The sequence below is a fragment of the Caretta caretta genome, chromosome 5 (assembly GCF_965140235.1).
Source record: "Caretta caretta isolate rCarCar2 chromosome 5, rCarCar1.hap1, whole genome shotgun sequence".
NCBI classification, from domain to species: Eukaryota; Metazoa; Chordata; order Testudines; family Cheloniidae; genus Caretta; species Caretta caretta.
The window spans coordinates 128,444,110-128,732,467 of NC_134210.1; the positions used below are offsets into that span (position 1 = coordinate 128,444,110).

Here is a 288,358-nt window from a genome sequence, read left to right on the forward strand (position 1 = left end):
CCTCCCCCCACCCCAGGCAGATGAGACTTTCGCCACCCACTGCACCCCAGGGACATCATCCGACCCTGCTTCCTCCAGCCCTGCCCTCTCCTTGCTGATTGGCTGTGTGCTTTGAACTCCCTCTCCATCATGCCAAGGCCAGCCTCACCTTCCAAGCCCTGTCCCCTCTTCCTTTCCCTTCTCTCCCCTTATTGTTGCATGTCCCTTCCTTCCTTTCAGTCCTTTACTCCTATGCCCTGCCCTGCCCCTCCCTGACCGCAATAGTATCATTGTGGAGCTGACATGGCACATACCAGCCATCCCCCAATCATGGTGCTGGTGCATTTGGTCCCTTTGCCAGTTCATGTCATAGAATATCAGGGTTGGAAGGGACCTCAGGAGGTCATCTAGTCCAACCTCCTGCTCAAAGCAGGACCAATTCCCAACTAAATCATCCCAGCCAGGGCTTTGTCAAGCCTGACCTTAAACTTCTAAGGAAGGAGATTCCACCACCTCCCTAGGTAACGCATTCCAGTGTTTCACTACGCTCCTAGTGAAAAAGTTTTTCCTAATATCCAACCTAAACCTCCCCGGCTGCAACTTGAGACCATTACTCCTCGTTCTGTCATCTGCTATCACTGAGAACAGTCTAGATCCATCCTCTTTGGAACCCCCTTTCAGGTAGTTGAAAGCAGCTATCAACTCCCCCCTCATTCTTTTCTTCTGCAGACTACACAATCCCAGTTCCCTCAGCCTCTCCTCATAAGTCATGTGTTCCAGTCCCCTAATCACTTTTGTTGCCCTCTGCTGGACTCTTTCCAATTTTTCCACATCCTTCTCATAGTGTGGGGCCCAAAACTGGACACAGTACTCCAGATGAGGCCTCACCAATGTCGAATAGAGGGGAATGATCACATCCCTCCATCTGCTGGCAGTGCTCCCATTTATATAGCCCCAAATGCCATTGGCCTTCTTAGCAACAAGGGCACACTGTTGACTCATATCCAGCTGCTCATCCACTATAACCCCGAGGTCCTTTCCTGCAGAACTGCTGCCTAGCCACTTGGTCCCTAGTCTGTAGCAGTGCATGGGATTCTTCCGTCCTAAGTGCAGGACTCTGCACTTGTCCTTGTTGAACCTCATCAGATTTCTTTTGGCCCAATCCTCTAATTTGACTAGGTCCCTCTGTATCCTATCCCTACCCTCCAGCATATCGACCACTTCTCCCAGTTTAGTGTCATCTGCAAACTTGCTGAGGGTGCAATCCACACCATCCTCCAGATCATTAATGAAGATATTGAACAAAACTGGCCCTAGGACTAACCCTTGGGCACTCCACTTGATACCAGCTGCCAACTAGACATGGAGCCATCGATCACTACCCGTTGAGCCCAATGATCTAGCCAGCTTTCTATCCACCTTATACTCCATTCATCCAGCCCATAGTACTTTAACTTGCTGGAAAGTTTAACGTGATGTCCCTTAGGCCCTGATCCTGCAATGAGCTCCATGCAAGCGGAGGGGTCAGCTCACGCAGAGCTGGCTGCCAGATCAGAGCCTGTGCCAACCTGCTCCTAGAAGCAGAGACTACAGGTTCCAATGGGTTTGTACGGAGCCCAGCCTAACAGGGACCATCCTGACTGGGGCCTTTGCCTGTACTATAGCCATGTTATAGTTACACAGAGGACCCTCAGCTGAGATCAGGGCCCCATTGTGTTGGGTGCTATGGCCCAGAGCCTCAAAGGAATGTAGGCACCTAACTCCCCTGGAGTCTAATGGAAGTCAGGAGCCTAAACACTTTTGAGGGCCTGGGCCTGTGTGTTCAGAGACATAGGGCAAGACAGTTCTTGTTCTGAGATGTTACACTGTCAATAGGTGAGATGGACAAAGAACAGGAGAAAGGAACACAAGCTCCATTTTAGCTGGCACACAGAGGGTATGTCTACACTGCAATAAAACACCCGCAGTTGGCCCATGTCAGCTGACTTGGGCTTGCAGGGCTCTGGCTGTGAGGCTGTAAAATTGCAGTGCAGGGGTTTGGGCTCAGGCTGGAGCCCGGGCTCTGGGACCCTGCCCCCTCGCAGGGTCAAATACGTTCAATGACACAGGGGAATTACTGGCTAGGCGGTTGTACTGCTGAAAAGGAACGGGGTGGGGGGGGGTTACAGTGGATCATAAATTGGGTATGGCATCTCAGGGCCAATAGCCAGGCCACACATACCCAGAGAGGGGGTAGGAAAAGGTATTCTCCTTCGTTTTGGGTTGTGAATTGTTACTTTTTGCTGGGCAAAGGAGCAGTCCTTGGGCCTGCAGAAAATCTTGAGAAATAAACCCCAGGTGGGGAAACAAACAGCATCTGGAGTAGGGCTGACTTACTGCTGGCCCCCACCCACTGCAAGATGGGGAAGAGCTAAGCCCAACAAGACAGAGGAAGTGCTCTGCCAGAGGCTGTTAAAGAGGACGGTGATCAATTGTTCTCCATGTCCACTGAAGGTAGGACAAGATGTAATGGGCTTAGTCTGCAGCAGATATTAGGAAAACCTTTCTAACTAGAAGGGTAGCTAAGCTCTGGAGCAGGTTTCCAAGGGAGGTTGTGGAATCCCCATCACTGGAGGTTCTTCTGAACAGGTTGGACAAACACCTGTCAGCGATGGTCCAGATTTACTTGGGCCTGCCCTCTGTGCAGGGGACTGGATTAGATGACTTGTTAAGGTCCCTTCCAGCCCTACATTTCTATGGTTCTATGCCACCTTGCTGTGTTGTGAGTAATCCTCTCCTGGCCAGTTATGCTGGCTTCCAGGCAGTTTACACTATTTAAGTGCCTTCACTGAACCAGAGTGACTGATCTCACATTCCCCTTTTCTTCACTAGTTCCAGTGCAGCACCCATTCACTCAGCCCCTGCTGGATTGAACTCCTGGTTCAGAAGCTCCCAGCTGGATTCGATTGTAAAGTCATTAGCATATTCAGTAAATCAGGAACATGAAAACACCATGTTCTGCATCCGCTTCCTTTAGTTTTTGGCTTTTGGTGGACTAGGATGCTTCCTCCTTTGGTTTCCAGCCATGAGATTGCTTCTCTCTGATTAGCTAAAGAACCATGTGGTTGAGTTATTTCAGTATCATGCAATGTTAATAGTGGAACAGCTGTTTCATAATAGGGATGATACTTTATTCTGGATTAATTCCTAGAGACTCCCATTAAAATGCTGCTCTTAAAGAAGGCAGATGTTTTTTCCTCCCTTAGCTGAAAGATATCATGGGCTGTGTCCTTTTCACCAGTAAATGTTAAATATCAGTTTGGTACCCACAATTCAAGAAAGATGTTGATAGATTGGAGAGGGTTCAGAGAAGAGCCACAAGAACAACTAAAGAATTAGAAAATATGCCTGATAGTGACAGAATCAAGGAGCTCAATCTGTTTAGCTTTGCCAAGAGCAGGTTATGGGATGACTTGATAGTCTATAAGTTCCAATGCTCAGAACAAATAATAGAACACAATCCAGTGGCTGGAAGCTGAAGGTAGACAAACTCAGACCTGGAAATAAAGCATAAACTTGTGACAGTGAGTAAGTAACCATTGGAACAATTTACTAAGGGTCATGGGGACCACGGACAATTTGTAGGCCAATAGTGGATGTGTTTCTAACAGATCTGCTCTGGGAATTATCTGGGGGATGTTCTGTGGCTTGTGCTAGACCCAGGGCCGGCTCCAGGCCCCAGCGTTCCAAGCAGGTGCCCGGGTCGGCAGTTCGAAAGGGGCAGCAGTTCCTCCGGCCACGGCTGCAATTCGGCAGCAGCTTTTCTGTTCCGTGGCAGCAAAGCGGCCACAGCTTCTTCCTTTTGCTGGCAGTTTTTTCACTGCTTGGGGCGGCAAACTGTAGAGCCCGCCTTGGCTATACGGGAGATCGGACTAGATGATCACAGTAGTCCCTTCTGGCCTTGGAATCTATTATTTGCATTTGTAAAGCTCTAATTGCCAGTGGGGGAAACTTCCCCCTTTTGCAGAGGGCCAGCCAAGGCTTGGGCAGTGACTGGAGTCCTCCCAAGGTACAATGACTAAAGCCCTATTTTCAGGATTGATGGGACATTTCAGCGTTGCGTAGGCCTTGTGCATGGGGCAGGGAGCCTCCCACAATGGAAAGATGTAGCCTCTCATTTTAAAAGGGTTTGGTGCATTAAGCTCAAAGTACATTGCTAGGCAGTGACCGGCACAGCCTAGGTGGTGCCTAAAATGTACCTCCCAAAAGCAGGGTACAGACACCCTTCTGAGATGCAATTCCTCCCCTGATTTTTCCTTGCTCTGGGGGAAGGGGAGCAATTAGCAGCAACAAACTACTAGGACTTCCCTCCATGCAGTGCTGGTTTGTTCCTTTGGCCACCAAGTACAGGGAGAGAGCCCACTCCCTGGCCACCCACTGTGGGGAGGAGGTAAATTGTTACTCCAGAAAAGGTGCCTCAGCTTGTGAAGGCATGTGGTCCAAGCCCTTAACCACTGTCCATTCACCACGACTCTAGGCAAGAGACTCGCCAAAGCCCAGGAGTGCTTTAGCCCACAGTAGAGTTTGCAGGACATCCAGAGTGGGAGTGAAATAAGTCCCCTGCAGGGAATTCACCACCATACATGGGCAATTGGAAGCCTGTCTGACAAACTTCAACAAGCCTCTAACTGGATAAGGCTTGTGCAGATGAGGCTTATTTTCTTTGTTCCCCTGTAGTGCCTGTGTGTGCCAAGCGCAGCACAACAGCAGTGGTGTGGAATTATTCCCCTCCACTCCCCATTTAGCTGCACAAAGCCGATCCACGCCATGACTCTGCAAAACGGCCATAGCCGAGCCGAGGGGGGCTGGCAGAGATGCTTTTATTTTCATCTGCAAGAATAATCATCTGCGATGCTTGATGCGCATCAGGCTGGTTTGTGCGTCTGATCCATGTTGTCATCAGAAGATTAAATTTTGTGAAAAGGATTAGATGGAGAAATGGCATATGCTCTTAAGGAACCATCATGCGCAATTCATTAATGACAAGCAATGTGGAGTTAAAAGGCAGACAAGTGTCTGGAACAATGCTTGTTGTGCTTAAAAGGGATTTGGCGCACATTCACATTTGTGCATTTAAGTCTTTGAATCCTGAAATGATTTATCTCTGAACATGGGACTTTTCTCTCCTTATAATCCACACTGAGAATATGTAGTAAATGCAATGACTTTTCTCATTACTATGTCTAATTTTAGGTAAGGACAGGTCATAGGAAGACCATAGAGGATTGTTAGTTTAGCACATCTGTTTTTCTCGAAGATATTTGTCAAGATACTCAGATTTAAAGGGAACTAAGTCCTGGAGTCAGCAAAATACTTAAGCACATGCTTGCATCCCCCTAATTTCCATTAGATTTCAATATGTGCTTAAAGTCCAACACCTAGTGAGAGTCAAGCATGTCCTCAAAGTTAAACCTGGGCTTAAGTGTTTTGCTGAGTCAGGGTCTGTGCACTGGTCATTCACTTCTGACGGTTACTGCATCGAAATCCAGAGTCCTTCGACTTCTGCAAGCACCTCCCTGCTGGAGTGGAGTCTGCAATCTGTTTGACACCTTAATCCAGGGCAGACCCGTAGTGGTAACACTCTGCAGCACAAGCTGCTTCCCGCAGCCTGTATGACAGCTACAGCGTGTGTGTGTGTGTGCTCAGCATCCAGAACAGAGCACCTCAGAGTCCCATCTCTTCCATGTCTTAGTGCTCTCTAGGCAGTGTTGTAGCCGAGTCGGTCCCAGGATCTTAGACACAAGGTCGGGGAGGTGATATCTTTTATTGGCCCAACATCTGTTGGTGAGAGAGACAAGCTTACACAGACCTCTTCTTCAGGTCTCCATTCCATTGCATAGCATCTGCTGTGCTTCATGCATGGTTTGATTAGCCATGTTGAATCAAAGGGGTTTCCAGACCTCCAGTGGTTTAACCTTCAGTGCAAAAACCTCTTTGACAGTGTTCCCGGCCCTTTGTGACCTAAAGCCATGGACAGCCGGTCAGGCAGCACAGCTGGCTTTCAGCACACCAGTTACTCAGAATGCCCCGTTGTCTGACTTCTGGGCTCCTGCTCCCCTTACAGGTCAGACCACGTACACCATCCCCACTCCTCACTGGTATCATAGGGGCAGTTTCTGCACTGGACATTCGATCACCTGCCCTTTGATTGGGTGTGCAGCTGGGGGGAAGAAATGAAAGGCACGAGGAGACTCTGCTTCCCCCAGCCTCATGTGCAGCCTGTGTAAGGGCTGGAGAGAATGCCAGCCCCTGTGTTCGGAGGGGAAGCACGGCCTCTAATCCCTTGGGGCGGGGGGGTGGGAGGCCAGAGGTGGAGCTACAGCTGTGCTCCTCCTTCTCACTGGCCAGTGCTCCAGGAGCTGAAGCATCCTGGTTCATTGAGGCAGAGCAGCTCGCTGGGCTCCCTCGCTGCCAGTGCAGGGCTGTACCTGGATAGCAAGGTCCAGGGAAGGAGGGGTGGAGAAGGGAGGGGTGGGGCCATGGTTGTCCATGCATCCCAAGTGAGATTTCCTGCACCCCATGAAGGGTGGAGCAGTGGGTGCTCTCCCGCAGTGTGCTGGAGGGATTCCCTCTCCCTGCAGTAGGATCCTTCTCAGAGCTCCACCAGGGAGCTGCACCGATTGACACATAGGTGCTGACTCAGTGGGTGCTTTGCACCCACTGGCAGCCAAGCTCCCCTCCCCCCATCTTCTCTCCCCCCTGAGCATGCTGCGTCCCCACTCCTCCTCCTACATCCCAGCGTTTCCCACCCATCCGCCGCCAAACAGATGTTTGGCAGGCAGCATTAGCATTCTCCTGGGGGTGGGGTGGGGAGGGAGGAGCAGGAATGTGGCATGCTCAGAGGAGAAGGTGGGGAAGAGGTGGGGCCAGGGCAGGGATTTGGGGAAGGAGTTGGAATATTGGCAGGGAGGGGGCAGAGTTGGGGTGGGGACTTTAGGGAAGGGGTTGGAATGGGGGCAGGGAAGAGGTGGGGCAGGGCCTCATGGAAGGGGTGGAGTTGGGGCAGGGCTGCGGGGGAGGTCGAGCAGCCGCGGGAAAGAGGGGGAATCGGCACCTATGGATTGACACAGGGGCCTGTTCTGAAAGTTGCTGATTTTACTCCCATGCTGGCTCCCAGAATTTAAAAATAGAGCTGGTCAGAAAATTTCCAGCAACACCATTTTCCATGGGAAAATGCTGATTTGTCAAAACCAAAACCTAGCAGGGGAACGTCTCCATTGCAAGAAAATTCTGACGGAAGCCAGGCTGGCTTCCTGCCTCCGAGCCAGGGCTCTCGCGGCTGGCAGGGTCCCTGCTGCGGAGCAGCCAGGGCTCTGGGCTGCTCAAGGAGCCTGGGAAACATTTCCAAATGGTTGCAATGGAATATTGGGGATTTGTTTGCAGGAAATTTCAGAATTCCCATTCCAAAGGACACTTCAAAATTTGCGTCGATTTGGAATGAAATCTTTGTCTGGAATTTCCTGATGTGACCCACAAACCTCTTGGTGCCAACTGGCAGAGGGCATGGGGTTACAGGCACCCCTGGGCTCACCAAAGGGTCAGGTGAGGTCTCTACTGAAAGCCTGTGTCACACCCATCTGAGAAATGTATATGCAGATAATGTGTAAGGAGATATCCCATATATTGGAAATTATGTTCCTATGGCTGACCCTGGCTGACCATCGTGTCTTACAATGGAAGTCTGTTGGCATCTTGAGTCAAATGCTAATGCTTAGATTGCAGGTGCTGGAGGAAAAACACAAACAGCAAGGATCACCCTGTTGACAAGTAAAGTCAATGAACTTTTGGCTTGTAACTGGGGACATGGAGGTACACTGGGCATCCTTCAGTCTGGGAAGACAAGCAGCCAGCAGGTGTGATTTTATAAAAGGGGGATCTCAGCCATCCTGGTTGAAAACAGTGGAAGAAGGACTTGCGGTAAGCTATCCTGTAGGAGACAGGGGCTGGCTTATGAGTTAAGTTGAGGCATAAGAATGATATCATTTTATTTTTATATGTAACTACTTGTTTCCAATATTCTTACTTGATATCATTTGAATATCTGGTCTTGGCTAAAGAACTGATTCTTGTTTTCACTATCAATGTACCTAAGTGCTGTGTGTCAAGTGGAGTGCTGGTGATCCTGAGTTGAATAGTGCACACCAGCTTGCAAGCTTCCTTTTGGGAGTAGCGCAACTGAGAGCTCCGTGTGCATTCAGTGGACCAGAGCCTGGACGCTATAGATGATGTTCCAGGTAGGTGTGCACCTTTCGCTAACCTGATCTGTCTCGATTATTATCTTTAAATTCCCTTCCCCAAACCTTCACTCTGTGTGTGTGTGTGTGTGCGCGCGTGACAATTTCAGTGCATGCCACTCTCGCCAGCAGACAGGGAGGGAGGCAGGTGATGCTGACACTCATTGTGCAAGCTCTCTCTGGAGAACCCAAGTGAGATCCATCACACACATGTCTAGAGAGTGCTGGCTGATGATGCAGGGGGCTCGCTGCTCCTCCCCCAAAGCCAGAAATGCTATATTAATTAATGCTGTGCTCCCCCAGCCTCACATCTGTTCATCCCCTACCAGAAATTAAGTTTATGACTTCAGGTCTACCTCTATCCCAGCCCCAGCTACTTCTGTAAAGGGTCTTCTCCCCATGCCTCCCAGGCCATGGGGGAGGGAGCAGCTCCAGTAGGGACCCTCTTCTCCTTCCTAAGCCTGATGGTGCAGGAGGAGAGGTGCTGACCCATTTTTCCCAGGATGGGAAGGTGGAAGAGGGAGTGGACAAGCCCAGCACCTCTGGGCTGGTCATCTGCTCTTCCTCCCCTCCCGTGAGAATGTGTTGGCTGCTCCCTCTCCCACTTGCCCTTCTCACAATCTCTAAAAGAGAGGTGGGGGTGGGACACACTGTATGTTTCCTGCAGCAGCTCTGATTGGCTGCCTCCCCCACTGCCCTGCCTCTTGGGAATGAGTAGCCAATCAGTGGGGCTGGGGATTGCATGAAGTTTGGAGCTTGTGGCATCACCCCAGACTGGCCAAAATTCTGTTACTCCTCATGACATCATGAGACAGCCACCCTGCTATAGGTGTTTGTAGCAGGAGCATGGTACACCATAATATGTGAAAATTCTTGCACATGTCTTGAACACTCCATTGCCAGCAGAGGTCAGTCCATGAATCTAATGGTAAGATAAGTACATTCCATAGTGTGGATAAGCACCAAGACACTTTTTGATATGCCAGGAAGTTTCAGCTAAAATGGGTCAGCTGTGTCCAAGACTGAAGTTGAGCAAACCAGTATGTTTTTCCTATGTTACATTCTTATAAACACTTCATTAAGAAACTCTAGCATCCCTGGACTTTGTAGCAGGGACCTGAAATTTTGGCAGGGAATGTTGCCTGGTGTCAGGAATGTGCCTTTTGTCATCCCTGTGAAAACCTGCTCAAATTATAAGACTGACAATCTCAGTTTGCTCATGCTCGGTACAGACTTGTTAGAGTTTGGCAGCTAAATTCACTGAAGATTCCATCTGTACTGAACATGCTCCAGCCTGGGGCTAAGCAGGCCTGTTCTTGTGATTACTGCTCCTGGCTACTGTGGCCAGGGTGGCATCAGGCAGAGAACTGAGAGCAGGGGGATTGACTCTCCTATACTCTCAATGCTCCTCCCTGCCCCTGGAGGAGAAGGAGGGAGAAGCTACACTACCATGCAGAGGGGTGAGTAACAGGAGGGCAGGGGATGAGATTGGGAGGAAAAGAGTGTCAAGCTTCCTGGGGGTACCCAGGGCTGTGAGTCAACTTGCTCCCACCAGCCCTTAGTGTGGGGATCTGCTGTGGATCAGCTCCCAGACTGCACCAGCCACAGGCAACACAAGCCCTCCCCTCTCAGTCCACACAGGCTCTGCTCTCCCTCCACAGGTAAGTGACTCCAGCTGGCTGCTCAGAAGATCCAGGGGGTGAGTCCAGCCCCTGCCACACTGGACCCTCCCAACAGGGCCAGAACTGCTGTTCCCAAAACAACAGCCCTACCCAGCTACACCTCAGAACACACCTCTGCTTGCACACAGCACATGCATTGGTTATAGTGCAAATGAGTTTATTGAGCAAGGCTCAGCCACGCTAGTGACAGCAAGCAGAAAGAGTGGAAATAACAGGTTACATAGAAACCAAAATAACACAATTAACTAGCAGGATGCCCTCCTGTCTAACAAGGTGCTATATACCCCAAAGCCTTTCTTCTCGTGTTTTCAACCATGATGGCTGAGCACCTCCTTTTGTAAGACCAAGCCTAGTCATCTCACTAGATGAAGCATGCCAGGATCTTTGTTCTTCAGCTGTAAACAGGGGTTTACAGCTGTTCAACACTTCCTGTTAATGTCTTCTCCTGACGTCCACAATCTCTTCACTAGCATCTGACACTGGCTGCTAATAGACTTCCGGTGTAAGATACACAATGGTCAGCCAGGGAGAAAAGTGCCTCCCACTTCCTGTCTGGTGGGACCTGTCTTAAGGCATATTACCTTGGGAGACCTGCCCTAATTATAGGGCCTTGAGACCATAACTTCCCATACATGTCTGTATCTCCTCACATATGATCTGCACATGTACATCACAAAAATGGTGATCCATCTGACACAGGCTTTCAGTAGAGATTTTACATGACATTCTTTGGTCTTGTATGTACACACCAGATCCAGGGGATCCCTGTAACTGTTATACACCTATCTGCCCATTAGCATCAAGGTCCTGGGGTCACACAGGACTAGGAACAGAGGGACAGACATAGAAGAAGGCAGATGATGGGGGATAAGAGGGAGAGAGAGGTGGGGGGAGAGGGGAAAGAGCCAGAAGTGGGGAAAGATAGAAGTGAAGTGTGTGTGTGTGTGTGTGGGGGGGGAATGAGTTAAGACAAGAAGCAGAGGATGAGAGAGGTAGATGGGAGATGAGGACAGGAGAAGGGGGAGCAGGAGGAATGGGTAGGAGACAGGGAGGGGAGTGGGGTGGAGACAGTCTCAGGAACTGAGGAGGGAGAATAGGAGCGGGGGAGGTGTCAGGGCAGAAGAATGTGTAACCACTAGAGCACACCCCTGTCCAGAACCTGGAATTGAACCCCGGGATCCTCTGCTGTCCGCAAATTGCTGTGAAAACCACTGACAAAGTTTATGACCCCATCGTCCCCTCTAGCAGTAGATTTACATAGCAGTTAACAGCCTACTCCTGCTACCAGTCATGTTGTTAGCTCGAGTGGTCGGGACTGTGGTTTGGATCTCAAGAGCTCACCCCCTGCTGATGACTGGTCTGTGTTCTGTCAACATGGTTCAGCTGAAAGCTGCCCTGGAGAACTGGATTCAATCCATGCCTCTGCCCCAGCCTCCCTGTGTGAGGCCAAGCAAGTCACTTAAACCAAAACTTTTTACAGGTGGCCACTAACTGTATTCTTAGGGTACCTGAATCAGACAGTGAGGGTCTGATTTGCAGATGTGCTAAGTACTCAGAACTGCAGTGAGATCAGTGGGAGCTCTCTATTCTGAGCATGTAAAGTGCTATGAAATGCTAAGTACTGTGAAAAATAATGCCCTGGGCTTCTCGCGTTGGGCTCCCCACATTAATTGATGCTTGACAATTGTGACTTTAATCCCGGACACAATTTTGTCCATACAAACTGGGGATAATGCCATCAGACATCACAGGGGCATTGTGAAGATAAATGTATTAATGTTTGTAAAGAACTAAAATACTATGAGAGCATCAGAGAAAAGTCCACGAGGACACTGGTAATTCTGTATTCAGTGCAAGGCTTAGATGGTGAGCAGTAAATAGTGCATGCGGCTGAAAGATGAGGATAAAAGGAAATATTGAATAGCTGCACATTACGTGAGCACCATCCAGTCTGTGCACTGAATGAAGCAGAGGTCCTGGGGGGAAAATAGTATGCGATCATGTAATTAAAGACTGGATCATAATGCATACAGTGAATAGAGGTTGCATGGGCAGCCTTAATTTGAGCATTTCCTAACTTTTGCTTGTTTGACACTGCAACCTTAAGTTTCTTTAAACATCTTGGGGGGGGGGGTTAATTTATTTTTATATATATATATATAAACACACACACCCCAATTTTATGACTATTGATCTTCTGAATGCTTGGTTACATGGACCATTGTTCTGCTGCTGAAGTCGTCATTCTGCTGTCGAATGTGATTTCAGTTCTTCACCCACAATTTCAGCAGGTGGACAGCTTTGTGGATGTGGTGGCGAAGAAGAGATGCAGATTCTGTCAAAGGGAAATCAGGCACCAGGTACACGTGTTCCCATTGGTTATGTACACGATCACTGAATGATTAATAAACCTATGAACTGTACCTACTGTAAAGTTGAGATGTTCAATTTTATGAATGCCTCAGTCCCCAATTGGTTAATAAGCTAGGGGGTCCACTGTACATGTGGGTGTTTATAGATCAATAGATTAGCTAGATATAAAACGTGTGTATGTATGTGAAATCTTTGAGTCTGATCTTCCACAGCCTGGTGCCATGTGGGACCAATTTCACTGGCACAAAATGAGTGGAAAGTTAGGGTAAAATTCTGTGGGTCTGATTCTCCAATCAGATAAACCAGGACTAACTCCATAGAAGTCAAGAAAGACATTGGTTTTACACCAGCATATAACTGAGAAAAGGATCAGGCCCTTGGATTTGCACCTTCCATTTCACGCTGATTTTGCAGTGACTTTGCGTCTGTGTAAGTGACTGCACAAGGTGTGAGGCAGTGGCCAGCCAGGCTTCATGGTCTCCAGATGCCCTGCTGAACTAGAGCTTGATTCTGCAAGTCTGAAGTTAATGGGTCAGATCCTCAGCTATCGTACCTGGGCCTAGCGCTCTCAACATTCAAGGGGTTATGCCAACCTAAGTCAGCTGAGGATGTGTTGCCCAACAAGAATAGAATCAGACACTTAAGGGGTGTGGAAAGAGCCCACTGGACTTAACTGGTTGGCTACGTTTTTTTTCTCTATTAAACAAATCAAAGAAGCACAGCATTCTGACATCACATTTTTATATATTCCATGCATGGCATGTAAGCCCATTCTTTACATGAATCACTACTTTTTCAGGCCCTGATTTAGCAATTCATCCCTACTCAGCCAAGAACTCAGGCACTTGTTTAAGTGCTTTGCTGAATTGGGGTGGATTTAACCACATGCTTCGGTCCTTTGCAGAATTGGGGTCTAAGAAGGCCAGTTTCAAAATGGCAAACGAGATGATTCTAGGATTCTGTATGTTGAATTATTCATTAGTACAGCTATTAACTTTCCATCCGAGATCTTGTGTACATAACATGAAATTCAGACCGTCCTCTTTGCCAGCATCATGTAAAGCAACTTAATCTCCTTGGTAATGAAAGTTCTGTCATGAACGATTTGCACCAATTCATTTCGTGCCCAGTGAAATGTAAAATATAAAGATTATGGTGAACATCATGGGCTTGATCATTAAAGTCAATGAGTATCTTTCCACTGACGTGATGGACTTTGGGTCATTGTCAATAGATGGGAGGAATGACAGTTTATTTGATTCCTTTAAACCATCTGGTAGTTAGCTAGCTTTTCATCTAAGCATCCCTTCTCCATCCTCTTTGCCAAGGGACTTGAACTGTGCTGGAAGGCTGCAGGTAGCACTGGTCAGAAAATGGAATTTCCATTCCGCAGGAAATTCCCATTTGTTGAAATTTGTTTTCTTTTGAAATTGGAATGAAAACTCAAAAATCTGAAATTTTCTGTGAAACAGAAATCTCCCCCAAATTTTGATATGAGACTATTTAAACATTGTTTTGAGAATGTCAGAACATAATCTAATACACAATATGAGATATAATGGGCATATAGAGTAAAATACTAATTTAAATATAACATAAAAGTCAAAACAATATGGTAAAGTCAAGGCAAAACACACTTACCTTTCCAAGATGATAGAAATGAAAGGAGAGACAAAAATCCCTCATTTTGACTTTCTCTCATAGAAAAGTTCAGTGGAAATTGACATTCCTGCAAAATGTTTCCATTGATATGAAACTGCATTTGCTGATGGAAAACTGTTCCATTAACATTTTTTCAACCAGTTCTAGCTGGAGCCGTCTTGGGCCGGGTAGCACTGAGTACACTAAAGAGAGGTTTCAAATCTTTCCTCTGCCCAGGCTAGTGTTTAAGGGTGGTCACTGGACAGTGCAACTAGAAGGAATGAGATGGAATTGAGCAAGGGAAAATGTACACCTCTTTCCTTCTGTTCTGGCTTCTTTGTCCCGCTTGGGGAATGCAAGGAGGGGGAATCTGGTCCAAGATGGCCAGCTGAGAATTTCTGGCATGGGGAGCTCTCAGCTCATATGAAACGATGTAGCTAGGTTCCACACCACCTCCCTCCCATCCCTCAGACCTGCTTTGGTGGGGAGGAAGGAGTGTGTTGGGGTTGTGGGACCATGGGGCAAAGTATACCTGCGTTGTGCCGATTCACAGGTCCCGTAGGGACCTTTGCTAGTTGGTGTAAACTGGATCAGCCCCATAACTGCTCCACTTTATTTTGAGGGGCTCTAGAATCTTGAATTTGTTCGTGAGGATTTTCTGTGAAAGGCACTTGGATACTGCAGTGATGAGTGGCAGTACGAAACTAAGACAGATTTCGTCAGCAACATGTTAAGAGGGGGAGCCTCTTTCATGAGAGCTTCAGGGCAGAGGTGACCAGCAGAGGAAAGGGACTAGTAAACCTACAGGGAAATGATAGACGCAATACTTTTTAGTTATTTTAAGATTTCCGTTGCTGTCGTTTTGACCCCATTCCCTCTGTGTTTCTCTGAATATAACAGATCAGGGCCCTCAAACCTTTTCATAACCATATATTTTTAAAAGTTCACCATTTTTCTGGGCAGCTGTAGCCTTTTTTTAGCTTCCTTAAATGTGAATTATAAGGCTGGTCAATCAGTAATAAAGAAAATTCAGATTTCAAAGCGTTTCAACCAGTTCTAGTGAATTGGCAGCTGGCTAAGAGGAGGAATCTGCATCATGCGCTCAGCCGCATCTCCACAGCCCAGCAGCAGGATATGTAAGAACCACAGCATGGGACCTGCTGTGAGAGAGCCATCAAAGTCACCAGAATTAGAGCAGGAGCAATGTTAGGAAGATTTTTGTCACCCCACTCAGGCCCTGAGCCTGCCCCCAGTGAAGTCAGTGGCAGCGGGAGCAGATATATAACAGTCCCTGATCTTGCAATCAGAGACGGGTGGGGAGATGCATGCACCCACACCCTGCCCCAGATTGAATTTATGAGCTACTCTTGCAGCAGTGTGGCCCAGTGGATACAGCATTAAGCAAGGACTCAGCAGGCCTGGGTTAAGTCTGCCACTGCTCTGCTGGGTGATCTTGGGCTAGTCATTTCTCCGCTCTGTGCCTTTGCTTTCCCATCTGTAAAATGGTTATAGTGATACTGACCTCATTTGTAAATTGCTTTGAGATCTGATGACAAGCGCTGTAGAAGAGCTAAGGATTATAACTATTCTTTTATTACTTGCTCTGGATTTTCTGGACATTCCAACTGCATCAAGCGTGCTCAAGTCAATCGGGCTCCCCAGGGGGACAAAGGCTTGCCTGCACTGATCAGATTCCTGGCGCAGAGACTTAGGCTATGTTGCAGTGAAGCGGTACAGACAAGGTATAAACAGAGCTTACTGTTGTTTGGGAGGCTGGAGAGATGTAAGTGTGAGGTCTTTAAGCACAGCTTCCATCAAAAAAATTTCGATTCTCATCTTTGCTCAGTGCTTGGATACTCATATATTGATGACAGCACTTTATGCAGTGCTATTATTATGGAGAAATGTTGCCATTTCTGATTTTACTGCTGATCATTTAATGTGCTATTAAACCACATTGCCTCCAGTTTCACATGCAGGCGTTCTGACCACATCCTGTTGTTTCCATGCAGATCAGGGATGTTCTATAGATAGCTGGACATTTAAAAATATCATTGTCCTGTGTGGATGATGTGACCAGTGGCCCTGCTGCTTTCTGCTTTGCTAAAGCAGAGTGCTCTTCCCATTGTCATTGTGCCAGTTTTTGGAGACCTCCCCATCTGTGTTCTCCAGCCTCCTTCCCATCAGAGAATGGCCAAACTCTTGTTTCAAAGTCTGCCTGTTCCAAAGATTTGGTGACCTTCAACTGCCTATTTGGAGATGACCTTAGCAACAGATCTATTCCCTGTATGTATTTTTTGTTCTGTCTTCTTGATGGCAAAGAAGCAGTCTGTGAGCTCTGACCAAATTCCAGTTGCGTGGCCTCCTGCAGGGTTCTTGCCACTTCCTCTGAAGCATCTGGTACTGGCCAATGTCAGAGACAGACCCTCATCTATCTAGTCCACTACCCTGATTCAGTCTGGCAGTTCCCCTGTTCCTATGACATATGAGAAGGGCAGGATCTAAGAAAGGGCGAGAAGCAAGACTCCAATTGGGGTTATGCTTAAGTATACCAAGCCCATCTCTCAAAGACCTCTCTGAGCCGCCTGTCATGTTTCCCTGCCCCTCTCCAGTGACACTGGTCAATCAGAGCTGGTAATGCCAAATTCCTAGGTCATAAAATGCCATCTCCGCCAGTTGCCTGCAGCAATTTTGCCAGCACAAAGAACTGTTGAGGCCCCAGCCATATACTGGTAATTTCTACCTTATTCTATCCAGGTGCCTTATACCCTGCCCATTAGCTTAGCAGCTGAATGTGTCGGTGCTATGAATGCGGAGAGCTTGGAAAGGTTCCACCACTGGTTGTTCCCTGGTATGACCCCTGGTGGGGAGAATTGGAGAGTCACATGATATGTTACTGGGAAGGAGTGTCTGCCCCACACTGGCCAGCAAGGGGTAAACAGAGTGCTCGGGCAGCTGAGTGAAAAGCAGCCAATAGGAGAGGGGATGTGAGAAGCAGCCAATCAGGGCCCAGCAGATCCATATAAAAAGAGCCTCAGGGCAGAGCAAGGTTAGTAGCTGCCTAGAGCTTGAGGACTGTGCCTGGAGTAGGCTGCAATCCTGTAGCACCTTAGACAAAGCAGTGCAGGCAGGGACCTGGGGAGAAAAGCAGGAGCTCCAGATGGGTGCCGTGGCCACAGGGAAGTGGGTGAGGGAAATGCAGTGATAGTAGAGGCAAAGGAACACAGTAAGTGACTGCAGGAAGTGGGCTGGGACCTGGAGCAGTGTGTGAGTCTGCGTCCCCCCCCGCCACTCGCCATTGTAGAAGTGGTAGGATTGTTGACTGCAGTCACCACTGGACTAGTAGCTAAACTCCCCCGGAAGGGGGGAACACAGATAGTGACATGGCCACAGGGCTGAGTCATGAAGTGGACACTGCGGTTCCTGTGGCTGCAAGAGGATGGCAGAGATAAAGTGACAGGTGCAAGACTGCAGATGAGGGTGTTGTCCTTGAGCTAACCCCTAGAGCAACCAGAAAGATGTGCTGGGCTGGTGATGAGTGACATGCACCATTCAGTTACACAAAATATTATTGGACTAGCTCCTGGAGACCCAAATGAGATCAGGACCCCATTTTGCTGTACAAAGAGGGCGGATTCTAGGGGTGGACTGGTAGGGTGATCACTCAGGGTGCCAACTTCCAGGGGGTCTGGTATTGCTGTTTCACTCTGCTTTTTTTCTCCATTCTGTCTTGCTCTGATTGGCCAGCTGTGTTTGGAGGATGGGGTGCTTCAAAACTCTTTCTGCCCTGGCTGGTAAAATGGCTAGGCCGCTCGTGTGTACAAGCACATACTACGAGAGAGTGCCGGCCCAGACAGCTTGCAACGTAAGTAGACCAGACAAAGGATTGGGGTGGTTAGGGTGGGGCAGACAAAGAAGGGGCTGGGACATGCCAAGTCACACCCAATCAGTAGCAGAGCTTGGAATAGAGCCCTAGTATGTGGAGCCTGTACCCGACCCTGGGCCTCTCACATCACTTAAGTGACAAATTGCCGGGCAGCTCTTAAAACATAAGGCTCTACACATTTTAGAAAGCATGGGCACCTCTGAGACTAATGGAGCCCAAAGTAATGTCAGAAGGGAATTTTCTTGTCTCCCGCTCCCCTGGCTTACCTTCTATCCTCTGGGTCGAATGAGTGGATTAGCTTGTTCTTTGAGAAGCTTTGCAGAAGTGTTCAGAGTGCCTTCTCTCTTTGGTGGTTTGCATGGTATTGGGGAGAGGGGAATATTTTTACCTTTTAAAAAAGATGCATTGAATGAAACACTTTCAAATACGGAAATAAAGGGTGTGGAAGCAACATCACATCCAGTAGCAGAAGACACAATAACAACACTTAGAACTTTTCATCCATAGATCTCAAAGTGCTTTACAAAGGAGGTAGGTGTAATTAACCCCCCTTTACATAAGGGGAAACTGAGGCACAGAGGAACCAACTTACTCAAGGTCACACTGCACCAGAATCAGGAGTAGAACTTGTCCTGCCTCCCTGTAGGAGGGGGCAGAACTCCCTAGACCCTCCCTCCCAGGTCCCACTATTTGTCATTCACCTTCTGTGTCATTCACCCTGGGGCAATTGCACCCTGGGAGAGGGCTGGTTTTTCTTCCTCCCTTCCCCTTGTGAGGGAGGAGAATCTGGTTGGAACAGGGGTCAGCCTCTCAGAAAGGGCTTTATGGGCTCAGTCTCTCAAAGTCTATTGCCCCTGTGTAGGGTTTACCTCCTACCCCTCTTCCTGGGCGTGTTGCTTGGCTGTCAGCTGGGGCATCTCTGGAAATGCTGTGACCCCCAGCTGTCTCCTCAACTGGCCTGCCTGTTAATAGCAGTCTCTGCATGGAGCAGCCTTCTGCCTGGTCACCAGCCCTGCCTATGATAAGCTTCCCCTTCTCCTCCAGGTTGAACAAGCCTTGCAGTTGTTCTTCCTTTGCACAGCACAGACCCAGAGGAGCTGGCTAGCCTCCTCCAGGCCAGTGTCTCCAGGGCTGTCCCTTCCTACTCCCTGAGCTGGGTGCCCTATCCACTGGACCTCACTGCCTCTGGTTTGTTGGTTTCTGTGAGACCAGAATGAGAGCATCGCAACATCTGCAACAAGAAGAATTCTGGCAACTGTTCTCGGCTGGTTCCTCCCCATTTTGCTGGTGGCTATGATGTTGCTTCCACTTCTGTTATCCCTGGATAATAATAAGCAATACCCCAGGAGCCCCAAGCTGGGATCATTGTGCTCCATGCTGTACAAACGTAATGAAAAGATGGTGCCTGCCTCCAAAGATTTTACGATTTAAGGATAAGCGGCAATAGGTGATACAACACAGATCAGGTCCTGGAAGAGTTAAATTGTGTGACTCATGCCTCCTCATCATGGCATTTCAGGTCAGAGGGGACTCTCCCTAGGAGACTTGTCTGACCTCCCTGTATATCAGAGGCCACCAACACCACTCTGCAGCTGCCCATGAAACCCAACAACTGGAATTAGAGCAGGAATCTAGACTATTGTAGGCCATAGAGACAGAAAGAAAACAGGTTCCACTAAGCAGCTGATAGGATGTTGATGGAAAGCCAGGGCTAAAAGGCCCACATCAAATCTGGAGTGGGGATTTCAAGGAGGAGCACAAAGCGGTTGGATTGTTTTTGAAAAATGACCCACTAGCTGTCCTGCAGCAGGTACTGGGCTTGCATGCCGTAAGATGGCAGGTCTCCCTGAGCCTCCCCTGACGGCATGCTGTAGACTCGCCAACCACTGGGGTTTGCTTTGCACCTCATCCGAAAAAGTAGAGGTTATAAAACGCAGAGAGGCCTTGAATCAGGAGCCAGAGGGGCAGATCCCAGTGAGCAGCGCCTGTGCACCCGCAAAGCAAAATGCAGAGACAGTCTGGTTTTCAGTTCCGCAGCGGCGCATCCGGATTAAGCCCCCGCTTTCAGCGGAGTTACTCCAGATTCACACTGAAATCAGCACCTGGCCCCATGTCAGGGCTGGAGGGAGCTGCGCCAGCCCAGCCGGGGAGTGTGGAGTCTCAGAAATGCTGGGGGAAACCTTATGTTGTGTTCCGGCAAAATCCGGACTCCACAGCGCCTCTGACCTTGACTGGGGCTCTGAGAGTCTAGTGCCCCCCTCCCTCCCCCGTCCTACCCCAACAGGGTTCATGGCTCTGCTGACTGGGGGCTGCAGGGGGACCCTTCCCCATGGCCTCGTCCCTAGTCTTTCGCAATGGCAGGAAGAAGCGAGGTGTGATCCCCCGACCCCATCCCGCTGCAAAACTGAGTCACCCCCCTCCAGCGGGACCCTAGTTGTCCGGCTCCCCAGCTGGGAGTTGCCCTGCCCTGCCACCGGGATCGGAGCCCAGGCCGCTGAACCGGGGCGCTTGGCCAGGCGGCTCCCCCCTTTCACCCTTCAGCCGTTCCCTGTGGGAGGGGGATCCGTCTCCTCGGGCGCTTGGCTCCCCCCCGCCCCCCGCCCCGCCAGCCGCCCTCCCCCCGGGGCGTGAGAGCTGCTGGACGCCGGGCTGTGTGTGTGGACGCTCGGCGCGGGGCAGGGCCCGGAGCTTTGCCCAGGCTGGCGCGGCTCGCTCGTGGCCCCGCACCGCCGCTCTCTCCCGACGGCTCTGAGAGACACGCGGCTCCTCCAGTGGCAGCTCCCGCCTCGGGACTGACAGCCGGGCCCCGCGTACTGAAAGGCCGGGGTGGGGCCGGGGGCCCGCCGCTGCCATTGCCGCCCGGGAAGGTCCCATGGTGGTGGGGGGGGGGAGTTGATCCTAACACTACCCCCCCAACCCCCCCCCCCCCGCAGCAGGAGCGCTGCGAACCCCTTGCAACCCCCCTGGTGCGGGCTGGGCGGGGGTGGGCTGACAGTGTGTGCGGGGGGCGGGGGGGCGCAGCCAGGCTGGAGATGCCGCCCTAGCCGCGGCAGGGGGAGGAGGAAGCCGCCAGGTCCCTCCTAGCCGAGTGGAAGGAGGGATGGTCCGGAAATCCCGTGATAAAAAGAGGGAGCGGGGCAAGCGGGAAGCTCTCGGCTCGGTTCGGCTCTAACTTCAGGGGACCGCTCCGGCCCGCGCCTTGCTGCGGCTCCCCCATGGACCCGGCCGGCGGGAGCTGCTAGGGCAGGCGTCGAGCCCCCGCTGCGGACCCGGAGGGGCAGGTAAGTCTCGCTCCCCCACATCCCGCCCCGGGGCGCTGTCCGCAGCCGCCGGGGTGCTGAGTCCGACCCGGCCGGGCTGCAGGGACCCGCCGTGGGCCGGGAGGTTGCAATGCATGAAAAACCCGCCTCTGCACGGGGTGCCTCCGCGGTCCCCTCCCCGGGCCAAGCAGCGCGTGGCTCGTGGCTGGGGACAGGTTTCCGGGGGGGGACACCCCGATACCCTTCCTGGCAGAAGTTTGCAGAGGAGGGGAACACAAGCAGCGCGTGCAGCAGCTGGAGCTGGCGCCCCCCCCCCCCATCTTGCCCCCCGCGAGAGGCTCCGAGCCAGGGGTTTGCAAGCGGTGCAAAGTCCGGCCGGTTACCCGAGCCAGCCTCCCGCTCCCCGGCCGCCCGGGATCTGCAATGCCCGCCGTGGGAAGCGCCCTGCTGCCAGAGGGCTGACACGCCGCTTCCCCTTCCCGGTCAGGCTCCGGAGTTCAGCCGGCCGGGGGGGGAGGGGGGGGGCGTTGCGGAGCACACACAATTTGCGGGCATTTAAAAAGCCGCCCTAGCTGCAAAGCCGGGACCCCGAGCGCCCCGGGGTGCTGCATTCACAGCTTCCCCCCAGCCCCCGCCCGAGCCACGCTGCCCTCAACTCCCGCCTTTGCGTTTTGCACCAAACCCAGAGGCGGCTGCTCCCGGGCGCCCGTCACTGACACGGATCCGTGTCACTGGCCGGACAAACGGGGGCTGGGGCGAGCGCCCGGTGCCCCGAGTCCTGAACCGCCGCCCGACCCCCGGTGCCCGCAGCGGTACTTCCCGGCTCGGGCTCGGGCTCGTCAGCCTCACGGTGCGGGCTCCTGCACCAGCCGCTGCCAAAGCGGAGCCGGTTCACCTTCAAACGTCCCCGCGGCTCTCCCCGGCTGGGGCTGCTGCCTTCCGAGCACGCGCCCCGGCAAAGCCAGCCGCGGCAACAAAGTTGTAGAGCCCGGGCGCGGGGCTGCAGGGGGACCCCGCCAACCAGGCCCCCCCGGGGGAGCAAGGGGGGCGGTGCAGCGCCGTCCTGGCGAGCGGCCCTGGCTGTGCGTGGCTTGCTGCCAACAGAGGCGGGTGGGGATGCGCTTGCATCTGGGAACGAGTGCTACCCGTGTAAGGGGATCGCGCACACACACGCGCGAGCACACTGCGCAATGAGGGTGGGCTCACTGTAGTGTCAAGTAACTTCCACTGTCCTGGAAGCAACTGCCTGCAAGCTCTCCGAGAAGGGCTCCCCCGGGGGGATAGCCACACGCACGCGCGCGGTCCGGCCCTCTGTCCTCTAGACCGACCTTTGTCTTGTCTTGCTTTGGGGGGTCCCCTCGCAGGCCGCGACCCGAGGACTCCTTCCCGTTCGACTTGCATGTGAGATCTGCCCGAGCGAGGAGGAATCTAAAGCCATCACCATGGATTTTGTTATGAAACAAGCTTTAGGAGGTAAGTGGGGTTGGGGCAGTTGATGCTTTGGGGTGCGTGCCGGACAATGACATGGGCCCCCTCTCAGTAGCGCATCCCCCCAACCCAGGAGTAAAATTGCATCTTTCAGATCCCACTGGAGAAGCCCCACGCAGTGCTGCTGGCACTAGGGCATGCCATTGCCCCACGGCACCCTCCGTTTCTTTCCCCGGGAGGCCCAATATAAAAGTCTTTCGACCGGAGCCCTGATATCCCGGGGAACGCGGGGACTGCATGTTTGCTGAATTTGTTCGCCAGTAGGGGGCAGCACCGTGGAGAGCAACAAACACAGGACTTGATTTCAAGCCCGTTGAAGTCAATGGGAGAGTGTCCATTGACTTCTGCGGGCTTTGGATCAGGCCCGCAGATATGTGGAAGTTTGGGGCCCTAGGCAGACTGACAAACTTCCATCGCTAGTAGCTGGTCGCCCAAACAAAACAGCCACTGCGTGCTTCACCGCTCCTGGTAGCGTGCTGCCTTCCGGGACAGCTCCCTGTCTCCGTGTGGTTTTGCCAGTCCAGCATGCTAGTTACAAACAAAAAACCTGCCAATAGTGGTCAGATCTAGCCAGAGTAAGGCCAGATAAGTGGTAAAATCTTATGTGGAAGAGCTGGCCCTAAATTCTATTACAGACGCAAAACTTTGTGCAAACTCTGACACAGCCAGATGGTGCAGACATTTTATGCAGTACATAAGAACAGTTGGTTTTCTAGAACGGCTACCACAGGCAGAATCCCTTATATCAGTTAAGTATCTTTTTCCTGGCTTGCATCTGATGCCCTTTCTCCTTATTTTAATGCATTTCTTATTGTGGATGACGATCGTTTTTCACCCGGACAGTGCAAAAACGAAATGAAAGAAAAACACAAATGAAGAAAAATGTTTTATAACAGAATTCCCTCATTCTGTCCTGGCTATGTGGCCCATTCCAACCCAGCCTTTAGCAGGATCATTACAATTCACTCTTTCTATAACACTGAATATATTTTAGGTACATGGGATGTTTAGGTCTAATAGGTGGTCAAAGGCACAATTCTCTGATTATTCCGGTCATATGGTAACTGCCCCATTTTTTCTTTGTCATTGGACCTACTGCGGTTTTATTGTACCGCGTTACTGAAGTCATTTTCTGCGTTATAATCACTTTATAAGGACACTTGCCACGAGAGTCACTGTTCATGTCTATCAGAGGTTTCGATATTCAAGAGAAAATACAGTTTTCACTTTTTAAAGTGAAATAAATTAACAGTTGTAAATTGCAAAAATCAATCAGTAACAAAGCACAAGTTCGCACTGAGGTGCTGCGGATAAAAGGGTTTAATTTTAATTCTTCTGGGTTGTACAGCATTATTGGGCAGAATATAACTGAACCCATAATTGACACCGCAGATTCACAATGTGTTGTCACATTTAATTAAATTCCGCGCACATTTCAAAGGGGAAATAATTTAATTGAGGGCAAATTCTGCTACCCTTCCTCAAGCCTGCACCATGAGCAATCCCACTGAAATTAATTTCAGCACTGGCAGAGTGGAGTACTACTTGTTGCAAGTAGGTATGGGACACTCAGACCCGACGGACTACTTAAGTAGTCAGGTATTGCTTATTATGATTAAAAATGGCAGAATCTGGCCTTTGCTGGAAAAAAAAATAGAGAGACCAAAAGACCTGCAATGTCATATGCTGTGGAATTGTAATTAAGAAATAACAATTGAGGTGCACACCATTTCCTGTGGATTAATAACCAGCTGGGAAGAGTTGATGGCCCGAGGCATAGCTAAGGATCTTTGATCCTAACCAGGCATCAATCCCATCAAAACGCCAATGTCAATATTTGCATTATAACAGGGGCATTCAAAAGAGCTGTTTTAAAAACCATTTTATGTCTCTGTTTTTGCATTTTTGGCGCATCAAGCACATGCTGCGACTGGCATCACTGTCAAATCACTTTGCATCTCCCAGGCGTTGGTACCATAGACTCGCTCACCATGTGTCTATCCCCCCCCCCCCGTTTGTCTAATAAAGAGAAGTAACTGCAGCATTGTTGAAAATCATTAAATGTTAATTAATGAGAGTGAAGTACCACAGCCAACATCATTAACAGGTTTCAGTTTTTGGAAGCTGAATTGCCACAGATACATAAAATCACAAGTAAGAATCACTCAGCCAGCTGTTTCAACATAACATTGTCGACACTGAAGAGCACCGACATGTGCATTATGCTGCAACAGCTGGCAGTGTGTTTTTAATTTGCATGTGGTTTTTTATTAATGTTCATAAAGAAACAAGCAATAAAAGCTACACAAAGGTAAACAATTTACAGTTTGTATGTTACCAAATACTGCACATTTCATGGGCTATCCAATGAAATTATGCAATTACACAACTTGTCAAAGCTGCAGGAGCAGACAACACAAAATCAGACAATATTACACAGACATAACATGCTAGGGTGGGAGTAACAATAATAGTAAAACCAGACATACATAAATGGACACAAAAGGGAAGGAAGAGATGGGGTCAAAGGGGATATGCAGAGAGGGCAGGTGGAATGCCAGTCGGTATTTGCTGCAATGGTATCTCAGCATTCTTTACCCAAATGTTTTAAGAAACGGGTCCATATTTTTTCATTTAACTGTTTTATACATCAATAAACTATTCTTTCTTTCTCTGCTAACTCAGAGAGGTCCAAATACCCCTGCTCTATTCTGGAGATAAGTCTGCTCTTCTGTTTTTGTAAAATCATGCACTTGGTAATCAAGAACCAAAGTCTTTGTGGTGGAGTTAATCCTAGCATAGTAGGTACATAACATATCTTATAATTTGGAAGAGGTTTTTTAAAATTTTTTTTAAAGTTTAAAGAGAATTTTTAAAGTTATTTGTTTTATGCGCTGAACCCACGTAGAGATGCTTTTTGATGTCTATTTTCTCTGCATTTTTGAAATATGAGTTGATTTTCTAAATCTCCATGTGCATTTCAGAGAACAAGTCCTCATGTCCATAAACGGTTTTATACTAAATGTTACATTTTGTTATTTTTAATAAGTGTCAACCCCTCTTCTTTCATGTGAAGACCCACTGAATCTTGCATTTCCAGTCAATGGAAAAACTCTCATTGGCTTACGGGAAAGAAAGCTTGTTTTTGCTAGAATATCTTGCATGATATGGTTGTTGCATTTTCCATAGGCGTGTGCTCTAGGAATTATTTTAGGCAAGTCCTTTGGCCTGTGTAACACAGGAGGCGGACTAGATGATCTAGCCTTAGAATTTATGAGTCTTTCACAAGCTCTTTTTGTATAAATTTGTCTCATTACCTTTCTATTTAATGCCATTTTGACCATCATTGTTTTGTTCTGAGAACATTTTCTACTGTGCAAAGTTATACCCTTCAGATCCAATTCCTCTCTCACATGGGTGGAAATAAGAATTAATACCATTCAAATCAATGGAGTTACCCACCATGTTAGACTGACACGAGCAGAGAATCAGGCCCACTTACTGTTACCAGCATAATACCTTGGACAATGATAAATTATGCTCCTGCTATTTCAATCTGCTCTTTTATCTGGGTAGGGATAATTTCTCCCCACACGCAGCTCTCCTGACATTGTGCACTTTCATGTAATTTGGCCCAGAGAGACCCATTACTCATCCCTGTCGTGTAAGTGGCAAGCAGTGGAAATTCTGACACCAGTTGAATTGCACACCTCCTTGGGACCAGTTAAAGAAAACCAGGAAGAACGACGTTCCTTCAGAGGCTTCTGGAAGCAAATAGGATGGAATTTCATCATGCACTTTCCATGTGCACAGCGTTTTCTTCTCTTGAATCCAACAGCAAAGACATTTGCAAACTAGAGGCACTTAGGGCTGGATTTTGAAAAATCCTCAGCAGTGGGACCAGAGCTTAGTAGAGCCTGGATGGTTACACCAGCTGAAGAGATGGCTCTGCGTTCTACTAAGTCAGTGGGAGCCTGAACTTGGATAGCCTTATGTCTATGAACAGTGATATTGGAATCAATCAGTGCCGTTCTCCTGGCCTTTGGGACTCAACTCCCTTCCTGACTGAAGGGAAACATTGTGAGGAGAACTTTGCAGTTTGCTCCCCTCCACCAGTGGGTTTTCCAATGGGAGAGGATGGCTTGGCCCTTAACTACTATAACTTCTAGGATACATGTTTATGGGATTTGGGACCTGGTCCCTGATGACATGTCCTTTGGCTCTAATAACATGCTGACAACAAGTCAGATTTGGTCCATGTATATTTCCAACCAGAGTAGATCAAGGCTGTAAGACATTCAGGGGTGTGGATTGGTTCTTACTGCAGTTGACTGCTGGGTCAGAGGAAATTATCTGTGATGGATCTGGCAAGTTAGAAATGGAATTTTGGTCACTTTTCACCAACATTCATATGTGGGAACTGGGAAGATTTGTTGTAGGAATGTTCATGGAAGATGAATTTTGGCCTTGTGGCCGATATGAGTTTTGGAGGGAAACTGTATTCCAGACGTAGGAATCTTCCTTTACTACCCAATGGATTCGTCCAAAGAAGAGTGCTGTTTACATGCAGTCAATAACCATGCTTTGCACAAACTTCAGTGCCAGCTGTACCATCGGCGTAATGCTGTTGTGCCCACACTAGGGTTATGTCTACACTAGAAACCCTACACTGGCACAGCTGCCCCACTGTAGTGTAGACACTTATTGCAGTGATAGGAGGGGTTCTTCTGTCACTGCAGTAAATCCATCTCTGCGAGAGGCGGTGGGGCTTAGATTGGCTTAACTATGTCTCTTAAAGGGGTGTGAATTTTTCACACCGCTGAGTGACATAGGTAGGTTCCTCTAAGTTTTAGGTGTAGAGCAGGTCTCTGACTATCCCCTGGCATCTGCCTGGGCTCCAAATGTATCTTTTTAGCACATCTGTATCCCACCAGAAGTACCTCTTGTTGAGGGTGTGCACTGATGTCCACTAAAAGTGGTGACAAGTACCAGCTAAGCAATGCTTTACACAGCAGAGGGACAGACCTACTAAATATTTCTCTGATCCTGAGCCAGAGCCCTATCACGGGGCTGTTCCACCTCATCCCGGCTAGGACGGACCATGTGCATCTATGCTGCAATTTTTGTATCTCAGTAACTGTGCTGCATAGTAATGGGTGGCAGAAAACTAGAAACCAATCTATTAAAACATTTCTCTTGGTACATTATATAAGCAATATTGTTTCATATGAGACATTGTTTAGTAACAACAGCTGTGGCAAAGGATGGTGTGGCTCCCATACCCCTGGCCAGAGCCCCGACACAGAGACAAATGCTTGAGTAGAACCATACATACACACTGCAGTTACTAATTTGTCTGCCACAGTGACAGTGGCAAATGGTGAGAGGGAACAGCCAGCTGAAAACCGGTAAATGTAATAATTGCACAAGGCAGACTCAGGAAATATTGCTGTACTGTGTTTAAAACCAGCACAGCACCTCTGGGAGGAACAGTGTTCCCCAGAGCCCAGGATGAACACAGTTAAATTAGATGGACGTTGGCATATGATTTCACCATGGAAAAAGCCCCGATCAGTGCCCTGCCACAGAGACAATTAAATAGCCCAGATGGGAATCCAGCCACAATGTTTTCAGCTGGGATGCTGCATGCAAATGCCACACACAATTATTCTGTTTGACTGTGATGGGAGACAAAGCATTCTAAATCTGACCTCGCCTAGAGTTAGACTTGGCAGAATTAGTAGATGCTGAGATTCAAAAAGTTAAAGCTTTGTGATTGTTAAACTACAAATTGTCAACATCACAGGCCAAAATATACAAAGTAAATGTCCTTAAATCAAACTCTGATAAGTTCTCAAGCAGCATTGTTCTTACTTTGTCCATCTGTCAATTTTGATTATAATCCATGGAAGTATTTTTCTGTTGTTGGTTTGTGTGTATGGTGAAATGTACTGACATTTACCAATAAAAAATTAATCCTTTCAGATTTACCTACAGAACTCAAAAAGTTCAATTTCTCTATCAGCGATGTCTAAGACAAGGCCCCATGCAAGGTCACCTGGCCTTAAGAAAATAATAGGTTCTATAATTACAGCTGGACTGGAAATGGTTTTCCCATCCCCTGAGTTTAAGATTTCAATTTTTTTGACCTGAATTGGGATGAACTAAAAACTAAATAATAAAACTAAAAAAAACTAAAAAATAAATAAATTTGCAAACCAATAATCCAAAAAAGAATTGGATTGGGTCAGTCAAACCAGTTCATTTTGATAATTTCAAGAGGTTTCATTTCAATTTTGACCTTGTTATCTTTTAATTTCCCCCAACGTTCTTTTGAATTGGGAGATTCATCAAAGCTGGCCCTTTTCTGTGAACAGTTTTGGTTTTGATGAATTGGCATTTTCCAATGAAAAAATGTTTCACTGGAAAATTCTCAGCCAGCTCTACCTAAAATCCCCTAATCCTGCAGGCTTGGCACCTCCTAGTGTCACAAACTGTTCTCACCCTCTTCCTCGAAGAATCAATGGTCCAGTGACTTTATTGTTTATCCAGTAACGAAAGGAGAACAACACCATGTGACTAAGATGACCAATCACACTGTGAAAATAACAATCAACAGCACATGCACATTTCAAGAGCAATGCGGAGGCTGACTTCCATTTGCATTGAATATTCAGGCCCCAATCCTGCAAGGTGTCTCAGTTCTTTATGTCTATGTTAGCCAGTGGGGTGCCATATGGACAATGGGGGCTGTCTGTGCTGAACTGCTGTTGGGAACAGGGACTTGCTGAATCACTAACAAATCTATGAACATCAAAGTCTGCTGGCAAACAAAAGACGTGAAGAAAAAAATGCTAAATTTACTGAATACATCTCTCACTGCAAATAGTTTATCCAACTCTAATTCTTACTATAGGTGTTACTCCTATGCATACATATAAACTGATTAGCGAAATGCAAAATCTTTTTACTTTATTAAGTGTTCACTTAATCCACAGACAGTACAGTGAGTTAGACAGTATGTACACTGTAATGATATAATAAACACAGAATAGGTCAAGATCTATCTATCATCAGTATGTCTACCCAGAAATACCATATATGCAATTCTAAGATATGTAAATACTGTTTTCTAATTTTTTCACTTTTCTGTATTATATCGGTATGTTCTTCATATAATACATGCACATCAACAGTGTAACAGATCTCAGTGAACTAAACATCAGACATAGATAATTGTGTTTCATATCGGATATTCAGTATGTTGTACTGATCACATTGTTTGGTGTTGGCAGAATAGAGCTGTGGAGTAAAATAACATTTATTTCAAACTCTGCCAAGCTGACCTCGTGGTATTTTTATATGGCATTCATACAGAGTCAGGAGGAAACATTGTGATTGATGGGTGCAGATGTACCCATGCTACAGGCAATGGGAATTTTGTCTGTAATGTATCACGAGGAAAAGTGTCTGTTCCACCCCCCTTGCTTCTCTGCATAATCATGGCTGTGATTCAGCAGCGTACTCAGACACATAGTGAACCTTAAACCCATGAGTGACTTCAATGGGACTGCTCAAATACCTGAAGTCAGGCATGTGTTTAAGGGCTTGTCTTCACTACTGGAGTAAGTTGACCTAAATTACGCTACTCCAGCTACGTGAATAAAGTAGCTGGAGTCAACTTAGCTTAGGTCGATTTACTGCAGTGTCTTCACTGCGCTGCCTCAATGGGAGACACTCTCCAGTCTACTTCCCTTATTCTTCTCGGGGTGCTGGAATACCGGAGTCGACCAGAGAGCACTCTGCCATTGATTTAGTGGGTCTTCAACAGACCCATTAAATTGACCTCTAAGTGTCGATCTCCCCAGCCCTAAATCCCCCTGAAGTCAAGTGGACATGAGCATGGGCTCAAGTGATTTGCTAAATCAGGGCCAGTCCTGGGATTACACTAATTGAATATATGAAGATGTGTGACTCTCAGACACTTTGGGAGGCAGGTGATGATCATTATAATACTATTTCAGTGCCACTGATTTAAGGGTTTAGGATCAGGCCTTTTCCATAGTTTGTTAGGGATGGTTTTTACCTTTGCTGTGTATAATTCATTCACTTTCTCTGTGTATAATTCATTCATGAATAATTCATTCACTTTCTCTTTGACCCCTTGTGAAATGGATATTAAAATACTGGCTTATTTCACAGAGCATCATGAGACTTAACAAAATTAAAGTCAATGGGGCTATGCACATGCTTAAAGGTATGCACAGTGATGATGAAGAGGGAGATTTTCAGAGGCACAAATGGGTGTCAGACATCCAAGACCCACTAACTTTCAACGGGTATCGGGGCCTTGATTGCCCTCAGTGCCTTTGAAAATCTCCACTTTATTGATTCGGCCTAAAATCCCTTCGGGTGTCTTGGATTCAGGCTACACTGAAGTTTGAAAGGTTGTTCTTGTTGTAATTAACAAGTAGCTTTCATATCTGCTTGCTTTCCATAGCCTCTGCTTGGATTAGATGAGTTTGAAGTGCATTTGTATGATGAATTGACAGCATAGATTTTTGATGGGTGAATTTAAGAGAAGCACTGACTATTTTTCCATTAAACTGTTGGCAAGTGATTTTCATCAGTGAATCTCAACGCAAATGGCTCTTTGGAAGGCAATAATCATGGTTGTTGCCGAGATGAGACTAGAAATGAAAATCCCTGAGGTGACAGTATTATCAAAGGTACCAGAATGTGGTTTCAAGACATAGCACCAGATACTTTGCCAGTGTAAATCAGCGTAGAGTCAGAGACCATGCCAGTTTAAACCAGCTCAGGATCCAGCCTGTATATTCATTTAGGAACAGACCCGATCACCAGTATTCAATCCTACATGGAATAGCTTATAGAATCGGGGCTTTATTTTGCAGTCATTCCCATTGAGATCAGGTGGAATTACTCAATGAGGACGGTCCTATACAATGGATTCAGATCCAGTGTAAACTGATGTAACTCCATTGTAGACTAACTGATTTACAGCAACCTAGTATCTGGTGCAATGTGGGTAAAAGTGGCAGAATCTGGCCCTTATTTTTTTAGTCTCTATAAATCAGTGAAATCAATGGGAGTTAGGTGGCAAAATACCTTTAAAACTCTGGCCCTATGCCTTTCTTTTCTCAATCCTGCTCGTCTCTATGCTTACTTTCTTCTGTTGATCCCATTGTCCCGGCAATAATGTAAATGAAATCCTGCCTGAGTGTTCAGTAGGTATTAGGCCTCCTTTTGTTGTATTTGTAAATTAATATCAAAAGCGGACTGAGCTTATTCAGAGTCCTGTGATGGATGTGTGGTCTGGATCTGCTGATTGTAGGGATATGCTGAACTAGGATGTGTTCCATTTAGCAGCCATTTGTCAGACAGCCCATCCAGAAGGCGTCTATTTCGATAAGGAAAAATGATTAAAACTCACCAAGCTGTGAGAAAAATGATTTGCCTCTGGGGACAAAGGAAATCTGAGACGCATCAATGGTTTCATTTAGGACTGAGCGTTAAAAAACAACAATAAGCAAACAAAGAATGGAGGAAAAAGAATTACTGTTGATACTGGAAAATCAAAGAGAAATAATTCTTTTTAGGAAGGTTTTGCTTCATCAGCAAAGTGATTTTGTCTTGCACCAAACGCTTTATCATTAAAGAAAGAGCAAAAAGTTACGTCTTAGCAGAGAAAATATTGACACATGAAATCAGAATGTTAAAACTCCATTTTGAGATTTTTCTAAGCCTGTTGCCCTTTGGCTTGAATTGTAGCATCAAATGCATAATTGCAAATGAGCATGGTGCCCAATAGGATAATAGAATCATAGGACTGGAGGGGACCTCGAGGGGTCATCTAGTCCAGTCCCCTGCACTCGTGGCAGCACTAATTATCTAGATCATTCCTTACAGGTGTTTGTCTAACCTGCTCTTAAAAATCTCCGATAATGGAGATTCCACGACCTCCCTGGGCAATTTATTTCAGTGCTTAACCATCCTGACAGGAAGTTTTTCCTAATCATAGAATCATAGAATATAAGGGTTGGAAGGGACCCCAGAAGGTCATCTAGTCCAACCCCCTGCTCAAAGCAGGACCAATTCCCAGTTAAATCATCCCAGCCAGGGCTTTGTCAAGCCTGACCTTAAAAACCTCTAAGGAAGGAGATTCTACCACCTCCCTAGGTAACGCATTCCAGTGTTTCACCACCCTCATAGTGAAAAAGTTTTTCCTAATATCCAATCTAATGTCCAACCTAAACCTCCCTTGCTGCAATTTAAGCCCATTGCTTCTTGTCCTATCCTCAGAGGTTAAGAAAAACAATTTTTCTTCCTCCTCCTTGTAACAACCTTTTACATACTTGAGAACTGTTATCATGTCCCCTCTCAGTCTTCTCTTTTCCAGACTAACAAACCCAATTTTTTCAATCTTCCGTCATAGGTCATGTTTTCTAGACCTTTAATCATTTTTGTTGATCTTCTTTGGACTCTCTCCAATTTGTCCACATCCTTCCTGAAATGTGGCGCCCAAAACTGGACACAATACTCCTGTGAGGCCCAATCAAAGCTGAGTAAAGGTGAAGAATTAATTCTCATGTCTTGCTTACAACACTCCTGCTAATACATCCCAGAATTATGTTAGCTTTTTTTGCAATAGTGTTACACTTTTGACTCATATTTAGCTGTGGTCCACTATGACCCCCAGAACCCTTTCTGCAGTACTCCTTCCTAGGCAATCATTTCCCATTTTGTATGTGTGCAACTGATTGTTCCTTCCTAAGTGGAGTACTTTGCATTTGTCCTTATTGAATTTCATCCTATTTGCTTCAGACCATTTCTCCAGTTTTTCAAGATCATTTTGAATTTAATCATAGAATCATACAATATCATGGTTGGAAGGGACCTCAGAAGGTCATCTAGTCCAACCCCCTGCTCAAAGTAGGACCAATCCCCAACTAAATCATCCCAGCCAGGGCTTTGTCAAGCCTGACCTTAAACTTCTAAGGAAGGAGATTCCACCACCTCCCTAGGTAACGCATTCCAGTGTTTCACCACTCTCCTAGTGAAAAAGTTTTTCCTAATATCCAACCTAAACCTCCCCGGCTGCAACTTGAGACCATTACTCCTTGCTCTGTCGTCTGCTACCACTGAGAACAGTCTAGATCCATCCTCTTTGGAACCCACTTTCAGGTAGTTGACAGTAGCTATCAACTCCCCCCTCATTCTTCTCTTCCGCAGACTACACAATCCCAGTTCCCTCAGCCTCTCCTCATAAGTCATGTGTTACAGTCCCCTAATAATTTTTGTTGCCCTCCGCTGAACATTTTCCAATTTTTCCACATCCTTCCTGTAGTGTGGGGCCCAAAACTGGACACAGTACTCCAGATGAGGCCTCACCAATGTCGAATAGAGGGGAACAATCACGTCCCTTGATCTGCTGGCAATGCCGCTACTTATACATCCCAAAATGCCATTGGCCTTCTTGGCAACAAGGGCACACTGTTGACTCATATTCAGCTTTTCGTCCACTGTAACCCCTTGGTCCTTTTCTGCAGAACTGCTGCCGAGCCATTTGGTCCCTAGTCTGTAGCGGTGCATTGGATTCTTCGTCCTAAGTGCAGAACTCTGCACTTGTCCTTGTTGAACCTCATCAGATTTCTTTTGGCCTAGTCCTCTAATTTGTCTAGGTCCCTCTGTATTCCATCCCTACCCTCCAGCATATCTACCTCTCCTTCCAGTTTAGTGTCATTTGCAAACTTGCTGAGGGTGCAATCCACACCACCCTCCAGATCATTTATGAAGATATTGAACAAAACCAGCCCCAGGACCAACCCTTGGGGCACTCCACTTGATACCGGCTGCCAACTAGACATGGAGCCATTGATCACTACCCATTGAGCCCAACAATCTAGCCAACTTTCTATCCTCCTTATAGTTCATTCATCCAGCCCATACCCCTCCTAGCTTGGTATTGTCCGCAAACTTTATAAGTGTACTCTCTATGCCATTATCTAAATCATTGATGAATATATTGAACAGAACAGGACCCAGAATTGATCCCTGCAAAACCCCACTCGTTATGCCCTTCCAGCATGACTGTGAACCACTGATAACTACTCTCTGGGAACGGTTGTCCAACCAGTTTTGCATCCACCTTATAGTACTCCATCTAGGTTGCATTTCCTTAGTTTATTTATGAGAAGGTCATGTGGGACAGTATCAGAAGCTTTACTAAAATAAAGATATACCATGTCTACCGCTTCTCCCCATCCACAAGGCTTGTTACCCTGTCAAAGAAAGCTATCAGGTTGGTTGGACACAATTTGTTTTTGACAAAGCCATGCTGACTGTTACTTATCACCTTATTATCTTCTATATATTTGCAAATTGATGGCTTAATTATTTGCTCAATTATGTTTCCATGTACAGGAGTTAAGCTGACTGGTCTGTAATTCCCTGGGTTGTCCTTATTTCCCTTTTTATAGATTGTCCCTATATTTGCCCTTTTCCAGTCTTCTGGAATCTCTCCCGTCTTCCATGTCTTCTCAAAATAATTGCTAATGGCTCAGTTATCTCCTCAGTCAGCTCCTTGAGTATTCTAGGATGCATTCATCAGGCCCTTGTGATTTGAAGACATCTGATTTGTCCAAGCAATTTTTAACTTGTTCTTTCCCTATTTTAGCCTCTTCTGATCCTACCTCATTTTCACTGGCATTCACTATGTTAGACGTCCAATCACCAGCAACCTTCTTGGTGAAAACTGAAACATAGAAGCCATTAAGCATCTTTGCCATTTCCACATTTTCTGTTATCCCCCCCCATCATTGAGTAATGGGCCATCCCTGTCCTTGGTCTTCCTCTTGCTTCGAATGTATTTGTAGAATGTTTTCTTGTTACCCTTTATGTCTCTAGCTAGTTTGATCTCGTTTTTTGCCTTGGCCTTTCTAATTTTGTCCCTACATACTTGTGTTATTTGTTTATATTCATCCTTTGTAATTTGACCTAGTTTCCACTTTTTGTAGGACTCTTTTTTTGATTTTTAGATCATTGAAGATCTCCTGGTTACGTCAGTTTGGTCTCTTGTCAGACTTCCTATCTTTCCTACGCAGTGGGATAGTTTCCTCTTGTGCACTTAATAACGTCTCTTTGAAAAACTGCCAACTGTTCTTCCCCTTAGACTTACTTCCCATGGAATCTTACCTGCCCACTCCCTGAGTTTGCTGAAGTTTGCCTTCTTGAAATCCACTGTCTTTATATTGCTATTCTCTCTCCTACCATTCTTTAGAATCATGAAGCCTACCATTTCATGATCACTTTCACCAAAGCTGCCTTTCACTTTCAAATTCTCAACCAGATCCTTCCTGTTTGTCAAAATTAAATCTAGAACAGCCTCTCCCCTGGTAGCTGTCTCCACTTTCTGAAATAAAAAAGTGTCTCCAATACATTGCAAGAACTTGCCGGATAATCTGTGCCCTGCTGTATTATTTTCCCAACAAATGTCTGGGTAGTTGAAGTCCCCCGTCACCACCAAGTCCTGGGCTTTGGATGATTTTGTTAGTTTTAAAAAAGCCTCATCCACCTCTTCTTCCTGGTTTGGTGGTCTGTAGTAGACCCCTACCATGACATCACCTTTGTTTTTTACCCCTTTTATCCTTACCCAGAGACTTTCTACAATTCTGTCTCCTATTTCCATCCCAATCTCAGTCCAAGTGTATACATTTTTAATATATAAGGCAACACCTCCTCTCTTTTTTCCCTGCTGGTCCTTCCTGAGCAAGCTGTACCCTTCTATACCAATATTCCAGTCATGTGTATTATCCCAATACAGCCCTGATACTGCAATGTGGTCTGCTAGCATAGAAATATAGGGCTGGACAGGGCTTCAGGAGGTCAACCAGTGCCCCTGCCAAGCTGAGGCAGGAATAAGTACTCTTAGACTATCCCTGTCAGATGTTTTTCTGTGGTGCGGACCCTTACACTTTAATGAAATCAATAGGACTGGGTGCCTATGGATCCCCTGGCAGAGTCAGGGACTGTGGCCCTGATTTAGCAAGGTACTTAAGTGTGTGCATAATTTTAAGCATGTGAGGGGTTCCATTGAAGTCAGTGGGATTACTCATGTGCTTAAAGTTAAGCATGTGCTTTAGTACGTGGCTGAATCGGGGCTGGAATATGTTCTGTGTGTGTGTGTATGTCCCTTTGCTTGTAAAGCTGTGTCCCTGAGTCATCACTGGTCCTGCTGCACAGGGCTGAGAGAGCTCTAAAATGGTCTGAAGCCTTCAAGACTAGAAGTCCATGCTTTGCCCGTCAGGAGGTTAGGGACCTCCCCTTTCCTATGGCACACAGCTCCTGTTTCTAACCATGGCAGGTCACCAGGATGAGCAGCCTCTCAGACAGCGAGGAGCTCACATAAAGAAGCAGTACCACTGTCGGAGAGGCGAACCTTGCCCGTGGCAGGCGTGACTGGACACAGTGTGAGGGTGGTGGTACTGGGGAGCAGGAGGTGGGGTTATTCCACATTTGGTGAGAGAAAGAGGAAACATTTCTAGGGTGGCTGATCTCTGAACAAGATGGCGGCTGCTCAGAGCTGTTGAGAGGGTTGGAATGTGTCCTGGGGGAGAAGGATTAGTGAGCAGAGGACAGAAGAGACTGTCCAAGGGGTATGGTGACTCCATACCACACGGCTCTGTGGTCTATCCCCACCACCACGTGAGATGGACGGATGTCTGGGCATTCATACATTTTGACACAGTCTGATGGATTTTACATGGGAAATTATCTGAGCTTACGTAGCCAATACCAGAGACAGGCCTGAACTGACCCCCTGTTTCTGACACCTCTGGAGCCAGGCAGAAGGTTAGAAACTGAATCTGGCTCTGACTTTTGCAACTGGCCCCAATGCTCATAATGGGCTGAATCCACAGATCTGAACACTCCTCAGGCGCTGAAACCCAGATCTGAATTTTCTGGCTCAAACGCTCTCTATTTCATACCACAGCAGCATCAGAATAGCAGTTCCTTTAAGGCCTGATCCTGAACTGCTGAACTCAATAGCACTTTTCCCATACATTTCAAGGAGCACAGATCCAATGCCCATTGAAGTCAATGGAAATATTTCTGTTGATTTTGGGAGGATATTGGATAGGCCCCAGTCCACAGGGTGTCTAACTGTAAGAAGGACAGGAGTCCCATTGAGATCAGTGCAATTGCTTAAAGTTAGGCAGACACTTAAATTCTCACTGAATCATGGTCTTATGTAGCTTACTGACTGGTAGCCTATTATTTTACCTGTAACTTGATCACAGTGACTTGCTTATAGCCCAACCTTGCATTTCTTGTGCATCCAGAACTCCCATTGGCTTCAGTGGGGACATGAACAGGGTTCGAAGTGGATAAAACTACACATAAGGGTTAATTTCCCCCCATAGGATTTTAGTCTGAGGCTGACCATTTTGATGTATGGGTTAAACAATGAAATCAAGAAGAGTGGTAAAATGTATTAGTGCTCTTACTTACACAGCCGAAGATTACACGGCAAGATATTTACAGCAAGCTGGGTCTTTCAGCCTCGATTGATTTATTCTGCAATTTTAAATTAGCTAATTTCAAACTGGTTGGGCTCAGTCATTGCAGAAACACATTAATACAAACAAAATTAATTAAATCTGCTAACTTTTGATGTGCATCTTATTAGAGTTAAAATTTGTCATCACCTATACAAATGAAACTGCTTACTAGCTACTTATCAAGAATTTGCAGCATGACTTGAATCCCGTAGCTTTTTTGTAGTGCTGTCGACCTTTGAGCAATGTCAAACGTGCAGCAGGCATCCACACGAGTTTGGAATTCAAAGTACTGAGAAGTATCATTTAAGGAAGTAAATTAAAACAAACAAACAAGCAAAATGTCCTTTGGTGGGCGAAATGGTGAAATTGTTTTGATAACTCTATGGGCCGGGAAAATGGAATGAAGAAACAGGAAAGCAGATGGCAAATAAAGAAAAGATAAAAAAGGATAAGAAATCCATCTGGGTGGATGGATAAGTAGATAGGCAGTTAGGCAGTACTTGCTCACTTCTATCTGTCTGATCAATCATTTTCACATTTTTTTTCTCCATCAGAGGGTGTAGGCTCAGCTGGCTGATTTAGAAAGAAGCATCTGCTTTGTGCTTATGGCACTGGGCAAGGAACTAGCTTCAAGTCTCAACCATGGCATGCATTCCTTGTGACTTTGGGAAAGTCACTTACTCTCTGGGCTAGATGTAACTTTACAGTCTGCCCTGAGAAAGAACCAGTGCACATCTGTATCACCCCAGAAGCAGAGAATAAAACATGCTTCAGAGAGTCATAATAACCATTTTCCTTTCTCTGGGAAGGGAGAAAGTTACTTCACCCCTTCTTGAAGAGCAGTGCTCTCCTCCCAGCCAGCTGCTCTGGCCAGCATGTGGGAAGGAATGAAGCCTGCAGGCTCTGTGGCCTGAGTGTTTGTCCTTGCACTGATATTAGATTCATCCATTGAATCCCAGGAAAAATGATGTTTCAGTTAGAGCTGTTGGAAACTTTTTTGACAATTTTTTCTGTCAAACAATTTTTTTCTTCAAAAATGGTTTATTTCCTTGAAAAATAGTTTTCCATTAAACTATTCATTTTTTTGTGCTGGAAACTGGAAAACAATTTTTCAGTTTTAAATTTTTCAACAGAAACTTGTAGGGAAAATGATAATTTCCCCAACCAGCTCTGGTTATAATCTGTGGCAAGCAATTTATTTTACACTGAAATTAAACTTACATCAGCCATTTTCCCCATAGCCAATTTCTGATAACAACACAAACGGTGGTGTTTAATGTCTGTAGCCCCATTGATTTTTGGGACCCAGACCTGTTCCTGTTAGAGTTAATGGGAAAACTCTCATTTCTTTTGGGGCTCGGACTGTGCTGCTACAGTTCAAGGTGACCTTTTTCTTCTTTTTTCCAAGCTCTTTTACCATTAATCGACATCCACCAATCAGATCCTTTTGTTCCAACCTCTCTGCTTCCCAAGCAATCAAATACCAGTTCCAGAAACTTCTGTCCAATCTCCACATCCCCTGCTAATAATGTCTCAACTTACTTTTCCAAGAGGGTGCAGTTCCTACAGTCTCCACTAGGTGGCACAGTGAGCCACTTCAATAATGCTCCAGGTGAGAACTTGTCTGCACTACGCGTTACTTCAGTATAACTACGTCACTTGGGGTGTGAATAATCCACACCCTTGAGCGTCGTAAGTTACACCGACCTAAGCGCCGGTGTAGGCAGTGCTATGTCATCAAGAGAGCTTCTCCTGCTGACATAGCTTACTGCCTTTTGCAGAGGCAGGTGTTATAACGGGAGAGCTTAGAGCCTCGCCACTACAAATGGTACAGCAGAACCGCTGTACTGGTGCAGCTGTGGCGCTGTAAGTGCTGTGATGTAGATGTAGCCTGACTCTTGAACATATACAGAACTCTGTAGAAGACCAAGCTATCCAGGGGTGCTGGAGCAATTTGTATAGTGGGGGTGCTGAGAGCCACTGAACCAAACTGTAAACCTTGTATGTGATGGAAACCACTTCACCCTCCCCAGCACTCCTAGTTCCAGCACCTCTGAAGATATCTGTTCTCACCACATTCTCTTCTTTCCTTTTTTTCTTTTTTGTGTATTTGTAACTTCCCCCTTTGAGTTTTTCTTACTGCATAGTTGGGAGATCATAACTACACCTTCACTGTCACAGGGCTTGTTTACACTTACTGGGGGATCGATGCATGGTGATCAAAGCATCGGCGGTCGATTTAGCAGGTCTAGTGAAGACCCACTAAGTCGACCACAGATCACGTTCCCATCAACTCTTGTACTCCACCCGAATGAGAAGAGGAAGGGGAGTCAACGGGAGATGCTCTCCCATCAACATCACGTAGTGTGGATCCCATGGTAAATAGGTCTAAGCTACGTCAACTTGAGTTACGTTATTCACGTAACTCAAATTGCTTAGCTTAGATCGGCTTTCCCCTGTAGTGTAGACAAGACCATAGATACACGAAAAATGCATTACTACAGATTGAAAGAGGCCTGAAAGAGAAAGCATCCAATTATACAGAGTTTTATATTATTATATTAATTATATTATATTATACGAAAAGAAAATAAGCAATCTATTTGTTAACTGGCAGATTGGACAAATGTTTTTTGCAGGTTTGTCTGGGTGTGTTGAGGGAAGTTTTAGACTTTGTACAGTTAGAGTGTATTGAGGCAGAGGTGGATAGCTGTGTGGGAATTTTTTGACAAATCATTTTTTTGCCAGAAAATGTCAATTTGAAACCAAGCTTTTCATGGAAATGTATCTGTTTTGATGAAAATTTTGTTGAGACAGGTTTCTCAGGTTCAGGATGGAATTTCTCATGCAAGAGCAACCTAGTAGCAATAGCTCAGGGATTAGGCACTCATCAGGGAGGTAGATGACTTAGGTCCAGCTCACTGCTCTACCTAATTTGGAGCAGGGACTTAAGCCTAGTTCTCCCACATCCCAGGTGAATGCCCTAACCTCTGAGCTATTGGCTACTCTGGGGTAGAGCTTGCTCTGCTGTTTTTCCTGAAATATTTCAAAGGGTTGCATTTGTGTTCTGCACTGGAATGAAATCAAATATTGAACTCTCAAAATTTTTTCAGAAGACAGAATTCTGATTTTCTGGCCAGCCCTAATCTGAGGCAAATTCTCTGCTGGTGTCAATTGGCATGGCTTAACTGAAGTCAACATTGAGAGCCATTGGAAAAGGTTGCCAAGAGGTAAGGTAAATTCTCCAGCACTTGGAAATTTTAAGGTTGTGTCTATGTGAGGGAAATTATTCTAGAATAGGCATGGCATCAACTATTCCTCTATAACTATTCTGGTATAATTTCCCCGTGTGGAGACTCTTTCAGAATCAAAGTGATTTTATTCCAGAATTATTACTCTACTTTCAAGGTTATTCTGGAATAGCTATGCTGGTAAATTTCCCAATGTTGGCAACACTTAAGTAAAAATTGGATGTCTCTTTTAAGGATACATCTACACTTGGAGCTGGAGATGTGATTCTCAGTTCAAGTACACATAGGCTAGCACTCATAATAGTAGTGGCATGGGGCAGTGGCAAGTGATGGCATGGACTATCTGTGCCGAGTATGTATATGGGGGGGCCAGAGGGCACAGCTCCAAGTGTAGACATAGCCTAACAGAGATGCTCTAGTTCAACCAGTGGAGTGCCCCAGGGGTCGGTCCTGGGGCCGGTTTTGTTCAATATCTTCATAAATGATCTGGAGGATGGTGTGGATTGCACTCTCAGCAAATTTGCGGATGATACTAAACTGGGAGGAGTGGTGGATACGCTGGAGGGCAGGGATAGGATACAGAGGGACCTAGACAAATTGGAGGATTGGGCCAAAAGAAATCTGATGAGGTTCAATAAGGATAAGTGCAGGGTCCTGCACTTAGGACGGAAGAACCCAATGCACCGCTACAGACTAAGGACCGAATGGCTAGGCAGCAGTTCTGCGGAAAAGGACCTAGGGGTGACAGTGGACGAGAAGCTGGATATGAGTCAGCAGTGTGCCCTTGTTGCCAAGAAGGCCAATGGCATTTTGGGATGTATAAGTAGGGGCATAGCGAGCAGATCGAGGGACGTGATCGTCCCCCTCTATTCGACATTGGTGAGGCCTCATCTGGAGTACTGTGTCCAGTTTTGGGCCCCACACTACAAGAAGGATGTGGATAAATTGGAGAGAGTCCAGCGAAGGGCAACAAAAATGATTAGGGGTCTGGAACCACATGACTTATGAGGAGAGGCTGACGGAACTGGGATTGTTTAGTCTGCAGAAGAGAAGAATGAGGGGTGAGTTGATAGCTGCTTTCAACTACCTGAGAGGTGGTTCCAGAGAGGATGGTTCTAGACTATTCTCAGTGGTAGAAGAGGACAGGACAAGGAGTAATGGTCTCAAGTTGCAGTGGGGGAGGTTTAGGTTGGATATTAGGAAAAACTTTTTCACTAGGAGGGTGGTGAAACACTGGAATGCGTTACCTAGGGAGGTAGTAGAATCTCCTTCTTTGGAAGTTTTTAAGGTCAGGCTTGACAAAGCCCTGGCTGGGATGATTTAATTGGGGATTGGTCCTGCTTTGAGCAGGGGGTTGGACTAGATGACTTCCTGAGGTCCCTTCCAACCCTGATATTCTATGATTCTATGATTCTATGAACCACAAATTGTTGGGCTGGATGCTGGAATCACGAGATGAAATTCTCTGGCCTGTGCTATGCAGGCAGTCATAGATTCATAGATATTTAGGTCAGAAGGGACCATTATGATCATCTAGTCTGACCTCCTGCACAACGCAGGCCACAGAATTTCACCCACCACTCCTGCAAAAACCTCACACCTATATCTGTGCTATTGAAGTCCTCAAATCGTAGTTTAAAGACTTCAAGGAGCAGAGAATCCTCCAGCAAGTGACCCATGCCCCATGCTACAGAGGAAGGTGAAAAACCTCCAGGGCCTCTTCCAATCTGCCCTGGAGGAAAATTCCTTCCCGACCCCAAATATGGCAATCAGCTAAACCCTGAGCATATGGGCAAGATTCATCAGCCAGATACTACAGAAAATTCTTTCCTGGGTAACTCGGATCCCACCCCATCTAATATCCCATCACAGGCCCTTGGGCCTATTTACCATGAATATTTAATTACCAAAACCATGTTATCCCATCATACCATCTCCTCATAAACTTATTGAGTTTAATCTTAAAGCCAGATAGATCTTTTGCCCCCACTGCTTCCCTTGGAAGGCTGTTCCAAAACTTCACTCCTCGGATGGTTAGAAACCTTTGTCTTATTTCTAGTCTAAATTTCATGGTGGCCAGTTTATATCCATTGTTCTTGTGTCCACATTGGTACTGAGCTTAAATAATTCCTCTCCCTCTCTGTTATTTATCCCTCTGATATATTTATAGAGAACAATCATATCTCCCCTCAGCCTTCTTTTAGTTAGGCTAAACAAGCCAAGCTCCTTGAGTCTCCTTTCATAAGACAAGTTTACCATTCCTCGGATCATCCTAGTAGCCCTTCTCTGTACCTGTTCCAGTTTGAATTCATCCTTCTTAAACATGGGAGACCAGAACTGCACACAGTATTCCAGGCGAGGTCTCACCAGTGCCTTGTACAACGGTACTAAAACCTCCTTATCCCTACTGGAAATACCTCTCCTGATGCATCCCAAGACCGCATTCGCTTTTTTCACGGCTATATCACATTGGCAGCTCATAGTCATCCTATGATCAACCAATACTCCAAGTTCCTTTTCCTCCTCTGTTACTTCTAATTGATGCATCCCCAGCTTATAACTAAAATTCTTGTTATTAATCCCTAAATGCATGACCTTACACTTCTCACTATTAAATTTCATCCTATTACTATTACTCCAGTTTACAAGGTCATCCAGATCCTCCTGTAGGATATCCCTGTCCATCTCTAAATTGGCAATACCTCCCAGCTTTGTATCATCTGCAAACTTCAGTCAGACCGGATGATCACAGTTGTCCCTTTTGGAGTTAAAAACTACAAATTAGGCCCTGTATGGTTAAATCATGCCTCCAGATCATTTTCATCTTCCTCTCAGTTGCTTTATATTTTATTTTCTGCTTCTCCATGCATAAAGCTCTTCTGATGCAGCTCACATAGGGGACAAGTATTTCTACATGCCTGTTTTCAATATATTTGTTCGTTTATCCTACTGGAAACTCTTGGGTTTTTTGCACTTTAGTAGAGAGTGGAATCTTTTCAGAACTAGGTGTTTCAGAGGATTGACTTTGATGGTTTTGGACAGTGTACTGAGGACAAGCTGTTAGGTGCAATTTGTGAATGCCAGCACTCTATTATGTCAACTTCAGTTGGTCCCAAACCTCACTTTATGGTCCTGTCCTCCAAGCTGGCAATATCCTTAGGGGTCCATGTGGTAGAGGGCATAGAGATGGGATGCTTCCGGGAAGACAGATGGTGGGCTAGAGCCCAGGGGTGTGTGCCATCCTATCTCTATCCTGCAACCAGCACATGAAATGGCAAGCTCAATAGCAAGGATTTTTAATGACTCCATAAACTTGGGGGCCGTACCCTGTGGCTGGAGAATTGCTAATATAGTACTTATATTTAAGAAAGGGGGGAAAAACATGACCAGGGAAACTACAGATCTGTTAGTTTGATCTCAATTTTTTGCAAGGTCTTGGAACAAATTTTGAAAGAGAAGGTAGTTAAGACTATAGAGGTAAATGGTAATTGGGATAAAATACAACATGGTTTTACAAAAGGTAGATTGTGCTAGCCCAACCAGATCTCCTTCTTTGAGAAGTTTCAGAGTAACAGCCGCGTTAGTCTGTATTCGCAAAAAGAAAAGGAGTACTTGTGGCACCTTAGAGACTAACCAATTTATTTGAGCATAAGCTTTCGCGAGCTACAGCTCACTTCATCGGCATCCGATGAAGTGAGCTGTAGCTCACGAAAGCTTATGCTCAAATAAATTGGTTAGTCTCTAAGGTGCCACAAGTACTCCTTTTCTTCTTTGAGAAGATCACTGATTTTTTAGACAAAGGAAATGCAGTAGATCTAATCTGCCTGGATGTCAATAGGGCATTTTATATGGTTCCACATGGGAAATTATTATTAAATTGGAGAAGATGGGGATTAATATGAGAACTGAAAGATGAGTAAGGAACTGGTTAAAGGGGAGACTACAATGGGTCATACTGAAAGGTGAACTGTCAGGCTAGAGGGAGGTTACTAGTGGAGTTCCTCCAGGATCAGTCTTGGGACTATTTTTATTTAACATTTTTATTACTGACATTGGCACAAAAAGCGGGATTGGGCTCATAAAATTTGCAGATGATACGATCTTGGGAGGTATTGCTAATACGGAGGAGGACCGGCATATCACACGAGAAGATCTAGATGACTTTGTAAACTGGAGTAATAGTTCAAAGTGCAAGGTCATTCACTTAGGGACTAACAACAAGATTTTTTGGTATAAACTGGGGACTTATTAGTTGGAAGTGACACAGGAGGTTAAAGACCTGGGTGTATTGGTTGATCACGGGATGACTATGAACTGCCAATATGATGCGGCTGTGAAAAAGGCTAATGAAATCCTAGGATGCATCAGGCAAGGTATTTCCAACAGAGACAGGCAAGTGTTGGTACCATTATACAAGGCAGTGGTGAGACCTCACCTGGAACATGGTGTGCAGTTCTGGTCTCTCATGTCTAAAAAAGATGAATTCAAACTGGAACAGGTGCAGAGAAGGGCTATTAGGATGATCCGAGGAATGGAAAACCTACCTTATGAGAGGAGACTGAAAGAGCTTGGTTTGTTTAGCCTAACCAAAAGAAGTCTGAGGGGAGATATGATTGCTCTCTGTAAATACATCAGAGGGACAAATACAGTGGAGGGAGAGGAGTTATTTAAGTTAAACATTACTGCTGACAGAAGAACAAACAGATACAAACTGGTCATCAACAAGTTTAGGCTTGAAATTAGATGAAGGTTTCTAACCATCAGAGGAGTGAAGTTCTGGAACAGCCTTCCCAGGGGAGCAGTAGGGGCAAAAACCTTCACTGGCTTCAAGACTGAGCTTGATAAGTTTATGGAAGTGATGTTATGATGAGGTTGCCTACACTGTCATGTAGCCGATCTGCAACTGCTTGCAGCAAATATCTACAATGACTGTGATGGACACTAGATGGGGAGGGCTCTGAGTTACTACAGAGAATTCTTTCCCAGGTGTCTGCCTGGTGAGTCTCACCCAAATGCTCAGGGTCTAACAAATCACCATATTTGGGGCTGGGAGGGAATTTTCCTCAAGGTCAGAGTGGCAGAGAGCCTGAAGGTTTTTCGCCTTCCTCTGCAGCATGGGGCATTGGTCACTTGCATGTCTGAACTAGTGTAAATGGTGGATGCTCTGTCACGTTAAGTCTTTAAATGATGATTTGAGGACATCAGTAACTCCGCCAGAGGTCAGGGGTCTGTTACAGGAGTGGGTGGGCGAGGTTCTGTGGCCTGTGATGTGCAGGAGGTCAGACTAGATGATCATGATGGTCCCTTCTGGCCTTAAAGTCTATGAGGTCTGCAGAGATGGCTGCTCAATTCTTACACCTGCAGCTACGATTGCTCCTGCACCTGCCTTGTTCTGAGCCTTGCTCCTGTCGTCCCAGTCCTGCTCCCTTGCCCAGAGGCTGACTCTAGTTCTGACACTTGACTTGATTCCTGGTCCCTGACTCTGGCTTTGTCCCATGGTTCTGGCTCCTGTCGCTCATCCTAGCTCTAACCACTAGGCTGGACAGCTCACGTTCTGGTTCAGAAACATGGAGACTCTTCAGGGGAAGTCATATGGCTCTGTTTACTGGAAGTGAAAATGAATGTGATCATTATCCGTTGTCAGATTTGGATGCAAAAAGTGTTTATGATCAAAGACAAATATAGTAGGAAGACGAGGAACTGCAGGAGGCTCATGACTTTTTGGGTGGACCCTATGCATTTTGGTAGATCCCCATTTCTGTTATGGAAGTTATAGCTGGTTTAGAGAGTATATGGGCTCTAGTGAGCCCAGTTATAAACTATCCTGCATCAGTCATCCCACTCAGACTGCACAGGTTTCTTCTCGGTGGGGTAACCTCTGGTTGGATGCCCTCCGAGGCAGATTCCAGAAAAGGACTGTCAGTTGCGATAGGAGGAGTCTATCTGCAGAATTGTGCTCCTCTGAGAAGCACAGCAGATGCCTGCTTCAGTCGGGTGGTGCAGAGGCCTAAGGGGCTCTGGGAAAGCAGGTATGTTACACCCACAAGCCCGATCTCCATATACACACACACATGAGTTCAGAGACCAGCAGGTCATGCCCAGCTCGGGGGGGGGGGGAGAGGGGGGAGGGCGGTGAGAGGATGGCTTTAGCCTATTACTGAGCAGCAGCAGAAGAACAAGGATTCTGTCCCTGCTATGCTTGACTTGAGTGACACTCACGTAGGTAGGGCTTTAGGTTGTAACACACCAAGCTCTTTAAAGCCCAGACAAAATATGTTCTAATTAAAATACTGCAGATTAGATGTTCTCTAGACCAAGAAAGAGCAAGTGGATCAGCCAGAGATATCTGGCACAACAGGATCACCATCCTTGACTGGGTATGACTACATTGCAAATTATTAATAATCATCATCAGCAGCTGATATCAATCTGTCCATGTCAACGGAGCTTTGTTGATTTATATCAGCTGAGGACCTGACATTTGGGGGAAAGCAAATGACTTGCTGGTAATGCAAAGGAGACACTTGCAGATGTTTTTTCCTGAAACTTTAATACCTAACAGGGAAAAAAACCTGAACCCAAATTAAAAATACTGCTTTCATGGCTCAGAATATTTATTGTTTCTATGAAAAGTTCCAGCACTAGGAATCGCGTTTGAGAACCTTACCAATACAAAAAAACATGCTTGTTCTGTACTCTGCCAAACAAGAGCCCCCTACGCGGGTTACATAAGATTTTAAACATTCCCCGCTTGCTGCATTGACCCTTCAGAGTTAAGCAATTGTCTCTTTTGCTGCTCTTAAGAACACAGCGACTTAGTTTTGCTTTTTTCCTCAAGAGGTGGTCCACTTAGTTGATTAAACCGCAACTCAATTATAAATGGTCATGCTACAATGTGGGAATAAAGCAGATGTAACAGACTTCAGCTGATAAAGTCATTATTTTTTGCCTTGTTGGTTAACTGGAAATTATGGGAGGGATTAGTTTTAATAGCTCCTGGGTGGCAGGCTTCCCATCCTCATCTTTGCTAACATTAGAGGACGCAAGAGTGGTTCAAAGAAATTTGTGCATTTCATGCTAGGATACAAAAGGTAATGGGGTAATTTATAAAAGATTTAAACTGAATATTAAATCCAAGAAAAGCCAAAGTAAGCAAATGATGAAGTGACAACTTAGTTAATATTTTAGTTGAAGTGAACCCAGAAAGCATGTTGACATTGGTGCATTATTTATAAGTATAATGCATCTGCGAAACGCCACGTTAAACCATCAAAGATGTCGGAAGGGCAAATAAGTCATCTAATTGGAGTCTGCAGAGCGACCAAAACTCTGCTGGAGATGGTCCCTCCTTGGCACTCTTCACTGACAGAGTTTCCCTTGGAGCCAAGCACATGACAGCTTGGTAGCTGTAGAAACAAAGCCTCTTGATGCTGGGTTCATGCTGAGGACATGCTTTTAAAATGGAATCTGATGCTGGTTCGAGCACAGTGTAATATTCCGTATTCTCCAGGCTGCCTTTTCCCCTTCACTTAATGCTTTCATCTAGTCAGGGGACAGGATGTGGGCTAGACAAATGTTGAGGGGAGCTGGGCTAGTAAATACAAAGCCAATATGTGGTTTTTCCCATGGATACCTGCTAGACCATGGCAATGGAGCACTTCTGCAATTACAGTACCCAACCCAAGAAGGCAAAACATCTAACTGTAACCATAATCCTAGAAAGGGGAATGGAGCACCCCCTACAAGTGAGTCATGTAGCAGACAGCAAGATCCGGGCAAGGCAGCAGATTCACCTTGGAACCAGTTTAACACAGGTATTCAAGCTATTCAGACTAGAAGGATGTCTAGTGGTTAAGGCATGGGCCTGTAACTCAAGAGTGCCGGGTTCAGTTCCCACCTCTGCTACAGACTAGTGGTATGGCCTTGTGGAAGGCAGTGGATTTCTCTGTAAAGTGGGACTGATACCGCTTCCTTTGTCTACTTACTAAGTGTTTTTGAAATGTGCAGCACGAAAGGGCCCTGTGCCTGGTTGGTGCACCTAGGTACTATTGTAAGGCTGTAGTGGTCCCTAGGGCTCAGGCTCCTAGGGAGGCCACTCTGTCTCATTGCATCAGACAACAAACATTCAATTAGTAGTCTATGGCTCTGGCCACCTGGGTAGGGCACAGCAATGAGCAATCTTAGCCAGGGCAGACAGCAAACACACAAGGCACAGGCCTGGGGTGAATAGGCAGCCACCCAGGGGTGGGGTAGGAAGCAGCGGGGTAGGGGGACCCGGGCCCACCCTACTCCACTAGGTCCTAGCCCTGGGCCCTAACAGTGGCAGGTGGTTCTGCCACTGGGTCAGCAAGGATCCCACTGTAACACAAGGACTCTTACTGAGACAGAATAACCAGACTAGTGTCTGGTTTCCCTGGGCTACTTCCTATCCCAATGTCATCACGGCTCCCCAGTCGGTGAGTCCTCCGTCTCCTCTGGGTAATCGGCAGACGGCAGCAGCTCTTCTCCGCACTTGGTCTCCTCCACTGTCAGGGCGCTACATGGCTCGGTAGCAGGGCCAAAGTCCTGCAGCAGGATAGAGACATCTGTCTCATTTCCTGACTCCCTCCCAATTGAGCTGAAGGGCCTGCCTCTTATACCTCCTGTCCTGGCCCTCCACTTCTGGTGCTGGGGCAGGGCTGGCTTGGCTTTGCCTTCCAGGTGGAGTATAGTGGTCCCTTACTCTCAGGCTTGGAGGGAGGCCACTCTACCTTGCTACAAATGTCAATAAACAATAACATCACCAGAGTAAAAACAACATATTGGGCTACGTTCTGGCCTTGGTTGCATCCACACAAGCGTACTGAAGTTGGTACCCTGAACACACATACTTACTGCTGAATATATGAAATGCCTCATTTGAAATGCCTGATTAGGTAAGCACAGCCATAACACACTGTCTCACTGCTTGATCATTACTCTGTCCTCCTGAAAAGATCTAGGTGAGCTACAGCTATAAAATGCCAAATCCCTGTCTCCCAGTCTGGATTGGTCTGGGTTTTTGCCAGCTCTCTGAAGAACTAACCATGGATTCCAGAGCCTAACTTTGGCACATTGGGAATTACAGATGATGAGCTTCCTTGGTGATCAACCTGATGCTCATAAAGAAGACGGTGGGAGAAATAGCAGCAGTCCATTTTGTGTAAGTTCCTATAGCAGGGAGGAGTGAAGGGGTAGGGGAAACAATACAGCTATTCTGGCCAATATTAAATAAGAGTGACATCAGTTGTGATTGATTTTGTGATTGACCATCAGCAGATCACAAGTTGTTTATAGACGGTGAAGGAGAAGGTTCTGATTGTTGTACCTGGACTGATCCAAATGAACGAAGCCCCCTGAAGTCCAACTGCCCTTGATTTCAAAAGGTCTTCAGAGTTACCCCTGCAGGTAGCGCTTTTAAGATGCTTACCCGCGTCTTTATTTGTTGCTTTCATACTGAATTTCGCTCACAAGTTTCTTTCAGACCTTTCTCTGCAGCCAAATGCCCAGAGGCATTATCTGCTGGTCTCATTTTTCTCACTTCAGTGAAACCTCTGCCAGAAGGGACTCTGCCTCTCCGTGTTTTGCTCCAGCACCCGAACTGAGCCCAAGAAAGAGCTCTACAGCGGCTGTGTGAGAACTGTCTGAGTGAATCAGAACGTCTGTGTTCATTTTATCAGACTTAATATCAGGGATAGTGTCCATCCTGAAGGACAGAGGGGCCACGGCCAGGTCTACACTCAAAAGCTAAGAGGACCAGCTACGTCGCTCAGGGGTGTGAAAAATGCACACCCTCACCAACATAGTTAAGCTGACCTAACCCCCAGTGCACACAGCACTAGACTGATGGAAGTATTCTTCCATCGACTTATCTACTGCCTTGTGGGGCAATGAGTTAACTACACCAATGGGGGGGAATCCCCTCCCACTGCTGTAGTGAGTGTCTACAGCATGCAGCTGTAGCATTTCAAGGGTTGAGAAGCCCTAACTCTGTGGGTCGCACCTGCTCTCTTTACTCACAGGAGTCATCTTTGCTACGGCAAAACCACTACTTGTGTGAGTAAGGAAGGCAGGGTTTGACCCTTTGAGAGAATTCTTCTTACTTTTGGTTTAAAAAGTCGTGTTTGGAGCACTGAGGAGCAAGTCTGCTGGTGTCCTCCATTTAACTCTAGCTCACTTCTAGCAGCTCTCTCTGGGCACCTTGTGATAGCCTGTCATGTTACCGAGCTGCACTGCACAGACGGTTCACCCAGCTGTCTTATGTGTCAGCATTAGGGGGCTGTCCCTTTTCTGTTGTGCTCTTTAGGAACATGGACTTCTTAGGGAGGTCTGCTGGCATCCCAGTGCCTGAACGAATCTGCTTGACATTTTATTAGTGGGATGTTAATGATATACAGTGTGACCAAGCTGCCTTCTGCGTTTCATTAAAATGTCAAGTTCTGCTTTGTCTGCTGGCTTATCATTTAGGGGGAGCTTGGAGTGAGGTTGTGGAAAACCAAATCCAGTTTGATTAAAAAGCTACGCAGTTCAGTTTAGTCCAAGATAAATGTTCCTCGTATTGCTTTTTGCACCCGGGCTCATTTCTTCCACCAGTACATGCCTGCTTTCTGATCCCTGCAATTACCTCCATCAAAGTGGTTACTGGGACTGGCAATGGGAGAGCAAAGTGGAATGACTACTACTTTTGTGAGTTAGCACACCAGGGGAGGGCTGATCTCTGGGTTAATACAGATAGTGAGTTATGAACTGGGTTTATGCGAGATGTAAATGGGGCATATAATTCAAGGTTAATGCTATTAAACTCTGTCGCTAACTGTCTCTGGCTCTAGTCTGTTCTCATACGCAATGATGTAAATTGGGATTAACACAAATGAAGTCAATGGAGTGCTGGAAGAGCCTAATGTTTACTTCCCAATGTCAGGAAAATCTCCAGGCACTTCTCCCTGGCAGGGGCCTGGATCACTGACCTTATGGAAATACGAGTGGGAGGTGTCAAAGAAAAACTCTCTGAGTCCCCTCCAAAATCATTCTGTCCTGGGAGCCAGGAGGGAGTTGTCTGAGCCAGTGACCTTTGGCATAGGTGTGCCTCCTGACTAGTGCTGGGCAAGAATTTTTTGGCTGAAACCTTGTTTTGGTGAAAAATGCAGATTTGGCAACACTAAAACGTTTCACAAACTCGTATTGGTTTTGCTGATTTGTTTTGGGGGAAAAAAACAACAAAGGAAAAAGTCAGCAAAAGCCAAAATGAAACTTTGATTTTTTCCGAATGGAAACAGCTTTCTGTTTTGTCATCATCTTCAGTTTAATGCTACATTTAAAAAAAAGGCTGAATAACACCATGTAGGGGTTGCCCAGAGCTGTGTATGACCTTTATGCAGCCCTTGGCAATCCTCAGTCTCATCAGATCTCTGAATGGCACTGGCCTGCCTCTCTCTCTCTCTATACACACCTGTCACACTTCAGGATAAATGCACCTGTATTTCCCCCTTGTGGGCCAGCAAGGGCACTCATGCTCAGGCTTCCGGTTCCCCAGCCATCACCTCTCTTGGGTGGAGAGCTGGTATCTCCAGGCTGCCACAGCTCCCTGCCTTCACTGTGTTATTCCCAGCAAAGAGAGTCTGCCTAAGCAGGCCTGCTGGCTTTCTCTTCAGAGACTGATCACAGCATAATTACCCACAGTTACAAGCTGCCCCATCACTCTTTTTAAGCAAGCGCATTGCATTCTTAAGGTAAGCACATTACACAGAAAACATATTAAAACAATAAAGGAGCCTACACACACTACTAAGCTTACCAGTGATCATCCCCACCCCTGCACTCCACAAGAGCTTCAGGCCCTCCCCCCATCTCCACTCTGCTGGGTATCAGTCCATCCAAACCCTTCCGTAAGGACTGGGGCCTCCCTTGGACAGAAGCTCCTGTTCCTTTGCTGGATTGGAATGAAGGCCCTGAGTCAGCTTCAACTCCGGCTATTTATTCAAAAGTCCTTTCTTTGTCTGTTGGGCCCTGGAGAAGCCAGCTGGGATCTTTGAACTGTCCTATCATAGCAGACAAAAGGTCCTCCCTCTCCCCCGGCCCAGGGCAAAGCTTCAAAGAGCTGGTAACTGGAGGAATTATATTAGCATATCTCCTCCTCCTAGAGATGTTCCATACAGTCTCATAATAACAGACACACAATTCCATTTTTAACACAATGGACCCCAAAGGCATTAAACTTAATTCAATAAAATTTACCCAGGACATTGTCTCTAGTGTATCTCTAGCCCCATACACACCCGTAATAGAAATGCAGGGTTGGAAGGGACCTCCAGTGGTCATGTAATCCATCCCCCACCCCCTATGCTGAGGCAGGGTTACAAAAGAACATAAGAATGACCCTACTGGTTCAGACCAAAGATCCATCTAGCCCAGTACCCTGTCTTCTGACAGTGGCCAATGCCAGGTGCCCCAGAGGGAATGAACAGAACAGGGAATCATATACATACATACATATACCAAGCCACCTCTGACAGGTGTCAGTCTAAGCTGTAACCTGTCTAACCATCTATTTATCTGTACACACACGTACACACCTACCCACCATCTTTTTTGATCCAGTAAAGTCAGATTGAGGAGCCAGACATGCTTCACTGGAAGAATAAAGAAGCAATGAAAAGCCAGTCATCATTACCTAAAGTACAACTTCATTAACCTGTGATCAACTCATCAGCTTACCTTTCAAGCTGAAGCCTTGAAGTCGCAAACTAAGACCAATACGGCACTCAGACCGATACGCAATCTTGCCAATGAAAAGTCACCTCGATCATTTTCATGAAAGACTGTTTCACAATGTAACATTTTAAAATGCCTTTTCCTCACGTATCTCTGTCGCTCTGGGGAACATTTGCAGCTTCTTTCTATGACTAAGTGTGTGTTCTTCTCTAACACAAAAGGTGATAATGAAGTCCTTTACAGGATCCGTGCTGCCTGCCATGTACAAGAGGGTGAATTACAGCATCTGAATACATTCTGGCCCCCAGTCTATGAAAGAGGGAGGAAGGTTATTTAAACACTTTAGGTATAATGTAATCATTTGGAACATCAAGATGATTTGCTGCTTGCATTGGGCCCAATCATATAATAAGGAAATGAGTCACAGCTTTCGGCTTGTTGAGTTATTTCACAATATGAACTATCTTTGAGCGTATTGCATTGTGTGGCATGTCTTCATGACACTGCAGTACTACCTAGCTCTTATATAGCAATTTTCAACAGTAGATCTCAAAGCATTTTACAAAGGAGGTCAGTGTCATGATCCACATTTTACAGATGGGGAAACTGAGGCACAGTCGAAGCAATCTGCTGAGCCAGGAATAACCTAGGTCTCCTGAGTCCCAGTCCAATGTTCTCTTCATTAGGCAACCCTGCCACTAGGCCATGCATGGAATATATACAGAAGGGAAATGGTGACATTATTGAGTCAAGTATTATATTTGCCAAAGGATGCAGTTTCGTGATGAATGAAATTATTCATGAATTTGTGTCAAATTTAGTGAGTAGTTTTGGCTAAATAAAAAAGAGGAATTTTTTTTAAAGTCAAAATAGAGCATTTCAGCATTTTAGAAATGAACAATTTTGACATTTTGTTTCACCAGTTCACTTGGAAACTGTTTCATTTCTAAACAATGTTTGAAATGTTTTGCTCAACCCAAATGATTTTTTTTTTTTGGTTTCTCGTTTCGGTGAGAAAAACTGAAAAGATCCGGTTCCGTTTGAAACAAAACCAGGTGGGTTTTTGGAGGGTTCTGACTGGTTGCATGGTCTACCGATTCTGCATACCTGTGAAGACCTGATCCAAAGTTTATTGAAATCAACTGAAAGAGCCCGAATGATTTCAAGGGCTTTATGCTTACCCAAGATGCAAATCAGTGGAAACTCAAGCCCAGGTCTCTGCAGCTCTGAGTCAGATTCACTGTTAACAAAATGTTTGCAAAGTGTTCCCCTTTGTTTTCAGCCCACTAAATTGGAAGTGAGTTAGATAACCTCAGTGCATTCATTTGGATTCTTTCCTTAAAACTGTTAGTGTCCGGCAAATGTGCACAATTAGGCTATTCTAACAGCAACAAAGCTTTGGGGAAGGAATATTGAGCGATTGCTGGAGCACCACTGGAATTTGATCTGTCGTATGTTATGTGCTGTCAGAGCCCCACAGTTGTCGTGGAACTCATCTCCGCCTTTCAAGGATTTAGATAATAGCATCTGTCTCAACTGTCCATAAAATATATATGTTTTGCTTTAGAGCCTACCCCGATAAGCCTAATTGTCCTCATATCCATTTGAAAGGGCACTGGGAATTTGCAGTTGAAATGGTGTTTATGCTGTATTACCGCTGCGAATGTTCTCTCTTCATGGGCTGCATGCTTGATGGCATCTTGCTCTCTCTTCATAAGCGATATAAAACCTACTGCCACCATGACAACAAACAGCCCTTTGTTTAGCCCTCGTGTACAGTCAAAACACCCTTAGAAAGTTGGCATTTGCAGCACTGAGTCTCTGTATTATTTCAATTTGGCAGAGAAAATGCAGAGATGGGGAATGATTCTTTTTGTACTCTCAGGGCCATCGGTTGGTATTATGGCACCACTGCACACTTCAAGGCATGCGTGACGGGGTGGACTAGGCCCAGAGGCCCCCTGCTGGAGGGCTCAGGGTCCTGCCACACCCCGTCCCAGAGGGAAGCAGAAGAGAAGTCCTCCAAGTGGCTGAGAGTGGTTGCAGGAAAGCAGCCAATGAGAGAGGCTGCAGGGAGCAGCCATTCAGAGCTCAGCTGGGCCATATAAAAGAAGCTGCAGAACAGCGCAGCAGTCAGTTGCTTCCTGGACCTTGAAGGGTGGTGGACAAGGTGTCTGGCTAGCTGGAAGAGTAGCAAGATCACGGACAGCTCACTGCAGGCCAGACTGAGCCCAGGGAAGACTGCTGAAGCTTAAGACAGTCTGTGGGCAGGGACCAGGGGAGCAAAGAAGGAGCTCCAGGCTGGCTGCTGGGACTGAGTAAGGACTGAGCCTAGGGAGGGCTGCAAGAAGACAGCCTCTTCAGGGAGGAAGCCTTAGGGGGATGGCCCCATACCAGGGCCAGGATACGTTTTAAAACTATGTACCCTGGAAGGGGTTTGTTCTGTTTCATGTACAGAGGCTGGAGGGCTGTGTCCTTGAAAAACCACCTGAGAAACCACTGACAGGGGTCACCATAAACTAAAGACCACAGAAACACCCAACCAGAAGGGGCTGTGCCAAGAGGTGGGTGCCGCTCTGTTACAGCGTGGTCTCTATAAGCTGTTTCCATCTGCTTGGTCTCCCTTTAACTTCTTCAGTGCCACACACACACTCAACTGCACTGTAAGGAGCTATTTCCACAGACATTAAGGACGTGCCATTAAGGACGCAGGGGGCACATCCCTCTGGAATGGGGGTGGCTGATCAGGGGAATGGTGAATTCATCTTACAAGGTCTGTCTATACTGCAGTGTAAGCCCAGGGTGAGTTGAACTCATGGTAGCAGACTCTGTGCATGTTAAACTAGGGCTTCAACGTCCACACTCATTTGTAACCCCAGGTGAGGAATTGTTGAATCCTAGGGCTCCAGCATCTATGTTGCGTTATGCTGGCCCGAGTCCACCCCCCACATCCCAAACTTCCCAGGGCCACTCTAGCCCTTTGTTCTTAGTGCAGTGTGGGAAAACTGACTGTCCATGTAGACCTGTGGAAATGTGCAATACTCTTGGGAGGCTCCCAGCACACGAGTCCAGTGGGGCTACGTCTACATCACAAACCAATAGGGCTTGAATCTTGGGTCCCAGTTTGACTTGGTTAGTGTCTGGGCTAGTGCAAGGCCTAGGTTAGTGCAATTTATGTGTAGACCGAAAAGAGGTTAGGCTTGAGCCTGAGTTTGAACCATGGGCTTATGTTGCAGCGTAAACATGCCCTCAAAGAGCCTGGCTCATTTAGCCTAGCTCATTTAGCCTAGAGAGGGGATCTGATTGTTCTCTATACATACATCAAGGGGATGCACGCCAGAGAGGGTGAAGAGCTGTTGAAGCTGAAGGACAATGTTGGCCCAATAACAAAGAGGAACAAACTAGCCAGAAATATGCTTACACTGGAAATCAGAAAAAGGTTTCTAACCATCAGAGGAAGGAGGTTCTGGAACAACCTCTCAATAGGAGCAGTGAGGGCAAACAAACTAGTTTCAAGATGGAGCTTGATAAGTTTGTGAAGGGGATGATATGAAAGGATTGCCTGAGATAGAAGGGGACTGGACTCAGTGACCCAGGAGGCCCCTTCCCATTTTATGCCCCATCTACCTGTGACACGAAGGATTAGCTGGGAAAGTGGGGAGGAAAAGAGCTCTCAGTTATTCTCCAGATTCCCAGTTTTCATTTAAAAACACTCCTAGTTTGTACAGCTGTGGAGAAAACCTTCATAATGTGATCCCCATGCAACCAAGGCAGTGATGCCTGCCTGAATTTGCAGAGAGTCTGAAACAGTAGCTCTATGGTGTGAACTGCTCTGTTCATTTCAGTGGGTTCAACTCAGATATCAGTGCTGGTAGTTTAAATGCTAACATTTAGCATTTCGCATTTAACATTAGCAGAAGCTGGGAATGGACGACAGGGGATGGATCACTTGATGATTACCTGTTCTATTCATTCCCTCTGGGGCACCTGGCACTGGCCACTGTCAGAAGACAGGATACCGGCCTAGATGGACCTTTGGTCTGATCCAGTGTGGCCGTTCTTATGTTCCAACTCTTTGACTGCTTATCCAAGCACACAAGAAAGGAGAGGAAGGATCATATTATGAAGTTCTACATCCAAAGTGTGTGTTGCTTACCCTTGGGAGGGCATGAAGGACTAGGTTAGGGAGCATATGAAGTGTATACGTTAGGATGGGTTGGTCTTTAACAACTCCAGGTGGTTGGAAGGAGGGAGATAGGGAAGAGAGGGCATAATTGGTTTCATTTTCCAGAAGCAGGGACTCAGCTTTCAAAAGACTGGGGAGCACTGAATTCAGGGATCTTGGTGGAAGGCTATGCAACATTTAGCATGTGCAGTACATAAAGTAGGACTGTGGCTTGTTATGTGATGTACAGGTACAGGGATACAGTGCCCAGAGATTTACAGTGTCCTCACCAGGCTGGTCACTAGCTAATTTTTACTTTAGCTGGTCTCTTTGTAGAATTGCATTGAGAATCAAAATAATACTCCATCTTGTGGGATGTTTCCACATGTTATCAGGGCGTGCAAGTTAATTTGGCTGCTAACTTCTGACCTGCCTACACTTAAGCTGCTGAGAGCAGTTCCAAATGGCTACAATTAATGACTGATAATGCCTTTTTTGTACCATGTCTTCAAAAACCATTGGGAAGGTATTTCAAGGCTCTTCTTGAATTAGGCCAATATTTTCAAAAGTAGGTGCCTAAAGTTAGACTCCTAAATCCATACTTAGGTGTTCAAATAAGTGGCCAGTTTTAAAAAAACAAGCCAACCCAAAACATCTAAGCAGTTTACATCTCCCACTGACTTCCTATGTAGGATCCCAGCATTGAAACCTTAGTTCTATGCCTTATGAATAGGGAAGAGCTATCATTTGATGAGGGCATGATATGCTAATGATATTGCATAGAACTAGGGGCTGCAAAGCAGTGATGGTTGTTGAGCCTCTGTCCAGAAAATGTAGTGTGTCAGGAAGCAAATTTAAGAGGAAATTCTCTGCTGGGTAAAATTAAATCCACAATTTTGTTTCCTAAACAGCCAAATGAGGCCCTGTGCCAACTCTGTCCTATGTTCCACACCTGCTCAGCATATTGTGATGTGTCCATTTCCCGAAGACGCTTGGCTGAAGCTTAGCTTCAGACATGAATAAAACAGAGGTGATTGGATGCTGCTAACATCTAATGCAACTCAAGGCGAGTCTCAGTGCTGCAGTGCACCAGATCCTCCGCTGGTGTAAATGGGCGAAGATCTATTGGCTTTGATTCCGCTAGCTGAGTGTAAATCATTCCTGGCCCTTCGTGTGTATCCATTTTGAATGGCATTTTCCTGTCACTGGGAACAGAAAACAAAGATCCTAGAAAGATCAGTACGTGCCGTTCTCCTCTGGTCTCTCTTTGGGGAGTTGGTCTGTCCCGTCAGGCACTTTTATTTGCGTGGTGGAGGGTTCATACTTTATTGTGTTGTTCACCATGGCGATTGCTCCTTTTTAGTGTATTGATGTTGCTTTGCTTTCTTAGTACAACAGATTTTGTCAGTGCCAGATTTTGTTGGTTCGGGTAGAACCGATTAGAGAAGCACTGCTGAAAGTCATCAGTGACTAAGATGTGCATAGCAAAGGTCTTCTCTGGTGACCCAGCAGGCTATTTCTGCTCCCCGATGTGCTAGGGTTACGAGTCAGCCGACTTCGCTTTGGGGTTGAAAGCACCAAATCACTATTTTTACACACACACAGTAGCACAATGTATATGAGACAGAGGGTCAGTAGAAAAAGAAAGAGAGAGTAGACACGTATCTTGAAAACAATGGGTATGGGATGATTTTCCAAGGCCAAAGGGAGCAAGGCGTCCAGCTCCTACTGACTTCCAATGGGATCTGAGCACCTTCCTGCTCTTTTTGCCTTTCAAAATCTCCCCCATAATTATGACGCTTTGTGGAACTGAAATACCCACATGGCTTCTGCCACAGCAGCCAGAATGAGGCAATGAGGAAATGAAATATCCTGGGAAAACACCTCTCCTATCACCCCCTTAGCGGATGAGATGGTATATTTCATCAACCGCACATCTTCATCCTCCTCCTAAACATGATGCTGATGGTAGCGGGCCTTCAAGTGTGTCTCATTTCAATGCCTTGGATTCTCTTGAATTATATATTGCTTTGGACCAGAGAATTAAAAAAAAAAAAGCCCCTTTCTCTCCCCAGGCCTATGTATCCGAAGTAGGAGCAGGGAATGATGTGCCGGGAGTCTGACCCCTCTCTACTGCTGGAGTGGCATGTGATATCCTAGTGTTGAAGTTCATTTCCATAGCAATTTGCAATGTGATAGTCATGCCAGAACGGCTGGGAATAAGACGTGGCATGGGTACCACTTCCACTGTTATGTCAAAGTAGGTCCAGTATTGCTATGATGCCTGTCATTGGGGTATCATGTGGAGTAAGGTGTTCCTCTAGGTCAGATGTTCTCAAACTGGGGGGTGCAGAATGTATTTTGGAGGGGCATGAGACACTTAATTGAAAAAAACTGACTGTGCACATTCAGAGTTGGGCAGCCAAAGAGAGCGGTGGCTGCTGGCCAAGTGCCCAGCTCTGAAGGCAGAGCCACCACCAGCGGCGCAGGGAAGTAAGGATGACATGCTATTGCCACCCTTACGTCTATGCTGCTGCTGGCAGCAGCGCTGCCTTCAGAGCCGGGCACCCGGCCAGCAGCCACCGCTCTCTGCGCTGCCTTCAGAGCCGGGCACCCGGCCAGCATCTGTGCTGCCTTCAGAGCTGGGCGGTTGGAAAGCAGCAGGTGCTGGCTGGGCGCTTCAGGGACGGGGGGCGTAACCTACTACAGATACAAATAAAGGGGGCACGATCACTCCCCCTTATCATAGCACCTTACTCCACGAGAAGTCCCATGGAAATCAATGGGGCTACTTTGGAGGAAGGTAGCCAGCATGGGTAGTAGGGATGTCAGAAACTGACCATTACAGATTTTCCATTCAGGCACAGACCCAGCCGGACCCTACTGAGCTTATGAAACAGGGACCTTGGTGGGGTTTCATCTTCCTCTGCAGCCAGGATTATCTGTGTATATCTCACTTAATTATTTCATAGAATCATAGAATATCAGGGTTGGAAGGGACCTCAGGAGGTCATCTAGTCCAACCCCCTGCTCAAAGCAGGACCAATGCCCAACTAAGTCATCCCACCCAGGGCTTTGTCAAGCCTTACCTTAAAAATCTCAAAGGAAGGAGTTTCCACCACTTCCCTAGGTAATGCATTCCAGTGTTTCACCACCCTCCTACTGAAAAAGTTTTTCCTAATATCCAACCTAAACCTCCCCCACTGCAACTTGAGACCATTACTCCTTGTTCTGTCGTCTGCTACCACTGAGAACAGTCTAGATCCATCCTCTTTGGAACCCACTTTCAGGTAGCTGAAAGCAGCTATTAACTCCCCCCTCATTCTTCTCTTCTGCAGACTAAACAATCCCAGTTCCCTCAGCCTCTCCTCCTAAGTCATGTGTTCCAGTCCTCTAATAATTTTTGTTGCCCTCCGCTGGACTCTTTCCAATTTTTCCACATCCTTCTTATAGTGTGGGGCCCAAAACTGGACACAGTACTCCAGATGAGGCCTCACCAATGTCGAATAGAGGGGAATGTTCATGTCCCTCGATCTGCTGTCAATGCCCTTACTTATACATCCCAAAATGCCATTGGTCTTCTTGGCAACAAGGGCACACTGTTGACTCATATCCAGCTTCTCGTCCACTGTAACCCCTAGGTCCTTTTCTGCAGAACTGCTGCCTAGCCATTCGGTCCCTAGTCTGTAACGGCGCATGGGATTCTTCTGTCCTAAGTGCAGGACTCTGCACTTGTCCTTATTGAATCTCATCAGATTTCTTTTGGCCCAATGAGGGGGCCATTGAGGGGGCCTCGGAAACTGGTGCACCTCGGGCCCTCCTGTTCTCTGCCTATGGCACATAACAGTCTAGTCTCCCATGGGCTGTAATACTTTGGTCTCATTTCAGTTGCTGGGTTAGTGTGTGGGGGCTGGGGGGTATTGGTGGCCTGTGACTTACAGGAGGTCAGAACGGAGAATCTGATGGTCTCTTCTGGCCTTAATGGTGACTCTATGACACATGTTTAACTTTAAGCTTGTGCTTCTGCCCGTTGGAGTCACTGCTTGGCTGGATCAGAGCTCTGTGGAGCAGCGGAGCTCTGGCTCTTTGTCCCTTACTTTCCTTGACAAGAGTATTTCCTATCCAAACTGGCCCACCTGAGAGAGCGGGGTGTTTTCTCTGGGGCAGCCTACCAGGACCCGCGTTCCTCCTTCCTGTGCTTCAAACCAATTTGCTAAACTCATGACCACGGGCTGCACAGAGTTAGATTTGATATTTAATTGGGTAATCAGAAGTTTGATTGGGGGTGGGGTCATAAAGAGTGAATCAGATAATATACAAACTGTCCCATTAGTGCTGGCAACAAAATCAAAGGTGTTACAGCTGGGAAGGTTTTACCCAGGAACTTTCAAATCATTCTGTCCCCATCCTCTCTCTCTCTCTGTCATTTTAATTTGAAGTTGTCTTTAAAAAAAAAATAACTGAAAGGATGGCACTTCAAAGGGCTATTTGGCTGTTACTGGCTGTTTCTCCACCCTTCTCATCTCCTTGTCTGTCTGACGGAGTCGCTGTCTATCAGCCTTGCCTCAAACACGCTTCAAAGGGAAAAGAAACAAAAACAAAACCAAATAATCTCCTGGCAGTTGTGTTGGCTGCCAGCTGGGTAGAGCGCTCTGTAGCTTGGTAATGAAGCTCAGTCTTCTTCACTAGCCTGCTGACAAGTGTGCTCTGGGAAGTGGCAGGGAGGCAGAAGCCAGGAAGATCCCGATGCATGTGGAGCTGGCTGATCATCAGAAAAGGAAGAGGTCCCTGGAGCTCTGGTCTGAACCTGTTTGTCATTATGTGCCACCAGGTTTCTGCATATTGCCCCCTATTCTACCAAAGCCCTTAACTTTAAGCCTTGAAGGCAATGGGACTATTCATGTGATTTAAATTAAGCAAGTGCTTAAATGCTTTGCTGGATCAGGAGCTGACCTCTGTCCTTTTCCATACAAAAGAAGAATATTACAGTCAAACTTCTATCTGTAGATTTATTCACCTCACACTGGTCCTAAGTTCCTTACAAATGGGTGCCTAAAGCTAGTGCTGTAGAATCAGTAGCTCCCGTTGACTTCATGGGAGCCTCTGGGTGCTCAGCACTTGTGAAAAGCAGGACACTAATATAGGTGCCCAAATCTGGACTGAAGAGCCAACTTTAGGGCCCTATTTTTGCAAATCTTGACCTTGGCAACATAAATCCCAGTCACTGCCTAATATTCAGCTTCCCAAACATTTCCCAAATCATTTGGCATCTCTTGCACTCCACGGACATCCTGAATACAGATCTCACCTGACTCCTCCTGTCCCATGCCAAAGGTGGCTTTGCATGATTTAAAAATCCTCGTACCTTTAAAACTGTTTTTCTCTATCCACTATTTATGGTCAGCAGCAAACAATGGAACAAAACGGACCTGCTTTAAATATCGTATGGGACCAGAACCTCCACCCATGTAAATCAACATAGCTCCATTGACTTTACTCTGTTCAAGTCAATGGGGCGATACTGATTTATATCAGCTGAGCATCTGGCTGCAGATCGTGCTGCTGTTTTCTGTGCATCCATGCTATAGAAACATTTTTTTCAGAAATGTAAAGGCGGGTGAAACGGTGTAAGTAAGTCTGTACCTGATCTCGCATCAAAACACCACAATATGCTGCCAGTCTCTTAATTAAAGCATATACAGCAGCATCAGTACTGACAGTCATTTAGTGATGTCACTTCTGGGTGATGCCGTTTTACATCAGTTTAGTAACAAATGGGAACACCTGGGTTAAGAGGGGATTCCGCACTTCCTCCATTATACACTTTCCCAGGGTGTTTTTATTCCCATGATGACGTAACTTCTGGGAGGTTTGGCTGTTTTGCTAGACAGTCGATCAGATAAGCACTTTCTGGTTCGAGCTATGTGGATTTTCACCCATGAGCTTTGCTTCAAGGTTTAAGTTTGAATGAACTCACAATCTCAAAGCAAAACTCCATTGAATTGGCCAGGTTTTGATTTGTGTGTGTGAATCCTACATGTGACAGTGAATTTGCCATGATTTCAAGTGTATTTTGCCAAGTCATTTTGAAACCTTCTGAACACTGGGGATTTGAAATTCAGACCTGGGTGGTAACTAACTGCAGGAAACATCCTCTGGATTGTACGCCGTTTAGGGAAATCTGCATTTGTTACACTTTGATCACATTGCATTTATACTTTTTGATGCATGTGATTTCTACCAAGCCCTGTGTATGAATTACCAGCATGCTATTTTCAAACTGCTTTGACAATGTGTATGAAAAATAACAGCCCAGTAGTTCCCTCAGTTTATGCAGTGTATTTTTTTAAAACAGACTGTGAGTGGTAGGTGCTCTGTGACCCTGAGGCAACAGCTAATGTAATAATCCCTACTTTTATCACCAGCAGATCTCAAAGTGATTTATGAAGGAGGTTGGTATATTATTCCTATTTTACAGTAGGGGAAACTGAGGCACAAGGAAGGGCCGTGACTTGCCTGAAGTCACCCAGTGGTAGAGCTGGGATTAGAAGCCAAGTCTGCTGATCCCAATTTAGTGTGCTAGCTGCTAGGCCACAAGGGAGGAAAGAGAAACCATAGGCTACCTGGCAAAGGTGCTGAGAGAGCCCCCATCACCGTGGCTGAATGCCTCCCATGACCCCTGAGAGAGGGCAGTGCTATTACCCCCACTTTACAGATGGGTAACTGAGGTGCCGGTCACATAGTGAGTCTCTGTCAAAGGAGGGAACTCTTTCCCAGGTCCGACCCTGGTGCCCTAACCACTAGTCCAGCCTTCCTTTTTAGGCTAAGGTATTCAGATTCCCCTGCCCCTCCCCAATCTGTATAAAATATTTCTCTGCAATCCTTTGTGATGAGCTGCCTAATTCGCTGGTGACTGTCATAATGTACATAGCCCCAACTCCTACTGAAAACCCCTTTGCATCCTGTGTGCCGCAGACAGGCAGATATAGAGACAGATATATTATACTTAGGCTGGGCAGAATTCGACTTCTATTATTTTTTTATAACCTTGACAGTTAATACTGATTTTTCATTTTTTGATTGATTTAAATGTTCACAGGTGTGGGAACTTATGGGGGATGGTAATCAGACAAAGGGGAGGTCAGACAATAATTATTTAATAACAGTAGATGTTGAGATCCATAGAGCTAAAGCTTTTGGAATCGTTAAAACACAAAGAGTCCAAATGGCAGGGTCAGAATGTACCAATCAAATATCCTTAGCTCAGTTCTCAAGCAGCATTGTTCTTACTTTCCCTGTCTGTAAATTTCAGTGATCCTGGATGGGAATATGCTGTGTGTGTGTGTGTACGGTGAAATCGACATTTACTGATGGAGATCTAATCCTTCCCAGCCTATGTATGCTATATGGATGTTTGTAGAGCGTATTGGAGAAGTAGGATGTTAGATGCAGTGACAGATTAGATATAGTCAATTTCAGCTGGGAAACCAAATGCAAAGGTCTGGGAGCAAATGCTCCTCCCCTGGTTCTTGCAGGGGGAGCATCCGCCGGTGGGAGGGCCAGCCTGGTAAGGGAGTAATTTGGGCTGCTGCTTCTCATAGCCGCATATTTGTCACTGCCTTCCTGCTTCTGCTCCAGCCCGCCGGGCAGCCGGAGTGCACCTGGGATTTGCTGCTCCATTACACAGCACCAAGGAGACACTTCCTCTGGGCACCGCTGTGAGCATGAAGGCATCCGAAGCTTAGGTCACATTCCCACAGAGGAATAAAGCAGAACTTCTGAATGCCTAGGACTAACCTTCCTAACAGAGGCAAAACAAGACAGATACACTCGAACCTCCAGGCCCCTGGATTAACTCTGCTCATGGGAGGTGGGGGAAGGGGAGGAGGAGAAATAAGATTATAGACCCCTTTGGAGTTGGCTTCAGTTGCTTCTGATCTCACTCCTGTTCCAACACAGTTTGGATCTAAGTGGAACTTCCCCTATGCCAGGCTGGACAGGAGGAATAAGAAGCTGTCTATTTCATACTACTGCTGAGACTGGATTGGGACTTTGGAGATACACAGAGGACTAGTCAGGCTGCAGTTCTTGAGATATTCTTTCATGGGTTGAGTAGATAATTCATGCATTCTTAGGTATTTTCCTGGTGCCCATCATGTCATTATCTGAGCACTGCATGATCTTTACCCTCACAAAGCCCCTGGGAAGCAAGGCAGGACTGTTCTCTCCATTTGGGGACGGGGAAATGAGGCACAGAGAGACTGAGTGACTTGCCCAAGGTCACACAGGAAATCAGTGACAGAGCAGGGACTTACACCTGGATGTCCCAAAGTCGCAGGCTACTACTCTAGCCGCTGGAGCATTCTTCCTTTTCTGTCTTGCCGAATAGGTGTTTGTTATGAGAAACAAATTTCTCCTGGCTTTGACAGCAGAAATCCTTCCCAGTTTTGGCTAGATCAATAGAAAAGTGTAACTGTCTCGCCTCACCACTGTGGTGCCTCCTGCTGGTCGTTCTGGGAATTAGCTCAGTCTTTTCACAGGGCCCCCTCCTCCAGTGGTGTCACTTCTGCTCTGGACCCGTGTCACCTCCAGGATCGTGGCATCCTCTTCAGGACACAGCCCTCCAGCTGTTTCTCATCCCGTTCTCCCCCCGTTCCGGGGGAGCAGGAGTCCTCTGGCCAGCCACTCACCTCTGTGGCCAACTGCAGCCCAATGTTCTAGCCACTTGCCTCAGTGGCAAACTGCAGCCCTTCACTGGCCACTCCCCTCAGTAGCAAGTGAGGGGCGGGGAGACCTGGGTCCGCCCACTACTCCAGGTCCCGACCCAGAGACCCTTTAAGCAGCAACCACATGCTGCATCTCCTTCAACTCCTGCTGTCCGTTTTCCTGGGCCACTTCCCTGTAGCCCTAGCACCTTCTCTGCCCCTGTATCATGACTTCAGTCTTTCAGCCAGTCAGGCTGGAGTTCCCTCAGCTCTCCTGCCCTGCCCTGCCCTGCCCTGCCCTGCCCTATGCTGGCAGTTCCCTCCGCCCTTCAGGAACCAAGTCCTTTCTCCCTGGACTCCCAAGAGGGAACTGACTCCTCTGCCCTTCAGCCCTCTTTATATATGGGCCTGCTCTGCCCTGACTGGCTGCTCCTTGCAGCCCCTCACTGATTGGCTGTCTGCTGCGCAGCCTCTCCAGGGCTGCTTTTTTAACCCTTTCTCCACCAGCGTGGGGCAGATGCCCCATCACAAACAGACACAAAAATATTATCCTGGACCCAGAGATTCTGAGAAATACATGTGATTTTGGATGTTTTTGTTTCTTTTCATCTGCTTTCCTATCTCTGCTTATACATATTACAGTGCAATATGGAGACATGTTCCCCTACAATCACATTAACCGATAATGTCCTTTTAAGCATCGAAATAATACTTTTAAGAAGATCTACAGCATAATTAAGTTGTATTGCATTTAATGGGCTACCCCAGTAAAACCCTATAAGCCCCCTTCCTGAAGAACTCCCAGTGACAACAATGGGAATTACACACATGTAACCTGCTTTTTGAGGCAAGGATCATCTTTCTCTTAGGTATTTGTACAGTGCCTAGCACAATGGGGCTGGGGCCTCTAGATGAGATGGCCATACCAATAAATAATAACAATAATAAGTAATCTGAATCTGCAAACATCTACTGCCAAGCGTAGTGCCACTCTAACTGCATTGCCTGGTAAGCCCTACTCTCAGTAGTAATTCTTTGCAAGTTTGAGACTAGGACCAAAGTTTTTCTCAACAAGACTGCATGCCTGAAGACATGATCTTTCTTTCTTTCTTTCTTTCTTTCTTTCTTTCTTTCTTTCTTTCTGATGGAGAAATATCTGAGCATTGTCTGACACTCTGGCATCTGTACATTCTCTTTGTATTTTGGTTACCTATCTTACAGCTTTCCCAAACTACATGAAAGGACCACAGATCTGAATGTATTTGGCCAGATCCTCAGCTGACATCGACTTCACTGGAGCTATGCTAATTTGCACCAGCTGAGGATCCGCCCCCAGACCTCTAACTACAACTCAGGCAGAGACTGACAAAAGCTCATCTGGTACATAGCAGTATCACAAGTCGACAAATGTGCCTTGGACAAAAGACACAGCAAAATCAGCTACCTATGGATGTGACATTTTGAAAATGCTGTAAGGTCATAGAAGCTTTGTATTTGTTCTGTCCTCTAGATTGGAAATCCAAAGGGCAGAATAAATTACCCAGGCCTGAGATTTCTTCCTTGCCGAAACACAGAGCTGTTGACAATGGGGTAATTTTTTACGGCGTATCCAACAGGGAACACTTTGTTACGAGTAAACCCAGAGCAAACAGGGACGTGATGCTGAGAGGTACCAAGTGCCTCCTGAAAAGGGCTGAGCCTGGCTGGCTGACTCGGAGTAGGTGCTCAGGGTGTAAAAGGATGAGGCTGTAACTTTGTAGCCAGCCAGCAGCAGCCTACCTGCAAACCTGGAAATATCAGATAAAACCCCTTTTATGCACTCCAGATAATGGGGACACAAAAACAATAAACAAATGAGATCAACAGTCAAATCTTAATATAGCTGTGGTTTGATACTGCCATCCTAAAGTAGTAGCTTATGCTGTGAGTAGCCCTTTGAATCAGAGACCCAGGAGGAGGGGCAGCAGAATCCGCCCCCTGAAGAATATTACTCATGCTAGAAACCAATTCCTCTTTACAGAAACACTTATTTTAAATCCAGTGGAGACCCACCTTAGTGACCAAGGCTGGGAAAGCCAGTTCTTTAGCTCTGTGGCAGAAGTCCCCTATGGAACACTGAGGAGTCAGTCCAGTTCTCCTCTGATTGGCTACTTTGCCCCAAACTCCCTGAAACATGGGCATGATTGGCTGGCACGGGGCTCTGAATTACTCTCCATGTAGCCCCAGCAAAACCACCCTGGCTCTCAGCCACAGGGCTATGATGAGGGTGAGTCTGGCAGTGGATTCCCCTAGAGGTCAAATTCCAGACCCCCTTGTTAGAGCTGGCATTTGTGTCTGCAGGACCCAGCTGTGGTGACAGTCATAGACTCATAGAAGATTAAGATTGGAAGAGATCTCAGGAGGTCACCTAGTCCAACCCCCTTCTCAAAGCAGGACCAATCCCCAACTAAATCATCCCAGCCAGGGCTTTGTCAAGCCGGGCCTTAAAAACCTCTAAGGATGGAGATTCCATCACCTCCCTAGGTAACCCATTCCAATGCTTCACCACCCTCCTAGTGAAATAGTTTTTCCTAATATCCAACCTAAACCTCCCCCACTGCAACCTGAGACCATTACTCCTTGTTCTGTTATCTGCCACCACTGAGAACAGTCTAGATCCATCCTCTTTGGAACCCCCTTTCAGGTAGTTGAAGGCTGCTATCAAATCCCCCTTCATGCTTCTCTTCTGCAGACTAAATAACCCCAGTTCCCTCAGCCTCTCCTTGTAAGTCATGTACCCCAGCCCCCTAATCATTTTCGTAGCCCTCCGCTGGACTCTCTCCAATTTGTCCACATCCCTTCTGTAGTGGGGGGGACCAAAACTGGACACAATACTCCAGGTGTGGCCTCACCAGTGACAAACAGAGGAGAATAATCACTTCCTTTGATCTGCTGGCAATGCTCCTACTAATACAGCCCAATATGCCGTTGGCCTTCTTGGCGACAAGGGCAGACTGCTGACTCATATCCAGCTTCTCGTCCACTGTAATCCCCAGGTCCTTTTCTGCAGAACTGCTGCTTAGCCAGTCCGTCCCCAGCCTGTAGCGGTGCATGAGATTCTTCCCTCCTACGTCATCCACATAGTCACCTTTTCTTAGACTGTTGCGATTCCACTTTATTATAATAAGTATTAGGAAACACTATTTCACTAGGAGGGTGGTGAAGCACTGGAATGGGTTCCCTAGGGAAGTGGTGGAATCTCCATCCGTAGAGGTTTTTACAGTCTGGTTTGACAAAGCCCTAGCTGGGATGATTTAGTTGGTGTTGGTCCTGCTTTGAGAAGGAAGTTGGACTAGATAACCTCCTGAGGTCTCTTCCAACCCTAATCTTCTATGATTTTATGATTCTATTTGCATTATTTTTAGATCATTTGGGTGCCAAATTCTGCCAAGGGAGAGTCTCTATTGGACTAGGACGGCAAAATCTGACCTGCATAACATAGAGAACAAAGTAAATCATGTGTACGTGGAATTTTGTCATTAAAGGGGCACTCAGCTTAAAAATTATGGGCTGGTGTAAATCAGCATAATTCTGTTGACTTCAGTTGAGGATTTGGCCCTATCTATTGTACAAAAAAAAAAGAGTTTAACTGTGTGACTATTAAGACCTTTAACTATTAAAAAATGAGATTCCTCTTTCCTTTTTACCACATTTACTGCTTGTTTAATTTTTGCACTTCACTGCGGTTGGTGAAGATCGATGGAGTCCATTTCACTTTGGTTTTTAGTCGGTCACTTACAGGTTCCCTACATGCTGCAATAGGTTGGTGCAGGTCAGTATTTATTTATTTTAAAAAAATCACACCCATGGAAAAATGTCTGTTGTTCTGAGGTGTTGTAAAAGCTCGTTTTCCCAGATCTGAATTTTGGGTCAAATTGGAATTGCCAGCATCCCTTTAAAAAAAACCACCTTAATTGTAAAGGCTGGCTACAGCAGTAGCAGAGTACAAAAGGCAGTAAGTGTCAGGTTGTGATGTGGCCAATGCCCTTTACTTCTTTCCGTTCAGTCTGGGAGTGAAAGCAGTAGGCCTGAAAGTCTGGTTGATGCATGATGCAATGTGAATAAAGAGCTTTTGTGGCATTTGACATGCTTGCTTTCTGGCTCTGATGATGAAGGGTGAAGGTTATCTGCATAAAACAGCCATAAATCATACTCATTGTACTAGATAAGGCTGCTGATTGAATTCACCACTGAAATTTGTACCTTATTTTCTGGAAATTAGTGACTTGCAAGGCATGATTATAAGATCCTACACCAGGCTGACTCCATTGTGGTGTGTGCAACTAATTGACAGTTGGAATCTACACACAGTGGATATAGTAGCTGGATACATTAGTTATCAAAGTCAATCTATCAGCTAACAGTGCTGATTTAGTCATTAGTGTATATTGTCTTCACCTGCATTAACTAAGGACATACTTTTAAGCCTGCACCACTGAAATGAGTGGGAGGTTTGCCAATTACTTCACCGCAGGCAGCATCCTGCTGAGCATTCTGGCCCTGATTCTGTACCCATTGGCTTTCAAGCATCTACTCACAGGCTTAAAATTCAGCCTGTGTTGAAGTGCTTTGCAGTTCTAGGATCATAGAGACTGGCATTCTCTCTACGCAATCAGAGGGTGAAACCTGGCCACGTTAAAGTCAATGGCAAAATTCCCATTGACTTCAGTGAATTTCACCCAGAGTCTCTGACGTTTCCTTGAGATTATGGTGCATACTCTTAAAGGGATTGAATTTTGGCTCTACAAACTGCTCCTCTGAACAGAGCCGCATGAAGAACGCAAAAGCAACTCATGCCAACGTTCATTCCAATCTTGTACCGCACTTTGATTCAACCAAGTGTGTGCCCTTCGCTGGTCACTGTTCCTGAACATTCATGCAAATGTGCATTTGTTCCCACACATCGTTAGCCAATGGCTGTCCTATGTGGTTGCAAATCACCCTTGTGCAAAAGGCTAGCACAAGGCAAGTGCATTACTTAAGCTCCTCTTAAGCCTTCAGAATAAGAATTAGGTGGTGCATGGCTTTCCTGCTTCTCTCTGTCCGTAGGAACGAGGGTTATTCATAATTCTCTATTTGTTAACAATTGTTTGCCTGTAAAGAAACTTTCACTCATCCTATCAAGGAGCAGAAAAAATATCATATGATAGGCAACAAGTCACATATCCTAGGTCACAAAAATAAACAGCAAAGATCGAAAGCAAACGGTTCATGGATAACCCTCACTCAAATGCATTGCATTCAACGCTTATGATTAAAAGATTCATTTGCAGAAATCAGGATTAGGACATGATTTGTAAAACTGCTACATTCACAGTCAGTATGATTTGCAATGAATAATTTGACCAGCTCTGCCTCTTGGTCTTTCAATAGCTTAATGTGGCAGGACGATGAATTCACTATTTCATATAAAACTAACCAAACTGAGTAATAGAGTGACTCAGGATATACACCAGAGTAACTGAGATCAGAATCTGGCCTGTATTGTGTAGAAAGTCATAGAACTGATCGGTTTTTGAAAATGATTGTGATGGTAATTTATCTCAAAGCATTTGACCTTTGAAAACTTGAACATATTCAAATAAAATATCAGCACACAAAGGCGACACTTTGCTAGTTTTTCACAAATTAGACATTAGAGCAAGGTACAAATGGTTGGGAATTTTCCATTACAATATTTTTCAGATAGAAAATATAGATTCTGCAAAATCAAAATTTTCATGGAAAAATTTCAGTTTGGGGCTTCTGCAAAATCAAAATATTCTGGTGAAACATTTTGATTTGCTAATTTTTTATTTTTTTTTGGTTTTCCCTCTGAAAAATTTAAACTAAATGTTTGGTTTCAGGTTATTTTGACACTGAGTTGTGTCCACCTGAGCTTCCTTGGTGTCTCCTGGGAGTTGTAATTTGGGTACTTCATTCCCCTACTTTTCCTCTATGGGCTGGACTTCCTAGCTGGAGTACGTCTCCCATGAGGCATCATGGTCTCCTTTCTGGCTGAACTGTTGGGATGCATCATAGGAGGCTGTGATGCATTGTGGGTAATGTAGTCTGGATGAGTAGCCCAGCCCATACAGGAGAATGGGGTCATGAGATACCTGAACTACTACTCCTATGCAGTACAGTGGTGACTCTAGAAGATCTAATTCAGTGCTGACTGAGCTGAAATAAAATATCTTGAATTTTCTGAATTGAAATTTTTCAGAATTTTTGTTCCAGGAAAAACTTCAGTATTTTGATATTTCATCCTACTTTGGGACTGTGCAAAACATGGGATTTTTATGCATTGTGTGTGACTCAGTTTATCTGTTTAAACTTGCGCTGCTTGTTACATGAACTGAAGGGTTTAACTTATTTCAGAGACACTCACTGGGAGTGGGTAATCAGTGGGCTGCTGTCTGTGTCATGTAGCCATGTCTGTATTGGGCTAAGGGATTATAAAGACTCGCTGACCTATGAATAGTCTACTTGGGCAGTACTATAGAGATGTAAAAGAAGGTGGCCAAATCAAGAAAACTGGTTCTGGCACTTGGGCTGGGAACGAAGCAAAGGATCCCCTGGTGCGGGACTTTGATCACCTCACAAGGCTGATCAGGGGTCACATGACAGAGAACAAACCCTTTGTAAGAGGGAAGGAGCAACACTAATCTCTTTCCCTGGCCATTTCACCACCACACCTGCTCAAGGCTGGGGAGCTGCCTGCTGAGGTGGGGGACTCTGCCTCACTGCACACAGGTGCAAGGCCTCCCATAGGAAAGGTGAGCTAGAGCGAGGGAGACATGGTGGTCAGCCAGCTGGTGTTTTCCAGATGGTCTCTGCGGTGCTAGCTGTGAGTATGGCTGTGGGTTTGGGTTGGAATCCATTTGCAAAGCCTGGGTCTGTGTACTTCAAGGGTCACATGCCCCTGGAGAGATGAACTCTAACCTGGAAAAGGGTGGACCTAAGCAACTGGGAAGTCTCTGCCCTACTCTCAGGGCTGAGGCAATTGGGCTGCAGGCTCTCAGCCCTTGGAAGAAGGTGCTAGACTGAGAATCTGCACCCTGCGGGTTGCTCAGCACACTCTGAGCTAGAGGCAGTGCCTGGGCAGTGCACAGACTCAGGGAGCTGAAAGCACCTGGGGGGACCCAAACGCAGTTGCCTGGTGAGTATCCAGCAGGAGGCGCTTGGCCAGAGCTGCCCCAGGCATGAGAACTGATGTTGAAATATCAGAATTTCCTTTGGGACAGAAATTCTGATTTTCAATCAGTGGCAGCGCAGAAATGTGTTATGAAGTGTATGAGCAGCCCCTAAAGGCATTAGGCACCCGATTCTCATTAAAATTCAGAGTTTTGGGTGCCCAACTCCTCTAGGATTCTACAAAAAATCCCAACTTTATCCCCAGTTTCTTATCAGCAGTAAATATGCTACAGCATGAGCCGTGCAATCTAAGGACTTGCGTACATGGTGCCTTGATAGGTTTCATTAAGAAAATTCCAAAATGTTTCATTTCAGTTTTAACACTTTTCTTTTTTTTAAAAAAAACCCTTTTAGGCTAATTACCATTAAATTTCTAAACAAAGTCACTTTGAACTAGAAAACCAGAATTTTTCACTTTTTGAAATGCCAAGTTTTGACAACTTTGAAAGCTTTTCTCTGTGTTTGTTTGTTTGTTTGTTTTTTTCAGTTTGGAAATTCAACCATGTTTCACAGACAGCTTTGGTTTTGACAAATTAGCATCTTTGGGTGAGAAAAAATGGTCATATTCCCAATCAGCACTATTCCTAAGGTCGTATCAGTACACTTGTATTCCTTGATTGAATCAGAATCCGTGCCTATGTATTTTATCTGCGATAAAACTTACTAAGGCTGAGATTGTCAAATTTGCCACAGGCAAACTGAGACCCAGTTGTCAACACTTGTATGGGAATTGAACATCCAAATTGCTCCAACATCTTGGGGGAAAATCTCAGCACAACAGATTGTTTCAGCCCCCATTGCAGTCTGGGGAAATCCTTCCATTGACTTCCATAGCTACTGAGTTAGGTGTGATGCTGGTATTTTACCCATCTGTGGTAAAAGCAAAGGGAGAAGAGCAGAAGAACTAGCAGGCTTAGGGACACCATGAGGTGAAGATCCCAGCTAATACATCCCACTCAGAGAAGGTTTAGATACCAATTGTCTTCTCAGAAGGCCACTGAAAACACGGTGTGCCAGCCTCAAAAATAGACCCATGACCAAGATCTACAGGGAATGGAAGCGCTACCCCAGCCTCCCTCCCTTTCCTTCCTGGCGGCATGGCTTCCCCAGCAACCAAAGGAAGTTGTCTTCTATGGGAATGGTGTACGTGGTATGTACACGCATTCCTGGCTCTGCTTGTTTAGATGATCTTTGTCCATGTTCGGTGGTTTGGGGTCAGAATTTTCTTTGTCTTTCCTGTGCTGTTCATCTCTGCCAAATGCAGGGAGTAACCAGGTTAGTGAAACATGGGCCTCCAACTCTGCAGATACTATCATGACCTCCCCACTGCGAAATGTCAGTTATAGCACGTTTGCCATCCAGATGGAGAGCTGTGAGTAAACAAAACATGGTGAGGGGGAGGGAGTGTTAAAAGCCCCAGAATGTGATTAAAAATGAGAAGAAATGAACGCAAGCAATAATAACAAGGTAACAAAGGTAGGAAGGGCCTTGTCATTCAAGGCCTGGGACTCAGGAGAGCTGGATTCAACTGCCAGCTTTCCCCCAGGTGTCCTACAGATCCCAGCGAGTATGTGAAGTTTGGGGGTGAGGGGAGGCAAAACTACAGACCCTTTGGCCGAGCCAGTTCCCCCAGCTCTTCACCAGAACTATTTGAGGAAATTTTTGCAAGGGGAGCCATGCAGGGTTCCTGCAATCCAGACCCCTTGTGAGAGTGTATCCAGAGGAATGGGTGACCCAAATTTCTCTTCAAATTCAGTCTGGTCTGGGCACTCCCAATGTCCATGGTCTGTTCCCAGCTGGCTGAGAATACAGGAGATGATCATCACTTGGAGAGGAAATGAGACATGGTGCCTGTTGAGATGTTTACCAATCTAGTGACATTTAAAAGCTCCATATGATTATTTATTTGCATTGCAGTCGTGTCTAGCCCTCATAGCCCCATTGTGCTGGGTGCTGTACTGAGGCCTGATCCAAAGCCCACTGATCTCCATAAAAAGGCTGCCTCTGACTTTAATGGGCATCACAATGATCAAGCTGGTCATGCAGAATATGAGCAAACTGCTACAACATATTTTGTTTGCAGAGGAATGGGAGCCATATTGGACCCAGGATGTTGGACAGAAAAGGCAGGTGAGGTAATACATTTGCTGGACCAGAAAGAGACAAGCGTTCGAGCTACACAGAGCTCTTCTTCAGTCTGTGTAGCTTGCGAGCTTGTCTCTTTCACCAACAGAACTTGGCTCAGTGAGGGAGATTACCTCATCCATCTTGTCTGTCATAACATATTTTGACAGTTGTGCAGAAGATCTGTGGATAAGCGGTGCCGTAAAATTGCAAAGGAATATTTACTGGATGGCTGCAAACTTGCCTCTGGTTCTTTACCCGTGTCATTTTTCAAAGGGCTATGGGATGATATTGGATGTAAGGCTTACATGATTGTTTGCATGCCTTATGCTCTGTAGACCATAACAACAGGCCCTATCCAGTGGATTAGGGAGATATTGCTAAAATCGGCCAGTCAGCAACTAAGTTATTCAAGAAAAACTTAGGGCAGAGCCTCAGCTGGTGTAAATTGGTGTAGCTTCATCAAAGCAGCTGGACACAGATTTACACCAGCTGAGGATGTGGTTTTGTTTCACTGATGAAACATGAGGGGCTAAATGTTGCTTTCCATTCCTCCAGGGTCAAACTACAATGCAATGACCCCAGATTTAAAGAAGAGCAACAGAGGCAGAATTTAACCTAATAGTTTGCAGCTGCCAGGTGTTAGAGAACTACTGCTGGAAAAATATTCTCAAGTTTTCTTGAAACAAAGGACCAGATACTTAAATTGTGTAAACTAGTGTCGCTCCATTGACTTCAGTTTGCACCTGCTGGGACCCTGGGCCGCGTAGCCCTGTGACATTTAAAAAAAAATCTTTCCTTCTAAATTCTGTTCCCAAATAGACAAACAATTCACACAAAGATTTTCCAAACTCTTGTTTGAGTCACTGAAAAATGCAAAGTATCTTGACAATAGCCAATGTATTTTTAGTGTACCCAAGTCATTTAAAAAAAACACAATTGTGCATTTGGTGAAGCTATGAAATATTGCTTTTTCTCAGGAAGAGAGCTCATAAACTAACCCTGAAAATCTGGGCTTATAATGGAAACCCTGACAGACTCTTAGCTATTCCTGGCACTACTGAGTGCCTCAATAAATTCTCCCTGGCTTTGCACTTCCCATCATGATTCCCCCCAAATGTAATACATTTATAGCAAGTAATCACTTGAAAATGTAGGCAAAAGCTTTTAGATGAATAACCTGCTGTTTTGTGAATATCTTTATTAAGGAACACTGATTGAAATATTAGTTTCGCAGCGGGGGGGGGGGGGGGGGAGCTGTATTTTTCTGAATAGGGTTCTTATCAAAGTCCTTTAAACATTTAGCCACAGATGTTCTTTCTCTTTCATTAAAATTTTTTAACAATCTCCCCAGAGCTTTTATTCCAGTTGTTTTTTTTTCTTAAGAGCAAAACCCCTCTAAGATATTTCAAAATGGTTGTGATGAACTTTGTTTTCTTTAGGCTGCTCAGATCAGGTTTCAATGACAATCGAAAGAGGAAAGGGAAATGTGGAAAAGAGAATGTAAATAAGGTAGAACCACAGTGATTGGCACCCGTGCCTGGAGCTCTGATCCAGAGAAGTCCTTAAGAACATGGGTAACTTTCAAGCTGTGCATAAGTTTAATGCTAGGTACAAGCTTAAGTGCTCTGCTGGATCAAGGCCCACTGTGGAAAGGGCTGAATCCTGCACAAAGATCAAGCTGTTGGCTTGTGCATTGGAGTGATCTGGGGCGGTCTGGGTGTACGTCACAAAGTGGGAGGCTGTTAGTTTCAGCCCAAGCTTCTCCACCACTTCCAGACTATGCTAGAGGTGAGGAGAAAGGTGAAGATGGAAAAGGAGCTCGTTCAATGCAACCAGGATTCCATTGCCTAAGCCCCTTACATTACCACCATGGGTACAATGTCTATAATCTCATCACTGGATCCTCCATTCTGAAAACACAGGGAATGAGATTTTAGGATGCAAGCTTGCCCACTGGCTTCAATAGGAGGAGGGAGCAAGCCTTTAATGCAGGAGGCCTCACTGAAGACCGCTGCTCTGAAATCTTTGCTGAGGTGTCAGGTTAAGATGGCTCTGTGGTGACATTCATCTGGTTTGTGGATTAGCAAAATGAGATTTAGACAGGTCCTGATCCACTGAATGTTTGTTTCTAGTGGAAGTTCAAGGTGAATAAAAAGTCTGTGGGGAATTGAGATTAGAAGCATTTCATCTCTTGTGGGTCAGTGGCATTTTGAAAGAGGGCGTTGTCAGCAGAATGCAGGTTTGTTTGAAGTGGCGTCAGACTGAGAAGAGTGTTTGATTTTAATAAAGCTAAGACAAAGCCAGAAGTGCCTTGAGAGCTCCTCAGTCGGAACAAATCCAAGAGCAAAACTGACCAATCTGAAAGCACAGGTGGTGTGAAAAGAGCTGATCTGATCGCTGGCAAAGGAGTCCGCCTCAACATGAAAAGAGAACAGATCTTGCCGCTGTCTGCACTAATTAACAAATGAAAGCCTGCAGAAATAATGTGCCGTCTGTCAGATCTTTTATTGTTTAACGTGTAAAAAAAAAATATGACAAGTAGCTTTATTCGGAAAGGCTTTGAGATTCCTATTTGCATACCGCACTAGGAAAATGCACTGCCACTGCTCAGATGCGCTTGTCCGTCAGAGTGACGAGCCAAACCCTCAGGGCCAGATTGTGGCTGCAAGCACTAAGTAAGGGGACGTGTGCAGTCGTGTTGCCCCGGCAGCAGAGTAAGGGCCAGATGTCATAATCTGGTCCCTGGCTCCTGCTCCAGGTGGAAGTAATCTTCAACCATATACCATCAGCGAGTAGGTGTGTTTCCAGTCAGGTCTTGCTGGACTCAGTTCTTGGCCCTACACTATTTAATGTTTTTATCAATGACCTGGCAGAGAATATAACATCGTCACTGAAAGCTTGCAGATGACTGAAAAATTGGGGGAGTGGTAAATAAGAAGGGGACAGATCACTGAGTCGGATTGCTTGGTAAACTGAGCACAAGTAAACAATATGTCTTAATTACACCTACATGTCAATATCTAGGAACAAAGAATGTAGGCCATACTTACACGACAGGGGACTTTATCCTGGGCAGCAGTGACTCTGTAAAAGATTTGGGGGTCATGGCGGATAATCAGCTGAACATGAACTCCCAGTGCGACGCTGTGGCCAAAAGAGCTAAAACAATTCTGGGATGCCTAAACAGGGGAGTCTTGAGCAGGAGCAGAGAGGTTGTTTTGCCTCTGTATCTGGCACTGGTGCAACCGCTGCTGGAATCCTGTGTCCAGTTCTGATGCCCAGGGGCGGCAGGTTTGTATAATTTTTGGCGGTGCCCAGAACGGGTCCAAGTCCTGCCCCCCCCCAACCCACGCCTAAGGCTCTGGGAGGGAGTTTGGGTGCAGGAGAGGGTGCAGGGGGCGGGCTCTGGGAGGGAGTTTGGGTGCGGGGTCTGGGCTGGGGCAGAGGGTTGAGGTGCAGGTGGGGGTGCAGGGGGTGGGCTCTAGGAGGGAGTTTGGGTGCAGGGTGAGGGGTCTGAGCTGGGGCAGGGGTGCGAGAGAGGGTGAGGGGTAAAGCACTTATCTCGGGTGGCTCCCGGAAGCGACCCGCACACTCCTCTGGCAGCAGCTCCTAGGTGGGGGACCGGAGGAGTTTCCATGCATCGCTGCCTGCAGGCACTGCACCTCAGCTCCCACTGGCCTCAGCTTGGGGCTGGGGCAGGGTGTGGGGGGACCCCCCCACCAGGGGCCACAGGGACCTGCCGGCCGCTTCTGGAAGGGGAGTGGAGCAAGCGGGCAGGAAGCCGTCTTAGCTCCATTGCGCTGCTGGTGGCGGCGGTGGGGTCCTTTAAAATTGCCCAGGGGTGGCAGGTGGGGCCGGGGGGACGCTGAGGGGATGCTCTGGGGGCGGCAGGCAGGGTTGGGGGAGAGACCCCATGCTCTCATATTGGTAGAGGACGGCCATACAACTTGCTGCCCACAATTGAAGAAAGATGTTGATAAACTGGAGAGGGTTCAGAGAAGATCCAGGAGAATGATTAAAAGATTAGAAAATATGCTTTGTAGTGATACTCAAAGAGGTCCATCTATTTAGCTGAACCTTCTCTTTGCTAAGGAGTGACTTGATCATGGTCTATCAGTACCTGCATGAGGAACAAATATTTAATAATGGGCTCTTCAACCTTGCAGCAAAAGGTCTAACAAGATCCAATGTCTGGAAGTTGAAGCTAGACAGATCCAGACTAGAAATAAGGTCTACATTTTTTACCAGTGAGGGTAACTAACCATTGGAACAATTTACCAAGGGTCATGGTGGACTCTCCATCATGGACAATTTTAAAATCAAGGCTGAATAAATTTAAAGATACATCTCTGGCAGAGCTGTGCGAATAATGGCTAGTTTAGTTCACTGGCAGTTCTGAAGAATAAAAGAAAAAGGCCTTGGGTATGAAAAATGAAATTTTTCAAAATCTTCAGCAAATTGAAAAGTCTCTCTAAAAAATTATTTTCAGTTGAAAGACACATTTCATTTGACTTGAAATATTTTGTTTCGGTTTTGAGCTCTTGTCTCTCACCCTTAATTTTATTTTAAAAAGAAAATCTTTGGAACAAAGTCACCCTAATTGAAAAGTTGTAACACTTTTTGTTTAGAAAATAACATTTTGATTTTTAAATTTTTTTTTGGCAAAGCAATATCAAAATAGACACAAATGCAAAATGTCTGTCACCTCAAATTGGCATTTTTTTTTTTAAAAAAAGGTTTGGTCAAAAAATGTTGTCCAATTCTAGGTTTCAGAGGAACAGCCGTGTTAGTCTGTATTCGCAAAAAGAAAAGGAGTACTTGTGGCACCTTAGAGACTAACCAATTTATTTGAGCATGAGCTTTCGTGAGCTACAGCTCACTTCATCAGATGTTTACCGTGGAAACTGCAGCAGACTTTATATACACACAGAGAATATGAAACAATACCTCCTCCCACCCCACTGTCCTGCTGGTAATAGCTTATCTAAAGTGATCAACAGGTGGGCCATTTCCAGCACAAATCCAGGTTTTCTCACCCTCCACCCCCCCACACAAATTCACTCTCCTGCTGGTGCTAGCCCATCCAAAGTGACAACTCTTTACATAATCAAGTCGGGCTATTTCCTGCATAGATCAAGGTTTTCTCACATCCCCCCCCACCCCCATACACACACAAACTCACTCTCCTGCTGGTAATAGCTCATCTAAACTGACCACTCTCCAGGTTTAAATCCAAGTTAAACCAGAACATCTGGGGGGGGGGGGTAGGAAAAAACAAGAGGAAACAGGCTACCTTGCATAATGACTTAGCCACTCCCAGTCTCTATTTAAGCCTAAATTAATAGTATCCAATTTGCAAATGAATTCCAATTCAGCAGTTTCTCGCTGGAGTCTGGATTTGAAGTTTTTTTGTTTTAAGATAGCGACCTATCTTAAAACTTCAAATCCAGACTCCAGCGAGAAACTGCTGAATTGGAATTCATTTGCAAATTGGATACTATTAATTTAGGCTTAAATAGAGACTGGGAGTGGCTAAGTCATTATGCAAGGTAGCCTGTTTCCTCTTGTTTTTTCCTACCCCCCCCCCCAGATGTTCTGGTTTAACTTGGATTTAAACCTGGAGAGTGGTCAGTTTAGATGAGCTATTACCAGCAGGAGAGTGAGTTTGTGTGTGTATGGGGGTGGGGGGGGGATGTGAGAAAACCTTGATCTATGCAGGAAATAGCCCGACTTGATTATGTAAAGAGTTGTCACTTTGGATGGGCTAGCACCAGCAGGAGAGTGAATTTGTGTGGGGGGGTGGAGGGTGAGAAAACCTGGATTTGTGCTGGAAATGGCCCACCTGTTGATCACTTTAGATAAGCTATTACCAGCAGGACAGTGGGGTGGGAGGAGGTATTGTTTCATATTCTCTGTGTGTATATAAAGTCTGCTGCAGTTTCCACGGTAAACATCTGATGAAGTGAGCTGTAGCTCACGAAAGCTCATGCTCAAATAAATTGGTTAGTCTCTAAGGTGCCACAAGTACTCCTTTTCTTTTTGTCCAATTCTAGTCACTAGAAATAAAAATGGAGGGTTCCCAACCCAAATAACTGGAACCAAAGAGGCCTGAAGAAGAGCTCTGTGTAAGCTTATGAGCGCGTCTCTCTCACCAACAGAAGTTGGTCCAATAAAAGTTACCTCAGCAACATTGTCTTTGGAATCAGAGTCACTATACAGACCATTAGTAAGAGACCCATTTCGATCTTAATAGGGATGGATGAATTGTGTTCAAAGCCAGTGTTGGTTTTGCCAGGATCCATCCAGCTACTGTTTCACCGGTGACTTGTTGAGGCAGGAGGTCGGATAGAAATTGCATGGTAGGTATCCTGGAGAGTGGATGGGAAACAGTCAGAGGAGGAAGACTCTTGAGGCTAGAGAGAGAAGACAGCCCATCTAGCAGTACCATGAGTCTTTGAAAATTCCTAAAAACATTGGCTACAGATCACAAGATGGTTAAACAAGGCTGTGAAAACTTCCAGTAGTGATCACAGAATATCAGGGCTGGAAGGGAGCTCAGGAGGTCATCTACTCCAACCCCCTGCTCAAAGCAGGACCAATCCCCAATTTTTGCCCCACATCCCTAAATGGCCCCCTCAAGGATTGAACTCATAACCCTAGGTTTAGCAGGCCATTGCTCAAACCACTGAGCTATCCCTCCCCCTGAATGATACAGTTGCTGCTGCAACTGATATTCTCTTATAGATTAACTAGCTAGGTGCTTCTATATCTAGATGGTACTGGGTCTGATTGCAATAGGAGATTCAGATAAGATAAAGTTGAGAAGAGAGGATTTCCTCCCCTTTCTCCTCTTTGAAGTCCTCAATTTATGTACAAAGCATAAAAAGAGAAAGAGGGGGAGTACTTTAGAACTGAAGTAACTTCCTAAGTATGATAGACAGCTTTGATAGCATGAAAGAGAATCAACATTGAATAATGCTTCTCAATTACAGGAGGCAGCGCCAAACCATTGCACCACAAAGGGAAAAAGGCACTGAAATAAACCAAGATTAAGATTCAGCCTGCCTGTCATGCTTTCTAAAGCAGAGCCTGATGCTGGTTTCTCAAAAGACATCAGAGAGGGATGGGTTGCAAAGGGCCCGATCCAAAGCTCACGTGGCTGAGGTTTTGAAAGAGGCTTTTAAGATCTCACTCCCAGAGTCTTGTTGGCTAGAATGGTCCTTAGGCTAGTCCCAAAGCTAGGGGCAGCTCCGGTGCTCCGCAGAGCCAATGCAACTCTGACATCGACTTCAGTGCCCTTAAGTAGCCGCAAACATTGTGCTCGGACTTTGTAAGAGACCCCCTTCTAGGGCAGGCTGGCTGACCCTCCTGAGAGCCATGCACAGAGGCGACGGGGGGGGCATGTGGGGTCAAGTGCCCCCCAGATTTCAGACCCCGGCAGGGCTTGCTCTGCTCTGCCTGCCGGCCAGAGAGGCGGGCTCTGTCCTTCTGCTGCTGCATCTCTGCCCCGGCACTTCCAGCTCGCTCGGCCCCTAGCCCCGGGGCCTGGGTTGGGGTGGGACGGAGCCGCTTCTCAGGGCGCGGACGCTCCCCAGCGCAGCCCAGCGGCCGCCTTAGCGAGCGCGCAGCCCCCCCCCGTCTCTCCCCAGCTGGCTGGCAGGGAGTGGGGCCGAGCGAGCCGGAAACGTGCTCGGGACGGGGGAGGCTCGGCGGGAGAAGGTCAGAGCCCTGCCCCCAGGAGACTGGCGGGGAGAGCGCGGCGGTCGCTGGGAAAGCCGCCAGGAGCAGGGTCCCTCCGCTCAGCACGAGTTAGGGGCACTGCCTGTGCCCCCCCCCGCTCACACGTCCACGGGCGCATGGGTACTGCGGGGAGACCGTGGGGCTGTGAGTCTCCCCAGGCTGCGGCCGGCCCGGCCCGCCCGGCGGCGCGTGCTCCCGTCTCCCGTGGCCCCAGGACCCGGGGGGATTGGCTGCTCTGGCCCAGGGAGGTGGGGCTGGAAGGTTCCTCCTGGAGGCAACACATAGGGCAGTCACTTGCCCCCCCGCCTTTACTTTGTGCCCCCTCAGTATCAGCAGGGACCAGGCGTCTCCGGCCATGCAGTTCTCAATGTGGCCAACAATTCTCTGTTCAAGTGCTTTTTTTCAGTGGAAAATGGCTTTAAATGAAGTGGAAACTTTTGCAACTAAAAATTCTGCTTTTGTCAAAAAAAAGAGAACTGAGTTTTTTGTCTTGAGTTTCACTGAAATCTCCCAAAGAGTGTGAAGAAAACTTATATATGAAATCAAATCATTGTTTTCTATAAATTTTCTGGAGGAGTAAAAAATTGCCAAGCAGCCTGAGTGGTGGGTGAGTCCAAATTATTTGACATTTTCGTTTTTTAAAAAGGCATTTTTGCATTCTCAGAAAATGGCAGATAACTAAGAGGACTTAACATCCATCTTCACTAGTCAAGATCCTCTAGTTAGAGCATTGGACAAATACACTTCTTGTTGATCTTCTCATGCCAGGTGAAGTGTTGCCAACTCTCACGATTTCATCATGAGCCTTGTGGCGTTAGGTGTTTCCTTTAAAGCCCCAGTCCCTGGAGTGCTGTGACTTCATGAGATTTTCAGCTTTTATATTAAGGAGGAGATTTCTAACCCTCACGGTTGCAGAGAAAAGCTGGAAAACATGATCCAAGTGCAACATAAATGTACAAAAGCCAGAAAGCAAATAAAAAGAACTCTTAACTTATTTATTTTTTTAAATCATGATTTTTAAGCCCATCCTAGGCTATTTTGGGGGGTGACTCCAAACAGCAAAAAGTTTGGGTTGATGATATTGCAGGCAGAGAGAGGGATGTATGTGTTTTTTGGCTTTCCAGCCCCTCAAGTTCATGGGTCTTTGGTCTGATGGAATAGTGGGGACTTCAAGCCAGCTGGACTTGAAATCTAGGAGGACATTAAAAATGGGAGTGAGGGAATAAGGTGGGGAGCTAAAGTAAACCATAGCAGGGATAAAAAGTTTCCAGTCTCCAGCAGGAATCAAGGACATAAAGCACAGAGGTGATCAGCAGATTCATAGATTCCAAAGCCAGATCTTCTAGTCTGACCCCCTGTATAACTGTTAGCGGCTTGTGGTGTGGTGATCAGGTAGCTGGTCAGTGGAAATAATACAGTAAGGGTGAAATTCACCCTTGTGCGGAGGGGCAGTGGTGTATTGTCCTTGCATTGGCTCTGTGCGCTGATGAACTTCATCCAAAGGCAGCAAAGAGTCCACAGCGTTTTTCTTAGGGCTTTGGACGGTCTTGTCCCAGTTTGTTTTCTTTTTCCCTCAAACCCAATTAAGTCTGAGCCAAAACAATGCTTGAGAAAGAGAGATTGCCATCTCTAATTCCCACTTGTTCTCTCTCCATTTGTATAACACGAGGAGAAACGTGGTCTGGTCATGCTGCCCCAGAGAAAGGCTTTCACTCTGATCTGGGACACAGCTTTTAGTAACTGCTCTGAAGCTAAGATTTTAATCCCCCAGTGGAGATGCTCAGCAGTGTGGCGTGCAAAAGCTCCAGTGTGCAGTGAAACCTGTGTGTTTGGGCCTGGTCCTGAGGCTGAAGGAGGGTGAAGAGGAATCTCCCCTGATCTCAGATGGGAACCTCAGAACTGCTTGGGGAAAGGGCTGGTGAGTTCATACAAACCAGCTTCCTGCCCCAGTGCCTTTAACAACTCCTCACTCTCTCTTCTTCTGGGGCAGGAGGGAGAGGGGCCAAGTTTCCATTCATGTAGGGAGGTGAGCAAGGATCCCCAACCTTGTTACATCATTGGCCCAGTGGCCCTGGGCTGAGCGTTTTGATTCAGGTTGCCAAGCAGGACAGACTCAAGTCTTGCACCCTCTGATCCATTCAGGTTCCTCAACTGGGAAGGGATGTGCAGCCTTTCCCACAGCCAGGACCTCAAAGAGGCACCATCTGAGGTGATCTGTCCCCCAGAGCGCTGACAGCCATACATGTCCACCTGGCAGGGAAGGCCATGGGATCACAGACTCTAGCTCTGGGAAGGGGTTGGGCTTGTGCGGTTGTGTAGGTGCCACGAAGGTACTAAGGGCAGGGGGTCGAGCTAGCAGCATGGTGTCATGCTGTGGGCCGGGGTTCAGCTCCCTCGTTTTGCCAGTCTGTTCCCGCCTGAACGACTAGGCTGTTACTGCTTTGGCATGATGCCAGGGCTACAGAGCATCGCGGAGGCTGCAGAGTTGTTAATGCTGCTCGTGTTGCTATTCTTGGAACTCTGGCATCAGCTGCACTGGCAGAGAGTGAGGGGGGTGAAGCACTGGAATGGGTTCCCTCGGGAGGCGGTGGAATCTCCATTCTTAGAGGGTTTTAAGGCCCAGCTTGACAAAGCCCTGGCTGGGATGATTTAGTTGGGGTTGGTCCTCCTTTGAGCAGGGGGTTGGACTAGGTGACCTCCTGAGGTCTCTTCCAACCCTAATCTTCAGTGATTCTATGAGAGTGCTGTATGTTTATTCAGCATACCTCAGTGTTAGAGACCAGCTCGGTTCGGTGGTGAAGGCGCCCGCTGGGCCAGGTATGTCATCACTGAAGCACACTCCAACAGGTCACAGGGACACTAATGCCCGTGCCAAGGTAACGGCTCAGTCAACAAAACAGGATGCTGTCCCCTTGGCCGATACAAAGTTCCCCCTCCTATGATTTCTCCTTTAGTACATTGAGATGAACAAGTTACATATCACACTGCAGATGTGTTACCACCCTTCTCCTTGTACCTGCTTGTTCAAACCAAACATCCTCATCTGTTATCCTGTCCTTACAGGGGTTGGTGTGTTCCTCTATCATCTCTTGGGAATGTGTTTACGTTGTTACTTGAGAACTTGCGTGTTCTTGTACTGTCCTCCCCAATCAGGAATGTGCTTCTGTGGTTAGCTGATACCTGGTGTTACTCTACTGCCAAGGCTACTCCGGTTCATACTCTGAGTTATGCCTTGGGCTCCAGCAAGGCCTATGTGGCGCCACTCTTATAATACATCAGTACTCGCTCTGGGCTGCATCGTGGCTGGCCCTTATGCAGGTGCTCTATGTGTCGGTAGAGGGAGCGGGGACATGCCAGGAGCCATTGCTCCACAGTGTGGTCCCCTTCTGGACCAGCCAGACTTGCAGACCCTGTTCCCCAGGGTGTGCAGAGACGTTACCTTCCCCGCGTCTCAAAGAGGGTCAGGAAAGGGAGGGGACAGCACACAGGACCGTGGCCCCATCCCCTCCATGTCATGCTGAGCAGTGAGATGGGTGCTCAGGGTAATGAATGCTGCACCCCCTGCAAAGATATAGTCACTGACCCTCTGCCCCGTCTGAGAGCATCAGAAAGGACAGGTGATTTCAGGCTCTACACTACCCCCTGCAGGGCTGTTCCTCAACAGCCTGCCTGAACTCAAGGGCTTGAAATAGGGAGCCAGAGTCTGATCCCAATCTGCATGGGCTCGCTTTACAAACAGAGGCAGCTTTGCTTACGAGGAGAGCAGAAGAGCACATTCCCATGTGTGGAATGACCGCCGATGGTGCTGCCTAGTGGTCATGCTTGGTGGGATGTCTCCCTGTTGAAGCACAGTCCTGTCCTTCAGTGCCTCCTCCCAAGGGTTCCCAGCCCCCCCTTTTAGCACCGGGGCTGGGAGGGCTGGGCCCTGGAACAGTCAGTCTTTTGTTGCTGTATTGTCCTCTGACAATCTGCTGTATTGTCCAGGGCCCAGTGTGGGCAGCTACATCCAACACCTTGGGGTGCTAAGCCACTTCCCCCTAGACCACTTTGCACCGCAGTCTTCTTCCGCTCCCCAAAGTAAATCACTCCAAGCAAGTCTCTGACCCGCACACCCCGTCCCCTGCTTCTCCTTTGTGGGTTTGCCCAGGTCTGTGTCGTTAGGGCCCAGGCAGTGAACTCCTGGGCAGTACGCTCTGCTCAGAGCCACCATCTGCTGCCTTCCACTGCCTGCCTCTGAGAGCTGTTCCTTGCTCTCCAGTGCGAGGTCTGTATGCCCCGTCATGTCCTGCTACAGACGACCCAAGATCCATGATTGGAAGTGACTGCTAGGCTAAAGCAGAGGGATTACTCTTCAAGCATAGGGGCTGATTGACTTGTTTCAAACCCAGGAGGACAGACTGTAGTCGATCACAACCTGTGCTTTTTTTTGTTACAATGTTGACTCTTAACAAACACATGTACTGTAGGCTTTCAAAATGACCTGCTAACGTTCGTACAGCACTTTGGCAAGGGGAAAAGGCCAGATATACTGTAAGTGCTGAGTATTGTTCTTTATTTAAAAACAAGAACCAAGAAAAAAATTTCTGGAGGGTTGTTTTACTTGCTTGGTGACAGTAGAGACTGTATAGACACACTTGTATTCATTTTATTGAGGGCCTGATCTAATTCCCATTAAAATCAATGGAAGGATGCCTGTTGACTGCCATGGGAGCTGGATTGCACCCTAACTAGTTTACTAACAGGGAGATCAAGCCCAATGTGAAAGGAGGGCTGTTTGACAATGTTTTGCTAACATGTTAATTTGGAGAAAAAAACGACACTTGGACCAATGTGAACAATGTTTGTATTCTAACTTCACTTTAAATTCAAAGAAAAAATGTATTTGAATTGCATGGAACTGAAATGAACTTTCTTCAATTTTCAGGGTTTTCCCCCCACTTTCTGTCTCTCCCTTCCCTCCTTTCTAAAGGAAAAAAATCTTTCATTTCAAATCAAGTTTGTGGAAAACTCAAAAATTTATGGGGGTGGGGGAATTGGAATTTGAGGGAGAACTTCAAACAAAATGAGAATTTTTATTCTAAATTTTTTTTCCAGAGAAAGGCTTTCCTGCTTTTGAGCTATTCCTGGAGGGGCAGGTTCTTCTGTGTACAGATCTTTCTCCACTGAGTCAGAGTCAGCCACTTCCTCAATGATGTCTGTCTCTTTCCAGGGGCCCCTCAGAGATGTCTCCATGCATTTGGAGAGTGGTCAGGGGGTATGAGAGTCCATATTTTCCCCACACAGACCCTATGCACATTTGAAATGAGCAGTCATAGTCAGAAGCTGTATTAACTTTCCTCTCTGTGGGGGCAACTGCCCTTTAAGGACGCTTCAGTCAGTTGTGGTTGGGAGTCAGCATGAAGGCACAAAGCCACCACTTCCTTGTGACAAGTTGTGTGGCAACTCTACAGGGTAGCACACACAGAGGCAAAGGAAAAATGAGGGCATTCCAGGGCATGTCTCCCCAGTGTGGAGTGTGATTGCGACTTCAGAGGTATTCCTACCAGTCATCATATAGTTCATTTGCATACTGCAGTCTTATTGGTTAAGATTAGTGCTAGTCAGAAATTTTGCATCAAAATGATTTTCCAGGAGATAATGCAATCTCTGCAAAACTGAAATTGTCTGTAGGGAAATTTTGATTTTTTTTCTGCAATTTTTCTGTTTTCCATCAGGAAAAGTGAAATTAAATATTTTGGTTTGGGTGGGTTTGACCCAAATTGGAATGTTTTTGTATTGTTAAATGGACACACAAGTTTTTGTTTCAAGTCGGTTCAATATCAAATAGCATATTCCTATGGTGTTGCATTGCCTCATGGGAGCTGTAGGTCAGACCCCCATTCTTACCTATGGACTGGGCTCCCTGGCTTCCCTCTCACTGAGCAGCATGGTGCATTGTGGGAGTCACATGTCTACAAGTGCAGATGGGAGATGTAGTCCAGTCAAGGAGCTTTGCAATAGGGCAGAAGTGGGGCATCAAACTGCCTCATGGGAGTTATAATTCAGGCTAATTCCCATGATAGAGGAATGTAGTTTAATGATGAACTAACTTACAACAAAGTGTTTCAAGCCAGTTCAGTGAGTGAAAATGGATCTTCTTGAAAGATTGCTATGAAGTATGGCTGAAATTTTCCAAAGCAACTCATTATGTTGGCTGCCATTCTGCAGTGCCAACGTGAGATGGCTGAAAGGGTTCTGCTTTTTTCAGAGGCTAGGTGCTAAGTATTTCTACAAATCAGGAGCTTTTAAAGTGTTTCAAATCGAGTACCCTTAATCATTAGCTACTTCTAAAAATTTTGGCCATGTTTGACTTTTTCAGCTAGTGGTATCTTTTGTGAATCCATTCAATTAATCCGCTTTTGCCATCAACAGATTTAGTTGCGGATTTGTCCTGCTTTGAGCAGGGGGTTGGACTAGATGACCTCCTGAGGTCCCTTCCAATCCTGATATTCTATGATTCTAACCCATGCTCTGCTTCCACAATGAAGTTTATAGTGGAAAACTAGTGCCTTTGGATATTTACTAGGAACAGTGCAGTTGTGAACAGCTTCTGTTGTCACTAAAGATTCTGTGGCCAGGCTAGCCCTGCATGCATCAGATAGTAACGGCTATCATAAAACAGCTGAGATTCCTTCTGTTGAGTATGAAAAGTACAGTCTCATTTAGCAGCAAAATACTGCTGCAGCAAATGTCCCAGCATAATTCAAGATTCCTAGGGAATATAACATAAAATATCAGGGGTGGAAGGGACCTCAGGAGGTCATCTAGTCCAACCCCCTGCTCAAAGCATTACCAAGCCCCAAATCCCTAAATGGCCCCCTCCAGGATTGAACTCACAATCCTGGGTTTAGCAGGCCAATGCTCAAATAACTGAGCTATCCCTGCCCCCAGTGTTTACATGCATAATGCTGGATGAGTGCTTTTTGTTGTTGTTCCCCGAATTGCTTAAAATTTTCAAGCTTTGGTTCTCAACAGCTTGGGGACTACCTTCTGTAGCTCCACTGATCTTAGCACAGCATGTCAACGTGCATGGAACCTCGTTCCCCATGTTAGCTCTTTACACAGCCTCATTAAGTTTGTACCAGGCCAACTGATGATTCACAAGAAGAAATATTATCCAGCGGATCTTCTTAGCCCTGCGGAGCCAAGCCAGCTAACAGGAATAAACAATAATAAAATCTCATTTTAGCCAGTAGAAAGCAGATCTGCTTCTGAACACAGCCAGCAGGCAGATCCGTGGAATGCAAAATTAATATAGTTACCTGGGCATTTTTCAGAGCAGAACCCACACTTTGATATTGATGGAAAAGCATAATTGTGTATTTTACATAGGGCAAAAGCTTTTTACAAGGACTGGCTGGATGTTGATAATGCTAGCTATGAAAAGCATCTAAGCAGAACTATGGTGCTCTTTAGAACGCTGGTCCCAAATCTCTGTTCCAATTATGTTCATTCTTATTAAAAAATAAATAAAATCGTTCCAGAGTTTTTCAGCACCTTTTGAGTAAGAACTTTTGAAGAAGCCAGGCTATCCTGGCAGGGTGTGTGAGCGAGAGAGTTGGTGGCGTGAGAGACAGAGAAAGGAGATTCTCTGTGTTGATGTCTGGGAGGACATAAAATATTAACAGGTGGCCAGAGGCACATGCCTATAGGAGCTCACAGTTTTCAACAGAACAAGGAAATTCTGCTTTCAACCAATGACCACAGGTCTGATTCTCTGCTCTGTTGCAGCCCCTCTGTACCATTGTAACAGTGTAGCCAGGCCACATGTTGGCCAGATCTCTCCAGCGTAGGGAATTCCCTGGGGTAAGCAGGATCTCCCAGTGGGGGAATGTTGGCAGAACAACTCGACACCTGCCCCCTTCATGTGCTCCCCGTTGTAGGGGACATGCCAAGGTCAGGGATGGGAAGCGAGGGGGTGTGTTGAGGATGAGGCAGGGCCATGACTGGAGCAGACGGGGCTCTGGCTATTCTCAGCCGTGGAGAGGCCCATGCGGGGGATTGTAACTTAGCGTAGCCCTGTGCTCTCTTCTTTCTTTATCTTTGATTCCCACCCATAGCTCAGCAGTGACAATGGGACCCAATAAAGTCTTTCCGCCATGTTCTGGCTTCCTTCCTCTTTAAAGCTTTTTGTTCTGTGCCATTCTTCACCGTGTCCATCCGACACATCCTGGGACTTCCTCCATCTCGGGTTCCTTGCAGTCTGGTGTGCCTCTGGAAGTGAACTGGCAGGCCTTCCTGCCTTGGCTGGTGACCCCTTCAGGGCAGGGTCCAGGAGGAGATCAGAAATGTCCGTATTACCCCTGGACTGGATGCACCCTCTGGAGGCACAGCAGAGACAGCAGCCCAAGGAGCACTAAACAGAACAGACAGCCCTGAAACGCCTGAGCTGAATGGGAAAGGGAGACCAGCAGCTCCGTGCCCTGTTTCCTCAGTACCTCTGGCTGCTAGGAGGCCATGCTGGGCAGGAACTGGGCATTATCTGTGGGATGGGGACCGGATCCCCTTCCCCCCAGTATAGCAGTATGGCATATATACAGCTACCATGATTTGGGGGACTATTCAGCTTGGCTGAGCCGTTATTTGAGATCTGATGATCTGCACCATAGAAGAGCTAGGAGTGGCTCTGTTGTTCTTCAGGTGCGAAGTAACGTTGTAAAGAGCTTTTTATTTAATGAGATTGCCAGATCTGAACATGCCTGACCAAGAGCTGCAGCTCTGCATCTGCTGCCTGCCTGGTAGCCTCGCTCCTCTGAGAACCAAGGGCATAAGCTGGATGTGCCAGGGGCAGAGATTAAAGCCGTGCACATTCGAGAGGCCGCATCAGAGGACAACTTAGAACGGCACAGATGTCAAGTTCAACACAGCTACAGAAATGTCACCTTCACAACAAGATGGTGCTGCCATAGTCTCTGGTTTAGTGCTGTTTTGTTTGTGTGGATCACAGCATTATCCCGAGGCCAAATTAGTGAGATACGCAAAGGAAAGGGTGGACTGCCATTGTAAAAGGTCTTAAGGCAGAGTGGCCTTGTGCTGAGAGCACTGCGTTAGGATTCTGGAGAGCTGGGGTCCATTCCCAGATCTGCCACTGCCTTGCTTGGTGACCTTGGGCAAGTTAGTTCAACGTCCTGTGCCTCAGTTTCCCCATTCGTGGAATACTTCTCCTTTTGTAAAGGGCTTTGTGATCTATTATGGAAAGTGGATAAAAGCCAGGTATGTCGTTATTGTTTTGTAAACAATTTTGATTCAACTGAGCTGAAGCTTACAAGCCTTGAGTCTGGCAAATACAGTACATTTGTGTGAACGAAATGGGGGGGCCCAATCCTGACCCAGTTGAAACCAATGGAAGGTTTTGTCTGCCTCGGAGGCTGACTTCCCTGCATTCTGCCACTGCAGGTGAAAATGGGTGATTTTACAAAGAACTGATGGAGCTAACTTTCAAATAAGCGATGTCGTGCTATAGTTCTGGGCTGGATTGTGGCCAGCTCTTTCATACTCCCCCTTCTTAATTCTTGTCAATTCTTTGTATTCCATTAGTACCTAGAGACCCTTGCCAAGATCTAGGCCCTGCACAGGCAGAGTAAGACAGACCATACCCCAAACGGCTTCCAGTCTACATAGCTGAATAATATAATTTTTCAATATCCCTGTGGTGTGGCTCCCCAGAATTGCAGCACTTGCACTCAGGTGTGGGTAGGTCTACACAGCACACTAAGCCCGAGTTCTGACTCAGGTTTGAGCCCAAGCCCCCCTTCCGTCCACTCACAGATCAGTCTGATTCAGGACAGCAAGCCCTCAGGGCGCAGGTTCTAGGATCCTGGTGGTCAGAGCCTGACACAGGTCAAGCCACAGACCCAAGTCAGCAGGTCTTTGTAGTGCTGTATGGATATGTTAGCATGGCTGTGAAACTGTAAATCACAGAATCACAGATTAGGGTTGGAAGAGACCTCAGGAGGTTCAACCCCCTGCTCAAAGCAGGACCAATTCCCAATTTCTGCCCCAGATCCCTAAATGGCTCCCTCAAGGATTGAGCTCACAACCCTGGGTTTAGCAGGCCAGTACTCAAACCACTGAGCTATCCCCCCCTTCTGTCATCTACCACCCCTGAGAACAGCTGAGCTCCATCCTCTTTGGAACCTCCCATCAGGTAGTTGAAAGTAGCTATCAAATCCCCCCTCACTCTTTTCTTCTAAAGACTAAATAACCCCAGTTCCCTCAGCCTCTCCTCATAAGTCATGTGCCCCAGCCTCCTAATCATTTTTGTTGCCCTCACTGGACTCTCTCCAATTTGTCCACATAACTTCTGTAGTGGGGGGGGGGGACCTAAACTGGACACAATACTCCAGGTGTCGCCTCACCAGTGCTGAATAGAGGGGAATAATCATTTCCCTCAATCTGCTGGCAATGCTCCTACTAATGCAGCCCAATATGCCGTTAGCCTTCTTGGCAACAAGGGCACACTGCTGACTCAGATCCAGCTTCTCGTCCACTGTAATCCCCAGGTCCTTTTCTGCAGAACTGCCGCTTAGCCAGTCGGTCCCCAGCCCGTAGCAGTGCATGGGATTCTTCCATCCTATGAGCAGGACTCTGCACTTGTCCTTGTTGAACCTCATCAGATTTCTTTTGGCTCAATCCTCCAATTTGTCTACGTCACTCTGGACCCTATCCCTCCCTCCAGCATATCTACCTGATGTCTGTGAGGGGAGGGCTCCTGCCTCATACTGGGAATGAGGGGCGATCAACAGGTTATCTCAAGTGCTTATATACAAATGCACAAAGCCTTGGAAACAAGCAGGGAGAACTGGAGGTCCTGGTGATGTCAAGGAACTATGACGTGATCGGAATAACAGAGACTTGGTGGGATAACTCACATGACTGGAGTACTGTCATGGATGGTTATAAACTGTTCAGGAAGGATAGGCAGGGCAGAAAAGGTGGGGGAGTAGCACTGTATGTAAGGGAGCAGTATGACTGCTCAGAGCTCCGGTACGAAACTGCAGAAAAACCTGAGTGTCTCTGGATTAAGTTTAGAAGTGTGTGCAACAAGAGTGATGTAGTGGTGGGAGTCTGCTATAGACCACCGGACCAGGGGGATGAGGTAGATGAGGCTTTCTTCCGGCAGCTCACGGAACCTACTAGATCACATGCCCTGATTCTCATGGGTGACTTTAATTTTCCTGATATCTGCTGGGAGAGCAATACAGCGGTGCATAGACAATCCAGGAAGTTTTTGGAAAGCGTAGGGGACAATTTCCTGGCGCAAGTGCTAGAGGAGCCAACTAGGGGGGGCGCTTTTCTTGACCTGCTGCTCACAAACCGGGTAGAATTAGCGGGGGAAGCAAAAGTGGATGGGAATCTGGGAGGCAGTGACCATGAGTTGGTTGAGTTCAGGATCCTGACACAGGGAAGAAAGGTAAGCAGCAGGATACGGACCCTGGACTTCAGGAAAGCAGACTTCGACTCCCTTAGGGAACAGATGGCCAGGATCCCCTGGGGGACTAACTTGAAGGGGAAAGGAGTCCAGGAGAGCTGGCTGTATTTCAAGGAATCCCTGTTGAGGTTACAGGGACAAACCATCCCAATGAGTCGAAAGAATAGTAAATATGGCAGGCGACCAGCTTGGCTTAATGGTGAAATCCTAGCGGATCTTAAACATAAAAAAGAAGCTTACAAGAAGTGGAAGGTTGGACATATGACCAGGGAAGAGTATAAAAATATTGCTCGGGCATGTAGGAATCATATCAGGAGGGCCAAATCGCACCTGGAGCTGCAGCTAGCCAGAGATGTTAAGAGTAACAAGAAGGGTTTCTTCAGGTATGTTGGCAACAAGAAGAAAGCCAAGGAAAGTATGGGCCCCTTACTGAATGAGGGAGGCAACCTAGGGACAGAGGATGTGGAAAAAGCTAATGTACTCAATGCTTTTTTTGCCTCTGTTTTCACTAACAAGGTCAGCTCCCAGACTGCTGCGCTGGGCATCACAAAATGGGGAAGAGATGGCCAGCCCTCTGTGGAGATAGAGGTGGTTAGGGACTATTTAGAAAAGCTGGACGTGCACAAGTCCATGGGGCCGGACGAGTTGCATCCGAGAGTGCTGAAGGAATTGGCGGCTGTGATTGCAGAGCCATTGGCCGTTATCTTTGAAAACTCGTGGCGAACGGGGGAAGTCCCGGATGACTGGAAAAAGGCTAATGTAGTGCCAATCTTTAAAAAAGGGAAGAAGGAGGATCCTGGGAACTACAGGCCAGTCAGCCTCACCTCAGTCCCTGGAAAAATCATGGAGCAGGTCCTCAAAGAATCAATCCTGAAGCACTTGCATGAGAGGAAAGTGATCAGGAACAGCCAGCATGGATTCACCAAGGGAAGGTCATGCCTGACTAATCTAATCGCCTTTTATGATGAGATTACTGGTTCTGTGGATGAAGGGAAAGCAGTGGATGTATTGTTTCTTGACTTTAGCAAAGCTTTTGACACGGTCTGCCACAGTATTCTTCTCAGCAAGTTAAGGAAGTATGGGCTGGATGAATGCACTATAAGGTGGGTAGAAAGCTGGCTAGATTGTCGGGCTCAACGGGTAGTGATCAATGGCTCCATGTCTAGTTGGCAGCCGGTATCAAGTGGAGTGCCCCAAGGGTCGGTCCTGGAGCCGGTTTTGTTCAATATCTTCATAAATGATCTGGAGGATGGTGTGGATTGCACTCTCAGCAAATTTGCGGATGATACTAAACTGGGAGGAGTGGTAGATACGCTGGAGGGCAGGGATAGGATACAGAAGGACCTAGACAAATTGGAGGATTGGGCCAAAAGAAATCTGATGAGGTTCAATAAGGATAAGTGCAGGGTCCTGCACTTAGGATGGAAGAATCCAATGCACCGCTACAGACTAGGGACCGAATGGCTAGGCAGCAGTTCTGCGGAAAAGGACCTAGGGGTGACAGTGGACGATAAGCTGGATATGAGTCAGCAGTGTGCCCTTGTTGCCAAGAAGGCCAATGGCATTTTGGGATGTATAAGTAGGGGCATAGTGAGCAGATCGAGGGACGTGATCGTTCCCCTCTATTCGACATTGGTGAGGCCTCATCTGGAGTACTGTGTCCAGTTTTGGGCCCCACACTTCAAGAAGGATGTGGATAAATTGGAGAGAGTCCAGCGAAGGGCAACAAAAATGATTAGGGGTCTGGAACACATGACTTATGAGGAGAGGCTGAGGGAGCTGGGATTGTTTAGCCTGCAGAAGAGAAGAATGAGGGGGGATTTGATAGCTGCTTTCAACTACCTGAAAGGGGGTTCCAAAGAGGATGGCTCTAGACTGTTCTCAATGGTAGCAGATGACAGAACGAGGAGTAATGGTCTCAAGTTACAGTGGGGGAGGTTTAGATTGGATATTAGGAAAAACTTTTTCACTAAGCGGGTGGTGAAACACTGGAATGCTTTACCTAGGGAGGTGGTGGAATCTCCTTCCTTAGAGGTTTTTAAGGTCAGGCTTGACAAAGCCCTGGCTGGGATGATTTAACTGGGAATTGGTCCTGCTTCAAGCAGGGGGTTGGACTAGATGACCTTCTGGGGTCCCTTCCAACCCTGATATTCTATGATTCTATGATTCTATGATTCTATACCTCTCCCCCCAGCTTGGTGTCATCTGTGAACTCGCTGAGGGTGCAATCCATGCCATCCTCCAGATCATTAATAAAAATGTTGAACAAAAAATGGAGGTTACAGTGCAGTGTGGATGCTCAAGCACAGGCTTGGAAAGACGGAGTCCACCAGCCCTGAGGCCCACTGACCTGGAGTTACAAAGCAGTGTAGACATACCCTATGTGTGCCATGTAAGCTGTCATTTCAGGGCTTGGGCAGGCGTCTAGGATGCAGTGATTCTTGCTGATTTTATGTGAACATACGAAGGTAAGTGGGACAGGGATGGTTCTGCCTGTTCTGCTCTGTTTTGCCTAAATCCTGTTATATCAAATAACAATTCCAGTGGCACAGGGCCAAGAAAACTCATTGCCAGTCTCTGAATTATTGGTGGATCTCTCTGGCCTGTTCATAATTCCACCCAATATGTGCGGGGTGATGGAGAACTGACAGCTAGTCTTGTTCATCCCCAACTGCCCCCAGGCATGTAACCGTGAGTTCCATATAAACAATCCAATTGCAGCATTGGGACTGTGATTCTGTGCCCTTACCCCCACTGAGCAGAGCCTCGATCAGCATATCTCTCCCTGCTTATCTTTGTTCTATGTCGGATGGTAAATTGCTGCTGGTCTATACCACTAGCAAATTCCAACTCCCAGTCCACCCGCTCTAGGGCTTGGAGAACAGTCTGGGGAGTTGGTGTGGGTGCATGGAGGATTTCTGCTTCCCTGCATAGGCATGTGGCACAAATCACACTCAAGGCCTAACCGAACATGTTCTTAAACACCTAGTGATCTAGGCTGGAGTTTCTGTGGCACCTGAGGGGAGGAAGGATGGTCCAGTGTTCGCCCGGGCTGTGGAAGACTTGGGTTCGAGTCCCATTGCCCTGCAGACTTCCTGTGTGACCATGGGTAGGTCACTCAGCCTCTCTCACTATGTCTACACTGCTGGCTGGGGCTGGCTTTCCCCGGTTCATGTACACGCACTCCAGTTAGTGTGAGTATCAATAGCGCTATACCCCCGGTAGCAGCAGAGACATGGCTTAGCCATGCTCCGTACATAGCTAGGGTGGGTTTGCACTTGGCACTGCTATTTATACACAAGTTAGCGCAAGTACCTAGAATCACACTTCTAGCTCGTAGTGTAGAAATAGCCTCTGTGTCTCTGTGGCACTGCCCTGCCTCCCGGGGTGTTGAGGATAAATACATTACAGATTGTGAGGTGCTCAGATGGGTGCCAAATAATTACCTGAGATAGCCTAACTCTCTTAGGTGTCTTTGAAAATCCAACCCCTGTGCCATCAATCTGGAGAGTCCTGGAAACTAGGCCACATGAGCTGTTTCAGTCTTGGGTGTCTGATGCTTGCATTTGATTTTTGACTGACTGACAGCTTGAATCGAACCCAGAGCCCAGCCAGGGGCTAACTTTTTGAACTATTCAGGTTGCTAATGTACAGTAACATGGCTGTATAGATTTCACAAATTCTTTTGAAAGCATGAAATGCAGCAAAGCTTTAAGAACAACCATGCCAATAAATTATCATTTAACAAACCCAGATTCATATTCAGAGTAGATTTCTTTGATGGATGCATACAAGTCAGGCTTAGCTGTCCTGTAAATAAAGCTGCTGTCAAGTGACTCTGAGGCATTGTTCGGGTTTTTTTTAATATTCACAGGAAAAATTCAAAGTCTTGTGTCAAAGGGAAAAAAAGAGAAACCTGCTGATGCTGAAAGATTAATGCACAGTGTGATGGAGCTTGTCAGAATAAACAATTCATTATTAAAAAGAACTGGGGCAAATCATGGCTAATTCTTATTTTACATAGAATGGGGGCAGGGGGGGAAGGAAGGCTACTGTTTTTGTGGAATTGGTTTAGTGCAGAGGTATTTTGTGATGGGCAATTTGCACTTTGCGTTGTAGTCTTCCTGCTACCAAATGCCACTTTATCTGTCTTCCCAAAGGCTTGCATTCAGCTGATCACAGATCTTAGGCACTCTTTCTGCTGATCAGAAAGTAAACATTTCTCAGTGTCCATTGGATGAATCCAGAGGGGGCCTAATCCACGGCATGTCGAAGTTTAATCGGAGTCTTTGCCCTGACTTCTGTGGCTCTTTGCACCATTGATCCAGATTCTGCTTTGTATTCTGGCTGCTTTGCACCACTCCACTCCCACAAAATGGCCCTAGGGCTGGATTGCCTGTCCACAGTGGGCTGTTCTAGCATAGGAGGATCCCGTTTGGTACAGAGCTGCACTTCCAACCACCTTAAGCAACCTCTTCTTCCCCAGCTTCCTTTCCAAATGCCCCATTATGTAGTGTTCTCCCACTTTCTCTCTGCACCTTCTTCCACGAGGCCTTTGCATGCTGACCTCACCTGAGCAGGCATACAGCTCGTGTATTATACAGGACCGCACTGTGCCGTTGGTGTCCAATCGCAGTGTGAGACTCCTCGGGGCCAGACTGTCTTCCTCTTGGTTGCCACAGCACAGAGCAAGCTGACAGATCTTGGCAAAGAATACACCGTAATCAGCGTGCTGAGGACTCTTTTTGGTGATGATTCCGTTTGAAGACAAAGAAATCTGAAAACTGATGAGAAGGACAGATGTAAATTTCACTTACTGGCCTAGTAGGGCTCAAGCAAACACCTCCAAACTTTGGAGCACATGGATCTCAATCACCAATCAGCTCCAAACTTCACCGCTGGACTCTATCTATCTGTCTGCTCAATGGGACAAGCCAGAACACTGGTGCCAAACAAACACCCTCAAAACTCAGAGACATTCAGCTGTAGGACCCTCATTCAGCAAAGCATATGGAAGGCACAATGTGATCTAGTCGTTAGAACACCAGATGGAGACTCAGGAGATCTGTGTTCTATGTGTGGCACAGCTACTGGCCTGGTGGGTGTCCTTGAGCAAGTCGCTTCCTCTCCCAGTGCCTCAGTTTTCCCATCTGTAAAATGGGCATAATGATCTCTATCTCCTGTGTAAAGTGCATTGTGAGCTGGGAGGTATTGTTCTAATAATATAAACATGGGCTTAACCTGAAGCATTCACTTAAGTGCTTTGCTGAACAGGGATGGGATTACTCCTATGTTTGAAAATAAGCATGTGCTTAAGAGCTTTCCTGAATCAGGGCCTAGACCTAGATCTGGATCTGAATTTTGTAGCTCAGGCTCGTACTTGCTGGCATCGGCGCCGAAGAAGCAGTCTGTCCTGTGCTGTTTGTCTTGGATAATCCCCTCTCATCCTCCTGCCCACCCAGATACTACCCAGTGGGAAGTAATTCAATATTTGCATTTATCATTCTGCAAACGTCGCGTCTCAAATGTTCTGTTCAAATGGAATGAAGGGAAAAGTTCAATTTTAACGCACTTCTAATGATAAATAACCTGTCCCATTTGAAAAGAAATTGTAGACAGAAGTCCGTGTCTGCATAAAAATGAGTGACTGCAGAGTACCCACGGTGGATGCAGACATAACAGTAATGAGGCCTTGCATATATATAGCTTATTCCCCTTCCTGTATGGGAGTAAGTTATAATGGATATAAGCACATCTATACCCTGATCGCCCCATCCACCCAAATGGGGGTTGTATCACTTTAACTGCACCAGCACGGTTAAAGCAGCCCAAGGGTTGCATGTAGATGAGCTCTGAATAAATGCCTTGCTTTGTTCAGCACTTCCCAGTGACTTCAACAGGAGTCCCTTTGTAAAGCGCTTTGAGATCTATGGATGAAAAATCCTGCTTCGTTACCGGATGCTCCACCCTTTGGGAAACGAAGCCAGATGGTGGCTGATCCTGCACCCTCCTAAAGCTAATGCCAACAGTCTCACTGACTTCAATGAGCCCATGACTGAGCAATTAGCCCCTGAGCCTGCAAGCCCTGACATGCATACTTAACTGTAGTGCCCTAAATAGACCAAGGGCAACCAATGGACTACTCATGAGAGCAGCTCAGCACAAGTGTAAGTACTATCAGGATCGGGGCCTTGTTTAGGAGTCTAAATATGGTATTTGGGGCCAAGCTTTGGGCACTTTTTAACAACCTTATTGCATGATTTTTGCTTCCCCCAGAAAAGAGCCAGTGAGCCAACAGCCTCTTTTATGGCATGTTTGCATTACATGAGTAGCTCCACTCGATTTGCATTTCAAATGAAGCATGCTAGTGTTGGTGTTTAGTAAAACATGACCAGCGGGGTACCTTCTAATTCTGTCAATGAGCAGATGGGGAGACCTCCTCTGTTTTATAGAGACTGCACTTTGCACTTCACAGAGGAAGCAAACACAGCAGAAATTTGACCACTGCTAATGGAAAAATACCGAGGAAGCAAAGACAGCCTGTGGAAATGCATTGCATGTGTGTACAGAGGATGTTATCAAGAGATTCTGTTTCAAAATGCTGTACTTCCTAGCTTTAAAGAGGACGTGTGTATGTATGTGTGTGTGTGTGTATATATATAGCTATATATATCCCATAAGAACAATGCAGCTGTGATGAATAATAACCTACACAGCTACAAAGCAGAAGTTTCTCTTAGAGTATGGGCAAAATATCCTTTTTACCTTGGTACTGGTGGGATGACTGGATATATATTTTTAAAAGAAGTTAGTTTTCAAAGGAAGAATAGTTAATGGGTCCTCAGGAAGTAGATCTCTTTCCAACACTACAGTGAAGCCCACTTACAGTGCTAGGTAGGATAGCACTGGTATTATACCTGAGTGTCTGCAATCTCTTATATACTGTAGTATGATGAGCGGAATTGCATTAAACCCCAAACTGCTGTTTGAGCTGAAGCCTAGCTATTAGAAAGACATCCCATCTTGATTTAAAGCCTTCAAGGGATGGAGAATCCACCATTTTCCTAGGCAAGTTGTTCCCCTAGTTAGTTACCCTCAGCTTTAACGTATGACCAGATTGAACGAAATACACAAGTGTCTTGTTTTTTCTTTTTTGAACAAGAACCTAATGTTTAAGGTGGTCCAAAAAGAGACTGGAGACTGGGGAGGAAGTAAAAGAAACACAAGTAAAATGTCCACAAGACAGGGAAGTGGCTGAACTAGGTTTTCTTACATGAACCTTCCAAATTACAGTCTTAAGCAAAGCTATCTTGTGCAAAGACACTGCTTATGAGTACAGCAACAGGGTGATACATGAAGAAAACTTAAGATGGAATAGACACAGAAGAAGAGAGAGAAGAGAAAGGGGGGAAGTGGAGAAGAAAACAGAAGAGAAATTTTGATGAGGACGCTCCAGGTGGCCCCGCCCCATACTGGGGGTGTGATGGAATCTTTAATGTAAGAAATATCTATTTTCCCTGTTGCACTCTTCCCTTTGAAGAGCAAGAGAAGGCCAGATTCTGATTTTCAGTACTCAGATGTGATTCCACTTTCTCCAGATTTACACTGCTGTAACTGAGATCAGATTCTGGCCTGCGTTTCTTCACTTACAAATGATCTGTCAGTTTTCATGTGGCACCTAAAGAGAACTTTACATGCTAAATCAAGAACACATAAGTCTTTCTCAGATGCTTCGATGCAAGGCGATCAGTAAATTCTCCCCAGGCTGTATCAATAGCCAAGATTTCCAGCCATTTATTATGAATGAAGAGTGCTCTGGAGTTCAACGTAGAGGTGTATTTCCACCCCTTAGTGAGTAGGAGACATCCGTTTTATGAAACTAACAAGACTCTTTGTAAAAACTGTTCCTGGATTGTCTGTAAAAAATTTTCTGTAGGTGATGTCAATATAAGCTCACATATCATTTTTCTCCTATGACTTGAGGGGGTACCCTCCAGCTAGTAATGAAATAGAAGCAAACATCAATTTAGTAGCCTATACATAGCTGAACTACATTTTGATCCATAAAGGAGTGGCCCTGATAGAGCAGATTTTGGTGAGTCTGAACCATCCGAGTCTTCCTACGATGACAGATTTCCCTGAGGATTTTTTTCAAACCTCCAAGTGCTTGCCTAAGGAGAGAAAAGTCACAGACACAAATCAGCAGCATTTTTAGAACACCTTCCCTTGCTAGTCACTCCGGAAGATGAAAGGTAACAGAAGAAATTATTCCTTAATGGGCTGTGAAATGGAAAATAGTCCACAAAAGCTAATGCACATTGATCACGTCTGGGTTTATGAAAGGAAAGCTAAATGTTATGGTCAAGATTTTCAAAATGGAGGGCCTAAATCAGGGACTGATTTTTCCCAAACCTTGAGCATGCACTAAGTGGGACAAACATACTTATCTTACCCTGGTCCTAATCTCCCATCAGGTTTCAGGAGCACAGACTCTTGCACCCAGTGGACTCCTATTTATTTCCATGGGACAGCATACAGATCCATGCAAGGAGAGACCCTGTGGCGCAGGGTCAGGTTTATAACAGTCAGCTTGGGTGATGCAGGTGGATATAATTATAAACTGCATGTGCATTGTACAAAATGTATACCACACGTCTTTAACACACACGACACCATATTGCTGACATTTCTAACATTGAACATGTAGACCAACTTTACATTCTACTGTTAAAATGACCAGACCCTCCTCAGGGTAAATCTTTCAATGGCCACTGGAGTGAAGATGCTGCAAATTGGTGGAGGATCTGCCCCATCCCACTTAAAATCTCTTACTGTTGCCAGGCACAGCTTGCGTGGTGAGTTCAGAGCAAGAGCCTGAGCCCAGCCGTGAGTGTGGGCCCCATTGCAGTCAACTGAGGTTCAGCATGCAGAAGGATCAGGCTCTTTCATAAGCAATGACCAATTCCATCTCCTCACAATAATTTTTACATACATCATTTGTGAAACTTTCCACCCTCTGCTGCTGCTTTTAGGTCCCAATTCTGTCGTCTGGCTGAACAAGACTCTGGGGTGCTGAGTCAGGAAAGCACTTAATCACATGCCTAAGTCTTGCTGACATCAGGGGCCTGAATTGGGGCCTCTGTGAAGAGCCATGGGGGTTGTGACAGAGGTGGCGTTAAGTGATGGCTTCTTTAGCGCTGGCGGGCATCCTGTCTATTTCAGGCTGGGAGGTAAATTTCACTCTTAATGGAGCCCCTGCTGATCTCTGCTTAGGGGAAGCCCAAGAGGTTCTCCCCTTTCATCAGCCAGGATGGGTAGAATCACAGGTGGTGGTTCCGACTGCAGATCCAGGGCCACGATCTTGGAAGGAGGGTGTTGTGCTGTCAGTCCCGTGCTTGCGTTGTTGCTCCCAGAATCCTGGGAAGCCATTTTGGAGGCAGATGATCTTCGTTCGGCAGTAAAAGGTAGCTCCCAGTAGCGAGCGTCTCTGAGTTGTGACCATCTGGGGGCAATTGGGGTTCCACTACAGAGTGTGGGTTTTTTGCTGCCTCTTGCAGCAGAGATGCAGGTGGCTTTTGCCTCCAGCACAGCAGTGATGAAGGTCAGCAGGAATTCCCTGTCTGTCTGTATCAAACTGTGTTTTGCAGAGCTCATGTTCTTGCTTCTTCTGTTCCAGGTCCTCCTAGGACCATGCGATCTGCCTGGCAGGGAAGGTGGCACTTTGGTGCTGGCAGACCTATAGCAGTAGACAGGGAGTGATTGCATTAATTCTTGTACTCCTCCTTCACCTTGTCAGCGGGTAGGGTTTTCTCTGCAAACACTGCTGGGAATTGGGCAGGATCAGTCATTTTCAGGCTGTGCCGTGGTGGTGGTTCTTCTCGCCTGTGGTGGGGAAATGTTTTTGGGTGCGACTCTGATTGCCGTCCGCCTGCTTTGCACCATTTCCAGGGGTGACTTAAACAGCTGCATAGCAATCCCCGTACGCTATGCTAGCTGGCTGTGATGTCCAAGAGACTTATCTGCCAGCTGGCAATAGCTGGCGTTCAGGGGCGCTCCCAACATGCCTGAAGGGCCTGCAGAGGGCAGTGGTGTAGGATCCAGCTATGCCAGCTGCGGACTGTCCTTCACTAGAAGACTCCCCAGCTGGGGAGATGCAGCCACTTTCTGGATCCTTTGTGCCCCTGGAGGGGCTGTAAGAGGTCATATCACAGCTGAAAATATGGCCACTGTCTGAAAATCATCTGCAACCTCCTCTCCTCCCCATCCGCTGCAAACCTCTACCATTTGCAACATCATTGCAAGGGGTAGAATGCTTGCCACCTTGAGCTTAATGGTGCTGAGCGAAGAATTGCAGAATTTCCCTTCGAATCTATGCCATTGCAAAAAAATAAAAATAAAAAAAGATCTCTGTTATGCTATAGTTACTCCATCCCCCCAGTAGATGTCAGGCTATTTCTAGACCCATTTTTGCAATAATGACATACGGAGCAGTATTAACATTCAGCATAGTCCCCAGGCAATGGACTGGGGGGAAAGAACGAAACAGGAGAATTTAATAGTCATCCTTGCCTGTGTGGGAATGGGACCTTAGCATGACAGTGTTCAGACAACTCCGATCTCTCTGTTCAGACTGTCCAGTTAGTGCTGAACATGTTACTTTGCAGATTGGTTTGTATTAAAATCATTAAAATGCCGCGTCATGAACACAGGGATCCAGAAGAAGCAGGCACAGACATTTTCCACATAGACTGTCTAGTATAAGAAAAGGAGTACTTGTGGCACCTTAGAGACTAACCAATTTATTTGAGCATGAGCTTTCGTGAGCTACAGCTCACTTCATCAGATGTTTACCGTGGAAACTGCAGCAGACTTTATATACACACAGAGAATATGAAACAATACCTCCTCCCACCCCACTGTCCTGCTGGTAATAGCTTATCTAAAGTCATCAACAGGTGGGCCATTTCCAGCACAAATCCAGGTTTTCTCACCCTCCACCCCCCACACAAATTCACTCTCCTGCTGGTGCTAGCCCATCCAAAGTGACAACTCTTTACATAATCAAGTAGGGCTATTTCCTGCATAGATCAAGGTTTTCTCACATCCCCCCCACCCCCATACACACACAAACTCACTCTCCTGCTGGTAATAGCTCATCTAAACTGACCACTCTCCAAGTTTAAATCCAAGTTAAACCAGAACATCTGGGGGGGGGGGGGGGTAGGAAAAAACAAGAAGAAACAGGCTACCTTGCATAATGACTTAGCCACTCCCAGTCTCTATTTAAGCCTAAATTAATAGTATCCAATTTGCAAATGAATTCCAATTCAGCAGTTTCTCGCTGGAGTCTGGATTTGAAGTTTTTTTGTTTTAAGATAGCGACCTTCATGTCTGTGATTGCGTGACCAGAGAGATTGAAGTGTTCTCCGACTGGTTTATGATCTATGCAGGAAATAGCCCTACTTGATTATGTAAAGAGTTGTCACTTTGGATGGGCTAGCACCAGCAGGAGAGTGAATTTGTGTGGGGGGTGGAGGGTGAGAAAACCTGGATTTGTGCTGGAAATGGCCCACCTGTTGATGACTTTAGATAAGCTATTACCAGCAGGACAGTGGGGTGGGAGGAGGTATTGTTTCATATTCTCTGTGTGTATATAAAGTCTGCTGCAGTTTCCACGGTAAACATCTGATGAAGTGAGCTGTAGCTCACGAAAGCTCATGCTCAAATAAATTGGTTAGTCTCTAAGGTGCCACAAGTACTCCTTTTCTTTTTGCGAATACAGACTAACACGGCTGTTCCTCTGAAACCTAGTATAAGAAAGGAGACAAATGGGTCTTTAGTGTTATGTGTATTGATTCTGGAGCTTTCTAACCAATTGGATGGTTCCTCTTTCTTCAAATGAGATGTCTGTTTCAAAACTATTACCCAATGGCCTGGTGTAAAAAGAGAGAGAGGACACAGCTTTGTAGAGGGGTTTTCTGTAAAGAGCATGATATCCATCATTCCCAGGGACAATTAGAGACAAATCCTGCCCTCCGTACATGAGCCAAACTGACACTGAAGTGAATATTAAAGTTATCATGTTGATTGTCCATTCATAACCTCGCTATAATTGAAATTTGTTTCCAGTTCTTTGAGTACAGCTATTGTGCACCACTCATCCTTGTCAATGAGTCGCCAAGCTGCAACCCTTACCCATGAATAATCCTTACTTATGTGTGACCAGATTTCCCCACAGGTGCAGCCACTGAATGCCCATAAACGCAGGGACCTCACGCTCCATGTTTCCTGGAACACAGGATTCCTCCCAAGAGCTGGGAAGTTTTGAGGAGGAGCCAAGGCTGCGGTCCTGCCCTTCCATCCACTGGCTATCAGAGCTGGCTGGCCAACCGAGAGATGGGGCGGGGTTTGGTGCCCTCCTGAAGGAGGATGGTAGTGGATACATTTCCCCCTGCAAGCTGGATTTCTCAAGGAAGAATTCTGCTCTGTTGAGGTATAACTTCTCCCAGAGCAACCCAGTGGGTTGCACCCTTCCTATTGTGGGACTCTGTCTTTAAGGCATAGTTGAGCCTCTGGGTAGTAAGTCAAAGGGACTATTCACATGAGCAAGGTGTCCAGTCAATATGCTATCCCTGTGTAAATCCACTCCAACTCCAAGATCTAACTCTGGAATTTTTGGTAATAATTTTTTAAAAATAGCTCTCTACCCAAAATTCTAACTTATTTTACAACCCAGTTGACAAGCCTTCATTTGTGTAGTGTCTTTATGAGCGGTGGTATTGATCAAGCAGCGAGTCATTAAGCCTCACTTTAGTGTCCTTGCTAGATGGGAAGATGGATACATTTTACCATTAGGTTACCCTTACCAATCATAAATGGAAAGTAAATAGAAAAGTTTCTAAACAGGTTTCCCCTGGCTCTAAAGTGTTCTGTGCTCTTCGGTTATCTTTTGACTTTCTTGCAGGAAAAAAGGAAAGTACAAAAAATGACATCAATTATTTTTCTTGTCCAATTGTCTCTTGATCCCCTGAGTTCTTCTAAGTAATTCCATAGACTGAGGTGACTCTATACCCGCTGTTGAAAACAGCATGGATCAATAGCAGACATGGCCTATATATTAAAAAGAAAGAAAACCTCAGCTATTCATTGAGAACTGAAAAGGAACATGCACAGCTCTTACAATCAGGGCAGTGAACAGAGGTAAAACAAGTCAGAGCGCTCTCGGTGCGTAACATTGCTGTAGAGCTTTGCTCTCCCACTGATATAAATTCCTGTTGATGGAAGAATAGGCACGGTAACTATATATACATATACATATATTTACTCCATAGGAATATTAGGCACCAAGAGGTCTATGACTTGTTCGAGTTCTATTCACAGCCTTGACTGTGAGAGCTGTGCGTTTTCTATTTTCTCTCTCTCTCTCTCTCTCTCTCTCTGTAATATACTTCTAGAAGTGTAGTCAGTAACATTTTTCCACGACGCATTTCACCCCTTTGATTAAATGTGTTTGTATGGAGAGCAGGGCCTTGTAACAGAACTTTTCAGATCCTGGTGGGATGGGAAATGGGTTAAACCGAGAGCCCCCAAGAGTAATGGTTCAGATGAATCTCTACTGTCTTCCCCTTATTGTCCTAGTCAATGTTTGGATTTTTTTTCTTTGGGCGCTCAGCGCCTTTGGACAACCAGGCCACTAATTTAGGCGCATAAATATGGTTTCAGGGGCCTGGTTATGGTCCTGACCCAACACCCCCTGAAGTCAGTGGAAGGATTCCCATTGACTTCAGTGGGCTTTGGATTAAGTCCTAGAGGCAGCCAGATCTCGGTCTTCCTGTCTAGATCTTGATAAATTGGGATAATAACTAGGGGGGGGAGGTGATTTCTATGGAATTTTCTGGGATGCAGGGAAATGCCACCCAGTCCTTACTCAGTTGCTGAGAGTCAGGGAAAGAATTTGGGTGGGGTATGGTTAGAGGCTCCCTGAGCCTGAATAGACTCTTGTTGTGTTTCCCTTTATCGTATCTGCCCCAGCTGGGTTGAGGGGGGCTGTTTCCCTGGTAGCACTGTTGCCATGTTGGATCAGGTCAGGCTGATGGCAGGAATAAACATTTTGTCAGTTCTAAACCCAGCGTGACCCTCACAAGATCGTAGTTCTCTTCTTAGGCTCTTTGGTTTGACCTGAGTGTGTTTGGAATCAGCCAGCTGTCCCTAACTGTAACACTGAAGCGTGAAAGGTGTGCTTCTTGTCTCGCTTGTGCTGGTTGGGCACTGGGGCAACTCCTCAATGGAGTTGCTTCTGCTTTAACTTGTGCACTTAAAATCTGAACAGGACCAATACAATCTAGACACCTAATCTGTCATAGGGACCTCCTGGACAATGCAGGCATCTTTGTTGCGCGGTTAGTTTTGAGTTTCTAGTGCTTTTGTCCAAACTAATTATAAATGAGCAAGGAGTGGGGGCTTCTGCTACTTTACTTGAGATCTTTTTCCAGAGCCCAATTGCCTCGCACAGCAAGGAAGTTTTACCAACTACTCAGCCTAAACTTTTTGTTCCTTGAGTCCATCCCTATTACCTCGTGTTATAGCCTTTCCTTTTTCATTACTCTAAATGATTCCTCTCCCTCTTTGGTGTTGACCTCCTTCAGATCTTACATGTCTGAACTGTTCAGCCTTTCCTCAGAAGGCAAACCCTCAGTCCTAGAGCCAATCTGGTCTCACTTTGGTTTGTCCATACTCTCTAGAAAAGAGCTGCTGAGATAGGGGCACTAGCCCAGGTGTGGCTATGCCACATCTGTGTAGAAGAGGGACCTCTTCCCATGACATGAATCATAGAATATCAGGGTTGGAAGGGACCCCAGAAGGTCATCTAGTCCAACCCCCTGCTTGAAGCAGGACCAATTCCCAGTTAAATCATCCCAGCCAGGGCTTTGTCAAGCCTGACCTTAAAAACTTCCAAAGAAGGAGATTCTACTACCTCCCTAGGTAACGCATTCCAGTGTTTCACCACCCTCCTAGTGAAAAAGTTTTTCCTAATATCCAATCTAAACCTCCCCCACTGCAACTTGAGACCATTACTCCTCGTTCTGTCATCTGCTACCATTGAGAACAGTCTAGAGCCATCCTCTTTGGAACCCCCTTTTAGGTAGTTGAAATCAGCTATCAAATCCCCCCTCATTCTTCTCTTCTGCAGACTATACAATCCCAGCTCCCTCAGCCTCTCCTCATAAGTCATGTGTTCTAGACCCCTAATCATTTTTGTTGCCCTTCGCTGGACTCTCTCCAATTTATCCACATCCTTCTTGTAGTGTGGGGCCCAAAACTGGACACAGTACTCCAGATGAGGCCTCACCAATGTCGAATAGAGGGGAACGATCACGTCCCTCGATCTGCTCGCTATGCCCCTACTTATACATCCCAAAATGCCGTTGGCCTTCTTGGCAACAAGGGCACACTGCTGACTCATATCCAGCTTCTCGTCCACTGTCACCCCTAGGTCCTTTTCCGCAGAACTGCTGCCTAGGCATTCGGCCCCTAGTCTGTAGCGGTGCATTGGATTCTTCCGTCCTAAGTGCAGGACCCTGCACTTATCCTTATTGAACCTCATCAGATTTCTTTTGGCCCAATCCTCCAATTTGTCTAGGTCCTTCTGTATCCTATCCCTCCCCTCCAGCGTATCTACCACTCCTCCCAGTTTAGTATCATCCGCAAATTTGCTGAGAGTGCAATCCACACCATCCTCCAGATCATTTATGAAGATATTGAACAAAACCGGCCCCAGGACCGACCCCTGGGGCACTCCACTTGACACCGGCTGCCAACTAGACATGGAGCCATTGATCACTACCCGTTGAGCCCGACAATCTAGCCAGCTTTCTACCCACCTTATAGTGCATTCATCCAGCCCATACTTCCTTAACTTGCTGAGAAGAATACTGTGGCAGACCGTGTCAAAAGCTTTGCTAAAGTCAAGAAACAATACATCCACTGCTTTCCCTTCATCCACAGAACCAGTAATCTCATCATAAAAGGCGATTAGATTAGTCAGGCATGTCCTTCCCTTGGTGAATCCATGCTGGCTGTTCCTGATCACTTTCCTCTCATGCAAGTGCTTCAGGATTGATTCTTTGAGGACCTGCTCCATGATTTTTCCAGGGACTGAGGTGAGGCTGACTGGCCTGTAGTTCCCAGGATCCTCCTTCTTCCCTTTTTTAAAGATTGGCACTACATTAGCCTTTTTCCAGTCATCCGGGACTTCCCCCGTTTGCCACGAGTTTTCAAAGATAATGGCCAATGGCTCTGCAATCACAGCCGCCAATTCCTTCAGCACTCTCGGATGCAACTCGTCCGGCCCCATGGACTTGTGCACGTCCAGCTTTTCTAAATAGTCCCTAACCACCTCTATCTCCACAGAGGGCTGGCCATCTCTTCCCCATTTTGTGATGCCCAGCGCAGCAGTCTGGGAGCTGACCTTGTTAGTGAAGACAGAGGCAAAAAAAGCATTGAGTACATTAGCTTTTTCCACATCCTCTGTCACTAGGTCGCCTCCCTCATTCAGTAAGGGGCCCACACTTTCCTTGGCCTAATTCTCATTGACACAAAGGCCTCACTCCGGCAGTGAAAAGAGCCTTAAAGTAGGTATCAGTTCAGTTAACACCCACTTTAAAACCCCTTTCCACTGTCAGTGGGATATAAAGGTACCTTTGTGTCACGCCCTGCAGGTCTCAAACTTGGGTCTGTGGGAGGCAGCATACTCCAGTCTTCCACCCAGCAACTCGGACCAGGGTCCATGGAGCCCAACAGGGGCACAAGCCTCACCCCGAGGTTCGGACTGGGTGAGCTCCAAGGCTCCTGATTGGACCACAGCCCCTATTTAAGCCAGAGGAGGAAACAGGAAGTTGTCTGTAGAAGTGAGCCTCACCCTACTGTGGATGGTTGATTGGGTGTGTACCTGTTCCTGCCTTATGATCCTGACCTCCTGGTATCCTAACTCTTGATCCCTTCCCTCCCATTCGTCTCGTGCCATTCCAACCTGGCCTGATTCCTGGCTCCTGGCCCCATGGCCTGCACTTGATGCTAACTCCTAGGCCATGCCAGCCATGCCCTGGCCCTGACACTTAGGGTACATGAGAACCTGGCTCTATGGCTCAGCATCTTTAGCCCGAAATGGCCTTTCCTTTTTCCTCATAGAAGCCTGGTGAGAATTAATTCACATTTAAACATATGTAAATGTATTCCCCTCTGTGCCTGATCCTTAACGGACATGAGTCTGGTACAGCCCCAGCTGTAATTCTCAAGCTGTAGAGAATTAGGGGTCTGGAGATCACTGGTTCAGTCCCTGGCTGTCAAAGATGTAGATCCCACAACTTGAAATGACTCCGTTTCACACATCTTGTTTCTTGACCTGTGCTATATTCTCCAATTTCTTCCTGCTCCCGTTCAGGGCAGGATTGGGGGCAGGCCACTCCATAATGTATAAGAGGCCATTTCTTTTCTACTGAGACAGATCTTTATTGCTAGTGAAACATGCTGCTCATTGAGATGTCAAAGGCATGAAGCATTAGCCAGCAAGACCATCTCCACTCTAATTCTTGCTTCATCACTTTAACATCAGACATATTTCTTTTCAGTTCTGTGTGGCGAAATATTGCTTTCCTTTGCTGTCCAGAGCTAAGCATGAATAGGGGGAGGCAGAATAAATGTTCTCTGGTTTCCTTGGAGAAGTCTTGGCTCAAGTTTCTTGCAAACAAAATCACTCTTGCCAACAAAGATATGAAAATAAACCACATCAAATTTCTCCAGCTAGAGTTATTGCAGCTGGAGCAGAAAAAACTTTAGCCAACTTTCCCTTTAAAATATGGATTGAGCAAATTATTCTGCTTGTTCCCTTCTCTTTCTTTCCCCGCCCTTATCAAACACTTTCAGACCCGCAAAGTCTCAAGTGGATTTTCAGCATTCTCACCTGTGCAGTGGTTTCTTGCAACTGGAAGCAATCTCACTTGTTAATGATCTACTTGCCAGCCTTTTAAAAGTGAAACTTTACATTCACTAGTGAAAGTTGCTTCTGCTCTTTTGTTGTTTAATTGATGAGCTCTGGCATTCTGTATGTAACCCTTCTGTCCATCAGAGTTGGCAGCAACAAGGGCCAAGTTCAATATCTAGGGGATCCATTCCAATAACACAATGTGAACCGGCTTGAGCCCCCACCCAGTGACCTGGGACAAATATATACCACCCCTGCTGGGCGCCTCCAAGAGGCAATACTTCCCTTCTCGCAAGCACAGAGTCTGAGTGTAGCAAAAAGCCTTTTAATAACAGAGAGAAACAATGTGGCATTATGTTGGGGAAACACCAACAGGATTCATAACACAACCCATGAGCAAAAAACCCACCCCAAGCAAATTGGGGCATGCCCTTTCCCTTTGGTTCTTGAGTCCAGCAACCCCAAATCACCCAAAGTCCCAAAAGTCCAATGACCCAAAAGTCTCTGTCCCTGGTCAGGGAAGCCGCAGAGTTCGAAAGTTTATCTGCAGAGCTTTACCTCCCAACCTGGGTGGAGATGGGGGCGGGGGTAAGAGGCACCTTACATGATCTGAAGCTGACCGCCCCACAGCTCCCTAGGCCTTCGCTCTGCTCCGCTCCGCCAGCCGCCCCACGAACTGCTTCGCTCAGCTCCGCGGCCCACATACTGCTCCACCAGCCGTCCCCCAAACTGCTCCACAGTATATCTTCAGGCTCCTCCACTACTTAACACAACACTCAGTGATCTCAGCTCTTAGTCAGTTCAGCTCTTTAGTGAATTCAGCTTGTAGTAAGGGAGCCTCAGTGCTGGTGCACCATTAGCCCAAAGTGAGCTCAGCAGCCTGTAACTAGACTTCTAATGAAATCAAAATTAGCTCTGATATTCCACAGTGGAGAGAGAAGGAAGTGCAATTAGCATGTAAGGCCCTCACCAAGGGGCCCATACCACCAAGCATTAATACTTGTCCCCCACCTCTCTCAATTCATAGAGTTTTGGAACTCATGACCCTTGCCTAGCGAGTGCTACTTAGTTGATGGTGAGTCCCTCCATCATAACAAAAGGCCAAGTACAGTTCCCATAATCAGGGTAATAACAATTTATTCTTTCTGCCCCAATAACAGAGACACTGGGGATCCCACAACAGCCAAAGTGACCATTTGGGCAGTTATGGCCTCATTCTAGGCGGGGTGGGTGTGCCTATGCAAATGAGATCGGCCCCTGAAGTTATTTTCCACAACTTGCCACACCTCACCACCAGATTACAGGGTGGAGCTCATCCTGACACTGCTTACATCTACATCCCAGGTACCACGAATTCAGCAGAGACCCAGTGCTGTAGCAGGGCCCCCTCTGGTAGTTCTCAGCTCCTCTATGTTCAGAAAACTTGCCAGACAGAAATTCTTCCAGGCAATTGTGCCTATTTCTTAACAGCCCATGAAAAACCATCTCTCTTAACTTAGTAAAAAGCAACTGGAGCAAAACCTGGTGGAAAAGGACAGAACTGGTGATAACTTTCACTGCCAGGTCCTGTGTCTGGCCAGTAAGAATTATGAAACTGGATGGCTAAAGGTGTAAGAGTCAGACGAGCAGGTTGCTGAATTGTATGTCTGTTTCAATAGACCAGGAAGCTCAGTGCCTCGTGGTAATCTTGCCTGCAGGTAGGCAGACTGTCACCTTGTTTCAGGAAACCGGTTCAATGCCCCCAGAGGGCCACCGTTGCCCTAGTGTGGAGGTTGGGGAGTGAGCAGAACGGAGGGGAGGGATGGAGATTTTGTATATATTGTTTGACATTCATCTGAAGGACAGGCAGTGGCATCCGACAACAGGCAGTGCTGAGAACACGTTGGCAGCATTAGGAGCATCAGACTGTGCTGACTGCATTGCAGGGCTTCTCTGCCAGCATACTCTGCCCTTTGCACCGTCAGTGGCAGCTTGCTGCATTGGTGATGAATGTGTAGAATGAGGAATGATGTGGTGGGAGGAAAGTCGCTCTAGATGCAGCAGGCTCGTGCTGTTAGATAAGCCCAGCTCAGAGCACAGCCCTCGGCACTGCACTGCTCGGTGTCTTTTGTAGGGGTATTGCTCAGATAACGCTTGCCTGGCTCTAAGGGAACTCTATAAGGGTGAATGTACAATACGTGCCTATAAATAAGTCAGCTACAGTCCATGCAGCCTGCTCCATCAGTCCCTTTGCCTTACTGCAGCATTGCCAGATAGACAGCTCTCCTTGCAAAGCCTCCCTCACTTTACAACCACTGCAGAGAGCAATTGCCCTCTCAGCTCAGCCCGGCATCTACTCCCCTTCCTGCTTATAGCCAAAGACAACACCTGCCACATGCAGGAAAGGCCCGATCCCACAAAGCACTTGAGTACCTGCTCAGTTTAAGCACATGATTAGTCCTGTTGACGTTAATGGGGCTACTCATGTACTGCAAGTTAAGCAGTTTGCAGGATCAGAGAGCGCGCGAGAGAGAATGCAAGCTCTTTGTCAGACAAGGCTTTTTGGAGAACAATATTAAAAAACCCCAAACCCTGAATGATGCTGTGTTTGTTAATGTGCCTAGTGAATTGTGACGTGGCTGGATATCAGGAACATCTCTGAAACAATCATTCTGTTCACGCTTTTTGGGAGTGGGGGAGGGCTTCGAGAGCTTCAGATGTGTGAGGTTTATCTTTTACTGGCTGTATTTCTCCTTCCATTCATCCATCCATCTATTGATTTGTCTGTCTATCTAGGATTTTATATGCCACCATCCGCACAACATCTGAGTGCCTCCTAAATAGAATGGAAAGAACACTAAACATCTTTTTCCTCCTTCCCAAGCTGTAGGGAAAATAGTTTGATTGGTGTCAAGGATTTTCATCTCTTTGTGTGTCTGTCTACCTCTGTTTGTACAAGACGAAATAGCTGAGGGAAAGCTCACCCAAGAAGAGTTTTGCATTTAGTCCTAGGAGTGATCACAGTACTCAACACTCTCATTTCCTGTAGCAGGGAGTTCCACAGCCTAGACCCACCTCCTTTGAAAATTCTGTCTCCAGTCCACACAAGCCTTTTGCTTCTCACCTATTGACTGGTGGACTCTACCACAGTTGGCTAGCTAGTTATTAAACCACTTATTAATAATTGGTTAACCCTTTAACTATTTAGCAATGGAACCTTAATAGAAAGTGTGATCGTTAACAACACAAATAGAGGTGTTTGCATGGTTGCCCACTCTAAAGGTCTTAACTTTCCCGTTAGATAAGTAGCTTTCCCTGCTAAAAGGGAGTGTATAAATGGTGCTTACATGGCTTTCACTGTTACTGAACAACATTTTGCAGCAGTTTCTGATCAATGCGCTTAAGACTTAAATGATCTCTTCCGCCAACTGGGAGGGTCTAGGCCATAAGTATCTGTGACAACATTGGTGCAGAGCTTGCTCTGTTTGAGAGCCCTCTGACACTCTGCTGCAGCTGTGTTGGTGTCAACAGGAGGACTGGCTCTGAGCTGGATTATAATGATGCAGGATTTCAGGGTTCGCAAAAAGAAGGAGTACTTGTGGCACCTTAGAGACTAACCAATTTATTTGAGCATAAGCTTTTGTGAGCTACAGCTCACTTCATCGGATGCATACTGTGGAAAGTGTAGAAGATCTTTTTATACACACAAAGCATGAAAAAATACCTCCCCCCACCTCACTCTCCTGCTGGTAATAGCTTATGTAAAGTGATCACTCTCCTTACAATGTGTATGATAATCAAGGTGGGCCATTTCCAGCACAAATCCAGGGTTTAACAAGAACGTCTGCGGGGGGGAGGGGGAGAGGAAAAAACAAGGGTAAATAGGTTACCTTGCATAATGACTTAGCCACTCCCAGTCTCTATTCAAGCCTAAGTTAATTGTATCCAATTTGCAAATGAATTCCAATTCAACAGTTTCTCGCTGGAGTCTGGATTTGAAGTTTTTTTGTTGTAATATCGCAACTTTCATGTCTGTAATCGCGTGACCAGAGAGATTGAAGTGTTCTCCGACTGGTTTATGAATGTTATAATTCTTGACATCTGATTTGTGTCCATTTATTCTTTTACGTAGAGACTGTCCAGTTTGACCAATGTACATGGCAGAGGAGCATTGCTGGCATATGATAGCATGTATCACATTGGTGGATGTGCAGGTGAACGAGCCTCTGATAGTGTGGCTGATGTTATTAGGCCCTGTGATGGTGTCCCCTGAATAGATATGTGGGCACAGTTGGCAACGGGCTTGTTGTAAGGATAGGTTCCTGGGTTAGTGGTTCGTCTACAGCCAAGCTCTGCGATACAACCGCATTTGCTCCAACCCCTCAGACAGAGACAAACACCTACAGGATCTCTATCAAGCATTCTTACAACTACAATACCCACCTGCGGAAGTGAAGAAACAGATTGATAGAACCAGAAGAGTTCCCAGAAGTCACCTACTACAGGATAGGCCTAACAAAGTAAATAACAGAACGCCACTAGCCGTCACCTTCAGCCTCCAACTAAAACCCCTCCAACGCATTATTAAGGATCTACAACCTATCCTGAAGGACGACCCAACACTCTCACAAATCTTGGGAGACAGGCCAGTCCTTGACTACAGACAGCCCCCCAACCTGAAGCAAATACTCACCAGCAACCACATACCACACAACAGAACCACTAACCCAGGAACCTATCCTTGCAACAAAGCCCGTTGCCAACTGTGCCCACATATCTATTCAGGGGACACCATCACAGGGCCTAATAACATCAGCCACATTATCAGAGGCTCGTTCACCTGCACATCCACCAATGTGATATATGCCATCATGTGCCAGCAATGCCCCTCTGCCATGTACATTGGTCAAACTGGACAGTCTCTACGTAAAAGAATAAATGGACACAAATCAGATGTCAAGAATTATAACATTCATAAACCAGTCGGAGAACACTTCAATCTCTCTGGTCACGCGATTACAGACATGAAAGTTGCGATATTACAACAAAAAAACTTCAAATCCAGACTCCAGCGAGAAACTGTTGAATTGGAATTCATTTGCAAATTGGATACAATTAACTTAGGCTTGAATAGAGACTGGGAGTGGCTAAGTCATTATGCAAGGTAACCTATTTACCCTTGTTTTTTCCTCCCCCCCCTACCCCCCGCAGACGTTCTTGTTAAACCCTGGATTTGTGCTGGAAATGGCCCACCTTGATTATCATACACATTGTAAGGAGAGTGATCACTTTAGATAAGCTATTACCAGCAGGAGAGTGAGGTGGGTGGAGGTATTTTTTCATGCTTTGTGTGTATAAAAAGATCTTCTACACTTTCCACAGTATGCATCCGATGAAGTGAGCTGTAGCTCATGAAAGCTTATGCTCAAATAAATTGGTTAGTCTCTAAGGTGCCACAAGTACTCCTTTTCTTTTTGCGAATACAGACTAACACGGCTGTTACTCTGAAACCTGTCATTATGCAAGGCGATTTCAGGGTTGTTTCTTCCCTCCAGTCTCACAACATTGTCCATTCCAACAGATCTCACTGTCTTGCAGTGGCTCAGTGACAGACAAGAAGCCAGGCACAAACCCCTGTTTGGCTGTGTTAGATTTCACCAACCAAGCACTGGGTGCAAACTCCTCAGGCGTGATAACAGCATAACAGGGAGTCACAGACAGTCCCCAGGGGTACGCCAGTCAGTCTTGTCCCCTAGGCAAGCTTGCCTTTGTGATAGCTGGTCCCTTACACCAAACACCGCAGTAATATTCAGGTTACTCTCAGTCCCTAAGGACCAGTCATTTACCCCAGGTCAATTGCAGTTAGATCTCACACCAAAGACAATGGGAAGAAAATCAAAGGGAAAAAGGAGTTCAGGAGAGCTGGCAGTTCCTCAGGGAGAGTGTTAAAGGCACAACTGAAAACTAATCCGCTGCACAGGAAATATAGGAAGAATAGTTAGAGGCCAATATGGATCCATCAGGAGCTTTTTAATATCCTGGAATTCAAAAAGGAAACCTACAAGAAGTGGAAACATGGTCCAACTGATGAGGAGTAGAAAAGAATAGCACAAGTATGCAGGGACAAAATCAGAAAGGTTAAGGCACAAAATGAGTTGCACCTGGCAAGGGACATAAACAGCAGTGAGAGGAGGTTCTTTAAATACATTAAGAACAAGAGAAAGAAGAAGGAAAGTGGAGGTCCTCTACTTGGTCAGAAAGAGAGATAATAAGTGAAGACATCAAGAAAGTTGATGTGGTTAATGTCTATTTTGCTTCAGTCTTCACTAAAAAGGTTAATGATAATCAGATACTCAACACAATTAATACTTACAACCAGGAGGAAGGAATGCAAGCCAAAACAGGGAAAGAATAGGCTAAACAATATTTAGAAAAGTTAGATTTATTCAAGTCAGCAGGGCTTGATGAATTTCATCCTAGGGTATTCAAGGAACTAGCTGAAGCAATCTCACAGCCATTAGCGTTCATCTTTGAGCACTCCTGGAGGATGGGATAGGTCCCAGAAGATAGGAGAAGGGCAAACACAGTACTTAACTTTAAAAAGGGGAACAAGAAAGACCCAAGGGAATTACAGACCATTTAGTGCAACTTCAGTATCTGGAAAGATACTGGAGAAAATTGTTAAACAATCAATCTGTAAGGACCTGGAGGATAAAAGGGTTACAAGGAATAGTCAGCATGGATTTGTCAAGAACAAATCATGCCAAACCAACCTAATTCCTTCTTTGGTAGGTCTACTGACACAGTGGATAGGAGGGAAGCAGTAGACATGATATACCTTGATTCTGACACAGGTCTGCATGACTTTCTCATAAGTAAACTAGGGAAATGTGGTCTAGATGAAATTACTATGAAGTGCACACCTGGTTGAAAGTCCATACTCGAAGAGTCGTTATCGATGGTTTTGCAGTCAAATTGGGAGGGCGTATCTAGTAGTGTCCTTCTGGGGTCAGTCCTGGGTCTGTTACTATTAAATATTTTCATTAATGATTTTGATAATGAAGTAGAGCGTATACTTATAAAATTTGCAGACGACACTAAGCTGCGAGGGGTTGCAAGTACTTTAGGGTATGTCTCCACAGCAACTAGACACCATGGCTGGCCTGTACCAACTGATACAGGGCTTGGGCTGTGTGGCTGTTTCATTGGTGGAGCCTGATCTCTGGCACCCGGGACAGGTTTAAAGTACAAAATGATCTTGACAAATTGGAGAATTGGTCTGAATTCAACAAAATGAAATTCAATAAAAACAAGTGCAAAGTAGTTCACTTAGGAAGGAAAAATCAAATGCACAACCACAAAATGGGGAATAACTGCCTAGGTGTTGTATTCAGTGATGAGCTGGAGCCGGTTCACACCGGTTCGCTAGAACCGGTTGTTAAATTTAGAAGCCCTTTTAGAACCGGTTGTTCCATGAGGGACAACCGGTTCTAAAAAGGCTTCTAAATTTAACAACTGGAGAAAAGTGGCACCTTAGGCACCGACTCCATGGGTGCTCCAGCCCTGGAGCACCCAAGGGGAAAATTTGGTGGGTGCAGAGCACCCACCGGCAGCTCCCCGCCCCACCTCCCAGCCCCAGCTCACCTCTGCTCCGCTTCCGCCTCCTCCCCTGAACGCGCCGCCCCGCTCTGCTTCTCTGCCCCCCAGGCTTCCCGCGAATCAGCTGTTCGCGCGGGAAGCCGGGGCGGGCTCAGAAGCAGGCCGCGGCTTCCCGCTCAGGCCCAGGGAGACGGAGCGGAGGTGAGCTGGGGGTGGGGGGGCACGAGGAGGGCCACCCGTGCTGCAGCAGGTAACCGGGGGGGGCAGGGGAACTGCTCCCCACCCCAGCTCACCTCTGCCACCCTTGGCCTGAGCGCGAAGCCGTCGCCTGCTTCTCAGCCCTCCCAGGTTTCCTGCCGAACAGCTGATTCATGGGAAGCCGTGGGGGGCGGAGAAGCAGAGTGGGGCGGTGCATTCAGGGGAGGAGGCGGAGCGGAGGTGAGGTGATCTGGGGCCGGGGGCGGGGAGGGGAGCTGCCGGTGGGTGCTCTGCACCCACCAAATTTTCCCTGTGGGTGCTCCAGCCCTGGAGTACCCATGGAGTCAGCGCCTAAGGTGCCACCTTTGATGTGATCAGTGGGGGAGCGGCTGCTCTCCCTGCTCCCCCCAGCTACGCTCCCCTGCCCCTAGGAGCCAGGGGGACCTGCCGGATGCTTCCTCGGAGCTGCCCCAGGTAAGCACCTCCGGGACTCCCCAGCTCGCCCCCCGGCAGGTGCCTCTTGCTCTTAGGGGTGGGCACCCACTATGGTGGCCCACGAGACCCTCCTGCCCGGTTCTGGGGGCAGTCAGGGGACACGGGAGGGGGTGGATGGGGCAGGAGTCCCCGGGGGCGGGGGTGGGCAACGACCCCCTCGTGGGGTGAGGAGGGAACCGGTTGTTAAGGTTTTGGCAGCTCATCACTGGTTGTACTGCTGAAAAGGATCAGGGGATTTCAGTGGACAACAAACTGAATATGAATTGTCAGTGTGATGCAGCTACAAAAACAAGTCTAATATGATTCTGGGGTATATTAACAGGAGTGTTCTATGTAACACAGAGGAGGTAATTGTCCTGCTCTATTTGGCACTGGTGAGGCCCCAGCTGGAGTATTGTGTCCAGTTCTGGACACCACAATTTAGGAAGGATGTGGACTAAATGGGGAGAGTCCAGAGAAGAGCCATGAAAATGATAAAAGGTTTAGAAAACTTGACCTATGAGGAATGGTTGAAAAAACTAGGCAAGTTTAGTCTTGAGAAAAGAAGACTGAGGGGTGACCTGATAAATGTCTTCTAATATGTTAAGGGCTGCTATAAAGAGGACAGTTATCAGTTCTCCATGTCCACTGCAGGTAGGACAAGAAGTAATGGGCTTAATCTGCAGCAAGGGAGAATTAGGTTAGATATTAGAGAAAACTTTCTAACTGTGAGGGTAGTTAAACTCTGGAATAGGCTTCCAAGGAAAGTTGTGGAGTGCCCATCTTTGGAAGTGTTAAAACAAGTTAGACAAATACCTCTCAGGGATGGTCTAGGTTTACTAGGGAACTGGACTTGATGACTTCTCAAGGTCCCTTCTAGCCCTACATTTCTACGATAAAGGAGTTACAGTCTTAAGTTTCAAAAGGTAATAGAAGCGTCTATAATAAGCAAGCTCTATATGTACTTTAGGGCTAACCCAGGCCAAGCACTGGGGATCTTTTGCTTATGCCTAGTAATCCTTGCTCCTCAGAGTCCGAGTAGCATAAATGACACAGTCCCTCCTTGTTCGGGCATTTTATTCCTTTCTCCTTTCTGCTTTGATTGGAAAATTCAGCTGTTGGGAGGAATTCAGCTATACATCTTCTCTTCATGAGGGTGTCTGTGCGGGGGGGACAGAACCTCTGGAGAGTCTGCAAACAGAACTCAGTTTATTGAGCACAGAGGAGCTCATTCTTAATGGTGAGGGGCTAAAATGTCTCTCTTCTGCTGTGTTTCTTAATCTTTTCAATATTTCTAACCCTTAGTTTATGAGGGCTTGTATATATGGGGAAATTGACCTACATAGCTATTCATGAGTCACTCTGATTTGCTGTAGCTAATCTGGAATAAGTGTCCACATGAGGATTTATTCCAGAATAACTATAGCACTTTAAATTCACATCCTCCCTTATTTCAGCATCACTTCCTCATATAGACCAGCCCTAAAATGGATTGTGGGAGCACACAGGGGTGTGAGCAGGAGTAATGCCTCCTCTTATGTCCCTACATGGTCGCCTTGTCCCTTGGATCTGAGTGCGCAGGGGATAAGTGTGCACCTGTTACTTCCTCTCCCAGCAGGTGAGCAGGGAGTATGGTCCCCAGTCCACTGGCCAATGTAGCTAAGCAAGTCTGGGGTGGGGTGGACAGGTATAGTCACTTCTAACTGGTAAGTAGCAAATTCCTACCTCCCTGGAGCAAGGCCACGAGGGAGCCATACTCTGATTTCAGGGGGACTACTCAGGGAGTAAGGTATTACTCAGCAGGAGTAAAGGTATCAGAATGTGGCCCATTGGTGCTCCCTGCACGATAGCTGGTAACCTATACGTCTCACTTGTACTATCAAGAGTAATACCAATGCTGAGCACCCAGGTAGGTAAGTATCCTCCCCATTTTGCCAGCGATAGGGGGAAGATTTTCAAAAGGGCTCAGCTGTCATGTAGCCATGTATATAAGGGGCAGATTTTCATTAGTGCTCTGCACCCAGCATGCATCCAGTAGGTTGAGTGAACTCCTTGAGAAATTTGGGCCAGATGGGTCCGGTGACTTGCCTAAAGCCACAGAGAGACAGAGTTATTGTCACAGTTAAGAGCTGTGTCCAGAGTCCCAGTCCTGCTCTTAGATCACTAGACCACATCTCTGTTACCAGCTGGGAAACAGTGTCTGCTGTAATGTGATGGTGTATGTTCCATCACACTTAGTGGCTTCCTGAAAACAAGAGGCAGACTCCGTAGTCTGAAGAGTCATTGGGAAGTGTTGGGTATTATGATACAGCCAGTCTCTTTTTTTGTGTCTCACTTTTCAAACACCTGACCGCAAGCCCTTTTAAAACAGGCTAGGACCTGAATGTTGAATTCTGTGTATTCCCGTGAAATTAGTGTTAAAGAGATCCAATTTTCCAAGAGTATCCTATTTCATTTCCACGAGAGCACAGCTGCAACAGCCTCAGTTACCTCTTCCTATTAGGGGATGTCAGATGAAGAGCTGCATATAGGACTGTTATAGGCCAATGCAACCGTTTGTACTTCTATGGAAGCCTACAAAAAAGATACTAGATTTCGTGGGCAAATAGAAGTGACCCAGAGTCTCATAAGCAGCATGTGTTAAGATAACTGGGATTTTAATACCACACAATATTGTGATTCGTTCTTTCCATTCATGATTTTCATAGTAAGGTGCAGCTTTAAGAGTTGAGGTGAATGGGAAGTAAATTGATGTGAAACAAAACTAGTTGCTTGATGCGGTACTGCCTCCTTTGCTGGGATCCATGACAGCTTTGCAGCAGAAACGTTTGAAGAAATGCTAACACACCAATGGGTACCTGGGAAACTCTTGTCAGTGCAAGGAGAGCCACTTGCAGGTTAAGCTTTGAAGTTGGAAGGAAGCATTTCTTATAGGAAGTCGGAGGACAATAGGGCAAACATATCACAGGAAACTCCTCATCCAGAGTTCATCATTCATATGGCAAACGGCGCCTCATTGTGGGAAATTAAAATACCAGCCTCTGGTTAGAGAGGTGTTATAATTATTTGTACTGCCTAGAGGTCCCCAACTGTCAGTCATTTTGGTCCAGTGTGTATGAAATAATGGTCAGGTCAAGGAAAGGTGGAGAAAAGGTCTCTCTTTTAAAGCCAGGATTTTTCTCTTTTCAATGTGTGTGTGGGGGGGTGGGGGGTGGGAAACGTGAGCTGGAGGGGGTGTCTACCCTAGAGTTTTAACCAAGTTAATGGATTGCCAGTTAACTTGGGATGCTACCACATGTACCACTGTACATGCAAGTCTGGCCACTGCACAGATGTTTGTTCCTTGCTCACAGAAGGCTGATCCTCAGCTCCAAGCCTGTCTATTTTCCATCGGATTGCAATCTCTCTCCCCTCGGGCTGAACTTAATCGGCCTCCCCTTTGCGGCCAGACTCTGAGAAGAAGGAGGATGCATGTGGGGATAATTGCATCACAGAGGTGATGTGAGGATAAACAAATTAGAGAGTGAGGCATTCACATACTCGGGGGGGGGGGGTGTCATGCAAGTACCTTAGAAATGGCTGGGGCTATTCTGGATATGTCAGCAGGGAAATCCTCTCTGTGCTGGTGCTGAGTGGTGATTTTAGGCCCATTTGCCTTCTACACCTGGGGCTCCTGAGCTACCTGAAAAGGAATTAGATGAAGAGATGCACAGGCGGGCTCCTGCTGTCTGTGTTTGCCTTGCGAGCAGCAGGAACCCTTCAGCTCTGTGAGCTCTTGGTTTCACAGATGCCCGCTATTGAAATTGATAGTGACAGCTTGATCAGCAATTTTTGACACGTTGCTCTGCATCAAAGAAGGGGAGAGGCAATCTCCTCTTTGTGGAAACGTCAGCAGGCTCAATTATTCCAAAGTCATCTGAGCCATCCGTAATTAGACCTCTAGACTGCCTCTTCCTCCTAGCTGCCACTTCACCTCCCAAGGTGAAGGGTTTGCCTTGGAGGGTGCGTTTACATTAGGGATACCATTTAGATTCGGGCCAGACAGAGATCCAGAGTGGCCCATGGTATCTTTGCAAAAGGAAAGCAGCTTTTTGATTTTTAAAGCAGAAAGGCTTCCCGTGCTCTGGCCTTGCTCCCTGCGCATTACAGACACCGGTGAGACTTTAGAGGGGTTGGAAGCAATGACTTAGCTTTAAAAAAAAAATTTAAAAATGGAGAGCTCTCAGGTAGTTCAGTAACTAGTCCAAAGGCTCTGAGAGTCCGGGAGTGTGTCCCAAGCCCCAGGTGTGTTCTTTTCAGTTTCCCGCTCTTTTGGAAACATGATGCTACAAGCAATGGTGGTACAGTGCCTTCGTGCGGGGTCTGCAATGGGTGCGGTGGGAAAGATTCTGCGGTTGACTTATGAGACTAGCGGGTTTATTTTGCTTCGTCTCTCGACTTTGGCCAGCCTGCCACTGCCGAAGTGGCGAATGGTCTGCCAAACTGCTGAGGCACTGCCCGACCTCTTGAGCCACCAAGAGTCGAAGTGAGATGCCAAAAAGATCCATGAAAGGCACTTTAAATGCTGCCAGAGCCCTTCCTTTGGCATAAATGGTTCTCGGCAGCAGTCGCCTCCGGAGGCTTTCTTACTGTGGTAAATAATTTTCAACTTGTGTGGAATGTGGGTAACTTTGGGGTGAGTGAGGGACGTTCCAGAGGTGTGTCCATTGCTGAGAGTGTGTTCCCTATGGGCATCTAAGGCTTTCACTTTATCACCACACAGCTGGCTTATTTCCAGAGTGATAGTTATCTCGTTGTAATTCCCAAGGGGAGACCAAGTACTTGGGTTTACTGCAAGGCCAGCGCCATCTCCCACACTCACACCCCATCTGTGGCTCACCTTCTCTGGTTAACGTTGCAGTACAACTCAAGTGCCTTGTCTCTGCTGCATGTTGACAGGATAGCTCTTGTCTGTTTTTACAGTCTGTGGGGGAGCACTTCTCTCTCTTCATCATTGGGTGCAACCAATATAACTCATTGTATATAAATGAGCTGCCAAGAGGAACTAATGAAATTGGCTCCTGGGGGAATGAAAGACACAATTTGAGGCCACTTGCATACATTGAAGCATGCATAAAGGTTGGGATATACACCGGAGCGCACACTTCATGCATATGAACCCACCTATGCACATAGCCACAAACATAAAGATCTCTGAGTGACCCATAAGACAAGAAGATGAAATAGCATTTCAATGGACTCTCTTTCCCTGGAGATATTTCAGACCAGCCTGGAGAAAGCACTGATAAACGTGCCCTGCCTTGGTAGAGAGCTAGACTAGCTGGCCTATGTCTTTTCCACCCCTCCTTTCTGTGGTAACCAGGTCCCTACATTTCAGCACTAATAAGGTTATCCAGGCAATGGATGTATGGACAATGAGTGGTGGTTTATACAAGAGCAGGAGAAACAGAAAGGTTCAGGTTTGCGGCCCACTGTTCATCACAAAGATGTACACAAATCAAGTTTAAAGAAACTGAATCTCAAACTTGGCGGTGCGATGTGCAACTGTAAGCCGGGCTTGCCAGGCCACCAGGCCTCTGTACTGTTTCCACACCCTGGCACTGAGATGGGATTGGGAGGCCCACGCTGGGCTCACTCCAGTCTCTGCCTCCACGCTGCTCTCCACTAGCCATGCAGCTCAGGGAGACTCCTGGGTTCTCTCTAATGAGCGAGCTGGTTCCAGCGCTTTCCTCTTCCTGCCGATGTACTGGGTGACTGTTCTGATCCATGGTGCTTGCTTCATCATTGCCTGCTTCCAGCCTCCCCTCCATTCAGTGTGATTCCCCTGCCCAGGCTTAGCTGACCAGATGTAGCCTCTGTTCAGTCTCCTCAGAACTCAACATGGTTCTGGTTCTCGCTCTGGTTCTCCACTACATTGGAGCTTGAATACTCATATGCAAAGGGGCATCATGGAGCTACAGCTGGTGTGAATGAGTGCAGAGTTCTGATTTTGCACGTGGTGTCATTTCCTTGATGTGCCAGGCAGCGGACAAGCAGATCAGAATTGTTCACCTGGCTGTTTTGTGCTTTTTTGGAAGGCACCAATATTGAGGCTCATTGATTTAAACCTGCAGTGAAGTCAGATCTTCGGCTGGTGTGAACAAGGTTAACTCTGCTGGCTTCCATGGAGCTTTGCTGATTCACACCAGCTGAGGATCTGGCCCTAGACATGTTGCTAAAGAATTGTTCTGTGTGGAGTGATTAAGCTGGTTAAATCGAACTTGCATGTCAGAATAAGGGTAAGAGAAGGATAGTGGGTATGAGATACATGAGGAGACATCACAGACAGCCAATCAGGAACTTTAATTTATTAGCAACCTTCTCAATTTATTTCACAACTGGATTTAAAATGTCACACTGACTTCAACGCAGTAGGGCCTTTCTAAATAATTGCTACAACTAACACACTGACTGTTTCATTTTTCTGTTTGTTTTTACGAAATGGAAGTAGTAAACAACCATTGAGGGGAAAAATATGAGCCCCATGCAGTCTAGATATTCTTATTGTGGGTCTGACATCACATCTGAAAACTCAATTTTTAAATAGCTTCCTAATATATCACATGGATTTATTCCAAGGAAACTTTCCTGTTACAGCTAGTGTAATATAAAAAGGACTCTTAGCACCAATACAAAATAATAAATCATCTGCTACCTGAACAATTCAGTTAAGTGAGTGGATCAATAGGAATGTTCTAGGAAAGAGAACTATGCACGGATTTATAATGTTCACTTATGGCACAGATACCACTGAAATTAGCTATGGGGTCACGGACGTGTGCTTTTTCTACACAACGAGGCAGCCTGACAGTATATGCAGGCTTCTGCTTTCCAGAGAAAAAATAAAGAATGTTTTAAAAAATTACGAAATTATAAATGTGTTTAAATCTAGCAAAAAAATATGCTACCAACCTCCCGTGTGTCTACAACTGCATGACGGTTGCTGTGTGGCACATACTTGAAACTGGGTGACAGCAGTGGGCTTAGAGTTCCTCTCTTCCTGCTCTACAAGTGCAAGCTTCTTCCATGTCACTGAAAGGAGAATCTCCTACAACTTGCAGTAAGAGCGAGTCTTCATTCTTAGCTGTATTGGGTATACGGCACACCCAGTGAAGCAGTTTGGTTTGCCTCCGGTAGAGGCCAGTGCCATTTCACTGCTGTACTGTTAACTTAGCACAATAACTCAAGGTCAAAAGTGGTGTGTGTTGCTTTTTTTAACCAGTTTACCATTTTGCACTTTGGCATCACATGCATTGTTGTGCCCCGAGGAAGTCAAGCCTGAGCCAATATGAGCTGACTTGATAAAACAAGAATTCGCCTGCAAAGAGCGGTGTGCATGTACATATTTCAAATACTCGTCAGAAAGAGCTTCTGTAACCTGAAAGGCTGATTCCAGAGGAGAAGTTCTCTTGGCAACAAAGTCTGTAGGGATACCTGAATCGTAAAGGGTGTTTACATTGCCAGCAAGACCGGTGTCAAGACGGATGAGTCTGAAATAGATTGGACAGCTGAGGTTAAGATGACCTGTGACAATCAGATTACTGCTGGAGCAATTGTCTGACCTAGGGGCTAGAGCCCCTTGAGGGTTCTGTTCCTGGCTCTGCCTCTGGCCTGTTGGATAACCTTGGGCAAGTCACCACCCCACCCCGTGCCTCAGTTTCCCTAGCTGTAAGAAGAGAATGACACTGGCCACCTTTGTAAAGCGCTTTGGAATCTACTGATGATAAGTGCTATGTGAGATCTAGGTATTATTATTTTTATTTTATTTTATTTTAATTTTATTTTATTATTACTGTTGAATCAGATCAAATGATGGATTATGACAGGGGGGCTGGATCTCCTGCCCCTTTGTAATGGCTCAGTATGCTGGAAGCTCTGCAAAGGTTTCCCCTGGAGTTTCCCATCATTCCAGCGAGGAAGCAGGGGTGGAATACAAATGCTAGAGATCCCAAGATTTCATCAGACCATCCCATGCACAGAGGTCCTGTGTCTGCACACCAGTTCTGGAGACCGGGTGCTCTCCCTATATCTTTGGGGCCTTCCCTGAATGGGATCCACACTGGGCACGGGAAAGCAAACACAACCCAAAGCTGTTACCCCCAGGTAAATACCACAGGGCTCGTAGGCAGGGCAATGAGAACCATATTATCTACCCTCATCCTTCCCCCTTCCTCCTCATGGATCCCATCACCTATGGGGCTCCCCGCTGCATAGGGGGACAAGGAGAGGCAGATGGACTCCTCCCCTTCCTATTCAGAGGTTGGGAGATCTGTAGGTAAAGAGCCCTGGACTCAGATCAGGGACACAACCTGTCCCATTGTTATCACATGCACTTGCAGGCTTCCCACAGCATCCCACAGTAATGCTAATTACCATTGAACATCTGGATGCTGAAGCAACTTCTCAAGGAGGGTCTGAGTTTAATCTGGCCATTGGAAATTGCCCCACGTGTTGAAGGTCTCGCTGTTTGTTTGATAGAGTGCTCAGTCAGGACCTGATCCAATGGAAAGACTCCAGCAGCCTTCGGGTCTGATCCAAAATAACCATTCCAACAATTCAGCCCAGGTTCCTTCTCTTGCAATACAATCAGATGAGGAGGAATCCGAATACAACTCCCTGCTTTTGTGGCTCTGGAGAATATTGTATCCATTCTTCTTCTCAATGTGTCATGGATTCTCACAGGTATGCATGTAGCAACAGCTTCTGAAAAGAGAGCAATGATGAATGAATGAAAGAGAGAGAGATTGTGATATTACACCAGTGTAGCAGAGAGATGAATTTCTTTCCATGGCATGTGGCTGAAAAGGTGGCTGTTTGTGTAATGGATTCAAATGGTCCAGCCACTTTTAATGGAATGCACTTTTCTTTATCCTTTTCCTAATGGCCAAGCACAGGAGGGGAAGTTAAAATGTTCTGCAAATCTCCAAAATCTTTCTGTCTGCTATGATTCAGAAAAGGAACAAATGTACTTCTCCCCAACTTGATTAACAGAAGGCCGATGAATACCTGAAAAGCTCGTTACAATCATTCCGAAATAGCTAAATGGGAAGAGGAAAGAAAATCTATGCTAAAAAAATCTCTCCAGTCTCTTTTTCTCGTAAGCTGGAGGCAGAGGTTTGCTTTTATCAATGCGGTGACCTGAGATTTTTGGGCCAACAAACAGAGTTGAAATGAGAAACTTTTGTTTCCCAAAAGTGCAGAGAAGGATGCTAAAAGTGCTCATTTAAACCTCAAAGCGGACCTCTTCTGCACCTTCCAGTCCCCGCACAGCCATCATTATCTGAGCCAAATGACTCAAATCCAGGATCTCTCATTTAGCTATGCAAATCAGCTTGCTTTTTATTTGTTTTAGCACACCAATGGCTCTAGGTGGCAGGGTGGCCACCATCAAATCTACGTTGAAAATGCAGTGTGAACTACTAACCCTGTTTTTGTTCTGTAATAATCGGAAGACTTTGGAATGGGAAGGGAAAGCTATTTAGGATGCTAGGATTTTATATGGAAACTCTGGACCATGTAAAGCATTTTGGCAAAGCTGGAAGTGGAGGGAACAGGGACAATTAGAATCTGACCTGAATTCAGAGGTCTTCTGTGGGTGACACTTCCTGCAGGGCTTAGTCCCCCGCCCTGGCTTTGTAATGCATGGATCTGGCTCTGGCTCACAGTTGCTGGGTGGCAGTGTGGAAGCGTTGCTCACCTTGAGCTTTGCAGACCTGGGTTTTAGTTCTCTAGCTCCCTGCAACATCCAGCCTAGGTGATGAATTCAGATTGTCCAGAATCTAAGCTTTAACTGACTCATGAACTGAGTTTCTAGCCCTCATGGACTTCAGAGAGAACCTTCCAAAGGCACGGGATATCACTGTCCCCTATGAATCTGATTGGAGGGTCAACTTCAAAGCCCATCTGCAGTGTCAAGATGAACTACTTAATCACTGGTCATGTCAATGGATGGAATGGGGAGTAGAAAATGGCAGTGAAGACAGCCGGGTTGAGAATTGGGGTCTATTGCCAGAAAAAGGAAAGAAAAGACTTTACAAAATGGGGAAGGGAGAGAGAAACAGAAGAGAGGATGGGGAAGGAAAAGAAACAAAAGGTCAGAGATAGCAGTGGCCTAAAGGGGGTAGCAGTGCTGAATGATGCCTGCAGATAACACAAGAAACGGGGTTACCCAATGACAATAATAGGCAGCTGTTTTAAAACAAACATAAGGAAGGATTTCTTCACACAATGCAGAGTGAACCTGTGGAACTCACTGGTGAGGAAAGTTGTGAAGGCTGAAAGTATAATTAGGTTAAAAAAATAATTAGATAAGTTCATGGGGGATAGTTCCATCAATGGCTACTAGCCAAGATGGTCAGGGATGCAACCCCATTCTCTGGGTGTCCCTAAACCTATGATTGCCAGAAGCTGGGTCTGCACAAGAGGGAATGGATCATTCAATAATTGCCCTGTTCTGTTCCTTCCATCTGGAGCACCTGGCATTGGCCACTGTTGGGAGGCAAGATACTGGGATAGATGGACCATTGATCTAACCCAATATAGGCATTCTTATGATGAATGCAGCAAAAAGACACTGAACAAATAGGTTTAGACCCAGATTCCTAAAGATATTTGGGTGCTTAACTCCCATTGGAACAAGGCTCCTAACTACCTTTGAGGATCTAGGCTTCATTACTACAAAAGGTCTTGCTCTCTCTTTAATCTCTTTTTAACCATCCCACTGCCATCAGTGGACATCTTACTGTGTGCTCTGGGGAGCAGCTGGTCGTGAATTCAGACTGCAGCCTAAGGGCCATACATAAACACAGAATTCAGCTGTCTTCTTCAAATGAGTTTGCAGCCCTGCTCCAGGCTGTGTGTTGGCAGTGCAGAGAGGGAGTTTTGGCCGGAGACATTTCAGCTGTGAAGAGGATCGCTGAGGAGCAGGGACAGAAAATTAAGGCTGCCATTTTTTAGTAAGTGTCATGCAATAGTGTGCCCATAAAGGATGTCATGTCTGGCTTGAGTTTTGAATTCCCTTTGTGGTTTTCCTCTTTTCAGAAAGAATAATAGCCCTTCACAGAGACCTGTACTGCACCTAGGAGACTAGAGTGGTCTCTTCAGAACTCCTGTGGTTCCTCAAGGGAGGTTTTAGTTGGCATCAGCTACATGCACATTAGGGAGGCCTCACTAGGATGCTGGTATTATTTATCTGATAAATGATAATGGTTCCTCTGGAGCCATTAGGTCCTAATGGGTAAATACATATCTGAGTTTGCATAGAGTGCGTCTTTGGAAAACACGCATTACTTACCTGATGGACTGGTAAATCTATATTTATGACTTCAATCAAAAGGAGATTTTTGATTAAGTAGGCCTGCCTCTTGTTTAGCTCCCTCTTCCCATTCACTCAATCGATGATAGTGACAAGGGGGCTAATATGGCTGCTAAAAAACCGGCTCAAATTCCCGTTTTGCTACCCCACTGAAGCCAACAGAGGGGCGAGAGAGGTGGATTTAGGCCACTACGTTTAAATCTTCAAACTTCTCACAAGGGGTTTATTTTGCAGAAGGATGTGGCCGTTTGCAGAGAAACGGGTTCCTACATAGAACACTCGTCATAATTTCTGTTTGGTTTCTAAAAGCTCTGCTCCACTTTACTGACAAGTGGCCTGAAAACTGTGTCTTAATACACTAATTTGGACTAAATGGCTCCGGCACTGGGTCCAAGCCCATAACACCTTTCTCATGAGTGGTTTCAGTGGGATTACTCATGGAATTAGGTGCTACTCAAACTGACTAAGGAATTAGAAGCTACCACATTTGTCCATAGGTCTCAAAGCAGTTTACAAAGGAAGTAAGTATCACGATCCCTGTTTTATCAATGGGGAAACTGAGGCACGGAGCTGGGAAGTGATGTACCCAAGATCACACTGTGGGCTGATTACAGAGCTGGGTGTAGAAAGCAGGTCTCCTGATGCCCATTCCAGTGCTCTATCCACTAGATCACACCACCTCCTTATATGCCTGTAAAAGAACACCTGAACATTTGCAGTATTGAGCAGTAATCTTCTAATGTAAAATTACTGGAAATACATTTTAATCTGAAATGTGTCGTACTTGAGGTCTTCTATGCCAAGTTTCAACCTCACGTTAACATTTTCAAGATTTATATTTTAGCCCCCTGAAAACCAGTTATGACACTACAAGCTAAAATGCATTGCATTTCAGGAGTGCAGCATTCTAAAAGATCTGCAGGTTTCATGCTGGAATCATCTGCAGAAACCGCCATTTTTTTATCTATTTAGTTATTCAAACTATAGTAGCACCTAGAGGCCTTGATTAAATCTGGGCTGTCTTGGGCTAGGTGCTGACGTAGAGTGAATAACAGCCCCTGTCCCAAAGAGACTGCATTCTAGAAGACGAGATGTGACAGGCAGGTAAGACAAACGAGCAGGCTGTGGGGAAGGAAGACAAAATAACTATAACAACTGCATGTTGCCATCTAGACTGGCGGCACACACAGTTCGGAGATGTGGGTGACCCCATCGATAACTGAGAAATCCTTCCTCGAGCTCCTTGAGCGGTTGTAATGATGGGTCTATGGGGCCTTTGACCTGCAGTGCAAAGGGATGAGGTTCACATGGTCTCTAGTGAAAGCAGGAAAGTTCCCATAGCAAGGAGCTGGAGCTGCTGGAGGGCGGCCTTTGGAGCTCAGAGCTCAATCTGTAAGCCAGCCTAGCTCATGTGGCTGAGGCATGATACTGGAGGTCATTCATTACAGAAACGTTTGAATGCCTTCACATTAACCAGAAGGGGGGAAAACCCCTTGTACTCATTTATAAACAGATCACGAATTCCCTTTCTCAAGGGCCTGAATAGCCCATGAACAGGTGCTTTAGGCTATTTGGCTCTGAATTTTTTAAAAAATCTTTTGGAATAAAGCCATCGGTGAGCATAGGAGCATCCCCCTCAACTCTCAGGCAAGGGCTGTAGCCATTAAATTCAGCTCTCTCTCCCTCTTTCCTGGCTATACTGAAGCTGTGTGAGTAATTTCAAATGGATGGGGAAGTTACAGGTGCCTTGGCATCATGTATGGACTAATGCAGAGATGTTGGCTTTTCATTCATGGCGGTTTTGCTGACTTTGCCCCTCCAAAGCTACTCCCCTGGTGTAGCTGGGTCACAGGGACGGAGGAGCTGAGGATTAAGGTCAGGCTTGACAAAGCCCTGGCTGGGATGATTTAATTGGGGATTGGTCCTGCTTTGAGCAGGGGGTTGGACTAGATGACCTCCTGAGGTCCCTTCCAACCCTGATATTCTATGATTCTAATGTTGAAATGTAGTGTCTTGCCTTGCTCAAGTCTTGGCCTGAATGGCATGCATGTAATCATCACATGTAGTCAGCACCACTAGGAGGCCCTCGTGAATTGCAGGAGAGTTTAGATGAAAACTAACACCAGAAAAGAAGGGCCAAATGCAAAAGTTCAGACTGGGAGAGTGTAGCAGATCGCTGACTCACCAGTGCAGCACCTACTGCTGGTCAGTCCGGGAATTAGCGTATCCAGCTCAGGAGCACCTTCCTCTGGTGAGTTTCTCCCTGCCCTTACCTGTCCCTCTGCAGTCCCTTTATCTCCACCACGTGTAGGCCCCATGTCCCTCCTGGACCATGGTGCCCCTTACCTTGGGGTTCTGCCCCTTACCCAGGGAACTCCACTCCCCTGAGCCAATCTGGCCTCAGTGACCCCCTGCCAGACCTCATCTAGCCCCTTTACTCAGGGGCAAACTGCAGTCTGCAATGGCTACCTATCATTGGCTAGGAGGTTGGAGCTGCTGCCTTTCCCTGCAGCCCCAGTACCTCCTTAGGCCTCAGCCTGGGAGGTCGCCAGGCCTGACTTCCCCAGCTCAGCCTGCCCCTTCCAGAGCACTGCTCTTTTGAAGAGTACCCTGTGCTCCCAGGCAGCCCAGTCCTTCCCACCCCAAGGCTGGAGTGAGACTGCCTGCCTCCTAGCTCACAGCCCTGTTTATACCAGCCCTACTGGGCCCGGATTGGCTGCTACCTGCCTTCCGCTGATTGGCTCCTCGGGGCAGCTCTTTCCCAGAGCTGGTTTTAACCCCTTTCTCCCTGGAGCAGGGTGCTTGCCCCGCTACAGAGAGAAACCTACGAGTAGGAATGGGTCACAGAAGCTACACCTACACTGCAAGCTAGTGGTGTGATACCTCTGCCTGTCTAGACACACTCACGCTGGCTCTCATGGAACTAGCGTGAGTATACATAGCAATGTCACCCCAGTAACAGCAGTGGAGGCCCGGCTGAGCCGTGCTGAGTATAAACCCTGCCGGAAACCAGCGGGTATGTACTTGGCATGGTGAAGCTGCGCCTTTGCTGTCGCTCCCGACGCTCCCGTGGCTATCCAGCTATTTATACTCATGCCAGCTCGGTGAGCCCCGCACGAGCACATCTACACAAGCAAAGGAACCGAACCCCTACCCTGCAGTGGAGATGCTTAACTAGAGACTGAGAAAGATAATAGGAGCAGAGAAAAAAGAAATATAGAGAGGCAGGGACTTCCTGGGTCACTCAGTCCAGTTCCCTGATACCCCAGGCAAGCCGCTCGGAAATTTATCCTGCTCCATCTTAAAGCCAGGTAAGTTGTTTGCCCCCACTACTTCTATTGGAGCTGTTCCAAAACCTGCCTCCTCTGATGGTTAAAAACTTTCTTCTAATTGCCAGCCTCAATGTATTCAAGGCCAACCTAGCCCAATTTCTTCTTGTGCCAAGATTGTTTTTTAGATTAAATAGCTCTTCTTCCTCCCTGGGGTTTACCCCCAGGATGGATCCCCTCTCAGCCTTCAGTTTTGCTGAACTAAAGAAGCCTAGCTTTTCTTACCGTCCTAAAGGAGACCTAGATGGGTTGCAAGAGAATGTAGATGAAAAATAACACCATAAAAAAGACCAAATATAAAGGTTCAGATCAGGGAAAAACGTAGAAGTGGGAATGTGTCACAAAGACCGGGAACAAATAGGAGCACAGGGAAGAGAAACGAAACATGATCAGAAAGGGGAGAAAACAAAGACTCCTCCGTCTCTCGCTGCCTCTCATGCCACTGGAATAAAGCAAGAGAGAAGGGCACATCTGACAGTGCAATGCCTCTCTCTGTGATTTTCCGATGGGCCCAGAACATGAACTCCTTCCATGGCCTCCGTGGGCATTGCATATATAATTAAGTAACTGAGACACACACTGTGGTTTGCTTTATTTTAAATGGTCAGTTGCTCTGATGACCATTAATAACATAGAATCACAGAATCGTAGGACTAGAACGGACCTCAAGAGGTCACCTAGTCCAGTCCCCTGCACTCACGGCAGGACCACGTAATAACTAGACCATTCCTGACAGATGTTTGTTTAACCTGTTCTTAAAAACCTCCAATGATGGAGATTCCACAACGTCCCTAAACAATTTGTTCCAGTGCTTAACCACCCTGACAGGAAGTTTTTCCTTATGTCCAACCTAAACTTCCCTTTCTGCAATTTAAGCCCTTTGCTTCTTGTCATATCCTCAGAGGTTAATGAGAATAATTTTTCACCCTCCTCCTTGTGACAACCTTTTAACTGTTATCATGTCCCCACTCAGTCTTCTCTCTTCCAGACTAAACAAACCCATCTTTTTCAATCTTCCCTCATAGGTCATTTTTTCTAGACCTTAAATCATTTTTGTTGCTCTTCTCTGGACTTTCTCCAATTTGTCCACATCTTTCCTGAAATGTGGTGCCCAGAACTGGACACAATATTCCAGCGGAGGCCTTATAAGCGTGGAGTAGAGTAGAAGAACTACTTCTCATGTCTTGCTCACAACACTGCTTCTAAAACATCCAAGAATGATGTTTGCTTTCTTTTTGCAAGTGTTACACTGTTGACTCATATTTAGCTTGTGATCCATTATGATCCCCAGATCCCTTTCTGCAGTACTCCTTCCCGGGCAGTGATTTCCCGTTTTGTATGTGTGCAACTGGGTATGGATCACTTGATGATTACCTGTTCTGTTCATTCCCTCTGGGACACCTGGCATTGGCCACTGTTGGAAGACAGGATACTGGGCTAGATGGACCTTTGGTCTGACCCAGTATGGCCGTTCTTATGTACTTATGTTAACTGATTGTTCCTTCTTAAATGTAGTACTTTGTATTTGTTCTTATAGAATTTCATCCTATTTACTTCAGACCATTTCTCCAGTTTGTCCAGATCATTTTGAATTTTAATCCTATCCTCCAAAGCACTTGTAAGCCCTCCCAGCAGGGTATCATTCAAGTAATTTTTAACATGTTCTTTCCCTATTTTATCCTCTGATCCTGCCTCTTTTTCAGTGGTGTTCACTATGTTAGACAATAGCTCGCTATTAACCTTTTGGTGAAAACTGAAACAAAAAAGTCATTTAGTACTTCTGCCATTTCCACATTTTCTGTTATTGTCTCCCTCCCCCCCCCCATCGAGTAATGGGCCTACTCCTTCCTTGGTCTTTCTCTTGTCCTAATGTATTTGTAGAATGTTTTCTTGTTACCCTTTATGTTTCTAGCTAGTTGAATCTCATTTTGTGCCTTGCCCTTTCTAATTTTGTCCCTACATACTTGTGGTGTTTGTTTATATTCATCCTTTGTAATTTGATCTAGTTTCCACTATTTGTAGGACGCTTTTTTGAGTTTCAGATCATTAAAGATCTCCTAGTTAAGCCAGGGTGGTCTCTTGCCATACTTCCTATCTTTCCTATGCAGTGAGATAGTTTGCTATTTTGCCCTTAATAATGTCTTTTTGAAAAACTGCCAATTCTCTTGAATTGTTTTTTCCCCTAGACATGCTTCCCATAGGATCTTACCTACCAACTCCCTGAGTTTGCTATAGTCTGCCTTCTTGAAATCCATTATCTTTATTGTGCTGTTTTCCTTCCTACCATTCTTTAGAGTCGTGAACATGGATAGCTATGCATACAAAGAGGATGAGAATGAAGTCTCACGTTATAAGGCATCTACTGAAGGGTCAAGAAGGGACTTTCCTCTCTATGGCACTGCCAACTGATACATACATTTCTGGGTTTGGAAAGGAGATTTTGTTTTGTTTTGTTTTTGCCTTAATCTGGAGCACTCTGGTGCTAGAGGTGGGACACTTGACTAAAAGGACCAGTGGCCTTACAGTGCATGGCTAATCCTACATTTTGTTTAATGAAGTCAAAGCTAATGAGAAGCAAGTGTTGCCACAGACAGAGAAGCTGTGAAGGATACATGCACTCAGAAGAGCAAGAGGGAGACATGAGGTCATCTGCTCAGAGGACACATACAAAGCTTTCTTCTCCATCATCAAGATGAAATGGCAAAATACTAACCAGGAGACTAGGCAGGTGAGGGAATATCTTTTATTTGACCAACTTCTGTTGGTGAGAGAGACAAGCTTTAGAGCTTACACAGAGCTCTTCGTCAGGATTAGGAAAGATACTCAGAGTGTCACAGCTGAATGCAAGGTGGAACAGATTGTTTAGCATATGTAGTTAACACATAGATGTTGCTGTTAAGTTTCTTGTCAACAGAAGTTGGTCCAATAAAAGATATTGCCTCACCCGCCTTGTCTCTCTAATATTCTGGGACCAACAGGGTTATGACACTACTGCATATGGCAAAATACTGTCTGTTTCCTTATTTAAAATGGATCCCTGTTGTCTCATGAATTAGATCAGTCAGAAAACAAGAATCCCGTCTGCCATCCCCAAAGATCACAAAACCTCGGCAATCCCTGCCATGAGAAGTTGAGACATGAGGCTGATGTTGTTTAGCTGTGTGATGCCTCCACACAAAATCAGACTAAGGAAGCCAGTTCTTCCTGTCTGATCTCTGCTGAGGAGAGAAAATGCAATGAAATATGGGAATTGACAGCAAACAAAACGTGTCTCCTCATAACACAAAGAATAAGAAATTTTAGAGATAGAAAAGATCTCTTTAGGTCACCGAGCCCATCCTGCAGAGACCAATTCAGGACGGTTCCCTTAACAGGATAGTCTCATCTGCTTTTTTCAAGCTTGCTTGTTAAGTATCTCAAGACCACTACCTTATCCCACAGTCCTAATAGATCTCACTGACTGAAGTTTTTCCTCCTATTCAATCTAAATGTTGCCACAGGAGACAAACGTAACAGTATTTTCCACTTATATGAGAGAGCCAATTTCTATGGCAATTTCATTAGAAAACACTGTGAGTCTGGAAATCTGTGGATGTCAAACTTCATTTACAAGGAATCATTTATGAAAATCAGCTACTGCAGCAAGGAAAGAAGCTGCAATTTTTTTCAAACCACGAAATCCGTGCGTCAGATCTGGTTGATTTACCCCACCTGTGGATCTGGCCCTATATTTATTTTTTCTGGTTTAATGTTTTGATTTAGAATGTCTGAAACTTGCTAACAAGTATTAATGAATAAGGTTTTGTGATATCTACACACACACGTACCTCACATGTGTTTGGAGGTAGAAGGGAAGTCCCTTGTGAGGATGTGGTGTCCATCATTGCCAATGCAAATGTACCACGTGGGCATTAGGGTGTGGCTGAAGAGGTGTCTCATAACATGTTATTTCCTTGCTTTCAATGGTTTGTGCTGGGAGACATTGTCATACTTAAACCAGATTAATCTCTTTAAAGCAAATAAGTTTATGGGGTCTGTATCCAGACCTAGATTTATACCTGTGCCTAGATGCAGAAATAGATTTGCTGGTTAGCAAAGTTGTTGGCTATGTCAAATGATGAGTTACTAGATCTCTACTATTGGTTGAATCTTGCTCATCTTACACTAGTAGCCCTGTTGATCTCAGGTGAACAAGGCAAGGGGGTCAGAGGTCTATATTTTCATTTATTCCTGAGAATTAAAGGGGGGGCGGGTGGAAAATTGTCACATACATTTTTGCCAGGCAACTGAGAATAGCATTATGTACAGAAGTGTCTCGTTGGCTTGGTAACAGAGAAACTTGGTGTCACTACAGTCAGAAAGAATTGTTTGGAGGCATTTGTGGAATTTATTGGTAACTTGGCAAGATATAAAAGCCAGGAATGAAAGTAATCTGATAAGAAAACATAACTGATTCCTCTGCATATTTTTCTTGTTTAGTGGCATCTGCATAAGAAAGCCCTTTGTGAAGTCTCAAAATAAATATGGCCTTGGCTTTCCTGCCAAACGAGCAAGTGGTAAATGAAGACTTCTCCTTCCCCACTCCCTAAGAAAACAGTTCCCATAATTATTGCTACAGACTTTTTCAGTAGCTTCAGCTTCCTGGTATTGAATTAATCCTTGTTAAAGATACTGTGTGACTAAATGGGAAGACACTAATGAAACGGAGAACAACTTTTATCCGCAATACAAGAAATGTAACACTGTAGCCTTGAAGAAGAAAAGTCTCACTGGGGTGGTATGTAAAAAGCTGGCTTAGATGTGAAATCAAGCTGAGTCAGTATAGAAGGAGGGCAGTTCTGAAGAGACGTTGCAAAGAGAAGTGACCCTTTGACTTCTCCAGGCCCTCTCCTTCGAAGTACGCAAAGATTAGCTTCAGGAGTTCAGATGATTAGATCAAAATCATGCTGTGACTCAGAAACTCAGAGACATCAGGTTGTTCCTTCTGTTAGTTCTAAATAAGGCTCTGATACAAATAGAATGATCAAAAAGTCAGTTCTTAGGCTCTCTATAGTGTAAAACACAGCAAAATGTTAACATCTTTTGTGGATCTTAATGTTTATGGCTCTAGATGATAGCACATTCAGAAAGTAGCTCATTGACATTTCATAACTTGAAGATAAAATTTTCAGACATTGACTCTGAAAATTTGGTCAGAATGTTATGAAATATCTATGAGCTACTCTCAGAATGTCTACCAGCCAGAGCCATATGTTGCACCCTTAGAATCTCCTTGCCATATAAACCTCACAAAGGCACAAGCAAATTGTCATCGGGGGGTACTTCTGCAAGCCGTTTTCAGATGGGAAAATGCAAACAAGTCTTTCTGCACATTCAGATGTAAGCTCTATGCATTCACCTTGTGCCCACACAAGCACTGCTGGCACAAATCACTCTTCACTGACAAGGTGTACCTTCTAGTCCATGCCATTTATACTGTATGGAAATTTCCAGGTCTCTTTGCTTAGAACATTATTTCTAACATATTTCTGCTACCTTCTCCCCTTACAGATCTCCTCAAAACCCATCATTTGCCATAGTCCACCCACCAAGTCCCCGAAGCATAAATATGTCAGTAAAATTTTTAGGAAATTAACTTGGGCCCTTATTCAGCAAGTTAGTCCAGCAGGTACCCAACTTTAAGCACAAGAAATGCATTGGCTTCAGTAGGATTACTGATGTGCTCAAAGTTAGGCATATGTGGGGGTACCTTGCTGAATCATGGTGCCTGAGCGAAAGTCCATTGCAGCCAATGAAAAGACTCCCCTTGACTTTTGGGTCAGGCCCCTGATGCCTTGCCACCTTACTTTATGAAATCATCCCCTAACCAAATCTTGTCTCATGCTATTTTCCCCAGTTATCGTTCTCAAGGCAGATCCTTAGGGCAGGAATAGCATCGCTATGCAGTTATGGTGTGTGACATATAAGAGGTCAGACTAGATCATTGCTTGGTTCCACCTGGCTTTAAAATCTATTGATGTTCTGCATCTTCCCATGGTGCTATATACAGCAATTAAATAATGAGTTAAAGCAGCCCACTGAATTACAGCGAGGTAGGAAAAATGGTTTATATCGAGCTGCTTCATAAGCGATGATACAACACGATGATGCTCGGACAATGAATATTAATCCCAATACGAAAAAAATGTCAGTATGATGCATCACAGGAAGTCCCAGGGGACAATGACTAAAGAGCCCAACGTCAACGATTTTACTGGGCAGTGACCACTCAGAGGCCTACTTCTCTTGGCTTTTAAACATGACTCAGAGTAAGGAATTCTAGAGTCACACAAATGGGAGATGAGAATTGTTCCCCCAGAGAAGCATGGATGATGTCATAGAGTTTAAGGCCAGAAGGAACCACCAGATCATCCAGTCTGACCCCTCTACATCACAGGCCACCAACACCACCCAGCACCCACATACTAACCCAACAACCAAAATAAGACCAAAGTATCACATCCCACGAGAGACTAGACTTTTATGTGCCACAGACAGAGAATAGGAGAGACTGAGGGTAAGGGACTGACTAAGTGAGATATACCCAGATAATCCTTGCAAGCGATCCACACTTCATGTTGCAGAGGAAGGCAAAATCCCCCAAGGTCCCTGCTAATCTGACTTGAGGGAAAATTCCTTCCCATCGCCACATATGGCGATTGTGTTAGACCCTGAGCCCCTGAGCAAGAACCAGCCAGCCAAGCACCTGAGAGAGAGAGAATGCTTGGTGTCAACTCACAGCCATGGCCCACCCAGTGTCTCATCTCCAGCCATGGTCATCCCTGATGCTTCAGAACAAGGAGACCAAAAGCCCCCAGATTACATTGTGGGGGAAGGAAATCCCTTCCTGACCCCCTTCAGGTAGCAGGCTGAAGCCCTGAAGCATAAGCTTTAGAAACATAGTTCATTAAATCAGATTCTCTTCCCTGCTGTGACTGGTTTGCCTGTCTCTGTAGCACAAAGAGGCCAGAGAATGGCTGCATATTATTTATTAATTATTATTATTATTTTATTTATTATTATCATCAGGCCTAGGATGCCTAGTCATGGACCAGGACCTGTTGTGCTATCCCCAGCTGGAGATTCCTGTATCACATGGGATTCCTGGTGGGAAAAGCATGAGAATAACCAGTTCCTACCCCACCCTTCCCCTGCAGATTCAATATACAGATTCAACCAGCAGGGTCTTACTTTCTTTCCGTAGAAGCTTCAGAAGGCTAGAGGGAAGAACTGTCTACTGTTTCCTCCTGCCTGTTACTGTAATTGCAAGTCTCAATTGAATGTAAATTAATTCTTAGGAGTCCTGTCACTGAACTGCTAAAAAACCCAGCTAAAAGCTGCTATCCAGTGGCCAATAATGGTGAAAACTGAACATTTGGAGGAGGAATAAAAGAGACATAAAAAAGCGCTTCCACACCAAAATACGAGTTAAAATGTAACATGACATTGCAGCTTTTTGTAATACATTACATTCCCATCAATTAACAATGGGATCACAGTGTAATATTCAGAGCAATTAGAGAACGGCTTTGAATTCTCTGATGAGTTAAAAGACTCAATAAGAACCCTGGGAACTAGGTTTCCTTTCTTCAAGGTGCCCTTTACACTGAATGATTTTAGAATTAAATATCTACAGGATTCAAAAAGTCAGCCATGCCTAGTTCAGGGGGGAAAAAGAGGATGTCTAGTCTATTTCATATATAACATGCCAGGTTGTGGCTGCATTATGACATAATGCTGGCATACAAAGCAATGCTTAAAGGCAATAGCCCTATCACTTTTTCTGTTGCAGAATTCAGCTTCCTGAGTAACTAGTTCACTGCGGTCCAGGCAGCTCCAGCTGGAGATAAACTAAGGGCAGATAACCTGGTAGTGCACTGAATCTAAAACAGTGTGGTTACCAGTGGAAATATTTCTGGGGAAATCAAGCTACTAAATATATATCACAATGGATTGTGAATGTATAGGCACAGGAGGGCTGCTTCAGAAGTTCACTGTATAATCAGCCCTGTGTATACCATCTGTGTATACCTACCCTCCTAAGTTCTAGCAAGCCAGACGGCCCTGTTTGAGTCTCAGTTGGCCACCCGCTTTTTGGCCTTGGGCTCCATCAGACATGCAGCTCAGGACCCCCAAGTTGTCAGGCATGGGAAAGGAAGGACTTCCTTATACCCTCTTCCACCCTGCTCAGGAGAAGACAGAATGTAGTATACATGAGTTAAAAGATAAGATTAATTCTGTCTCAATAGAATGCACAGGTCTGTCAGTGTTCATGGCAAACGCTGGGCAGGAACGTGTCATGCAGAATGCTAGGGGGGAAAAGGACCGCCAGAAAAAAAAATCCCTGTAAACAATGAGAGTGTACGGGACTAAAAACCGCTTGTTCATCATTATTTTCCCTCATACAATTAGAACCACATGTAATAACCAGCTAAAAAACTACACAGTTCTCAGCTTTCATGGACAGGAATGGTGAAACAATGCACTCTTTGGATGAGATTTGGGAGAACACTCAGTGTAAGCTAGACACTTTTGCTTACCATGCTGGCAAAAGTCGAAGCCCAGCGGAATCTAAAATAGGCAGAGAAGAAATGTGCAGGAAGAAATCAAAAGATCTCAAAAATATTCCTACAGTTACTAAGTCATTCTGCTGTGCCTGAGAACCTTCTTATAGGTTTTGATTTAGAACAAAAACCTTTGAGATGCTGCCCAATTTGTCCTCCATTTCTGAACCAAGCTGATCATGAATTGTTCTGTAATTTGTTGAAAGATTTCATAGCTAGGACAAGTACCTTCCATTCTTATCCAAATAATCAATTGATAGAAGAGTTTGCCATAAAGGACCATAAAAGCTGATTCTCCTACTTCACCCAGGACTGGAGGGCAAGATATCGAGGTGCTATCAGTGTCTGTGCATGAACTTTGTCACTTTCATATCGTGTAGCGCTAGGTCAGGCTTTTGTTATGTTCTCCGGATACACAAAGAAAACATGAGATGGTCAAGTTCAGGATCCTGACGCAAGGAAGAAAGGAAAGCTGCAGAATACGGACCCTGGACTTCAGAAAAGCAGGCTTTGACTCCCTCAGGGAACTGATGGGCAAGATCCCCTGGGAGAATAACATGAGGGGGAAAGGAGTCCAGGAGAGCTGGCTGTATTTTAAAGAATCCTTATTGAGGTTACTGGGACAAACCATCCCAATGTGTAGAAAGAATAGTAAATATGGCAGGCGACCAGCTTGGCTTAACAGTGAAATCCTTGCTGATCTTAAATACAGAAAAGAAGCTTACAAGAAGTGGAAGATTGGACAAATGACCAGGGATGAGTATAAAAATATTGCTTGGGCATGCAGGAATGAAATCAGGAAGGCCAAATCACACCTGGAATTGCAGCTAGCAAGAGATGTTAAGAGTAACAAGAAGGGTTTCTTCAGGTATGTTAGCAATAAGAAGAAAGTCAAGAATAGTGTGGGCCCCTTACTGAATGAGGGAGGCAACCTAGTGACAGAGGAGGTGGAAAAAGCTAATGTACTCAATGCTTTTTTTGCCTCTGTCTTCACAAACAAGGTCAGCTCCCAGACTACTGCACTGGGCAGCACAGCATGGGGAGGAGGTGACCAGCCCTCTGTGGAGAAAGAAGTGGTTCGGGACTATTTAGAAAAGCTGGACGTGCACAAGTCCATGGGGCTGGATGCGTTGCATCCGAGAGTGCTAAAGGAGTTGGCGGATGTGATTGCAGAGCCATTGGCCATTATCTTTGAAAACTCCTGGCGATCGGGGGAAGTCCCGGACGACTGGAAAAAGGCTAATGTAGTGCCCATCTTTAAAAAAGGGAAGAAGGAGGATCCTGGGAACTACAGGCCAGTCAGCCTCACCTCAGTCCCTGCAAAAATCATGGAGCAGGTCCTCAAGGAATCAATTCTGAAGCACTTAGAGGAGAGGAAAGTGATCAGGCACAGTCAGCATGGATTCACCAAGGGCAAGTCATGCCTGACTAATCTAATTGCCTTCTATGATGAGATAACTGGTTCTATGGATGAAGGGAAAGCAGTGGACATGTTGTTCCTTGACTTGAGCAAAGCTTTTGACACTGTCTGCCACAGTATTCTTGCCAGCAAGTTACAGAAGTATGGGCTGGATGAATGGACGATAAGGTGGATAGAAAGCTGGCTAGATTGTCGGGCTCAACGGGTAGTGATCAATAGCTCCATGTCTACCTGGCAGCCGGTATCAAGTGGAGTGCCCCAAGGGTTGGTTCTGGGGCCAGTTTTGTTCAATATCTTCATAAATGATCTGGAGGATGGTGTGGATTGCACCCTCAGCAAGTTTGCAGATGACACTAAACTGGGAGGAGTGGTAGATACGCTGGAGGGTAGGAATAGTATACAGAGGGACCTAGACAAATTGGAGGATTGGGCCAAAAGAAATCTGATGAGGTTCAACAAGGACAAGTGCAGAGTCCTGCACTTAGGATGGAAGAATCCAATGCACCGCTACAGACTAGGGACTGAATGCCTCGGCAGCAGTTCTGCAGAAAAGGACCTAGGGGTTACAGTGGACAAGAAGCTGGATATGAGTCAGCAGTGTGCCCTTGTTGCCAAGAAGGCCAATGGCATTTTGGGATGTATAAGTAGGGGCATTGCCAGCAGATCGAGGGATGTGATCGTTCCCCTCTATTCAACACTGGTGAGGCCTCATCTGGAGTACTGTGTCCAGTTTTGGGCCCCACACTACAAGAAGGATGTGAAAAAATTGGAAAGAGTCCTGCGGAGGGCAACAAAAATGATTAGGGGACTGGAACACATGATTTATGAGGAGAGGCTGAGGGGACTGGGGATGTTTAGTCTACGGAAGAGAAGAATGAGGGGGGATTTGATAGCTGCTCTCAACTACCTGAGAGGTGGTTCCAGAGAGGATGGATCTAGAGTGTTCTCAGTGGTAGCAGATGACAGAACGAGGAGTAATGTTCTCAAGTTGCAGTGGGGGAGATTTAGGTTGGATATTAGGAAAAACTTTTTCACTAGGAGGGTGGTGAAACACTAAAATGCGTTACCTAGGGAGGTGGTGGAATCTCCTTCTTTAGAAGTTTTTAAGGTCAGGCTTGACAAAGCCCTGGCTGGGATAATTTAATTGGGGATCGGTCCTGCTTTGAGCAGGGGGTTGGACTAGATGACCTCCTGAGGTCCCTTCCAACCCTGATATTCTATGATTCTATGAACTTAGATCAAAACATAAATACTCTGGCTGTAAGGTTGCCATATAACACAACTTCATTTCTTAGAAATCAGACTAACACATATGAGACAAAGACAGAGAGAGGAAAAAGGCTGCTCCCTAAAGCAGTGAGGCCCAACTCATCCCACTTTGTTTTAAGCTGGCTCTTACCAGACTCCTCTGATTGTACCCTTCACTCCAGAGCCCCCTCACTTGTGAGCAGGACCAGGAAACCCACTGCCGCACACATACTCTTAAAGTGATAGTTTGTAATTCCAACACAGTCCACAATATGCCACTGGGACTGGATTAGCACTTTACAGCCCACCCCAAGGAATCATAGAATCATAGGACTGGAAGGGACCTTGAGAGGTCATCTAGTCCTGTCCCCTGCCCTCATGGCAGGAATAAGTATTATCTAGACCATCCACTATCTAGACCAAGGAAGGGTAAGTTTGTAGCAGGGCAGGGAACCAAAAAGTCACAGTCTGCTTCCTGCTCTCCCCTTGCTCCAGGGTGCGAGCACTTCTTGCTAGTGCAGATTTCTTCCCCCTCTGTGCCCATTTTGGAGCAGGGGCCAGGACACATTGAGAGGTGGTGTTTCTGTGCCTTGTGCCTGCCCATGCCCTGGTCCCCAGGGTAGAAGAGGAATGGGAGTCTGTCAGTGGCTGCTCTGCATGCCTGTATGGGTGCCTGCAATGCAGGTGAACCCGCAGTCTCCCTTACTCCCCTGGCAGCCTGTAGAGCCTGGGTCTGTGTGGTCAGATTGATCGGTGTAACTGTGGCATCGCTCAGTCCTGTTCATATCAGTGGGACTGTAATGAAGCATTGCAGCGAATACCCACCCGACAGACCCAAAGGATCAACACCGTGCCCATGGTTCTAGGTGCCTCCGGCCTTGTCTGTAAGTGGCCCGAGTGCAGCTATGGGGGGGCAGTGGGGTGCATGCGAGAAGCATGGCTGGGCAAGGGCCACACACAATAGTGGAAAGTTGGCTCCGGAGAGCACCAGGCCTAGGAGCCAGAGACCAAAAAGGGAGACGAGGAGTAGGCAGATTTGTGGCCCTGCCTACCCCAGCATGTCCAGTAGGGCCGATGCAGTCTGTGCTATCCCAGGGTGGGGTGGAGCAGGTGCCCCCTGGACATAAGGAACAGCCCAGAGATGCTGTTGGCACAAATCTGTCCAGTACTGCTTCTAGGGAGTAGAAAACCTGACCAGGGCCGTGGCCTCTCAGCCACTATCTAACCCTGCTCGTCTATAGTGTTACGGCGCTGGGGCTATGTATTAACTTACAACTGCTGCCAGCGTGCTCCTTCGGCCTGGGATACTAACCTCTGCATTCAGGATTTTCTCCTCTGCTCTTGTAGCGTTTCCCTTGCAACACCGGTTAAATTACAGCGCCACCAGCGCTCCGCACAGCAGGCTGGTTAACTGTCCTGCTGCAGCAGCACACACCCAAAGGTCAAGAGCCACTCGTGTTTACATCAACTAGGCACTTACGCGGCGCTCTCTGCATTCTCCTCAATGCTCCATCTCACTGCTGCTGGGTAACCACGTCAAACGGGTCAAACCCACAGTCACTGGCTGCAAGCTGGGGACTTGCAGAAGAGCTTGCCTGTGTATTTTTTGGCCTGTTTTGCTGTTTCCTTTGCTAAGTGTAGACCTTTTCCTGCCTCTGAGCTTGGCTCACCTCCCTGTGTCTGATGGAAAACCCTTTCCAAAGGCAGAGGAAGTGGGATGGGCTCATACTTTTAGCTAGTGAACATACAGGAACAGAAGTTTTGTAAAGGGACCACTTAGTGCAACGAAATCCCCTCTCTACTCACAGGACTGCAGGCCGGGACCTTGCTGCTTTATCCAGCTACCTCGGAGAGTTGGGGGAAAACTCCTACTGATGAAACAGGAAGTAAGGGAGGAGTGGAGCATGGCTCCATCCCAGAATACTCTGGGTAGCCCAATTAACCCCCATTATGGCCACTTTACTACAAGAAAGGGCTGGCTTGTATTCACCTGTCCCTTAATCAGTTCTTCCTAACATGCACGCTGTCTTCTTCTTGTATATTTTCTTTAGGGGCTACCAAAGACATGGGGAAGATGTTGGGAGGAGATGAAGAGAAAGATCCTGATGCCGCCAAGAAAGAAGAGGAACGACAGGAAGCCCTGAGGCAGGAAGAGGAGGAAAGGAAAGCCAAATATGCAAAGATGGAGGCTGAAAGAGAAGTGATGCGACAAGGGATTCGAGACAAGGTAGGTGTTGCTTTCAGAGCATGCTGTGCGAACCTATGTGTGCCCTTCATAACAGGGAGCTGGTATTTTATGCTGATTATGGAATAACTATGGGACGAGTTTGTTGAGTGATCAGGAAGCACCAGGTAAGTGCCTTGCTGCACTGAACTTTTAAGCTTGTATTCTTGCCCTGAGCCTTCTCCTGGCTAAACCTGCCTCATGTGTTGAAAAGTGTTGTGATGCCAGAATGGGAATTCTGGATGGATGGAGACGGATGGTCAGTACTTTGTACATTGCTCATTAATCAGTACAAAAATAACTGAAACATACCATGACCTTTCCCATCCCTACCCTTATGTCATTTGACTCTCCAAAGTCATATAGTTGATTTATACAAAATACCATCATCCAATGGTTTTTGTTCTAAGAAAGTCCAAATATCTCCTGCTATTCAATGCGTTGTTTCCAAGACTTCCTGAATGCTTATGAATGAAAAGGGACAACTCATCTCTACTTCCCATGTTTGTTAGCATGATTCTTGTCATGAGGAACCAGTTTGTCTGATAGAACAGTAAAACAAGAGAGATTCACTTAACATCTGCAAGAATTAAATATCAGGAAACATTGTTCTAGCCTTCTTTGCACTGATGTTAATGGGAAATCCAGGTGCAGAGCAACCATAGGGTTAGGCCTGACGAATAAAGTAACACAATAATTGTGAGGATTTTAAGCAAAGTTTAAAGGGTGATTGGGGGGAAAAAAGTACAAATCCAAGCATTGCCAAGGAGATTGATGTAACTTAACATGATTGGAAACAGATGCGGCAGTGTATCAGCCCTTATGGCCCTGTGTGGAGGTGTAGAGCAATTCTGCTGACTCTCTGTGGTAACCAGATCAAGAGGGTCTCATTAGAACCAGATCCAAGATCTAAAAGTCTGAGTGGCTCTCAGAGGTGGGAGAAATAGCAGAAGGAACAGGAAGTCCTGCAGGGAGACATCCTGGAATTGAACAGACCTGAGAGGACTCTTGGACAATAGTCAGTGGAGGAGTCTGCAAGTATAGTTGTGCACAAGGGCTTTGTTACTTATGTTGCATGTCCAGAGGTAAAGGGTAACAGCAGATCCCAAGAAAGAAGGGGTTGAGTTTCAGACAAGATCTTATCACATGGTGGTGGGGACTGGGCCAATTCTCAGAATATATTCAGGTGACCAATGTGGGGATAGCATCAATCAGACTGGGGCTCTCGAGTGAGATGATGATGCTGACTGTCAGAATTGGTGCTTGACCTCCGAAAGAGACAAAGAGAGAATTTAAATCCTAGCACAAAACAGAAAGAATCGGGGTCTAAAGGAAATGGTTATGGACCGTAATGTAGGCAGTCTGGTGTAGTAGTCCGAGCAGGAGTCAGGTCTAGTGGGCAGAGCAGCGTCCAGGTTGTGAAACGAAGCCAATGGTTAGCACCAGAGTCAACTGTCGGTTACCAGAGCCAAGGGTCAAGCCAGAGTCAGAACCAGGAATCGAAGCTGAGGGTTGGAACTAAGGTCAGATACCAAATGCCAGAGCCAAGGATCAGGCCAGAGTCAGGGTCCAAAGTCTGAGGCTGGGGTTGGAGCCAGGACTGGTAACTGATAGTTGGAAGCAAGGTGTAAGGGCAGGAGCTGGAGGAAAGGCAAGGATCAATCCCAGAGGAGGAGCATGTAAGGGGTGAGCCAGGAGCGGAGCAGGAATCAGGAACAGAGTAGAGTGCAAGAAGAAGGGTCCAATGTAACCACAACAGGAAGTCACCTTGTTGCTCAGACTAACTTCCTGTGCCTCCTTCTGTCTTAAATAGTGCAGCTGGACCAACTGGTGGAGCCGGGTGAGGCTCCAGTGGGTGGTACCTTGGCTGAAGCCCACTAGGTTTTGGCAGACATTAGGGGGGAGGCCAGAATACAGTGGCTGTCTGGGAACTCCCAGGCCTGGGTTAAAGATCTGGGGCATCCAAATTGGGTCGACAATTCCAAACAGATCATGAAGATTCAGGAAAGGGATGCTCTATGAATAGATTGTTCTTGTGCCCCAGGTGTGAGTCTAGATAAAATACCAGCTTTCAAGGAGAATAGTCAATAACAAAATTGAGGGATTTCATTCTAAGAAAAAATGCTATTGAAAGGAGCTTGTCTCCTTGTGATGGTGGTAGATAGAACATTCATTAATGGGGAAGATAAAGGAAGCTCTGCTTTGCTGGATTGGTTCTCTAGCCAAAGCCAGCGGGCTATTTTAAATATAAGGGGGATAACGTGCGTTATACATTTCTTAACAGGAGACGAATGAACCCCCAGCACATAAGAAGGTCAGACTAATAGTCCATTTAGCCCAGTATCCTGTCATCTGTCAATGGCCAGTGCCAGGTGCTTCAGAGGAAATGAACAGAACATGGAAATTATTGAGTGATCCATCCTCTGTCTTCAAATCCCAGCTTCTGGCAGTCAGAGATGTAGGGACACCCAGAGCATGGAGTTGGGACCCTGACCATCTTGGCTAATAGCCATTATGGACCTATCCTCCCTCAATTTATCTAATTCTTTTTTTAACCCCGTTATACTTTTGGCCTTCACAACATTCCCTGGCAATGAGTTCCACAGGCTGGCTCTGTGTCCTGTGAAGAAGTACTGCCTTATGTTAGCTTTAAACTGGCTGCCTGTTCATTTCATTGGGTGACACCAGGTTCCTGTGCTGTGTGACAGGGTAACTAACCCTTCCCTCGTCACTTTCTTGCCACTGCTAATTTTTTTATAGACCTTGGTCATATCCCCCCTTAGTCGTCTCTTTTCTCAGCTGAACAGTCCCAGTCTTTTTAATCCCTCCTCAGATGGAAGCTGTCCCAGACCTGTAATAATTTTTGTTGTCCTTCTCTGTACTTTTTCCAGTTCTAATGTATCTTTTTTTGAGATGGGGCGATCAGAACTGGATACTGTATTCAAAGTATGGGCATACCATGGATTTAAGAAGGGACAATATGATATTTTCTGTCTTATCTATCCCTTTCCTAATCATCCTGACATTGTTCGCTTTTTTGACCGCGGCTGCACATTGAGCAGATGATTTCAGAGAACTACCGACAATGACTCCAAGATCTCTTTCCTGAGCGGTAACAGCTAATTTAGACCCCATCATTTTGTGTGTATAGTTGGGATTATGTTTTACAATGTGCATTACTATTCAGTTTCATCTGCCATGTTGTCAACCAGTTTTGTGAGATTCCTTTGTGACTCTTCGCAGTCTTCTTTGGTCTTAACTATCTTGAATATTTTGTATTGTCTTCAAATGTTGCCACCTCACTGTTTACCCCCTTTTTTCAGATCATTTCTGAATATGTTAAACAGCACTGGTCCCAGTAAAGACCCCTAGGGGACCCCCACTATTTATCTCTCTTCATAATGAAAACTGGCCATAGAATCATAGAATCATAGAATATCAGGGTTGGAAGGGACCTCAGGAGGTCATAATATCCTAATATCCAACCTAAACCTCCCCCACTGCAACTTGAGACCATTACTCCTTGTCCTGTCCTCTTCTACCACAGAGAATAGTCTAGAACCATCCTCTCTGGAACCACCTCTCAGGTAGTTGAAAGCAGCTATCAAATCCCCCCTCATTCTTCTCTTCTGCAGACTAAACAATCCCAGTTCCCTCAGCCTCTACTCATAAGTCATGTGTTCCAGACCCCTAATCATTTTTGTTGCCCTTTGCTGGACTCTCTCCAATTTATCCACATCCTTCTTGTAGTGTGGGGCCCAAAACTGGACACAGTACTCCAGATGAGGCCTCACCGATGTCGAATAGAGGGGGACGATCACATCCCTCGATCTGCTCGCTATGCCCCTACTTATACATCCCAAAATGCCATTGGCCTTCTTGGCAACAAGGGCACACTGCTGACTCATATCCAGCTTCTCGTCCACTGTCACCCCTAGGTCCTTTTCCGCAGAACTGCTGCCTAGCCATTCAGTCCCTAGTCTGTAGCTGTGCATTGGATTTATTGGCCATTTATTCCTATCCTTTGTCTCCTATCTTTTAACCAGTTACTGACCCATGAGGGGCCCTTCCCTCTTATCCCATGACAGCTTACTTTGCTTAAGAGTCTTTGGTGAGGGACTTTGTCAACGGCTTTTTGAAAGTCCAAGCTCACTATATCCACTGGATCCCCCTTGTCCATCCTCAAAGAATTCGAAGAGTTGTTGGGGCATTATTTCCCTTTACAAAAGCCATGTTGACTCTTCCCCAACAGATTGTGTTCATTTATGTGCCTGATAATTCTGTTCTTTACTATACTTTCAACCAATTTGTGTGGTACTGTGGTTATGCTTACTGACCTGTAATTGCCAGGATCACCTCTGGAGCCTTTTTTAAAGATTGGCGTTACATTAGCTACCCTCCAGTCATCTGGTACAGAGGCTAATTTGAATAATAGGTTGCATACCATAGTTCGTGGTTCTACAATTTCATGTTTGAGTTCCTTCAGAACTCTTGGGGTGAATACCATCTGGTGACCTATTACTGTTTAGTTTATCAATTTGTTCCAAAAGCTCCTCTATTTACACCTCAGTCTGGGACAGTTCCTCAGATTTGTCACCAAAAAAGAATGGCTGAGGTGTGGGAATCCCCCTCACATTCTCTGCATGAAGACTAATGCAAAGAATTAGTTTAGCTTCTCTGCAACAGCCTTGTCTACGCTGAGTGCTCTTTTAGCACCTTGGTCCTCTAGTGCCACCTTGGCTTGTTTGACCAACTTCCCGCTTCGGATGTAGTTACACATTTTTGCTGTTAGTTTTTGTTTCTTTTGCTCGTTACTCTTCAGATTCTTTTTTGGCCTGCCTAATTATATTTTTACACTCAGTTTGCCAGAGTTTATGTGCCTTTCTATTTTCCTTAGTAGGATTTGACTTCCAATTTTTATAGGATGCCTTTTGGCCTCTAACTGCCTCTTTTACTGTATTGTTTAGCCATGGTGGCATTTTTTGGTCTGTACTGGGTTTTTTTAATTTGGAGTATATGCTTAGTTTGTGCCTCTGTTATGGTGTTTTAAAATAGCTTCCATGCAGCTTGCAGGCATTTCACTCTTGTGACTGTTCCTTTTAATTTCTATGTAACTAGTGTCCTCATTTTTGTGTAGTTCCTTTTTGAAGTTAAATACTACTGTAATGGGTTTCTTTGGTATTTCCCCCCCACAAGGATGTTAAATTTAATTCCCTTATGGTAGCTATTACTGAGCAGTTCAGCTATATTCACTTCTTGGACCAGATCCTGTGCGCCACTTAGAACTAAATCAAGAATGGCCTTTCCCTTTGTGGGTTCCGGGACAAACTGCTCCAAGGAGCAGCCATTAATGGTGTCTAGAAATTTTATCTCTGAATCCTGTCCTGAGGTGACATGTTCCCAATCAATATGGGGATATCTGAAATCCCCCTCTATTATTGGGTTTTTTGTTTTTTTCATATCTAATTTCCCTGAGCATTTCACTATCACCGTCACCATCCTGGTCAGGTGGTCAGTAGGAGATTCCTACTGCTAGACTCTTATTCCAGCGTGGAATTTCTACCCATAGAGATTCTATGGTACTGTTTGATTCATTTAAGATGTTTGCTATATTTGATTCTATGCTTTCTTTCACATATCGTGCCACTCCTCAACCAGTGCAACCTACTGTGTCATTCCTATATATTCTGTACCCTGGTGTTACCGTGTCCCATTGATTGTCATCATTCCACCAAATTTCTGTGATGCCTATCACACCAATATCCTCTTTTAATACCAGGCATTCAAGTTCACCCATCTTAATATTTAGACTTCTTGCATTTGTATATAAGCACTTATAAAATTTGTCAATATTTATTTGTCTGTCTTCATGTGATGTAATTAAATAGGACTCTTTTTCGTTTCACTGTTTCTCTTCAGTTCCTACCTGTGCTTTATCAACTTTTATCCTCTCCTCTTTACTAGGATATAGAGTATTGCTTTTAATAAATCCTCCCCTTAGGTATGTGTCTGTCTGAACTGTGTGCTCCTCCACACCTCTCGGCTTTCTTCCAGCTGTTCATTTAAAAACTCCTCTCTGACCTCTCTAATTTTATATTCCAGCTGTTTGGTTCTGTTTTGGTTTAGGTGGAGCCCGTCCTTCATGTTTAGGCTCTTCCTTTCCCAAAAGCTTCCCCAGTTCCTAGTGAACCTAAATCCCTCCTCCCTACACTGTCGTCTCATCCACACATTGAGACCCTGCAGTTCTGCCTGTCTAACTGGTCCTGCGTGTGGAACTGGAAGCATTTCAAAGACTGCTTTCATGGAGCTCCTGGACTTCAATCTCTTACCTAGCATCTGAAATCTGGCCACCAGGACCTCTCTCCTACCTCTCCCTATTTCACTGGCACCTACCTGTACTACGACCACTGCTTCTCCCCAGCACTGCGCATAAGTCCATCTAGATGTCTTCAGAGATCCATGACCTTTGCACCCAGCAGGCAATTCGCCATGCAATTCTCCTGGTCATCAAAAACGCAGCTATCTGTCTCTGAGGGCCACGCATTCCTACACGCATAAGCCCGCCACCTGCTCATAAGGCAGGTAAACATACAAGCTGCACTCAGTGCAATAAACTGGCTAGCCCCCATTCTGCTGCTGGACTTCAGCCTGCAGTATTGTTACTCTTGCAGGGCTTTTTGTTTGTGCTTTGTTTTTTCAGGGGATTATTGGCCTAAGCTTAGAGCAGGTTTGTTCGGTGTATTTGCCTCACGCACTCCCTCGTCAAACTCCCATTTGCTAGCACCGCTGGTGGCTCGGGGCTGGCTTTTAAACCCCTGTTCTCTCTGTGATAGCTCCAACCCATTGCCAAGGGATTATAAAGGGGTTAGGAGTCAAAGGGTGGCAGGCTAGAGCCTTCTTAGGAAGCTCTCAGTCTTGCCTAGCCAGTCACTAGCTTCAGCACACAGTCCCCCCATACGGGCCGCATTATAAATGTCAAGCAAGAAAGCACACAACAAACAAGCAAACAATGAACTCACCACAAGGATCACATGGTCGCTCTCCTACACCAGGAGGACTCTTCCTCCCTCGCACAATTCCCCTGTTCGCTGCTCCTGTTTGTGAGGAGGCATCTCGGACTGCCTCTCCTGCTGTGCTCCGGCAGTGTCTCTGAAGCCAGGCCTGAGTAGAGACCTTGCTGTAATGTCAAATGTTAGGTCAATATTTAAAGTAGGAAATTTGAAACACAGCCTTTTATAAATCAAAGGCAATCTAGATGAGGCCATACAATTCTTCGATATGACCAGGAAGTGGACCAATACTTTGGTGTGTAATGGGAAAAAGACAATATCCAAACAAAAGTTATTCATCTAAGACATCCTAAGTATTTTGGATCTGGCTGTCTTGGGGAGAAACATGGCTTGGAAAATGTCTATGTTCCCGAGTGACTTTTCTGAGCAAGGGATCTGGTCCTCAGTGAGTGCAAATCAGAATCATTGAAGTCAAATGGAGCAGCACCATTTGACAGCAGCTAAGGCCCTTTCCACTAGATCAGTGGTTCTCAGCCAAGGGTCTGTGTACCCCTGGGTGTATGCAAAGTTTTTTCAGGGGGTAATTAACTCATCTAGATCAGTGTTTCTCAACCTTGGGGTTGCAGCCCCCAGGGTGGTCATGGGATGGGTTTAGGGGGATTGCAAGTGCAGGGCTAGCATTAGGGGGTGGCAAGCAGGACAGTTGCCTGAGGCCTCACGCCACAGGGAATCCTGCCAAGCCAAGATACATGTTTCAGCCCCACTGCCTGGTGCTTGGGCTTCAGACAAGGCTCACAAGTGAAAAACAAGCTCAAGTCTCATACTGAAATGTAAGCGCAATATTTATATTCCAATCAATTTATTTTATAATTATATGGTAAAAATGAGAAAGTCAGCAGTTTTTCAATACTAGTGTGCTGTGACACTTTTGTATTTTTATATCTGATTTTGTAAGCAAGTAGTTTTTAAGTGAGGCAAAACTTGGGGTATGCAAGACAAAATCAGCCTCCTGAAAGGGATACAGAAGTCTAGAAAGGTTGAACTGCACTAGATGACTGGGGTGGATCTGGGTTTAGTGACAGAAATGATAGTGTTTCCTGGTTGTAAGGAGTGGCTGGCTTGAAAAGAATGATGAAGAGGCAAGGGACTCCAATCTCTTCATTTTTCTCTTGAGCAAAATCCCTAATCGCCAACCTTTGAAAGAGGGAGCTGTTTCCTGAAGAATTGGAAAAGTTGTATTAAGTCTTTAAAGAGCAGCTTGAAAGAGTAGACATCTTTTTAACTGATAGGTCCACTGTGGGGGAATAATACCCTGCCTGGCAGAGAAATTGATTTGATGATAAGAGACAAAGACTTGCAATAACTTCGATGAGATCCTAATGGATGGAACTGGAGAATCTGAAATGAACCGAGATGCTACAGAAAGAAATTTCCAGTATTTGACAGTGTTACATTTTTGTTTCTCAGTTTAGTAATTGACCTTGGTCTTTGACAATCACTGTGAAACTGGAACTCTGGGGAAAAAAACAGAATATGGAGTGCAGCATGGATATATGTATAATATTCAAGATTCAAGAAGATCTTAGCCTTTCTTTCTTTCTTTCTTTCTTTCTTTCTTTCTTTCTTTCTTTCTTTCTTTCACTAACTTTTGAGTGCTTGACTTTGCATCCTTAATAGCTTTTAATGTGTTTTTTAATGTAATTTCCTGCATTTTAAAAAAGCAAATTGAAAAAACAGAAATTCCATCATGTGAAACTCTCTTGAATTCTCATCAGCAGGGTTAGACCCTTCAGAGCCAGAGCACAGACCCTCTTCCACTTGAGCTGCAAGACGGACTGATAGCAATAATACGGTATCTTTCTCTTTGTGGACCCACCAGTAGAAGGGGGTGGGACACACATTTGGCCAGGGAGTTTCATAGCTATTTGCTGACAACAGAGGAATTCTGAGACTCGAGAATCATGAGTTCTACTCCAGATTCTGAGACAAGTGTACTCTCGAGGTAACAGACACTTCTATCCCCATCTTGTTCCAGTAGTCCCATTAATTTTAATAGGCAGTACAATCCCCTGGATGGTTTTGAGAATCTCAGCCACTGACAATAAAGTTCTCTGCCATCCTTGGAATTTTAGAACTAAAAAACTGGCAGAAACAAAAAATGAACTCCCTTTCCCCAGGAAAAGAATAAAAATCTTGAACCTTGATGAGGACTGCATCATTTCCAGAGCTCCCATGAGATATGCTAGCCTGTGTTGATTTTAACCTTGAGGAAGGTGACAACATTTGGGATGATCAGATTTGGATAAGCTCTCTAGAGGCTATCCCACCCACTCTTGCTAATGCTGGACCTGCTGGCTTCCTTTTTTCATGTGGAAAAGTGTTGTCTTAATGCTGTCTTTTTGATCTGGTTGCCAAAGTCACCCTCAGGCTCTGAGTCCCAAAAAGATGAAATTGAGGTTTATATTTGTAGACCTACATCCTAATGTGAGATGATCAACCTGCAATATCACATAACTAATTTGCCTTGAATGCTTCACTTGAGTATTTGCATATTTAACTGATGCTTAGCCATGAAAATCTGGTCTGGAGGGCACTGGAATAACAGGATGTGTATTGACTCCACTCTGCAATAACATAATTCCTTTGACAATAAGCTCCAAACCCAGCAGGGCAAATTTTCTCTTGGTAAAATTTTGCTTCTGTTAAACAGCTTTACAGTGTTTGCAAAGCTCTCTGATTTTAGGGAAACTGGGGGATGTTTTATTCTTGGAAAAGAACAACTTCAGATGTAGCTAGCACCAGGGGGCTTTCAAAATGCCAACTCAAACCTGCTTGAAAACCTGGTTGTGAAGATGTACCATTCCTGTGGAGGGAAATATAAAATTCATTCTCTATCACAGACTACTCACAGCTAAAGAGAGCCAGAAGAATATTCTCCTCAAGTCAAAAGTTAAGGGCCTGGATAATACTTTCCCCAGCAATTAATCGTGTTCTGCTATTCTAAAGGTAAAGTTTATGGCCTGGGCAACTGAAATGTCCTGTCTGACAGACAGTGCACCTTTTACAACCCTAGGGAACTTTTCAGTTCAAATCTGTGGCTGGGGTGTGGTTAAGGTGCTGGCTTTGGGTTCAATTCCCTAACCCTAAGCTTTGCAGGGCAGTGACTGTGTTGGTGTATCTACAGTGTCTAACACAATCGGGCTCTGAGCTCAGCTGAAGCCTTTAGAAAAACCAGCCTGCCTAAAAATCCTAAAGAGCCCTGCTAGCCTATTTCCATCTAGGAAGTCAAAAGAAGCACAGGTGGTGAGGGGATTGCCTCCATGGAGACGTGAGCAGCCAAGGAGTTCCCTGAGCTCCCCGGATCCATCTATAACTCCACACCCAGCACGGTGCGACATCAGTGTGTATGAGGAATCCATTGGTTCATATCTTCTGCTCACATGCCAAGGATGGGCAGGGCCCAAACCACTCTCTCCTGCCACCTGCTCCAGTGAGCTGGTGTTCCAGTATTATTCCACTGCGGTGACAGTGAGTAGGTCCCGGCTGAGAGGGCAATTGACTGAGGAGATGATTATCTTCTGAAGGGCACTGATCCACCTCCAGTGGCGTCGAGGAAAGGAAGGGACATAGTGGGGCTATAAAAGGGCAGGGCATATAAACCAATATCTTCTGGCTGGGATTCTTAAAGGAACATAAAGGAGTTAGGGACTCAGATTACATTGGAAGTCATTGGGACTTGGACACCCATCTCCTTAGGCCTTAAGCTTTAAAAAGTTCAGGTTTAGTTTAGTTCTTCCTGTATCTCAACAACTTTCCTAGCTGCAGAGAGGGCAAATGACCCGAAGGGACTAGGAGGAAATTATCAAGCTAATCACCACTCATAACTTCAATGAGAGGTGAAGAGTGAAAGACTGGCAGAGCTAAGTCACTGGACACCAGCCTTGTGGCCTCAGCTGAGACTTGAAAGGCAGGACTGTGCTCATGGAAATGTCCTCCAGAACTGAGTGGAGTTTGACAGCAATTTCTGAACCGACCTGTATTGTGGTTGTTGTTGTTTATTTGTATTGTGGCAGTGCCCAGTCAGAGACCAGGGCCCCACCGCTCTAGGCACTGTATAAAAAGACGGTCCGAAGAGCTTACAGTCTGTGATATTCTGTAGCAGAGCTGTAATTACATTTGTATGATAATCTTAAGGGGTCTAGAGAGGGAGATCCCACTGGGTATCTACAGTGCATTGTAAACTCTGGTCTATGAGACCCATCTTTGTCTTTCTGTCTGTCTTTCCAAGCCTGCATCCACACTGCATTGTAAACCTGGGTTTACAATTGCTGGACCCAGGTCTCACAGTTGTGCTAATGTATCCATGCTGCACGACGCAGACCTTCTGACTTGGGTCTGCAGCTTGAGCTGAGTCCATACGTCACAATGACAGGGCCTGGACCCAAGTCACAAGAGGACTCGGACTCCTACCCACCCACCCCCAGCAGAGTCCTAGAACCTGGGTCCTGACTGATTGTTGACTGGAGTCATACTGGTTGTGTGTGGACAGGAGGGGGGCTTGGGCTCCAACCTGAATCAGAGCCTGGGCTTAGCGTACTTTGTAGACATACCTATTCTTTATTACATTCTATAGCTCTTTATAAAAATTCTAGAGAACCTTAATTAGATACCATATAACCACATTGGTTCAATCCTCATTACGTTCAATAGCCCTTTTCCATAAGCATGCGTGTACATTTTCATTGACTCTTTCATATAAACAATACCGAATTTTCTGGGCCATCCGAATGCAAGTCTACAGACCAGTTCCTCAGCTGGAGTGAACCAACATAACCCCACTGACCGCAGTGGTGCTCCGCCAACTTTCGCCAGCTGATTTTCTGTCCTTGTCACTTTTGATACTTTAAAAATTCAGCAAAGGAAGGCACCATTCCACAAATGTTTTATCTGGGAAACAAACTGACTTCATTCCCTCCCCCCCCACAAGTAATTTTAATTCAGTTTTTTTAGAAGACTCCACTGACTTAGTTTTTCCCTACTGTATTATTGGGCATGTATAGTAAATTGGCTTCCACATGCAAGACTGTTCTTGTTTAACTACATTCCAGTGTTCAGGGCTAAATCCCAATCCCCTCCTAATTGCTGTCAACGAGATACTCAGAATAATAGGACAGCTCCTAACTAGGTCCCATGGGAGACACTCCCGTAGTTACTGGACTATTTTTAAAAATGAGGAATTAAAATAATATTTTCTATTTACATAGCATCTTTCAGGATCCTAAAGCACTCAAGCGCTTCATCAATCACTTCATCCAGCCTTAAAAGAGAGGTGAAACACGACAGCTGTTTAAAAAGTGCTTGGCACTATACAACAATGCATGGGCCCAAACCGCTGATGTTGGTTGCATGATGGTGATTTACACCAGTTGAGGATCTGACCCCTTAGGACTGGATTGAAGAATACCATAATCCAAATTGCAACTCTATTTAATGTAATTGCCAGGACTGTAATTGAGACAGGGCATGAGAATGGTGCCACAGGCCTTTCATGACTGTAAACAATCACCCTGTGCGCTCTAGGCATTGTGGTTCACTGGCTAGTGCAGGGAGCTAACCATTAAGAGTCCTGGGTTCTAGTCTTGCCTCTGGCAGTGACTCACTGTGTAACTACAGACAATTTATTAAGACTTCTTTGCGCTTCAGTTCTTCAGCTGTCGAATGGAGAAATTCACACTTGCTTTTCCTTGTACAGCACTTTGAGATCTACCGATGCAGCAGCATGTCAGTGCTTTATATCATCATCCAGTCGGCACTCCTGTATGATGTAAGGGGGGGGGGGGATAGCTCAGTGGTTTGAGCATTGGCCTGCTAAACCCAGGGTTGTGAGTTCAATCCTTGAGGGGGCCATTTAGGGATCTGGGGCACAAACTGGGGATTGGTCCTGCTTTGAGCAGGGGGTTGGACTAGATGACCTCCTGAGGTCCCTTCCAACCCTGATATTCTATGATTCTATGCCTGTTCTATCACTGTAACCGTAGCAGTACAGTTACACCGGTATAGTCCTGCCACTGCCAGTAAATTTCCCCACATAGACAAGCCCTGAGCTGAGGGCTTGGGCCATTTGTGGAAAAATGTTTTCTTTCCTAACAAAACCTGACTCCGAAGGGCTCATTGAGCCTTATATAGCAACAGTCATTATCAAACAAAATATGGAGCAAGGACTTCCTCCAGATCCACTATCTCTCTAGGCACTGGCATCTCTCTCGTCACTGAAGCATGTGAGTGCCTCACATTCATTGATGAATTTTATCCTCAGAACACCCTTGTGAAGCAGGGCAATGCTATTACCCTCATTGCACAACTGGGGAACAGAGGCACAGAGACCAAGTGACTTGCCCAAGGTCACACAAGGAGACTGTGTCAGAGGTAGACATTGAGCCCGGCTCTCCCAAGTCCCAGGCCAGGGACATACCCTGCTGCCTAAAAAGCAGACAAATGGCATCACTTGAATCAAATTCCTGACCATTTCCTCATAGCCAGCAAAAGAATCATTAAAATGTAGGCCGTTATTGTTCTCCTGGGACCAGCAGCACTACAGGTGTTGTGACCGGGTCGGGCCAGATGGCTATAGGAGAGTAATAGAAGGCAGATATATTAGCCCCAGGCTAAGTAGGTCCCTTTTCCCTGGGTAAGGTAACAGGGAAGGTTCCAGAACAATCAGGAACCTTCTGGAGACAAGACAGGCTGATTAGAACATCTTCAGCCAATCAAAAAGCTGCTAGAATCAATTAAGGAAAGCTAATCAGGGCACCTGGGTTTTAAAAAGGAGCTCACTTCAGTTTGTGGTGTGTGTGTGAGGAGCTGGGAGCAAGAGGCACTAGGAGCTGAGAGTGAGAACGCGGACTGTTGGAGGACTGAGGTGCACAAGCATTATCAGACACCAGGAGGAAGGTCCTATGGTGAGGATAAAGAAGGTGTTGGGAGGAGGCCATGGGGAAGTAGCCCAAGGAGTTGTAGCTGTCACACAGCTGTTCCAGGAGGCACTCTAGACAGCTGCATTCCACAGGGCCCTGATACAAGCCGCGGCTGCCCAGCAGGAGGCTACTCGTGTCCAGGCAGCCGCCCAACAGGAGGCAATGCGGCTGCAGCAAGAGACTAATTGCCTGCTGATGGACCAGGCTGCTCAAGACCGGGCCATGTTGCGGGAACTGGTAAACCAGGTAAAGGCCCTTACAGAGCTGAACCGCGGCCATGATGGGACGCAGATCATGCGGGCCAGCAATTGGCTGCAGAAAATGACCCGGGAGGATGATGTAGAGGCATACCTCCTGGCCTTTGAGAAGTCAGCCCTGCAGGAGGCTTGGCCCCAAGAACAGTGGTCTGGTATCCTCACTCCATTCCTGTGTGGGGAGGCCCAGAAGGCCTATTATGATTTGCCTGAAGAGGCTGCGGCAGACTACCCCCAGCTGAAAGCAAAGATCCTGGCCAGATCTGGGGTAACGACCGCAGTGCGGGCCCAGTGATATCATGAGTGGAGATACCAGGAAAACAAAAGCTTGCAGTCCAAATTATATGCCCTCATCCATCTTGCACGAAAGTGGTTACGAACTGAGTCCCGGAGTCCGGAGGAGATACTAGAGGTTCTGGTCATCGACCGGTACATGAGAGGACTACCGCCAGACCTTCGCACCTGGGTAAGCCAGAACGAACCCTCCACCTTATGACGAGGTTGTCGCGCTGGTAGAAAGGCGAAGGACGGCGAGGGAGCTGACCCGACCGGTTAAGGAAGAAGCACCCCGGGTTAAACTAGCAGCACCAAGCCCTAGAGCTCAGGTGACTGGGCCACCAGGAGAGCCCAGGTGGAAAAAGAGGGGGGCTGAAGGCCCACCAGAAGCCACAAAGAGTCGGAGCACTGAGGGGGAAGAGGATCATGATGTTAGACTACCCAAACCAAGAGACCAGGGAATGCCTAGGGCTCCATACAGATGTTACGCCTGCGGGGAGTGGGGACACATAGCTGCACAGTGTCCCAATGCTGAGGAGCCGATGCAGTGTAACCTGGGAAACTGGGCAGACCCATGCTCCCTAATCCACCTTGTGGGGGTCTCACTAACCCCACATATGTACACTAGATCAGTGAAGCTAAATAGGGTAGAGAACACAGCACTGGTTGATTCAGGGAGTGCTATCACGCTTGTTTCGGGGAAGCTCGTGAAGCGTAGTCAGCTGCTGTGGGCTAAGCGTACGGGGATAACATGCGTCCATGGGACAGTTGGTTATTACCCCACCATCCCAGTAAAAATCGAGATTCAGGGGAACACTACTAAGGTAACAGCAGGTGTAGTCCCTGAACTCCCATACCCAGTGCTCATAGGGAGGGACTTCCCAGGGTTTGGAGACTTACTCCTGGTAGGGGAATTGGAGAAAGGGGGAAGCCCTGAAAGTAGTGAGGCATCCACAGTAGGCTGTCAACACCCAACCTTCTCTGAAATATCCCCAGATTTGTTCTCCACTCCCAGACAGCGTAGAAAGACGAAAAGGGAAAGAAGGGCAGCTAAGGCCTTGGGAACCAGAATACTGGCCCAAAGCCAGAGGGTCGCTCTCGTAGGTAGGCGGACCCGAGCAGCTGAAAAGGAGGCCACCCAGGAGGGAGAAGCACCCGAGTCTGACCCACACCCTAACGCCTCTGAACCAGTAGAGGCAACAGAGATTGGCCCCCTAGAGCTTGGGCTGATTAGCCCCGGGAGAGGAAATTTTGGACGGGAGCAGGCTAAAGACCCAAGGTACGACAACATTAGGAAGGAGGTGACTGAAATAAATGGGGTCCCCATGGAAGGGAAAACCCAGGGACCAGGATCCTACTTCATAATGAGGAAGAATCTCTTATACTGAGTTGCACCAGTACAGGAGCAGAAGGTACAGCAGATCCTAGTACCTCAAAAACACCAGAATGCTGGATTAAGTCTGGCCCATAGTCATCTTTTTGGGGGGCATTTGGGGGTAGAGAAGACCCTGGCACGGGTCCTGCGACGATTCTTCTGGCCCGGAGTACATGAAGAAGTGTGGAGGTACTGTGCGTCCTGTCCGGAGTGTCAGCTGCACTGTCCCCGTCCCCACTTGAGGGCACCTTTAGTACCCCTTCCCATCATAGAGGTCCCCTTCGAGCGAATAGCCATGGATCTAGTGGGACCCCTGGAGAAGACAGCCCGGGGCCATCAATATATACTTGTCGTTCTGGATTATGCTACTCGCTACCCAGAAGCCGTCCTCCTGCGGAACACGGCCTCTAAAACGATAGCTAAAGAGTTGGTGGGGATCTTTGCCCGAGTGGGGCTACCAAAGGAGATATTAACAGACCAAGGTACCCCATTTATGTTGAAGCTAATGAAGGACCTCTGTACGCTGCTCCATATACATACCCTGAGAACTTCAGTCTATCATCCGCAGACCGATGAGCTGGTAGAAACATTTAACCGAACCCTCAAGGCAATGATAAGGAAAGTGGTAAGTTGAGATGGGAAGGATTAGGACACCCTACTACCCTACCTTATGTTTGCAATCTGGGAGGTACCTCAGGCCTCAACTGGGTTTTCCCCCTTTGAATTATTATATGGACGCCACCCCCGTGGCATACTAGATATTGCAAAAGAAATCTGGGAAGAGGAATCCAATGAGGGGAGAAATATAATTGACCATGTGTTGCAGATGTGAGAATGGATAGCCTGGGTCACCCCGATTGTACAGAAACATTTGGAAAAGGCGCAGGAGGCCCAGCGAACCCATTACAATCGCCAGGCAAAAGTCCGACAGTTCCAACCAGGGGATCGGGTAATGGTGTTGGTACCCACGGCAGAAAGCAAGCTTTTGGCCCAATGGCCGGGCCCCTATGAGGTGGTTGAACCCGTGGGGGAAGTAACCTTCAAGGTGCGGCAGCCAGGACGCCGGAAACAAGAACAAATTTATCACATTAACCTCTTAAAGCCTTGGCAGCATGTGTACTGGCCCAAGAGACCCCGATCCAGGGAAATAATATGCAGGAGCAGATCAGGATATCCACTGATCTGACACCAAACCAGAAGAAGGAGGTAACTGAGATGATTAACCGATACCAGGACGTGTTTTCAACCAAACCAGGCCGGACCACCGAAGCATATCACCACATTATCACAGACCCTGGGGCAAAGGTAACTTTAAGGTCCTATCGGGTCCCAGCAGCAAAAAGGGAGGAGATCAAGGCAGAGGTAAAAAGGATGTTGGAGCTGGGAGTCATCGAAGAGTCCCACAGTCAGTGGTCAAGCCCGATTGTGTTGGTGCCCAAACCCGATGGCACCACTAGGTTTTGTAATGACTTTCGCCAGCTGAATGAGATATCCAAAGTCAATGCATACCCCATACCCCGTATCGATGAGTTAGTTGACCGCCTGGGCAATGCCCAATTTTTGATCACCCCTGATTTAACAAAGGGATACTGGCAGATTCCCCCTGCCAAAGATGTGAAAGAAAAGATGGCATTCTCTACACCAAAGGGTCTGTTTCAATATACTGTTCTTCCTTTTGGACTGCATGGGGCACCTCCACCTTCCAGCATCTTATGGACAAGCTCCTACGGCCCCATACCAGTTATGCAGCGGCATACCTGGATGATGTGATTATTCACAGCCCTGACTGGGAAACCCACTTAGGAAAGGTGGAAGCGGTTCTGGACTCGCTAAGGCAGGCTGGCCTCACAGCCAACCCAGCCAAGTGTGCTATAGGGCTAGCCAAGGCTAAATACCTTGGCTACATTGTAGGAAGGGGCATGGTCAAGCCCCAGCTAAACAAACTAGAGGCTATCCAAAATTGGCCCCAGCTGAATCGGAAAAAGCAAGTCCGGGCATTCCTGGGTGTGGTGGGGTGCTACCAACAATTTATTCCCCATTTTGCTACCAGAGCGAGTCCCCTGACAGACCTGATAAAAGGCCGGGGTCCAGACATGGTGAAGTGGACAGATGCCGCAGAGAAAGCATTCATGGATCTACAGAGAGCCCTCTGCAGTAACACCGTGCTTATAGCCCCAGACTTCAACAAAGAATTCATTTTACAAACAGATGCATCTGAAGTAGGATTGGGAGCTGTCCTATCATAGATGGTCGGAGATGAAGAACACCCAATCCTCTACCTCAGCAGGAAACTCCTCCCGAGAGAGCAGAAGTATGCCGTGGTTGAAAGAGAGTGCCTAGCTGTGAAATGAGCCATGGAAACACTACGTTATTACCTTCTGGGACGATGGTTTACCCTTGTGGCTGACCATGCACCCCTCCAGTGGATGCAGCGAAATAGAGAAGAACTCAAGGGTGACCAGATGGTTCCTGTCCCTACAACCTTTCCAATTCACCATACAACACCGGGCTGGAAGCCACGATGGCAATGCAGATGGCTTGTCACGAGTACACTACCTGACGTCCCAAGTTGCCCAACCCCATAGTGTTGAGCAGGTGGAGTGGGATATGTGACAGGGTCGGGCCAGATGGCTATAGGAGAGTAATAGGAGGCAGATATGTTAGCCCCAGGCTAAGTAGGTCCCTTTTCCCTGGCTAAGGTAACAAGGAAGGTTCCAGAACAATCAGGAACCTTCTGGAAACAAGACAGGTTGATTAGAACATCTGCAGCCAATCAAGAAGCTGCTAGAATCAATTAAGGAAGGCTAATCAGGGCACCTGGGTTTTAAAAAGGAGCTCACTTCAGTTTGTGGTGTGCATGTGAGGAGCTGGGAGCAAGAGGCACTAGAAGCTGAGAGTGAGAACGCGGACTGTTGGAGGACTGAGGAGTACAAGCATTATCAGACACCAGGAGGAAGGTCCTTTGGTGAGGATAAAGAAGGTGTTGGGAGGAGGCCATGGGGAAGTAGCCCAGGGAGTTGTAGCTGTCGCACAGCTGTTCCAGGAGGCACTCTAGACAGCTGCATTCCACAGGGCCCTGGGCTGGAACCCGGAGTAGAGGGTGAGCCCGGGTTCCCCCCAAATCCTCCCAACTCCTGGTCAGACACAGGAGGAGTTGACCTGGACTGTGAATTCAGAAAAAGGGCCAAGCTGAGGGCTGCTGTGAAGCTCCAAGGCGAGCAAATCCGCCAATAAGCGCAAGACCCACCAAGGTACAGCAGGAACTTTGTCACAGTGTATAATGTCAGGCACATAGCACATTATTACAGGGTATTGGTCATAGAATCATAGAATATCAGGGTTGGAAGGGACTTCAGGAGGTCATCTAGTCCAACCCCCTGCTCAAAGCAGGACCCATCTCCAATTAAATCATCCCAGCCAGGGCTTTCTCAGGCCTGACCTTAAAAACTTCTAAGGAAGGAGATTCTACCACCTCCCTAGGTAACACATTCCAGTGTTTCACCACCCTCCTAGTGAAAAAGTTTTTCCTAATATCCAACCTAAACCTCCCCCACTGCAACTTGAGACCATTACTCCTTGTCCTGTCCTCTTCTACCACTGAGAATAGTCTAGAACCATCCTCTCTGGAACCACCTCTCAGATAGTTGAAAGCAGCTATCAAATCCCCCCTCATTCTTCTCTTCTGCAGACTAAACAATCCCAGTTCCCTCAGCCTCTCCTCATAAATCATGTGTTCCAGATCCCTAATCATTTTTGTTGCCCTTCGCTGGACTCTCTCCAATTTATCCACATCCTTCTTGTAGTGTGGGGCCCAAAACTGGACACAGTACTCCAGAGGCCTCACCAATGTCGAATAGAGTGGAACGAACACGTCCCTCGATCTGCTCGCTATGCCCCTACTTATACATTCCAAAATGCCATTGGCCTTCTTGGCAACAAGGGCACACTGCTGACTCATATCCAGCTTCTCGTCCACTGTCACCCCTTGGCCCTTTTCCGCAGAACTGCTGACTAGCCATTCGGTCCCTAGTCTGTAGTTGTGCATTGGGTTCTTCCGTCCTAAGTGCAGGACCCTGCACTTATCCTTGTTGAACCTCATCAGATTTCTTTTGGCCTAATCCTCCAAATTGTCTAGGTTCCTCTGTATCCTATCCCTGCCCTCCAGCGTATCTACCACTCCTCCCAGTTTAGTATCATCCGCAAATTTCTGAGAGTGCAATCCACACCATCCTCCAGATCATTTATGAAGATATTGAACAAAACCGGCCCCAGGACCGACCTCTGGGGCACTCTACTTGACACCGGCTGCCAACTAGACATGGAGCCATTGATCACTACCCGTTGAGCCCGACAATCTAGCCAACTTTCTACCCACCTTATAGTGCATTCATCCAGCCTGTACTTCTTTAACTTGCTGACAAGAATACTGTGGGAGACCGTGTCAAAAGCTTTGCTAAAGTCAAGAAACAATACATCCACTGCTTTCCCTTCATCCACAGAACCAGTAATCTCATCATAGAAGGCGATTAGTCAGGCATGACATTCCCTTGGTGAATCCATGTTGACTGTTCCTGATCACTTTCCTCTCATGTAAGTGCTTCAGGATTGATTCTTTGAGGACCTGCTCCATGATTTTTCCGGGGACTGAGGTGAGGCTGACTGGCCTGTAGTTCCCAGGATCCTCCTTCTTCCCTTTTTTAAAGATTGGCACTACATTAGCCTTTTTCCAGTCATCCGGGAATTACCCCATTCGCCACGAGTTTTCAAAGATAATGGCCAATGGCTCTGCAATCACAGCTGCGAATTCCTTTAGCGCTCTCGGATGCAACTCATCCGGCCCCATGGACTTGTGCACGTCTAAATAGCTTTTCTAAATAGTCCCTAACCACCTCTTTCTCCACAGAGGGCTGGCCATCTATTCCCCATGTTGTGATGCCCAGCGCAGCAGTCTGGGAGCTGACCTTGTTAGTGAAGACAGAGGCAAAAAAAGCATTGAGCACATTAGCTTTTTCCACATCCTCTGTCACTAGGTTGAGTCCCTCATTCATTAAGGAGCCCACACTTTCCTTGGCTTTCTTCTTGTTGCCAACATACCTGAAGAAACCCTTCTTGTTACTCTTGACATCTCTCGCTAGCTGCAGCTCCAGGTGCGATTTGGCCCTCCTGATCTCATTCCTACATGCCCGATCAATATTTTTATACTCTTCCCTGGTCATATGTCCAACCTTCCACTTCTTGTAAGCTTCTTTTTTATGTTTAAGATCCGCTAGGATTTCACCGTTAAGCCAAGCTGGTCGCCTGCCATATTTACTATTCTTTCGACACATCGGGATGGTTTGTCCCTGTAACCTCAACAGGGATTCCGTGAAATACAGCCAGTTCTCCTGGACTCCTTTCCCCTTCATGTTAGTCCCCCAGGGGATCCTACCCATCCGTTCCCTGAGGGAGTCAAAGTCTGCTTTCCTGAAGTCCAGGGTCCGTATCCTGCTGCTTACCTTTCTTCCCTGTGTCAGGATCCTGAACTCAACCAACTCATGGTCATTGCCTCCCAGATTCCCATCCACTTTTGCTTCCCCCACTAATTCTTCCCAGTTTGCGAGCAGCAGGTCAAGAAAAGCTCCCCCCCTAGTTGGCTCCTCTAGCACTTGCACCAAGTGGTAGGTCAATAGTGCCTACAACCCCAACCCACCACTGTCGCTCAGGGACTCCCCCCACATTACTACCCTGAGGGCATAGGTTGCCCCAGAAGACGTGAGGTGAAAGGCACTGCCATAGATCTGTCCCATACCTTGCCCATAGGAGCTAGCTGGGCCACCTCTGGGGGCAGAGAGCTACACTGAGCAAAGGGGTGTATGACGGGGCAGACCACAAGATGGTGCCCTGGGGGTGATGGGAGACATTCTGCTTCCCAGAGGCAGAATACTTGCTGCTTTTTCCTTCATGCCTACCCTTAGCTCTGCCCACCAGGCACAATCTAGCTCATTGCTGAGAAAGAGGAGGAACATGTGCTGTGTTTGCCCACCATTCTAGGGCTATACTCATCGAAGAGCCAGATAGTCAAAAGTAGGTAGGTGCCTAAAGATACATGTAGTGGGGTTTTGCCTAAGCAGGTTAAGCACCAAACTCCAACTGATTTGAAGTGTCCTAAGGTACCTAACTCAAAAATCCCACTAGGCATCTATTTGCACCTTTAGGGACCTAAATACTTTTAAAAATCTGGTCGTTGGGGTCTAAGCCCCACTGGCTTCTAGTAAGACTTAGGCTTTCAAGCATTTAGGTCACTTGGGCTCTTTTGAAAATTTTAGCCCAGGCCTTAGTCTAACACCATACTTCAAAAATCAGAGGAAAAGAGCAGAAGTAATGGTTATCTTATGACTTATGAGGAGAGGCTGAGGGAGCTGGGATTGTTTAGCCTGCAGAAGAGAAGAATGAGGGGGGATTTGATAGCTGCTTTCAACTACCTGAAAGGGGGTTCCAAAGAGGATGGCTCTAGACTGTTCTCAATGGTAGCAGATGACAGAACGAGGAGTAATGGTCTCAAGTTGCAGTGGGGGAGGTTTAGACTGGATATTAGGAAAAACTTTTTCACTAAGAGGGTGGTGAAACACTGGAATGCGTTACCTAGGGAGGTGGTAGAATCTCCTTCCTTAGAGGTTTTTAAGGTCAGGCTTGACAAAGCCCTGGCTGGGATGATTTAACTGGGAATTGGTCCTGCTTCGAGCAGGGGGTTGGACTAGATGACCTTCAGGGGTCCCTTCCAACCCTGATATTCTATGATTCTATGATTCTATGATTTTATATGGCTAGGAACATCAGCTTTGCCATACTGGATAGATCCATAAGCCTTTTAATTCCAACTGCTGTACCCACTTACCTGATGCTTCCAAGGAAGGTTAAAAGTAATGGCAGTGCCTCAATAGGTGACTAGCTGCATCTTTAGGCACCTAAATAGCTTTGACAATCTGGGCCTAGTGCTAACCTTTCCACCCAGTCACAGCGAGGGACCCAAATGGTTAGTGAGACTCGTTAACACATTTTAAAACACAGTCCAGTTCCATCACTTCTTATTAACCTTCATTTCCAGTTACCGGTGTACACCATTAACAATAGAGCTGCTTGAATAAGATTCACCCAGCAACTTACTTGATAGATTTCATGCTATGTTGAATAGATCACACAGTAAATATTCGCAAAAAGAAAAGGAGTACTTGTGGCACCTTAGAGACTAACCAATTTATTTGAGCATGAGCTTTCGTGAGCCACAGCTCACTACATCAGATGTAGTGAGCTGTGGCTCACGAAAGCTCATGCTCAAATAAATTGGTTAGTCTCTAAGGTGCCACAAGTACTCCTTTTCTTTTTGCGAATACAGACTAACACGGCTGTTCCTCTGAAACAGTAAATATTATCCTCTATTTCTTCATTACTCACCCAGTGTTCGATCTGGGTAGAGAATTTATTAATATTGACACATTTCATGACTTTTCTTTTTACCAAAACATTTGCAAATAATCTTTTCTATTATCTGCCCAGCTCCGTTTATGAATTCATCCCTTTCCCCTTTCCTGATTATTCTGTTTGTTTCCTCAAGACTGAGGAATATGGTTCTCAGAGTCAAGAAAAGTAGTTGTTGGAGGGATAGCTCAGTGGTTTGAGCATGGGCCTGCTAAACCCAGGGTTGTGAGCTCAATCCTTGAGGGGCCATTTAGGGATCTGGGGCAAAAATTGGGGGTTGGTCCTGCTTTGAGCAGGGGTTGGACTAGATGACCTCCTGAGGTCCTTTCCAACCCTGATATTCTATTCTATGACTTCACATCAAGAGTGGTTCAACATAAATGTTTCCTGCTATACTAAGGAGCTATGTATAGCATATAAGTATATATATATGTATAGGGTATATATGTGTAACACTGACAGACCCTGGTCAGCAGGATTGAACCTGGGACCTCTGGAGATTAGTGCATGAGCCTCTACCACATGAGTTAAAAGCCGACTGACTGTTAGCTAAGGCTGTAGAGCAGACTTATTTAACTCTCTCTAAGTGGTCTCAGCACCACTAGATGGGACAGAACACCGCACCCAGAAGGTGAACTCATATTTGATGTCACTCTGAATATATCTCAGTGCTGTGTGTTAAGTGGGGCGGGGAACTGGTGAGCTGGGCATGCTATTTCTTTGGAAGCAGCAAATCAGTGAATACTGTGGCCACCCAGTGAACCAAGGGATGGAAACTCCAGGGAGATGCATGGAGGGCTGGAGTGGGCCTATCGCTAACCTGCAGCACGACAGCAGGGCCTGTGAGGCCTAGAGGGGAGGGACCGTGTTGACAGTGGGCAGTGGGGCTGGGGAGCTGACCCATGGCAGGCGCAGACAAGGATTTTCTTCATGCTAAGGGCAGGTGGTAGCGACGTGCCTCAAAACATAATACTGCTGCTCAGTATAGCAGTCAGCATCTATGCTAAACCACTGTACACTGGCGTCAGTGCGTGTTGGATGAAGCCCTTATGCCAATGCTAAGTGGCTGTGTAAGTCTGACCTGTCAGATTCTAGCACGGCAGCCATTACAGCCATTCTGTCATGACTGGTCTGGATCCAGTGTCCACTGAAGTCAGTGGAAAAGGCTCCGATTGACTTCTTTCTACACTGGACGAAGCCCTCGTTGGCCTAGATCCTCCAAGAGCTTTCAGTGGGAGTGAGGCACCTAAATAACTTTGAGGGTCTGGCCCTAAGTGACGACGCAAGATGCCGGGTGGTGGAGGACCGGACCCAGCCTGCTCACCTTCCCCAGTAAAGCTGACACAGCAGAGAGAAGTAGATGAAGACCCAAGCCTCTTCCCCCTTAGCTCCTTCTTCTGCTTGTCTGAGAAAAGCAGAGCTCATGTACCTGTGCTGACTGGACAGCTCTCTCTGCATACATCTATATGTGTAATTAGATGAAGTGGCAGCTCTTGCTGTTCTACGCTGGGATACTGCTGTTTGACGAGACAGAATCAGCTCTTGGATCAGTTCTTGCCTGTGATCCAGGACAGTTACATCCCTAACAGGGAGAGTTATTACTGGCTGGTAACAGGAAGTGAGAAGAGGAAAAGCGTGAGATGCCATTGCTTTTGAACCAGTAGACTCCTGCCTGGGATTAATTGGCAAAGGCTGACAGTAATAGGATAGCAGCTTTCATCCCAGAGCTCTTTGCAAACTCCAGCTCGATCCTGTGAATGCTTACTCTCATGAGCAGTCCTTGTGGCCTTGATGGAACTACTCCATCATGAGTAGGCATTTGCAGGATCAAGCATTAGACAATAATTGCTATTTCCATCTGTAGATCTCAAAGCATGCAACAAAATATGTCAGTATCGTCAACTCCATTTTATAGATGGGGAAAGTTTGGCGCACAGAGATGAAGTGCCTTGCCCAAGGTCAGCCAGTAGGCCAATGGCAGAGCTTGGACTGGAACTCCAGAGGTCTATCCACTGGACCAACCTGCCTCCCAGTTTACATTTCATCCAAACGATTACACTGTCAGCAGTATGGGGTATTACTTCACACTGCAGCTGTATCACCATCCAGCAACACCTAGGGATCCAAACTGTGCCCCTAGATTGCACAGCTGAGTCACAAATGGCGAGACACGTCCATTAAAAGTAGGAACAGTGGTACCTAGATCGAACACAGTCAGCATGGATACAGGACCATCATCCTGCATCTGGAGGAGACCATCCACTGATGTCACCAGTTCATAGACTGCACCCAGACTGAATGAATCAGAGAGGTCTGAGACAGCTATGTACTTGGAGACTCATCTTGCCACAACCTTCTCTAGGGCCTGCACTAGAAATGGCAGATGTGATGCTGGTTATCCAGGTTTTCGTCCTCAAGTGTGTGTTTTTGGTCGAAGGATGCACCCCAGCTTCTTTAAGAGAAGCCGGCACCCTGCCCTCCCTAATGGAGGTGTTGGCAGTGCTCTCCAGCAATGGACCCAGTGCTCTCCTCCTGACCTTCACCAGCCAAGAAGGACATGCATCCAGTGGACAGGTTGCAGGATGAAGTGCTCTTAACTCCACTAGTGCCTCAGAGAGCATCATGGGCTAAACGTAGCCAGGGAGACCAAGCCCCTTGAGAAGTCTCTGTGTACTGAGGAGAGCAGACAGCTCAGCCTGGTTTTATGCACAAAATGATCTGGAATTTCCTCACAAGAAACATGATTCAACCCAGCCATGGAGTGGAGACAGCTTGGATTAACAAAAGTGCCTACCAATTTAGACCCCTCCACCAGTAGATGCTGTGGTACAGACAAAGAATCTTCCACACAGTGATGGCATTAACCTGCAAAAGGTTTTTGACAATATCAGTCTGAACCTGAGACAGCCACCTTCACCAATGCTCTAGCCATCTGCTTGCAAATCTATGAATGGCGAGGAATACAACGCATATCTTTTAAACCCAGAAGAGACCACTATGGTTATATAGTTTGACCTATGTAACACAGGCTAGAGATTTTCACCCACTGATCTCTTCTGTGTATCTGAATACAAGCACAGTAATTTGTGGCTGCACTAGAGTGTATCTTTTAGAGAAAAAATCTAATCTTGATTTAAAGACTCCAAGGGATGACGATATAAAACCCTGCCAGCAGGAGCGGTGGAAGCTCCCCAAAAGTGGGGCACCACCAGCACCCGAGCCCCTGCCCCCAGCCCCGCCCTTTCCCCCGAGCCCCTGCCCCCAGCCCCGCCCCTTCCCCTGAACACCTGTTCTCGCACCTCCCCTTCCCCAAAACCCCTTCCCCTACACCACCCCTGCCCCTGAGCCTCTGCCCTTGCACTGCCCCTTCCCCCGAGCCCTGTCCCCCTCCCCGCCCCTTGCCCCAAGCACCTGCCCTTACACAGCCCCTTCCCCCGAGCCTCTGCCCCTGCACCGCCCCTTCCCCCGAACCCCTGCCCTCGCACCGCCCCTTCCCCCAAGCCTCTGCCCCCTGCCCCCTCCTTCCCCCGAGCCCCTGCCCTCACGCTGCCTCTTCCCCCGAGCCCCTGCCCTCGCACCGCCCCTTCCCCTGAGCCTCTGCGCCCACCCCTTTCCCCTTCCCTCGTGCTGCCCCTTCCCCCGAGCCGCTTCCCCCACACTGCCCCTTCCCCGAAGCCCCTGCACTGCCCCTTCCCCCAAACCCCTGTCCCCCTCCCCGCCCCTTGCCCCAAGCACCTGCCCTTACACAGCCCCTTTCCCCGAGCCTCTGCCCCTGCACCGCCCCTTCCCCCAAACCCCTGCCCTTGCACCGCCCCTTCCCTCAAACCCCTGCCCTCGCACCGCCCCTTCCCCCAACCCCTGCCCTCACAGCGCCCCTTCCCCCGAGCCTCTGCCCCCTGCCCCGCTCCTTCCCCCAAGCCCCTGCCCTCGCACTGTCCCTTCCCCTGAGCCTCTGTCCCTGCACCACCCCTTCCCCCGAGCCCCTGCCCTCACGCTGCCTCTTCCCCTGAGCCCCTGCCCTGGCACCGCCCCTTCCCCTGAGCCTCTGTGCTCCGCCCCTTCCCCTTTCCCTCTGCCCTAATGCTGCCCCTTCCCCCGAGCTGCTTCTCCCACCCGCCCCTTCCCCCAAACCTCTGCCCCCCGCACTGCCCCTTTCCCTGAGACCCTTCCCCCTGCACCGCCCCTTCCCCTGAGGCCCTGCCCCCGCTCACTCCTCTCCGCCCCCTCCTCCCTGTCACTCGCCCTTCCGGCATGTAAAAAGCGATGGGACCCTGGCCCCCTGTCACAGTGCCCCTGCCTGCAAGGACTTCATCTGGTGATCTGTCGGAGGAACCCTGACTTCCCTCACACCCCTCTGCTTTGATATCAATAGTCTTTGACAGTGGACCATCACCATCTTGTCCTAACAGGTTAGGTGAGCAACAACTGCGAAATGCAGGAGAGGATGCTGATAAAATGTTGGGCTGGGATGCGTCATGGGGCACTTGCATCAGTCATGTCCTATTTCATGGACTAAGTACAATGACATTGTCATCATTTGCCTAGTTTTTCACGTAGCATCTTTCTTCCTACCTAATTCAAGGACAAAAGACACTTGGAAGGTCTCCAAATGAGGAATTAAAGATCTGTTCTCCTCCTGCTGTATCTAAACTACCCCATTAGTTCTTAAGATGCAGTAATTATCCACATGGACCCATGGGGAGATTACACCCCTTCGAGGGGAGGTTAGTTATTGGAATCTTGAATAATCAGATAATAACTTACAGGGGCTTAATGAAATCAGCAGCATTGCCCTTGTTCTGAATGCAGCCCAGTGTTCCCATGTAAGCTGCTTCACAGATCTATAGTCAGATGCATCATTCTCTACTGTTAAGAGTAATACAAGCCAAACTCGTCCTTTGAAATGCCAGAGCTTAGAGCAAGATCATGGAGCAGAGCTGTGCATCAGTTCTGACATGGCTTTCACTTTCTTCTCCTGGGATTTGTGATTGTCACAGAGAAATAATCATTTTAGGTGCCTAAAGAGGAGGACGATCTCAGGATATTATTAAGGTCATATGCAGGGCAGCATGAGAAACTTTGCAGTATGTTTACTTGCAGTATTAGCCTGGCCTTTGCCTTCCTTTTCCAGTGCTGCTGAATCCCTTACCTGAGGGCTTGTCTACACATGGAGTCATTCTGGATTAGCTGTTGTGCCTTAAATTCACACCCTGCTCTAATCTGAATTAACTTTCAAGTGTAGATGAGCCCTAAGAGCCAGATTCTGCCACCCTTACTCATGTTCAAAAGGGTGTCACTGTGCAAGAGGCAAAGGGTTACATCAATCATTACCCAACTCTAAGCATTCAAAAATCAGGAATCAGGGCCCCCGAAATCATGAAATTTTAAACAGTGATAAATTTGAGGGAAGCTTCTTTACTCTGTTAGTTTTGAGCCTGCAGGATTCACATTTCCAAGCTTTTTGCTGCAACCATGAGGGCTAAACTCTTACCTTTTATAAAATTAAGCTGAAATTTCTCTTGTGTTCACCTGACTCCAGCAGCTGGGACTTTAAAACAGCCCACCAAATATCGAGACTCACAATAAGATTACGAGAGCTGGCGTGGCTTTGGCAAAAGCCATGTTAAGTGGGGTGCAGCACTCAGTTGCCACATACCAGGAGAGTGCAGGGAAGGAATTATGCCTCTGAGATGCCCTGTAGCCTCCATATTCCCTTCTCACACTGGTATAAGGGATGGGGAAATTAATTTGCCAAATACAACATCTTGTGCGCCAGATCAGCTGCACTGACGGACACATTGGCAAGGGGAGAGCTAATGCTCCCACCCTCCAGCGCTGCACTCTCGCCTGCTTTGGAATGGAGTGACAGGTACACAGAGCCTTCTTAGTCCTGCTTGTCTAGACCAAGATACCACACAGAGGCATCAGAGCAGGCCATGTAGTCCCATCAGAATCTAGCCCAATGAGATCATTTGCAATATAAGGTCATCCTCTCCCTGAGTAAGGGTAGCAAAATCTGGCCCTGAGCTATTTTCCATGCAATGCCATCCACTTAAATGAACACTGCCATCACGGTCCCCACAAGACACAGGAACCCTGCAAAGCCCTGGGGATGGAATGTTCTGAAGATCTCTGCAGATCTGGGTCCAGATTTCCAAAAGGGCTCGGTATGTCTGGGGTGGCGCTAATCTGGATGTGTCCCACTGGGAGCTTCCGCCTCCTGAGCTGTTTTGAAAACCAGGCTTGATGTAGCTCTGTCCAGCCCCTTTGCTCTGTCGCAGCTTCTGAGATATTTCCTTCAAGTCACATTAACCAGATCCCAAGCCCATCTTCAGCTCTAGTGGTCCAATGGGTTAGCACACAGTACTTATAGAGGAGTTATGCTGAGGTTGTAAGTTCAAACACCGATTTCTTAGTGGTTTTTAAGGTCAGGCTTGACAAAGCCCTGGCTGGGATGATTTAGTTGGGGATTGGTCCTGCTTTGAGCAGGGGGTTGGACTAGATGACCTCCTGAGGTCCCTTCCAACCCTGATATTCTGTGATTCTTATTCAGAAGCAGTTAGAGATCTACACTGTGTCTGGAGGGAAGCAGAGGGGGGACAATAATAAACAAACAACCAGGGCACAAGACGGCCAACAATGAAAACTTAGCCCTTAGCCCCTTGTGTATGAATCATAGAATCATAGAATATCAGGGTTGGAAGGGACCCCTGAAGGTCATCTAGTCCAACCCCCTGCTCGAAGCAGGACCAATTCCCAGTTAAATCATCCCAGCCAGGGCTTTGTCAAGCCTGACCTTAAAAACCTCTAAGGAAGGAGATTCTACCACCTCGCTAGGTAACGCATTCCAGTGTTTCACCACCCTCTTAGTGAAAAAGTTTTTCCTAATATCCAATCTAAACCTCCCCCACTGCAACTTGAGACCATTACCATTACTTGAGACCATGAAAGCATGCCATGGCTTGTTTGGTTTTTATTCAGCAAGCCCAGTGGTTTAGTTTCCATCTTGTTTAGAACAATGAAGTAGCTTTCCATGCACTGCTGAAGAGACCACGGTATTGAAACAAATGTTTTCCCAGTTTACATCTATTGGACAATGCATCACGATGTTTTGACAGCTCCTTTTTCCAGATTTCTTGCTTTTGAAGCACGTTGATTTTAGGGAACTGCAGAACACTCTGGTTTTTCACTTCTCTAACAAGCCTGAGAGTTGATCTGGGATTGCACTATCCAAGAAACGGCATAATGATCCTGCTCATTTTGACCATAATCTTGCAAACTGGCCTGTGAAGGAAAATCAACAAAACAATCACGTAGGTCAGAGGGAGATTGTGCTCTGTCCAGGTGCTGGTTCAATAAGAAAAGTTCTCACTTATCTTCCTGTTTTCAGAGCTAGTTAGTTCCCTCTCACTGTGATGCTGTGAAATTGGCTTCATGGGAACACCTCATTGTAGGCTAGACTGAGTATCAGAGCAGAGTACCCAAAGTGTACCCGGGATAGTGCTGGTTGGGAAGTTTTTGGTGAAATGTTTTTTGTGAGGGAGGTAGCTGAAAAAAATCCCATTTTGTCAAAACCAAAACTGTTCACAAAAGTGTTGGGTTTGACAAAATACCTAAAAAACAGTTCTGGAAAGTTGTGATTTTTTGAGTAAAAATGACGTTTTGTTTGAAAATTTCAGTAAATTTATACTAAAGGTATAAAAAAAACAAAAAAAAAAGGGGGAAAAAAAGGTTGAAATTGAAACAGACCATTTCGGAATGATCCAAAGGAAACATTCTGATGGATCTGGCCTGAAACATTTTCGGTCCATGACATTTTTGAGATTTCGACTTCTCGTCCTGATTTGGGATGGGAAAACCCTTTGGAGATGTTGAAAATGCTTGGTGGATGGGAAAACCATTTCTCAGCCATCCCTACCTAGGAAGAGCGGTGGGAAGCATGCATGATGCACGCACGGTCCCTGCCTTACTCTCCCCTGTTGCCCTAACAGGCAGTAAATTACATCCTCTTTTCACAGTGCAGTTCACTCCTCCCCACGCACGTGTCCAGCCAGCTACTCTGGCTGGCGAGTAAGATGGGCAGGGCCAAGGCTCCTCCCACATCCCTTCCTTTATTTACCCACTTGCCATGAGGTTGAATACTGGGTAAGCAGCCCCGGATTCTCCGCGACATGCCTGGGACCGTAGTCCAAGCAGCTCTTACTGGGTCCAGCCAGGGAGGAAATGCAGTAAGGGGCCTTCTTCCCTGGCATAGCTAGATGCAGTCTAGCCCTGGGAGAGGTCCAATAGTGCTGTGAAGGGGTCAACTGCATCATCTGCTACTCTCTCCTCAGCCCTCAATGGCACCATTCACGCTGCCATAACCAGCTGTGCAGAAGATGGGCTTCCGATGGATTAGTGCATTGAGGTCCAGGACACTGCACCTGCTTGAACCAGGCCTGAAACTGGCCCCCAAAGGATGATGTACAACAGCCCCTTTGTGGAAATCTTCCCATGTCAGGGCACAACCATCTTTTTGGGTCACCACCTTTTGGGTGAATTTCACCATCACCAATTTGGGTGAATTCAGCCACCCCAGGCCCAAATGTAGGGATGCTAATTTGAATTTAGCTGAACTTCTTTGCTCTGGAAATCAGGCTGGAAATCTCCCAGGAATAGAGCTTCTTGCATGATTTCCACTAGTTTGGGGGCCTTCCATTCTTTGTTGTCTGGTCAGAATGAGTACAAGCCCTTCCTTGTGACATGTTGTGATCTGTTGCTCCTGGTCTGGTCAGAAGGGGCAGAGGGATGAGAAAATTAGCAACAGCAACAAGGCGAGATGTTATCTAGGTATGTCCAAACCTCCAGAAAGGATTGGAGTGAATACAGTGCCAAGCCGGCAAGCAGCTGTATGTGAGCAGCCCACTGGCCCTGTGCAGAGCCCTGTCAAAGCTCATGCTACTGGCTGGATTGGGGCATAAGTTAGGGAGGAAGCAGTGAGCCTCTTAGCAAATTCACCTGTCCCTCCTAGCTAAGTGCCTCAAACTGCACTGTCACTCAGTCTTGCCTTTGCAGTGAAACGCAAAGATGCCCTTTCCGATTTAAATAGACAATTTTCAGTGCTAACTACTTTGACTCATTTAATAAATGTATTGTCAGCAAACGCACTCACAGCACTTCCTGCTGCTTCAGGCCTCGGTTTAGCTCCTTATTTCCTTTGCTGGGAAATTGAACTCTTCCTGAGTATGGAGAAGGTTTACATGGGGTTTTCAAAACATGCAAGTGACTTAGGAGCACAAATCTCACCAAAAGCCAATGGTGGGTGTCACTTCCCAGAGTCACTTCCAGTCTGGCCAGGAAGCTAAAATTAGCAGTGTGGACATTGCAGCTCGGGCTCTCAAGCCCATCTGAGCCTGGGAGCTTGAGCTGGCTAGCTGTAGTCTCTGCCACAATGCTCACATTGCTATTTTTAGTGCACTAGCTTGAGCAAAGTTAGTGTGAGTCTGTCTACCAGGCCTGAGAGGCTTGGTCCCAGCTGCAATGTAGACATACCCTGACATGCTTTTGTAAATTGTGCTGGTGTCGATGGGAAAAAAACTGTCCCCAATACCAGGTCAGAAAGTGTGATTGAGACTTGGTAGGATGGGCAAATGGGCTTTGTCATGTCTACAGCAGTTTGGGGAGCCTTTTGTTCTAAACGATTTTCAGCAACAGTTCTATTTCCTAGAGCATACAGAGCATACGCCTTTCTTTCACTCAGGTTCAGTGATAAGAGGTTCCAGTGTTGACAGATGATTTTCCCGGTAGAAAGACTTAGAGGTAGAGCTGTGGGAAGCCAGTTGGATAAATTTCCGTGGAACCATATTCTGTTGCAATATGGGGATCCATGAAAATGCATTGAGCGATCAAGTTGATTTTGCCAGAGTTTTGTCTCAGAAGACAACCGGAACAAGTTCTGACAATGTCAGAATGTCCTATTTCAACATTCTCAGAATGGAACATTTAGGTTTTCCACTCTGAAGCAACTTTTCATTTCAATGTTTGTATTTTGCATTATATATTACAATTTAAAAAACGTCGAAATAGAAACGAGATTTTGAACAACCTTGAAACATTTTTTTGGTTTGAAATTTTCCTTCATGGAGAATTTCATAATTTTCTAATTCCATTCCCGCTTGGAATGATGCCAGAGTCAGGGTCTGCTAGAGTCAGACTGCTACTCAGTGCCTGTGAAAACGGCAATCTGCGTGCAATGCAGAAGGAAACATGGCATCTGGCGGAAGAAAGTGATCTCGGGAGAATGCGCTACTTTATTTTTTGTTTGTAATTTTTTCCATTGTTTTGTTTCCCATTTTGCAGTTTTTGCAGAAATGTGCAGTTATCCATTCAGTTATTCATTCATATATCATTCATGCAGTTATCCATGAGATTACTGGTTCTGTGGATGAAGGGAAAGCAGTGGATGTATTGTATCTTGACCTTAGCAAAGCTTTTGACACTGTCTCCCACAGTGTTCTTGTCAGCAAGTTAAAGTACGGGCTGGATGAATGCACTATAAGGTGGGTAGAAAGTTGGCTAGATTGTCGGGCTCAACGGGTAGTGATCAATGGCTCCATGTCTAGTTGGCAGCCGGTGTCAAGTGGAGTGCCCCAGGGGTCAGTCCTGGGGCCGGTTTTGTTCAATATCTTCATAAATGATCTGGAGGATGGTGTGGATTGCACTCTCAGCAAATTTGCGGATGATACTAAACTGGGAGGAGTGGTAGCGGGTCACTGCCGAGCGACAGAGCCAACATGGAGGACTAGGGCCTCTGCATGGATAGCTCTGGCCTCTCACAGCTTTGGAGATATGTCCTTTTCTGTGAGGCAGTTGGGGAGGCAAGCCAGCCCCCCCCCAGATGGTGCAATCAGGGGTTCTCCATGGGAGGATCCCTGCTGAGATGTCTCCTCCAGGCACTCTCCAGGAGGTTTCCTGCAGGAGAGGATGATCTGGCCCATAACTCGTCATTATTCTGTTTCTTCAATGTTTAATTATCCCAGAGGTGCCCTGTGAGACTGCACCAATCCCTTGAAGTGTCCCCAAGTATCTTTCCATCTCGCCTTCTTGAAATATTTCCATCCGTTCCGAGACTTAGCCCGAAGTGTGATTGGATGGTCTCAATTCAGTGTCAAGGGAAACGTCATTTAGGCTAGTCAAGCCCTGTCTCCCACTCTGCCACCTTCAATTAGAGGCTGCCTAAAAGGAGCACCCGGCACGTCAAAGGAGTCAAAAATAAGATCTCCAAAACCCAGCCAGGCTGAGCTCCGCAGCAGTCACACGCTGTGTCAACAAACCTCATTTGGATCCGTTGCTTGAATTTGGGGTGTCGCAGGTGGCAAGGCCGTGACCCCACTTCTCACTGCTGCTGGTTGGGGGAAAAGGTGATTTGGAGGAGGAATAAACAGCACTATCGCCTTTTTATTTATTGGTCACTCTCACTCCCACACTGGGAGGGGCGCTGCTCTGTGTAAAATCACATTCAAGGCATGATCTTGCCCTCTCTTTTTATCTTTACTCTTCCTAACAAAATGACAGTTATCAGCATTTCCTTTCCACTTAAAGGGGCAGATTTTCAAAAGGGCAGTTCCCTTTGGGCAGGTGCAAAATACCCCCTCGATTTAATTGCAGCCACAAGCCTAGGTGCATTGTGCTTCTGAGTATTTGATAGCAGGCACAAAACAGGCATCCTAAATAGAGGCACAGGTCCTCAGATTTGCACCCATAATTCCTTCTGTTTTATTAGGAGAGTCAGTGACATCTGCCCAAGGATAACGCCAAGGTCCTGCCTTTAAACCATATATTGATACAGGTTTATATATGTCCATAACACGAACACAAAGGGCTGAAGTGAAAAGGTCAGTGGTTTAGCATACAGAAAGCTTGGCTATACTCTGGATCAATAAGAACCCAAGGACCTTAACAGGAAACAATCACCTGGAAACCTCCACACAACATACCGTAAACATAGCTGTATTATTTTCCCCCGAAGCCTTAACAGTCAGAGCATCAGGATGGTGCAGTACCACATAAGCTTAAAAGGTATTAAAATAGTCACAACTCCTCTAATTAGAATCAAACCCGAAAACTCTGAAGTACTGGTCAAGAAAGGAGTAATCGTGATTGAAGAGCACGTATCTCAGTTTGAGGTGCTGGTCCTCTCCTGCTTTCCCATGCTCAAGGGCATGAGGAGGCACTGCACGATGTGAATTAAAATCAAACAAGAAGCCACACCGCAGCACGCCTGTGTAAACAGATTAATTTATGAGCGGGCATAGAAATAAGTGATTTAGAAATATCTGATTAATTTTGCAGGATTTTGAGTTATAAAACATAGGGCTAATTTATAAGTCAATAAACTAATTACGACATGTAATTGATTAACTTTGTTTGGTGGGGATGGCAAAAAAAGAACCTCGGCCACCAACTAGATCGCAGGCCCTGGTTCTCATGGGAGACTTCAATCACCCTGATATCTGCTGGGAGAGCAATACAGCGGTACACAGACAATCAGGAAGTTTTTGGAAAGGGTAGGGGACCATGTCCTGGTGCAAGTGCTGGAGGAACCAACTAGGGGCAGAGCCCTTCTTGACCTGCTGCTCACAAACCAGGAAGAATTAGTAGGGGAAGCTAAAGTGGATGGGAACCTGGGAGGCAGTGACCATGAGATGGTTGAGTTCAGGATCCTGACACAGGGAAAAAAGGAGAATGGCAGACTGCGGACCCTGGACTTCAGAAAAGCACACTTTGACTCCCTCAGGGAACTGATGGGCAAGATCCCCTGGGAGAATAACATGAGGGGGAAAGGAGTCCAGGAGAGCTGGCTATATTTTAAAGAATTCTTATTGCGGTTACAGGGACAAACCATCCCGATGTGTAGAAAGAATAGTAAATATGGCAGGCGACCAGCTTGGCTTAACAGTGAAATCCTTGCTCATCTTGAACACAAAAAAGAAGTTTACAAGAAGTGGAAGATTGGACAAATGACCAGGGAAGAGTATAATGACCGAGGATGCAGGAGTGAAATCAGGAAGGCCAAATCACACCTGGAGTTGCAGCTACCAAGAGATGTTAAGAGTAACAAGAAGGGTTTTTTCAGGTATGTTAGCAACAAGAAGAAAGTCAAGGAAAGTGTGGGCCCCTTACTGAATGAGGGAGGCAACCTAGTGACAGAGGAGGTGGAAAAAGCTAATGTGCTCAATGCTTTTTTTGCCTCTGCCTTCACAAACACAAGGTCAGCTCCCAGATTACTGCACTGGGCAGCACAGCATGGGGAGGAGGTGACCAGCCCTCTGTGGAGAAAGAAGTGGTTCGGGACTATTTAGAAAAGCTGGACGAGCACAAGTCCATGGGGCCGGATGCGCTGCATCCGAGAGTGCTAAAGGAGTTGGCGGATGTGATTGCAGAGCCATTGGCCATTATCTTTGAAAACTCATGGCGATCCGGGGACGTCCCGGACGACTGGAAAAAGGCTAATGTAGTGCCCATCTTTAAAAAAGGGAAGAAGGACGATCTTGGGAACTACAGGCCAGTCAGCCTCACCTCAGTCCCTGCAAAAATCATGGAGCAGGTCCTCAAGGAATGAACTCTGAAGCACTTAGAGGAGAGGACAGTGATCAGGAACAGTCAGCATGGATTCACCAAGGGCAAGTCATGTCTGACTAATCTAATTGCCTTCTATTACGAGATAACTGGCTCTGTGGATGAGGGGAAAGCGGTGGACATGTGGTTCCTTGACTTTAGCAAAGCTTTTGACATGGTCTCCCACAGTATTCTTGCCAGCAAGTTAAAGAAGTATGGGCTGGATGAATGGACTCTAAGGTGGATAGAAAGTTGGCTCGATTGTCGGGCTCAACGGGTAGTGATCAATGGCTCCATGTCTAGTTGGCAGCCGGTATCAAGTGGAGTGCCCCAAGGGTTGGTTCTGGGGCCGGTTTTGTTCAATATCTTCATAAATGATCTCAAGGATGGTTTGGATTGCACCCTCAGCAAGTTTGTAGATGACACTAAACTGGGAGGAGAGGTAGATACCCTGGAGGATAGGGATAGGATACAGAGGGCCTTAGACAAATTGGAGGATTGGGCCAAAAGCAATCTGATGAGGTTCAACAAGGACAAGTGCAGAATCCTGCACTTAGGACGGAAGAATCCAATGCACCGCTACAGACTGGGGACCAAATGGCTCAGCAGCAGTTCTGCAGAAAAGGACCTAGGGGTTACAGTGGACGAGAAGCTGGATATGAGTCAACAGTGTGCCCTTGTTGCTAATGTCCCAATGGCATTTTGGGATGTATATGTAGGGGCATTGCCAGCAAATCGAGGGACATGATCGTTCCCCTCTATTCGACATTGGTGAGGCCTCGTCTGGAGTACTGTGTCCAGTTTTGGGCCCCACACTACAAGAAGGATGTGGAAAAATTGAAAAGAGTCCAGCGGAGGGCAACAAAAATTATTAGGGGACTGGAACACATGAGTTATGAGGAGAGGCTGAGGGAACTGGGATTGTTTAGTCTGCAGAAGAGAAGAATGAGGTGGGATTTGATAGCTGCTTTCAACTACCTGAAAGGGGGTTCCAAAGAGGATGGATCTAGACTGTTCTCAGTGGTAGCTGATGACAGAGCAAGCAGTAATGGTCTCAAGTTGCAGTGCGGGAGGTTTAGGTTGGATATTAGGAAAAACTTTTTCCCTAGGAGAAACACTGGAATGCGTTACCTAGGAAGGTGGTGGAATCTCCTTCCTTAGATATTTTTAAGGTCAGGCTTGACAAAGCCCTGGCTGGGATGATTTAGTTGGGGATTGGTCCTGCTTTGAGCAGGGGGTTGGACTAGATGACCTCCTGAGGTCCCTTCCAACGCTGATATTCTATCATTCTATGATTCAGCTTACATTGGATACTTTAATTTGCTGATGGGTCCCATGTTAGAATATTCGGGGAGGTTTGAATGATAAAATAGTCACGGTGTTGGTACGATCTGCATTGCCTCCAGGCTGTGGTCAGTGTAGCGCCAACAAACAGGCTGAGCTTGGTGACAAGTGAAGGTTATACTTCCATTGGTTAGAGTGACTGTGAAAGCTGCAGATCCAGCAGAATGGAGTTTTGGAGATAAATTCACCTCTGGGTCATCACAGAGGGGGAAATTTCACTCCCAGTACCAGCCTGGCTTTTTTGTTCATTATTATTTGTATCATGGTAGCACGAGAGACCTCCAAAGAGATCAGGGCCCCATGATGCCAGGTGCTGTACAGATATATAGTAAAAGATAGTCCCTGCCCTGAAGGCTTTACAGTCTAAACAGACCCATGGTGGAAGTGGACACAGAGAGGGGAAGTGACTTGTCCATGGTGGATAGCAGAGGCAGGAATAGAACCCAGGGCTCCTGAATACCACTCCAGCGTGGACAACCCTGGATGCAGATTGTTCCTGACATTGAGGTGCTGCGTGGAGGGATTGAGTGGATGCAATGTGATGGTTTGAATTGAATTACAATCTGCAGAAGCCATGGAGGGCATGACCTTGCTGACTCGAGAGCTGAGCAGAACTCGGCTTCGGCCCCCCTTCATGACAGTGGTGTAGCTTGTAGCAATCCGACGTGACTGCAGCCACTCCTGGTGCTCAGCTTTTCTTCCCTCCTGCTTTTTCTTCACAAGCCGTCTGAGCACCTGGCTGGTGTGAACGGACGGTGGAGTGGGAGATGCCAATAGCAGTAGTTAGGGAGTGGTTGAGGGGCCTTACTCAACGAGAGGCAGGATTCTCTCACTCTTGCTTTGATTTGCGGGGTCCTCGTCATAGGTGATATTGCTACTATCACTGGGGAAAAATAAATGGAAAATTGATGCGACTGAAAACTATGAATTATAGTGAAGGCAGAGGAGAGGAATATTAACCAAATTCACAACATTGGGTTACAGTCCCTGCTATTTGGTGGCAAGGTCTTCATTGTGTCTCAGACCTTTTGGAGCAGTGCACAATTGCATTTTGTCACCCCCTAACTCATTTCATGGTGCCTGTGCTCTGTCTGTTTTACTCCTGGAAGAATACCATGAGGCCCGAGGGCCCAATGCAAAATCCATAGGAGTCAGGACCCTGGTTGACTTTAGTGGGCTTTGGATCAGGCCCGGAGGTAGTTTGCCCTTGGCGCTCCATGAGTGGTAGCTTATAAGCAGTGCTGTAACTTGTTTCTTCTGATGTCACATACAGAAGTTGGAGGACTTAACCAAGGCCAACCTCAGCTCAGCTATCAGAGGAACAGAAACCCACCGGCCAGGCTGTGCTTCTCATTGAATCCTGCTATTGTCAGATTGCTTTCCCTATTTCCCTGCGTTGGGTGCTTGGTAGTGCAGCCAGTCAGGGATGGTTTCAGTTACTTTCTGAGATCCTATATCTTAGCATGCAGTGTAACAGGTCACCCTAGATTTCTGTACCAATCCTTGGCTAATTTCTGCGGTCAGGAGGAGAGGTTTCATCAGAACTCATTTCATTAAATGCTGCAACACATCTGCAACTGGGATAAAGGTTTAGCCTTCTGTAGTTCCACCCCTGCATAATGCAGGTAACTGTCCAATTCCAGGAACCTGGCATTTCACACTCTAATGGCTGTGAAATTTGTTCTGGACTTAATACGTTCAGTCATGGCCATAAAAAGAGGCATAAACAGTCTGAAATGTCATGAAAACCCCATGCAGAGGAGAGATTCAAACAACATCTCCCTGGGTAGGTATGCAGTTACATGCCATTTTGTGTTATTGATTGGTTAAAAGCCATCCTGGCAGCTAAACGCATGGCAAGAAATCACAGAGGGCCTGATCCCAAGTCCATGAGACAATGCCCGTTAACTTCAATGAGTTTTGAATCAGGTCCCTTAAAATATGATCCCTGGCTTCCCAATGCAATCTGGCACTCTGGTGCTTTGGTGGGGAGCACAGGCACTGCTACTGAGCTACCCTCGCCCAAGAGTGACCTGCTGCAAAGGAGAGTGGGAAAGATCGCGGAGAAGGGGGAGCCGTGGCTCTGCCCACCCCTATGTGCTGATGGGGCCGTGAATTGGGATATCTGCTGCACCTCTTAATTTTTGCAGCAAATTGCTCTCCCTATATGCTGGGAGGCAAAGTGCCTGTCTGGTATACAGTGCCTCCTGGGCCAGTTCGGCTCCACCGCACCCCTTCCAATGGGCGGGGGCACGATCTTCCCCTGGATGCCGCCTGGTGTCTGATGACCTCTAACAATGGCCCACAGTGGACAGATGCTTGCGTGGAAGTTCCGGGCTTGGAGTTGATGTGGTTGGAGCAGCGGAGCTATTTTCCTGTCCTGTGAGTTATCTTCTCTCCGCTCTGCAGAGGAATGCCCATCACACTATTCTGCAGTGAGATGTTCTGCTGCACAGTTATAAAATGAGCATCTGCCTTGGGCTCAGCTAAGGGCTTGCTATCGAGTGGAACAGCACAGAAACACGGGTTCCCAGGGTACCCATGGCATAATCCAGGGTAACTCGGGGTGACATTATGTGGAATATGAAAGCAGCATTTGAAGACCTGACACCAGCTTTATTATGACCAGGATGGCCTGCATTGATGCCTGCCACTCTATGCTCTCCTGCGTAGCCCCCCTTCCTGGTCTGAGAGTCTCATGGCTGAGGATGGATATTTGTTTTGCAGCACAAATGACCGTTTTATAGACTTATTTAAGGACCCCATCATGGCACCCTTACTCATGCGGGGTAGAATCTACTCCTCTGAATAACCCCATTACCGAAGGGAATGATTGCACTTGATACGTCCCAAAGATCTGATCCTGGGACTGCTGCATATTGCGTGAAGCACAGCTGTCTCAATGATGCCTTGTGTTCAGCCCAGTCTGTTTGTTGTATCCGCCTGGTCGTCCCCAATCAGAGAGTTAGACTGTAAGCTCTTCAGGCCAGGGCCTGTCTTGACGTTCTAGCACAACGGGGCCCTGAGTCAGACCTCTGTGCATGACCATGATGCAAATAAAAGATGACCGTGAGAATAGCAAAGACCCCAAGTCATTGTCCTAACTGCTGAGTTCATGAAGGGAAGGCTGCACAAGCTGCATTTGGAGCAGCTTGAACCAGTCAGCGTCAACAGGAAAAATGCCTCAAAGGCTCTTTTGTAATTGCTAGGAGAATTAGCGGCATTTCCACCTATAGATCCCCACACTCCAGCGTGTGCTTCACTTTAAGCACATGTGTAGATCCACTGAAGCCATGTGCTGAGATGCTTTGCTAGACCAGGGGCCCAGTGCAGGAAATATCTAGAATCCCACCTAATTCAAAGTCCCCCTGGGTTGCCTGCTTAAACCAGATAATTTAAGTATGTTTAAAAAAAAATCACTTTATACTAGCTGCAAATTAAAGTGACTGACAATTTTATTTAGAGCTCTTAAACTGCACAGAAAATGTCCTACAGTATTTAACTTATTTAAATGCAAATTTACAGATTAATACAGGAACAATGACATTGTTATGCTAATCACAACATCTTCCATTTCTTCCACTAAATACTGATTTTCTCTTTCTTTTGTTTCATGTGCATTATTTCCTTCTCCGCCTCCCCCGTCACCACTCCAGCGCAGATAAACCTCTTCAAGGTTTTCTCTTAATGTTTCCATTCTATAGAAAGTCATGTTCTCTGAGCCTTTGTGATCAACAAACATGGAATGCTCTCTGGAAAGGGTGCAGGGCTGCATTCACATTGGCAAAGAAATGTTGTACCTACTGTGAATGGAGAAACATTGCATTGCCTTGGTTTCAGACAAGAAGGAACACCTCTCCTTGTGAGCCCCTTTGGAAGGGTATGAGAGAAATTAATCACTGTGAAACTATGTTGGTACACCTGAGGAAAAACCTTCCAGCTTTTGTAAGCTACTTTACCTTCCTCACAACAAGAATAAAAGCAAACAAATATGGGCAATGTCAAAAAAAATCACCAGCCTAAACATATAAGACACTGAAATCAATTAGATTCTGTTCCTCTCCTCTGGATAATACTCCTTTTCTCCCACCCTTCGTTTGTCTCATCTGTTCAGGCCCTGATTTAGTTTAGATTTAAGTGTGCGCTTAAGTACATCCCTATTCAGCCAAGCCCTTACGCACAAGCTTGATTTAAACCCCATTAAAATCAATTAAAGTTAAACATGTGCTTAAATGCTTTCCTGGATAACTTGGACTTAAACATGTGCTTAAATGGTGATTAACCACTGGAATGAGCTACCATGGGAAGGGGTGGATTATCCTTCCTTTGAAGTCTTCACATCCAGGGTCTTCACCCCGGACTGCCTTTCTGGAAGAGATGCTTTAGTCAAACAAGTTATTGGGCTCAATGCAACTGTAACTGGGTGAAATTCTGTGGCTTGTTTATATCAGAGGACAGACTGAATGTCCTAATGGGCCTTCACAATTTTGCATACATTTTGAGGTTTACAACACACTTTTCCCCCCACTAGTACAGTAGAACTGCATTTAACCGAGCTGATAGCGGCTGGGGCTCGGGCTGTCAGCCCCGCAGGTGGCTGGAGTTCCCACTTTCAGACCCGCACATTAATGACTATAATATAATTGCAGCAAAATGTCTGGTTATCAAAACAATTAGCAGGCATAACATAATACTTGAGTGTTCATATTGTTCCAGCAAATTTTTCTTAAACAAATAGGTCTTCTCTGGCTCTTCCAAATTACTGCAATTAATGAAGGTCCCTTGTTACTTTTCTGTGATTTTCCATGTCTTGGCCGTAACTCAGCTATAGTTATTTGACAATCATCCCACAATTCAAGTTGGGCCTTACCTATGCATGTACCAAAATAATAACAATACGCAAAAATACAGAAGCAGTAATCCAGCCTACAAGGGTGACCAATATCAAGTGTTAAGTCACACCTGTTCTGTACAAAATCTCATCCCCCAAAATGAAACTGAATTCCCCATCCAGCCATTTCCCTTCTACCCAAGTATAGGCCAGTTTAAACCCTGGTGCCACAAACCACAATTCCACTGATATTTATGTCCATGCTAGATTTGGCCAAACATGGCGTACAAGTGTTAATCTATCCCAGTGGGTCTCAACTCTGGTCCACCGCTTGTTCAGGGAAAGCCCCTGGTGGGCTGGGCTGGTTTGTTTACCTGCCGCGTCCGCAGGTTCGCCACTCCAGGCCAACAGGGGCTGCGGGAAGGGCGGCCAGCACATCGTCACAGTTAAATGGAAGCAGAGCTAATGGAAATAAATATCTCTGCGGTGTAACCCAGAATGTAAATTCCGAAGGTCAGACCTGCCCATTGTCTCGCATTCATACAGGCTTTCAGTAGTTACTTGTTTCAAATACAATGTTTAAATCCTTTCACAAAGACTCTCATTTTAAGTATATATAACGAGAGAGCGCGATTTCTAATGCCGGCTGAGTAGTGTATAAAATATGAAGTCTGTCTTTGTGCTGCACCTAGCACGATGGGGCCTTGGCCTGAGCTCCTAGGCGTAGCACAATAATAAATAATGCTTGTACTACTGCCACAGATGGATGACAGTATCTAGCTTTCGCTTGGCTCAGTATGAGCATGTTTTCAATCGTGGTTTTCAGCTAATAATGCTAAGAATGAAAACGTGTGTCTGTGCTTGGATTAGACTAGTGCACACCCCACTTGCACACTAACCCCTGGTTCATGTGGCACCTCGGTCTCTGGAATTTGAAGCTTCCATTTAAAAAACGAAGAAGGGCAGGTCTACAGCTAAGACTTGCCTACCTTCATTGCTCGGGGCTGTGAAAAATGTTACACCCTGTGTGACATATTCAGATCAACCTAGTCCCCACTGCAGATGCAACTTGTTCAACGAAGAATCATAGAACTGTAGGACGGGAAGGGACCTTGACAGGTCATCTAGTCCAGTCCCCTGCACTCATGGCAGGACTAAGTATTATCTAGACCATCCCTGACAAGGCTTTGTCTAACCTGCTTTTAAAAATCTCCAATGTTGGAGATTCCACACCCTCCTTAAGCAATTTATTCCAGTTCTTAACTACCCTGATGGACATTTTTCCTAATATCCAACCTAAACCACCCTTGCTGCAATTTAAGCTCATTGCTTCTTGTCCTGTCCTTAGAGGTTAAGAAAAACAATTTTTCTCCCTCCTCCTTGTAACAACCTTTTATGTACTTAAAAACTGTTATCATGTTCCCTCTCCATCTTCTCGTCTCCAGACTAAACAAACCCATTTTTTTCAATCTTCCCTCATAGGTGATGTTTTCCAGACCTTTAATAATTTTTATTGCTCTTCTCTGGACTTTCTCCAGTTTGTCCACATCTTTCCCGAAATGTGGCACTCAGAACTGGACACAATACTCCAGTTAAAGCCTAATCAGCACGGAGTAGAGTGGAAGAATTACTTCCAATATTTCCTGCTCTTTGTCTGGCCAGATAGGGAGCAATCATTGTTTTCTTGGTACACCAGTGCTTCTGCACCAGAATGGCAAGAATCAGGAAGCAAAGAGACATGCAAACAACGGAGGGGAAAATGTATTCAGACATCCACAAGTGACATTTCAGTCTCTTGTCAATCCAGTGGAGAAAGTTCAAGTCAGTTTACATATAATCTGAATTTATTAGTCCATTCCTAAATGAAGCACTCCTGAGTGCTCCCTGGCAATACACTTCCATTGTGTTCCTTAACACATGTCACTTTTTAAAATAGGAAATACAACTTAACGGGGTCGCTGCTGCTGGTAAACAGTATAGGATCGCCCCTCCTTTTTTGGCCCCCACAGACTCAGACAGAAGGGTGAGCTAGCGAGGCGTAGAAACAAACCATCTGAAGTAGAGGTGTGGGAGGAATCAACAGGATACAAAATTGTGGGGAATAACACCAGCATAACAAAAAGCTCTCTCACAGCATGGCAAATATTTAAATATACGAGCATGTAAATATGTGCATACATAATGTCGAGCCCCAATCCTGCAAAAACACACACACACGCTTCATTTTAGGGGGAAAAGTAGCTCCAGCCCTGCATTGCCTGCTTCCCTGGTGGGCTGTTGGAGCCCCAGGCAGAGTGGGATAGGTGCTCGACTGGCTCTGCCTGAGCCCAGGGAAATAGTTAAAATATTGACCATGGGCCCCTGACCTTTGTGAAACAATATGTTCAGCTCCCAGGATGGTGAGGTTGAATGTTGCTGATTGAAGGAAAGCTTTAACTGTTCCATTTCTTGGAGACCAATTTTATACTTGTTAACCACCTTTCTACACTGGGTGTTCAGTTTTGCAACCACAGCGGTGAAATCCATGTATTGGTTGCAGCCTCAGGGATCCTTCACAGGTGTCATTCTTTAATGTCAGTAAATCTGGACCTTTGTCAACTCTGTATTGATAGGAGTCCTCTCCCTGAAAGAAGTCTTATATCACATCCTGTCAGAAGTCCTTCAGTTTGGGATTTTACCAGAAGATAGTTCCCCATACCATGGTATTCCTGCCAGCATTTTTGCTCTGAAGTTTGTGTCCAGTTTGTAAAGCTGGCATGTGAAAATATTGAATCCTACAGGTGGAAATATTGAATTTCCATTGGTGTTCTTCCCACAAAAGGGAAATCACACTGTTCATAGAGGTAAGCACATATCTTTCCATTCTACAGGACAGATCTATTGATTAATTTCCTTCCTCCAAATTAACCTCATACTGCCAGTATTGCCCAGTAGTTCTGTGGAAAAGTGATCACCTTATACTGTAATTGCTTTCTGTAGTCTCTTGTTTGGGATAAAGCTAGTTAAAATGTCTCAACTTCATGTGGTTGTGTAAGTAACATCTGAGCTGTAAGAAGACAATAAATTCCTGATTTCTAATTTATAGTTCTCTTGCAGTAGTGTGGAAGATTTCAGTTCAGCTTTGTCACTGGATTTTCTTATGTACTCAAATGCTGCTTTGTCCATTTTCCTTTTCTATCATTTGTGAAATTAGGAACGATGCACCAGGGTATTAATCAATATAGCTCCAGTGAACTCACGCTACACCAGCTGGAGAGCTAGTCCAGTATCTGGGATATTACAAATGGTGATCAGTTTTTAAATAGCCCTCACAGCTTCTGCTAGGTTCAGCGCACTGAAAATCCACAGATTATCCCTTGTGAATATTTTCTGATTTGAGTGAGCAATTAATGATGATTTTCTGTAGTCCTTAATTGTGAGTGTCACTTTTCCAGACTGTAACTCATTAGCTCTGATCCAATCCACCATAAACGTTAATGGAATTGCACAGTGATACATTTAATCAGGTGGCAAGGTTGTGAATATGGAAAGGCAAGTCGTACATTTTTTTTCTTCCTCAGCTGCATTTGTGCCAGATTTTACTCCCGTTCCATCTTGCAGTGCCTAGCCCAGTGGGGTCTTGGTCCAGGACCGAGACACCTAAGCACTATTGCAGTGTACATAACACTAATGAGTTTGTCATCAATGTGTCTGGATGCAGGATCAGTCTCAAAGCCAAAAGTAACTTCTCTTGTGAGATCCAGAGCTGCTGTTCCATGAACCAATCATTTGTGCTGTGAGGAGATTGTTTCTCCAAACTGAGGTGACATTTGACCATTTAACCTTTGGGTAGAAGAAGTCTCTCATTAGCAGTTGAGGCTGTATTTTCAAAGGAGCCTAAAGGTACGAGGTGCCCAGCTCCTGTTGAAAATCAAGAAGAATCTAACTCCCTTAGTCCCTTCTGAAGACTCCAGCATAAGGGTGATGAAGTTGAAGGCATGCAGCATCTCGTTAGTGGTGATCAGCACCTCACACGACGGTCCCTACAAACCAAAGCAGGGTCGCGTGCACATTCGTGAGACTGCATCTTCAGGCTGCTAGGAGAATGGAAACAAGCCCTTATAGTAAACCAGGATCAGAAGTGTATTGAGAGGAGGCAACATCAGTCTTTCAGTTTTCTTCAATACTTTCAATGCATCGTGTTGCCCTCACTTAGGACAAGATCCAAAGTCCCCTAAAGTCAGTGGAAAGACCCCCACCCCCAGGCCTTCACACCTGTGCAAACCCGTCTGGCGTCAGCGGGGAGGGATTTTTGCAATTCAGAGCAGAATGTGCCCCTCGGTTCTCAGGTCTGCTGCTGAGCTCAGATATGTGACATGCGTTACGGCCAGGAGAACCCGTGCAGAAGCACAGCAATGGATCACACGTCTGAGATTAGAATCAGACCCCTTCAGATGAGGATTTTCTAGAAAGCAACTCATGAGCGCTGGGCTGTTCTAGGCAGGAATCTCCTGTTGTTTCAGATAATGTTGTACTGCCCAGCTTTTCTCTGAAGCAGTAACTTTGCACATCATCCCACTGCTCATCAGTCACCTGGCACCCCGCAGATTCCAACTGTCTTCAGCGGGGACTCTGGATGTGCAAGGAATGAGGGATCAGGCCCCTTAGTACTCAGATACTAAGTCAGGGGCTCATTAGTGGTGATGGGTCAGGTTCTCATTCGCACTGATGCCCATTTGCACCACTGTAGCAGAATAATGGGCCTCACAGTGAGTGTACACACAACTCAGTCCCACTTTAACATCCCTTTAAACTGCCTGGGTGGTGTCAATGGGCATTCGTGTGGATGGGAATCTGGCCTGATCAATACAGACAATGAGGCAGTCACTGAGGGGTTGCCCTTGATCCAACGAGGCCAGGATTTCACCTGTTTGGGGCATCAGGTAATTCAGACTTAGCCTTGATTTGTTTTACACACACGCCTTCCATATGTAACTAACCCTCCCCTAGCAGGGAACATGATGAGCTGTTCAAAATATGGATGTAAGAAGAATATGAAACAGCAGTTGACACCTGGAAACTTTCAAAATATTATGATTAGAAGAATTTCTTCCTCTTTATTTAGTTGCGGTTTTTCTTCCCTTGTTAATGACATTTGCATAAAAAGTGGGCCTGAGTCTGATCTCCAGGTGGTGTAAATTAGAAGTAGCTCAGCGAAAGTGGAGGCCATTACAGCGGGGTAAATCGGGTGCAAGGGAGATGAGAATCACGCCAGATGCTTTGATTCTCAATAGCCCATTTGTGCCTGCTGCATGTTCCCTGTTTGAAGTGATAAGCTTCTGTGACATCATAATTGCCTGCTGCGGAGAGAGGCTTACGGGCCCAATCCTGCTGATACAGATGTGAGCGAGTGACTTGTGTGAGTTCCATGGGAGTCCCTCATGTGCGTAAAGTCGCCCATGTGCCCAAGTGCTTGCAGAATTGGACTCCTTGGTGGGGTGTAAATCAGTGTAGCTCCAGTAAAGCCAATCAAGCAAGGCCCATTTAGAGCTGCTGAGGTTCTGGCCATGTAGGATTTCCAATGGGGTCCGTAGGAGTAGGCGGACGGACTAGATTAAGAGCTGGGAACAAAGGCTCTCATTTTTATGCTGTTGTCTGTGGAGAGAAACAAAATGTCTGATATGTACGCAAAAGCATTTCTATTCAGGTTCCTCGTGAGATGCCAAGAGCTGGAATGGGTTACCTAGGGAGGTGGTAGAATCTCCTTCCTTAGAGGTTTTTAAGGTCAGACTTGACAAAGCCCTGGCTGGGATGATTTAGTTGGGGATTGGTCCTGCTTTGAGCAGGAGGTTGGACTAGATGACCTCCTGAGGTCCCTTCCAACCCTGATATTCTATGATTCTATCCCAATGCACCCGAGCAGTGTTCTGCCCTGTTCTGCCTAGCAGCTGTGAAAGATGTTTGCATCTCATTAGTTGGAGAACTCTGACAATAATTACACACAGAGATAAACACGCCCTCAGCTGGTGCGGGGGCAGGATCAAGAGTTTTGACCACTATGTACCTAACACCTTTTTTACACCAGTAACAAACCCTGAGCCTCTGGGGTCTCTGCTGAGAACCTGGATTTCCTCTAAGAGCTGCTGCATATTTGCAGTGCTGAGCTATGTTCCTGGGTACAAGCATGAAGACAGCAGCAGGGTAAGCACTCGACTGCTGATGGACAGCCCCAAATACTACTGGATCACATCAGCGCAAAGGTTCCCAAGCATTTTCATTCCACGTCTCCCTTTGGGCCTGGGGGTGGGGAGTTGGGTGCTGCCCCCAGGATGTGGGAGTCTGGGGGGAGGCGTTGCAGAGCAAGCTCATCCTGCACTCATCCCCGGAGCGGTGGCCTCTGTGCTGCAGGGCTGGTTGGGGGCCGCTCCCTACTCCAAAGTAGCCAGGCCAACCCTGAGTAGCTCTGTGTCCCTGGGGACCAGACACCAGGGCACAACTCGCAAAGCGAGGAGCCAAACCTAGCCACTCCTATGGGGTGACCAGCTAGCACTAGCAAGTGTGAAAAATTGGGACAGGGGATGTGGGGGGTGATAGGCGCTTATATAAGACAAAGCTCTGACTACCAGGACTGTCCCTATAAAATCGGGACATCTGGTCACCCTACACCCCTCTTAGACAGGAGCTGCTTCAACCGGGATGGGGAGGGGCAGGCAGTTGTGGGTCAAAGCGGGACAGTCTTGTGACCTCCCCTGGTGCTGTCTCGACCCATAGTTTGGGAAACTTTCCATTAGAGCATTAACGTCCAGCACACATGTGGTGGCTGCATTCAGTGTAGCCCATAGTGGCCTTTGCTATGTTGGAGAGAACAGCTAGGAATGATCCTTTTCATATATAGATGTTTGAGGCTACTGTGAAAGGGCAGATGGCTAAAGGCAAGTGCAATCTCTGCCCAGCCTACCACCAGAGAGAGGAGGTTTCCATTCATCCTGGGTGTCCACTGTGGGGGCATGCAAGCTGTCCTTACTCAAAGCTGCAACAAGTGCTGGGAAAGTTGTGTTTAGGCCAGCAAGGGCTGGCTACATGGAAAGTCCAAGCATGAAGCTATATTTGGTGGCCAAACACTGAGGGCTACATTGGAAATTTTAAAGTCACGGGTGGATGTTTTTCTAGTTCAATTAGGAATTAATTCAGGGAAGTTCTCTGGCCTGTGTAATGCAGGAGGTCAGAGTCCAGTGGATCGAGGAATCTATGCAATAACAAATCTATGAAATAACTACGTTGGCCAAAGGTCTGTCAGGGTGACAGCCAACACAGAATGCATCCACTCTTGGAAGAAGCTGAGGGCACCATGGCAGCTCATACATATGAGCCAAATGAACTTTTTTTATGACAGATGCCTAACGAGATTAGACGGAGGGACTGCACATGCCACCTACCACATCAGTCCATCGCACTAAAGCGTTACGTGCAGCATTGGTAAGAACAGGTATCACAGAGCAGGGGGTGAGCAAGAATGGATCTGAAGAATCTATGACGCTGTGTGGAAATATGCCTCTAACCGCAAAGACAAAGGTGGTGCAGACACATAGATCAGTTGCATGTGGCAGCACTACTAGCTAACTGCAACCGACCTGTTACAGCCACAGTTTTATGACCCCCTGGCTACGCTATCTGCTGAGCTACAATGGAGAAAGCCAGGGATGACTTCCAGTTCTCCCTTGCTTGAGGGGGGTGACCAGGAACTAAATACAGCTGCCCCCAAGGTGACTCCAGATAACACCGTTCCATAGGGTCGAGAATTTGTCCCTTAGCAATCAGGCCCTGATCCTGCATCATTAAAGTCAGTGGGAGTTTTGCCGTTGAGTTCCATGTGAGCAGATTGGGGCCCTAGTGAAAGATCTGTCTACTTCTCATAAAGATGATTCTTTAGTTAACTAAATGTTGCATTCACAGTGCTGTTTGTGTTCAGTGCAGCATTAGACTTATAGGTATGTGATGTGATGCTACTAAAGCACAGAGAAGAAGGATGGCCCATTGCTTGGGGCAGTAGTCTGGGACTTGGGTGACCTTGGTTCAATTCTTTGCTCTTCCACAGACCCCCGGTTGGCCCTTGAGTAAGTCACTTACCTCTCTGTGCCTTGGTTCCTCATCTGTACAATAAGGTAATAGCACTGGCCACCTTGCTGGGGTGCTGTGAGGATAAACACAGTTCGAGGCACTCTGTGGCTGTGGTGATCAAGTCCATATCAGCATTTGTTGTAGACAGACAGCATTATCCATTGCTTAGGTCTGATTTATCTTCAAAATGCAAATCAAGACAGCAGGTGCCTTGGTGCTTTCTCCGTGCTGCCTCTTATGTCTGGCACAAACTCCCTCCCCCCCCCTCCAAAATATGGAAAGCCAACACCTTATCTTGCATAAGGCTCACTTCTGCTGTGATGCCTGGAGTAGCCTGCCAGCTGCTCCCCAGATGGTGAGCTACTGTGGCACACAGCTAGTCTACATGAAAACACACCGGGGTTATTATAGCCTCACTATAAGAGAGGCTATCATAACACTTCAAGATGCAGCAGCAGGTGCAAATGGCTGGACCTCTTCCAGTCGCTGAGGTCCAGCCGTTTGCTCCTGCCGCTGCATCTTGTCCTTGTTCTAGATTCTAAATTCTTTACGGCAGGGATTGTTTTTGCCTACATGCCCCAGTGCAATGGGGCCCTGATCTCGCTGCTTCGGCAAAACCTAATGTAACCCTTCTGCCCGTCAGAGTTGGCAGCAACAAGGGCCAAGTTCAATATCTAGGGGATCCATTCCAATAACACAATGCAAACCGGCTCAAGCCCCCACCCAGTGACCTGGGACAAATATATACCACCCCCGCTGGGTGCCTCCAAGAGGCAATACTTCCCCGCTCGCAAGCACATAGTCTGAGTGTAGCAAAAAGCCTTTTAATAACAGAGAGAAACAATGTGGCATTATGTTGGGGAAACACCACCAACAGGATTCATAACACAACCCATGAGCAAAAAAACCCACCCCAAGCAAATTGGGGCATGCCCCTTTCCCTTTGGTTCTTGAGTCCAGCAACCCCAAATCACCCAAAGTCCCAAAAGTCCAATGACCCAAAAGTCTCTGTTCCTGGTCAGGGCAGCCCCAGAGTTTGAAAGTTTATCTGCGGAGCTTTACCTCCTAACCTGGGTGGAGATGGGACGGGGGTAAGAGGCACCTTACATGATCTGAAGCTGACCGCCCCACAGCTCCATAGGCCTTCGCTTCGCTCCGCTCGCCGCCCCACGAACTCCTTCGCTCAGCTCCGCTCTGCTCCGCACAAGCAGCTCCCGCCGTCCCATGAACTGCTCCACCAGCCGGTCCACAAACTGCTCCGCGTCCCACCAGCAGCTCCCACCAGCCTACGAACTGCTCCACCAGCCTGTCCACAAGGCACTCCAGCCTCCCGCAAACTGCTCCACAGTATGTCTTCAGGCTCCCCCACTACTTAACACAACACTCAGTGATGTCAGCTCTTAGTCAGTTCAGCTCTTTGGTGAATTCAACTTGTAGTAGGGGAGCCTCAGTGCTGGTGCACTATTAGCCCAAAGTGAGCTCAGCAGCCTGTAACTAGACTTCTAATGAAATCAAAATTAGCTCTGATATTCCATTGTGGAGAGAGGAGGAAGTGCAATTAGCATGTAAGGCCCTCACCAAGGGGCCTATGCCACCAAGTATTAATACTTGTCCCCAGCCTCTCTCAATTCACAGAGTTTTAAAACCCATGACCCTTGCCTAGCGAGTGCTCCTTAGTTGATGATGAGTCCCTCTATCATAACAAAAGGCCAAGTACAGTTCCAAGCACAGTTCCCATAATCAGGGTAATAACAAGTTATTCTTCCTGCCCCAATAACAGAGACACTGGGGATCCCACAGCAGCCAAAGTGACCATTTGGGCAGCTATGGCCTCATTCTAGGCGGGGTGGGTGTGCCTATGCAAATGAGATCGGCCCCTGAAGTTCTTTTCCACAACTTGCCACACCTCACCACCAGATGTCAGGGTGGAGCTCATCCTGACACTGCTTACACTAATGAGTAATGATAATGATTAGACAAGTCCCAAAAGGCTTGAGAAGGATGGAGGAGTCTTTTATTCTGAGGCTATTGATAACAATCACTAATACATAGCAAGGGCCTCTTTCTCGGACTCCACTCCGATCTATGCATGGTGGAACAACTCCCGCTCATGCCTTGATCCTCCGGGGTTGCGGCAACACTGTCGCTCTGGATATTGTCCAGAGTAAAAGGCTGGTGCATTTTGCAGCATTTAGAACATTATCAGTCCTGTGATGAGCAGAAACGCCTGCTCCGAAAGTCAAGTCAATGGAAATAATAAGAGTCCCCAAGTAAGCGAAGCAGCATGTTTCACCAGGCGTAAGAAAGGGGAAGGAAAGCCCCACCCATGCGAGCGCCCTTCCACCGCTTGGTCAAAGTCGTGTTAAAAAGTGTTAAAGCCCCACGTGCTCACACAGATTCCTTTCACGGGTTATGGGCTATGAAGGAAGATCCCTTTGAAACTGAAGCCAATAGGATCCATTTGTGAGCAAGCGGAGAAGGAGTCTGCTGCAGGGAGTTTATCCTTCCTTTCCTGGGGTTATGGTTTCTCACCGGCTGCTCGCTGTGAAACGATAGTGCCCTGGGACGTGCTGCGTGGGCCTCACAGCTGCCGTCCACTTTCAGCAGCAGCCTGCAAGCAGGTTTCCAAGCCCTTTCCTTTTCTGCAGAGGGAATGGATTCGGCAAAGAGGCTGTCCAGGGGGGACTGCTCTCCCTTTCCCTGATTTCGGCATGGCAAGGAGACTGATGCCGAGCAGTTAACAAGCTGCTTTTTACTGCAGTGTTTCCGTGAAAGACCGGGATGCTGCTCCGCACGCCAGGGTAAGGGTGACTCCAGGGAGTTGAATCTGAGGCTAAAGTGGGACCTTAAAACGGGGTCTCCTTGTCATGCCAGTCCCGGCTCAGTCTTCAAGGCCTCTTAACATCTCCAAAGCCTACCTCGATCAGCATGACTGCGAGGCATTTGTCAGGCTCTCAGCAGAGGAGGGTTTCGGCACAGAGGCTGACTGGCTGTCACAGTGTAATGAAAGCAGGCAATTTTGTTTTCTTCTTTCTTTATGAATAATTTTTTTTTGTGCCCCTGGAGAGGATAAATTTCACAACACGTGGAAACTTGCTGATTACATAGGTGTGAATCAAATGCAGCACCTACCTCACTGTTATTACTTACTACTGGTATAAAGGTAGCACCGAGAGGCCCCTACGGAAATCAGGGCTCCATGGTGCTAGGTGCTGTACATGCATATAGTGAGAGACAGTCCCCGCCCGAAAGCGCTTCCAATCTGGCTAGACAAGACAAAGGGTGCTCGGGGCAAGAGAGGCCCAGAAATGGGAAGTGTCTCCCTCAGGGTAAGTAGCAGAGCTGGGAATAGAATCCAAGTCTTCAGTCCAGGTCCTTTCCACTGGGCCATGCGGCCTCCTTCACCCACTAATATAGTCTCAGATGCATCAAAATGTCTGACTGAGGTTCAGGGAACTGGCAGACATTTAAGCAAAGCTTCCTGCACTCCTGGCCACGTGTTAAGGGTCCATTGCTCAGGGCAGGTCTCCGGCCTGTGATATATACAGAAGATCAGACTAGATGATCATAATGGTCTCGTCTGGCCTTGGAATCTCAGAATCTCTGACTTTGCTTTCTGCAAGCTCTCAGACAGTTGACCTTGCTTGGAATGAATCTTTGGGGGAAGTAAATTTCAGCAGTACCTGCATGTGTATTCACTAAAAACAGATTGTAAATTCATGCCTGGGAATACTTAGGCTGAAAGTGCATATATACTCAACCAAGCGGGGACCAAAAGCAGTAGTATGGGACTTATCTGACCAATCTGACCTAAAGAAGAGCTCTATGTAAGCTCAAAAGCTTGTCTCGCTCACCAACTGAAGTTGGTCCAATAAGAGATATTACCTCACTTACTTTGTCTGTCCAATCACAATAAAACGAGACAGCTCAGTATCAAAGACTGATGATCACAAATAGCCATTTGTCATCTATCCATACTGTTTAAAAATGCCATATTGGAAAGAAAAAGAAAAAGAACGCACCATGTATACAACACTTTCTAAATATAGATCAACTACTCTTTATAACAGCCATGTGAGGTAGGTAATATAATCTTCATATTATAGGTGCAGACCAGAGAGACAGAGGTTAAGCGACAAGCCTGTGAAAAGTGTGGATCTCCAGGCAATGCCATATCTTTTCTTTTGCATTTGCTAATAATGCTATTTTTTCTTTCATTCTTTTCATAAGGGGCCCTAACCCTATGGACATGAACCTCCCCCCCCCCCCACACACACACACACAAAAACCCCACCACTTTCAATGTACCCTGGTAGCAACTGGAGGGTAGATTTATCCAATATGGATCAATCTTCAGGTGGCATAAATCAGCGTAGATTTGTTGACTTGAATAGAGTTATGCAATTTACACCAGCTGACCATCTTTGTCTCCTAAATTTAATTCTAGCTAATTGTCTCTCATACTCAATCTTACCTTTATCCTCCCTTCCTGAGTTGCCCAAACACTTAGATTAGCAGCTATAGCTCATCTCTGGGCAATAACAGATCTGCCTGTAATAATAGAATGGGTTGGGAATTTTCTGACAATTTTTTTTTTTTCATCTGAAAAGGTCAATTCGTTGAAACTGAAACTTTTTCCGAAACAGTGTCAGGTTTGATGAAATACTCATCTCAAAAACTTTTTGGTTAAAAAAACTTTCAGATTGTCAACCCAGAAAGGTTTTTCTTTGGGGGATGCAGGGGGAGGGGAGTTGAGTCAAAATGACTTTTTGTTTGAAATTTTAGTAAATTTTCAAAAAGTTGTAAAAAGGTGGGAGGGTTGCAGTCAAACCAAACATGTTTAAATTAAAGAAACAAAACTTTCTGATTTTCCTGAACCAGGATTTTTAGTTCACAAAAAGATTCAGGGTGGAAAAACAAAATCTGAAACGTCAAAAATGTTCACAGGAAAGGAAACCCATTTCTCACCCAGCCCTGGCAAATATAGGATACAGGATTGATACTGGAGCAGCTCAGAAGGGAAGTCACTCAGCAGAGTTTCTGTCAGCCAGCCCTGGAATATTACCACAAAGGGCCAAAAGTGAAGTGGTACAATTACACCATCCTTTTTTAATAAGGCTTTCATGGTCACGATTAGTTGGCTGGCAGGTAAATTTAGGAAGATTTTGCCTTTGAATTTTGAGTCGCATTTTCATATAGTCAAGAATGAAAAGAAAATAAATAAGCGTAAAACTATATTGATCTGTGTGCAGTCCATCAAAGAACGGTTCTTAAAACCGGCTGCAATTGAATATAGGCACAGCCCTTTGCAGCAGTAATTACAACTAATATCGGACACAAAAAGATCCTGCAAAGATAGCGCTGATCCCATCTGGAGTGTTATTTCTTTGTTGTGGATTTAAAGTGCTCTTTAAATGTTGCCAGCAGTGGTGCCACAAGGGCACTAACAAATGATGTAGGAGCTCAATAGAACAAATTAACTTGTGGCTTCTTGCAACTCGCCCTTTTCATTGTGCAAGCAACTGATTATGGCGAGGACTTTTCTGGTGACAGTAAATAAATGGGATCACAGTGTCACAGGGCTAAGCCTAATGGACATTTCAAGACCTTTCTCTGAAAGGCTTGTGTCCGTGTAGGAGTGTGGCTGCCTGCCTGGCACACAGTGCCTCAGTTTCCCTTCTTGGATCCCCAAATAAATTCCCATCAGGATTTTTCCAGTCCAATCACAACAGGCCAGAATCTGATTTATTAACTTAAAGTTCAAAGCTAAGCACAGATGCCTTCCCTCCAGCCTTCATCTGGGTGCAGCCCAAACTCCCCTGGTCTGGTCAGAGCCCTTCCTGCTTTAGCAGGTACTCTCAGACCTTCCTAGCAGCAGCAATCCCCCTGGTCTGAGGGTCTTCCCTCTCTGCAGTCTCACTACAGCCTCTGGAGCTCCCCTCTAACTGCAGCCACCTTCTGCTCTTTATAGGGAATTGGCTGATCCCCTCTAGGGAGGTGGGGCAGGGGGGAGGCTCATTCTGTAGTCAGGGCTGGCTTGGACACAGGCTCTCCAGCCCATAGGCAAGCCAACCTGTGATGGAGAGCATGTGCCCCAAGCAGAGAGCTCAGCAAAGTCTCTTCGTACGTATTTGCTGGGGTTCTTGGTCCATGAGTCAGCATCAAGAATGGCAGTGGTCTGCTGTCTCTGTGCTGAGGAAGGGTTGTTCTCTGGAATTTCAGGGATCTCGTTAGAGAGAGAATACAGAGCATGGCATAGGGACTCTTTATTGGGAATTGAAGGCTAGGTGTTTTCTCACCCAGTAGTATTGATGGGAAGAAGCTGCTCTGGCAGCTTTCCTTCCCCCTCTTCTTTCCTGCAAGACACTCCCCTATGGACTAGGGGGTTGATCAGTGCTAATTTGTAATGAAAGAGGTGCTGAAGCTCAAGCAATTGGGTGCCAGGGCTCAAGCCATTTTTTTTACTTTCACAACTGATGCGGCAAGCCAGAGGGGCCGGGGCTATGAACGGCCAAGCCCAGAGCGGCCGGAGATGTGAACTGCTAGGCCCAGAGGAGCCGGGGCTATGAACGGCCAAGCCCAGAGGGGCCGGAGCTCAGCCCTGGCACAAATTAAGCATTGGACTGGATCGTACGCTCACTGAATTCAATGCCAAAGCTCCCATTGGCATTAAGGATTCAAGATCAGAGGCCAAAGTGGTGCCTGTATAGCGTCCTATCCTCCAGGTTGGGTAATATTGCTTTTCTGTGTTCGGGTGCTTTTGTTTTTGCTCCGGTGCTTGTGCCTTTTCACAGAAATGTTTGGGGAAAACCAGCTGGCTTGGGTCCCAAATGTCAATAATCTTACACTGGCAATCCTTCAGCTTCTAAATATTTGTTTGTTTGCTATTCCCCACTCTGTTGCTGAGATTATAAAGGGACCCAGGACCCAAAATAATCCGTTTCTGCTAAATGTATGGCCTTGCATTATGTTTACTCAGATGGAACAGAGGAAGTGATATCAGAGAGCAAAGGAAGCTCCAGTGAATAGAACTGGGGCACTGTAGCACAAAAAGGGGGTGCACATATGCCTGCTGCTGAAACCTGCTGATTGGCTTCTCCACTAGGCGCAATCCCTGTGATCTGAGTTGTCATGAGTTCCCAGGTGAGCAAAATTTTCCTGTAAAGAATGTTCATCAGCAGCACCCTGAATACAGCCAAGTGTCCAGAGCTGCCAATAATTGACTAATGATCCTTTGCAAATTCTCCAAACAATTACTAAGCCACACAGATAATTATTTTCAAATTCCAGGGTATTTTTAGACTCCATGAGTAGCACCTCAAGGAAGACACTGCCTTGGGGTAGAAAAGACTGGCATTCAGTTCTCACCTCTTCCACAGACTTCCTGGGCAAGCCCTTGAATGTCTCTGCGACTTGGTCGATGGTATTCGTCTTCCTTTGTCTATTCAGCCTGTAAACTCTTCAGAGCAGTGCCTGTCTCTTCCTATGTGTCTGAATAGTATCTAACATGATAGGGTCATGATCTTAGTGGGGGCTCTTCAGTTCAGAGGATAATAAGAAAGGGGTTTTTATTTCATTTTTATATTGTAGGTTCCCTTGCAAAGCCGTCGTACATTGTTTACGCTCCTAAAGTATCGCACTAAATGTAGACAGCATTTGGTAAACTGGAATGTCTATGAAACTGCATTCAATCTAACTGCGAAGCTGCTACGAGAAAGCTTTGCTGTGTTAGCCTTACGGCTTTTCTTGGCACAGCTAAAATCAAGTAAGCATTCGGATGCCTCAGCTCCTCCCATGACCTTGCAGAAGTCGCTCATTTAGAATATAAGAAATAGGTCAGGCTAGTTTTCCTGTGCTAGATGATTAATAATTCACCAACAGCTATTGTGAAATCTCTGTTAAAGAACAGGTCACATCCTTCTTCGGCTGGGGCTGGGGGACTGCTGGCTGAACACTGGCAGTAAGGCTAGTCAAAGAGAACATTTTGCTTGAACCTGGTTTGCTCATAGCTGTGGTTTGCACAAACGTGCATCCCTTTCTGAATGCTAAGGAATCCGGGGATGGGCGTGGGAGTTTTTAAAATTAAGAAATGGTGCTTGTTCTGAACGCAGCATCCCTCAGGGGCAGAGAGACTGCATTGCAGGGAATCTAAGCACAAACACTTCACTGTTTTCAGGGAATGCGGCTCAGCCCGGTACCTTCTTACAGCTTCTCACTTAGCTGCAGCATTGCACGGCCCTTACCCACACAGTGTGGTGCCTGACACCTTTGCTTTCAGCTGGACTCCTTGTGGAGTAGGGGACTCACAGGGAATAAGCTGTCTGGCTGCACATGACTAGATATATGGGGTGTGTTTCTTTATGCAATGCATAGACCTCATCCTGCAAACACCTGGGGTCATATTGGGCTACCTACCCTTACCCACAGTGAGGTCCTACTGATGAAAAAGGAATCCTACAAAACATGGAATAATGGACTAATTACTAAGGAGGGGGACAACAGAATAGCCTAAGCATATAGGGACAAAATCAGAAAGGCTGAGGCACAAATGGGTTACACCTGGCAAGGGACACACAAGGCCATAAGAGGAAGTTCTTTAAATACATTAGGAGTAAGAGAAAGAAGAAGGACAATGTAGATCCTTTACTTAGCAGGGAAAGACAGCTGAGAACTGATGACCTCAAGAAGGCTGAGGTCCCTTCCAGCTCTAAATTTCTATGATTCTATAATTGCAGTGGGGCTGCCCGAGGAGGAAGGGGCTACGCGGTGTGAGGGGAGGGTATTCTGGTCTGGCTCTAACTTGTATTGTGTGTCCTTTACTCTCAGGGCCAGATCCTCAGCTGGTGTAAATTGTCATGGCCCCATGGGCTCCAGTGGAGCTAGGACCATTGCCCCGCAGCCTCCAAACCTCTCCGTCCAGCTGCCCCTCTTCATCCTACTCCGCCCCCCATTCTCACTTTCTTCCTTTCACCACCTCGATTCTCTCTCTGCCCATCTGAGCCTGAGCCTGCGGGTCTCTCCTCATGGGCCTCCCCTGGCTCTGGGTGTGTCGTTGCTGTGGAGACAACAGAGCACTACTGAGGGGCGGTGCTTTTCCAGTGTAACGGGAGTCCCTGCTCAGCCCCTGAGGTAGGGGGTAGAGATGGAGCCATCCTAAGCTCCCCCTAGCAACCGGCCTGACCTCCATGGGCTCAGAAGAAAGACAGTGCGGCTGCACTTGGCTGAAGTGGAGGGGACAGGGACGGCTGCTCCCTGGTCAGGCAGTATGGACTGTACCTCCACCCCTGGGCTGGTCCTTGATGTCTGGGAAATCCTATTAACACTCACTGTGCTCAGCTGTAAAAGGGGACACAAGCAGCCAGGTAGCAGGATCCAGGCTGGAAGTTATTGTTACGGCCACAAATACCCCAGATTCACCCATTTGGCTGAGGTGGTGGCGTGACTATCTGGATTGGCCCTCAGAACACTGGCCTGGCATGTGAGGGGCTGGAAGCATAAATGCTTACCTACCCCACTGTAAGCTTAGGTGGGGTTGGTCCCACTGATTGCAGAGATGCTGCCGGAGGAGAGAAGGGTGGTTGGTCTGGCCCTACATTGTACAGTGTGCTCATGATGGGCTTAGTCATAAATCACCTTCCTGACTTCTCTTCATGGGCTGCCACTCACATCACCCAGCTGTGCGCATGAGAGAACAGGCACAGCTCCTCCCCCTCCCATGCAAGTGGGTGGGGAATGGGTGGGCAAGGTTGGGGAGTGGGCGGAGCCTTGGCTACATCTCCATAATGCACTAGCTAGCACAGCTGAGCTGGCACGGAAGGGGAAGTCATCTGCACCAGGTACGGGACTGGGTCAGATCGCTGCTCCCACCCGAGGTCAAAGGCTCATGGGAATGTCCTGCTGGGAATGCCCTACAGAGACCTCGTCAGCTCACAGAGGAGCCCTGGGCCCTGAGGGTATAGCCAGCAGCGTGACCTTTAACAGGACAACCCAGGATCTCTGCCATTTGTCCTGGAGACCTCTTACAACAAGCCCTGGTGTTGCAACTGTGCCTCTCATTGTGGCTGCTGTGCTGGGTGTTGGCCCTCGAGCTTCCGACTCATTCGCACTGCTGCGGGCACAATTCTCCGTCTCGACACAGGCTGTGTTTTTCAAGTGGTGTTAAAGAAAGAAAAGAAACGCAAACTTCCCGGAAGATATTCCACCAGGGAAAGCTGCCGGGCAAAGTGGGAGCAATGTTACTAAGGGCTGCTAATTACATTAATTAAAACAAAACAGTTTTCTGCGTTCCGAACCCTTCCTTTCAGATGTGCTCTTATTTCTCACCCAGTGCAGCACAATCAGCGCCAGCACTCGTACTATGGACTGTCGTCTACGGAGAGTCCCACGCCTGCTTTGGAAACGCTGACGTGGAGAGAATCCCAGGCAATCCGATTTCTAGGCACAGTCAGAATGGCCAAACAAATGGCGTTTCTGCCCCTCTTCACTGAACACTAGCATGCCATCCTTGGGGCTGCTTCAGTTTGGTGGCAGGTGCATGATGAAATATTGATGGGTAATCATCTTTTCAGAGCTGGGGAGCATTGCATCTTCAGTGATGAGCCTGTCTTTCAACAAGATGTGACTCTACGCAGCTGAGTCAGATTTCCTTATCTCTTTTCTTCTGGCGAAAAGAACTGGAGGTGCTGATGGCCCGGGAATAAGGAAATTAGGAGATTCCTACATGTGACGATCCAGCAGGAGGAGGAATAATTCATATGAAATATTGTGTCAATGTTTAATTTAAGGGTGGGGTTTTCAAAGGGGCCTATGTGAGGTCAGGCTCCCTACTCCATTCGTCCTTATTGAGCCTCTGAAAATCACAGCCTAAATAAAGAATATTAGAACATAGGAATGGCCATACTGGGTCAGACCAAAGGTCCATCTAGCCCAGTAGCCTGTCTACCAACAGTGGCCAATGCCAGGTGCCCCAGTGGAAACGAACAGAACAGGGAATAATCAAGTGGTCCATCCCCTGTCGCCCATTCCCAGCTTCTGGCAAACAGAGGCTAGGGACATCCTGGCTAATAGCTATTCATGGACCTATCCTCCATGAACTTCTCTAGATCAAAGATCAAATGTCAAAAGATAAGCTGCCATTCCTATCACTAACAGGAGAGCAATAGGCCTTGGCACCATGGTAAGTTTTAAACAAACTGGTCAAAAAAATGGGGAAAATGTTCTCAAAAACTTTTGAAGTAAATACATCCCTCTCTTTCCTCAGAGAAAATGTCAGAATTGGAACTGGTGTGACCAGCTCTGTTATCAAAGTACATTTTACAGACTGGAAAAAGCTGACAGTAAAAATACCTTTCTTCACTGCACAAGGTGCTCCCAAAACCCACTGCTTGAGCTCCTCTGTCCCAGCTCCATCATAACTCACATTCCATTGGGATGCCCTGGGAGGATGTGCTTCGGGGTGAAAGCAGCAACTGGTCAGAGCCTAGCAGCCATGGGGAGCCAGATAGCAGAACTGCTCAGGACCTGCAGGGAAGTGGTAGTTCCAGAGACATGGGCATGTTGCAGGTCCCACCATAGCATGAGTGTTCGGGGATTTCAGATACCCACTGCCTCATCTTCTCTTTGGGGCTGCCCCCTCCTCCCTAGATCGGAACAGGATTGGACAATAAGCTCTTTGGTTGCCCCCGTCCTGTCCTACCTGTATAAGGACATTTTAAAGGACAAATTTTCAGACTCAGTGCTGGAGGGTTGAGTAGGCTGCATCCTAAGACGCAAGGTAGCAAGTAGAAACTGCTTAGAACACTTTGCAGAAGTTCAATTCAAGGGATGAATGGAGGTTCAGATCAGTTCTTGTCTTATTCAGACTAGCTTGCCCATCCCTTATTGGAACAGAAGTGCCCTCTTCACGGGCTGCTTTTCACTATACACTTTCCTGTCTTTTCTGTGCCTCTGCACGGAACTCACCACTGGGCCGAAGTGCTCATGTTCCAGTGTCTTGTTCTCCAGAGCATTGTCACCAGGCACTGCTCCGAGCTCTGACTCAAGGCGGTTTGCCTCTGACAATCAAATTTTACATATTCTCCTGTGCCAATGAGTCAGCTGTCCTGTCCATCCCGCCTGTGTTCTAGTTTCCTAGCCTGCACTTTGTATGCGGCACAGGCCTATTCATGCAGCTCTTGCAGCTATAATTGGTTTTAGAGGCAGTGTTCACATTGACAAAGGACTCTTTTGTGGCAATAAACACTGAGACCTGAAAGGGTTTCTTCTGTAGCACAGCAAAAGCCGGCAACAAAAGACTCCCCGCACTTATCGACAGCATCAATTTGGGCTATTAAAAGACAAATTATTTTGTGTGCATAGTTGAGTTAGAGGCACATTTTATTTTATAGCTGAAGAACATCTAGCCAAATAGACACAATACTAGCGACTCGCATCGACGGAAAGCATGTAATTGAGGAATGCTTAAGATACACACTGGTCTTCTGAACTGCAGGCTTGCGTGGATAGTTTAGGCTCACGGATAAATCCTGCCCATGGTGGTATATTAGCTGGTCGGGGAGGGGAAATAGAGGGTTCCTGCTATGGTGATGGCAGCTATATGATGACCTAGCTCGTTGGGGTAATGCAGGCAGGGGTGTACGCGATCACTGCTTGAAGAGCAGCAGCACCTAGTCCAGTGTAGCTCATACTCTGCACCGTAGCACAGCTGTGTGGCTTGAGCATGGGACTCAGGAGACGTGAGTTCTATTCCTGGCTCTGCCAGGGACTTTGGGCACCTTAGTTTCCCCATCTGTAAAAGGGGGAGAGTGGTACTGCCCTCCTTTGTGATCTCCTGAGGAAACACACCAGATAAGAGTTAGGGATGAGTGTGATTATGTCAGGGACTGGCTTTAACAAAATCCCAAGGCGTTATTTATATAAAGGAAAAAGACACCCGCCCCAGACAAACAAAAGAAGCTCCAGACCACCCGCCCTGAGAACAGAGAGCGTCTGTGCATTGCAGAGTCAGGGTCCTGCCCCTAAACAGTTACAGTTACTTTTACTACTAGCTCTCGCTAGCTGACCTGCTGTGGAGGCCTACAGGGATAGACAGGCCTATAAGCCACAGCAGTCGCACCTTGGAGCAGGGGAGTACAGGCAGACATAGCAGCCAAACCTTCCTTGAAACAGCCCCCTCCGCCCTGATGTTGTATTCCAGAGGGCGGTGGCTCCACAGGCCCTCTTCCGCTGAGTGTGTCCATGCAATATAGCCAGCAGATTACCCTCTCCATGGTCCACCTGGTTCAGTATTTAGAATGTTAACTCTTCGAGGCAGGGACTGTCTCTCACTGCGTCTGTACAGCTCCTAGCACATTGGGGCCCTGAACTGGGTGTGGGCCATGTAATGACCTGAACTCTAGATCCGGTCGTACTGCACATAATAATAATAACAACCCTATCTCCAACAGTGGCCAGTTCCAACTGCTTCCAGAGAAGGTGACAGAAACCCCCAGTAGGTAGATGTGGGGTAATCTGCCCCATCCCACGAGGGGTCAATCTCTGCCTAACCCCTAATAGTTAGAGATTAGTTTAAGACCTACAGGGGGTTTTAATAATTTTGAAAATAATGCCTTGATCATTTCAAGTACAAGCAATGCCCTTGAAATCACACTCTCTCTAGCATACGTAAGGGCTAGGTATTGTTAGCATTTTATAAATATGATGATATCTAGCTCTTTTATAGCACTTTTCACCAGTAGAGCTCAAAGTGCACTACAAAGGAGATGAGTACCAGCATGTCCATTATACAGATGGGGAAACTGAGGCACAGGGCGGCGCCATGACTTGCCTTAGGTCACCCAACAGGCCAGTGGCTGAGCTGGGAATAGAACCAAGGTCTCCCAGTACAATGCTCTATCCCTTAGACTATACTGCCTCCCAGTTTGGTGCAGGTTGGTGCATTTGTGGGTTTTTATTATTCAGTAACTCACCCCACAAAGACAGGTTTCAAAGTAGCAGCCATGTTAGTCTGTATTCGCAAAAAGAAAAGGAGTACTTGTGGCACCTTAGAGACTAACACATTTATTTGAGCATAAGCTTTCGTGAGCTACAGCTCACTTCATCAGATGCATTTTGTTAGTCTTTAAGGTGCCACAAGTACTCCTTTTCTTTTCACCCACAAAGGCTCTGCAGACCAAATTTTGCCATACAAAAAGTTTTTAAAATACCTTCTGGTCCTACAAGGCATGACAGGGTCCCTTTCAGACTGTAGTTATCTTTCATTTTGCTAGCTAAAGTTGTTCAAGATGCAGCCACAACTGCTCTTGCACAGAGACCTTCATTCAACGATTTCCAAGTGCTTTACAAACGTTAAATGAATTCAGCCCCCTTTCCCGCTGTAAATCACCTCTGCTGTCAGTGCACACAGCGGTGAAGTGACTGGTCCAAGCTCATACAATGAATCCGGATAGGACCCGGGTGCCCTGAGCCCCAGTCTCTCTTCTGAAGACTGACCCATCCTGGTGGGTCAGGTACTGAACTGGGAGTCAGGTGACATGCATGCTCATCCTGTTTCTGGTCTTCTGGTTGACCTTGGGCAGGTAATTTCATCTCCCTGTGCCTCAGTTTCCCTCTCTGTAAAACGGGGAATGATCCTGACCTCCTTTGTAGAGTGCTTTGAGCTCTACCGATGGAAAGAGCTGAGGATTGTTGTTGTTTAAAGGCTGTGACAAGTAAATAAACATGCAGTATGATCTTATTGAATTCTCTTTGCTGCTGGAAGCTTTTTTCTTCTTCTAAGCATTCCCATGAAAGGGTTTTTACTCTTCCTGGCTTTTCTAATGGGATTTAAAAGTGTTTTTTGCATTTCAGAGTGAGGTTCAATTCAAAGGGTTGAAAATAATTGATTAATCGCTTTTGATTTTAGTGAGTCTTGACTCAGCCTCATGGTCTCTTCAGATGTATTATCAGGCGGAATGTTATAATGAGAGGATCCACACAAGGGGGAATGGTACAGTTTGATTGTATTCAGCAAAATCCCAAGAGCACTGCCTAGAAAACCGAACTCGTCTCACAACAAGTACTAGATAATCACCTAGCTCACCTCCCCGGAGCTTTTAGCAAAGCAGGATTGTGCCTTGCTGCCCGGACTGCAAAACTGACTCGGAAAAATTGGAAGAGGCAATTGAAAAATAAATAAATAAATGGAACCTTTGGATGAGCCTAACACACTGTCAAAATGCATGTCCAATAACCCCTTCCATTCAAGGAAGCTATTCAAGACAGACTTCCTTTATGAAACGTGCTGCAAAGCAACACTTTGGGCTTCCTGGCAATTGCATCATGGGTGCTGAGCACATATTGACCCCATGCTCCATTGGAATTCCAGTGGAATGTGCATCTAGGAACATTCTGTGTCCCCATCTGCCTGAAAAAATTCGTTGCCGTCCAGATTACACTAAACTTGGAAAAGCACAGATGCAAGCATGATAACTGGTTCCATTATCCAAGGGGAAGGTCATCCTGGGGGCCGTGTTCCCTCCAGCTTTGCCCCCAGGAGTTCAGAGAGCTCATGGTGTAATGGTCCCTGGAGATCAGACCCAGCATCTTCAACAAGAAAAACCCTGGCCTCTGCCACATGAGCTGGATGAATGTTCTGCTAGCTACTAGTCAGCAATAGATTCTAGAGTCACTGAGACCATCACTGGAGCAAGATGTGATCGCACTCACTAGGGCCCTCCTGTTGCATCTCACAGTGCTGCTCCACCATGTGCACAGAGGATGCAAGGCCCACGGGGAACATCAGCATTGAGGCCAGTGTAACTTCCACATATGGACTGCACAGGAGAGGGGAAAGTGCTGCGACACCTCACCTGGGAATCACAGAAAGAGAGACGTCTGCCTTACAGAGACAGCTGCTCCTTCTGAAAGCTCCCTTCCTTGGCTGGCTGCTGAGAGATGCTCAACTCTCCCCAACTGCTGCTTTATGATGAAAGATATGAATCCATAAGGTCATCTTCATGCTTGGCTGGCCCCCTTCCTATGTCTCTGGCTAACAGCTCTATTTTGAAGCTCAACCAGAGGGAGTCAGCACAACCTCATTATATTTCTTCTGCTTTAGAGAACCAGGGAAGAGGAAGCTCCGCACCCTGTTAGATCATAAGAGAGCAGTGGGCTTGGGGAAGGACACAGCAACAAAGTCAGTGGGTCTCTGGCATCGTTCCCAAGAATCCAGTTGACAAAGAGCATCATTTTGGTGAGGAGGACGTGTGCTTCTGTTTGAGAAGAGCCTTCAGTGACTGTGAAGGTATCCACAGAGAAGGAAGGATGGTCTTGTGGGTGAGGCACTGGACAGGTCCTAGCTCTGCCACTGGTTTCCTGTGTGATATCAGGCAGGTCACTTTATCTCATGGGTCTCAGTTCCTCCTCTGTAAAATGGGAATAATATTACCCTACCTTGCAGGGATGTTGCTTATGTGAGGTGCTTAGAGTCTATAATGAAGGTGGCAATGATGATGGAGCAGCCTCTGTGGTAGTGGATCTCAACTGGAAAAGTGAATTTGGGCTAGAGAAGGACTTAATGTCTTCTGGGCAATAATATCACTTCATAGAATCATAGAAATGTTGGGCTGGAAGGGACCTCGAGAAGTCATCTAGTCTAGCCCCTTGTGCTGAGGCAGAACCAAGGGAACTTAGACCATCCCTGACAGGGGTTTGTCCAACCTGTTCATAAGAACTTCCAGTGATGGAGATTCCACAACCTCCCTTGGAAGCCTGTTCCAGAGCTTAACTACCTGTATAGGTAGGTTAGATATTAGGAAAATCTTTCTGTGTGTCCCTTGCTGCAGATTAAGCCCATAATTTCTTGTCCTACCTTCACTGAACATGGAGAACAATTGATCACAGCCCGCTTTATAACAGCCTTAATATATCTGAAGACTTGCTACAATGCCTTTTGATTTCACTCTCCTACTGTGGTCATATGTACTATGCTCTGTCACTTTTGCTTAGTGGATACTACATTCAAAGTACTTTGAGCACTTTTATCAAATGTACAGTACAGCATAAACTTGTAATGTGAAGATCAACTGCACCTACTTGAAAACAAATGTAACACACCAGAGACAGAACACGTTTCAAAAGTTTTGTAATTCATTATTAGCGGTTCCCTAGAAATTCTGAAGAGGCCATACAGGGAGCGTTGAAATAATTCAGCTGTCAATCGCCGACCTCCAGAAGAATTAGCCACTTGGGATTTAGCTTCTGAACGTCACTTGACTTTGATTCATGGGTTTGTGAAGGTTCTTGTGATCAATGCGGCAATCCTCAGAATTGCATGTCCAACCAGCACTAATTCAGCAACACAGAGCAGGAGCAATCCCTGAGCCTCCCAAGCTGCAGATGAACTCCTCTGAGGGGGCAGATAGGTGTTCTCGTTTGCTGGCTGATGGCATCAACATCATGCGTCACTTGGGACAGACAAGCTATCGGCTCCTCCCAGCGCTGAGCCAGGAACATCCACATGGGGCCTGTCTCATAACGTGCCCAGACATGTGCTGCTGGGTTATGAGCACTCCAGAGCTACTGCAGTAATTGAGAAAATAATGGATGAGACTGTGAAAAGGAAAATAGAGCTTTTCACACCTGGCAAGCAGGGTCTGGCAAAGCAGATGACTGTGCCTAATGGAGCATCCTGGGTGCTTATAATAGATTGAACAGCTCTGATTTGTTCTTGCTGTACTGGGAGGAGGCAGGACGCAAGTGTTTTGGGGGTTGATGCCTTGAGCCTGGTGTGTGTGTGTGTGTGTGTGTGTGCGCGCCTGCCCCACACCCAGGCCTCTGTTGTTAGCACCAAGACTTTGCACCATTTGCATATATAAAGAACTGGATGCTAATTGTTGCACTGCTTGGTGAAGCAAATCAGCCCCCCCGCCACCCCTTTCCCACCCAGGAATAAATGTTCTGTGCAACAATATGCAACACCACTGGTCCAGGGGTGAAACCTGGATACTCTAAGTGTCAGTGATCAGGAGGCAGAATTGAGGGTGTATGAAAACCAGTAGGAAATGGGATTCTAACTTCCAACGCAGTTGCCTCCTGTGTGTTATCATTACGTCTTCTCCCTTCCCTTCATCTTCTGTCCATTCCTTTTAAGGAGTCATTTGGCTCATCCGTTATCTCTTTCGTTCTCTCCCTCTAGCCATCTCTCTTGCTGTCTGTTTTGTTTTGAAGCTCCAACAGCAAAGACGTGTCACAGTCCCAGCTCTTCAGAAATAATTAGCTCCTACCGCTGAATGGGCCTGCAGTGATTTCCCCCCCATTAGTTTTGTAATTGTTAATGCACCAGACACCATATTCTATACTCTGCAGAAGTGCTGTGGAGAGTGGCCAGACTTCGTTATCCCCAATGACATAGTTGTGCCTTGGTCCTGCTCTAAGTAGCAATCTTTGTTATTTGTGTTGCAGGACCAAGCAGAGGCCCAGGCAGGTACTGGGATCTCATTGTGCGAGGGGCTGTACATATATCTAATAAAAACACAGTTCATGCCTCAGAGAGCTTACTGTCTCAGAACCGGCAGCTTGGTCCTACTCCCAACATAGTGTTGCCATGGGTCAAATCTGGTCCCACCGCACAGCCTGGAGAACTTGAAGGCAGAGCTGATCCCACTGCCATCTCAACAGGCAGGGCACACCGACTATTCAAAGTGTGACAGGGTCAGGCTAGATGGCTATAGGAGAGTAATAGAAGGCAGATACATTAGCCCCAGGCTAAGTAGGTCCCTTTTCCCTGGGTAAGGTAAGAGGGAAGGTTCCAGAACAATCAGGAACCTTCTGGAGACAATTAAGACAGGCTGATTAGAACACCTGCAGCCAATCAAGAAGCTGCTAGAATCAATTAAGGAAGGCTAATCAGGGCACCTGGGGTTTAAAAAGGAGCTCACTTCAGTTTGTGGTGTGCATGTGAGGAGCTGGGAACAAGAGGCACTAGGAGCTGAGAGTGAGAATGCGGACTGTTGGAGGACTGAGGAGTACAAGCATTATCAGACACCAGGAGGAAGTTCCTATGGTGAGGATAAAGCAGGTGTTGGGAGGAGGCCATGGGGAAGTAGCCCAGGGAGTTGTAGCTGTCACACAGCTGTTCCAGGAGGCACTCTAGACAGCTGCATTCCACAGGGCCCTGGGCTGGAACCCGGAGTAGAGGGCGGGCCCGGGTTCCCCCCAAATCCTCCCAACTCCTGGTCAGACACAGGAGGAGTCGACCTGGACTGTGGGTTCAGAAAAACGGCCAAGCTGAGGGCTGCTGCGAAGCTCCAAGGCGAGCAAATCCGCCAATAGTAGAGCAGGAACTTTGTCACAAAAGACACTGAAGAGCAATTCAATAAGTTAATTTTACACGTTCGTTTTCAAAAGCCTTCATTTTCTGAACATTGTTCAACTTCCTTTCTCATTTCTGGTGCCTGTTGAATCCACCAGCACCCGCACTGATCCTCCGACTGAAGAATAGGATCTGTGGAAGAGTCATTTTCACCTTTCACAAAGAGCAATACTTGTTCCCAAGCTGAAAACTCAAGCTGGCCTGGACTTTGTCGATTTTTTTTTTTTTTTTGGTCTGAGAAAGCCAGTTCATCAAACTTGAAACTGTGGGAACATATCGGTTTTGATGAGCCTTGTGTCAGGCAGGGGTGGCAAATCCAGGATGGAATTTCTGGTGAAAGAGTTTGCAAGACTAGGATACCCAATAGCCCACTGGTTAAGGATCGACCCTGGGGTACATAAGACCCAGGTTCAAGTACCCCCTCTGACTGGTTGAACCTGGGTCTCTCTCTGAGGTATATCTACCCAGCAGCTGGGAGGAGTAATTGCCTGGAAGGAAGACAGACATGAGCTAGCACCTAGAAATAGCTCATGATAGCTGCCTCAGTAGGTGACCATGGGGTTGGGTGGAACTGTACTAGCAGACCCTTAAAGACACTTCCAGTGGTGCTCCTTGCAGTGCTGGTAACAGAGCCCTGTGAGCTGGAAAGCCAGTTCATTGGGATAATAATCCACAAGCAGTACTTGGGTTTATACCAGGGCTTTGTTCTCAGATCCCCTTTGAATGATTCAGTCAGTCACTCTGGGCCTGATCCAAAGCCCTTTGGTGCCTGTTTACGCCTTCACAAGGCACCAACTTATTGACAGTGGACCAAACTGGCGAGGAAGTGATGGATTCTCCATCTCCTGAAGTCTTCTGTTCCAAGCCGGCTGCCTCTCGGCTTCAGTCACATGCAAGTAATTGAGCTCAGTACAGGAGGAACTTGATAAAATTCTCTGGGCTTTGTTATAGGAGATGTCAGACTGGATGATTGAATGGTCCCTGCTGGCCTTAAAGTCTATGAATCTATGAATTGAGCAAGCATTTACATATATGCCTAATATAAAGAACATGCACAGTCCCATTGACTTCAACCTCAAGTACTTAACATTAAACATGCGCTTAAGTACCTTGCAGAACTGGGCCCTATACTGATGCAAGTAGTGGCATGGAAATCCATGGCATTTATCAATGACGTGGATCTGAGCCTGCTTTTTAAAGCCTTCATAGTGAAACAATAATAATAATTTCCCTAAATCAGAACAAACAGGCATTTGGTACCTTGATTGGTGAGTTAAGGACATGATTGTGCTTCCATACAAGACAGTGGAACAACTCCCATTGACTTCAGTGGGGTAGGATTGAAACCTAAGAGCTGAGCTACTGGCTAACAGTCCATCCAACTCCTCCCAGGAGCTAATTAGCAACGGGCCTGTTCTCATTTCTCCCAAGCTGCCTGGCACAGCTCTAGATCACTGCCTGCTTGTGGCAGTGGGATCATCCCATGAAAGCGTTCTGTAATCCTTGGGATAATTAGGATGTAAAATTACAAGGGGTTTTTAGAACAGGAGCAAAAAATTGATACTGAGCGAAAGAACCGTTTCGCCTTAATGTCAAAATATGCGGAAGAACAGGGCGCCGCTAAGACACAGCTGCAAACTAGCTGTGAATTAAGAGAAGCTTAGAAATATGCAAGTGCATATATTCAGGGCATAACACACTGAAAAATGCAAGCCTTAGCAAAGTCAACTAGAGAAATAAACACGGGTGTCTGCCATGGACCTGCTCTAAAATGCTGGCAAAGCAAAACACAGCCACATGGGGGGGGGAGGGGGAATGCCCAGAATACCCCTCCTTGATTTTTCTTTCAATGCCTGGCAGTGCATATATCCTGCTTCTAAATCTTATTGTGCTGTAATGAACAGACTGGCTGGCAGCTCCTTATAGCTTCACTGTTAGACTCCTTTTGGGGGGGAACCGGTGAGCCAGATTCCACCCCTTTTATCTCACACTGAATACCAGCACACTGCATAAATCATGCCATTGACTGAGTGGGATCAGGAAGGGGCTCCGAGCTCTAATGTATTCAGTGTAGACAGGGAAATCCGCACCCCGATTTCTGATGAATAGTTCTCATTGCTAGTTACCTAGCCCTTCACAGGGAGCTATGCATTTTGCAGAGCTCTATGAAACCACGCCCCTGCCCCAAAGAGCATGGTACACCACACAGAGACAGAGCATGGTCTACTAGCTAGGGCCCTGGATTGTGAGTCCAGAGACCTAAGTCAGGTTCCTAGCTCTGTTACTGACCTGCTGGGCAAAGCTGAGCCAGTTTGTGTTAGGCCTCTGTCTGGCTTGTCTGTTTAGATTGCAAGTCCTGAGGCTTTTCCCCGGGTATGCCAGGGAAAGCACCGAGCAGAAAGGCAGCTGCGGTCGCTACATACCACTGTAATAGACATAAAAATTGGCCATGGGCAGGGGCATTGTGGGGGGTGGGCGACAGCAGCCCCCATTCCATGTCCCCGCCCCTCAGGGCACACCGCCCAGGGCAGGTGGAGGGTCCAGGTCTCCCCACAGCGGCCCGGGCTCCCTGGGCAGGGCAGGGGGTGGGGCTTTGGGGCAAGGGGAGGAGCAGGGGGCAGGGCCCCATGGTGAGTGGGGCGTAAGGTCCACCTTAGCCCCCCATCACGAAGAGGCTGGTGCTGCTCACAGGGGCTGGGCTTTGCGGTGGGGAGCTGATCATGTTATCAGCTCCCCTGTTGCTAAGCCTAGCCCTTGCCACTCTGCACCTGCCCAAGGTTACTACACCCATGTTAAAAAGTGGGTGGGCATGGCCCCCCCTGGCTCCCACGATTCTGGCACCCCTGGGTCTCCGGGGTCTCTTTGTGCCCAGGGCCCCAGTGAATCTTAATCCGCCTCCAGGCTGGATGGCAGCCATTAAAACCTTCCAGCATAAGAATGTTGGGGGCAAACAGGGACACACAGAGCCCCTGGCATGGGAGGGGAACCTGGGTGTGGGGGACACACAGAGCCCCTGGCATGGAAGGCGGGAGGAGACCCCGGGGAGGGGGACGACACAGAGCCCCTGGCCTGGAGGGGTGGGAGGGGAACCTTGGGGGGACACACAGACCTCCTGGCATGTGTTGGAGGGGAAGTAGGCAGCACACAGAGCACCCACCAGGAGGGCAGGGGGAGGGGAGTTGCAGGGAGTCCCAGAAATAGAAGGGGATAGGAGTGGAGGGATGCAAGGAGACATTGGTCTATATGCAATGAGCTCAGCCGCTGGAAGCTCTGCAGGGTGCAGCCCCCTAGTGGTAAGTTCTGGTCCCTGAGCTCACCTCAGGCACTAAGCAGATAGAAGAGACGGGAGGGGGTGAGATCCAAAACTCCCCCCATCACCAAACGACCCCCTTTCCTTTTTGCCATCTTTCCTGGTATTTTATTTCCTGTCTCTGTTGTACCCTGACTGCTTTGCTCTTGAGTTGTGCATGCTCAACCCGACCATTTGGCCTTGGAGCACATTTTCCAGGCAGACCAGGTTCTGCCTGGCTTTTTTCTATCATTAATAAACTCTTAATCAACACGGGAACGACTCAGCACCGAAATCTACAGGACTGTGTGATACTAAAATTCAAACTCAGGGAAAAGTTTTTGTGCTGTGCCCGGGGAGCCGGTGAAAGCTGCATAATTCCCCGTGTGCGGTGCTAAATATGTACCCCTTATGTTATCTAAAAATCCTTTCTCTACCTTCCTTTCTCCATTCAACCCACCACACTACCGAGATTGCCAGGCTCTGTTTAGTTTGGCAGCCCCTCCAGAGTCATTTGGGATGACCACGTGTGAATCCTTTTCATGTGCTGACCTCATAAGCCCTCAGAGCCAGAAATTAAATGGATCCGTTGCGGTGCTGGGTTCTTAGCTCTCCCACAGTAAAATGGATCCCCAGTGATGTTCCATATTATTTCTCTCCCACCTCTGACTTGTCTGAGTTTCATTATGGAATTAAATTAATTAATACGAACAAAGTAGCAAAAAAACCCAAACAAACAGTTGTGGGGTTTTTTTTTTTTCAGAATTAAGGTTTTTGTTATTATAAAAGAAACTATTCGTAAGTCCAAATGCAACGGCATATATTGGCACCATCCAAAATCCCGGCACGTTTGAACCCACTAGGCATTCCCCTGAGAGAATTCAGGGGCAGCCTGGGGGCAGGGAGGGCACAGAGCCCCCTCATGAGAGTAGTCCTGGCTAGATGGCAGGCAGTTTGTGTGCCAGGACATACCGACAGTTAACACCAATGGTCTCTACTGTTCAGCTAAGGAAATCTTTCATATTTGGGCTAAGCGATAACGGGCCAGATCCTTAAGCGGGTATTATAAATTGAGTGACACTGATTTACACCAGCTGGGAATCTGTGCCATTGACCTCAATGGAGCAACGTCAATTTCCTTGCCAATTAACACCAGCTGGAGATCTCACCCAGGGAACGGACATTTGTATTTTTGGCTGCTGGTCCCTCTTAGATGGATTTTTAACTTTGCGGCAACTTGAGAATTTCTTCCAACAGCTGCTCTGAACATAAACACCTGACGTGGCTACCTGGCAAGTTACTGTGTGTCTGCTTTGAGCAGGGGGTTGGAGTGGATGACCTTCTGGGGCCCCTTCCACCCCTGATGGCCTGTGATTCCCTGTAGCAAGCCAGGGGGCGAATCTACAGCTACGATGCAGTGAAAGTCCTGTCGCACCCAAGCCACACTCGCTCGCTGGGCTCACGTGGGACGTCACCGCGGCAAGCCGGGGGGCTGTAGATTCACACCCTGGCGTGCTGTGGAGTAACTTGAGAGAAATAGTTTCAGTGTGTTAACTTCTGTTTTGCAAGGACCCCAAATCATAGTTTAGGTGAGAGCAAAATAATTAGCTGCCAAAAAAAAGTTGAAATAGTTTGAAATGATTACAGAGCAAAATTGGTAATTATTCTTTAATGGTGACGGGAGTCGGCACGGATATTTCCAGAGACCACCAAATTAATATATTAACTCACTGACTGCGAGCATAGTAGCAGGTTTCCCCAGTCAGGCCCACACCGTTTATTTTAATTTCGTTGCCTGTGAAGTGAACTGCAGAGGATGACAGCAGCTGATTCTGAGACAAGCTTATATAAGCACCAAGCAAGTGGCATGTCAAGCAAAGCTTTCCGGATCTATGTAATTGGTTGCTTGTTCCGGGACAATCACAGAATATCCTTTAAATGGAAAGGTGCCTGATGAGCATTTAAATCATGTTGCAGCGGAAGCGAAACTGACCTGGCTTTGGCTACCTGCGGCAGCAGTTACTCACCTAGGGAAGCTAAGTCAGTTTCACTCAATACAAAACCAGATTTTTAGCTCTCGTCAGTATCGCTCCCCCCGTGCGTGTTTCGGTGCACAGGGAACCCCAGATCTGCGCCGCAGCCCAGCTGGGAGTGTGAATTTGTTTCAATTTGAACAGTGCCCATGCGGTCGCCAGAATTCGTAATTGCGGCGGGAAGCTCTTCGCAGGAGGAGCGCCCACACTGGTTTAGCTTCTGCTGCCAATCTAAAGCTCCGCATACATACAGTTGAACGGAAAAGGCCATCGACAATCTTTTCGGAACGTGCTTTTTCGTGTTTTCTGCTTGTATTTTAAAAAAAAGTAATTTTTTGTTGTTCTTGTTCGGTTTTGTGGGAACGAAGGTGAACGGGGAATAACAGACGGGGCTGTGTAAGGAGAGATGAGACATCTGTAACAGGGGGATAATAATACCGACCTCCCTTTGGAAGGGGCTTTGAGATCTGCTGGTGGAAAGAGCTGGGGGGGTATTAAGGGGGGCAGCCAGCGCCCCTGTGGGCTGGGTAGGGCAGGGTTAAGCGTGCGGAAGGAATTCTCGGGCTGACCATTCAGCCCTGGCGAGAGGCATGCAGTCTCTTCTTGTCCTTCTCAGTAGCCCTAATCCTGATTCGTTGCCCACGGTCCGTTTTAGCAAAGTATTTAAATGTGCTTCACTCCCATTGAAGCCAGCGGGACTTACCCATGTGCCTATACTTAACGCACATGCTTAAATTCTTTGCTGAGTCCAGACTGCAGTGTGTGCTGGGCGCATCAGGCTTCCATTCCTGCAGCCGGGGTATGCGCTTGCCCGGTCCAGCTGGCACGCCTGGTGCTGTCCACACACGCCGCATTGTCCAGTCCAATCAGAGCAGGCGCGCCTGGCGACGGAGCCTGTGGACGCTCTGTGGATAATCGCATGGCCGCTTCTGGGGAGGAACAGACAAACAGGTGTGAGCAGTGCCATCCAGGACTCCCGGCTCTGCAGTCCCCACCCCACTCTACAGACTGGACGTGCAAGGTGCGCGGGGAAGACTCTTCCTTTTGGCCCTCTGCACCCCGGGGTGCCGCCCCCTGCGTAGCGCGGGATTGACACCGGGCAGCTGCTGTGGCTCGTACAAAGGCACCGGCTTTTTCAGGCTACCGGCGCTCGGAAAGGCAAACGCCTCTGAGCGTTATCAAAGGGCACCCTTGGAACCTCTGCATTCGCCTTTCCTTGCCACAGAGCCACAAAGTCTCCGCCGACCACTGCAGCCTCGAGAAGTCAGGACTAACACGGGGGCGGAACCAGTTCGCCCACTCAGAGAGCTGGTGTGACCAAGGGATGAGAGGGACTCCCGTCGAAAGGCGCGTCTGGGGACGTGCGTATTTGATGGAGATGATCTCACATTTGTCAGCTAACTGAACATCGCAGAGCAGCCCACGGAGTTGTTTCCTCTGTAGTGCCCCGCCAACGGCCTTTCCTTCTGCGCCCCATCTGCTGGCACACGAAGGGGCCACTGGCCCCTCACCTAACTAAAGAATAATTGGTCTTAACCAACCTTTCCATGAAATGTCATTGCAGTTGAATGGAAGATATTCGCGTGCTGCCTAGCATCAAAAGGAGGTAAAATAATGAGGCGAATATCCCCCCCACACAGATAAAAGGGGGCTGGCATTTGCAATTAATTGGACTTTAAGGAAAGCGTTCCTTTAATCTCCTGTATTAATTGTGGGAATCTGTCACTCTCAGATCTAATGGTGAGGGGGAGGGAAGGCAGGAAAACTTTTTTTCAATAGAAAATGTTGAGGAGTTTCTTGATGAGACCTGCCACACTTTGGTCTGGTAGAGTTTGCGAGAGAATGGAGCTGAATTGTTGGCATTACAACAAATTACACCAGATCTATGTAATGGGAGAAATAAAAAGAGGAAATCATGAAAAGTGCATCTGCAGCGTGCCTATTCCACCGCACTGTACTGATGGTACCAGGAAAATACACAGCACTTTGTGCCACTCTAACCCTTTGAGCTCTTTGAACTCCCATGTAATTTTCTTTTCAAAAACACTTATTCTTGCAAAGTGTTTTGCTGGCCTTTACAGAGGTTCAGGCTAGTTAGTCACCCTGTGAATCTGCTGTATCAAATTTAATCTTAATTCCATTCAGGGCTTTAATTAGAATGTGGGCAAGATGGAAGGAAGGGATATGGATGCATTCAGAGCAGGCAGACAGGTCGTCCCACAGAAAATCTCAGCTACCTCTAGGCTCCTCTTCATCCATTCAGCTCAACTGAAATGAAAATGAGCCTACAGGAGTGCCCTAAGAGTATTTTGGATGCTGTAGGTTTGTACATAACTTGGAGCTGAAGTGCTTTTTTCTAATATTCCCGTAAACTCAAAGCAACTTCTTCTGGAAGTAACAGGAACGTCTGAAACTACCCTGAAAAGTGTAATGGCCATCGGGGAATTGGGAGTGGTGGTATAGAAATTATTCCTTGAGGTGGGTCAAACCCAGATCTTGGCAGCCAAGACCTTTCCAGTCTTATGCCTGCTTCTGAAACACCTGGTTCTGACCACTGTCATAGACAGGATACTTTTTAAAAATAAATAAATAAATATTTGTATTTAAAAAAAAAAAGGGGCGGGGAGGAGGGATAGCTCAGTGGTTTGAGCATTGGCCTGCTAAACCCAGGGTTGTGAGCTCAATCCTTGTGGGGGCCCATTTAGGGATCTGGGGCAAAAATTGGGGATTGGTCCTGCTTTGAGCAGGGGATTGGACTAGATGACCTTCTGAGGTCCCTTCCAACCCTGATATTCTATGACCCAGTCTGGCAGGTCTTATGTTTCTCTAGTGAATGCTGTTGTTTAAATATAGAACCCTAGAATAAAATTCTGTTACACATGTAGAGTCTCGGCTTCATGACTTTAATTCTCAGGGACAGTAGCAAATCTCCACTCCACTTGCAGGCTTGAGAATGTTTCTGTTCAAACAGTAATGAGTCAGATTCATACACAGGAGTACGGAAGCTTGCTGTGCCTACAGAGGCTGCAGCTCAGAAGAAGGTATGTTTTGAGCTCAAAGGTCTCATTCCTATCTAAAGGATAAGGAAGAGGCAAGGTACGGGGCCACATCAGTTGTGCTAAACTCACCCCTCTGCTTTCATGGATTGCTGTTGCCTGCTAATCATTTTTTTCTCCGCAGTGCCATTACTACCTGGTCCCAGGATAGAAAATGAAACATTGAGGTAGGCATAACTACTTGGTCAGGGGTGTAAAAAATCCACACCCCTGAGCCCTGTAGCTTGCTGATCGAACCCCTGGGGTAGGTCCACAGAAGAGTGCTTCTGTCAACCTAGCGACCATCGCTCAGGGAGATGGTGTTCTTGCACCAACAGAAAAATCATTTCAATCAGTGTAGGCTGTGTCTACACGATGGGGTTATGCTGACATAGCTACAGCCCTGTAGTGATGCCGGTGTATTCTCTGTAGTGTAGACATACCAAAGTCTTGTGGTGCGTCGAGTCCTTCACAATTGTGCATAGTGTTGGCCTAACTCTGCTCCCAGGGATAAAGCTCCCCTTGACTTTGCAGGTTCAGTAATAGGGTTTATCTAATACTGGGGACACTCAGGGCTTGTCTTCAGGTACCGTCAACACAGTGCTGTCTACATGGGGGTGGGCTAGGTCAGTATAACAAGATCGCTCAGGGATGTGGATTTTTTGCAACCCCGAGCAACATCATTATAGCGATACAGGTTTGCAGTGTAGACCTGGTTTCAGGAAAGTTAATCCAATTTGACAAGGTGTAAATTTGAAGTGCATTAGTTCATCTGCATTAAACCACTGTATGGATGCTCTTCCAAATTAAAGTTTCCTGAATTTGGTTTAGCTTAATTCACTTTCAAAGCAAATTAAGCTAAACTATATTCAGGCCACTGTAAATACCGAATAGGGGCATCCACCCAGGCATTTAATGTGGTTTAACTAATCCACTTTAAAAGTGAATTCAGATTAACTTTCCTGAGTGTCTCCATGTAGACACTCCCTTATGCTAACACTGAGCACTATGGATAATGCCACCCAAACGTTTTAAAGTTTAAAAAACACAAGTTTGTATTGTCTTGGTGAGGGACATAATCATTAGAGTAATGGGCAGTGGTTAGGAGGGGCTGCTTTTAACAGGATGTCTCTGCTCCCTATGTAGGGAACAGAAGGCTGCTAACAATTATGCAGATATTGCAGCAGTCAGAGGCATAGTTTTATTTTCATTAGCACCTCAGGTTTCTACAGCAGGGCTGAGCTGACATTTGGAAGCAGATTCCTTTTTAAAGGTTCATGATTATTTAACATAATGCGCTGCAGTGAGCCAGGATCCTTGTCAGAGCAAATGTCAATGTTTGATGGACCCCCTCATGTCCGCCGCCGCTCTGTTCGCTGGGTGTCTGACAGTATGTTCTTTCCCCCTGCAGTACGGGATAAAGAAGAAGGAAGAAAGAGAAGCCGAGGCCCAGGCTGCGCTGGAAGCCAATGCTGAGGGGAGCCTGACACGTCCAAAGAAGGCCATACCCCCCGGCTGTGGGGATGAGGAAGAGGAGGAAGAGGAGAGCATTCTAGACACAGTCATCAAATATCTACCTGGCCCTCTTCAAGACATGTTCAAGAAGTAATGGCTGCAGCCTGTTAGACTGTCATGAACAGTAAAGCAATGGATTTCTCAAATGAGAATTTACAATCTTGCCACACATCACACAACCCCACTCTCTCCCTCCACTCTAACCCCCGTCCCCGACCTCTCCGTTGGCCCCCTGAGATTCCATCCATTCCTATTTTGTACATAGTCACATCCAGTAGACGCCTCTGAATGGATGTAAGGATTAATGAGCTGCAGTCTACACAACTTTTATTATAAGCCATAGTACTATGTATGTTAAATAAGGCAACTGTACATTAAACAGAGCAAAGGAAAAGCCTCATGTTTGTTTCCACCCAAAGCAGGAAGGAGTGTTCACTAACAGTGAGCAGTGGCTTCTTTTATTTTCCTTAATTATTATTATAATTTTTAATATGATAGTTGATCAAGCCACCCTGGTTGTTCATTGTTGGTACATCTCTTGTAGCAAGGGATGCCTCCATTTCCCATGGAAACAGACCTTTTCCATTTTATTCCATAACCCTCATAAATAAGAGATCATTTGGAAAGTGAACCATGTGCAACTCCTATCTCCAACACCATTCTCAGAGCTGTGGAAGAGCTGAGCCTTCCTCACCAGGTGTTGATGGTAGAAACTAGCCGCCTCAGAATCTAAGCAAGAGTCTTGTTGCTTTGGGAATAGCCATACAATGAATAGCATGACCAGAGTGTAGTGTGGACGGTGCTGTCATTAGATCTAGACCAGACTGGTTCGGTGGTGTTGTAGTACAGAACTTCCCAACCCAGGGGCCTTATAAGCCCACCACTGAGTGGAGTGGATACTTAGACTCCCCAACCTTCCTCTTTCGGCAAAGATCCCCAGTGACATATTCAATCATGCCGTTCCCAGCTGTGTTTCCAGGAATGGCATTCCAGCTCCAGCAAATGCTGTGGCTATGCTCTGTTCCCCCAGGTAGCATCAGAGAGGGGTGGGCTTCTGGTCAGAGAGCAGGACCAGGAGGCAGGAACTGCTCCTGAGTTCTAGTCTCCATGCTGACTCTAATTCCCTCTTTGACCTTGAACAGGTCACTTAACCTCTCTGTCCCAGTCCCCCCATCTATACCCTGGAGATAATAATACTTACCTACCTCACAGGGATGTTGTGAGGGTCAAAAGGTGAATGCTTGTATAGTGCTGCCCAGGGGCTAAGTATTATTATAACGTTGGGTGGCATCGTTGGGTATTTACCCAGTAAATACCCTTGCATATTTACCCAGTGATGGGAAGGTTGGACCAGGACTCTCGTACTGTCACATTTAAAACCTTCTCAAATTCAGATGGATTTAGAATGTCTCCCAACCTAATGGTGTCAGACAACACATTGTCCCCAGACGATGCTGTCTTGCTACTGCAGTGAGTATATGTGTACACTCTTATTTGTTACACAGTTATTCATCATTTCATCTGGTCTGTTATTTGTAGAGCTGACCTTCGGTTCTGGGACTCTCTCAGCTCAGAGTCACTGTAAATGTCTGGAGCTTCTGGTCAGCACCATGTCTTGATCTCATGAGAAAAGAAACGGTCTCAGGCGACTTCTAACAAGCTGATCATTTGTCTGGCAGCATTACACTGCCACATGCCCTGTGCTAGCCCAGGCTTGGAAAACAAATGGTTACTCGTTATTTCGAACATATTTGCAAGTAAATAGCCACTTAGCATGGACGGCAGCGGGGAAAATATACCGTAGATGCAGATTTAGTAGGAGACGTAATTCAGCTTTGTGTGCCTGCTGCCGACTGGTGCTGAGAATGAGACGTTTTTATTTGCTAGTATAAAACCGACTGTTGAGTTAAGTACGCCTGGGATTGCCATTGTAGAATATCCTGTTCATCAACAGCCAAATTGTAGGACTGGTGCCAATTCAGGCTGGGGTTGGTGGGTGCATTGCTGTTGACTTCAGTGGCAGTGTGCCTGCTTTATTCCCTGTGAGTCTGGCCTGCGGGGTTTTGCTCTGAATACCCATTCTGAATTTTATTTTTTCTTGAGCTCGATAAAATCTTGGGGTCAGATTCTCTGCCGGTATAGACAGACTACACTTCCCTGCAGCGATCAGCGCTACACCCACTGAGTACCAGCAGAGAACTCGGTCTTTACATGCCACAGATAGCATTTGAGCAATCCCATTGGCTCCAGTGAGACTATTCATCCGCTTAAAGCTAGGCACATGCTTAAGCATCTTTCTGAATGGGGCTCCTAATTAGATTCTTACATGAGCCAGACAGGAGCAAGCTGTGCTGGATTTAAGCAGGGGAGGTGGAACAAGGCTATAAACACAGTCCCTTTAGCATCACCCATAGAACCACACATACCAACTGCAACAGACGGCCTATGGGATGTACACTCCCTGCCACTTGTGGACCGGTGTAATGAGCATGCTCCAAACCCCTAGCGCATGTTGGCGGACTTTTGCTTTCCTTCAAAGTCAGTGTCCAGAGAATTCACTAGAGTAGGAATGGGATTTAGAAAACCAGCCCCAGGAAATTTGTGTGCTGGATGCTGAGAGCTGCAGGTCAGCCTCCCATGGGCAAAAGCAGAATGTTGTGACTTCTTAAGATAGCGTCAGCATTGTTTGCCCTCGCTTTCACTAAAGAGAGACGAATTTCCCTGCTCAGACTTCAATCGCCTGCATTGTTTCTTATCTGTGTGCCTAGATTTGATACCAGAGCAGCTGTCAGTGATTTGTCATTTCCTAATGAAAGCGCTCAGTTCTCCCTTTCCAGAACTGGCAAGCTCCCGCTTGTTTCCATTTAAAGTATAAAAATCCTTCCTCATCCTTAAAGCCATCCTCACCCCCACCAGACTGCAAAAACTACTGTAGGTTCCACAAAGTAAGTGGACATTGCTCACTCTGCTCCTGCTTTAGACACCAGTCGTCCTTTGGCCATCAGCATTGATTTACTTTCCTCTCCATGCAAGCTCTATTCCCGAGACACAAGTAGTGCCTGCTGTCTTGCCTTTTCTTTTCTCTTGTTGTTCTATGTTGGGTTTTTCAGGGTCTGCCTTGCGGAGAGAAAATACATCATTATATCCAGCTCTAGGTGACTTTACAAGACTTTGGTTTAATCGAATGGGTCACAGCGGTTGAGCCATTCACTGATTGGGTCCTGGAGTAGCTAATACAAGAGCCTGTGCTGCATGGTCTCACGGATCAGGAGTAAGTGTTGCTGCTCCTGGGGGGACAAGTGGGTTTGTTTTTTAAAAGTTCCATTCCTCTTTTTGATTTGGCCTCCTAGGAGACTGAAATTGCGCAAAAATATGGGGCCTATGTAGTCTTTCCACTTGGCTTGGAATCAGGATCATAAAGCAGAATTGGGAGAGTCATTTGTCTAGCGAATTTCACAAGGTCTATTATTGGTGCCATCAGAACCATTGTCGGGTTTCCCAGCTCATCCCAGCTGTAGCCAATATCCCTCTCACCTGAGCTCCCAATGTATGGTCTAGTCCTTCTGCCATTAAACTCAACTGGAGTTTGCCATTGACTATGGACTTCAGGGGGAGCAGGTCTGAGCCCACAGTTTTTATATTGTCATTCGTTCAGTAAAGAAACCTGATGGATAGGATACTCTGCCTGTGAATTACGTACAGGTCAGTCCCTATGGGAGAGAAAGGCAGCATGTGCTGACAAGATTTGCCTCAAATTACTTTTTGGACCTTGACTAAGTTATTGGTCAGCTCAGAGGGTTTCTCCAGCTCCAAAGTGCCTCAACAGCTTTGAATGAAATTGAAATGGGCACTTCCCCAACCCCGAATTTGACAATCATCACCCCCAACCCCTTCAGCTAACTTGTATTGTGCATGAACGTGAAGATCACTGTAAAAATGCCACACGCTCAGTGCTCAGTCAGATGTCAAAGCACTTAAACAAGACCAAAGAGAAACATGGTTCATTGTTTGGATTCTGAATATCTCTTTGTCTTTCCATGCTATCATTTTATTTGCATCACCAATATGTTCAATCTCAGGAAAATGAGGTCTTCTGTTTTTAATTGGTTTTTATTTACACAGAAAGGTGGGCAGCCATTTTTTTTTCTTTTTTTTTTCTTTTTTGCCATTCTTTCTCCTTCATAACTCCAGGGCCTTTCTGTTTAATAAAAAAAAAATCAAGAGGTCTCCACTTTGTGGAGGGCAGCTAATTTAGTTTGACATTGCCCTTCATGGACTTACATCTATCTTTAGAGAAAGCCATATGAAATCAGACTGCAATATTAATTATGAATGCTACTCTGTGTTAAAAAAAAGAGAACAGATCATGTGCTAAATCACTCTGGCGTTTCTCTGTCTATGTTTCTAGTATTGTATGTTAGCCTAGTTTTTCCCCAGCCCCTTCCCTTTGTCAAAGAAAGACCATACCAATGCTGCTGACCACATCTTTTTGACAAGCTTACCGCACCAATATAACTGTTGTTTGCAATCAACTGTTGTGACCTGAATGTAATGTCCTATGTATCTGAAATGTGTCTGTATCTGTTTTACTCTGTTACCAAGATAATGTTTTTCATGTGCTGAGTCGGTAAAATGTTTCAGTAACTGTCCTCTAAAAAAAAAAAATGCTTGTTTTCATACATACACACACATACATACACACACAAAGGCGAAACTCTAACTAGCTGGTGCATTTTTCTAAAAGAAATGCCCCCAGGTGTCTCCAAGATGCATGCAGTACCTTCCAACCAGCCAGAAGATGATTTAAAGTAGAGACTTTGTGAATGTAAATTTCATTTGTAATTTGCCTGCTACCTTTTTCTGCATGACATGGATAAGTGATATGATGTTCTTTTAAAATGGAATCACAGCCAATAAAAAAAAAATAAAGTGATTTCATGCCTTTTTTGTAATGCTTTCATATTAAATCCCTACCATGCTGACCTGGGAGAAGAAAATTCACTCGTACATATGCAAATAAAATTGTAGTGGAGTAATTTAGAAGCATGAGCCTGCATATGCCAGAAAACAACAGCGGCATGTTATTTTTTTTTCACTTGTCCAAACTTCACCAAGATAATGTTACACCCATGGGTAATTAACCATAAGTTATAACCATGTCTATGTTAACAATAAGGCGTCCGGTGGCACCTTAAAGACTAACAGATTTATTTGGGCATTAGCTTTCGTGGGTAAAAAACCCACTTCTTCAGATGCATGTTTCATTGTTTTGTGGATACAGACTAACATGGCTACCGCTCTGATACATGTCTATGTTATTGTTAGTTAGTTTTCCTTGGGAAAACCAGAAAAGACATCCCTATCATAGAATATCAGGGTTGGAAGGGACCTCAGGAGGTCATCTAGTCCAACCCCCTGCTATAAAAGGTGGAGGATCAAAACCTATGGAAGTTTAGCAGATTTGAAGCTTAAACCAGGGAGAAGATGAGCTACTTTGAAATTGACTGTATCAGCGAATCCAGTTCTCGTGTTTATACAAGTTGTCAGGTTGTTGAAGACTCTAAAGACCTGATTCTCCTCTAAGTTATGCTGATGCAAATCAGAAGTAACACAACTGAAGTTAGTGGAGATACACAGTGTAAAAACAGCATGTGGGGAATCAAAATCTGGTCCTAAAATGTTCAAGCCTTATGTTTTCCCTTAGGAAATATTTTCTTTGGGAACATACAGTAGGTGATACTTTCTCTGCCAGCTACTGAAGATTAGGAAGGACCATGAGTGAGTATTGGATATCAAACTGACCTTCTTGTTAGTCTATGCAGCATTTTCAGCAAATAAAAATATATCCTTTACATCATGTATATTCATCATGTGGTTCCTGAGACAAAGCCAATAGAAAATCCATAAGAACTTGCTGATAGTAGGAGTTAAGCCTCATGAGAGGAGGAAAAATGTCCCTGCTTTTTCCCCTCACCACCAAAAAAACTCTTGAATGTTCAAAGGAAGGATAGGCTATAATAAACTATTGAGCAGCTGGGTGTTGAGTGAGGCATCTAGAATTTGCAGAGCAGTAACTGGGGTTGATAGGCGTCCCCTGTATCTGGAAGGAACAAGCTTTGTTGTGAAGTGAAGCTCTCGACCAAATTGCGCTTGGTCCAAAAAGCATTTGCGGTGATTTTTAGATGGCAGTGGCCCAGCAAGGTCACCCTGTGGCAGTGAAGTTGATGGCTGAGGCATGTGAACATAAGAACATAAGACTTGCCCTACTGGGTCAGACCAAGGATCCATCTAGCCCAGTATCCTGTTATGATCTTGGCCTTCACAACATCCTCTGGCAAGAAGTTCCACAGGTTGACTACGCGTTGTGTGAAGAAATACATCCTTTTGTTTGTTTTAACAACTGCCTATTAATTAACAGCTACCTATTAATTTCATTTGGTGAACCCTAGTTCTTGTGTTATGAGAAGTAGTAAACAACACTTCCTTATTTACTTTCTCCAAACCAGTCATGATTTTATAGACCTCAATCATATCTCCTCTTAGCCATCTCTTTTCCAAGCTGAAAAGTCCCAGGTTTATGAAAAGAGCTGGCTCTAGGATTTTTCTCACCCCAAGCAAAAAAAAATTTGGACCCCACCACTTTTTTTTCATGCCCCCTCCGCCCCCGGCTCCGCCCCCAACTCCGCTCCTTCCCAACCCCTTCCCCAAATCCCCGGCCCTGCCTCCTCCCCCGGGCGTGCCGTATTCCCCCCCCCCATTGCTTCCTGCGGTCCCCCCCCCCCCCCTGCAACCACCCGCTCTAGCTCACCTCTGCTCTACCTGCTCCCCTGAACATGCTGCTGCTCCGCTTCTCCCCCCTCCCTCTCAGGAGAGGGAGAGGCAGCGCATTCAGGGGAGCAGGCGGAGCGGAGGTGAGTGGGGGGAGCGCAGGAAGTAGCAGGGGGGTAGAGGAACCGCTCCCCGCCCCAGCTTGCCTCTGCTCCACCACCACCGTCTCCCCCGAGCACGCCGCCGCTCGGCTTCTCCTCCCTCCCTCTCAGGCTTGCCGCGTGAAACAGCTGTTTGGCATGCGGCAAGCCTGGGAGTGAGGGGGGAGAAGCGGAGCGTCAGCGGCGTGCTCAGGGGAGCAGGTGGAGGTGGAGTGGAGGCGGAGCAGAGACGAGCTGGGGCGGCGGGGGCACATTTCTAGGTGCGGCCTGGCTGGCGCCGGAATGTCACCCCTAGAAATGTGCCACCCCCAGCACCTGCTTGTTTTGCTGGTGCCTAGAGCCGGCCCTGTTTATGAATCTCTCCTCATAAGGAAGCCATTCCATGCCCCTAATCATTTTTGTTGCCCTTTTCTGAACCTTTTCCAATTCCAGTATATCTCTTTTGAGATGAGGAAACCACATCTGCACACAGTGTTCAAGATGTGAGTGTACGATGGATTTACATAGAGGCAACATGATATTTTCTGTCCTATTATCTATCCCTTTCTTAATTATTCCCAGCATTCTGTTCGCTTTTTTGACAGCTGCTGCACACTGAGTGGATGTTTTCAGAGAACTGTCCACAATGACTCCAAGATCTCTTCCTTGAGTGGTAACAGCTAATTTAGACCCCATCATTTTATATATATAGTTGGGCTCGTGCTTAAATACCTTGCTGAATTTGGGCCTAAGGTTTTGAGAGCCCAACATGCCTTTTATGATCTGCTTCAATGCCAGTGCACAGGAATGTTTGGAGCTACTGCCCCAATCCTACACACTCCCAAATTCACATCCGTTGACGTCCCACCCAAAATCCCCAGGCACTGAAGACTGAGTTCAAGTTCACCGCTGGCCATTGATCAGTTCTTCACCAGAGCATGAAAGTCATGCCCACTCTCTGCTCAGCAACCGATTGGCACAAAAATAACTAAGTGTATGAACCAGACTGCAGCCTACATGGTTGGGAAGGTGAGTGGGAGCTGGAGAGACCAGACAAGAAAGAATCAAAATATAAAGAAGTGGAGGGGCCCTGTGAGAGAGGGCAGGCAGCCCACTACAAGTCCAACCCAAAGCCCAATGAAGGCTTTGGATCTGACCTACAATGGAGAGCCCAGATGCTACCCACTGGCACAGGTATGGGGCTAGGACAGATGTTTCAGATGGGCCTTTAGTTCCCCTGAAGGCAATGGTGAAACATCCACTGATGTCAAGAGTTAGGCCAAGGCAGAGCATGCTTGAAAATCCTGTCGCTGGAAGCCAGTGAAGGCAAAGGGGGAAAGAGAACAATACAATGATGTGATGGATGGAGGAGCCCGTTTACAGTTGTGTTTGGGGCTCACATCATTAAGCTGTCATTGTTCTGTAAGATGAGGCAGGAGCGGGGCCTACAGAATGTCCGCTCAACAGTGCCTGTAATGTGTTTAAATACAATACAATGAAATGTCTTCAGAAAGGCTGGGCGCGGAGAGGATACAGAAAACAGAATCCTGAAGAGCCAGTGTCCTGCTAAAACCCCCAAGTGAATGAAAGATTGATTGTGTTGTGTTATCTGCTCCCAAGTGGGAAAAGCAAAATCCTGTTGTAAGCCTGCAACAGCGATGACCAGGATCCTGGCTTATTGTGTCTCAAAACCATCACAGAGTGACAAATTGGTGCAATCCGCTGTCTTTCTTAAACCTGTGCTTTGTCACATAAAACACTCTTCCAGGAAAAGACGCAGGACAAATGTTGTGGACTGGTTAATGTGAATCATTTAAAAGCCCTGCAGTTATGTAGGTTTGTAGTTAAAAATATTGAGCAAGATTGATGCTCTGCGTGATGACACTGGTTGTCAGGGTGACGAGAGAGTCAAATGAGTGATGGCGATTTCTTATTCATATTGGTATTAGTAAGCATTGTGGGCTAGTGGATAGAGCACTGGACCGGGACTCAAGAACTCTGGATCCTAGTCCTGGCTTTGCCACTGGCCTGCTGCATGACATTGGGCAAGTCATTTTCCTCACTCTGTGCCTCAGTTTCCCCATCTATAAAATGGGTATAATGACATTAGCTTCCTTTGCAGAGCACTTTGTGAGCTGCTGATAAAAAGCACAATATAAAGCTAGGTATTAGTGGTCAGTGACCCAGTATGGAGTAAACAAAGAGTTCTAAGAGTTCATCCGCACAGAGAAGTCACACCGGTTTAAGTTAAACTAATTTCAAAAACTAATTTAGTTAAACTGGTGCAAACCACTGTGTGGATACACAGCCATGTGTTTAAAACTGGTTATGTTGCGTTAGCTTCCTCCTGTAGACTAAACTGCTATAAGCCAAGTCTAAGCCAAACTAAGAGCATCCAGACACAAAGATTTGCCTAAACCAGTTTAACATCACACTTTTGGTTAAACCAGCACGTCTTTGTGTATAGACCAGGGTACATTTTCAGAAGCCTCTAAGTAACTTATGACTCGAAGTCCCATTTTCAAAAGAAACATATAGGCAGATTTTTCAAAGGTATTTAAACCCTTACAGTGCCAGATAGGCGCTTAGTGGGCCTTTCAAAAGCATCAAGCAGGTTAGGTGTCTAATTCACATTGATTTTAATTGGAGTTAGGTGCCTAACTCACTTAGACCCTTTTTGAAAATCTCACTAGGCACATATCTGCACCAGTGAATACCTTTGAGAAACTGGCCCTTAGAAGCTTAAGTCCCACTGGCTGCTAATGAGACGTGCATCCGACGAGGTGGGTATTCACCCACGAAAGCTTATGCACCAATACGTCTGTTAGTCTGTAAGGTGCCACAGGACTCTTTGCCACTTTTACAGATCCAGACTAACACGGCTACCCCTCTGATAATGAGACTTAGACTCTCAAGCATCTAGGTCACATGGGCATGTTTGAAAATGTTAACCTTAGTCTAATGACCTACTTCAAAAATCAGAGCAAAAGAGAGCAGAAGCAACAGCTTTCTGATACAGATTGGAACATCTGGCTTGTTGTACTGGATCAAGCCACTGCTCCTTCAATTCCTCCAACTACAGCTACTACTTGATGCTTACAAGGAAGGTTAAAGAATCATAGAATCATAGAATATAAGGGTTGGAAGGGACCCCAGAAGGTCATCTAGTCCAACCCCCTGCTCAAAGCAGGACCAATTCCCAGTTAAATCATCCCAGCCAGGGCTTTGTCAAGCCTGACCTTAAAAACCTCTAAGGAAGGAGATTCTACCACCTCCCTAGGTAACGCATTCCAGTGTTTCACCACCCTCTTAGTGAAAAAGTTTTTCCTAATATCCAATCTAAACCTCCCCCACTGCAACTTGAGACCATTACTCCTCGTTCTGTCATCTGCTACCATTGAGAACAGTCTAGAGCCATCCTCTTTGGAACCCCCTTTCAGGTAGTTGAAAGCATCTATCAAATCCCCCCTCATTCTTCTCTTCTGCAGGCTAAACAATCCCAGCTCCCTCAGCCTCTCCTCATAAGTCATGTGTTCTAGACCCCTAATCATTTTTGTTGCCCTTCGCTGGACCCTCTCCAATTTATCCACATCCTTCTTGAAGTGTGGGGCCCAAAACTGGACACAGTACTCCAGATGAGGCCTCACCAATGTCGAATAGAGGGGAACGATCACGTCCCTCGATCTGCTCGCTATGCCCCTACTTATACATCCCAAAATGCCATTGGCCTTCTTGGCAACAAGGGCACACTGCTGACTCATATCCAGCTTCTCGTCCACTGTCACCCCTAGGTCCTTTTCCGCAGAACTGCTGCCTAGCCATTCGGTCCCTAGTCTGTAGCTGTGCATTGGGTTCTTCCGTCCTAAGTGCAGGACCCTGCACTTATCCTTATTGAACCTCATCAGATTTCTTTTGGCCCGATCCTCCAATTTGTCTAGGTCCTTCTGTATCCTATCCCTCCCCTCCAGCGTATCTACCACTCCTCCCAGTTTAGTATCATCCGCAAATTTGCTGAGAGTGCAATTCACACCATCCTCCAGATCATTTATGAAGATATTGAACAAAACCGGCCCCAGGACCGACCCTTGGGGCACTCCACTTGATACCGGCTGCCAACTAGACATGGAGCCATTGATAACTACCCGTTGAGCCCGACAATCTAGCCAGCTTTCTACCCACCTTATAGTGCATTCTTCCAGCCCATACTTCCTTAACTTGCTGACAAGAATACTGTGGGAGACCGTGTCAAAAGCCGTGTCAAAAGAGGACAACAATGTCAGCAAGGAACTCTGCCACAGCTCCTGATGTAACAGCATGCATTTGCACGCCCCCCCCCCCGGTGCAGGGCTGGGCCTTCATGTGGCAATCAGCACATGTCAACATAGACTGATCTGTTAACAGTGCTGAGGGGAAATGGCCAAAAAATGAGCAACGGGTGAAGATGGTGCAAAGAAAATAATTTCGGGCCAGGGGGACGGGAAATAACCGAACTCTCTGTATCAAGATTGACAGTGCGGTAGGGCTGGTCTGAAACCAGGAGAAAGCAAGGAACAACACATATCCATGGAGAAACAAAAGGCAAGTGACCAATGCCTGTACTCTAGGGGTCATGCGATGGGACTGAGTCACCACTTGATTACGGCTGGTCCATGCTGATGTAACACTACTCTAGGCAACACCCTCTAAGAGGTCTCAAGTTGGGCATCCAAAAGTCAAGTTCAAAACATCTTGATCAAGACTTTTAACCTTCCCCCATAAAAAACCATGGTTGATGTTGCATTATACCTGCTTGTTAGTCCAGCCCCCTCTAAAATATCCCCCTCGTGATTTCACAAGCCTCTGAAAGTCATACTAAAGGAGCTGGCTAATCGAAACAAATGGCACCAGCATATGAATGTTCATCCAAGACTTTGATACCCACAGACAGGGCTGGATTTCCAATTAGGCACAGTAGGCCCATGCCTAGGGGAGCCGGTGTTCTAGGGGCGCCTAAAAGTGGGTTAAAAGTTAAAAAGTGAATACATACAGCTCCCCTACAGATAGCCGGGCTCCTGGTAGCCGCCCAGTGTGTGGGGCTGGAGCAGGGTATGCATCCGAGCCAGCCTGCCTGGGGGTGCTGTGAACCCCAGCCAGGCAGGGCAGCGGCTAAATGTGCTGGGAACGCCCCAGCCCCTTCCCAAACTCGGCTAGCCTGCTGCCTCTGCCCTGTGCCACAGAGGGAGCGGGAGGAGCATGGCCAGAACCTCATTCACTTGCATGGGCAGAGCTGGAGTGCGGCTGCCATGCCAGGCTGCAGAAAGGGTGGAAAACACTCGCCATGGGGAGAGGTACAGTCCTCCCCTTGCACCTCGCCTGGGGCAGGTGGGCTGTGTCCTGATGGGGGCTGGGAGCACTGTGCGTGGCAGAGGGTCTTGTGCCTTCCCAGGGAGGCTGTGTTTATATTTCTTTTTGTTTTATTTGTTATGGAAAACACAAAGGTCAGCTGTAGTCAGGGGGGGCATTGAGGATGCTGCGCCTAGGGGCGCGTAAGGTGCAAATCTGGCCCTGCCCACAGTGGTGCGCTCTGCAGCTTCCTACCCAGAAAGCTCTAACTCGCTCGGTCAGGCAGAAAGATTGGACAACTGGACAAAACAGATTTATTAGGAGAAAGATTTATTAGGAGCCTTTGTGATGCTTTATTGGGGTGGGGTTCAACTTCTCGGGCAGGGTTCTGGAAACTTGGGGAGAGATTGTCAAAGCCACGGTGAGATTTGGATGTCCGGTTATTGTTCATTTGAACAGGGCTGGCATTTCTAAGCCTTGAGGCTTCGCTAGAAGCCCAGGATTAAATGAGGCGTGGATGTGTGGTGAGGCTGTTCATGTTCTCTTAGCTGCTACAGATGTTGAACACAGTGGACAATTTCTTGCCCTGTGGAAAATTCTAAAACCACCTGAGGCCAAATTCTGCTCTTGGTGGCCCGTCCCCAGCCTTTCCCTAGGCTAACTGTGGGAAGCATCTGGCCCTTAAAGTGGATTCACTCACAAACATGCGTTTGCTGCTGCCTCTTGTTTTCTGGATGCACCAAGCAGCACCTTAGCAGCAGCTGTCACCATGGCTGGGCCAGACGGAGATGCACGTTGCTGTGACGGGTCTGAGCAGATGCCTGACCATTGTGACTCTGTGCTTGCTTGGATGTTGGAGGCAAATACTTTCATGGTGGGTCCTGGGTGTTTATTAAAGATCCCGGTGGTGGAAAATCTCATTGCATATTGGTTTCTGAGGTGAAAAATACAGCTTGGCTTGACGATAACTCTCTCGAGGCGTTTATTCTGCTTTTCTGCCTGTGTTTTTTTCAGATGATATTTTCAGTGTAAACAGCATAGGATTACTGTGTAAACAGCATAGGATTACCCCACGCCAGAGTGAACATGCAGGCTGTAGATCAGTTGGTGTTTTCAAGAGAAAGCCAGGTTGCTAATCCAGATGACACTTGGTATACATCTACACGGCAGCTGGAAGTGAGCCTCTCCACCCAGGCAGGCTAACTTGCTACTGGGACTCGAACTAGTGTGCACAAAGAGCGGTGTGGATATTGCAACGCTGGCTCTCCAGCCTAGCAGGCTGGGGGTGCTTGAGAACCCAAGCACCAGCCAAGTTGTAACATTCACATTGCTATTTTTAGCATGCTAGCTCAAACCCCACTAATACAAGTCTGCCTCCCGGCGCTGGGAGACTCATACCCTGCTTCAGACTGCGTAGACATACCCGAAAGGTCTGGGAGTGACAGAAATGAGTGGGGCATCTTCGAAGATGAGCATGTGTGTGACTCTGAATATGAATCCCCTAGAGCCACTGTGAAACTCTGTGCCTGATCCTGATCTCACTTGCATTGGTGCAAATCAGCAGTAATTCCAGAAAAGCCAGTGGCATGACTTGTCAATCAGAGGGGAGTCAGCCCTTCCCAATGGGAGGATGACAGGTGGGAAGGACAAAGGGGGCAATGGCATTTGTCATTGTTGCTTGCTGAGATTCATGGGGCTGGTAGGGCTGGTCTCTGACCTGAGTGTGGTGTTATGCACTGAGTTAAACCTCTTTGGAACTGGCGTGGGTAACCTCTGGCCCAGGGGATTTCCTGACATAGAAAATGCAGGGGCAGAGGCATTGATTGGATTTGAACAGTGTTTTGTCCAGTTGTCTGAGAGACACAGCAGAAAGACCAGAGACACTAAGAGAGAAAGCAGCAAAGAAGCCCCAGACATAGCCAAAGAACTGGTAGCATGGCCCTGAAAAAAGCCTACAGAGAGATTTTGGGCTGGGTGCTGGCTAAAAGAGGCTGTGAACTAGGGCACTGTCTCCTGCTGTGTTCAGGGAAACTGGACTTGGTATGTTCTTTGTAAACAAACGGGATTGCATCAAAGAAATGTCTGCCTCCATCATCAATTTTCTCCTCCTAACTGGAACAACCTGCAGGGTCCTGTCCTTTGGCTCTCTGCTCCCATCAAAAAGGGGTAAACTTCGTTCCTTGGTTGGTGGCTGTCAGGAAGCTAAGCTGGTGGAGCTTTTCTTCAGGAGGGCAAGAAGCCAGCTCATTTTAAAGGGATGATTTGCTGGGCCGTCACGCTAAAAGCCAGCTCTGGATGTTGGCAGATAGGTCAACTATCATTGTATCCTGGTGGTGAGACAGGGAAGTCCAAACCTGGGTGTGGTACAAGGAGCACCCTGGGTCAGTGATCTAATTCTAGTGATGTAAAAGATCAAGTGTCCATGACAATCTTTTTGTATTTGTGTCCCCTTTGGTCCTGTGGATGGGGAGGTGTTTCTGCCCTGCCTGTTGACCCCACGTGGCAGATGGAGTTTCCCGAGAACCCAGAAGGTGGCATTGCCATTTTAAGGGGCTCTCCCATGCAGGGTTCCATTCAGACTCACCTCACGCCCAGAAACATAATTTTTTTGCAAATGAAAATTTAAGTGTTGCTGAATGCACCAATCTTTTTCAATCCTCGGATGCACAGGAGGTGTGCTAACTCCTGGTGAGAGACAGTCCCTGGGCCAGGATGCTCCTGGTCTAAATAGAGAGGAGAGACCAAGGGTGGGAGGGAAAGTGATTCATCCTTGGTCAGCATCAGAACTGGGAACAGAACCCAGGCTGCCTCTTGCCTGTCCCACTACACCCTTCTACCTTTCTAACCTGAGGGGACATTTGTGGCAGCTGGGAGGCCCGATTCCCGGAGCGGACTTGCAATGGCTCAGCTCAAGCTAGCATGCTAAAAATAGCAGCACGGAAAGTGTGGTGTTGGTGGTGGCTTGGGGTAGCCGTCCAAGCCTGCCCGAACCCCTGGATCTGAGCCTGGGCAGCTAGAGCCTGAGCCAGTGTCACAACATCCATGCTGCTATTTTACCCCAGCATCTCGCGCTGAGCTAGCTCAAGTCTGTCACACCTCCCTGCTGCAATGTAGACATACCCCTATATACAAGTAGTGGGGTTTGGTGGATTATAAATGGCCCCAGATAAGCACTCCCTGGACTTGTCAGTCTGTTCAGGGAGAATGTGTATTGTTACATCACAAAAGAGATAAGCCCTCCTTATGTTCTGCTTAAACGTTTATCCAAGACCTGCTGAGCATGCTCAGAGCACATCTGCAATCTCTTCTAATTGTTATTAGCCAATCTGTCTTTTTCAAACTCAGTTCTGGGCAAAATCAAAATAAGCCCATTTAGCTGCCAAGCTGCAAAATCCCGGCCTGTCTGAGTGATCTGTGTGTGGGAACAGAATGTCTAGCAATAATCTAGCTGAACAGATGGCCATCAAAATTCCTCCTCTCGTCTGCAAAAATTCACCTTTTGGCTGAGAAGAAACATGGGAAATTGCAGCCCAAAATATATTGTTTTGGGTTTATGAGTGAAAAATCACCATAATCAAAAATGTTTGACCACTCAAATTAGTCAAAAAAGGGACCATTTTTCATGAGTGCATGTGAATAAATGTCACTTTTTTCCCCATCAAAAAGTTTTTGTCATTTGACAATCTCCCCCCAGCGCTATTTCCATTCTTCCATGGGAGGCCCAATTTTCAAACTAGCTCAGTTCCTAGGTCATCATCATTATGTTCCTATTACGCCTCTGAGGTTTAGGGCTGCAGTGAAGCTCCTCCACTCCTGTCTGTTTCTGGCAAATCTTTCAATGGTTTCCCAGCTGTGCCCCAGCTTTTTCAGCTCAGCTTCCACAGCTTTTTGTAATATTGTTTTCGGGCGGCCTCATTTTTGCTTGCCTTTAGGAGTCCATCTTATTGCTACTCTGGTGATGGAATCAGTTTCCATCCGAAGCACATGACCGATCCATCTCCAACACCTCCTGGAAATGATGGCATTCAGATCCTCGTGGCTGCAATGTGTCAATAGATCTTGGTTTGAGATTGTTCTGGGCCAAAAGATACAGAGGTATTTTTCTGAGGTAGGTTGTATGGAATGAAGACAGTTTGGACACGTCCTACTTTCTCATTCCCCAACATTCCGCACTATAAAGTAGTGTTGAAAGAATGCAGCCCTGATAAATCTTGAGTTTGGTTTTGGTGTTGTATTTTAATCATTTGCAGACTGTATTTAAGATCCTGGAGGTGTTCCTGTCTTTACTGATTCTGTTCCGGATGTCCTGGCTTGCTCCACTGTCCTGGCTGATGGTGCTGCCCGAGTATGTGAATGTTTCTACATTGGTGAGAACATAATCCTCTATCCATACTGGTGATGGTGAGACACTATTAAAGGTCATGAGATCTGTCTTATTGCGGTTGATTTTCAGTCCAATTTGCTGGCTGAAAGCATTGAGTCAAGTTGTTTTTTCTTGTATATGGTGTTGGGTATGTGATAGGAGAGCAACATCATCTGCAAAGTCCAGGTCTTCAAGGGATGAAAAGAGTGTCCATGTAATGCCTCTTGGCATATCTTCTGCTGTACGCTGCGTTACCCCGTCAATGGCAATGTTGAAAAGGATTGCAGATATGACACACCCCTGACGTATTCCTCTTTTGACTTCAAAACTGAGCTCACTGCGATCAACACTACATGTAAAGTTGAAATAGAAGCTTTTGATTACGTTGATTATATGGAAAGGAATTCCATATGCCCGCAGGATGTGCCATAGACTGGTCCTGTGAATGCCATCAAAAGCCTTCCCAAGGTCTATGAAATTTATGTAGAGTTGCCATTGCAATTCTAAGCACTGTTCTATTAGGTTTCGTAGAGTGAAGATCTGGTCTGTGCATCCATGCCCTTTCTGAAAACCAGCTTGCTCTTTTCTGAGAACGCTATCAACTACCTCTGATGTATGCTGGACTATGATCTTACACAATACTTTGCTTGGCAAAGATAAAAGTGTGATACCACACCAGTTATTATAATCACCGAGAGTTCCTTTCTTTGGTATCTTTACTATAACCCCATTGGTCCACTCATCTGGCACTTTTTCACTTTCCCAGACTGATGTAAATAGAGGGGCCAGGATAGATGCTGCTAATTTAGGATTTACCTTGAACAATTCACATTCAAGTTATCCTTGCTGTCATAAACATAAAGGGAAGGGTAAACACCTTTAAAATCCCTCCTGGCCAGAGGAAAAACCCTTTCACCTGTAAAGGGTTAAGAAGCTAGGATAACCTCGCTGGCACCTGACCAAAATAACCAATGAGGAGACAAGATACTTTCAAAGCTGGAGGGGGAGAGAAACAAAGGCTCTCTCTGTCTGTGTGATGCTTTTGCCGGGAACAGAAAAGGAATGGAGTCTTAGAACTTGGTAAGTAATCGAGCTAGATATGCATTAGATTCTGTTTTGTTTAAATGGCTGATAAAATAAGCTGTGCTGAATGGAATGTATATTCCTGTTTTTGTGCCTTTTTGTAACTTAAGGTTTTGCCTAGAGGGATTCTCTATGTTTTGAATCTGATTACCCTGTAAGGTATTTACCATCCTGATTTTACAGAGGTGATTCTTTTACTTTTTTTCGTCAATTAAAATTCTTCTTTTAAGAACCTGATTGCTTTTTCATTGTTCTTAAGATCCAAGGGTTTGGGTCTGTGTTCACCTATGCAAATTGGTGAGGATTTTTATCAAGCCTTCCCCAGGAAAGAGGATGTAGGGTTTGGGGAGGATTTTGGGGGGAAAGACGTTTCCAAGCGGGCTCTTTCCCTGTTATATATTTGTTAGACACTTGGTGGTGGCAACAATAAAGTCCAAAGGCAAAAGGTAAAATAGTTTGTACCTTGGGGAAGTTTTAACCTAAGCTGGTAAGAATAAGTTTAGGGGGTTTTCATGCAGGTCCCCACATCTGTACTGTCAAAGTTTGACTCAGACTCACAATTTATCAGACCACTCTGTTTTATTAGCAAAGCTGCTCTGCTAATACATTTAGAAGTGAGCCCCCCAAGTGGGGCTTGTGTCTTTTAATTTATACAGTTTTTTGGACAACAAGTTATAGAGAAGTTACAGACAAAAGAAGAAAAAGATTTTAGTCACCACCCTTCGAGATCCCTGAGACCAGTCACGTATCTTCAATTACCTGCCACCCTTAACAATCTCCTTTAACAGCTTCCAGTTAACTTAACTAATTGCCCTTCACACCTTCCATTCTGATGCCTGCTTCTTAGACGTGCTGGCTCTATCTTAATTGCTTCTCCATTCAAAAGCTAACTGTCCCTACGTGTGCTCCCTCAGATACTTTGTAACATGTTTTGGCATGCCGTCTCATATACAATGTATCCAGCATGTCCCCTTATACAACGTTATACTTATACAATGTTATACTTCCACAGTACCCTAGAGTTCAGAGTGAGGAAGGAACCTTGACACTTGCCAGGAGCTTTCCCATTTTTTAAGGATTTGATGGCTTGAATGATCTCTTCCTTAGTTGGGGTGTCTGTGTTGATATCAAGATCGTCTTCTGCCTGCTGGATGTTTGCTTCCTCTTTAGATGGCTCCTGGTTCAGCAAATTGGCTTGTGAATTTCACGATGTTCAAATAGGGTTCTGCCAATGACTAGGTCATTCACATTACAGAAATCAATGAGCCTTTCTCCATTTTCATTCATGGTGCCACACCCATGTCTTCCCATTGCTCTGTCATTGTTTGTGTTGTCCTTACTGATCCTGGCATTCAGGTCTCCCATGAGGATAGTTAGATCGTGGCGTGGTACTCTCTCTAACTCCGCCTGTAGAGTAAGGTAAAATTTGTCCTTTACTTCTTCATCACTGTCATTTGTAGAAGCATAGCACTGAATCAGGGTAATATTATTATGATTCCCTTTCTGTCTGGCTCTCAAGTCTGCAGCTGATGGACTTCCACTCAAGCAGGGAACGCTCCACTCCCTTCTTCAAAAGGATGGCAACACCCTCATGGTGTTGTCCATCATCCCACCCAAAAAACAGCAAAGTTTCCCCTGAGGCTGCTGTTAATCTTCCTGATCCCATCCATCTGCTCTCGCTGACAGCCAGGATGTGTAAGCTGTAGTGTCTCATCTCCGCTGAGACCTGAGCTAGCTTCCCTACTTTGTACATTGTCCATACGTTCCAAAAACCAAGTTTGGTTTTTGTCTTGGTGTTGAGCACTTCAGTCTTCATGCCAGTGGCTTCCTTTCGGCTTTCACCACAGGCAGTCATACGGGTCATTGACTCCTAAAGGCCATCACACACAGTAATGGTCGATTTCTCCGTCGCTGTTTCTGTACCATATTTCGTTTTTACAGGACAGGGTTGTTAGGACACAGACTCTGGGGATTGTTAGAGCACACAAGCTGTTCCGCCATGACAAGGCGTGGACACCAGAGGACAGTTCCTAGGTCAGGTCTGTCTATATCTGAGCGATGGAGTGTGATTCCCAGTTTGTGTAGACATATCTGTGCTAGCTCCTCAAAATAGCAGGGTGTCCACAGCAGCATGGATGGCTTCTTGGTTAGCTGTCTCAAGTACAGTCCCACTCAATCCCTAGGTATGTACTCTGGTGGCTAGACCAAGCCACAGTGGATACACTGCTATTTTTCAGACTAGCAAGAGCGAGTACATCTATGCAAGCTGGAAATCCCACTTCCCTGCTTAAATGTAGACACAACTTTAGCCAGTTAGATAAGGGCCAAACTCTCCAAAGTGCTCAGCACTCCGGTTGCACATCAGGTGCAGAGCTCTTTTGATAATCTTGCCCATAAGCCAATGCTATAAGTCCTAGAAATTGCTTCTCCACCACTGGATTTCACAGCCACCCTGGGATGGAGCACAGCTACACTGTTCTAGGAGAGAAAGCGACGCAACATCCAATACCAACTGAACATGCAGGCTCAAGATGGATGGTAATGGCCCAGATTAGAATTCAGCCAGGACACCACACTTTTGCAGAAACTGTATTTCCTGTTGAAATTCCTGACCAGCTCTAGTCTTGACATTTTCTGGTGCCGCTGCTGTGAGGGATTCAATCTGCCACCCCATTTCCTGGGAAGTCTCAAAGATTTCCTCACACAGGCAGCTTTCGAGGTTGCTTACTGCTCAATTATTCCAGTGTGACCTTGTGGGTAGTGTGCTGGTCTAGGACTCAAAAGAGATGGGTTCTATAGTGGCCTCTGCCACTAGCCTGCTTGGGACAGTTATTTCGCTGCCCTGTGCATCCTTTTCCCCATCGGTAAAATGGGGCTAATGACAGTAACCTGCCTTTTAAAGCACTTTGCGAGCTACTCATGAAAAGCGCTAGATAAGAGCTAGGTATTGTTATTCGTTACCATCTCAACACAAACACCTACTATTAACCTTCTCTGGAGCCCAGCCATCTGGATGTCAGATAAATCACTGTTTTATCTAAACAATCCAAGGAAAAACCACCTGGGAAACTCAGCATCAGGGTTCTCCTACCCCCAAATACTGTGTGAAAGAGGGTGGAATGCCGTCTTACAAAGCTAGAGAAGACGGAGCCAGTATGGCAAATTGGAACATTCCCTTCTCATCCTCATGCTATTGCTTTCCAATGGCCCAGCCTCTTTATCTGCTTGTTCCAACATGCCCTATGAAGGGAGCAGCTCAGTACTATAAAAAGGCTGAAGAGGAGGTGGGGTTTAGAGGCAGGAGAGTTGCTGGGGATTTGGGTGAGAGCTCACTGGGGCTGCTGGGAGAGGATTAGGTGGTGTTTTGGTAGGTGTGTATATAAATTTAGTGGTAAGTTCTGTGATTGGTCTAACCCAGACCAGTGGTTCACCACTCATTGTGGTTTGGGCTTAAAAAGGGAAGGAAATCCATCCCTTCCTGGCGGTGTCAGTGGAAGACCTGCATTAAGGAGGGTGTCTTGGAAGCAAAGTGACTAAAATGGGGGTAAACGACGTGATTATCAGCTAAGCCTAAGCTGTCCAATAACAAGCCTGTCTGCTGGACTGCACAGACCAGCCTGAGCTGGGAGTAGGAACTTCTGGAGGTTGGTTGTTCAGGCGGGAGCCGCTTGGGATAGCTAAATCCATGAAACACAAACCTGAGTGGAGCAGAACTAGTGTAAACCATTCCTGGGCACCAGAACCAGCAATGATCTAAGAAGAGGGGAAGACACGCTCACTTAGAATCATAGAATTGATTTAGTTGGTGTTGGTCCTGATTTAGTTGGGGTTGGTCCCGCTTTGAGCAGGGGATTGGACTAGATGACCTCCTGAGGTCTCTTCCAACCCTGACATTCTATGATTCAATGAATCATTGAATTCCTACAGTGAAACCTCGGGTGGGAGAAAAAAAGCTTTCTAATTGCTGCCTCGACGCTGCCACTTCCAGTAGAACAAACTTGATGTCATTTCCCCTTAGTCAGACCTTTAAAGGTGAATTGCAAAGGGGACATTCTCGGTCTTGAGTCCTTTACTGCTCCTTTCACATAGCAAGTGTTTTCACCCCAAAAAGCTAGGAACAGGTGTAAAACTTATAGCCAACTCCACTGGTTTTTTCCTGCCACCTTCTTCTTTCCCCTCATCTCACTCTGGCTCTACTGTAGCACCCAGGCCCGCCCACAGCTCCTGGTCAGGATATCCAGTGATGGCGTTCAGCTGGGCCAGTCTCCTGCTGACAAATTAGGGCATTTCATGTACATCCTGGTGCTTCATGTTCCATGGTGACCTGTTCAGGGGCCTCTGTTTCCCTCCACTGTCAACCTGCAGGTACCTCCTGTCTCATGGACTGCCAAATTCTAGCTCTCTCAAGGCAATGTCAAAGCCTGTTTGACAGCTTACTGGAAGAGCTACTGAATTCTTCATAGATTTAGATTTTTCTCTGTCCAGACTTCCCATGTAGCTTCAGGATGTGACTGGTAAGCATTGCCTGCTTTGGCCCATCTTCAGGGTTCTTCTGATCATGCTGGCATTCCTTTTGCACTAGGGTAGTTTCCACTGAAAGTATCAGGACCGGTTATACACACCACATCTGATGGCCTGATCTGAATCTGCTGGTGAGTTTTCACCACGGCTGTTGGAGACAACAGTCACAGCAACTGATAGGTTACCAGATTGTGGCTCTCCTTTCACTCTTGGCAGTTTTCTCTGACTTCCATGTCTTCTAATGGTAAATCAAATTCTACTTCCACAGAGACCAGGCTACAGAAGCAGCAGATAAGCCAAGTATGTCCTGCTGGGTGGAAAATCAATGCTTTGGGTGAAACTGGCCTGACTTCAGTCCCTGAGCTTTGACAGTCATTGCCATAGTGAATGAACAGGGAGGTGGAGTTACCTTAAATGGGGGATGGAGATATGGAGGTACCAGGGTCTGAGTGATCTGTTTTTGGCATGTACACAGAACTTGGATAAAAACATAAAGTGCTCTCTGGAAGGTTGCGATGTAGCACTGCTTTATTTCTCAGAACTGTAATACACCAAGACTCAAAACCAGAGAGCAAGCTGCCTGCTCCCTCAGAAACACAACTGGCCCCACTTTACTCTAGGCTGGCTCTCTGCGGCCTGACTTATCACACGCTTCCTTACAGAGCCCCTTGCCTGCAAGCAAGGAAACCCCTTGCAAATTAAAGTGATAACTTTGTAATGCGAACAGATTTCAATGCACCACCGAGGACCGAGTTCCTTGCTCTCTTCAGCTCTCCCAAAAACTTGAGCAGCATCTACCACTAATACGTAGTCATGAGTGCAGGGGACTGGACTGGATGATTTCTCGAGGTCCCTTCCAGTCCTACGAGTCTATGACAGTGGGCATATAAGACGTGGGTTGGGCTCTGACTAGTATCTGGAATGCCAAGGAGGGCTCTGAGTTAATACCACTCTGTGGGGCTAGGGGAACTATACACCTTCTCACCTAAGAAGGGTAACGGTTGGAAATAGCTTCCATTTGAGGTCTGCTTCATCCAGATAAACTAACAGACTCCAGAAGCAGTTGGCAGGCTGCTCCACTCCCAACAGTGCTAAGGGACTTCAGCATGGTGGGTCAGGCTACAGTCCCAGCCTTCCTGAGAAACTAGTGGCTTAGAAAGACAGATGGTGGGGTTTAGCTTTTTAATCTGTTGCATATCTTCAGTCACTGCTCTAATCTAGCTACCCAGCTACCCAGCTTTCCTCCTCGGGGTCCCTAGTTCGTCAATCTGAGACTTGCCCTCTGCCATGGTGGTAGGAAAGCAGTGTTGGGTGTTCAGTAACTAGGGTGACCAGATGTCTCGATTTTATAGGGACAGTCCTGATTTTTGGGTCTTTTTCTTATATAGGCTCCTATTACCCCCACCCCCTGTCCTGATTTTTCACACTTGCTGTCTGGTCACCCTATCAGTAACTATTCAGCCTCCCAAACTCACTGTGCTGTATATCATGGATATAGCCTGCCATTTCCTTGCCATCCTCACTAATGCTACAGTTTTCAATCTATGCTCCAAAGTCAGGGAGATGCAGGGAAATTGGGCCAGAGCCTTATTCACTCACCCAGGCTTGTGGTGGTGGTGGGTGACTTAATGGGTGTAGACTTCTATTGCAGGGCAGGGGAAATGTTTTGTTTTTAGATTTACTCTTTAGGCTACGGCAAAAGGTGAGAAGGGCATGCCTTTCGGCCTTTGAAATGAAAATCTCCATTCTGTGGAGTACTTCTCCCTAAAGGTTTGATCCCGCATCATTTGACTTCATCACAAAACTCCCATGGAGTTTAGTGGAATCAGGTGATGTATCTCCTAAATGCAAGCCTTCCAAAGACTGAATAGACTGTTTCATTGGAGGTGTTCCATGAATCAGAACTATTAACTTGGAATCTGGAGACCTGGATTCTCTATTGGGTCCATCTTTGCTGACTGGGAGCAAGAAGCAAAGCTTATTGTGATCTGCCACTATGAAAACAGCAGCACAGCAGTGAACAAAATTCAATCCTGTTGGGCTATATAAAATGGGACAAGATGCTAATCCTAGGAATACACTTGATGGCTTATCTTCATATTGCAAACTGTGCTCAAATCTGCTTACCCATCTCAAGAGCAATGGAGCAGAAACAGAAGCAGCCCAAAGGTGGGGGTGTGACAGGTTTGGTCACAGAGATCCCCTTGGGACTGTCACCTGATGTGCTGACATTACCTCTGAGCCCATTTTCCCTGCCAGTTTGGGACTCCAGAGCCCTGTCTTGTTGAGCCAGACACATTAGCCTGCTGCAACACAGACTCTGGGTCTGGGCCGCGCCCCCAAAGCTGCAGACTTTAACCAAAAACTGCTCAGCAGGTTACCTGTCTCCAGCACCCAGACACCCAGTTCCCAATGGGACCCAAACCCCAAATAAATCTGTTTTACTCTGTATAAAGTTTATATAGGGTAAATTCATAAATTGTCTGCCCTCTATAACACTGATAGAGAGATATCCATAGCTGTTTGCTCCCCCAGGTATTAACCGCTTACTCTGGGTTTATAGGATGACTATAAGCTGCCAATGTGATATCGCCATGACAAAAGCTAATGCGGTCTTGGGATGCATCAGAAGAGGTATTTCCAGTAGGGATAAGGAGGTTTTAGTACCGTTATACAAGGCACTGGTGAGACCTTACCTGGAATACTGTGTGCAGTTCTGGTCTCCCATGTTTAAGAAGGATGAATTCAAACTGGAACAGGTACAGAGAAGGGCTACTAGGATGATCTGAGGAATGGAAAACTTGTCTTATGAAAGGAGACTCAAGGAGCTTGGCTTGTTTAGCCTAACTAAAAGAAGGTTGAGGGGAGATATGATTGCTCTCTATAAATATATCGGAGGGATAAATACCGGAGAGGGAGAGGAATTATTTAAGCTCAGTACCAATGTGGACACAAGAACAAATGGATATAAACTGGCCACCAGGAAATTTAGACTAGAAATTAGACGAAGGTTTCTAACTAACAGAGGAGTGAAGTTTTGGAATAGCCTTCCAAGGAAAGCAGTGGGGGCAAAAGGTCTATCTGGCTTTAAGATTAAACTCGATAAGTTTATGGAGGAGATGGTATGATGGGATAACATGGTTTTGGTAATTAAATATTCCTGGTAAATAGGCCCAATGGCCTGTGATGGGATATTAGATGGGGTGGGCTCCGAGTTACCCAGGAAAGAAAGAATTTTCTGTAGTATCTGGCTGATGAATCTTGCCCTATGCTCAGGGTTTAGCTGATCACCATATTTGGGGTCGGGAAGGAATTTTCCTCCAGGGCAGATTGGAAGAGGCCCTGGAGGTTTTTTGCCTTCCTCTGTAGCATGGGGCACGGGTCACTTGCTGGAGGATTCTCTGCTCCTTGAAGTCTTTAAACTATGATTTGAGGACTTCAATAGCACAGATATAGGTGTGAGGTTTTTTGCAGGAATGGTGGGTGAAATTCTGTGGCCTGCGTTGTGCAGGAGGTCAGACTAGATGATCATAATGGTCCTTTCTGACCTAAATATCTATGAATTAATAAACAAAAGTTATTTTATTAAGTATAAAAAGTAGGATTTAAGAGGTTTCAAGTAATAACAGACAGAACAAAGTAAGTCACCAAGCAAAATAAAGCAAAAACACGCAAGTCTAAGCCTAATACAATCAGAAACTGATTACAGTAATATCTCACCCTCAGAGATGTTCCAATAAGCTTCTTTCACAGACTAGACTCCTTCCTAGTCTGGGCCCAATCCTTTCCCCTGGTACAGTCCTTGTTAGTTCCAGCAGACATCTCAGGTGGTAAGCAGGGGTTTTCTCATGTCTGGCCTCCCCCTTTCCTGCTCCACCCCCTTTTATAGCTTTGGCACAAAGTGGGAATCTTTTGTCTCTCTGAGTCCCCACCCCTTCTTCTAAATGGAAGAGTACCAGATTTAAGATGGTTTTCATTATCAGGTGACATGGTCTCATGTCTCTGTAAGACCCCTAGTCTCCATTCCCCATGGGCTGGCCCACACATACACAGGAAGGCTTTCAAGTAACTAAGGCCATTTACAACTGATGGAGGGAGGGATAGCTCAGTGGTTTGAGCATTGGCCTGTTAAACCAAAGGTTGTGAGTTCAATCCTTGAGGGGGCCATTAAGGGATCTGGGGCAAAAATTGGGGATTGGTCCTGGTTGGACTAGATGACCTCCTGAGGTCCCTTCCAACCCTGATATTCTATGATTGTTTCTGGAGCACCCTTAATGGCCTTAATATGTTTACATCAGTGATAAAAGTTTATATCTTATTCTCCTAACTCCAGATATAGAAATAATACATGCAAACAAATAGGATGAACACACTTAGTAGATTACAAGCTTTCTAATGACACGAAACAAGGGGTATTTAGCGTAAACCATATTACAGTTATGTCATATTCATAAGCATATTTCCATAAAGCATATGAAGTGCAACTTCACAGGAGGATAAACTAGGAGATGTCCAGTGAAAGTGAAAGGCGACATTTAAAAACGTATTGGCCAAAACTTGCAAACATGAGTTTCTAGGTACCTACATAAACTAGGTAAACTAGTTTATAAAGTAGATAAACTAGGAGATGTCCAGTGAAAGTGAAAGGCGACATTTAAAAACGTATTGGCCAAAACTTGCAAACATGAGTGTCTAGGTACCTACATAAAAGGCCTGACTGTTTTGGGATGCTGTGCACCCATAACTCTAATTGAAGACAGTTGGACTTGCAAATGCTGAACTACTGAGAAGCCTTATTATTCTGAGTTAGGTATCTGATTTCAGGCATCCAAGTTTTCCTAGCATTCATGCTATGTGTTTTATGGTACCCACAAGTATTCTCAGCATTTCACCAAGAACACAGATGGCTCAAAAGGAAAAAAGATTTCTTTTTACACACAACTCACCTGTGGAACCCCCTGCCATAAGATATTATTGAGGATGATATCCTGAACAGGATTCATAGAATCATAGAATAACAGGGTTGGAAGGGACCTCAGGAGGTCATCTAGTCCAACCCCCTGCTCAAAGCAGGACCAATCCCCAATTAAATCATCCCAGCCAGGGCTTTGTCAAGCCTGACCTTAAAAACTTCTAAGGAAGGAGATTCTACCACCTCCCTAGGTAACGCATTCCAGTGTTTCACCACCCTCCTAGTGAAAAAGTTTTTCCTAATACCCAAACTAAACCTCCCCCACTGCAACTTGAGACCATTACTCCTTGTCCTGTCCTCTTCTACCACTGAGAATAGTCTAGAACCATCCTCTTTGGAACCACCTCTCAGGTAGTTGAAAGCAGCTATCAAATCCCCCCTCATTCTTCTCTTCTGCAGATTAAACAATCCCAGTTTCCTCAGCCTCTCCTCATAAGTCCTGTGTTCCAGACCCCTAATCATTTTTGTTGCCCTTCGCTGGACTCTCTCCAATTTATCCACATCCTTCTTGTAGTGCGGGGCCCAAAACTGGACACAGTACTCCAGATGAGGCCTCACCAATGTCGAATAGAGGGGAATGATCATGTCCCTCGATCTGCTGGCAATGCCCCTACTTATGCATCCCAAAATGCCATTGGCCTTCTTGGCAACAAGGGCACACTGTTGACTCATATCCAGCTTCTTGTCCACTGTCACCCCTAGGTCCTTTTCTGCAGAACTGCTGCCTAGCCATTTGGTCCCTAGTCTGTAGCGGTGCGTTGGGTTCTTCCGTCCTAAGTGCAGGACCCTGCACTTATCCTTGTTGAACCTCATCAGATTTCTTTTGGCCCAATCCTCTAATTTGTCTAGGTCCATCTGTATCCTATCTCTGCCCTCCAGTGTATCTACCACTCCTCCTAGTTTAGTATCATCCGCAAATTTGCTGAGAGTGCAATCCACACCATCCTCCAGATCATTTATGAAGATATTGAACAAAACCGGCCCCAGAACCAACCCTTGGGGCACTCCACTTGATACTAGCTGCCAACTAGACATGGAGCCATTGATCACTACCCATTGAGCCCGACAATCTAGCCAACTTTCTACCTACCTTATAGTGCATTCATCCAGCCGATACTTCTTTAACTTGCTGGCAAGAATACTGTGGGAGATCGTGTCAAAAGCTTTGCTAAAGTCAAGAAACAATACATCCACTGCTTTCCCTTCATCCACAGAACCAGTAATCTCATCATAGAAGGCGATTAGATTAGTCAGGCATGATCTTCCCTTGGTGAATCCATGCTGACTGTTCCTGATCACTTTCCTCTCGTGTAAGTGCTTCAGGATTGATTCCTTGAGGACCTGCTCCATGATTTTTCCGGGGACTGAGGTGAGACTGACTGGCCTGTAGTTCCCAGGATCCTCCTTCTTCCCTTTTTTAAAGATTGGCACTACATTAGCCTTTTTCCAGTCATCTGGGACTTCCCCCGTTCGCCACGATTTTTCAAAGATAATGGCCAATGGCTCTGCAATCACAGCCGCCAATTCCTTTAGCACTCTTGGATGCAACGCGTCCGGCCCCATGGACTTGTGCACGTCCAGCTTTTCTAAATAGTCCCTAACCACCTCTTTCTCCACAGAGGGCTGGCCACCTACTCCCCATGCTGTGATGCCCAGCGCAGCAGTCTGGGAGCTGACCTTGTTCGTGAAGACAGAGGCAAAAAAAGCATTGAGTACATTAGCTTTTTCCACATCCTCTGTCACTAGGTTGCCTCCCTCATTCAGTAAGGGGCCCACACTTTCCTTGGCTTTCTTCTTGTTGCTAACATACCTGAGGAAACCCTTCTTGTTACTCTTAACATCTCTTGCTAGCTGCAGCTCCAGGTGTGATTTGGCCCTCCTGATTTTATTCCTACATGCCCGAGCAATATTTTTATACTCTTCCCTGATCATTTGTCCAATCTTCCACTTCTTGTAAGCTTCTTTTTTATGTTTAAGATCTGCAAGGATTTCACCGTTAAGCCAAGCTGGTCGCCTGCCATATTTACTATTCTTTCAACACATCGGGATGGTTTGTCCCTGTAACCTCAATAGGGATTCCTTGAAATACAGCCAGCTCTCCTGGACTCCTTTCCCCTTCATGTTAGTCCCCCAGTGGATCCTACCCATCAATTCCCTGAGGGAGTTGAAGTCTGCTTTCCTGAAGTCCAGGGTCCATATTCTGCTGCTTACCTTTCTTCCCTGTGTCAGGATCCTGAACTCAACCAACTCATGGTCACTGCCTCCCAGATTCCCATCCTCTTTTGCTTCTCCCACTAATTCTTCCCAGTTTGTGAGCAGCAGGTCAAGAAAAGCTCCCCCGCTAGTTGGCTCCTCTAGCACTTGCACCAGGAAATTGTCCCCTACGCTTTCCAAAAACTTCCTGGATTGTCTGTGCACCACTGTATTGCTCTCCCAGCAGATATCAGGAAGATTAAAGTCGCCCATGAGAACCAGGGCGTGTGATCTAGTAGCTTCTGCGAGTTGCCTGAAGAAAGCGTCATCCACCTCATCCCCCTGGTCCGGTGGTCTATAGCAAACTCCCACCACTACATCACCCTTGTTGCTCACACTTCTAAACTTAATCCAGAGACACTCAGGTTTTTCTGCAGTTTCATACCAGAGCTCTGAGCAGTCATACTGCTCCCTTACATACAGTGCTACTCCCCCACCTTTTCTGCCTTGCCTGTCCTTCCTGAACAGTTTATAACCATCCATGACAGTACTCCAGTCATGTGAGTTATCTCACCAAGTATCTGTTATTCCAATCATGTCATAATTCCTTGACATCACTAGGACCTCCAGTTCTCCCTGCTTGTTTCCAAGGCTTTGTGCATTTGTATATAGGCACTTGAGATAACCTGCTGATCGTCCCCCATTCTCAGTATGAGGTAGGAGCCCTCCCCTCACAGATGTTCCTGCCTGTGCTTCCTCCCGGTATCCCGCTTTCCCACTTACCTCAGGGCTTTGGTCTCCTTCCCCCGGTGAACCTAGTTTAAAGCCCTCCTCACTAGGTTAGCCAGCCTGCTTGCAAAGATGCTCTTCCCTCTCTTCGTTAGGTGGAGCCCGTCTCTGCCCAGCACTCCTCCTTCATGGAACACCATCCCATGGTCAAAGAATCCAAAGCCTTCTCTCTGACACCACCTGCATAGCCATTCGTTGACTTCCATGATTCGACGGTCCATACCCCGGCCTTTTCCTTCCACGGGGAGGATGGACGAGAACACCACTTGCACCTCAAACTCCTTTATCCTTCTTCCCAGGGCCACGTAGTCCGCAGTGATCCGCTCAAGGTCATTCTTGGCAGTATCATTGGTGCCCACGTGGAGAAGCAGGAAGGGGTAGCATGCACCAAGAATACAATAAATCCTCCTGTTTCAGGGCATAATCCCAAAGATGACATCTAGAGACTAGGAAGAGAATTTCCTATTGGCAGGCAACTCTCTACTTGTCCATATTAATGGTTTTTGAGTATTCTTTTGAAACCATTAATACCAGGCATTGTCATGCAGGATGCTGGCCTACCGAGATCTGTCTGAGCTAGTGTAATTGTGATGTTCCATCCAAACACTACACTGAATGATGAATATTCAATCCTCTTCATTCCCTCAGTGGGCTTTGCCACCATAAAACTATATGAACAAGAGGTTTGTCAGCAAACTAAACTGAGCTTTGCTCACAGTCAGAGCAGCAAATGAATATGCTTGCAAGGATCTAGACCAGTGGTTTTTAAAACTTTTTTTCTGGCTACTCAGTTGAAGAAAATTGTTGATACCCATGATCCAAAGGTGTGTGGGAGGGGCTCAGGATCGGGGCAGAGGTTTGGGGTCCGGGGGTGAGGGCTGCAGGGTGGGGCTGGGAATGAGGGGTTCAGGGTGTGGGAGGGGGCTCTGGACTGTGGCAGGGGGTTGGGGTGCAGGAGGGGGTCAGGGATCTGGGCTGTGGGTGCAGGCTCTGGGTTGGGGCTGGGGATGAGAGATTTGGGGTGCAGGAGGGGGCTCCAGGTTTGGTGGGTCTCAGGGCTGGGGCAGGGGGTTTGGGTGCAGGAGGGGGTCAGGGATCTGGGCTGGGGGTGCAGACTCTGGGGTGGGGCCGGGGATGAGGGCTGTGGATGCAAGAAGGGGGCTCAGGGCTGGGGCAGGGGATCGGGGCATGAGATTGGGACACGGGTTTACCTCAGGCAGCTCCCAGTCAGCGGTGCAGCGGGGGTGCTAAGGCAGACTTCCTTCCTATCCTGACACTGTGGACTGCGCTGCACCCCAGAAGCAGCCAGCAGCAGGTCCGGCTCCTAAGTGGAGGTGTGCAAGCTGCTCCAAGTGGCTCTCACCCGCAGGCACAGCTCCCTCAGCTCCTATTGGCCAGTTCCCAGCCAGTGAGAGTGCGGAACCAGTGCTCGCGGCAAGGACAGCACGCAGAGTCCCGTGGGCCACCCACTTAGGAACCGAACCTGCTGATGGCCATTTCTAGGGCCCAGCGCAGTGTCAGAACAGGTAGGAACTAGCCTGCCTTAGCTGGGCAGCTCTTCCAATGGCCAGGCCCCCCTCCTGCACCCCAAACCTCTCATCCCCAGCCCCAACCCAGAGTCTGCACCCACAGCCCAGATCCCTGACCCCCTCCTGCACCCCAACCCCCTGCCACAGTCCAGAGCCCCCTCCCACACCCTGAACCCCTCATTCCCAGCCCCACCCTGCAGCCCTCACCCCCGGACCCCAAACCTCTGCCCCGATCCTGAGCCCCTCCCACACACCTTTGGCTCATGGGTATCAACAATTTTCTTCAACTGAGTAGCCAGAAAAAAAGTTTTAAAAACCACTGGTCTAGACCCTTGCAAGCATATTCATTTGCTGCTCTGACTGTGAGCAAAGCTCAGTTTAGTTTGCTGACAAACCTCTTGTTCATATAGTTTTATGGTGGCAAAGCCCACTGAGGGAATGAAGAGGATTGAATATTCATCATTCAGTGTAGTGTTTGGATGGAACATCACAATTACACTAGCTCAGACAGATCTCGGTAGGCCAGCATCCTGCATGACAATGCCTGGTATTAGTGGTTTCAAAAGAATACTCAAAAACCATTAATATGGACAAGTAGAGAGTTGCCTGCCAATAGGAAATTCTCTTCTCTAATTCTCTCTAGATGTCATCTTTGGGATTATGCCCTGAAACAGGAGGATTTATTGTATTCTTGGTGCATGCTACCCTTTCCTGCTTCTCCACGTGGGCACCAATGATACTGCCAAGAATGACCTTGAGCGGATCACTGCGGACTACGTGGCTCTGGGAAGAAGGATAAAGGAGTTTGAGGCGCAAGTGGTGTTCTCGTCCATCCTCCCCGTGGAAGGAAAAGGCCGGGGTAGGGACCGTCGAATCGTGGAAGTCAACGAATGGCTATGCAGGTGGTGTCAGAGAGAAGGCTTTGGATTCTTTGACCATGGGATGGTGTTCCATGAAGGAGGAGTGCTGGGCAGAGACGGGCTCCACCTAACGAAGAGAGGGAAGAGCATCTTTGCCCGGTTGGCAGTGCTAAGCAGAGTCACCATGACCCAGCCTTCCATGTGATTTTGTTTGTCTGGCTTGAGATTAGACTAGTCCATGGGATCAGCCTGGGTCAGATGATGATGCACAGCCTGGATGCTCTGCTGGATGGAGGAGCTGGGGGAATCACTATCACGCAATGAGAGATGAGGAGGTGGGTCAGAGCTCACCAGATGGGCAGTCATTCCCTGTACTGCAGGGATGACAAAGCACCCACCTCCCTCATTCAAGCTACATCTGGGTTCTGTGGTTTGGACATCTGTCTCACTAAAATAAGCAAATGGCTCATTTTAGGGTTAAACTGGGTCCTTCGAGGCGGCTTTCTGGACATGGAAAAGACCTAGTGGCCTTATCCATTGCTCTTTTTGTGATCCTGTCACAACCTCAGGGAGGGCATCAGAATATGCCCCCACTAAGGCCCATGTGTTTACCAATACCTCTGCATGTATTTGAAAAACCACTGACCCCAAGGTGCCCCTTAATTTGCTGTTACAGTCTTAGGCGCAAAATTTTTCGGTGCATTGGCTCGCAGTTATGAAAAGTATGGTGAATATCTCTATGTTGTGTTTAATTTTTCACAGATTGCACCCAATATTTTCCTGCCCTTGACACACACCCGGGAACAGCTGACCGTATTCCAGATGCCTCCTCCTTTATGGTGTTGCAATACCTGTTTAATCTGAATAAAGCTGCCTTTGTCACAGCCATTCGGATGGGGCATTTATGTCAACAGGGGAACGTGTTATGCTTTCAGAGTAACTTTCAGAGTACTTTCAGAGTAACCACTTTCAGAGTAACAGCCTTGTTAGTCTGTATTTGCAAAAAGAAAAGGAGTACTTGTGGCACCTTAGAGACTAACCAATTTATTTGAGCATGAGCTTTCGAAACGAAAGCTCATGCTCAAATAAATTGGTTAGTCTCTAAGGTGCCACAAGTACTCCTTTTATGTTACTACTGCAGCCAAAAGCCACTACTGGCTAGTGTATGCAATTGTTGCCGCCCTGACAATCTTGTTTGTGCAATAATGCTGTTTATGGCAGTCAACCGTGACCCTAGCCAGCGTGTCAGAGGGAGGGTGGAAACCTAAGTGGTGACCCCTTACAACAAAACGTTGATTCGGGGTCAAGGGGGGATCTGGGGAAGGCAGATCAGCACTGCATGTTGCTAATGCTATTGCAAGCATCACAAAGAGTTTTGGGGAGGGTCAAAGGTGTGAGTGAAGAGTGAAAGATTCTTTTGCAGGCTGCAAGAGGCCAAAGGGGAAAGGAGAAAGAGAGCAGAGAAGGAGTTAACTCAACACTTCAGCTAGCAAGCTCAATCCAACAATAAGATGCTGGCCCCAGTCCCAGGTCACAGTGCTAGATGAGAAGTTTATCTCTCACCTAAACACAGCCAGCCATAAAAAAACTAGGGCTGCAGAGATAAAAAACACAGGTGAGACGACGAGGGGGGAGCAGAGCTTCGTGTCCTTGGAGCCATTGTGTTTTAAAAAAGCGAAAAAGATCACAGAAAGCCAGTTTGGACCAGCACAAAGAGCACCAGGAACAGAGGTCGCGGAATGGAACACCCCCAAAGGAACCCAGGACTTAAAACCCGCCTAAAAGATGGAGTAATTGGGAGATCATAGTGGACCCCGGATGACCTGAGCCCAGGACAGAACTCCTGTCCACCCTCCCCCCTCTTCTGCTTACATTACACCCAGGCTTGGCCAGCCTCGGGTAGAGTGTGTGAGAGGATGAGAGTGGGTTAGGGCTTGAGGCAGTAACGCTTTCTTCCTTCCTCTGAGTGACATGGGGAGCATGCATCACTCTCTGCTGTTGTTTTATTATTTTATCAATAAAGCTTTAAAATTTAGACAGTTGGTGTGTTTTGTCATCTCCCCCCTGAAATGATCCTGTGGCCTCAGCCTAATCACCTGACGCCTCAGGCAGATTGGTAACATAAATCTGTCACAATGGTCCCTGTCTCGTCATCAGGCAAGCACCATGCTTGCTCAAACCCTGCCTATGCAATCAGCGTGAGAGCGAGAGTACCCATAGTGAGAGCTCTGCTCCTCAGGCTGACTTCCTCCCCTCCCCGAGGGAAGACACTAACGGGGAGGACTCATCCAGATATCTGTAGTTCCTGGACAGCTTCTTTCCAGAGTCTTCTCCTCTCTGGGAAGCAGGGGTTGTAAACAGGGCAGCTCTGTGAGTGGACAACCTGCGAAATTGGGATAAAAAAGGGATAACTTTCTCCTCCTTAACCAAGGAAACGGCGCTTCTCCAAAATCACTTCACCCCTCTCAAGTGAAAACAGGCTGCTGAAAAGCTAAGCCTACTGGAGATTAATTTTAATGGGAGATTTATTTCATTGATGCAATCTCCTAGGCTGCTTTCAAAAAAGAAGCCCTGTGAATAGCTGGTCTGTGAGCGCTATCGGCCCTAATATGAGCTTGGGCCTGGAGCAGGCTGGATCGCTTAGTTTTTGGTTTGCTAGCAGTTCAGGTGGGGTGGAAGATGGGGTGGACTCTGTGTGAGGTGAACTGAATTTGAAAAATTTCAGTGAATCAAAAGGCTATTTTGGGCCTAACTAAACACTTGTTTCTGGGTGTTCATAAGGGGCTAGAACTCCCAGGGAGGCTGCCTGCTTGGTTTGTAACCTGTAGCCTGATGGTGAAGACACTCACTTGGGCTGTGGGAGGGCTGGGGTTACTTGCGAGAATGTGGAGACAGAATTCATATGAATGTGGGTAGTCTCTATTACAGAGAGTGTCGCGCCACTGGGTTCTGAGATATTCTGCTGTGGGGCTCTCCAGGCTCTCCTCTGTGTATAAATAGCCAGTGGAGTGGAGAGTGGGGAGTTGGTCTCCCCCCCCCACCAAGTTCGGGCCATATCCATCAAGCTATAGTTACTCCCTCGCTTGCTGGCCCAAACGGAACAATTTATACCCAGTGGGAGGGCTAGACACATCTCTACCATGTAGGTGTACTGGCTTCACTTATGCTGCTCTTTTAGTGTTAGGAAGTGAAGGGTATGAGTTATTAGTTACTTATCTCCCACCTGAGGCTGCTGCCATCATTGTGACATCTCCCTAGCTCTCTGTGTAGGCCCATCAGAGCATCCCTGAAAATCTTGCCTATGCTAAGGCGAGGAACTTGGAGAAGGCCAGGCTGTCCCCAAAGCTTGGAAGTGTTTTGACTATTAACTGACTTGCAACAATCATCAGGTGGCTAAACAACTTGCTTCCCTTGACCTCAGTGGTATAGGTATTCCTAACCCAAAAGGATATGCCTTCGCAAAGAACTGAAGGCTCACAGACTGTTGAAGAGGGGAAGTCTGTGCTCCTGGGCATAGTATTGGTTGCTCTGATTCTTCTCTGGCATGTGTACAGTCTCCATTGAACAAAACCCACCAACCCATTGTCTTGATTTTCATAGCTGCAAAGGAATTATCCCCATTGGTCAGTGGAAGAGCATGGACAACTTCCAGGTAGCATAACAAGCTGTCCTGGGAAACAGCTGACTCTCCTCCTCCAGAAGAGGATAATCTTGGCTGGCAGCTTAGGTTAGTTTAGCTTTTCAATTATTGCTATTGTGGGAATGTCTGAACCCCAGCCATGGAGAAGGACCCCCAATGTGCTCAGTACTGTATGAACCAATCTGTCCCTGCTCCCTGTGTGGCCTGAGTTAGGGGTTTCACCTTGGAAGCCAGTGGATACTGTGAATACCCAAAGAAGGTAGGATGACTGTTTAGTGAAGGTTTGCATGAACAGACGTTCTGTGTGAATGCTTCCAGGGCAGAAATAAATTGGGCATGTAGCCAATCACCTTGTTTCCAGGGGCAGCATTGTAGCTGGGATTCTGCAATGGGAGATGAGGTAGGAAGGTGGTGTAAAGAGATGGTGGCTGGATATGGAGCCGGGGGTGGGGGGAAGAGTAGACAGGGCTGGGAGAATGCTCACTCTTTTGGAGGCTGATTGCTGAGACAAGACCCCTATGAAAGGGCAGATGAGCCAAACTATCTAGCACAGTGCTTGGCATGTGCACCCTCCCCTATTCCTGATCACACCCATTCTGCTCCTGCAGAAGGGAAGATGGAGCACAATTTGCCCCGTGTTCTTCCTTCCAGCAAGACTTTGAAGCCTTTCGGCTGATATTTTTAAATTCCTTAGGGAGCTTTGACCATTCAGTTCCTATTCAGTGTGATGTGAATGGGACATCTAAATCCCTTAGCCAGCTTTGAAATTGTTCCCCAGTTAAAGTTTTACCCATAAGAGCTTGGTATTTATGTGAAATAAGTCTTCCCTCTCAACCTTATAGTGCTAACTACCTCCATGGCATTTCCATGTGTCACCACTGAAGTTGCTCATTTGACCTCTAGGTTACTCTGCCTCAAAGATGGGGAAGACATACGGGCAGGTTACGCTGTTCTAGGTGTATAAAGGAAATTGCTGATGGCCAGGAAAAGTGAAGTGTTGGGACCCTGTTTCTGTTCTTAGCTGGGTCCTATTTCTACTGTAGGCCAGTGCAGAATAGAACTTGGGAGAACTGCAGCTTGGGTGGGAAGAGATGACTCCAGGTTAGAACTCAGTCACCTGGACTGTAAAAATAAATGGCAAAATGCCAAGGCAGTTTAAGCAGCTGCCCCACCCACTAGGGCTGGCTAGCAACAAAGAATAGGGACACTTGGGCTACCAGCAACCCGACCCCACCATGATCGAAAGGAGCAGAGAGGGGTTTCCCAAAACATTTTGAATTAAAACAACTTTCTGGACTCCATATTCTCTCCCTAGCAGTCAGGCCCTGCTCAGCACCATCAGCTAGGGAGTGTCTGCTTTCAGGCAGACTGGCCCCTTTTGCACCTCTGAAAACCAGCTGTAACCTGCCCATCTCTGTGGGCGCCTCACCCCATAACATGCCAAGCAATACTGACAGCTGACGAGCTGTAGAATTTGTGCCTTGGCCATGCCCTGCATGTTGCCGGACCCAGGATATAGCTCACTGGAATTTGGGCGGAGATGAAATATTTTGTAGTGCAGGATGTTTAAGTGAGCTGTAGAAAGCAGTGGCGCTGGGTGTAACAGCACACTTGTAATAGTCTCCCGCTTGGCTCAGTGACAGGATAGATGGGGTGCTCAACAAAGAGAGCTCTTTACCAAGACGTGTTTTCTGTAATGCCCGCTGCATCGCTAAAAAGCCAGCCTTTGCTAGCAGGATTATCTGAGCTCGCACTGTAATTTCCAGCCTGTTTACAAAGAGGCTAATTGAGTTATCTCAGATGCTCCAGTGTGTTAGCGGTTGGCAAACAGTCATTTTCTAATAGCAATCCCTGCAGAAGAGAGTTCAGTGCAGCCATAATGTTCAAGGCCAATACTGCAATGAAGTGGGTGTTCGATGCTCTGGAGAGGAATGAGGCAGTTACATCTCCGCTTCAGAGAAAGAGAAGCAGAGCAAAATACATAACCGATTGTAGGCTTAATCATAATTGCAGGTCTAAAGAAGACCTCCCTTGTTTTGCACTGTACTATCAATGCTGAATTACTACAAATGTACATGTAAAGGGGGAGACACTCAGCACTAAACAAAGCCTTAATAGCCTCCTTTCTTCAGTGCTACTGTCTGCCGTTACACGGCAGCATTACTGCAGTTCAGAACAAGTCAGTGGATGTGGGGCTGCACGGAGTCTGACTTATCTAAATTGGGTGACAAGTCCATAAAGCACGTGCAGGAGCCGGAGGAAGAAGCTGCAGTAGGAGGTGAGACCAGCATGAAATCACGCCAGGCGCATGTTCCCAGCCTTTACAAATACAGGAAGGATCCCTTGGAATTGTTGCATTGCTGGCTTTCGAGCTGATCCCCTGAAAAAACACAATTGAAAAGCATGCCTGCTTTTCAAACACTTGCTCTGAACTAACTGTGTTGGCTTTTGGGGAACTGGGGGCAAGGAGGGGGCAGTCCAGGCAGGTCAGAAATCGTTTTTTTCCTTATGAGTTCAGTGAGGGCTGAATCCTGCAAGGTACAGAGGCCTAGATCCTCAAAGGTGTGGAAGTGCCTGACTCCCATTGACATCACGGGGAGTTAAGTACCTAAATCCCTTTAAGGAGCTGGGCCCACAGTTCCTAGGGTGGTACGTGACTGTGCCCTAGCTATTCAGGCTGAAAGGCATAAATAAAGATAAACAATGAATGTGCTGGAATCTCTTTCCCAGAGGAGAACTGGCCATATAATGCCTGTGTATCGTTATGTCACTGAGTCAGCACCATGGGAGGAGCGTGTCCTGGAGAGAGGCAGTGCAGTCCCGTGGAAACCTGGGTTCTCTTCCTGATTGGCTTCCTGACTTGCTGTCTGAGCATGTGCAAGGCCCCTCCCATCTCTGTGCCTGTTCCCCTCTCACCCTTTGTGTGCCTGGCCTATTTAAAGGTCCACTCTTTAAGGCAGGGACTGTCTGTCTCACTGCATGACTCTACAGCACCTTGCACAATGGTTAGGGTTGCTAACTGCCACTAGCCTACAAGATATTTCCCTGTTCGGAATAAAACATCAGGGATGGGACCTTCCAAGCTTAATCAAATGAAACGAAACGAATGGCAATTAGCCATCCAAACCCCCGTGGTCCCTGAAAAATCTCAGCCCAATGTTTAGACACCTAGTTTTTTACCTGAGCTCTTAAGTAGCTATTGTATAGTAGTGCTATGCATCAGCTGCTTCAAGCAGCAAGGGGAATAAGCCATGCACTCAAGAGTTTTCCTATCTTGGTAGCTAACTGAGATCCGGATTGTTTATGAATTTGGGCCTCAGACATGATTTGCTACCTGAAATGTACATTCATTCTGACTGTGGAATAGGGGCGGGGTGTTAAAAAGTAGAACACCAGCTGAGCATCAAAGGGAATGTTACAAGACGTAGAAATAAATAAATATAATATCCTACAGGCTGATAGGCATCATTAACCAGGGAAATAAATAAATATGCGACTTGAATCAATATCACTGATTTAAAACAAACACACACAAATGATTTTAAACCACAGTCAGCAAAAGCTGCTATTTTGCTAAAGGCCGTATTGTGCTTAGTGGCTTGCTCGTCACTGGGTTAAAACCCAGCGCACCTTGAAGAGTGACATGGCTCTTGAAATGTAGGTGGAGCGTGATGTATGTATGCGACTGGAAAGTGTTCCACATTCAGTTACTGGCATGTGCTTGGATAACGTTGTGCAGAAGCAGCTGGCTTGCAACCCTGCAAAGATGGCTCACAAGTCACTCCAATAGAGTGGCACAAAATAGCACTGCGAAAAGCCATTGAGTTTTCAAGGGCAAAGGAAGGTTACAAGCAGAATAGTAACGTATTATATTGCCATCTTTAATTCACCTCTCGATTATTGTTCTGCTAAATATTAGCCCAATGTGTCTGAGATAACCGAACAAAAATTATGCTTGTAATAATTTTATTTAAAAGGGAAGTTATCTCCCAGTTTTGTAACGCACAGAGATATTCATGTATGAAGCTTTGCTAAAGTTGACAGCATGATATTTTCTTTCCCATCCCATAAGAGATTCCAGTGTTTGTGTGTGGCAGTGGGGGCAGGGTGTGTGTTAAAAGTCAAATACTTCCCCTCCTCCCCCTCCAAGCATTAGATGCAGAGAATAAGACCAGGTTTAAATGGATTGTGTGTGAACAGTATCTGGTGCTAATACACACACCAGTGAGCCTACAGCCCACTGAGGAGGTGTTGCTGCTGAAAGCTTGGCAAAGCTCCTGTTTAGTAAGGCGATGTCATTAAAGGGAAAGAGGCTGCGGTGGCAATTTTGCTGTGGTCCCCGACTGCACTGCCTTGGCTGGATGGCTCCACTGATTCCAGTGAACAAAGCTGTTCCCAGGTTTGCTCAGTCCCATCACGAGCCATGCAGCTCGCATGTCTCTGTGCGTCAAGATGGGGCTCAGAACAAGCGGGCTGTTCATTGGGGTTCTCCTGCCCCCAGACACAAATCAGTTATCCCCAGACATGTGCAATTGCTTCACACCTCCCACATAAAATCAACCCATCAAACCATCTGGGGCTCCCCACCCTCCTGCCCCAACAGCTCTAACGCCCACCTCTTCTCCCTCGCGCCACTGCCTCCTGGCAAGGAACAGGTGCTCCGCTCCCTTGCACCCCATCCTTCACCAGCTCACAGGCTTCCTCGGCTCTCCCTCTCTGCTGTGCCCCTCGCCAGGTCATGGGCTCCCCACGCACCCCTTTCCTCCCTCGGAAAAGGTCACAGCCCCCTGTCTGCTACCACCTTGCAATCGCAGGCTGGCTAGCACCTCCCTCCACCTCAGTTTTGCCCCCTTGCCCCACCCCTGTCCCCAGGTGGAAAAGGCTTATTAAAACCCCTGCTGTGCACTCTAGGCTGCTGGCTCCGTTGTCCTGCTGGAGAGAAGGAAGAAAAGGGAGGCATCTGTCCCAAGGCTTTTTGTTTGCTTAAAGAAAGAAATAGGTCCACTGGCTCCAAACTCATGTGAATTCGCTAGCACTGGCAGTGTGTAAATGAAAACTGATGGCTTGGCTAAAAGAGCTGCTAAGATACAAACAGGAATTATTTCTGAGAAGTCCTATAGCCAGACATGCCAAACACATGAAAAAACCTCAGAAATTGGGCTCACTTTTGGCTTAATTGGCTTGTGAGTTGCTTGTTGGCAAGGTTTTGGCTTGTAGCTTGTTGGGCTTGTAGCTTGTTGCTTCTTCTTTTTTTTGCTCCCGGCAAACAGGGGCAAGGGGCAAGCAGGGGCAAGGGGGGGAGAGAGTCAGGGATCCACAGTCCCTGACTGCAAGTCGGGGGGGTCTAGTCACATAGAGTGTGGTGATTCTTAGGGATTGGTTTGTTTTGGCCTTGTTTTGAAATGGGATTAGCTTGATTTTTGGCTTATTGTGAAAGTCAGGGAGCTTATTTACCGTGTGAAAGGTGGCAACTGTGCCTATAGCCTGTGTTGTGCAAGCATTGAGTCTAGATGCTCATTGTGGTCCCATCTGGCCTTAGGATTTATGATTTACCAGTTACCATTGGGCTCAAAGACTTTGCAGATTCAGGGCTAAAACACAACACGCTGTAGACAGCATCTAAACATAACTTGACTCGAAAGTTCTGTGAACATTAAAATATTTTTGCCAGTAGTCAAAATAATTTTTGTAGGCGGTAAGTTATTTTTTCCCTAGAGCTCTTTAGGCTAATTGTGCCATTTCTCAAAGAAATGCTTAACAAATGCTGACATCATTAAATTACATAATGGTTGAAACTCAGTTCATGCGGTTAAATGAAGATGTTGGTTTAATTGGCTTTTTAAAAAAATGTATTTGCCTCAGTGATGTATTTCCATTATTAAATCATCTTGTATTTGCAGGAAGATTTTAAAACAATGTATTTTTAGACTGACTCATTTTCAATCAATCATCTTAATGGGACTGCCAGAAGACAGCAGAATAATCAAGAACAAAAGACGTCCAGCAGAAATGAAATGTATTTTATGGGACTCATAGTAGTCTATACAATGTATGACTTCTCCATTTGACTTACCGATAGAGCTGGCTGGGAAATGGGTATGTATTTCTCCAGGAAAGAAAGTAAGAAAGAAAAAAAAATGCCTGCTTTGAAATGTTTCACAGACATTTTCTGCTTTGTTTTTTTCTACATGGAAAAAAGGGGAAAATGCTAAAGAAAAGTCAATTTTCATTTCCGAAAGGGGCAATTTTTGAAGGAAAAAAATCATTTTTCTTAGCTGTACTGGAATGCTTGTTTTCACTAAAGATGGATCTGACCTGCACAGGGCTAAGTCTACAACCTATGACCCAGCTGCGAACAAACCCCAAATTTGGGGCAGTCAGAGATGAGCCCATCTGTTGTGCTTTGATACAGAACCTGGATGGGACAGGTTTGAGTTTCTGGGGTCAGACGGCCCCAGCTTCATTAACATCTCAGCTGTAGCCTGACCAGCCCCCACCACTCACAGGTACAAACTATATTCCACAGAGACGCTTTCTTCCCTTCCCTAGTAGTTTAAATTCACTCACAACAACACAGCACAAGGGAACTAGGGTCTGGGGGCCTGATCAAAGGCCTTTAGAAGTTGTTGGGAGTCTGAGAACAATGGAGCTATTCCCTTTGACTTCAGTGGGCTTTGGATGACTTAGCCAGATTTTCAGAAGCTCTCAGGAATCAATGTTTGCTCTGCCTGCTGTGCTCTTTTATAATATTTGGTTCCAATTATGGGGGCTGAGCTCTTCTGAAAATTGTGAGCATACTGCACAGGTAGAATGCCAGTCCACTGCAAGATGCACGAAACTTTGGGGCCTCCGATCGCCCCCATTTTGCTGTGGAACCCTGTAGATTTTTCACTTGTTTTATGCATGACCATGCCCCAATCCTTGCAGAAAGTGTTTCTTCATAAATCCTCTCCCTGCAATGCACATGGAGCTGAGTGGAAGAATGAAGCAGAACTTGAGACCTAGCTTTTCTGGTGGGATTTTAGGTGGCTTGTGAGGTTTGGCAAACCAGGTAACTGATTTCTTCTCAGACTGGGGGTGGTGCAACCGAGCCTTGCTAGCAACCAGCTGATGGGGCAGGCTTAGCAGCAGCAGATCCAAACCGCAGTGAGCATGCTCCTTTAGGAGATATCCCTCTCTACCTCTTACTGCCGGATCTACATTCTGGCTGGTATCACGTGACTCCTGTTTGCTTTTTCATACATCCACACGTGAAATACTTTTGTTATAGGCACTGTGAGAATGACTCTCAACTGCGGCTCTTCTGGAAATGTTCTGCTAAATTTTCATGTTGCTTCATCTCAGGGCAGAGAAGCCTTCTGTCTGAAAGACAGGGATGCAATTTTGACAAAGGCCTAAAGGATTTGCAGGCCAAGTGAATGGTAATGGGATATCCAGATCTCCTGAGTCGCTTTGAAAAAAGTCAGCCTAATGGTATGACTTCAGACAGGCTTTGCCTCCTCTGTAGTTACTGCCACTAATAACAAGATGAGTGCACTTCTCCCTGGAATCCTGCTCTCTTCATGCAGGGGGACAGGACTGTTGGTTTTTGCAGGATGAGAGAGAAGCTGAAGCACATGTATTAGAAGACAGGCCCAGATTTCCGTCCTCAGCTGGTCTAAACTGGGCCACAGCCTCAGCTGATGTAAACTGGCATTGCATTACTGACTTCAGTACTGGGCAAGGATCTGGCCCTGTGTTCAGTACTTCTGCAGAATTTAGAGCCTTATGTTGCAAATCTTTCGAGCCAGAGACCAGACTTCTTACAACACCACGCAAATCTATGGCACCATAAATAATCATGTTAATAAATAGTTTTGTGCTGTGTTTGGACAGTGTCTAGCCTCATGGGTCCCCAGTCCCAATAATACAAATAATGATAAATAGGTATGCCTGTCACGTGGTGTGTATGAATCTAAAAGATACTAGATCCGATTCTCAGCCGGTGGAAAGCAGCATCACCCCACTGAATGCAAATGGAGAGAAGTGGCTTTATACCAGCTGAGACTCTGTCCTGGTGCCACCTTTGTAAAAAAGGTTTGTTATTACTGCACAAACGCTGATGAAGCAAAGCAGCAAGAGACATTGCTAGGAAGATGCACTGACTGAACCAGCATCTTTGTTTCTATTTTGAATACAGTTTTCCATTCCCCAGCACGCTAACCTAGATCACCAGGCAGGTGGGTATCTCAAGACCGTTGAACACACATGCTTTTCCCCAGTTACAGAAAACCTGTTTCACACACTTCTGTGCTCACCACTGTGGACATTTGCCGTATTTCATGGCCCTCGAAATTAATGTTTGGACTCTTTTCCACAGGAAACCATTGATTGGCTCATGTTCACTGGAAGCAGGACCCAGTTTTATGGGCAGTTTCTGAGCCCTAGCAAATGTGAGTGGAGTTTTGAGATTGTAATGATCCTAGCACCAGGCAAGTTTGGGTTGGTTTCTGGCTTCATTTGCACAGCTCCTCTAGTGTACACCTTACCAAATCTGATGATGGCACTTAAAAAATTATAGCGTATAAGGCCAGAAGGGACCATCTCATCAGACCTGAGGAACAATTCACCTGTAGAATGCGTTGCCATGGAATGTTGGGAAGGTCGAAAGTATAACAGGGTTCCAAAAAGAACTACTGTAGATACGTTCATGGAGGATAGATCCATCAGTAGCTGTTAGCCAAGATGGTCAGGACTAGAACCACATGCTTGGGGCAAGGCTAAACCTCTGACTGCCAGTACCCAGGAGGGGAAGCTGGGGTGGAGCTCTGGTACTGGACTCTGTTGGAGACAGGCTACTAGGCTAGATGTGGTATTGGTCTGACCCTGTATCACAGTTCTTATGACATGCTGTATATTACAGACCACTAAACATCACCCAGCCAAGCCCTACAACCAGCATTAGACCAAAATATTACAGCCCCCCAGAGACTAAACTGTTGTGTACCACCTGCAGAGAACAGGAAGGACTGAGGTGCGCCAATGCTCGAGGCCCCTGCCATGGCAGGGGATTGATCTGGTGAGATATAGCCAGATGAGCCAACCAAGTGATCTGTGCCCCATGCTGCAGAGGAAGGTGTAGCCACCCCAAGATCCCTGCATGTTTGATCTGCATGTGGGAGTTCTAATTCTTTGTTTCGTTAAAAAAAAAACCTCACAGAGTGCTGGCCCCGAATGTTAAGTGCCTAATCTCTGAGTAAAGCTTGAATTTTCAGAGGAGTTGCAAGAAAATCAGTTAATTAGTTTCTGAGGTCTACTCAATTAAAAGCTGGCACCAAACAAGTTCACATTCTGAGTGGGTTTTCTGGGCTGCTTTTGCTTAAAAACAACAGAATGTGCAATAATTGTACCTAGCGGGAGTTAGATGGAGTCTCTAGAGTTACATAATTATTTTGTTAATTAACAAAAATAAGGTTTTACATCATAACTGTTAGTTTACATCATGTATGCAGTTTAGCTGCAGCTGTGTCAGAGGTGTCAAGCCCAGGATATTAGAGAGACAAGGTGGGTGAGGTAATATCTTTTATTGGACCAACTTCTGGTCATGGTTAATCAAGGGAGTTATGTCTCACCATGGAAGTCCACGGTTAATGATGACCAACATCTTCTATGAAACAATAGCTGTTGGTTCATCATAGCCCAGGAGCTCTGTGAAGCCGGCTGCATAGTATCATACATGAACATTAGGATCTTAGCAGCTGTTGCTATGATGAAGTCCAGGATTGGTTTGAACCTGTTGAACAGGTTCAAAACGTGTGTTGTACTGTACTCCTGGGTCATGTCATGATGACCAAGATCCTCTAGTCCAGTGGTTCTCAACCTTTTGGGGCTCAGGACCCATTATTTATTTATTTGGCATATGCAATCTGGTCAAGCCAAGCCGTATCGTTCTTATCAACAATGTTCAAGGCACAAAGACCTCCAGTCATTCCACTAGTTGCAGTTCTCAACAGTGCATGTCATGGTTTGTGGCTGCCTACATTGTCATAGTGGACTGTCTCTAAAAATGCCACTGAAATGCTGCTGCAGCACAAATTCCCCATCTAGTACAAAACTGGTGAAAACTGGCTCCATTGCCGTCATGGGAAATCAAACCGGGGTTGACATTGAGCGGGGTCCAAGATGAGATAATTATTTGTCACTTTCTCTGTGGCCCATAAAGCTCACCACATGTCCTCTACCGTAAATCCCTTGCCTGTTAAACTTAGCCACAGTGGGCGCCATGTGGGCAGATGACCATGTGGTGGATTAAACAAATCTTTAGTTATCAGTAGATGTGGCATATCACACACTTTCATCATGAACTTTCCTGTGCTTTCCTCTCTGTGAACACTGGGTGGAGCAATATTGCAGAGAACCACTAACCATGGTATGGGATTACATTTTAGTGTGCCTGAAATACTACGCATGGTGGAATTAAGTTGTACATCAATCATCCTTGTGTGAGACGAGCGAGCCCATACCGAAGTACAGTACTTCCCCCACTGAGTAACAGAGTGCCTCTCTGAAGTGCATAATGTTTGGGCGTTGGCACCTCACATCATTCCGACCAGTTTTCCAAGCAGGTTGTTGTGCATTTTGACCTTAGTCGTTGTTTTCGTAAGATGGTCACAATATGTGAGAGTTCCATCCAACATGACAAATAGATAGACCCAGTGTGAATCATGCTTTATTTGCTGAACATTGAGAACTACATTCAGCTCTCTGCTCGCTCCTGCATGATGTAAGTGGAAGATACTTGACACAGTCTTACTTCCACTTGGTATCAATGACAATAATCAGCCATAGCTGCCGTATCTGCATTGAGAACATGCTCAAGTACGTCAAAGGAGTGTGACTGGGTGCCAACGCATATGTTGTCTGCATAAACTCATACGGAAAAGGCAGTTTCTCAAAAACAGAGCCACGGCACATACAAAGGTACTTGGCATAGGACCCATTTGTAAATGTTTATGACCTGTCTTGACCCAGTAAATAGTCTGGGGGTGGAGGCCCTGGGATGGTTTCACTCGGATCCTGCCTCCCGGGTGGGGTTGGGTCCTGCCAAGGATTCACCCCATGGTAGCAGCTCCTGTGCTGTGGGGCTGGCTGGTCTTGGCTCTCTGCTTCAAGCGTTGCAACCTCTGGGGTTGCAGCGCTGCTCAGGTTTGGCCCCACCCCTGTGACTGGGGGGCTGGGCCAAATTTGTGAGAGTGGAGTTGTGACCCAGCTCACGGGATTGCAGTGCTGCTCACTCAAATCTAGTCTACCCAGACTCCCATCATCATGGTGCTGGGACCCCAGAGGATACAATGCCTGGAACAGGAAGACGAGCCCAGCCAGCCCCTGTGGGACAGAAGCTGCCATGCGATCCTTTGAAACATTCTGATGACCCAATTTTGGGTCCCCATCCACTGGTCACTGCTGACTTGTGGAGATCCATGGAGCTGGTCAGCTGGTCAGGAGAGAGTAGCATCTTTGACAAAGATATAGATACAGTGTGGAAGGTCCAGATGCTGCAGTCCTGTCCTTTGTTGAACTGTCAGGCCAGTGCAGGGGTCAGGCTACTGCGCTGGCTTGGCATTTTCACAGAGATCTTGGTTGTCCATGAACATTGCCAGTGCTGGATTGGAGTTCCTTTCTTAATCTATGCTAGGAGATTAGTACCCAAAATGCATGGGAGAGTTACATGGTATGTGAGTTAAGGCTGCTCTGTATATAGTGAGGAGGTGATTTTACTTCTGTATTCAGCACTGGTGAAATATTTCTGCAAGAGATGCTTGGGTCAAACACAAGTGATTAGGCTCAGTACAGGAGCAACTGGATGAAATTCTATGGCATGCGCTATACAGAAGGTCAGACTAAATGATCTAGTGGTCCCTTCTGGCTTTAAAAATCTATCAACAACACACCTAACCCAACCCCACAAATGCAGGGAAATGAAAAGTTAGGGTATCTAGCATTGTATTCTGTATGCTGCTCCAGAGATGTACACATCACCCCAACAGTCAACACCTCCCCCCACCCCAATCTTAGTTCTGCCCCAGTATCTTCCAGCCTTCCCTCCCCCAGCTACAAGTGAGTGCAATGTTTCGGAACGGCGCTGGGCAGAGGGTAAGAGACAAGACTGGGGGGCGTCTGGCCATTTATGATAGCAAGGAGTGTGGGGATAGAGGATGCTGGAAGGCTGGCAGCTCTAAAGGGGCAGAGTTAAGGTGGTGGTGTGCTGACTGAGTTGGCCAGTGGTGAAGTTTCTGGGTGAAGAAGGGAATATTAGATGCCTTAACTTTTCCCTCACTTTTGTGGGTTTGTGTTAGGTGTATTAAGATGTGGGGAACCCTTAACTCACATAGTCATCCTGTTTTTGTGTACTTCTGAATGGTTAATTAGCCTGGATGTTTCCAAGGGCCCTAAGGGAGTCAGGCTGCCCTTGGAACTCAAAAGGGATGGAAAGCAAAGATGACAACTGTCTCAGCCAGGGATTGACTTTACTTAAGAAAGTCCCCAGGTGTCATAAAGTGGGCATCGTTGTCTTCACGCCACCCATTCCTGGCTGTGAAGGGTGAAGGCCTATTGGGCATGTGGGTGCCAGTCAGAGGGAGCATGCTGAGCTCTGTCAGTCCTGGACCAGCAGAATGGCCCTGAAGGGATGGCACAAGCTGGCACAAGTCTGTGCCTCAAGGACTGTGGGGAGGAGCTGAAAGCTGGCCCCACCTCCTTGGGTGGGTGGGGCAGAAATCAGGTGACTCCAAGACACGTGAACCGTTTACCTGCAAAATTAACCCCAAATTTCAAAGCTGTGACAGGTTCGGTTCAAATTTTGCATCCTTCCTAATTTTAAACTGTATTGAAACCTGCATTAGCCTCTCCTCCAGCCACTAAGAAAGAACACAGCTCTTTAAATATCGCGGGTATCGGCATGCGATCATGATGTGAGGCAGCTGTGTCAACACCAAGGAAAATAATTATCGCAGCAGCTTGAGAGTGCCAAGAAGCAGCAAGCCTTTGGGGTGGCATGCCCCCAGCACACAGCTGAAGCATGAATGAGCATCAATGTCATGGAGCCATGGCCTTGAGCTGGGGCAGCAAAGACGGGCAGCAAGATTTGGACAAGCATCTGGGAGGAAGGAGGGGGCAGACAGGGTGGGAGATGGAGAAGGGAACGGATCCGCCGCATAGGAGCAGGGAGATGCCTGGAATCAGAGAGAGAGGTGGGGAAAGGAAGCGAGAAGGGGAGTTGACTGGCTGAGACAAGGTCACGCGTATGAGGGTGGGGTCTGCTGGGGGCAAGTGGATAGTGCTGCACGGGGGAGAGGGCTTGGTGTGTAGTCCTGGTCGTGGGTGCAGGTGGGTAAAGATGATGGTGGCAGCAGAGATGCAGTGGGAACACAGTTTTACCTTTCTGACCATCTGTCCAGGACCAGTGGTTATAACATGGGTCCTGGAACCATTTGTCCTCATCTGTCAGAGTGGTTTCTGTATCCAGTGGGAGCTATTCAGAGCCTCTAGAGGCATACGAGTGCTCAGGGGTATTAGGTTCACCCCACAGTGCCCAGTCTACACTGCTACCCTCTCAGCGAACACAAGTGCGGTGTGGGGGGCCTCACTCCAGACTCAGAGACTCTGACCATGAGAGATGAGAAAGTTGTGCACTACTGGCATGAGGGATCAAACAAGGAGAGCCCAATGGCAGGTGCATCTATCATACTTATATGTCCCTGTGACGGGGTTAGGACTCACCACTGCTGGTGCCTCCTGCTGGTTGCTCCGGGAATTAGCTCTGTCCAGACATGGAGCACCTTTTTCGCATGGCGCCTTGCCCCTCATCTGCTCTGCTGCTTTGCGGACCTTCATTGCTCCCCCACTCGGTGCCCACTGCTCCGGTCTCACCCCCTTCCGGGGGTTTGGTGTTATCAGCAGTCCACGATCTGCACCTGTTGTAGAGGCCAGCTGCAGCCTCTAAGTCTAGCCACTTATCGCTGGGCCCAGCCACAGCCTGGATCAGGCCACACTCCTCTTCAGCCTGGAGTAGCACAAGGGGAAGGGAGGGACACAGGCCCACCCATTACTCTGGGTCCCAACCCAGGGACCCTCTAGCGGCAGCTTCTCTGCCCTCCTTCTCTCCCCTTGCCCTGCTATTGTCCCTGGGCCACTTCCCCTTCGACCCTATGCACCTGCAGCCTGGGGTTTTCCATAGCAAGAGCTCCCCGGCTCCTTCTGGCCTTCCCCAGCACTGCTCTGTCCAAGGTACTACCTTCCAGCCCAGGAGCCAGTCCTCCTCCCTTGACCACCAGGGAGAGACTGCCCACTCCCTTCCTGGGCAGCCTTTATATATGGCTGAGTCTGGCTCTCATTGGCTGTCTCTAACTCAGCCTCTGATTGGCATTCTCTAACGCAGTCTCTGATTGGCTCCCTAGCAGGCCTTGTCTGATTGGCCACCCATCTGCACTGCCTCCATGGCCTGCTGAAGCCCCATCTAGGTTAGGAGTGGGGCAGCCACCCCACTACAGTCCCCCTTAACCATACTATCCAAGCACTGCACAGTCATTCATACATGGAAGAATATTTAAATAAGTTAGATGTATCCAGGTAGCCAGGGCCTGATTATTTTCATCTTAAGGGGCTAGCTGAACCAATGTCGCAGCTGTTAGCAATTATCTTCGAGAGCTCATGGAGGATGTGTGAGGTCCCAGAGGACCGGAGAAGGGCAAACACAGTATCTATCTTTAAAAAGGGGAACTAAGAGGACTGAGGGAATTATAGACCAGACAGCATAACTTGAATACCTGGAAAGACACTGGAACAAATAATTAAACAATCAATTTGTGAGCTATAAGGAATAGTCAGCATGGATTTATCACAAACAAACCATCCCAAACCAACGTAATTTCTGTCTTTGATACGGTTTCTGGTCTTGTGGATGGGGGGAAGCTGTAGACATGATATATCTTGATTTTTAGTAAGGCTTTTGACACAGTCCCACATGGCATTCTCATAAGCAAACTAGGGAAATGTGGTTTATATAAATGACTATAAAGTGGGTGCAAAAGTGATTGAAAGACCATACTCAAAGAGTAGTTATCAAGGGTTTGCTGTTAACCTGAGAGGGATGTATCTCGTGGGGTGTCCTGGGTCTGGTACTATTCAATGTTTTCAGTAATGACTTGGATCATGGAGCAGAGAGTACGCTTGTAAAATTTGTGGGTGACACCAAGCTGGGAGGGGTTGCAAGCACTTTGGAGGACAGAATGAGAATTCAAAATGACCTTGACAAATTGGAGAATTGGTCTGAAATCAACAAGATTAAATTCAATAAAGACAACAGCAAAGAACTACAGGTAGGAAGAAAAACTCAAGTGCTCAACTACAAAATGGAGAATAACTGGTTAGGCAGCAGTACTGCTGAGAAGGATCTGGGGGAATCACATATTAAATGACAGGTTTCAGAGGAACAGCCGTGTTAGTCTGTATTCGCAAAAAGAAAAGGAGTACTTGTGGCACCTTAGAGACTAACCAATTTATTTGAGCATGAGCTTTTGTGAGCTACAGCTCATCAGATGAAGTGAGCTGTAGCTCATGAAAGCTCATGCTCAAATAAATTGGTTAGTCTCTAAGGTGCCACAAGTACTCCTTTTCTTTTCACATATTAAATGTGAGTCAACAATGTGATGCAATTGCAGGAAAGGCCAGTGCTATTATGGGGGGTATATTAACAGGAGTGTTGTATGTAAAAGACACAGGAGGTAACTGGTGAGGCCTCCACAGGAGTACTTCTCCTGTTCTGGGTGCCACACTTTAAGAAAGATGTGGACAAATTGGAGAGAGTCCAGAGGAGAGCAACAAAAATGATTTAGGAAAACCTGACCTATGAGGAAAAGTTAATAAAACTAGGCATATTTAGCCCTGAGAAAAGAGGACCTGATAAAAGTCTTCAAATCTGTCAAGGTCTGTGATAAAGAGGACGGTGATTGGTTATTTTCCATGTCTACTGAAGGACGGACAAGAAGTAATGGGCTTAATCTGAAGCAAGGGAAATTTAGGTTAGATATTAGGAAAAAATCTCTAACTCTGAGAGTAGTTAAACTCTGGAACAGGCTTCCAAGGGTGGTCGTACAATCCCCCTCATAAGACTGGAGAAACACCTGTCAGAGATGGTCAAGAGAGACTTCGTCCTACCTCACTACAGGGGGTTGGACTTGAGCAGAGTTTCTCAATGACCAGTTCATGGACCAGCGCCAGTCTGGGGCAGCCTCCTTGCTGGTCCCCTGAGAGTTCCCTGACACAGAATATTGAGATTTAAAAAGTAAAGGTGTTTTTTGGACTTGCATTTTGCATCACTATAGTCATTCAATTATTTCAGAACCTTAAAAATTAATAAATAAATAAATAAACAGAATGCGTTGCCATTGTGCTGATATGCAGAGCATATTCGTGTGCTTTTCTTGAAAGGAAGTAGTTAACAGAAAGTGGCGAGTGAAATTTAAGCTCTAGTAAAACTTTTACTTAGCTAAACCAGACAATGTCATTGTCAAAGCAGTTACCTCTGGATTGATTTTTTGGGACTAACAAAGGTTCAGACAAATATAACAGAAATGCGAGTGACTCCAAACATGATAAGGAAGAACGGTTAAAAGAGAAAAGGAAACATTAGGCCTTCAATCAAAAATACAATTTGTCTTACGTTAAGTATAGGTTTGTTGCAAATGAGGCTGTCAAATGCTCAAAACCTCTCTGTGTTGTGTGTGGCCCGTCTCTGAGCAATGATGCTATTGAAACCATCAAAAATGATTCCACACCTTCAAACCAAACATCAAATTTAAAAGAAAAGTCAGTGGAATTCTTCCAAAGGAACCGAGATGAAGAGAAGAGGCAAAAGAAACTACTGCACACTGCCATAACATCAAATGAAGGCACATTAAAAGCATCCTATCTGCTGTCCCTACGCAGAACTAAATGCAAATCAGCACTTGCATCTGGTGAAGAACTAATCAGTAATAGATGCCTGTTGCGAAGTCTGGGGTGACGCAGCTGCCAAAAAAGTGAGCTGCATTCCATGGTCAAATGATACAGCAACACCCTAAATTGGTATTCTTTTCCAACTGTTTTCATTTGATTCTCAGACCAAATTACAACCACCTAGGTGAGAGATTTCTAAAGCCTCTCATCAGTTGAAGCCTGCCATTTATTTCTCTTTTTTAAAAGTCCCCACTAAAGTTAACTTTTAGATAAAACACTCTCAAAGTAGAGTCAGATGCAAGAAATTGCAGCCCCTGCCTTCCCCTCACTAACTTTGCCAATGACTCACCATCAGACCATTTCACAGCAAAAGTTCTGCAAGCAGGTGGTCTCTGAAGGCATGTGTCAGACTCATTAAGGAGCAAAACAAATGATGCCCATTAGCTGACAAGACTAAACTCCATCAGCTATTCCTGGTGAAATCTGGGCTGTACACAATAACTCTCCATTTTTGGGAGCACCACAGAGTGCAAGAGAAGCAGAACAGGGACTACTCAGGATTTCTACATCCTTGATGTTTGAAAGTGGCTCATAGTCCCCAAAACTTTGAGCCCAGGCTCCTGGCTGCAGTGACTTGTGCTGAAAGCAGAACTGTGTCAGACATGAAATGGCTTTTATGAACAGAACCACCCCACACCCTGAAGGTACAGTCCTTAATCCCTGGCATGCCCAAACACATGTGGAAGTCAGTGGTTTGATTCTGCCCTTTGTGTGGTCATTTACACCTCTTGCAACGTGACCCAGATCAGAGCAGCAGCATTTCACAACCACTTTGCTCGGATGGAGATGACACTGCAGTGTACAAGACACTGGGGGATCAGGCCCCTTGACTGCAGTAAGAATTTGGAATGTGCGAGGCATGCAAGTTTGGACCCTTAGACACCTAGAAATCAAAGACCTCTGAGGAGTTCTAGTCTGTCTTTCTGCCCATCCAGGGTCACTCCAGATGTAAACTCATTGGGCCAGGACCATGAATCATAGAACCATAGAATCATAGAATATGAGGGTTGGAAGGGACCTCAGGAGGTCATCTAGTCCAACCCCCTGCTCAAAGCAGGACCAATCCCCAACTAAATCATCCCAGCCAGGGCTTTCTCAGGCCTGACCTTAAGAGCTTCTAAGGAAGGAGATTCCACCACCTCCCTAGGTAACGCATTCCAGTGTTTCACCACCCTCATAGTGAAAAAGTTTTTCCTAATATCCAACCTAAACCTCCCCCACTGCAACTTGAGACCATTACTCCTTGTTCTGTCATCTGCTACCACTGAGAATAGTCTAGATCCATCCTCTTTGGAACCCCCTTTCAGGTAGTTGAAAGCAGCTATCAAATCCCCCCTCATTCTTCTCTTCTGCAGACTAAACAATCCCAGTTCCCTCAGCCTCTCCTCATAAGTCATGTGTTCCAGTCGACTAATCATTTTTGTTGCCCTTCGCTGGACTCTCTCCAATTTATGTTTTCCAATTTATCTACATCCTTCCTGTAGTGCGGGGCCCAAAACTGGACACAGTACTCCAGATGAGGCCTCACCAATGTCGAATAGAGGGAAACGATCACATCCCTCAATCTGCTGGCAATGCCTCTACTTATACATCCCAAAATGCCATTTGCCTTCTTGGCAACAAGGGCCCACTGTTGACTCATATCCAGCTTCTTGTCCACTGTAACCCCTAGGTCCTTTTCTGCAGAACTGCTTCCGAGCCATTCGGTCCCTAGTCTGTAGCAGTGCATTGGATTCTTCCGTCCTAAGTACAGGAGTCTGCACTTGTCCTTGTTGAACCTCCTCAGATTTCTTTTGGCCCAATCCTCTAATTTGTCGAGGGCCCTCTGTATCCTATCCCTACCCTCCAGCATGTCTACCTCTCCTGCCAGTTTAGTGTCATCCGCAAACTTGCTGAGGGTGCAGTCCACACCGTCCTCCAGATCATTTATGAAGATATTGAACAAAACCGGCCCCAGGACTGACCCTCGGGGCACTCCACTTGATACCGGCTGCCAACTAGACATGGAGCCATTGATCACTACCCGTTGAGCCCAACAATCTAGCTAACTTTCTATCCACCTTAGAGTCCATTCATCCAGCCCATACTTCTTTAACTTGCTGGCAAGAATACTGTGGGAGACCATGTCAAAAGCTTTGCTAAAGTCAAGGAACAACACGTCCTTCGCTTTCTTCTTGTTGCCAACATACCTGAAGAAACCCTTCTTGTTACTCTTAACATCTCTTGCTAGCTGCAACTCCAGGTGTGATTTGGCCTTCCTGATTTCACTCCTGCATGCCCGATCAATATTTTTATACTCTTCCCTGGTCATTTGTCCAGTCTTCCACTTCTTGTAAGCTTCTTTTTCGTGTTTAAGATCAGCAAGGATTTCACTGTTAAACCAAGCTGGTCGCCTGCCATATTTACTATTCTTTCTTCACATCGGGATTGTTTGTCCTTGTAACCTCAATAAGGAGTCTTTAAAATACAGCCAACTCTCCTGGACTCCTTTCCCCCTCATGTTATTCTCCCAGGGGATCCTGCCCATCAGTTCCCTGAGGGAGTCGAAGTCTGCTTTTCTGAAGTCCAGGGTCCGTATTCTCCTGCTCTCCTTTCTTCCCTGTGTCAGGATCCTGAACTCGACCGTCTCATGGTCACTGCCTCCCAGGTTCCCATCCACTTTTGCTTCCCCTACTAATTCTTCCCGGTTTGTGAGCAGCAGGTCAAGAAGAGCTCTGCCCCTAGTTGGTTCCTCCAGCCCTTGCACCACATGTTATGTGTTTTTCCAGTTCTGAGCACAAGGGAGTCCTGGGTCATGACTGGGCCTACCAGCCACTAAACTAGTAACAATAAGAAGAGAAAATATTTACTAGTGTTTTGTTAAGTCTGGTTTTGACATGAAGAGAGGAGGGTTGGTCTTGTGATCAAGACACTGGCCTGGAACCTCAAATTTTGTTCCCTAGCTTTGCCTGGGGCTCCCTTGTGACCTTGGGAATGTCAGACAGGCCAAAAATTATCAAATCGAGATGCCTCCAGTTATGCTTCTCAACTAGGCCCCTAAATGCACAGCGTCCTATTTGAAAGGGCTGCACTCCGAGCAGCTCCTATGAACTCCACTAAGAGGTGCTGGAGGCTTGGCCCTCTGGAAAAGCAAGTGTGAGTCAGTGCAGTGCAAACCTGACAGCAGAGTGATGCTACCAACTGATATGCCATTGCTAGTCGGCTACCATCATGAGTATTTTTGAATTTAGTAGAGGCCTGGAGGTTAGGGCCCTCCCCTGGGCGGTGGCAGCTTGGGTTCAAGTCCCTGCTCCATTGAATGTTTAATTATCTAAACAATGTGGAAGAGACGTTCCCCACAATAGCCCACATCTGGGTGGCTTGAACTTTCAAGGGGTAGACCTGGGTTTAAGTCCAGGTGCCGATGATGCAGAGTGGGGACTTTTGACTGGAGGGAGGGGCACCTCCGCCTCCCTGTTTGGTGAAGGGCACCTTCATTTCCAAATGTCCTTTGCTTCTATTTAATAAAGGTGAAACAACGCCTGGAAAGAAAACATCTTTCATTTTAGGTTCAACCCAAAACAACGTTTTTCTGACTTTTCAATTTGCCAAAAATTTTGAACTTTTTCAGGTTGACCTGAAACAATTTTTTATTTTCCAGAACAGCCAGCAAACGAGAAAACCAGTCACCCACACAGCTGTACTCTATGGATACCCAGTAGCTATCGGAGGGAGTTCAGTTGCTTTTGCTAAGTTTCCCCATCTATTATAAACACAGTGCATTAAATCCCAGCAATCGGTTTGATGCACCCGTCCCAGCAGGGTCAGCCTGTTGTAACTTCTTATTATCATCCCTTTCATGTCACTGACTGCCAGAAAATGAGATACAGATTGTGGTGGTGAGTCCAGTTCTTCCCCCTTATCCTGCACGACACGTATGATTTATGGCTGTTTAATTCAGAGGACCTTCACCATTATTATCACAATTAGATAGCAAGATTGAATTGCACATCAAATGCTTCCAAGCTGCTTTACTCATATTGATCCATGCATTCTCCCCTAAATAAAGACAGGCAGACTTCCTGTTCTAGTGGTTTGACCTCTTTGGTTGGCTGGAAAACAGCAAAGGGTAAATTCACATGCTGACACCTACAGCCTTTTAACTTGACCCAAATTGAATATGATGCTTTTTACATTGGACCTGATTTGCCTCTCACAGTTGGTGAGTTTGGGTCAAGTTTGAATTAAAAAAAGAACTCAAAATGTCAAAATGGTTTGTTTCAGCCTTTCTGAAATGAAATGTTTTGAGTTTTTATTTGCTGATGGGAACCTGTTTTGATGATTTTTTTCCAACCAGCACTGCCCAAAAAACCCAAAGAGAGAAAGATCTGCCCAGACCCAGGTCAGAAACAGGTGGACAGTTTGGGCTGGTGGGTCCCTGGCAGGCCAACTAGGGAAACTAGGGAGGGGCTTAGAATTTGCTGCAGGAGGATCTGCTATCTGTTAGCATCGGGTGAAAGGGAGTCTATATGAGGGGAGATCTTTCCAGATTGGCAGACTTTCTCATCCCAGCTAGGCACCCTTTTGCAAGCAGACACCAGGGTCTACGCTGGAACCCCGAGCTGTACACAAAATTCATTTTTTGGTTTGGTGGCAAAATTAAAAAAGATTACGTTCAGCTCAACTGGCCACTTTTTAAAAAAAATTTCTGGAGAAGCAAAACAGTAAAAAAAATTGTTTTAACAAAATATGTTAATT

General features: G+C 46.6%; 1 protein-coding gene across 1 annotated transcript; it reads left to right on the top strand.

Annotated features, from left to right (window-relative positions):
* The first annotated feature begins 20,921 nt into the window (after nucleotides 1–20,921).
* Nucleotides 20,922–235,340, top strand: CPLX1 (complexin 1). The gene is made up of 4 exons (XM_048850042.2): nucleotides 20,922–21,115; nucleotides 22,459–22,567; nucleotides 149,800–149,975; nucleotides 230,304–235,340. Exons 2-4 carry the CDS (start codon nucleotides 22,537–22,539, stop codon nucleotides 230,499–230,501), a joined length of 405 nt encoding a protein of 134 aa, XP_048705999.1. The 5' UTR covers nucleotides 20,922–21,115; nucleotides 22,459–22,536; the 3' UTR covers nucleotides 230,502–235,340.
* Nucleotides 235,341–288,358: the final 53,018 nt, after the last annotated feature.

Excerpts from the sequence above, each read along its gene's own strand:
- CPLX1 (XM_048850042.2), top strand. The coding sequence starts at position 22,537 with ATGGATTTTGTTATGAAACAAGCTTTAGGAG. Across the intron at positions 22,568-149,799 it reads TATGAAACAAGCTTTAGGAG|GGGCTACCAAAGACATGGGG; the intron begins GTAAGTGGGGTT and ends TATTTTCTTTAG. Across the intron at positions 149,976-230,303 it reads GACAAGGGATTCGAGACAAG|TACGGGATAAAGAAGAAGGA; the intron begins GTAGGTGTTGCT and ends TTCCCCCTGCAG.